The sequence below is a fragment of the Anas acuta genome, chromosome 22, assembly GCF_963932015.1.
Source record: "Anas acuta chromosome 22, bAnaAcu1.1, whole genome shotgun sequence".
Classification (NCBI taxonomy): domain Eukaryota; kingdom Metazoa; phylum Chordata; class Aves; order Anseriformes; family Anatidae; genus Anas; species Anas acuta.
Window position 1 is genome coordinate 3,265,920 of NC_089000.1, and position 218,807 is coordinate 3,484,726.

The window sequence follows — 218,807 nt, forward strand, 5'->3', positions numbered from 1 at the left end:
TATAGCCATACCTTTTTTTTTTTTTTTTTTTTTTTCCTCCTGCCCTGTTCATAATAGCAGTCTTCTCTCCAGGGATGGCAATGAGCTAAGAGAACCAAGAAGTAAGGGTGACCCCTCTCAAACCCTCCCTTCCTCGCCCAGTGTATGCTTTACCTGTCTGCAGTGTAAGAACAAGACATTTTACTTGGTCAATTGTAATTTACTCTTACAGAAAAGATGGGGCCTCTCAGGAATGAGCGAGGAGTCAGAAGTTCATTGCAGAAGCTGAATGTGGAAATGTTATGAGTCACCCTTCACTACCATTTCCAGTTCAAGCAGTGCAGAGCAAGGTTATGTACCAGGGTCATGCAGTGTTGAATCTATACTCACACATTCACACAAGCCAAAAACAAGCCCTGTCTGGCCTGTCCTTCACTGCATCCTGAGTCCTGTTGACTGCTAATATGCAGCACATTTGAAGATCTCCCAAGGCAGAATATTAAATGCTAAAATCACATAATCTATAAAATGCTAAACAGAAAAAGCAGCAGAAAAAAAAAAAGACTCACTCAGCTCAAAACATTAGTAAAAATAAGCCACAGAAGTCCCTCCCAGAAATCTCTTATTGTGACACTTTACAAGATGAAAGATTGAAATATAACTCATCTATTGCCACATCAGCTGTGACTTCATTTACATTTCTGTGTCCTGCAGGGAAGCCCTGCCTCTATTCACAGAAGTACTGGTATCAAATGGGATCAGTGCTAATTGTCCCAGTGATGTTGAGGACTAGATTTTACCCTAAATGGCAAAAAGAAGATTTGACATCTGGGAAAAAAAAAAGAAAAAAAAAAAAAAAAAAAGAAAAAAAAAAGATAAAGGATAAAGAGAGAATTGAATATCCATATTGCTGGCTCAGTGCTTGGGTACAAGCTGAAATAGAGATGCCCTTCTACCAGGAGAAGTATCTAGCAAGGGAATATGGTTTATTCTAATGACAAATTCCACTGTTAAGCAGCAGCCCAGTTTAAGTATAAGCACTTATACTTCAGATGCAGCACTTACACTATTCAGATGCAGCAGTTTGTGGGTGTCTTTACTCCATTCAGCATTCTGACTTGTTCTGAGTGACACAGGGAGTCTCATTATCATTTATGCAGTGTGAGCCATAATTTGGATTGATGTGACTGCTATTTAATGCAAAGCATTCATTTCCCCTTGTACAATAAAAGCACTTTACTTCATTTTGTTCATCAATGTATTGTGCAATTAATTCAGCCCTGCTTATTATATCCTGGGCTTGCATGTCATGGACTCAGGGGACTTAGAAATGTCTTAATGATCTCATGGATTTGAAAACAATGAGAGCTATGATAGACATTATGCATTTGCACGTCTCTCACACCTACCTGATCTGTGGGTTAGTTGTTTTTTATCTCTTCTTTGCTTTGCTTGTACCTTGTAAATTGCCTCTCCGTGTAACCTGCTGCCTCTGTTCCCTTCCCTAGGCTTGATAACTCAAAGCAACGTAAACATGGTGAGAAAGATAAGCAGCAAGTTAAAGAAGACCTGCAGGGAGAAGCAGACATCCCCAGGAGACTGGAAACAGGATACGGAGATTTTCCTAACTAGAAGACTGATTTAGGTGAGTTCAGCTCACTGCACCTAATATCCAGCAATTAGCTGCTTTACGCTAATTGTATTGGTAGCATTTCTTGTGTAGACCAAGTAAAAACCTAATACACAGCTGACTCCCTTCCTGGCAGCATAAAAGTGAGGCAAATCAGGCAGAAATATTTTCCTTGCATCTTCAGGACACTGTGCCTTTGGTGTGCAAGGTGATAGCAGTTCTGTGGGGAAGTATGGGCATTAACACAGTTCCTCCTGCTGTACTTATCTGGCCGATGGAGATAGAGACAAGCTCTCCACTCATAGTTCTGCCTTGTCACTCACTAGGGGTCTAGTCTGAAGGTGACTAATGACTGCAGCCACAGCCGCCGTGGTGTCTTTGAGTTGTGCCCTGCCTGCAGAGCCAAGAGCACTGAAAGCATGAGCTCTGCACAGATGCATGTAGTTTCAACAGAGCCTTTCTGAATAAGCAGGGAGTAAGGACATATAGAAGTCCTGGCTCCGCAAATTTAGATCCCAGAGGGAAATCAGCAAGCAGAAATATCATTTGGATTGGAGGGGACACTGAAGACATTTTGTTACGCTGGGAGGAACTTCACTGTAAAACAGTCTATAGCAACGTTATGTAGGGAGCGGGGAGGATTACCCTAATGTGGTATCTTGAAAGATAGGATTAAAAAGTCCCTTCTAATCTCAGCAAGGAATTGCTACTTCTGTTTTTCTAAAATCTAACTCGGGATCTAATTGAGGGACTACTCTTTTTAACTGGCCCTCTAGAATTGCCATATCAGAAATGAGTTTATGGGGTACTTGTGGAACTGTTGTACTCAGAACGTTCAAAGAAAAAAACAGCCCTCGTTCTTTCTGATAAAAAATGTGAAAGCAATGTTTTCTATGGGCTTTATGTAGGAGAGTCTGACTGGCATAGATGTGAACAATTTAGTATAGGATGGGTTTGAAATTGAAGCACTTTCACATGCTGTGGATTGACAACACAGTAATTACTGGGGGAGGGGGGAGAAAGGGGGTTTCAATAAAACACCCCCAAGCTAAAATGAATGCAGACTATTACAGACCTGAGACAGAATGATTCCCAAGTGTTTTAATTTGTGCTTCCCTTCCTCATCTCCCTTGCAGTTATCATTTTGGCAACTGCCAGCAACATCCCTGAGATTCAACACCATTCACAGAGCAGGCAGCTGCTGAGATGATTATGTCAAATCAGCACGCTGTCCTCTCTTTTCCATGTCTAATGATTCTCACCCTTGGAGAAGTGGTTTAAAATGATGTATACCCCTCGGACTCATTGTGAGGCTGCTAACAGCGGTAGCTATAGAGCAGGAGTTTGGGTGTGACTGTCACTCACCTTACTTGCATACATGTACCGCAATTAACTTTCAAAAATATTCCACAGAGCCCTGCTATGGCTGTTTTGGGCCTGATCCAAAGTCCTTTCAAGACAATAGTAAAATCTTCTAAGAGAATTAAGCTCTCTGGGGGCAGTAGAGAAGCTGAGTTTGTGTGAAATCTTAATTTGAGTTTCTCAAATGATCTGTTGAGAAGAACATATAAAACAAGATTTGCTTGACGTTTGTCTCTCTCTCTTATTCAGGACTAATGCCCCCAAAGGCAGAATTGTCACTGACTGCATTGCAACTGGTAGATACTGGGAAGGAAGAAAGGAAGGGGAAAGTTGCTAAATGTAACCTAGTGATAATATCACTGCGACTGCTGTCATGCCCCTGAGACAGCACAGAGCAGCACTAAAAAGCTTTCTGATGCTCAGAAGTGGGTTGGACTTGCTGTTTTACAAATGTTGCCCTAGGGTTTTATGTTATGAGCTTGTCTTGCATTTTACATCTTGGCATGTTATTTACTCAACAGCTTTCCTTTGCACTGCAGTTGTGAAGTCAGTAGTTTATCTGGCAGATACATAGATCAGGTTGTCTGATTCTTTTCGCACTGCTGTGGCAGTGCAACGTGCACACACACCACTGCTGCTCACCCCTTCTGCTTCACCTCTGCAACATCACATTTTGATTCAGAAAGAATGAGTCTTGGTCATGAGCTCTCTTTCTGAAACTCCAATGTGAGCAATCAATCCAATAATCCTGTGACTTAATTCATTATAATTAACTCTATTTTCACTGTCCTTAGACATTTAACTAATCCCACCAATTAAGAATCAGCTGTCCTTTATGTTCAGTTAATAGCAGACCTGAAGCAGAAGAAGCAAGAGGTCCCCTGTTGACATCTAAAAGCTCTGGCTCAAAATTCATACTTGCTTGTATTGAACATGATTTGCAACATAGTTGTGTTCAAAACATTGCCCAGGATCCTACAAGGATTCTTGTTAGACATGGGGCAATGAGTACCTGCATCACCGAGGATAAAGATCCCTGCAAAATTTCCAGCTTTGCTTTTATTTGCACTCATCCATCACAGACCTCAGCTCTTATATTGGAAAGTGCTGTGGTATTAAAACCTGGCTTTGACAAAGACTGTGCATGTGGTTCTCATTGGTGTCACACAGCCTGGGGTTTGAGAGCTCTGCAATTGACTGTGATCAATTATGGCCTTTTTCCCTTTATGCTTTCACTGACAATAGCACTGGCAGTACCACCCACTATTCTGCATCTGGGCTGAGGGAGGGGTTGCATTTCTCTCTCTGGCTTAACAAATTGCATCCTTGCTGTCACGGCACAGAGCTGGAGCCAAACTACCTTTATTTACTCCTAATTTTGGGGTTGAGATTGTAAAGCTGTAAGTAAAAATCTGACGCTCATCTGGCCACAGCTGTTTAGATTTTGCCTAAACCCTCCTTTACAGATTCCTCTGTTAGTGCATCTCCTAGCAGTGCAGGTGGATGTGGGTCAGAACCACTACTGTATTCATAGCATATCTCTGTAGTCATGACTGGGCACTCATATTGGAGGCATAAACCATTATGCTAGCAGCATCCGAGTGAATACACAACGCAGAGTAACACTACAACAGAAAGAGAGTGCAAAATGGAGGTTTGCCTCCCCTAATGGAACACGGGGGGATTTGAGGAAGCAGCATAAAGAGGATTCTGACCAAAGCACCAGGATTAGTATTTCTACTCCTACACAAAGTGCTGTAAACATCCAGGTTATGGAATTTAACATTTAAAAGGCTTCACAGCTGTCTCCCACCAGAAGCCAGGCTGCTGGGGATGACAACAGTAGAAAAGAACATCATTACTGATTAACACTATTCCCATATAACACAGGTAGCCCACGTTGCCTTGATATATCAATGAAGTCAATAGTTACTTAGTAAATTCAGAGAAGTTTTAAATATCTGGATAGCTACCAGGCAGAAATAGACAGCTGCAATTTGAGTGAGAATACTGGGCAGCCTAAATACCCAGTTTGGGTAGAGCAATTTTTCTACCAAGTGACACAATTGCTCTGTTTGATTACCTGAAGTTATCAGTGTTACCTGCTGGCCAGCTCTCCTGTAGGCCCTTCTGGCTGCTGCCCCATCCTTAGGTGCAGTGAAAGAAGCAGAAGAGTTGCACAAAGAATATCTATTGTAGCTTTATTTACATATCATGGAAACACACATGCAACATGTCACAGGATTTACTACAACGGAACAGCCTGTTCCTATCTCCTGTTACCAAAAACTTTATTTTTGGCTCACTAGGAAAACTATCACTTCCCCAGAAAGCTCCTAAAAATTATCATTAAAAATAACAGACTCGGCAGGATAACTAATGAGTGAGAGCTGCAGGCTGGGATGTCACATCCTTGCAGAAACCAGGTTGTTCTGCGGGAGCAGGAGAGGCAGGAAGGGATGGGAGTGGATAGTTCCAAAGAAGACAGGTAGGAAGTGGTAGTGTGTAACTGCTAGGGAATATCTGCCTGTAGCAGTGAACAAAGGAGGGAGCAAGAGCAATGTCAGAGGGTCCCCTCTCACCCAGGCAGTCAGCTTCCTGCTGATCCATCTTCATCTCCCATCTTTGTTTCCACCTGGAGGCTACAAGCTTCCTATCCTCTACGAACCTCCGATCCTTAAGGAGCATCTACGTTTCTTCTCAAACAACAGCTGAAAGGTAAGGCATAAGCTTTACCTCTCCCCCTTGACCTGAAGGATCTTTCATATCTTGCCTCTTTTGAGAGGAGGAGATGAAACTGCAGAACCTTTCCCTGCCAGGGCCATCAGACTGGCAGGCAGGATCACCTCCAGCCAACTGGGAGAGGGGGACCCAGGTCAAGGCCAGGTATGTGCTGAGGGAAGGGAGGGGGAATACAGTCCTGGTATGGGAAAGGCTGAGACCACTCTATTTATGATTAACACCAGCCTTGTTGGAGCCTGTCCTGCAGCTTCAGTCATTTCCTTGACTTTCTCTCTAATCCCCGCTGCTAGGTATAAGCGGTTGGACCCCAGCTACTGACCGTCCAGGCAGGAGACACATCCCACCCTCCTAAACATTAATGAATGATCCCTGCTCTCCGTTGGCCGACTCGGGCTCCACACAGCGCCCTTTCCTCCGGGTCACTCGTCGGTTCCGGTGGAATTTGGCGTAACAGCGTAGCCCTGTAGGAAAAAAACAAGCATGGTGAGCAGGAGGGACTGAGGCTTGTTACGGCAGTAACATCAGTTAGCTCCCAGCTTTGGTTCGTGACAAAACTTCCTGCAGCGGGCACAGCCCCAGGCCTGGGAAGCCTGGGTTGTGTCAAATGAGGTGGCAGAGGAATGGCTCACATGGGCAGGGCAGATTAATTCCTTGGCCCCGCTATTTATCCTGCTTGGCTCACTGCTCTGGTTCGGGATTCATTGGCTCTGGCAGAAGGTTTCACTGGCTTTTTGAAATACCAATGAATTATCCCAATTGTTTCCAGTGATTTTATGGAAGCCCTGCTTGGTTTCCCTCTATTACTTCCCATTACTGTCTAAGTGATCTCTCCAGTGGGAAATTACCATAGACTTAATGTGCAGCAGCAGTGGCTGGGAAGCTCCCTTTGCTATTTGTTTCTCTGAAGCTTCGGGAGAGGAGGGAAGAGACTGAAGCACTGGGAGGTCTGATCCAAAGCTCATCTCCTTCAATTTCTATACTATGGATGCTAGAAGTGATGGGTCTGAAGGAAGCCATGCGAGATATCTTTGATGAATACTTCTGGGGGAATTATTTGTTAAACCAAAACCAAACATCAGTACATAGTTTCCCATGGCAGTGGAAGGCAATGGGAGCCTCTGGTCAGGCTAACTCATTTTTTTTCTGGTACTGATATATCTTTGTGGTACCTATTATCTGCCTTTGTTACAACAGAATGCATAGATAGGGGGGCCAGACAGCAGACAGCCTACGTGCAAATAACTTCCATGAAAGCCTTGATTTTTGGTAGTCCAGGATCTGATCACTGCAGTTCTTGCCAAGAACTGAGTTATCATACCAGAAACTGCAACTCTACTTCCAGAGCAGACAGCAACAGTGCCAGCACCTCCAGAGAGGGGAAAGCCGGTGATTTATAGCTTCTGTAATAAGACAGCCCATAAACTGTCCTTGAGTACTTGTACACAGGAGACCCATCTGATGTCACAGGTCACTGAGCTGCCTTTTGGAGTGCATGCCCTGGGCTATGTTGAGATCAGGCTACCTTCAAGTTGGGTTTCTGCCCCTCATTACCAATCCCCCCAGGGCAGTTAGGCTTCCCAGAAAGAGAGCACACAAGATCAGAGCTCTGGCTCTTATCTAAGCATCTTGGCTGTCTTATCTGGACCTTCTGTCTCTGGGGATCTTTTTAGTGCTACAGAAGATTCACATTTGTCATCAACTTACAGCTAACATAAAAATAAAGCAGGGCCGGAGGCAGCACTCATTAGGCTCGCAGAAACACTTTCCTAGGCTAATCTATCAGAATATCCTCTGATGAGGACCTTCAAGTGTTGCATGACATGCCCAAGGTGAAGACAATCATTTAACATTACAGCTCCAGGAAATCAGTTGGTTTAACTGGATTAAGAAGTAGGTGAATGACCTGGTCAAAGTCACTAGGTACTTAAGACAGGTCACAATACTTGGCAGCCGGTGTTCTGGCAGACAAGACCCCGTGCCTGGAGCTGATCCTGAACATGTTCAAACTAAAAGAGTGCTTTCCAACATCTTCATAATGTAACTGTCTACTAAGGGCTGCTGTGGATTCTCCAGAAACAGTTTTAAGAAGCAGAAATCCATGTCCTGCCCACACCTCCTAAATTACTACAGTTTCAGTTGAAATTAAGTCAGAAAAGCCATAGTAAGAACAAACTCGTGTGAAACAAGGATAGTAAGACAGTTTCATAGCATGAGAGACTTCAAAGCCCCATTGAGGTGTTAATATACAACGGCTTCTTCTGTTAGATAGGTTTGCAGATATCAGGATTCTTTTTTTCCAATAGAGAAAACAAGATATCCTAGATGACTCACTGGTCATGTTGTGAGTCAGTGGCAGGGAAAGGCTAAGAACAGCAGAGCTGGCTCCTATTTTTGCCTGGAGACCACTATTCCCAGACAACTTGGCCAACTACTAAGCCAACTGGAAGCCGGGGAGTAAGAAGCTGAACTCACCTTCTGTGCACATGCAGTCATCGTAGCATTTGTTGTTAAGGCCTCGATTGTGTGGTTTGCAGAGGTGCTCACGCAAGTCACAGCAAGAGCCTGCAACACAGGAGCAAAGGTCAGGATAGCTGGTTTACTCCCCTGTAAACTACACCATCCACGACAGCTCTGTCTTACAGACATCATCTGTTCCTGCAACACACCCACAGAGCCTTTGCCCTCTGGGCATACCACTTTCTAACGGTATTAAAAATCAGGTTGCTTATATCAGAGCCTGGGATGGATTTCAAACAACTTAGTGTTTGGAGAAATGGCTATCAGGCTGATCCTCACCTGGGAGGCAGTCCAGGTGATGGTCACACGGCTCTCCTTCTGACGACACGGTTTCATTTCCACTGTTGGGGCTCTTACTGCGGCGTTTCTCTATGGAAAAGAATTGATGCTGGTAGAAAATTTCACACTAGTGTTTTTATTTTGGAGGCTACATCATTCTAGGGTGAGAACAGCCTTAAACTTCAGGAATCTGAACCCTAAACCTCTATAGTTTAGTCTTCTCTCTGCTTCTCAACCCTCTATTTAACCATTTTTCCTTTGCCCTCAAACTGTTCATCCAAAACAATAAGCATGCTGAAACAAAACATAAAATACAATCAGCATTATGCTTTTTTGCTCTTTTCCTGCCTCTATGATCTGATATCCTTCAGCAATTCACCTTCTATGAACACTAACCATAGGCAAAGACTTACAGAATGACTTCTGGGAAAGAGGATGGGGAGCTCAGCAATGTAAGTTTAGCACCTTTCTTTTTAGCTGATGGCCACATTTCTGGTTTGAGGTCCTCATAGTCTGTCCAGTCAAAGAGTGCCATATCTAAGGTGGGCATCACATCCCCATCTTGCCTGAGCCGGGCCTGCAAACCACAAGAAACCAAGGAGACAGTGGATTACACTTCTGTAGTGACATGGAAGCATTTGCAAATTTTCCCTGCGCTTTCAGACCTTAATGAGGTTTCATAATTCCCCAGCCCTCACCCCCACCTCGTTCCCTGCAGATTCTTAGCATCTCATTTTTCAGAAGAAAGGAGCTTTCTCTTGTTCCAGATGAAACCAAGAGGGAAGCTTCCACTGCTTATACGTGAGGAAGAAAAGCCACAAGGAGCATTAGAAAATGCTGCCTCTCCTGCTGAGTGCTACTGCTGCCTTTCCACTCCTTAAAGCTGAGTGAAGATGGCTAGCTAAGGGAGAGATAGGGCCTGGAAGAGAAGTGACTGAAGGAACTGTTCATGTTGTGCTTAGATGTCTCCAAGACAGAGAGCTGCCTCTGAGGGATGGCATTGGTGTTAGACAAGCACTTACCTCTAACTGAAAAATAAGAAACTGGACCTTAGCTGTAGGAGATTTCTGTCTGCATCAGAGGTACAGTGCAGTTACCCATTGTCTCTTTACCTGTGACCGTGGTGAGGTGGCTGGAAGAACAGGAGGCTCATCTGTTGAAACAACTAGCTCCAGGGCAGTGAAGAGCAGCGTGGTGGGAGTCAGACTTGTAGCGTCCTCTGCCTGGAGGTTTTGAAACTGTTCTTCAAAGCTTTCAGGCTTCTTGTACAAGGAGCTTGGCCCAGCATCGGGAGTCTTCCCTGCAGAGGACAACAGGCACAGCAGCATTAGTTTGCTCACCCCTCTCCTCTCTGCGTGCCATGGAAAATTTTGAGTCAAAGGAATCCAGACTTCACCCAGCCACTGCCTGGTTTTCTACCAGCCTGATCTGCTGTTGAGACCAGTGTAAAGCAGAGTCATGTGCTATTAAAGTGAAAGATCAGGCCTACAGTAGATGCACCTTGATTCTTACATGCTGAAATCAGACATATCTTCAAGAAAGTGCAGGTACATATATTTCTTACTTAAGAATTGATGGATTTCTTCCTAAGGAAAATGAGAATCTTCAAGATTTCTTGAAGCTATAAGCGTAGCATGTCAATTGTTTTAAGAACAATCCCTGTTGTCTGGTCCTGGGAATACAAAATGCACCTGTTTAACCATTTTTAAACCAATGGTTTAAACTTTTGCAAATTCCTGTAAACACATTCTTACTTCATTTTAAGAGTGGGCTCCTTCTGTCTAGCTCAAGTCGGAACCTACCTAACTTGAAATAAGAATAACCTTACAGCTTGATCCATGCTTTTGCAAAGTATTAATTTTAATATAGACCTTAACTTACACCTAAATATACAACTAAAGATATGAGGCCTGTTTTGTAGTCTGCAAATATTGCTTTGAACCAGCTTTGTTGCGTGCTCTTATATATTGCTTAATGTGAGTTGTTTAGCCAGTCCCCTGAGAAAACAATAGAGCTCTTCTTGCTGATGCAGGGAGGGGTGATAGCTGGAAGGCAGGGACACTGACACCCAACTTGTCAAATGGTGTGGACTGACACAGATTGCCTGGCTTTAATTGAACTAAAGATTTACCACACTGAGTACACCATACCGCAGAGACACACACCCACAACTTGACCTGTGAAGGAAAGCAGTCCCGGTCAAAAACTTTTAGCAACATTTTCGGCCATATTTTAACATAATTACTGCAATTTCACATGTGCAAAAGCTGTATTTTTTATAGTTCAGCAGAAGCACAGAAGAATACAAGCTGTGATGAAAAGAAACTGATCTTCAAGCTAGGCAGCTTTTTGTTGCTGTTCTAATTATTTCTAGTTCTGGTCATGTTTCGAAGTCAGTGGAGAGGCTGAGCATGGCTTGGAGATGTTTCTTCATAAATTGAACCACTTGATTAAAAGCCAACTAAACAAAGCAGGCCACCCCAAACCGACCCCCCCAGTCCTAGGAGCTTTCAGAGCTCTCCCCTGTAAGGCAAACCAGGTCATTTTCAGAAAATTGCAGCCAGCAGTAAAAACCTCCAGTTCTGGACTTCCCTCTTTTCTTGTGCCTCTTTTGTTTGGCCGATTTCTCCCCCAAGCAGGCACGCACCCCACACCCTCAGCACACCCATGTGGCTCTACCACAGCCCCAGCTTCTTGCCCTCACACAGCTGAGGCTTGTTTCATGTGACCCAACAACCTCAGCTTCCCTGCGAGCTCAAATACCTCTGTGGTGTTTCAGCCTGTCCCTGCGGCTGTGTCGCCGGTGTTCTCTGCTCTGCTTCTTCCCTCTCTCAGACCCAGGGGACTGGTTCTCCCTCTCGCGATGTGGGAATTCAAAACCCAGGAACACATCCTTGTCCTGTTTCAGGGCTGCTGGCTGTCCTGGTGCTGGTTCTTCTACGGCTGAAGCTCCGCTACCCGGCCTGAGGGCCTCCTCCACAGCCAGCTGCCCTCTAGGAGGCATGGCATGGGCCCTCTCTTTCTTGGCCAGGCCATGCTTGTGGTGGTGCCCGCTTCTGGGCTGCTGCAGCCACATCTCTTGGTTTTGAAGGTGGTTGTTGTTCTCTGGAACATTTTTTAGCTTCGTGCCAGGGTCCAAGGAGACCACAACGCTGATGTCAGAAAGAACCAGCACACACAGGAGAAGAAAAGCGGAGAAGAAGGTGGAAGAAGTTGCCATAATCCTGGGTGCTCTGCCTCACCTGTAATTAAAACAAACAACAACAAAACACATTAAGCAACCAGCTTCTATGAAGGCAACCAAAAATCAAACCTAGGTTAACTTAGATGACAACACTTAAGGTGTCCAGAGCTGGCAGAGTGCTTTTCCCTTCTCCGTTATCTCCTCTCCCAGCCCTGTTTACAGCAGCTGAGACACACGTGCAAGGCCTGCAGGGCTGAGAGGTCCCAGTTTCATGTGCAAATGAGGGCCATCAATCAGCAGGACATCTCCCTTTGATGGCTGACTAGCTCCCCTACCCTCCCATTCACAGCCTGCCATCTGAGGGGCTGCTCCTGCAGGCCTCAGCCCCCGAGCTGCCTGCACAGCACCAGCTGTCAGGCTGGGCCAGTTCGGTGCCAGGTTGGCATCCTGGGGCTGGCTGGCACCAGGTCTCCCCCCTCAGCTGGTTTCCTTTCGATGAAGATGTCAAGATGAACAGAACCGGAGACAGATGGTGGCCTCGCAGGACCAGCAACAGCCCTGAGCAGCCTGAGACAGAGAGGCGTGATGCGCACACATACTGCTGCAGGCTGCCTGAAAACGGTCAAGGGAAGAAAAAAACTGCAAATTTTGTGCTGATATCTCAGTGGAGCAGAAGAACAAATTTGCTGTCAGCAGAGCAGCGGATGCTGGTCAAGGGGAAGGAAAGCAGGCTGAATTTTCTTCAGCTTGTCCTGCTTCCCTCCCTGGCCCTGCACAAATCCCTTCAGCTCACCCACCAGGTGAGGCTCTCACTGGGAGGGTAACCGAAATCCAAAGAGCACTGAGACCAAGTCTCAGCACAGTGGCTAGAGTATTCTCATTGACTCTGCTTCACTGGGATATTTTCAAGGGTCTTTCTTCATCCCTGTGTTTGTGTTATGAGACATGGCTTTGGGATATTGCACAAGTTAGAAACTTCTCTAATTAGGTCATTCTTCCCTGCCCTTTCCCGCAAATAACTCAGCATTTTTAGTGAGCCTTTCACTTTCAGGTAGCTTTCTTGGACTGTCCCCCTCAGTCTGGGCAGCACGAAGGCATGCTTAGAGCCAGAGATCCCTGTGACACTCAGAAAAGCAGTCCTGTGCTTACCCTGAGAAATAATGTCACAAAGCTCTTCACAGCCCCAGCTGCTCACTCAATCCCCTCCTCCAACCTTTCCTTCTCTTTGACCAGCCATTGTCACTTGTGTCACCTGTGAAGGGGAATATCCTTCAAAGCCCATCTCAGTGTCTTTTTGTGGAGTTGACAGGAATCACCCTAAGAATGACCTCAGTCCTTCCTTTCCCCTTTTCTTTCAACCGCAGAAGTGCATCTGAAGCATTTTGAGTCAGCAGAACCTCTGCCATCATTGCAACCCCAGCTTCATGGAGCATCTGGAGGGCTTAGAGATGTCTCCATGCTCTTAACCAAAAAGCCTGCTCACTCATCCACCAGCAGATTCTGCCTTTACAAGATGCATCTCTGCTACTGCTTAGAGACTGGGAGCAAAATTTCAGTCCAGACCTCCCCGGAAAGAGGGAGGCAGAGCCTGAAGAGCAGATCTGTCCACTGGCCACAAAAGACAAACTGCTAGTAGAGGGCTGATTTGGGAGGTGCCGAGTAGCTCAGTTCCAGAAGACATAACACTAAAAAATGACATTTTATTGGCAGCTACCTGAGACAAAGGAAAACCAGACAGACAGCTAAATCTATTAGCAGAGCACTTGAAGGTCCTGCTTCAAAACCAGTGTAACAAATAGCAGCCAAGCAAAACCCAAGCTCTGCATCCACATTTTTTTTTCCCTCCAAGGATTTTCTCTTTAAGAACCAGAGCAAACCAGCTGGATCGAGGCATCACACTCAACAACTCAAAGAGCTGGAAACAGCATCTTCCCTCTCCATCTACAGGCAAAGTGCCAACAGGAGAGAACAAGTGCGAAGAAAATGCGAGGCAGGTGCCTCCAATCTCAGGCACACAGACACGGCCCCTTTGAAGACGAACCTGACAGACACATTAGCAGCAGATCCTAGTTTCCAGCAGGAGCCAGAGAACAGCTAGATGCTGCAGGGCAGTTAAACAGAAGGTCTGCTTCAAAGTGCAGGGGGCATTCGTTTAAGCTGCTCAGCTGGCCTGTTGGCATGACACAGCAGGAAAGTGCAGCCGGAGCACACGGGTTGCCTCAGCTCTGCGCTGGCTCAGAGGACAGGCTAACACGACGCACGGCTGTCGCTGGGAATGCTGCATTAATAATGCACGTAAATGACTAATAACGCATTAATAATGCACCTGGACTGCACTTTTGTCAGGGGAGCTCTGAGCTGTTTGCCCAACCAAAATGGACCAGTTTTGGTACCTTCTATTAATGCAGCCTGTGCTAGAGGGACAGAAGTCCCAGCCTTCTCTTAAGCAGGTGTTTCTATGCTGTGATCCATCTGTAACTGCAGAAACCTCTTCCTACCTCCTCAGCTTTTCTTGCCCTAAAACGGCTGAAAAATTCACACTTCCACAAGACAGCTAGATGACAAAACAACATCCCTGGTTCCCCTCCTCAGTGCTCTGGTCCCTCAGTTTCTAAGTACTAAAGCAAACTCCACCCTGTCCTCTCTCAGGAATGCAGTGCACAAAAGATGTCAGTGCTAGCCCAGGACTTCTCACAGCAACGTTCTCACTGTGCTGATGCACCTTTTCTATAAAAGGTGAAATTCTGCCCTGAGCGAGGCATTTGTCAGGAGGAAAGGAGGAAAAATATCTGCTCTTGTAAGGAGATGCCTTTCCCAAATTGCTCTAACCCAAACATACATTGTACCAAATCCCCAAATCATCTTCTTAGGGATAGTGTATTAATAAAGGAAATAGCCAACGTACTAACCTGCTCCTGCAGCTCTCCACAACACCAGACCTGCACCCTCTTTACTTAACCCAGCACTTTGCACTTCCTTTATATGCCCTCAGGATTATGAACCACCTGCTCCTTGAGGTAGCAAATCTGCCTACTAGCAAGGAAATGTGTAAAGCAAAGATAAGGGCTTAGAGCTACCTGGGGTGCAGGCTCAGGGCTGATGAATGAGTTGCAGTGCTGTCTCTCAGCCAATACTTCTGATCTATTTTGGGTTAGTAGTGGATAGTCACAACCCTGTAAGGGAAATTAAGTTTTTTTGCATCTCGGGTAATTTTCCCCGTGGGCAGTTTCCTTCTGTGGACTCACTGATATAATTGCTGTTACTCTGCTCTCTGCTTGTAATCCTGCAAGGCAGCCAGGGACTGAATGGGTACCCAGAAACTTGGCCATGTTTTCTCCCTGTAAACAGAGCTTTATCACCTTGCTGTGGAAGCAGGCTCTGCTGCTGCTGCTGTATTTGTTTTGTATTTGACGAAGTGCTAACATCAGATCATCATGTATAAATCTGACTTAAAACAAGGTACCTGACAGTCCTGACTTTAACCTTTCACATACATCCTTCATGTCACACCGAAGATGAACAACACACTTGCACACAGAAATAGAGAATATGGAGATCCTTTATCACCACAGATGATGCAGTTTCTATGCTTCAGACGAACCCAAGCACATACTCTGGGCCAGATTTCTCTTTGGCTCTGATAACCTCAGACTTTGGCAGGAGTGCTTAAAGATTTCCTGGACTCCAGATAACCCCAAGCTGTAGCAATAGACAAAGTGTATGTGCATCTACATGGGTGTTGTGTGTATGTGCGTGTGTGGCACAGATGACAGACAATAAAGCCAGCTTCGTGTGCCAGGCTCTCTGTAAATAAGAAGCCATAGGGTGATGGATGGGCTTGGGAAGGCCTGGAGCAGAATGGAAGGGGTAGGCTCTATGGTGGCTGACATGCAGAGAGCTGGCTGGAGCCAGGAGGATGGCATTGTGCAGATAAATGAGATTTCACTTCCCTGCTGGGTCTCTTTCCATCTGTTTTTCTGTTTCTGGAGGCAAATGCTGAGAAGCTTCATACATAATCTGCCAGAAGACCCTCCCATTTCCAAGGGACACCCCCCCACACACAGTTTTCTAGGGTCTCCAAAAGCAAACAGGAAATTTTATATGCATCCTTCCCTTTTCTTCCCCCAGGTAAAGATATCGCTTTCTTTATCTCCAACATTTCTTGCACACTCACTTTGTAAATGATATTTTTTTTTTCTGCTGCCTCAGACATATTTGGGACGATGGAACAGCAAAGTCCCCAGATCACAGATCTCCAGTCCTTTTCATTCCCTTTTCAGAGCTATCCTCCTCCTTTCTTAGGTTGCTTGTATCCATTGTCACCTTTCCTCCCCACCCTGCCTTTCATACTTAACTGATTCCAGTTTCCTTGTCCCTCGTGACTGCGCTTGGTGTGAGAGACTTTCCTTCTGCAGATATTTAGGCTCAGCTACTTGAATCCCACCATCACCCTTTGAAATGTTTTCATTTTGCTGGTTTTCTCTCACTTTTTGCCATCACTGAACAGCACCCTGCTGTAGAAAGGGCTAAATTCAGGTTTATTCCATGCACTAATGGCACAAGAGACAGGACACAGGCTCAAGCTTGCAGGGGGTTAAGCAGTAGCTGTAGTTACCCCTGTGCCTCCACAAAACATCTCCCCAAGGCAGCCTGTATCCAGTGCCCACTTGAAACGTGTCTCGTTCCCCATTAGTTGGTGGGCTGGGACTGGGACTCCCTTTTTGCTGCCACACTGGCCCAGGTGCTCCTGTCCTCTCACCGCTCAGCTCTGGCTGGCAGACCATGCTCTGCCCTCCTGACCCCCGAGCACCAAAGTGGCTTATTCACGCAGCACAGCCCAGGAAATGCCCTCTCCTGCAGCCCAGACCTGTGAGGAAGCTGGCAGCGTTACACCAGCCAGTAAGTCACCCTAAGCTCTAGCTCCCTAGCTCTGATGATCGCTGGACACCTTGCAAATCCAACAACTCACTGCATGCCTCTCACCTTGAGCCGCAGCTGTGCCACCCTTTCTCCTGTGCCTGCCCTGACCCAAACAGAGCGCTTCCCTGCTCGCAGCTCAGTGCTCGGACAGGGAGGGTGCAGCCTCTGGGGACAGAGCAGCCCAGCAAGCCACTGTTTTGAAGTGGAAGAGAAGCACACGAATGAATATGCAGTACCCTCTGCTCTGCTTCCCTCGGGGACTTCACAGAGTGGCTGACACAGCCATCACAGGCAACCTGCTATCAACCAGAGGCTCCTCTACCCAATAATGAGATTAAAATAGCAATGAGGCTGAGATTAGCATCCAAGATATAGTCGCTTGCTGTCAGCGCGGCAGAGAAGACTCTCCGGCTTAATGCACAATGCCTAGTGACAAATGAGACACAGTCAATAGCAAAGGTCACTGCTCACCCGGCTGGAAAGCACCCGCCGGTGTGACGGGGAGGAGAGGGGCAGGTTTGGCCCAGTCCTCACTGTGGGGAGCGGTGGACGCGTCCCCAAGTGGCAGAACAGTTAGGCTGTGCTTTCAACATTGTTCCTTGTGTGTCGTTCTCACTTTGAACCAAAACGTGTAGGATTAATGCCTCCTTCTGCAAGGGAGAGGAGATGGAAATACAAAACCATTTCCATTAAATCCTCCGGTTGACGGAAGACTTCAGGTGTGAATTGGATAAATGTCACTTAAATCCTACATGATGAATTACCGGCTGTAATAAGCCATTAACTGAAGCCAAATTGATTTAATTCAGAAACGAGATCTCACTTTTATCAACAGAGGAAGAGCGGAGAACAAACCCGTGGGCACTCAGGGGCTCGGCAGACACAATGACGGGGGGAAAAGCTTCCCTCGCCCCTCGGCCACTTTGCTCAGCTCCGAGCCGGGACGTACCCCGGGGAGCTCAGCACCCATCTAGGCAAACGGCGGTGCCTCTGGTGCCAGGGCAGGGACCAGCCGTGTCCCAGCCGTGTCGGGAGGGAGGCGCACGGCGCTGCGCATCCTGCGCCCCGAGGGCGAGCGGAGCAGCGGGACAGCGAGCACCGGGAGGCTGCTGCCCGGCACGGCGACAATAGGCACATCCGAAGGGACCTCGCACCTCGGGAGGGTGCCCGGTTGTCCCCCAACCCCCCGGCTCCCAGCCCCGCGCGATGCCGCCGCCGCCGCCACCCGAGGCACTGCGAGCATCCCGGCGGCGGGGATGGGGATCCCCGACCCCCCGGCCTTTGTCTCCTCCGGGGCGCACGGAAAGTGGGGACGTGCCGCCCTCCCCTCGCCCCCCATCCCTGCGAAAGCAACGGGGAAAAAAAAAAAAAAAAAAGAAAAAGCTCGGGGGAGCATGGAGCATGCAGCCCGCTGCCTACCTGTCCGCAGCTCCTGGCGTGCGCCGAGCCCGGCAGGCAGGGCAGGGCCGGCAGGGGCTGTGCGTGCAGCGGGAGGGGAGGGGAGAGGGTCTGCGGGGGGGGGCAGGGGGTGTGCAAAGCCGGCAGGAGGAGGAGGAGGAGGAGGAGGAGACGATGGAGATGGGGGGGAGGCAGTGGGGGAATGCGCGGAGGAAGCGGGGACGCCGGGAATCCCGGGGGAGCGGGGTGCAGGGGGGGGGTGCGCGGTGCGGGGGCCATGGTGCGAGGGAGGCGGAGGGGCGCGGGGGCTGCCGGCGGCAGCGGGGCACACAAAGGACGGAGACAAAGGCGGGGAAGCCCCGGCCGAGCCCCGCTCACCTGCCCGCCGCCGCCGCCAACGCGGGGGGGGCCGGCCCGGTTGTCCCGCTCCCCGCAGGGAAATCCCGGCGTTAGGGCAGCGGGGGGCGGGCTGCAGGCGGGCCCCGCTCCCTGCAGCCCCATAGCGGCGGTGGGGGCAGCTGCGGGACGCGGGGACCCCCCCCCCCCCACTGAGGGACGGGGACCGGGCTTGGGACCGGGACCGGCAGCGGGAGCAGCCCCGCGCCCCTCCTCCCGGTTTTCCCGCCACCAGGGGGCGCGCCACTTGCCCGCCGCGTGACGTCACAGGCGCGCGCCGCCGCGCGGCCGGCAGCGCTGGGCACCGGGCGGGGGCGGGCGGCGGGAACCGGGGTCAGCGGCGGGGCCCGGCCCGGGGCTGGGCTGGGCGGGGAGGGCACCGGGCACCCGGCACCCCTCGGCCCGGCACGGCTCGGAGCGGCTCGGGGCTGACCGGCACCGCGCTCCCCTCCGCCGGGCACGGTGCGGCACGGGGCTGGCGGGCACCGGCGGTTCCTCGGCGCGGAACGGGCGGCTGCGAGCCCGGTAGGAGCCCGGTGGGGGTCCGCTGGGGGCTCGGGGGGGGCTCGGGTGGGAGCGGCGGCACCTCGCACCGTGGGCGCGGGGAGGCAGGGAGAAAGGCAGGTGGGAAAAAGGCTCGGAAAGGGCGAGACCGGGGCATCCCCGGTAGCCGTGCGTGCCCTGAGGCTTTGTCCTCCGCGGGGCCGGCCCCGAGAGGAGGAGGAGGAGAGGAGAGGAGAGGAAGGCTCCTTTGGGCTTCTCCGTTCTCTCCTCTGAAGCCGTGCAAGGGGCAGGGCGCGGTGCAGCCTGATCCGAGAGGCCTGTGCTCGTTTCCCCGGGCTGGTGCAGGAGCCTGCGTAAAGGACAGCGCTGTCAAGATGACAGATTGCCAATTACGCGATGCTCCTGCCTCCCGTGCTGCGCTTTTCTTTCCCGAATCTCGTCTCTGAGGGGTTTGCTGGCTCCCAAAAAGCATCGTGAAGGACGTGCAGGCAGCCTAGTGCCTGCTCCTTGCTTTCTGTAGCCATCTCTCAGTGCGCTGCGTTATGCTGGGGAGCTGGGACTGCTGCTGCTGGGAAGGGACCCTGTGAAGAAATGAAATGCATCAAAAGGAAAAACACTGAAAGGAATAGGTGCAAGTCTGTTAGGGGCAGCGTTGCTCCGATCAGTTACTGATTCGAGTAGGTTAGAGTTTGCATGCATGGAGAATGACTAAAATAATGAAACGCACTAAAATTTGTGATAGGAAATTATCCGCATTATAGCCTGAAACATGTCAGGTCCTGATGGTGGTGTATAACAAACTGTTGGAAAGTTGAGCCCCAGCATCTGCCGATTGATTGTTGGTACATGATACTCACGTTGGCTACTGATGTGCTGCCCTTGTCACAAATTCCTGCAGGACAAATGCCAAATTAATTATATGGCTGTGCAGGGTTTGTATTCCTTGGGGTTTGAGAGAGGCTCTGAGGCTGTTGTTAGTGGATAGCAGATGGGTACCTGGGTTGGGTAGGTGGAAGGTGCAGATCCTGACCTGAATATTTTGTGGTGGTGTGAGAATAACCCCATAAAACTGAGATCTTGTGCCATAAGAGGATACAGAGCCTAGAAAAGGGGTATGTTCTAATATGTTACTAGAACATTTATGTGGCTTTTAAATAATAAGTAGTGTTCCCTGTGCTGCTAAGAAGTGGTTGTCTAAACTTGGCTAAGTCGTAGGAATTTTAAATCCTCTGTTCTTAACTGCGTCAAAAAAAGAAGGGAGACAATGAAGAGCTGTGAACAGGGCAGATTTTTAAAGTAAAACACTATTAAAAAGAAAGATCAGAAATAAAGTTATGTGTAACTATTAATTTGAGCTGTAAACCAGAACACACCAAAGACGCTGTCTTCATTTTTTTGCACTATGGGTGACTTTTGACTACATGTTGCTGGTCATAAAGGGTGCTCAAATCTTTCACAGCGGGTCTTTGGCTTTGTCAGAGCAGTGTTTTTGTGCTTGTTTCTGAGCATAGAGGGCAGTTTGTTGGCCTGAGCTCAGTGGCAGCAGGGAATCGGATGGCTCCATGAGCTGACTGTAGTAAGACTGGAGGAGCCGGGGGATAAATGCTCTTTCTGTGCTGCCTTTCAGGTTCTGGGCAAGATGACCACACTAACACGACAGGACCTTAATTTTGGGCAAGGTAATGTGTTGTGTTATGCTGCAAGCTGCTGTGCTTGCAGGATTTCTTTTTGGCATGTGAGCTTATGGGATTGGTGTTGGAGGATTGTTGTTGGAGGATTGTTCTAGCTCTAAATTTCCTGAAGCTTGGTAGGAGGTGAAATTCATGCAGGAAAAAAAAAAATCTTTAAAAATTTGCTATGAATTAAAAAAAATATAAAATTCCTAGTGCTCTGCAACCTTCAGCATTACTTTTGTTTTTCAGTCGTTGCAGATGTTCTTTCAGAATTTCTAGAGGTGGCCGTTCACCTTATCTTATACGTCAGAGAAGTTTACCCTATTGGCATCTTTCAGAAGAGGAAAAAATACAATGTACCTGTCCAGGTAGGAGAGTTTCCTGGAAGATGACAGCCGTGCAGATAAGCAAAATACCAGCAGTCAGTTAACGCTTGCCAAACTAAATCACTTCTAAAGTTTGTTTTAACAGATAACAGTAGAATGCTTCCCGTTTTGTGCAGTGACATAACATGAAAGCATGCTTCCTAGGAGATGGTTCAGTGATAAGTGGTATGCTACAGTATATGGTGCATGCTATGTAGGAGCTTCCAAGCTAGCGAGAGCATTGGGAGTAATATAACTGTGTGGGTTCAGTGGTCTGCTTCAGCTCGTTAACCCTTCCATGAAAGAATGAGTGGTGTAAATTGGCAAGTTAGTTGTGAAAAATTCTGTTTCAAGTGTGACTGGAATCATCACGCTTTTATGTTGAAGTCTTCCCGTTTAGCATTGGCCTAACTCACATAGGAACACGGCTCTGACTCCTCACTCTGTTTGCTACAGATGTCGTGCCACCCAGAGCTGAATCAGTACATCCAAGACACGCTGCACTGTGTAAAGCCACTGCTCGAGAAGGTGAGATCATACCAAGGACCTGGGCTGGCCCAACGTACTGCAGGGGTTTTGATACAAAATAAGGAAACAAATACTGCCTTAATTGCAAAGCTTTTATTACATATTTACCACATAGAATATGCTGGCTTATAAAGGAACTAGAAAAATAAGAATAACATCCATAACCTTTCATCGTAGTTAAGGCGCTGTCTTGCTGCTGAATATTGGCATTTAGTTGCATCTAATACATAAACATGAGGCTTCATTTCTATATTTTCAGTTACATCATCCTACGCATTAACTTAAATGTATCTGAAAGCAGAATGTTAGGTTTAAGCACCCATCTGGCAGAAGAATAGTTTGAATGCTGGGCTGTAAGCCGGAAAGCGAAAGTAGTTTTGAACTCTAGGTTTTGTGAGGGAAAGATATGACCATATCAAACATTTCAGAATGTCAAATGCTGGCAGGGTTTTCATTCTCTGCTCTTTACAGACATCACGCTACATCTAGAGACTGGAAATAGGATGGTTTTATGTTGTCCATTGCTGAGTGATGCAATGAGATGACTGCGCACTTCTTCCTTGGTTCCAAAGCACTATTTAGTGAATTTCATCTCCATATGGCTTTGAGATAAGCTATCAGTTCAACATCTATAAACAAATAGCTTTGCAAAAATATTTTTTCTAATAAGCTAGTGTCATCTGACACTGCTCAAGGCTTAGATAACTGCTATTGCTGCTCCACAGCAGGTGAACATACTGCCACTTTATCAGAAGTGTAGCACGCTGGGGGCAGAAGACAGCTTGTTTTAAGGAAGTGCTTTTTCTAACCCTATTTATTCTTGCAGAATGATGTGGAGAAAGTTGTAGTTGTAATCCTGGATAAAGAGCACCACCCAGTGGAGAGATTTGTCTTCGAAATCACCCAGCCACCTCTCCTTTCCATTAGGTAACGTTTCCGTTAGTGCTTGCTCGTGACATTCAGCCCCTGCACCTGTAGAGATGTTCTGCAATCAGTTACAAGCCTCAGTACTTTGCTGTATGCCAGTAACAACTGCTGTCTCCCAACAGTTCGGAGTCCTTGCTGTCCCACGTGGAGCAATTACTGCGTGCCTTCATCCTGAAGATCAGTGTGTGTGATGCCGTGCTTGACAACAATCCCCCAGGTAGGCAGGTCCATACAGCCTGAGAGCATGGATTTGCTCAACTTGAGTTGATTATGGGCAGTGTCCAAGCTGCTGTTAGTTTTCCCCTGCTCTGTAGGCTGCCGTTTTTCTTGCAGGTTGCACCTTCACAGTTCTGGTTCACACACGGGAGGCTGCCACACGGAACATGGAGAAGATCCAGGTGATAAAAGTGAGTGATAGCAGTGGCTGCCTGTGTGCGGGCAAACTGCAGAGCAAAGAATGGAAATTGAAGAATTTTGGTATCGCTAAGGTTAAAGGGTGCTACATTGCTAGTTTTGTGATGCACTTCACAACTTTGTTTTGAATGCATTAAAGAGTTTTCAGTGGTGAAGTGACATTTACCATGCACCAGCTGCAGTTCAGGTAGTAGCTGCTTTGATATCTGATTTAGACTGTAACAATATTTACTGCTTAACGCCAGCTCAGTCACTTAAAGTACTCTAATGTACAACATAAGTATGTGAAGTAACAAAAAAAACAACTCATCGCACATTCACCATGTGTAGATGGCCAGTTACTAGCAATAAACTAGCAAGGAAAGCTAACATTAAAATTGTGGTTTTCAGGTGCACAAATACATTTATCTTGCAGGAAAAGGTTGTGTAGATCACATCTTAAAGCAAGATAGATTTTTTGTGTGTATCCTTGCTTAGGAAATAGGGAAACTTTTTTTTTTCCTCCAGAGACAAGTTATTTTATGTCTTAAGGCACAATATATAAGGCATGTGAAATATGTATCTTTTTTTCCAAATTCTGCTCTGTAGTGCTTAGTAACTGGAACTGGTGTTATAGCAGGACAGCCTTTGAATTTGCAAGGTAAGACAGAAATCAATGCCCTGAACATTTTGGAGTTACAGTTAAATACTGATATAATAAATACATGAAGTGCAAGCTCAATATAGATAAGTATAATGGGTTAATAGTGTACTTTCAGGCTCTAACTGAAAATGATGATATTCTGGGTCTTGGGGCCAAGCATAATAGCAAGAACTTTTAAAATGTATGGAGAATTCTTGAGTTACCTTCAGCATCACCATTTGTCTCTTCCCTCAGTCACTGGAGCTCTCACTTACTTGTTGTCCTGCCCCTAGGATTTCCCGTGGATCCTTGCTGATGAACAAGACGTACACATGCACGATCCCCGGCTTATTCCACTGAAAACTATGACATCCGATATCTTGAAGGTGAGCAGAGCATTCTGGCCCAAGAGGTGCCTGAAATTGGATGTAATCAGAAAACTTTTCGTATTAAAATAGGGAACCTGGGAGAAGGTACAAACTCTTTAGCCTGTTGCAGGCTTCTCTCCATTCACCTACCCATCAGACAGAACTGACACTTGTTTCTCTCCTCCAGATGCAGCTGTATGTCGAAGAACGAGCCCACAAAGGCACCTGATTCCATTCCTGCAAGCCTTGTCCAATCTTCCAGTGGAGCAAGATCTCTCACAAACCATACCAGTCTCTTCAGCTGGCCTTCTGGATGAATGTAGAGCAGCTGCTGCCTCTTTATTTCAAGTGCTCTTACCACTGTATATAGAACTGACTTGGAATGTGGAGCCAGAGCCTGTTCCCATGTACGCTCGTGTGTGAGAGTGAGTATAGGTTTCATTACAGTGAATCCCTGGGTGCAGGATGCAGCTGACTGCAGCGTGCAGTCAGTGCTTTGTACAAATCCAGTTCTTGCCTTAAATAGGGCATCTCCATTGCACATGAGTAGTGATATACAGGGATCTGTTGTATACTCCACTAGAGCAATGGTCTTATACCAAGGGTGAGTGAGGCCTTATGTAGCGTTTGTCCACTGTGACTGTCCTAAGTAGTCTTCAATAAATATCAAGTTTTACCCCAGCTGAAATAGGCTGCGTTCTGTCCATACCAACCTTCCCTCTAGCAAGAGAAGTACTTTAATTTTGTGTGGAGGTTTGTATTCTATATGGAGCTTCCACCACTTTTCCATACCTTCTCTAGGACATAGCCAGGACCCATGTTCCTATGAAAGCCGGGACTACTATGGAGAACCTTCAAATATGAGTGGCATTAGTAGCATGTTGGAACGTGTCTCTCCAGCAAGGACACTTGTCAGATGTCCTGCTTAAAAGACAGCAGAAAAGGGGAAAAAAATACTGCTATCCTACTTTTATCAAAGGGGATGGAAGAGGGCGTCAGTATTGTCTCTGCTTATACAGCGGTGGAAGGAATGGTTCATGGTATATTTGGGTTGAGTTTATTGGGCAGGTAAATTGGTAAAAGCCAGCAGAGCACCTCCCTGCTTCCTCAAAGTAAAAAGCGCAAGAACACCGCATATCCAGGTTGTTTGCTGCTTGAACGTTTTATATAGGGTTAGACTGTTCTGTACAAACCAAGAGCTCAGTACAAAGGTAATATGGAAAGAGCACAGCACAATCAAAAGGCACTTAAGATATAAGGTATCCACCCTAAGGGATTCCTTAACTTCTTTTTCTCTGTTTATTCAAACAATGATGGGCTGTATTGGACAGGGAAGGCGTGTACCATTTTGATCATATATACTTACAGAAACTATAAGGAATGGGCTATCTTGACAGCTTCCTTATGCTGTGGAAGGGCTGATATGAAAGATACATATTTATATATATAATTAAACAAACAGGAAAATACAACACAAAACAAGTCTGTCTGTAGCAGAGCCTTTCAGAAAAAGGATTAATAATCTGAATGGATACATTTTAGCCTTATCTTTCATAAGGTGAAAAAACAAGAAAGGGTTTCCATTTAAGATTACTATGTCCTGGTGCTACAGCCAAACACTATTAACTAAAGATAGTTGTTGTATTTAATTGTCCTAGTCTTCCTCCTAAGGAAGGGCACTAGTAATTGCCATAACATCCACGGTGCAGGAGGAGGACAGACGAAGACAGAAGTCCTTCCAAAGGGCTGGGCCTGCAGAAGGTCTGCTGTGAACAAGGAGTGCTAGCTGCTTGTATTCCAGATCAACTGTGCAAAACAAAGCCAGGACATTCACCCAGAGAGTACAGACAAATAAGTGCACCTGAGACCACCTGGTTACAGTCCTGAGGTAAAAAAGAACACTTATATTGTGCCTTTACAATGATGTCTGGGGTCCAATGGTGATGCTGCTGTTTGTCACTCTGATTCCATACCATCCTGCCCAGAATTGAGTGTCTTGGCCTCCATGTTGAAACCAGATGTAACGAACTCCGGCTGGATAATTGTTGAAGGTGTGAGACATCTGTAGAAAAAGAAAATGCTTGTTACTTTGCCTAAATAAACCAGCACTGACCTTTAAACTAGGACAATTACGGTAAGAAAGCCTTGGTCTGAGGAAGGGCTCATTCCAAAATATCTTTTAAAGAAAGTGCATCATACCCCTTTTTGAGGGAGGAAAAAATAAAAAGCCTTATTTAGATGATTAAAGGGCAGAAGACTAAGTCAATCAATGTTGAGCTTGATTCTTGGGTACAGCATTCATTTGTCATATAAGGAACAACATAACAGGGAATCTACAGCCATCCAAACCAAGCTCAACATGTTTAGCAATTTAGGAAAAGTAGTGTCTGCAATACTTACATCCAAGCAGTATTTTTTAAAATTAAATTTTTATTTTCAACACAAATAAGAGCTACATGTATGCTCCCATAACTCAGCTTAGACAAAAGCTTAAGTGAAGAACATACACTTGAAGAGACTAAGTAGAAACATCACAGAAGCATAGGGGGGAATACTCTTTAGGAAACCTCATGCACCTACAAAATCAACCTCGATCTTTCAGTGTTTCTTCAGCACTGTCAAGAGCAAGAACTTTTTTATATTTTATCTTGAGTTAGAAGAGGCTGAAGAGCAGAGAAAGCAGGGCCAGTTGTGACTTTTAGCCAGGTAAGGTTTGAAAGATGCGTGTCTTAATCTTGATGTAAAGCTACTGTCTGGAGAGCTGCTGCTTACCTCTCTCCACGTTGCATCGCTCCACTGCTCTATAACCACTGGCTCAGGATGGAACTCTGCAAGCACGATGTAGTCTTCTGAAAGCAGCCTCACTGTAAGTTCATAACGACACCCACAGTCAAATCTGGCAGCGTACCTAAAGAGGCAGGGAGTAACGAAGAAGCCAGGGTTGTGTACACAGCATTCAATTTTCCTTAGCCTTCAGAAGGAGTCTCCAAAGTGGATCGAGGAAAGGAATGTCATACCCATAGTTATGGAGGAGTTCTAAAACTTCCCATTATCTTTCTATTCACAGGATAATCATCTTATAGCCCACTGAATAAACTTAGATATAGTCTATGCCTTACTCAAGACTTCCAGATCCCAAAGGATAAAGAACATATTTTATAGCATGAAAAGCTTCAAAGGCCCAGCTTACATCTAGGTCATAATGGCAGAAATTCTATGCAGAATTTCAGTGCACACACTTACCAGTCCTTGACTATGATTTCAGGCCGTTTCTCATCCATCAGCTCGTTCCAGTATCCTTCCTTCTTCAGGGTAATAAGTTGAGACTTAAAGCACGGCCTGCAACAGAAATAAAAAACAACTTCATAAAACACATCGCTCTCAACATCCATAGTTCCATTTACATCCTTGCTTTTGCTAAAAGCTCACCCAGACCTTGAGTGCCCACAAGGCTGATATGGCTAAGACACGACTTTTTCCAAAGACAGAACCAGCAAGGAAGCAAACTGGTTAGCTTCACCTCCACATAAAAAAAATAAACTGGATTAAGAAGTTTCTGTGCTTGTATAGCATATGTTGCTAAAACGAAACTGCTTACAGGTTGTAAAAGCAGTAAATCCTCCACTATTAACAGCTTGCAATAAAAGCTGTCAGCATGACAAATGCACCAGACACTCTTAGGGGTTAAGAGGTTTGACCTTGTGAGGTAAGTGCATCTGATCAGTTCACCAGACCTTAACCTCTGCCCACCACATTTGGTGGAAGAGAAGCAGGGATCCCACATGATAATGATCATAGACAAGATTACAGGAAATTCCTGGTAGGGACAGAGAAATTTAGCACATGATGTTATAAAGTAATGCCTCAGAAGTATGCTGAGTATATAGTCTCTTTAGAGTAGCTAGTACTAAAGGTTGAAATTGCCTTCATTTTCCTACAGATGGATTAAGGTTCAGTGACCTACTTCAAGTCCTCCAACCACAGTGCTTTTGTAGGCAGAGGAAGAACCAGCTTTCTTCCAGCACCAGATCATAGGAATAGTTCTTACCCATATGAAGTGACAAAGTATTTGTGTACTTCTGGGTCTGGTATCTCTCTTCCAAGGGGTCCAGGCAGATCCTCAATCTTCCAGCTATCTCCCTCATTCTTATCAAGTTTCCAGTGCTTAAAGCTTTCTAAAAAAAAAACACATAAAAGTGAGAGCTAGGGCCTCAGATTAGTTTTGTACACTATCCCTGCTTGCATTAAAAAGTCAGCTACATAAAAATACCAGAAATCTACTTTGATTAATAGTCAGGCATGCTGTATCTTTTCCACAGCTAAAAGTGACCTCTGTCACTATGTAGTCATTAGTTTGTGGTGGCTGTCAGCAGCTACAACAATTAGTAGCAACTTTTTGCCTGTATCAGAAACAGGAAGTCAATAATGAACTAGAGCAACTGCAGTCCTTTTAGCTGCTTCTTGAACAAAAGGAAAAGACATGTCTGCCTGATTATTTAGTCCATTGGGTTGATAGTTTTATTGCTGTATCATCCTTGCCAGTCAGTATCCACAGTGCTGAGGCCTTAGTGACTCACAGATTTTTTTCTGTACTGTCACAGATGTGCATTTATCAATTCTTTACTTGCCCGTGATAGTTTCACTGTTTACTCATGGATCTGACCCAGGACGGACCCATCAGAGGCAGGCCAGCCCTACACCGCCAGCAGTAGCTGAGTAACGCAGGACTGACTCATTCTGATTGCTGGGAAATGATCTTAGCCCTCTGCTCTGAGTAGCGAACAAACCTTCAGCACGGGGATTTTTGATTAAGTTTCTCTTCAGGTAGCACAGCATGTAGAAGACCTTCCAGTCGGAGACGCTCCTGTCCAAAGCCTGGACGTAGAACCCTTCGCGCTGGCACTTGCGTTTCCACAGGGTGGTCAGGTCCACCACGTAGCGCCACTGCGAGCACACCAGCCTGCAGCCGTGGATCAGGTCCCGGGCCGGGAGCAGCGACAGCAGCTCCACCAGCACATCCTCGGGGAGCTCGCAGATGGTCGCCATCACCGACACACCTCAGCGACGAGGGATGCGAGCGCTGGAAGCCTCCCAAGCACCTGCAGCGCACAGACCGGGCTGCGTTCGTGCCGGTTACCGGCACATCGGCCACACGGGCTCAACCCACAGCCTCAGGGAGGCTCAGGGAGGCGTCCCGGCCTCGCCGCCCCTCACCGGCCCCACCTGGGCTCGGACCGAGCCTCCTCCGGACGCGGATGTGAGGCGGCGGCCGCCCTTCCGCAGCGGGCGGAGCGCGGGGAGGGGCGGTGGAGCCGGGCCTCAGCCGCTTCCCCGCCCCGGGCTGCGGCATCCAGCACCCGGAGCCTGCCCTCGCCCCGGGACGGAGGGCAGCAGCCGGGCCTGAGGAGGGAGCCAGGAGGCGTTCGGCGCTTTATGAAGGGAGCCCGGCCCGGCCCCGCTCCCGCCTGAGGTGGGAGCCGCCCGGTGAGGGGAGAGGAGGGGAGGGAAAAGGGGAGCCCGTGGGGGTCTGCATGGGAAATGCCTGCAGGGGATTTAGCCAGCATGCTTCTGTCGTTGGGTTTTAAACGTGTTTTGTCCTCCAGGACTGCAGTAGAGGGCTAGAGAAAGGGGGAAATCGGAGAACCCCAGTCCTGCCCCCTAAAAGCCAGCGAGTTTTAAATGACTTTTCCCTCTGAGGGCTGCAATGCAGATGGAGAAGACAGCTCTGCCTCCGGGCCACCTAGATTTAGGATGCTGTTACAGTAGCCACTTCCTATTTCTTCCCTTCCTTGCCCGGTTTGGCACTGCCCGTACTTCATCAACGTAGCGCTGTCAGGATATCTGATCCGCGCTGTTAATAATGCTCTCCTAGGCTTAATGATTCACTCCTGAGGAGCCTGGCTCTGTGCAGCTCACTGCAGAACCAACAGCTTCCCAGCATCAGGGCTCAGCTGGGCTAAAAGCAGAGTCACAGCGCATCCCACACCGACGACACGGAGCTCTGAAGCTGCACACTCATCTGTCCTTATTTCTGCAGCACCTGGCCCTAAAGCCCAGGTAGCAGAGAGCCATTGAGAGTCAGGGGGCAGAAACAGCAAGTAAGTTAGAAGCATGTGCTTTTAGCTCAATTGCTAAGACCAAAAAGGAAGTTTAACTGAAAATAATGCAGTTAAGTTATTTCATGCTCAGACCTGTGCTTTATACAGCCTCATGACTAAGGACATTAAGTGCCAACCCCTTGAGGGGAGGCCTTCCAGATATAGAACCAACAACCACTGCAAGCGCTTGGCAAGATGCTCACCACTGATATTTAGGTACTGCTCTGCAGCATTTGTCATCAATGAGGTTCTTAAAAAGGCAGAACAAACCCAGATGCCTGCAGCATTCCCTCCTCAGAGGAAATCACTACTGAGAGCTGCTTTTTTTAATAAGTGGAGATTTTGGGAAGGAGTGATTCCAGTCTAGGACACTGAAGTTGTGGACAGCTGTATATGTCAGGTACTTGCATTTCATGGATAGATTTAACTAAGGTCTTCGCTTACAACATAAAATATTAATCTACCCACATCCTTCAGGGTAGTAATAGTAGGGGTCCAGATGTCTTTAGGTTAAGAATACCCATAAAATCATGCTGCACCTGCATTTCAGATAAAGGTGATTATTTTCCCTAACTCCTCAGTGCTTGGCATTACTGGGGGCAAGAGACCCCATTTCTGATGGTCCACTGCGTCACTACCCCTTGCCTCCTCTCTCAGACAGCCCCATTCAGCCTGACCCAAGGATGGAGTCCCTCCCTGAAGCAGTCCTGATTAGAATCCTGGCTTCCATACCTGCAGTGGATTTGGTGTTGGCATGCCGCCTGGTCTGCTGCCAGTGGAAGAACCTGGTCGATGGAGCTGCTCTCTGGATCCTGAAGTGTCAGCAGGAAGGCCTCACTGGAACAGAGTCAGAGGAGAATGCAGAGAACTGGCAAAACTTCTACTTCCTGAGTAAGAAGAGGAGGAATCTCATCAAAAACCCGTGTGGCGAAGGTGAGAGACAAGCATAACAAGCCCCAATATTGAAGAGAAGGCCAGTCACTAGGAACTGGGCATCTCCAGTCTTTAACATAGATCTTAGTTGCCATCAGGGTGCAGCATTTTCTTCTTACTCAAGACCCAAATCACTTCATGCATGCAGTCAAATAACTTAACGGGCAAGGTGGCCTCCTGTCAAAATCAGCCTTTGTAAAGGGCTCTATTTGACATCAATGTTATGTAAGATATACAGCTTAACTATTTAACTATGTCCCAACAATGTTCCTCAAAGTTCTAAAAATATCACTAGTGAGAACAGAAAACAAAGAATTTACTATATGATGGTGATTTGCTAACAGAAATGAAATAAAGAAGTCATCGGCTTTTCCCAGATTGCTTCTATAATAGGACATGAAAGTACTGAGACAACAGAACACCTAAGTGATTTCACTATTATTTTCTCAAATAAGCCCACATATACATAGCCATTTTGGTGGGGAATGCTCAAGTTTACTGATGTTCAACCAAACTAAATGTTTTTGCCAGACCTCTACTTAAACATCTCCATGATCCACATACAAAATTAGCAATACATGTAGCAACACATCTGTCACAAGCTACAGGAAAATCCCAGTGGGAGGTGGTCAGATTCCCCAGGCCCACAGAAAGTATGACCAAACAGATTCTTGCTTCTCTACCATTTACAGAAGACTTGCAACACTGGGGAGATGTGCATAATGGAGGTGATGGCTGGAAAATTGAAGAGCTCCCTGGAGACTTTGGAAAAGAATTCCCTAGTGAAGGAGTTCATAAATACTTTGTTACATCTTATGAGTAAGGCTGCTTTCTTCTCTTATTCAGGGAAGGGTACAATTCTGCTTCCCCTAGCCTCAGGAGAGGTTGTTTTACCGATTAACATTTTTGTATTTCAGGTGGTGTCGGAAGTCTCAGGTCATTGACCTGAGAGCTGAGGGCTACTGGGAAGAGCTGATGGATACAACCCAGCCTAAAATTGTGGTGAAAGACTGGTAAGTAGCAAGGATGCCCCAGAAGGCCAGCAGAAAGTCAAGGAAGAGCAGGGAGGGCATATACCTGCACTGGGCCTTAAAACCCTTTTTCTTACCCCATTGCATCCCTTCTGGTGTCATTCTAGTTGTAGGACAGGGTTAGATCTTGGCTGTCACTGGCAGCCTCCAGAGGCTTCAAGCTGTTGGTGCCCATGACATCTAATGTCCAGATTCCTTTGGGGAATAAGGACAGGTGGTGGTTTGGGGTAAGAACGGTTACAGTCTTCTACCTCTACCGATCTCCTCAGGTTCCTGGGACCTTGGCTTGAAGCCAACATTGCAGCCATTCAGCAGGACACAACTTGCTTTAGCTCTTTGTCAAGTTCACAGAGACAAGGCTGGGTCTCCCTTGCAGGTACGCAGGACGCAGTGATGCTGGCTGCCTTTACGAGCTCTATGTGAAGCTGCTTTCAGAGAATGAGGATGTGCTGGCTGAGTACAAGACTGAGACTATTGCCATCCCACAGGACAATGATGCCAACTGGACTGAGGTGAGTGACAGCTGTAGTTTCAGCAAGTGACACCCAACCTGCATGAACAAGGAGTATTTTTAAGCAAACACATGCAGGGAGTAGTTACCCTGGGGGAGGAGAAGGCTCTGTCAGAAGCTCTGTGGAGCCATGACTGACTGAGCAGAGGAATTATACTGCAAAGGTATCTTAGATAAAACCTGGAAGCTTGCTGAGCCATCACTACAAGTATGTAGGATTTTGGAAGATGTGGGAGAAGTTCAGTGGCCTTTGAACAGAGCTTGGGCAAAGCACTCCCAGTAACTCCTTTCCCATTGTTACCCAGGCTGGTAGGTATGGCTGGGGCAGGTGGGGTTAAAGGCCCTGTGCACTGAGGAGTAGGTTCGTGGTGGTTTGACACTTACCAACAACCGTTTTGTTTCTCTCACCCCAAAGATCTCCCACACCTTTTCCAACTATGGTCCTGGGGTCCGCTTTGTCTGCTTTGAGCACGGTGGCCAGGACACCCTGTTCTGGAAGGGATGGTATGGTGTACGTGTTACCAACAGCAGTGTGACGGTGGAACCATAGCCAAGCTGAACTGGGGCCTGCTTGCCAGAGCTGACTTCCCTCAGGCCATCCCACGGGCTTTGGATGGCTTCTGCATGGTGCTGCTTCCAGGCTGTAGAGCATACAACTCCCGTATGAATGTGCGTGCCAGATGCCAGGGGCCACCATCCATCTCTCCTCAAGAGGACTATGCAAAGAATAGGAACAGATGGGTGAAACCACACAAGACAGCCTCATAGTTGCACTGATGTTCTCTGTTGCACATAAGATTACCTAAAAATCCTTACTGAGAAGGAAACCTTGCTGCTCTCCTGAGAGGTATCACCCCTGCCATGAACACCTAGCCTGCACTAGATACTCTCATGCCTCCTTCCCAGACTTGAGTACTGTTAACTCTAAGGAGGACTCTGGGCGTATTTTCAGGAAGTTCAAAAGGGGGGAAAAATAAGAGGGGAAAAAAAGAAAGCATAGACATTATGTCTTTGCTGAGAACAGACCAGGAAAGCCAGAGTCCGGTCCCAACTCTGTCACCAACTACTTCCATGGCCTGTGGTGAGGATCTTAGCTTCTCCCATTCATAAGTGATAGATGCCATGGCCTGCCTTAGATGAGCTCTGCCTTGGCTGCTAAGTGCCGCTCCCTGTTTTAATTGTGAGAGATGATAATGCCAAGCAATAGGGATTGGATCCTTCTCTATTACAATTTTCCCAGCATCTATTTATCAGGGAAAGTGTTGGGAACTGAAACCACTCTGGTGTGCACTGTGGAGCTTCATTTGGCTCTCAAACAGCAACTGAGAATAATTGCTGTGAGAAAGACGAGGACTTGGGGAAATGTCTCACAAGCAAATTGCAGAAGGGGCCCAGGAACAAGTGAAAACAAAATGCGTCTGCTCCTTCCTGGCCTCTGCTTGCTTCATGCAAATCTAGTGGGGCTCTTTGCAGGCAGGAGATTCACAGAATATTCTTCACACAGAAAGCTGTCATTAGCTCTGCTTGATCTCAGTTCTTCCTGCCTGCTAACAGTGTCTGCAAGAAGTACACGCCTGCCTTCCCTCCATATGCTCACCAAGACAGCACTTTGTACATACGCCCACCAGTGCCTCTGGGTATCACTCAGGGCTGTGAGCTCCCATCCTGAGCAGAAATATCTAAGCTTCCCTGAGCCAAACCTGTCCCTTCTAGTCAGTCCCCTCAGAAAAGTGTCCTCAGACATTGCCCAGAGCTAGGTGCTTCCATTTTTATGTTAATCTGTTTTCTCTTCCTGGCCTGCCCAGGCAGAGCACATACTTGGATGCCACCTGGCAGCAAAGCACACCGGTACAAGTGCAGCGTACTGGTATCACGTGGAGCCAAAGACAGCGACTTCTGAGCTGGTCACTTTGTGTGCATTCTGCTTCATCAGGCTTTCTGCACTGCTGCACCCAGCTGCCTCAGGCACACTAGCCTTTCAAACCACAATTGTGCCAAGCCAGAGTCCAGGAAAACGTAATAAAAAATGACACAGTTGTATGTGGATCTTCCTTTGTGTGCTGGGTATTTTTCTTGTGCTTAAGCGTGCTTTTTCTCTCTCCAGTGGAGTCAGGTGTCAACTAGTCCCATCCAAAAACCAGGAGGCTTTACATATGGTATAATAACACGAGCCTCCTGGGAAAAGGCACATGCTCTGTTCCCCACCCCAGCAACCTGAACCTGTCAGAAGCACTTGATGGGCAATAGTTCTGCAGAGCAGCTGTGGGCAGGGATGTGCTCAAAAGGTAACGGGAATTCATGCAAGGCATGGAGGAGGTTCAGAAAGGCTCCTACAGCATCCATCCCTGACCCACGCCCTTCAGGTCATCTGCAGCTGTAGCTCAGCTGTGGTTCTGACCCAGGAGAGAGTAGAACCAGTTCAATTCTTCGCTCTCTGTTGCCTCTGCACACACTGTCACACAATGCAGCTTTATTCAGCAGAGCCTTTAGTGCGGCCAACCAAATTTCTAGTTAATATTCAGCTCACTGCCAGAGACCTGCTCCACAGAAGAAATGAGGCCCTGGTCTGTCCCTAAGGAATCAGTACAGCAATACATGTAGGATCAATACACCAGGTCTTGATGCAACTGTAAAACTGAACCTTTCCTAAGCCACCATCTTACACTCAGGATAAACCCCAGGATTAAGCCTTCAGATATCATGGCCCTTGTAAATACAGGATGGGGCCATGATCCCCACCTTAGGCTTACCTAGGCTGAATTACAAAACGCACACAGTCTCCCCGGCAGCAACTTTACAATGAATGCAGCTGCCAGGGGCTTTCCCTCCCCATGCCAGCAGGCCTGATGTTCACACTGACTGCTAGGGTCATCCTGCAGAGCTGCCCTGACCTTCCAAGATGTGCTTTCCACGACATTCGATGTCTCACAGCTTCACTAAGGGGAATAACTGCCCCTGCTTTGGAGAGCTCTGCAAAAACTGCCACTGACCTCAGGAGACCGATCGCTCGTTGCAGCAGGCTCTAGCACTGACATGGCTGAATGCAAGTGTAAGAAGCGGGTGTCTGTGTACTTGGAAAATAACTCTCGCTCGCTTGAGCCATTATAAATATTTTGCTCCTAATGCCTTTTGAATTTTGATTGAACACCAGGAGTCTGAACACACCACACACATACATCCCATTCCTAGACAATTTCGATGCTTCTGTCCAAGACTGAACAGAGCACGGGAGGTTAATAGGCTCCCACACGTTACAGGCTAAGGAAACTAAGACCACACAGTTTCATAGGATTACAGAAAGTCAGAACAACTGTGACAAAACGATTTAAATGCTCAGCCACTAAAGGGCTATATCGCACGATTCAGTGACCAATGAGGGTTCCTTCTGCTTTCTATTATGCCAATAGGAGCAAACACCTGCATGACACTATCAGTAGCTTTTGGGAACATTGATTACCAATGCAGACATTTCACATGCCATACAGACAGAAGAGGTCTGTGCAGAAATTATAACAGATGTTTTCATCAGCTATATGCAAAATATTTAGAAATCTGAGCATTAAGTACAAAACCAAGAGCTGCTGGAACATTTGATGCTTAAACAAACAAACAACAAATACACACAGCAAAAGCTCTTTCCTCAGTCCTGAGCATGGCAACCAGAGCTGTGCAATGTGCTTGTATTTCCTTTGCATATCAAGCCCCCAGTGCACCACAGCCATCTCTGGGGCAGATCACCATTACGCGTAGTAGTGAGCTACACAAAATATAGAACGGAAACGCCCTCCGAAGCCCTCCTGTTGGAACAAAACACCTGAATGATGGAAATTGGTGAACATTTAAAAGGTGCCAACCACTCACATTTGGCCAAGACGCATGAACACACCTCTGCCCCTCACTGCTTTAGTGCTCAGAGATGTTAAGAAAAGCCCTAGACGCAGCACTCCACAGGGTCCCTTCCTGCCCTCAGCAGCTGGCATTCCTCCCACACGTGGAGTCTGACATCCCGCCTAGCCAATTGCATCTTGGTGGCTGCAGTTATTCAAGAACCTTCTGCAATTTTCTTTTTTACAAAGCCCACCCCAGCCAGTCCTGGCTATAAATGCCATTAGACTTCAAAAGGGTGGTTGCTTTTTTTTTTTTTTAGTGCTTGTTTGTTTTTCCCCCCTCCCCCTTTCTTCCACAATAGCTTCCACAGTCGGTCTCTTGCAGAGGAACAGAGCACAGCAAGATGGGGCCCTGGCAAGGAAGCACTAACATAGATCTCTTGTCAAGTCTAATTGAATTTTTCTACATGAAGCATCTATTATTACCCACCTGGGGAGGTTGCGGACAGATGGAGGAGTTTGCTCCCCCACCAGACATTCAAAAAACCATTTGAAGATGGGGGGAGGAGGAGAAAAACAACTCCCTGTTGCTTGCAGCCCAGCTGTTCTAGCCAGTTTAAAAGGGAGGATAATTTAGGAGATTGATTCCTCCTAAATCAAACACTTTGTAGAGGCTGTGAATGGCAGCTCCTGAAAGCCAGGATAGCAGGGCATCGAGCAGGGAAGTATGGTCCCAAATGGGATGGAAAACCAGTGGCTCATCCTTTATTTGGCCCACACACCTGTCAGGAGCAGAGTTCCTCTAAGAAGTGGCAAACACCAAGCAAGGGAACAAGCCTCCATCCCCTGGGCATCTGACTGGGCTGACCTGATGCCTGTTTCTTCTTCCATCCAGCTGTAATGTCCTGACATCCTTAGGGCCTGAGTGCCCAGCCTCCTCAGTCTCCTAGCTGTCAGGAATAAAGGGCCTAATGACACTTTCCCACTAGGGAGGCGTGCTTTGGAATTAGGGAGGTAACAGCCATAATGAGTTCAACTGGGAAAAGCCTCGTGGAGGCTGGAAAACATCACTCCTGCATGAGACAGCTGTACCAGAGCTGAGCACCTCCGTGCAGAGCAGCCTGCACACACCACGAGGAGCACCCAGACAAACCACAGCAACCTGGAGAAAGTGTGTGGTTAAGATTGCTTCCTAAGGGAGAAATGCCACGGGAACATTAAGCCAGATAGAGCCAAACAAGCACACTTTTGGGCTGTGGATTGCCCTCCCTCATTTTTTTGAGAACTAGAGCTTTGTCTCATGCAAGGAAAGATTGCAGCAGAGCAACCGGACTGCTCTTACCTCCTCCCAGCCAGCTGACAGCACCAGGACAGCACTCCGGACACAGTCCTATTAGCTGTCCAGGCAGGGTCGATGTCCAAAACCCCCCCGGTGGTCACCAGCCCCCATCTGTGCCCCCGCACAGGGCTCGCTGCCGGGGCCGCGGAGCTGCAGGGACAGCAGAGGGCACTCGGGCTGCAGGCAGCGAGCCGAGAGCCACCCGGCCTCGGGCGCTTCTGGCTCCTCTGCTCGGCGACTCTGCACCGGGAGATGCGGAATAATTTAGTGCAAGCTTTCCCCAGTGAGTGTTATACCTGGGGGCCAGTTGCTGACCACTGCTCCTTGTCTCTGCTGGCTGCAGTTTAGGCTCAAGTTGGCGTTTTCTCTCCCTGTCCTGTTTAAATACTGCTGCCGTGGTTTGCAGAGCAGCTTTGCCAGCCCCTGACGCTCATCCCTGCCACCTGGAACACCCACACCCCTCGCATCCTGGAAGCACAGCTGCCTCTTGTGCAAGCAACGCCCACTGCACAGTTGTTTTGGATGCAGGCCACCTTTTAAGCCATAACACACTAATTGGAGAGCAGGGAAAGCTTTCTTAGACACAGCTAAAGGCCTGGCTTTCAAATCCCATCGGAAGCAGCACAGCTCCTCCAACCCCATCCTAAGACACTGATTTAGTAAGACCATCACCTACATCAGCAACATTCCTGTCCTTGCACAGCATCTTCTTAACCCAGCCCACGAGAATCAGCAGAATCACACCTGGAGCAGAACTGCCTGCATCCCCATCCACCCCCTGCTCGGGCACCTGCAGCCACTTCTCTGCCTTCCTGGCATGCCAAGTCCCACAGCCCTCCCTAACAAGAGGAGAGTCCCAGCTACATTACACATGCCCTTGGCTAACCTCCCTCGCAGGCACTTAGAGCAACTCATCTGGAGCTGCTATCTGTGCAGACCCATTAACTGCGGTGCAATCAGCGCGCCCAGGAAGGCAGAGAGGCCACAATAAAGTCACAAGTGAGCTCGCTGCATTGATGGATCGTGGGGGAGCACATCCCACTGCATCAGGAGCTCGGCTCTACCAGGGAGGGGAGCAGGCATCAGCAAGGAGATGCCTCTCACCGAGCATGTTGCAGGAGCAGGGGGTGTCTTTGGGAAACCAGGGGACACCCACCATGCTGCAACTGCTCCGTGAGCCAACTGCCTGGAGGGGACGGGGTGGAAGGGGTTATGGCTAATGAGAGGGTTGCATGAGCACTCACATATATATATTTATAGTACAAGTACATTTCAGAACCCGTCAATTCAGCCACCCTGTCTCATGGACCCCAAACTTTTCCTTTTGGCTTCCCAAAGCTCTTTTCCAGATGCACACCCCAGGCTGCTGTTGCACAAAGAGTTAGGGCACAAGAGCACCAGCTGCAAGTCCACTGCCCTGTGGAAAGAGGCTGGTTTTCCTAAGCAAGCAGCTTCTCCTCTGAGGAAGGGCAGGAGATGAGGGATAAAGGAGGGATGATATCAAAGCTCTGCTACTTGCAACCCTTCCAGAAGGTCCTGAAGTCAAGTGGTGCCATTTCCACCTCACCACACAGCGCGCAGCTCCTCTCGTTAATATTGACACATGAAGCATTGCAAAACGAAGCAGATAAAATCCCGATCCAGATATGAGTAATGACTTTGCATTTTTTTGTAAATTAAACCTAATCTTGTGTTGACTCTGCTATACAAGGAGAAATAATGAAGCAGATTAAGATGAGATCTTGTTCACTCTTGCTGAACAAAAGCCAATTAATTGCCAGCAGGATTATTGTGAAGTCTCTCTCGTTTTAGACAAATACAATCAGATAGCGTCTAGGTGCCGGTGGAGGAGCCCTGCTTATTGGAGCGATAACTCTGCCTGGACAGATGAATACAGCACAGAGCCCCAGTTCACCACGCAGAGACTCCTGCCTTGCTGCTTCCTTGCCAATTTGCACAGGAGGAAGATGCTTTACAAACAAAAGCACCCCACACACAAACAGCCACAAAACGCGGCCTTGCCTAACCCTTTTCTCCCGCCTATAAGATATGCCCCCCCATCTGCACGTCACTCCTGACAATCACCTGGTCCTTTTCCAAAGCATTTCAGCTACAAAGGCTTTACCCTCTCTGCAAATCTTGTCTTTCACTGTGCCAACATGCTTCAGCTCCGTTATCCAAGCTAAGTCTCTGATGCAGTCTCAGGTATTTGACTGGAACACGGCAGAGCCACCTTCCACCCATCCTGTTGCCAGGATGACAAGCAAGGAGATTTTTCCTGCCTCTTCCTCCCCGCCTCTTCCCATCTGTCCTGTCCCTGGCAGCAAACAAGTCTGTAGACAAGGGGGGACTGTAGGAAAAGGATCTAATGTCATTAGTCTCCCAGGAAAACACAGGAAAGCTTGGCACAAGCTGTGGCTATGGGATCTGATGAAGGACTTTGGCACTTTCTGCCCCCCTCCAACCGTGGGGTTCAGCTGGGAGCTGCCCGTCCCCGCCAGCTCACGCCAGCTCCCTGCGTCCTGCCAGGGAGGGAATTGGTAAGCAAGAAATAAGAGGCATCGAGTGAATTTGTGGACGATTTACTTGGAGAAAATACTTCTTATTTTCACACCAGGTTGAAAAAAAATAAAAATAAAATTAAACCCTGTCAAAGCCTGCAGCAATGGCATTGACAGACAAAAATGACTTAACAGAAAAAAAAAAATGGGCAGGGAAAGTGATTTTCTTTGCCTGCATTGCCAGGGGAATTAAATCTTGTTTTTTTCCCCGTCACCACCAAGTGGAATAATCCAATATATTAAAGCTAATGTGCTTCTTGTATTTATTGCTGTGTATTTGACCTAACAGAGTTTTATTTCTACATTAAGAATAAAACCATTCCGGAAGGCAAGCTGCAAAGCTCTAGATCAATTACTACCTTCTCCAACAGCTGAAAAATGAGTTATTTCTTGTAAAAGGAAAAAAGTAGAAAATAAAAATAAAAAAAAAAACTCCTTTCCCCTTGTGCAATGAGTTCTGCACTGCAGATCTGGTGGAGTTAAGTAATATTGCTTGGTTTCTAAGCAACATTTAAAAAAAAAATCAGGCAGCAGCCCCAAAAGCCCCTTACAGATGCTGCCCCATCCCGCACAGTGCAGATTTGCAGAGCCAGCTCCCATCAGAGAACACAAGGACACCAAAGCACCGCTGCAGCCCCTCAGGGACTGTGTCACCACTGAGAGAGGGTTGGGGTTAAGGAGGGCTGAGAAGCTAATATGGTACATTTGAAAAAGCAGAGGAATTCTTTGTTGTCTGGAATTAATAATGGTAACAGTGATTGTAAGAAAACAAACAAACAAAAAAAAATCAACCCCACAACAACATAAACTTGTTGCCATTAGGTGTTTCAGCTCAAAGAAATGTTGCCATAGCTAAGGGTTGCCATGCTCCTTACAAAACAAGGAGATGCAGCTGATGGACAACGATGAAGGTCGGTACTTGTGTTTGTACAGCTTGGAATCCAGTATGAATGGAAAAGAGGTGGGGAAAGGGCTTTGATACAGGCAAGCAAGGCTTAAAGACAAGATCATCCTTAATAAAAAAAGAAAAAACACAGCATGCATTGATTCCTGATCTCTATCTAGACAGTGCTTGTTCCAGGAATGAGGGCTGTCATGTACTTAGGTACTTCTGAACCATCAGCAGATATATATATATATATATATATATATATTTTTTTTTTTTTACTTTCCATGAGCTATCATCCCTATTTTATCACAGGGATGGCAGAGACATAAAACTGCCTTAGCTAGGAGTTGTGCAGGAATCCTGCAAGTACAGGGATGAACTCCAAGCCCACAGCATGAACTCCAAGCCCACAGCCCCATTCTCTGAACCCTGCTGCCTCCCCAGCCAAGCCACTCACCGCTTTGTACAGCCTCCAGCACAGCACACGGCCACATGGCCACCATCAGCATCCATTAAGAAAAAGCATTTGCAGTGCAATGATCTCAGTAAGACAAAGCCACTTCCATAACTGCACAGGGCTGTCCTGAAATTTTTTATTCTTCCTGATGCTATCAGGATGTGGACAGAGTCCAGGTCAATTTGCACAGAAGTAAATGTGTGTTCACATACATGCACAAGCGAGTTAGGTTTAACTTCAGCCTTCAGCTCAAGTGCAATCAGTAAATCTGAGCAAACCACTCTTAAACAGCTTCTTGGAAGGTTTTTGGCTTTTAGTTTTGCTTCCTATTTTTTTAAGCCTCAAATAACTGTTTTGAACATTCGGCTCTAACTCTCGCTTGGGAATTTTTAAATTATTGATCAGGACAAGAGCTTTTCCCTTCATGCATACTCTATCTAATCCTTTCATTTACTGTGCTTTTTGCCTGCATGCAAAATGAATGACATTTCATTTCCAAGCCCCATCAGCATCAAGTCTACTTCCCCCGATAACGAAATCCTGTTGGTGTCAGATGGGAATCCACACAAGCTCTCTCTACCTGAGCATGTCCGGAGGGTGCTGACCACAGGAGGAGAAGAAAGGGGCCATGCTGACTCCTGCCAGAGCAGCACGCTGCCAGGCAGGGCCATCTGCCTTGCAACTTGTCCTGCTGAGCCCCTGGGGTGCTGTGCAGAACAGCCAACACCCCTAAACCAAGAGCTGCCAGGCTGCAGCAACCCACCCTGGGTCTCCTCCCTTACCTGTTACACTCATCAGGACTGCTATGACCTTCCCCTACACACACGAGCAGCAGCTGCCCGCAGAGACCTTTGAACTGCCTGAATAATTTAATCAGGCCTGTTTTCCCCTCCCATTGCTGCAGACCTGCCAGACGGCTGGCCTGTATCACCAGAGAGCATTCGAGCTGACTGAAATGCAGAGGGGCTGCTGTTTTCCTGATGCCTTACACACTGTCATCCAGGAGCCCCAGTTGAGCTGTTCCAGGCTGTTTGCGAACCCTTTCCTCACATTTCCTCCCCGATGGGCTCGGATAGGAGGAGGTGGGAATAGCAGCGGTGGGAGCGATTCCTGTCTAGAGGAACTCCTGCTGCCTTTCTCTGGACTGTGACTTTAAGCACAGACTTCACGCCTCATCTAATTCACTTTGCTCCTCTGGACTTCCAAAAGCCTTCTGCAGGCTCTCCTGGGAACGAGTCCTGCTGAGCTGTACGCCTTGCAAAGAGGCAGGCCCTGCATGGCAGGCTCAAGCCAAAGCAGTCAGCACAATACACGGGACACAACACGCCGCTGTCTGAGCGTGCCATGGGATACCATACAAAGACCCCCAGTGTCCTCTTTCTGCTCCAGCTGACTGCCCTGCTTGTCCCCCCCCCCCCATCTCCAGGCCTTACCTTCAGCTCTGCTCATCACCCCCACGGCCTGGCAGACTCTCACAGAAGACTTTTGTCTTCATCAGCATGCACAGCAGCACTCACCTGGCTCATCCACACAGGTAATAGGGAGTCTGAAGCCGGCCTCAGACACCACGGAGCCCAATTAACTACTTGACACTATCTCAGTTCCCCCTGGAAGCAGAACCAGAGAAATAACCCTACGTGTAACCCTAGAAATTACTAGGTAAGGATGAAACACCTCTAGAAAACAGTGAGTGCCCCATGGAAACAACAGCCTGAGCTTGTAATGTGTACATTTGTACAAAGCACTAGGGCTGACAAAAAGAAAAGAACAATTCCTGAGCCAAAAACTGAGTGTGCCTCCTGGCAGGTATGTGAATGCCATCACCTGTGGGACTGTAGGCAGGAGACGTGTCACTGTCACAGTCACCCCAGGACAGACAGACAGGACATGATGGCACAGAGCAGCCTCTGTCGGAGATGCCATGATGCAGAGGCAACAAACACGACACAGATTTTGTCTGATAAACAAGGGGTGACACTGCTGCATGGCACAGATCCGCAACCAAGGAAATTTAATGGTGTTAACACCAACACCCTTGGTGCTTAGGGGACTGGTAGCCTCAAGAGAGACCTAGTCTCAAGGCCACCAAGCGGAAGCTGCAGCTCTTCTGCTGGATTCCTTCCTAGCATGGTCACCAGGGCTTTTGCGCATCCCACCGCAGCCAATTCATTCTGTGCTCACAGCTAGGAAAGGAGCCGGGTGGTAGCCATCAAGGACAGCTTTGATATGAAACTAGACACCATCAGTCAATCACATCATGAGTCAATTGACAGAGCCCACTGAGGCATTCATTTGCCACCTGGAAATCTTTTAACCACAGCTCTGAGGACTGATTAATGACAGGGATGTTTCTTTACATTGTCTTTCTTAGGAATTAATTCTAGCAGCTTCATTATAAAGAATAAATAGCAGAGGCACATGGCAGAAGACTCCTTGAAGATTCAAGGGGAGAAATTTCTCCTGCCCCTAAAGAGATCCCAGGAAAAGAGTGCAATGCTTCTGAAGAAATCAGTAAATAATGAACTGGAAATCCTTTTCCCAGCCAGAGGAGTTCAATGAATAATTCACAGCTGCTAAGGTGAAAAATAGGACTAGCAATGCTTTCCTGCCTCTCGGGCTCTCTTTCCAGGACTAGCATGGCTGAGCTTGGAGGTTCTCTCCTAGGAGAGGAGGCTCGAGAACATCCCTAACACCTCCGTGCTTCTGGGCTCGATGTGCTGCTCTGCAGTCTCCTCGCACAACTCTTGAACACATCACTTCATTTTCAAGGTCTCAGATGCCCACTTGACCTTGAGAAAGCTCTACTGCCTGTTCACATCCAGAGCAAGCATCGAGGGAATAAATCCATCCGAAGGGATAGCCATGGAGCACAGGGAGAGAACAAGGGCGACTCGCTTGCTGCTGACATCCTTCTCCCACCCCACGCCAGGCATCTCCCCCCTCCAGCCCAGGTCTTTTCACCGAGAGGTCCCACCCCATCAGGTAGGTGTGAAAGGACCCCAGGGATGCAGGGCTCCGTTTAGCTGAGCTGCAGCACTCTGTGGCTCGTTCCTAATGAGTAACGGCGTACTGTCCTGCATAGCTCCTCACATTCCCACAGCTCTGAATGCTTTAAGCTTCCAAATGAGTATAAATGAGGTAATTAAAGAGTGTTCCTCTGAGGTAAGAAAAGGGTATTAAGAGATCCCCTCAGACCCCACTGAAATGCATCCACCTCTAGATGGGATTAGAAAATGAGATCACACAAAGTGGAAATGCAGAAATGCTTTTTGCTTCTGAGGCCCCCTCTAAGGTTTGACCCAGTCAGGATTTTCTCTAATTATACTACCTGAAATTAAGTGTCCACCATAAATACTCCAGAAAACTTTGGTCCTGAAATTGCACATATGAGAAATCCTAGGAATTTCGATGGGACAGACAGGTGAAGGGAGACTTCCCAAGTTCTGCAAATGATACAAAGCCCATAAACTTTAGCCACTGATGGTACCGTTACTCTCTTGGTGACTCCTAGGACGGCCTGGTTTCATATCCTTCATGTCATTGTGTGCCCCTATAGGTTAACTCACCTTCCCAAAGCCAAATCAGTGCTCTGGACACAGAACAATTTACTGTTATCAGAAGATGCTCACCTGATTTTTCTACTCCAAGCCAGCTGCAGGGGTACGTGACATGCTAATGGTGCAGCTCACTTCTGTTCCTCCTGGCAGCCTCATCCATTCTCGCTGACCTTCCACAGCTGGCCCTGACCGCAACCTCCTGGTGCCCACCTGCAGAAACCAGCACACCGTAAGCTGCCAGCAGTCATTCGGGGAGAAAGCAAAGAGTGGTGACACGGGGAGGCGAGGCACGGCCTGCGTGAGGCTGCTGGCAGCTCATCCTTAACCCCAGATCAGAGCACCAAGACTGAAGACAGTCAGAAGGCAACAGGGGTCTTCTGGAGCCCCCCCATAAGGTCAGCCTAGCCTCTGTGCCAGGGAAAGCAGCAGCCTCTCAACACAAATGATCGGCTGTGCAAAGCAGCTTCCACAGGGGAGGGGGAAATAAATTCCTCCCTGATCCCCCTCCAGAGCTCAGCTTATCCCTGAAGCATGAGATTCAATTACCCTTATCATTATTGTAGCTTGCCTTGCTAGAAATGTTATTAGCGGTGATGAAATTATCCAGCCCTGTTTTACACTGGAGAGAAAACAGGGGAGGCTCCACGACAGCTGCTGGGAAGCGGGCTCTCTCCTTGGTAGAAAAGGCTCTCCTCTATGTCCCACAGCAGTTCCCCTGAAAGGAATGCCCAGGACAGCAGCCTTAATTTATGCAGCACCTCTGTAGCATCAGCCCCCAGCTGAGGATCAGTTGCCATAAGTACACGAGGGCTGAACCATCCTGAACCACCCCCTCCAGCGAGCCGTGACTTCCAAATCTTTGTAGCCTCACAGTGTGCAGAACCAGCTGCTGACAGCACAATTGCCAGTCCTGTCCCCCTTTGGAGCTCAGCCCCGAGCAGGATTTTCCCAAGTTGTACTACTTGAAATAAATTCCCCTCATCAGCATCACAAATGATCCTTGACCTGTGATTGCGCTAGGCAATGCTGCAGCTGTTTCAGCTGGATGTAGACAATGGGAGATGTTTCTGACCTTGAGGATCACGAGCTCTGCCATGGAGGACTAGAAATACATATGCAACAAGAAAAATAGGCCAGGCAGGATTTTTTTTTTTTTTTTACTGGAGATCAGGACCTGATCTGGAAGCAGGCAGCCCTGTGGCTTCCTCCTCCAACAGCAGCCGGCACCCAGGCTGGCTGCCCAGCTCCAGGCTTCATAACCAGGAAAGGAGAAAAGCAGAAGCCAGGAGCATGGGGCCACCACCTGGAGATTTGTGCACGGCATATACAAAAGGACAAGCAAGGAAGAACACAGCTCACCTTCCCTGGCGGCTTACCAGGTATTATCCAAACCAGTAATTCCCATCTCCCTTACAGCCTTTTCTTGCTAGGGTCAGATTTAAGCAGGGCTTCAAACACCCTCAGCCTTGCTTGAAAGAAGTGAGCAAACTAAGTAGTGTGAGTTCGTGGGGAAGTGCATTTGGGGCATCCTGGTGAAGTGAGAGCACACGTGTATGGCCACAGCTGTAGGCTGCAGTGCTGCTGGGAGAGTGCAGCATGCACAGGACAGTGTATAATGCGTATGGAGAGGCAGAGCAGCGTGAAGTACAGGTGCAGTAACACAAAGGTACATCTGGGGAGATCAAGGCTCCTGCCAGACAAAGCACCAGGGCCTGGGTACAGCCATCCACTCAGGAGCACAGCATACACGACTGTAAAAATTTTTTACTTTTTTAACATCACGTATAAGGTATCACCATCAGAAAGATGGAAAGAGGTGGGACACCGAGGGGAGGAGTGAAGGGAGGCAGGTGTGCAGGCAGACCCCTGACCAGCCGCAGAACAGACGGGATGCTCAAGTCCCACTGCACTGGGAAGCGTGGTGTTGCATGTGACTGTGCACAGATGCAGGCACACAAAGTGACATTTGAGATGTGGGGCACCCTGTGCACAGATCTGTGCTGGGGGAATCACACATCCTCTGTACTCCTCAGCCTCTGGCTTTCTTTTGCACACTCAGCATCCTCCAGGGCTTCCCCTTCTCCAGCCAGCTCCAATTCCTCCTCAGCTCCTCCTCTCTTTGGAGCAAGTTTTAAATTCATCACCGTTTTTAAGAAAGCACTTAAAGAACAGAGCAGAACTGATAGCTAAATTAAACCTGCTGAGAGCGCCTGTTTAATTGAAAATGCCATCTGTAATTTAAATGTCAGAGCTGGGATGGTTATTAAAACCTTCCTTGATTACTGCGCCTCATTTCACAGTTTCAAAACAGAAGAGAAAAAGCTCAAAATGGGCCCCGTTAACACAGCACCACCAAGTAATTAATAAACCTCCCCCTGGCCTCTGCACCAGCATCCCAGCCATGCACCAGTGGGGCCAGGCCAGTTTAGGTCCTGCCCCACAGCCACAACTGCTCTCTCCTTGTCCCCTGGCAGGGCTGGCTCTGGTCTCTGCCCAGTGCTGTGCTGGGAGGGCAGCAGCTCCAGGATGCTCCTTGGAGGCTGCAGGCAGAGGCAGATGGAGCAGCCAGGGTGTGAATTCTTCCCCCCCAGCACGCAGGAAGCCCTCGGGATGCTGGGTCCTCTCTCAAGGTGCAGCTGCAGGTGGAAGGGGCAGCTTTGTGCCCGTGCTGGCTCTGTCCAGATGGCAAACACGCTGCTTGCTGCCTGCTCCTGCCCTCAGCAAGCCCCTGGCACCCACACAAGGCAGCCCACCCACGTCCAGGGTTTGGCTTTTCTGTGCCTCTGCACCCAAAACTGGACCAGGCTCTAACCAAGGCTGAGGAGGTGGCTGGTGGAGCAGAAGGGAAAGGAACAAGATCATTTCCATATAGATGTCAGAGGGGAAAAAAAGATAAATAAAAAATCACAGACCTTTACCCTGATCCTGGGCTTCTATCAGCTATCCTAGGTTTCTATCAGCCCTGAGGCAGAGAAGGGAAGAGAACAAATCAGCACCTGCTGAAGAAGCAGCACCAAAGGCAGGCTCGCATTAACCGAGCCCCATCCATCATGCCAAGACCACAGTTAATAAACCACGGGGCCTCAGTGAATTAGATCAGGAGCCAGAGGAGCATGCAGGCCACAAGCACATCCTGCAGACCATCTCCTGCTTGCCTCCCTTCCACGTACGGGGCAGGGGAACAGCGAGCACCCTCTGCTACTCAGGAGGGGACTGGGAACAGCAGGGCCAGTTGTGGGGATGCTCAGACCCACAGGCAAAGCCATGGCCACCCCCGGGGCCAACAGCACAGCCACCTCCTCGGCTGGTGCCCAAGCAGGGTTCAACCTGGTGCCAGCAAGGCCTTTGCCCTCCACGCAGCCCCCACGGTGCAATCTGGGCACAGCGTGCAGTGGAGAGAGCATAAATTAATCAGTGCTGCAGCGGTGGCACCAGTAGCACGACTAATTAGTCGTTAATGGTCGCTGTGAGAGTTGGAGACTTTAATGAGTACCTGGCCACAGCATCCTGCCAGCTGCCTCTGTCCATCTTCCTCTACTTGCTCACTCTGCCATCAGATTGAGCCCTCGTGGCAGGGCGGAGCGGGAAAGAAATCCATCAGTTCTCTGAAATGAGGAGCAGAAAGAGAATAGGGAGGGAAACCAGTGCAGAGAGATGCCCCAGCTCTGAATTTCCTGAGACAGTCCAGCACATCCAGGTCAGCAGCGTGTGAAAGCAGTTGGTGATGTTTTGCACACAAGTTCCCCTGCCCCAGACCCTGACCTTCCTGGTTGTTTTTAATTCCATTCCTCACCTTCGCAACGCAAAGAACATAAAAAGAAATAATTAGAAAATTAGAAAACGCATCAAGAGATGAGCTGGGGCAAAGGGTAATTAATGCTGCCCCTCAGCTAACTCTGTGAAGTCCACTGTAATTAGACGGTAAAGCAGAGTGCTTTACATTAAAAAACAAAGAAAATGAAAGGCAACAGATTCATACTACAGAAAGCTAGCCAGCATTAAAAACAGTAATTAAAGCCATAATAAGCTGTTAACAATTAATGAAACTTTTTAGCATCATTTTCAGGCTGTAATATTAGAAATGGCAATTTTTAGAGATGAACTTAACAGGATATTATACGAGGAGAGAAAATTCCTTGGGAGGGATCTTCTGTCTGTCAGTGCCAGGAGCTGCTCTTGTCCATCATGATGACCTGCCAGCCGCAGGTGGCAGTGTCAAACCTCTCAGCAGCCTCCCCAGGAGCATGAGGGGGATTTCAGAGGATCCTCCAAGAGCTTGGTGTGCTGCTCTCACCAGAACAGACACATAGCCCTTGGAAAAGTTGCACCTGAGCAGCTCAAACACCTCCCTGACGGCAGAACTTCAGCATCCCTAACGCACAGTCCCACGATTGCTTACAATACAAGCCATCAGAGTTTAGAAAGGCACTCAAAAGTCATTTTTCTGTGTCACAGCTCAATGGCAGAGCCCATGAGAGCCCCGATAAGAACTGAGAACACCATCAACCTGGCTTAAAACAGAGCACCTACAGAGAGATGCGTTGTTATTTAGGACAGAAAGGGCTGCCATGAAGAGGAGGTACCTACCGTCCCCTTGCCTGCTGACCCTTCTTCTGCCCGGCAGCCCCACACTCAGATACTTGCTCCTATTTTTTAAAAAACACTCGGGCAGGTTTGTGTTGTGGCTGGTAGCAGCTGGTAATGTGAAGCTTCCACTCAGCTGCACATGGATTTGATGAGAATGGGGTTCACGTGAGTTCAGTCTGGACCCCAGAAAAGTAAAAAGGCCTCCTTTGGGACAGGCAGATTCTGGAGGGTTGTAGCCATGGAATCCCAGATTTTGCTCCACATCAGCCATTCCATGCAACATTAAATTAGGATACTGTTATTAACACTCCAGCATAATCGTCTCCTTTCTAAGAAGTTAAGTAATGACATGCAATGAAAGTAGAATGGATTCTATTAATTAGGGTCAGAACAGAAGTTTGGAAATGTTCCTAACTTGGCTCAGAGATGTAAAGCTCAATTCCAGCTGCAATACTGAATAATTCCCTCCCTGTGCACCCAGTAAGCTGGAGAAATTGTATTCTTTTGCCTAGCAGCAAGAGGATTTTAGAGGCAGGTTTGATTTTGAATGTGATTGAGTGCCCTGGCATCAATCCCATTGAGCACTCACAGCCCTGATTAACTGTGATCACATGTATGTCCCGGAGACATACCCTTGTGTTAGCCTAACACCCACCAATATTTGTTGGTAGAAAAACAGTGAACTAGATACTCAAAACTCTAGGAAATGTTCCAGGTTCTGCAGTCAGAAAGTGCAGCACAAAACCAAAGCAGAACTGGTCGTTCAAGGCCACCCGTGGGGCAGCACCAGGGGCAGCACCAGGCACACAAGTCAGAGGGCTGCCATGCTGACCAGTCTGCCTCCACAAGAGCCTGGTGAGCCTCAGGGAATACTGGACATGGATTTAGAGTTAATCTAGCTCAAGGACCAGGATTTCTACTAGGAAAACTGGGGCATGGAGTAGCAGCAGCTTTCCCCATGCTGCACATGTCTGGCAGGAGCAAAGGACTCAGGATGTACAACATCAGGCCACAGCTGCCAGCACGCCCAAGGTGACACTTTCCTCTTCACCTGCCACCAGCAGCTCGCTGCCTGGAGACCCCTCTGTGGTTCAGCAGCGTGCTACAAACACACCGTGCTCTGCCTGCAACACATTAAGACCTACCTCAGACATGGAAGGCACCAGTCCGTTTCCCCAGAGGTTGGCTTCAGGTATGTTTCCCTGGTTAGAGCACTGGGATAACCGCAACCAGCTCAGCACCTTCAGAAAGCCTCTGCTCCGTATTCCATAGGAAAACTGGAAGTGCAAAACGGAGCAGAAAAGGGAGCACAAGAAATCTCAGATTCAGGCGTCTCTCCAAACAATTTCTTGCATCAGTAACTAATTTTTTTGGTTTTGTATTTTGAAGATGCACTCTTCAGAGTTTGATCTCATCATAGGCGTGCTATTCCTCAAGTTCCTTTAACTTTCTACTCTTAACATCAACCAAGCTACAAAAAGTCCCATTTGCCTGAAGGGCACCGGTATGCTTTTGATAAAGAAGAAACATCCAGTAAATGATCTGTGCATTGTACACAGTTAAATCACTTTTTTTCTTATTACTTTTGAGAGAAGCCAAGCTACTCAAGGAACATCCCTCTAATAATCCCAAAAATACCCTAAGGATTTTTCCATTCTGCACCTGAGCATGTATTTACATGATGGATTCATTACACCTCATCGAGTGAAGGATGGTGCATTTTTAAGAACACTTATAAATATGTATTTACCTGATAGACTGGAGGAACTAATCTAGGTTTGAAAAGGTCCATAATTATGAATTTACAATCTCTTCCCTAATTGTCCCTAAGGGATGGGGTAGGGATTGAAGAAGATGAGCATCTGGAGCTACAGGGGGACTGGTACATAGCAGCAGAAATGTTTCTGCTTCTGAGCACAGCAGCTCGGTAGAAACACCAGGTTTTAAAAGAATGTGGGAAGAGCATCGTTAATACAGAAATTGGGATGGTACTTCAGGTGCAGAGGCGTCTCACTTGCCTGCCACAGACACAAACAGAACAATTCAAGTTTCCAAGGTGCTTCCCTCCCTCTTTCCCCCCCAGCATCTCTGCAATGCCACTGTCTCTTCGAAATAGTGGAACAAAACCACAGCCCAGCTCTTCTGCTGAGCGAGCCACATAATTAGCAAAGCATTTCTATACCGCTAGGTCTTCTCCCTCTAATTTGTTTTAATTAGAGCTTCTGCTGCCAGCAGGGGATAGCAGATTGACAGCCCTGAGAACAAGAAAAGTCAGTCACACACAAAGCACCGCAGGCTTCTCCCACCCTGCCCCTTGTCAAAGGGGGAGAGGGGATTTGGGCACCCTCGTCTCAGCTCTGGGTCTCCCAGGGGACTTGCCAGGCCTGGCTCCATCCTCCCCCAGCATCTCCAGGGCCAGGGCTGGTCACTGCCAGCCTGGACCATTCACACAAAAACAAAGGCACTTCTTGGAGGCCTCTTACCCCATGGATAGGCAGGGCTTCTCCAAGAGATCAGCAGCCAGTTCCTGCCTTGAGGGCAAGGGGTCTTTATTAAAAGGACACTTCTTCCCAACAGATTCCCAGCCTGCTCTTTTCCCCGGCGGAAAACCGAGGGGTTTTCCCTCAGTTGCACCCTCCTTGGGTGCAGCTCCCTGACTTTAGGTCCTCACAAAGCTGTGTGGGGCTGGAGGACAAGCTCTGGCTGCTGTTTCGAGTGCTTAAGGATGGAGCCACAATTCCAGCTTTGTGGGCAAGAAGCACATGATTAATAATGATCATGTCTCACCTGGCCTCACCACGCTGAGGGAAGGGTCTTAGTTTTCTACATTTGCTTTGGGAAGCCAGGAAGGAGGTGATTCCAGCTGGAAGGTCTGTGCCAAAATATAAAGAACAAAGTGAAAGAAAATTCTTTCTCCCTCCTCTCCTTATTTAAGTAAGAGCTAAGACTCTCCAGGACCTTGGTCTCTTGTAGAAAATTTCAAGTATTTGGAAATCTGAAGAGTCCAGCAATGAAAAGATAAGAGGTTGTCTGGAAAGCGCTGGCCTTTTTTGATATTATTTACAGCTTGGTATCAAAGGAAACGGCCACAGCTGCTTCCCCAGGATGCCCACAGCCAACGAAGGACCAGCAATCACTTAACAGGCAGCAACTCCCAGGATCATTTAATGTCCTTCAAAGGGCTGACAATTACCTCTGCGACTTGTGCATCCCTCAGTTCTCGTGCTCAGAAGTTCTAACCCTGGTGGCACGTTACAGCAGAAGGCTTCATTATATAAAGCTTTATGTTCATTTAAATCATCTTAAAGAGTTGTCAGTCCAAGGCTAAAGGCAACAATGTAAGACCATTAAAAACAACCGTCAGCCTCATTAAAACAGACGCTCAGTTCTACAGGAGTTTGCTAACTAGCGAGGTTCATTAGCATCGTGTCCTGCTCCAGGAGGCACGCACTCCCCCAAACACCTCTCCCATGTCTCATCAGAGGGGGACCCGTGGATATTCTGCTCCTGGCACCTCCTGGCATGCTCCACGCTCGCCACAGTGAGATCACTGACCTGCAGAAGAGAGCTGGACACCTGGGAGCAAGCACTTCCACGTTTCTACAGAAATTACCTTTCCTTTTGATTTGTGTTTTATATTTGTTTACCCTCTATCGAGCCCAGATTTACTTCCCTTCCAAATTTCCCCGAGATGCTCAAGTTTCTAATTAACCGGAAAGGCTTTTTATTCCTTACAACTCTCCGGTTATGAATAATGATACTTGCTCATAAATGAAAATTGTCTTTCTATTTAAATTCTGTAATTTTGGGTGGGTAAATGGGGGGAAAAAAGCAAGCATGAAGCAGTGGCCCTTGGGTCATTTGCAACTTATTAATTTCAAGCAAAGCTCTTAGCCAGCTTATTAACATTGAGTATACTACAGTAGAATTTAATGGCTAGGATATTAATTACCTCGCAGGCTTTCATATATAGACAATGGTTTATTTTCATATTACAAAGCAGTAGTGGCAAGGGGGTAATTCATCAATCCCGGGAGAGATCCTACATCAGTCTCAGCTCTGGGCTGGCCTGGTCCCACCTGATGGGATGCTCTGAGCTCTTGGTCTGGCGCTGTGCCTAAGCAGGACACCCTGTGACCCTGGTCTGTCTCTGAAGGCTGGGTCCTGGTGCCTTTTCCCAAATGGAAAAGCCTGAAACAAGACTACAGCTCTGCACTTCACAGCAGAAGCTGGCGTGGGCATAAACCACAGGTGCCACATAGAATGGCTTGGGTTGGAAGGGACCCTAAAGATCATTCATTTTAAAGCTGTTCCCCCGGTCACATCACTGCACTCCCCGACAGAGTCCCTCCCAGCTTTCCTGCAGCCCCCTTTAGGCACTGGAAGGCTGCTGTAAGGTCACTGCCAGAGACATCCATGGCAGTGCCCCTACTGAGCCTGGGCTGAGAGCTGCCCTGGAATTGCTCCACAGCAGAGGGCTGTAGATGCACGAGCTGCTTTGGGATGAAAACAGGACAAAAGCAAAGGCTGCCTCCTGCCCACCCCAGGACACAAGCTGTACGTGGGCAGGGAGCCCTTGGAGAGGCAGCTGCTGCTGTCTTCTGCCCATATCACCTTGGTGTCTGAGGGTACTGAAGCCACGAGGTGCTTGTGTGCGAGCACCGAAAGCCACAGGAGCAGCTGCAGAGCATTTTTAAACACCGGCGTACTTGGGATATGATATACTCCCATCAATTCCAACATAATTCATAAGGCACATAAATGGGCCTTTCACCCGCACTTAGAGGAGCCACCTGTCTCTGTCCCACATGCCACCGACTCGTTAAGCTCAAATCACGCGGCCGTCTATGCAAAACGGAGGTCAGCCCATTGACTGAGTGGGAGCAAATAAAACACGACAGCGCTCTGCAGGCACTGCTCAGCGTCTGCAGCAGTAGCAAAGCTACAATGGTCTTGTCCTCGGATTTCTTTCTTTCTTTTTTTTTGAAGAAGGATTTCACCTGCTTTGGGATCCAACACAAAAACAACAGTAATTTGCATGTGTGCTAAAGCAACCTGACCCCGTGCAAACCGTGCTGCCAAGTGACCGCTTTCATGGCTGTAATAAAAGCCCGTTCCCTCCTACACAGCCATTAAAAGACCCGATAAACAAAAGCAGAGTTCTCCTACAGATCTCAGCGGATCAAAGAGGGCTATAAAATCATTTATACACACAACAAAAGCGCTGGGAAAAGAGCGCAGCAGTCTTGTGATTAAACCGGCAGATACTATCATCAGCAAGGGGAAGGGGTCCAAAGGTGCCCCCAAATCTAAACACAGTTGCCCCTCTTCACACATCAAAAGCCAGGGCTATTTACTTGGTAATCTAGTGCATATTTTTCAGGTGCCAGACATATCTGTTAAAGGATGGAGGAACAGAGGCCATCCCAAATTGTTCTACGTGACACACAACCCAGCATCACCAGCACGGGAAAGAAGCACTACATGGTGTCTAAGACAAATTGTCCCAAACAGCAGGACCCACAGGTTTGTGCAGGCACAAGCTCTTAGGAAGGGAATAAAACAGAGGTGAGGAAAGGAGACAGAGCAGCTTCATGCTGTACAGCTGCCTTTAGGACTGGGGACAAGAGTGAGAAAACCTAGAAGGAGTCCCAGCAAAAAGAAAGGCCTCAGCAGTGCTTTAGGCATGTGAAGATGGCAATTACAGGTTAAAGTTATGCTCTGCTCACCCTCCCCTTTCTTTCTTGAATTTTTAAACCCTGTCATTTCCACCCCACTCCCCCTTAAAAAAAAAAAATAATAATAATAAAGAGGATTCTTTTATATGCTCAGCCCTTCAAAGAAGTCAGAAGACGTGGTGTTTTCTCTCGCCTTTGTACGTTCTTCAGATGCAGCTGCTGAATATGGAGGAGTGTTCCTTTTTATATTCCCAGCTCAAAAGGATCAAAACAAGGATCTGGGGACTGGAGCCTGGATTGTTATTAGGGGAGAAACCCCACAGCGTTGATGCTGATCTCATCCTGCCTCTGTCCTCTCTCAGATACTCCCCAGCTCCTCCAGCCCTCACACGTGCCCTCATAGCACTACTTCACCATTTGAGGGTGCGTGTTGGGGGTGGAAGTCATAACCCAAGTGGCTGGCTAGATACTTCTCCCCCTCCACTATTCTTTTCAAGGGAAAACGTGCTCATCTCAGCTAAGCTAAAGTCTCAGACATAGGGGAGAATTTTATCTAAGCAAGACTAACAACTACTAACTATGCCTACTAGAGAACAGAGGGGATTTGGGTAAAAAATAAAATAAAATAATAATAATCCATGTAGTTACAATGAAAATAACACATTGTGATTACCGGTTCCAAGTCTGTTTCCCAACCCACCTTAGTCTAATGCCTCTGCCTACAGCCAGGTCCCTGCAAGCTCATTATCTCCATTTCTCTTCAGGTCACAGGGAGCAGCTTCTGACCTGCTCTTGCCTTTGTGTGGCCAGCGAGCCTTTGTGCTCAGGGAGCTGGGGCCGGGTCTGGTGGCCGAGGGAAAGCCACAGGATAGAGCACATCACACGCCAGTGCCCTCACTCTCCTCCCCCAGTCAGCTGGGAATTGAGGCGACAATTATCTCGGCTTAATGAAAGGTCATTAATTCCTCAAGGCAGAGATTCCCCCAAGGAATGACAGCCCAGGGGTCACAGTACTTCTTGCATTGCCAGCAATCAAAGCAAGCCCACGTGGCTGAGTCCTCCCCAGCTCCGATGGCTGCTCAGAGGGCATTTCAGGAGCCTCTTGTTTTGTGACAGCTGGAATTACGGGCAGTTCTGCTCAAAAGACCTTTTTATAGTGCAGATAGATGCTCTAATCTGTTTTAATGGGTTTGCCAGCAAAGCCTTTGACACATTCTCATTACAGTAATGCTTTAATGCAGAAACATTCATACGATTAGGATAAAGTCTTCAAAATCTTCTCTTTATGGAGATTTTTTAATTTTATTACAACACTGGTTTTTAATGCTGTACCTGCATTAAAAAGCGGCCTTGTACAGTCCAAATTGGTCCAGCTCCAGCCTCCTATAGAAAAACCACTTCCCAGTTACCAGGTCAGCACCACAGCTGGTATAAACGTGTCTCACCCTCCTCCACAAGCCAGGCTGAGGCAGGGAAGGAGTTTTTGCAGCCAAACGATGCCAGTTCAGGTTATTACCAGTTTCCAGAGACAGCAAAGCATGCAGAGATCTTAGGAGTGAGCTGAGCAGAGCCCGTGCTCCTTCACATCCCCCTGTCCCCTCAGACTGTGAGCAGAGGACAGGGGGATGATCACCTCATCCCTTGCAGGTTACCTGTTCCAGTTTCTTCCAGCTCCCCCCAGTTATCCACAAGTCACCCCCTGCCCCCTACACGGCATGGCCAGGACAAACAGCACCTTTGGGTGCCAGCAAAGAGGGGAAAAGACCTATATAGCCTACACAGCCAGTGAGCTGTCTGAAACACTGCCCTGAGTCCATGAATTAAGGGAGAACGCAGTGCAGAGCAAAGGTGAGACAACTTTTTGTGGCTAAGTCAATTAACCACAAGGTCTGTGCTCTCCTGGCAGTGTCGAGGAGCACAAATGTGTCACAAACACAGCTTTCAGACCAGACACTTCCTCTCCCTGCCAGCAGAAGAGGATAAGGGCCAGCCAGTCCCAATGACCAGAGAACATGTGAAAAAAAAACAAACACAAAGCACCTTCCCTGCAGGTGGAGTGGTTTCCTTCAACACCTTCATGTAAGCAAAAGCAGAGAGCAGCCTGGGCACATGGGAGGACACTCAGAAAGCCCAGGCTGCAGACTGCATCATTTCTTCTGTGGAAATCCCATAGCTGTGTGCTGCTCCTCACCGCCAGGCTAAAAACAAAGGGCTTGCCACGGAGCAGCCCCACACAGAGAGAGATAATTGCTTCGCTGGCTCCGTTATGATCTTCCTCCACCTATAAAACAGACCCAGCGACAAGAAGCAAGCAGCTCCTCGTTTAGAGAGGCCGGGAGGATGCTTTCATCTCACTGCCAGGGCGAGCTAAAAATAACCCAAAGGAATAAGGTATCTGAAACTCGGAAGTTCCAAAGTTTCTCTTAAAAAAAAAAAAAGACAAAAACAGTTCCGTGTTAGGACAATGCTTGTGATAAATTAACCAAATCCCTCTTCAAATATTCCAACTTTTCCAACATACCAACAGACCATGCTCCTGCACACCTTGCCCTCACGGCACTACCTTTTATTTAGCCCCTCTTCCTCCAGATAAAAGCTCTGGTCTGAGCAGCCACCTCCAGGCTCCTACCACTTTCTGCAGTTCGCCAGAGGGTCTGTCACAGCAGAGAGGAGGATGCAAGATGTTTGTGCTGTCCTGCAAGATGTTTGTGCTGTCCTGCAGCCCGCCTCATGCAAGCACAGACCTCATGCTGCTGGCTACCTCCCCCCTCAGATTAGCACAACTCCCAGCCTCAATTTAACTAGGTTTAGCCGATTAGCAGAATTTTACCCTTTGGTAAAATAGCTCCACCAAAAGAAGAAATCTTTCTGAAGTCTCAGCTAGTCTCCAAGTTGTGCCCCAGCATCCCCTGGCTGTCCCAGACAAGGCTGACTGTTGGTTTGCTGGAGCAGAGGTCGCCCCTACACCCTGCAGGCACCTGAGGAGAAAAGGGATGTTTAAGTAAGAAATGAGATTATTCCCAGTGTCTGCAGCAGAGCTTAAACACTGCCAGTCCCAGGAGCCCAGCACAGGTGACTCGGGAGCATTTCACACTCCTTGTAGGAGGAACAGAAAGACCAGAAGGTGCTCAGCAAGCACAGCTCACCCTGCAGAACGGGGAGCGATCCTGCCGCAGGCAGCAGAGGCTCAGCAAAGGGTGTAAAAACGCTGTCTCAGTGGGCAGATTTATTCTTAATGGGAAAAGCAAGGAAAACCCTTGCATCCTCATTTCACTGATGTGAACGAATTTATATTGGCTTACAATAATATTTCAGCCAGCGATGACTGCCAGCAGAGGGGGTCATGGGTTTTCTGTTTGCCCTACTGAGAAGAAAGGGCTCTCATGAAAGGCACGGAGAGGCAGCACCCCACTGCCAGCAACTTCTGCCTCAGGGCTGGGAGCAGCAAGCAGCACCTCAGCTCCACAGGAGCAAGGAGAAGCCCCCTGCTCCCACAGCAGCTTGAAGAAGGGTATGGAGTGATGGTGTGGGGAACGAGGCTGGGCTGAGCCCCATGGGGCAGCCCCAAGATGGGGAAATGCCATTCCAGAATGGAAGCATGGAGCAGCTCACTGCCCAGATACTGTAACGGGGCAGGATGTGTCTGAGGTGCTGCATCTATCAGGGAGGGGTTCAGTGCATCAAGTCCAGCTCTGCTGGGCTGGGCACCCCATAACTCTAGGGCCTGCCGAAGCCTGAGGAGGTTTCCATCAACCTCAGAAGCTCTGCAGGAGGCCCATTGCTGCAGCACTCAAACTATTGACCCTGTACAACCAGGGAACGCATCCCCACCTGAACAGCACCTTCACCAGCCCCGTTTTGTAGGACAGATCGGAACCACCACGAGCACAGACAGCTCACAGTGTACCCAAACCCTACCAGCTCATAGACAAGTGGTGAGGCAGTGCTCCTGATAACCCAGCACAGGCCTGTCCCCTGATCTTTCCATGTTCAGCCAGTCCCCATCGTGCCCACAGGCTGCAGCCTCGACCATCTGCAATGGTGACCTTTTTTCAGAAGCAGCCAGAGCCCTACACCCACCCCTGGTGTACCGTGGTGTTCCTATTGCTCACTGGAGTCAGAGAGACCCCAGCCTCCCCCCGCAGGGCAGAGCATCCAGATCTGCAGGGGCCGTGCAGCTTCCTGGCACAAAGCGGTTGTTAGTGTGTTAATTAGCTGCTGCCAAACATTATTAAGCTTCAGCACGACAGTGGGACGTCAGCACCAGAGCCAGCAGCACATCTGCTGAGGCAGCAGCAAGATCCTGATCGGGAGGCTCGCTCTTCCCTTCCCCATGGCTGCCCAGCTCCCCACTCCTGCAGCCACAACCACCAGAACCTGGGGATTTCACCCCAAACACCAGCTGATCGGGGGCACATCAGGAAGAAGCTGTGCAGGGTTCCCCAGGTTAAAGGGAAATCTGCCACTTGAAAAGTCACCAGTGATGCTGCAATGCTCAGATCCCAGTCTGGACCCCCCAGCCCATTTCTTGTCAACCGAATCAAGTGCCTTACATTGACAGGGCTTCCACAAAATCCACCAAGGCGCAGAAAATCAATTCATTATTAGACTAGCCAGGCCACGAAGGTAAGTTTGAAAGGTTTGCCAATAGAAAAAAAAAAAAAGAACCTGGTGTTTTTTCAGCCCTAATCCAATCTTCCCCTTCACTTCTTACCTTCAATCTCAAAGCTCTGATGATGGCTGTTTACAGACAGGAGAGGAGCTGCATTAGGGTCAGCTCCATCCCTACCTGCTGTTCCCAGTGAGTGCTGCTCTGCTCCCCGCTGTCCTCACCCCATCCAGCACCTGCTGAGGCAGAAGGGATGAAGCCACTTCCCAGGTGACAGCTCCCTGTTGGTAAAGGGGGAAAGAAGTGAGACAGAACGAGCCAGCTCTACAGCTCCACAGCCTGAGCTGACCAAGTATCCCCTTAGCTTAGGCACTTTTTGAAATGCTCAGCTGCATCTTAGCCCCTTAGTCCCCTGAGGGACTTAAGCATCTTAGTCCCTTCATCCTCTACCAGACCTCATGGGTGTCCAAGCCCTTGCTGTTGCCATTCCTGTGCTACCCTGCCAGTCCTAGAAGTGGGATCGTCCAGAATTAAATGAACATTTCTGGAGTTCAGGGTTAGACTAACGAGCCAGGCATTTCTCATGCAAAACAGGACAGCAAAACTAAATCTTTTATGGGAAAAAAGGCACAGCAAGATCCGCTTGAGACAGGCTACAGAAAACACGAAGGCAAACAGCTATACAACAAAACAAAATGCCAAACTGTAGCTCCTCCTTTTTTTTCCCTTCTAAGTTTTAAAGAAACTAACGTTATTCAACATTACTGTGATAGAAAAATCAATTTCTTTGCACCAAATTACCTCTATTTAAATAGATTCATTTTATGCCAATTGCCAGAGAAATGCATCTTCTATTGGCAGAAAAGCAAAGCTCTTCTCTTCTTTTCAACGAAAGCAAAGCTTCCCACAACGTGTTACCAGCGGGGAGGATGTTGAGGGGCTTTATTTTGTGCTGAGTGCTCTCAGTAATGCGGCTGCCTACATAGCTTCAAAAGGAGCAGGCATTTTTACAGTTAAGAGGTAACACGGAGCTTTGCGACATCAAACAGCCACCCCCACCAGCACCTGGCCTGCTGAATCAAGCACAGGTTTCTCCTCGCTTTCCTCATCTGTCTGGGAGCGCTGAGGGTTGGGGAAAAGGAGCTGAAAAAGACCTGCAGCACCGCGACTCATACAGAGCCCTGCGTCCCCTGGCTGCCAGGGGGACACCGGCTGGGTCCCTGCCTGTGCTCAGAGCAAGGAGCTTAAACCTCTACATGCCTTCAGCAGCCCCCCAGCCCCAGGGGAAGCAGGAGATGCTGCCACACAACCGCCCAAGCCAGGCTGAAGGATTGTTACTGGATCCCTGCACCATTAACGACTTGTTAATGGCAGCAAGGAGCATTTGCAGGAACAACCTCTATCTGTCACACCACACTGTGCTGAGAACAGAGCCAGGAGCTCATCAGCAGGGCTCCTGCTGTGGCAGGACCTAACCAGGCAGGACAGGAGTCACCCTCCGAAGGCTTACTGGTGGCCTGATAACCCTCCCCATCACACCCCAAAGAGCCAGGGCATGGGGAGATGCTTGGGGAGCCCCCTGAGCCCACAACACTTCCCAGGGCTGCCACCCTGCTCCGGGAGGGGTGTCCAGCATCCCTGGGTGGCATGGGGAGGGCAAAGGGAAGGGACACAGAAGGGTGACCTTGGGAGGGGGGGACAAGGGGAGAAGTAGCTGGGCTCCTCCCCATAGCCTGCAAGATGCACGCAGTGATCCACGGCCTCCAAGCAGGATGCACACCACTGTTTTCCCCAATTAATCTTCAACTGCACAGTGACACGGAGGAATCAGAGAGAATAATTAAGAAAAATGCTGGGACACAAATTCAGTTAGGGCCAAGTCAAGAGCACTTAGATATCCAGGAATAAACACGCCTGACATCCAGTCGGAAAATTATTCTTTCCAAGCCATTGTTCACAAGAATGAGCACTTGACAGTCAGCCACCCCATCCTCCCAGTGTTGAAGAACACCAGAAACAGGCATTTTGCACACAGCAGCAAGGAAAGTTTCCTTTCCAGGCAGGGCACAGCTCAACCCAGGCCCAAGGACACGGTAGGGCTTCCAGGGAAGAGCACCAGAGTCACTTTTTTGTGTTTAAGGTGCTCTTACAAGTGCACTGCAGCCCTGCAGAGCAGTGACTTCCCAAATGTGCCCTCGATGGCCCAGGCTGAGATGGGTGTGAAGATGCAATGGGCAGAAACAGCATCTCAGGGGCAAAGACAACCAAAACAAGCTGGATCTACCCCGTCCAACTCTTGTACCTGCCAGGAAACTTCACTGGAGCTGCAGGCAATAACTCAGCCCGGCAAACAGGAGCAATCTCACACTGCTCATTTCAGACTGGGCAAAACAGAAAATCAATGAGGTGCTCTGGGTTTGTGCCAGTGTCAGGGAAAGCATCACAAAGACAAACCCAGTGGGTTTTTTGCTCTTGGCTCTCACCGGGCTGAGCACAAGCTCAGCTTATTTTCCACCAAGAAATGAGCCTGAAGATTGAAATCCCCCTTCGTGTCCTCTGAATTCTTCCTCTTGCTCTTTCTAGTGCCTACCAGTGTCTTTTGCCTTTTGTGCATTTCCGTAAGTCTTCTTTCCAGCACAGAAGAGCTGATCCTCAACTGGATAATGAAGGGGCAACGTGCAGGGCCCACGGGTCCCAGCAGCTCGCAGGGTAACAGAGATAGCACGGAGCGCTCAATTGGCAGATAAAGAACTAATCCAGACAGAAAATTGGTTTTCCATAATATGGTGTTCTGCACGAGGAAGCGGAATGAGGCTGGACAGGGTGGGGGCAGGACGGGACTCGGCAGCACGCAGACGAGTTATGAGCACCACAACCTGTCTGCAAGGAGCTGAGCTGCAGGCACAGGGACCCACAGGGCACAGAACTTCCTAACCCAGGCACCGGGGCACCAAGGGGAGCCTGGGGACATGTAACTGGAGCAGAGTCCCTTCTGCAGCACCAACACAGGACAAGAAACAAGAGCGAAGGAAAGGAAAGTAGAGCTGGAAGTAGGCAACGTGAGGACAGTCCCCCAGCAGGGACCATCTCATCCTAACCTCAAAACCAGAAGGCTGATTACACCCCACAACAGTGCATCCTCCAACGCTTGCATTTCACAGCCTTTGCTCTGGGGACTAACGGCACATCCACACCCATGCCCACGCACCAGAAGGGATGCCGTGCGCTTCTGAACCGCCGGGGTGTATTCCAGGAGCACCTTGCATGGGGTAATTTGTCCTTTGACGTTGACCTGAGAGGTGAGGGAAGAAAAAAAAAAAAGTCTCTCTCTTTGTTACAGTTGAATCAGCAACAGCAGCTGTGGGATTACACGGCCCGGTTCCCTTCTCTCGCTGAATATTGGGTCAGGTCCCTCGGTCCTGCAAGCGACGGGCTGAACCGTGGGCCCGGCGATTAAAATGCAAGAGAGAGGAGAGAACCAGGGCTCATTTTCAACTTGTCAGGGCCCGCAAAATAAATTACAGAATAAAATCCCAGAATGACAGAATAATGAGCAATTCATTTGAAATGTAAAATAAATAGGTAAATCTCCAGTGAGCTGGCAGAATAAATGGGGTTGAGCTGACATTTGGTGATTAAATTAAACAGTAATGACCTCATGAATAATGGGCGACAGGATTGAATCTGGAGGGCAATATTTTCTTAAGTGGGGGGCAGAGTGCTGAGGGACAACATATCCAGCAAGAGGCAAGCCACACATTTATTTTTTAATCTAATTCTCTGCTGAAACTCCCCACTTCTGAAGAGCTGCAAAGCCCTGAGGGCACAGAGCTCCTCTGCTGAGACCAAGCAAACCCCCGTCCTTCCAAGAGCCTTTGGCAGCGAGAGGATTCGAGTCCCAAGCAGTGAGTGATTCTGGCTCAGACACGGAGCAGCCAAGGGGTGATCGAAGGGGTTCCTCCTCCTAGCAGGCAGCTGCAGCATTAGTTTGGGGCACAGGCAAGAGCACAGGCTGTACCGCTCCCTTTGGGGTCGGGGAAATCACTGGGGCACGAGCTGAGCATCCTTCCTAGCAAAGCACTCGGCTGTCTGTCCCCTCCCATGGGACTCCACACCAAATTCAGGGCCAGCTTTTGTAGCTTTCCCTGCCCACGGCTGCCGGTATTATGTTGGTATTATTAAAGGATTATGTTATCAGTGCTTCTAGGGTAATGACAACTGCTGTTTCTTGACCCGCAGCTCTGAGCTTGTTCTTTCACTTATCAGCTACAGACAGAGCCTGTCACTGACCCCTGCTGTTAATACTAGCTAAATCTACTGGTGTCCCAAGATGCCTTCCCCTTCTCTAAGAAGCAGGATCCTTGAAGATACGGGGCCAATCTCTCCTTTCCCAGCCAAAACCTCACTCCCTGGCAGCCTGGGCATGCGGCTGATGCAGGGAGTTTGTTTGCTTTAACTTAGCCACTGACCACGGCAGGTACAAAAAGAGAGATTTTCATCTTGGCTCGAGGCCAGAAAACCCAGTTTTATACCAAGCAGAACAAACAAAACAAAGAAAGACGGTTTCAAAACAAAGTTCGGGGTTTCAGAAAACACAAACACTGAAACCCACAGCCTTCATCTTCCAGCCTCACTTCACCAGTGCCATCCATTCACCAGCTCTCCCTCTACGTTTCATTTTGCCATTCTTTGTGGCCCGACTGTACACAACCTGCCTGGATCCTCATAGCCTCACGTCCCAGGCAGTCTCACTGCTCAAGCTTTATTCGAGAAAAGGGGGGACAGCACGAGTCAGACGTACGATCTCGAGGTACAGAGGCCATTCCAAGATGACGAAGGAGGATAATTAACTCATCGAGACAACATCCACTTTGGTAAATATTGCCAAAGCAGTGTTTCATTTAAAGTCTGCAGCACAAAACAGATGAGCTGATTAGGAACTGTTCCATTTGCTAATGCAGAACCGCTCACTGGCCTAATAACTTTTCCCCCCGCAAATCAAAGCTAAGCAGAAGTGTTGCCACAGGCCAATAGATTGAGAGCTGGGAAATAAATCTCAAGATCTACAGAGATATAAAACCTAATAATTCTATTAAGATCAAGTTAAGACAATTAAATACTGGTGAGACATCAAAAAGCTAAGTAGCCTGGAGAAGTTGATTTTTATAAATGAACCAATTCATTTAAGTCTATGCCTTCATAAATTGCATTTCATTCTTGCTGTGCATCTCAAGCCCCAAACCTCTCTTGCTCCGTTGGCCAGTCCCATGCCCTGCTAAGGGAGCCACCTGGGAGCAGAGCTCCTCTTGCTTACTCTTTGCCTCGTATCAGGAAGGAGCAGGCTGCTCCTGTGGCTAGGGAAGTTGGTAAATGAACAGGTAATTCAGCATTTCTGGCCCTCCTTCAGAATCAGAATGAATTTATGTTTCTAAATGCTTTCCTGGCCTGTATTACCATTCTCCGCACGTCTCTCCTCTTGACCTTAGCCTCTCAGTGCCTCTGAGCTCCTATCTCTAAACTGAGGAATATTACCCCATAGGGATGTGATGAAAAAAGGCAGATAATTAACGCTCATCAGGGCTCCGGGACTTTGACACAGAAGATGTTAGGCAGATGCGAAGAACGTCAGCAGAAACACCAAGTTTGATTAGAGCAAGTGACAGTCCTGGGGGTGTGGATGCCCCATGTGCCCTAAATATCAGCAGGGGTCTGCCCCTGTCCTGGGCAACAATTACCTGGATGAGCTGATACATGCAGAAGATGATTTATGCCTTGTGTCGCTTGGCTGGAGCATTTAACAAGGCCCAGTGACATCTCTCCAGATCTAAGCCAGGCAGGAAGCACTCACAGAGCTCAGCACATTTTCAGGGCTGATATGCAGCAAATCCATCCCGTCCCACAGGGCTGCATGGGCAGGTCTGGCACCCACTGATGGTGGGTGGGGAGGGAGCCTCAAGAGGGACCCCCCCATTACACACCTACCCCACAGCCTCTGGACCTGCCAGGAACTGGAGACAGCTGCTCCAGTTTAGATCCAGAGCATCACCAGGGTGCTGCCAGCCCTCCTCCCCCAGCCCAAATGCTTTCAGAGAAACCAGCAAGGGCAGCTGCCTTGGTCCTCACCACCCTGCTGCTGCAAAGGGCTTTCCTCTCTCCTAGCACACCAGGACCACAGCTCCAGGACCACAGTTGCCTCCAGCAGCAGAGAAAGCAACTTACATGAGCAGCACCAGGCAAGCAAGCTGAAGGGGATTTAACTACACAGCTCCCTACAAAGTGAAATCCCTACAACACGCTCGCCACAAAGCCAGGAACAGCCACGCAGCTGATCCCTGCACATCTCCTGCTCGCTCTGGGTAATGCTGCAGCCTCAGCCTTGCAGGGCTCAGTCAAGCTATTCCAAACTAAACCCCTGCCCCAGTGCAATGGAAAAAAAAAGTCATTGGCCTAAATCCCTGTGCATCATCCCCTGATGCTGGGACACCAGCACATTTCTGCTCACCCAGTTTGTTCTGCTTCACAACAGCTTAGAATAGGACAAGCAACACAGATGATCAGTGTGACATAACTCACCCTCTCCTAACCTCTCTTTCTGTCTCCTTCAGCCTCCTGCTCCGCCTGACTAGCTGCGTCCTCCTCCCCTCCTGTCTTTCCAGGTCTGTAAGCTTATCTGGACAACCTCACAGATTAAGAGCCCTGACAAGGAACATCTCTCATCACAGAAAAAAAAGAAAACCTTCATCCGGCCAGCAGCATGAAACAGATGAAAAGCAAATCCATTAGGAAATACCCAGGCTCAATCCTTATATCCTTCTGAAAGGCAATCCTGGGGCTAGTCTGGGGTTTCCCTGCACATCCATCCCCACCCAGGCAAAGACCCTGTGAGGGGTGGGCAGTTGAAAAGCCCCAGGGCTTTCCAGCACGTGCTGGATTTCCTGGGGTTGCAGATTCCAGCAGAGGCAGAGTTTTGAAGACAGCCGTGGCCCTGGCAGAGGCCCAGCAGCAGAGTCCCACGCACCCCCAAAGGTTAAGAGCAGGCAATGCTTTCAGAGACCTTCCTGCCAAAATGTCAGCAGATTCTGCATTGCCAGCAGCCTCAACAACAGATAATAACCACTCTAACAGAATAAAGCGGCTAATACACCTGAAACAACATCTAGTAAAAAAGGGAAATTTAATTGGAAATGTTGTCTGCAATTTAAATGTCAAAGGAGAAATTGCTTCTGCGCTTCCTGCTGTTCACAGCCATAAACCAGCAGTTTCTGGGGGAGACAAGGAAAATGTCAAGGAGGCGCTTTGTGCTTCAGCTCCCTGCGCTTGCTGAGCCCTGTTCTGCGGGCAGTCCTTGCCCCAGGGGTCTGTCCAAGTTTGCATTCCCACATACTCAGCCAAAAGCCTTTTCTGCGGGGTGATGAGGGCACTGCCAGGGATGAAATGGGGCTGGGGGCTCCCAGCTCCTGGCTTGCAGTGCTCCAACTCCTGCCCCTTTGCTTCAAATTGCACCCAAAGCCATGGGGTGCACGGGAACTTCCCTAACCCCAAAAAACCCAAAGGCCACAGGAAGGACGTGCAGAGGGACTCGGGCAGAGGCAGCTCTGCAGTGACTCACGTGGTGGCTGCTTCACCAGCCGTGTCCCTTTCCCCAGGGACCAGCGTTTTGCGCTCCCCCAAACCTGCTGTAGCCAGCAAAGTGAAGTCCTCTTGAGGAAATGTCACATCCTGAGTGGTTTTTATTTATTTGCCTGCAAGCCATCAGTTGTTTAGACATACACCCAACTTTGTTTGTTTACAGTGCTAAAGCTGGAGGCATATCTTTCTTTTTTTTTTTTTTTTGTATCGATGACTTAAGCTAAACCTCTTATTACTTGGACTTTCTTATTGTGAAAAGAACAGAGCACCTGCTACATTAATACAGAGAACGCATTCAGCTCTGTGATCACACAGCAGCACATTTCCCCCTCTTCCTCCCGCCTTGCACACCCTGCAGCACTCCCACGCAGCAGCCACAGAGACAGCATAATAAGGGCCTTTTGTTCCACGGATAAACTCCACAAAGGGTTTACACACCGGGCCCCAATTCCTACAGCAGCCAAACCACGTGCTCCAAGGTGTTAATTAGGAAGTAACACAAGATGGAGATGAAAGCGGGTGGGAAGGTTGGTTGCAGGCTTACCAAGGTCACAGCACCGCATTTTGGTGTGGAGTTCCTGCCTTGCATTGGTGCTGGTTGTGGAAGGCAACAGGAGTTACGTATCAGATGTAATTCTCAACTCCTCTGCTGAATAATCACATTTACTTCACGTTAGAAATGAGCTTAAATTGCATCAGTTCGGAACACTTCCCACCCAATCCACTGAAGATAAATGTTTTGATTAAACTGAAGGTTTGGGGTGATTATTTTTGGGGTGGAAGGGACTTTTAATTTTTTTTTTTTTTTTTTTTAAGATCTAGCACTAGAAAACCTGAGTTTCAAAAAAGAAAGAAAAAGTTGACTTGTCTTTCATTTGGAATAAAATCACTTACAGTACACGTATCAGCATTTCCTGTAAAATTCAGGTTCCCTCTTCTGACCTACTTGAGTTGAACACCTTGTTGGCTTTTCTCACGTTCACCCACACACAGCCTGAGAAGCCTCGTGCTCCACTTGAAGACTTTTTGCCAGGAAAGCTAAATAGGTTACAGCTGAGGTATTTCAGCTGCAGACACACAACAGTGGGATTGTGAGGGGCCCAGTAGAGCAGAAAGGGGACCCCACAAAAACACAGCTGAGCACAGTCACACTAACAGCTTTTAGGGTAAGCCCCCATCCAGAACATGAGTAAAACCTGATTCCTTTAAGCCACAGATGGGATTGGAGGGGATGGGTGAAGATTTTCTCCCTTTTGAGTCACTCTGACCGCCTGCCAAGAGCCAGCTGGGGGAGCCTGGCTCCCCCCAGCCTCTCCATAAGCTGAATTTCCACAGTAGCATGCTTTAGCCTGGCAACTACAGCAGACTGAAGCCTTTGCCTCCTTCACCCCACAGATGCTCCCCACAGCCCATGGTTCAGCAGCAGAGACCTGGTGCTGCTGCTCAGCGCAGTGGACAGGAGGTCAGGCCCCAGCCCTCCCGCAGTGGGGCTGCCAGCCACCGGGGCCTGTGCTCCAAGATTGTTCTCACCCTTTTTTTTTTTTTTTTTCTTGTTCTCCTCTCTAGGCAGGATCAGGCCCCGATGACAGCAAGGCGACAGCACTGCACCTCCTTGGCAAAACCCGTAGCAGGCTCCACAAAGGGAAAAGCTACATTTACACAAAAGCAGGGTTTGGGTTTACATTTCAAATGCTTCCTTTAGAAAGGCTACAGCGTTTTTCCCCTTTGAAGGGCAGCTGTGACAGCAGGAGTCAGCACAGACAGGCACAAAGGCCCAGCTGACGCCCGGCCACGTACCTCAGGGCCCGTGCTCTGAGTCCCTCCGGTCCCGTGTTGGATGGTGTCAGATCTCAGCCCAGCTGTCCAGCAATGCTCGCTGCAGCACGAAGCATTTGCCAATCTTGGCATTTATGCCAGAGCTCCTTGTGGCATCCAAGTCCTTTTCAGAAGCTGAATGTGGGCAGAAGATGGTGCTTTCAGCACAGCTCCCACCAGCCCCGTCCATGCATCCCCTGTTGTTACCTGCTTCATCTCAGCATTACAAAATGGGGCCAAGAGCACTTTGATCATGCAGAGCACTTGCAAAGCTCAAAGCATTATTAGTACCTATAATTAAAGGATCCCATTTGGCTCACAAGGGCACTGCCACACATGCTAACCAGTGGACGTGTGTTTTCAGGGGCATCTCCTAGCTCACCGGGCAAGGACCTTTTGGAAGCTGCTATTTGCTGAATACTCAATTAGCACATCATTCCCTTCCAAAGCCTCGCTGGAGCAAACAAAGCCCAATCCAAACAGTATATCAAGAGCTACCACAAACAACCTTTCCAGCGATTGCAGCGCGGGTTTGCAATCTGCACACTCAGCAGAATGTGCACTCGCTGTGAAGGTTACGGTTATTAAAATGCACGTAGATCACCTGCTTAGAGTCCCGAAAGCTACAGCCTTGGCAATTTGCAGGCAGATGGATTCTCATCTCTGATTCTCATCTCTGCTACACCAGCACCGTGTCGGTGCCACCCTTGATTTTAGTGGAAAGTTTCCCAGGTTTGCCCTGGAGTAATGAAGATCAGACCCTGGTCATGAAGGGAGACAGAGCAGGTGTTTTATTTATAAAGCCTCCCACACTCTGCCTCCCTGCAAATCACACTCCTGCCAAGTGAAGCCTGCACACTGAAACCAGAATTAAAATACAATAAATCACTATAAGAAAAGAAAAAAAGCCAAAACCCTCATCCTCATAACATTTCCGCAGATCAGGACAATTGAGTACAAAGGATCCAATTAGGAATGAAGTAGAGAAGGCTCAGAAGAATGATAGCGCCAGGGAGGCTGAGTGGCTCCTTAAAGGGTACATTTGTGAGCAGAGTGGTACTGGGTACTCCAGAGCAGCTCATTCCTGGGTGTCCCATCCATCCTCTGGACGAGCTCAAGAAGGATGAAGGGCAGAAACCATCTTAAGGCACCTGCTTATGGTGCAACAGCATCCTTGTAAATTAGCAGAGCAATCTGCCCAGCATCGCACAGTGAGGTTTACATCTGTCCCCTGCCTCGGCCAGTCGCATCCACTTTGCCTGTAATCCTTCAAACCAGCTGCATCTTCCCCTTCACAAGGGCAGCGGGCAGCACAGGGGAGCCCTCATCTCAGCCAGGCCAGAGGGGTTTCCAGAACAAGCAACAATGCAGTAATCACAAAGCATGCTGCTCCAGGGGCAGGTGAAATCCCAGAATAAAAACCAAGCACACAAAACCCACCTCTCTCACAGCTCCTGCCTGCCCAGAGCCACACCAGGGGAACACCACTGCCCTTGAAAAGTTTGTGATCCGGCGTGCACCGAGGTTGCTCTGGAAGGCTATTCCTCACCAAAGATAAACAGTCCTGTGCTCAGCAGGGCATCGGAGTGTTTACAGATTAATTTTTCTTTTTTTTTTTTTTCCTGAAGAACATCTACTCCATAAAACAACAATTAGCTGCACTCTGAATTTACGAGTGTAATTTGCAATGTTGTTAAAGCACGGGCAGTCGTGGCTCTCGCACAACGGTAATTGTTTGCATTGCTGGAAGGAGCCAGAACAAGACACGCTTCTGGGAGGGGGCGATAGGACAAGGAGTCAGTGCTGTCTTTCACAGGAGAAAGCTGCCACCACCTCCGCAGGGCAGGTACTAGCACCGTTATCACCTGCAATGACGCAGTGATCCCCAAAACATTGGATTTCCAACACAGCGGTGAGAAGGATTGTGTTGCAAGTCTTGGTGACTGCATTAATCTGCTTGGGTTACAGCAGTGAGAGCCAGATGAGGTGTTGAGGAAAGGTAGAAGTTCAACATTTGAGGGAAGCAGTAATAAGTAGAAGACTCCAAATCTTTTAGAAATGAATGAAAAAATATTAAGAGTGGGGTCTCCCTGCCTGAAGCAACTTCCTTAAGTAAAAGTCACCAGAGTCCGATAAGAAATTAGCCTAGAAACTTGGATGTCTCCAGGGGGAGCACAGGTATTAAAAGAGATGAGCCTTGATGGAGTTAATGGTGTTTTCTTACAGCCAAGCTCTCTAATGAAAGTGAGCTCATTTACATACCCAGCCACTCAGCACTACCCCGTGCCAGCTTGCCAGCAGCATCCTCCTGCAGAGGGGAGGAGGGCAGAGGCACCAAGAAGCACCTCTGGTTTAACTCCCCTGCTGGCACAGCACTGAGCATCCCTGCCCACTACTGGCCACCTCAAGCTCAGGGCAAGCTCTGGGGCAGGGCAGCTACAGCACCAACAGGGAAAAAGAAGTGGTTTCAACATGAACAAGAGCTTTGTGAAGCCAAGAGGCTGTTTCCAAAAGGAAAGGAAAAAAAGGGCTTTCTAGTTCATAGCTGCAAGGTATTTACCTTAATGTTAAATGACAATTGCTTGCAAAACAGTATTGCAAAAGCTCCCCAGAGACATTAATCAGAAGTTGTATCTCCCATTCTCTGCTTTTGCTAAGCACGCAGAGTGACAGATACTTAGAGATAGCACTGCGGGGCAGGGGCTTTCATTCATAGGCTGCTATCAGCAAAAACATTAAACTGCTGCTGGAGTTCCTAAATTGAGAGCTTAAACCCTTTGTGGGTTTAGATCTGAAGCCTTTCCGTGGGTTTCTGAAGACCATAATCAATGCTCTGACCACCAGAAATCAAAGAGGTCTGTTACCAAACCAAGTCCTTCTGAAGGCTGGCATTCCAGGTCTGTCCACAGGGCTCCCACAAGCAGCATCTGCTGCAACCTGCAGCTCCTCGAGGAAATCCACGCCGCTGCCAGGTTGCTCCTGTGACCAGAAGGGTTCTGATGCCAGGAGGGAAGCAGGTCGCTCCCAGGCCTCTCCATCTGCAGGGAGAAACAGCCTGACTCCACTACAGCTGCTAGAGAACGAGGATTATTAACATATATATATTTTAATTTTAGTGTTTAATTACCCAGACAGCGAGGAGGCACAGGAACAGCAGCATAGAGGAGCTGCATCCTTCCTCCCTGGCCCCCATCCCTTCTGCCTGCCAACGGAGAAACAGATGGTCCCTCCAGGTCACGGCTCCTCCAGACTCACAGCGTGCAGCCCAAGCCAAGAAGGCAGAAATAAATAGCCTGCAAATTAATGGAGAAAAAAAAAAAAAGAAAGATTTCAAACAGAGGAGTTGGTGCCGTCTGGCCATGGGAAACACACACACCAGGAAAAGCCAACAAGTCACAGCACCATCACTGCTGGCCAGCACCAACATAATTTTCTGCACGGAGGGCTGGGGCTCCTTCCACACGATGAGGGCAGGGTCATCGCTCCTTGCTCAGAGCCAGCTTCTCCACACAAGCCCTACAGCACTCACAGCAGGTCCATCCCAAAGACCACGTTACTGGGATGCTGAAGACCTCACCCCAGTGTTTTTTCCAGCCTTCAGCTTTCTGGCCAGCTCCCTGTCCCCACTCCAGTTTGGGTCCATTCCTCAAGCTGCTGCTACCTCCACCGCCACCATCCTCCCCTGTCATTTCCCACCCGCTCATTCCACCTTCTCCCTCCACTTCTCATAATTGGATCACTGTATGATGTGCTGCTGGATCTGCTTCCCTGAAAAATATACACAAAATAAACTGTATTCTACCAAGATGGTGCTTTAAATCCTTATTTCCCTTCATTGTACGCATCTTACAGAGTCATTTTTAAATTGCAGAAGCATGTCTACAGATTTATGTGCGTCTTTAAGGTCTAATTTCCATAAAAAAACAACTGCAGAGTGTTCCTTATGCCCCAGGGCATAGCAGATACAAGGAGAACACCTAATGAATTAAAAATGTTTGGATAAAACTTATATAAACTCTTACATATGCTAATGAGATGAAAGGCTATAATTATGAGCTGAATTGTGTACTGACACAAGTAGCTCTGTGCAGTAAGCGATAGAATTTCAGTGTCCTTGAAGCCAAAATAACACATTGTGAGAAGGCACCTTCCCATAAATCTCTCTCTAAAGTCTTTTCAACACCTTCGGAGCACAGGAGATGCTAAGGGATGCAATAACAACTTCTCAGTTAGCATGAATTTCATCTTTATAGGGATCACCCCCTATTTAAGGGCACCTTTCCGCTTTTTACAGAGCACTGATAGAAGGTAATTATAAACTTTATCTCGCATGATTTGGATCATCAGCCGGCATTCAGAGGAAAGGTACATCCAAATGATGTGTGTATGTGCATGGAGGGGGATATTCTCACCAAGTTTCAATACACTGATCTTTTCATCCAACATAAATTTTTAATGCAGGAGGAATTTAATTTTGTAATACAAAGCTTGGAAGCAATAGAGTTTGTGTAAACAGGCAGCCACAGAGAGACTGCGCTCCACAAATATGTACTGCCAACAAAATCCATTTCCACAGCCATTTAATTCATGAGTTACTGTCCATCGTGCTCAAAATATAATCCTCCACAGCACTCAGCCTCCCCATCCGTGGCAGTGAACAGCAGTGCCTGCGGCACGGCTCAGGGTGTTGCCAATTTAGACCGCAATCTTTGCACGGCGCCGTCCTGCATCGACGGCCTCGTGCTACAAAACCCACCCGTGCAAGGCAGGGCTCGCCGAAGGCAGCGCTACACCCACAGAGGGATGTCCCCTCCCTGCTGCACTGCCATGTCGTTCCATCACCCCGAGCAGGCATCTCTCCCCGCCTCGGCTGCAAGCCTGGGACAATAAGTCCATCTCCCCAAGGAGGAATTCATCAGCGTTTTTAATGCCTCTAGTATTAGGGTGATGAGACAAAAAGCCCAGATCAATTTATTAATGCCAGCGTGTGCCTACAGAAAGGCTAACCGTGCCACAAGAGTCCTCCAGGTTTGCTCTGACAAGTCTGGACCTCCTGGCAACTAGGTTGAGCAAGGTGAAATACCAGCTGCTGACCTTCCACGAGCACCTCAGGGCTCCGACCTTAGCTCCCCGTGTTAACATACACGAGACATTCAGCCTGTCCCCTGAAATATTTACAAGCTTTACAGGCAGGCCAAGAAGAAAAACAAGGGGGAAAATCATGCAAGGACAGAAGTTGGCAGCAGAGGGGGGTAAGGCAGGACTCGCAGCGCACAGCCTGGCCATCACAGCAGCGATGGGAGAGCACCGCGCCTCCCCCTCGGCTTGGTCTCAGACTCCAGTAGCTCAGACGCCACGTAATCTTCGCCCTGTTTTTAATCAATCTGGGGACATATTGTTCCCTTACAGCTATAATCAGAACTCAGCTGCATAATTTTTTTTCCCCGGTACTATAAACTGCAAGGTTATTTAACAACACCGTATCAATTGGCTACCTTAATGCACCACCTGGAGTTAACACATACCAAACCCGTTATTATACAAGAAATATGCAAGGACTGCAGTCTTTCCCAGAGTCCTCTCCTTACCCTCTCCTTGCCACAGTGATGGAGACAGTCAGCACTTTCTGCGCAGATCAATACCGCGTTTGGATGCGACCACCACTCCCATCATCGCCTCGATTACCGAGGCAGGAGTTTGCTCCCGCACACCTACCCCTCATTGAAGGTAACACCATGCACGCTGCCCACGGAAACCATACCTGCGGGAAATCATTAACCCACTAATCTGAAATCAATTTAAAGTCCATTTGCCTAATGACATGAGCACTGTAAATTATCTATGAATTGTTAATTTATGAGAAAATGACATCAGAATTTTTGTTTTATTAATTGGCTTTTCTAGATGCAAGTTATTTCTTAAAGCTTTATAATCCATGTCTCTTGGTGAAAAAAAAAAACACATTAAAACCTCCTTAATAAGATGCCTTTTACGCCAAGAAAGAGAGTAAAATGAGTAAACCCACTCTTGTGAACACTTCAGTGTGAGGGTTTACACATTCATCCTAGTAATTAGAGAAGGAGAAGTCATGGGGAGAGGGGAAAAAAGGTCCTTTGAGTGCCTGTTCACGTTCTTGAACAAAATTGGTTCCAACCACATTTGCATTTTTCTGAGGCAAAATCCCAGAGTGCAGACACGGACACCAGCCCGGGTCACCTCTCCCATCTTCCTCCTTGGCAGGCTCAGCCTCCGAGCTGGGAAGTTCACTCCCCTCAGCAAATATTTGAGCGACAGACAGGCTGGCTAAAGCATTAGCACAAAATGATTGTCAGAGCCAGCGTCTGGGGACCAGGCTGTGATTTCTTTGCTGATAGGTGGTTATTAGAGACTAACTTTCCCTATCAACTTCAGTACATCTACTCCTAGTGTGGGTGTGCAGAGACCTGCGGATTATTTTTTTGCCATACCACGTACCCAGGCCCAGAAAAGATATATCTAGTCAGCTCCTCATCTGGTCTGTAATTCACTTGGATGTGTGGCCATGATCTCTTCATGCAGTACTCCGGGAGTACTCCTAACCCCATGCAGCTGCTTGGGAATTGCTTTCACACCTATCCACAGCCACACACAGAAATCAAGTCCGTGCCACTTCTCCACCCCATGCCAACAGGGCAATGTGGCTGTGATTCTGAAATATTGATATCGACCAACAAAAATACAAGCATGATGAGCTCAGGGTTTGATTGAACCACAGAACAAATGCACCTGAGCTAACTGAAGCCTGCTCCTGCAGAGCCACTGGGCACAGACCTAAGGCCGATGGGTTTCTCAGCCCCAGCACTCACCTCAAGCCAACAGCCTGGGAAAAAAAGTCTCCTAGTGCAGCACGATGACCTCGACAGGAAGAAAAAGAGGGTGCACCGATTTTGGCTGTGGTTTGATGTTCAGCAAATCTTTCAACACCTGATTCCCCACCTGTGGGTACAACTGGTAATGAGACCTGAGCCAGTCCAGCCCAGGAGGCAGCCAGGCAGCAGGGACAGGCGGGCTCAGCAGTGCCTCAAAGCTCCAGCTACTCCCTGGGAGAAAGGCAAAGCCGTGAGGGGTTTGTGGATAGGTGTCCAGCAGCAGTTTTCAGATCTCGAGGTCAGATTGCTTCCAGCTGTCTGGAGAAAGGCAAGCGTGCTCCCTGTCCAGCTGCTGTGCTGCTCATTGCATCCTGCCACATACACAAGGCTTACTCCATGTGAGCCAGCTCTGCTCACCCTTTTGCTCTTCCTTTTAGGATCTGACCCCCAAATCCTTCCAGACAGCAGGAAGATTCGCAGGAGTGCTACGCACTGAGGACAGATGCATAAACGAAAGCTCCTCCGTGCGGTGACCAACCACTCCCTCACTTGAGCAGCAGCTGGCATGCACAGAAAGCTCCATTTCCACCAAAATAGAAAGCTGCAGTCTCCAACCTTCCCCCTTCCATTAATGCTCTATTTAAGACCGTCTTTGAATGTCTGGATTACAAACCCACCCCCTTCCAGCAAACTGCTTTCCCAGACAGCCCTCCCCTCTTCTCTGCTAAATAGATACTAAATATAAATATATACCGGGGAGAACTTGCTGGGAAAAACAGGGCTGGGATTTTTTTTTAAAACCTTCTCCCTCCTTCATCTAGTCTGAAGAAACACACGCACAGACACAGAGTGCCTTTGTTGGCTGCTTTCATGGCTCCCAAGTGGGAGCTCATCCGCTCACTGGCGCAGCTCCATGCAGTGCTGCCTTACCCTCCCCAGGAGACCCCCGGCCCCGCTGCTGCTCTCCTCCAGCAGACCCCAGCCCTACCCTGGCAGCTCAGGTGATGAACGCAATCACAGGGAAAGAAAAACTGCCAGCTAAACGCTGGCCCTATTCCCCGATCCCCTAGTGAAATCAATCCGGTCGGAAGAATTCCTGCCTGCTGATATGCTAATATTTTAAATTAGCTTTAATTGGCTTCCAAACGCTACCAGTGTCACTTGCACACCCGGTGCCAGTCCTCACTGCTGTCAGCCCCATCGCGCTGCAGCTCACACCCTGCACCTCTGCTGTAGAGCCCCCAAAAGCAGCGGGAGCCAGTTCCCATTGCTCTGCTCACCCCATTTGTGACCTGAATATATTTCCTTTGTTGTGAAATCACAGCACCACCTGTTCCCATCATTTCATAGTCACCATCTAAAAATAAAACACCACGGTGGTGGTGGGGGGGGGGGGGAGCAGGTAAGAAAATTCAGCAGTCCTTGAGGTTGGAAAAAGCGTGAAGGGCAAGGAGCGTGGGTGAAGACACACGTAGGAGATCTGAGTCACGCGGTCTTTAGCCAGCCAGTACCCCCCTGCGGCTCCTGTAGGGCTCGGTCCGGAGCCCACTGCTACCTCTGCAATGACTCCAAGCTGTAGGTAATGGACCTGAACCGTCTCGAGCTTTGCCTCTGCAGGTGCTCAGAAGCAGAGGTGGCTGATCTGACTAGCTCAGCTCCTTTGCCCTGAACAGCGGTCCTTCAATTTTGCACTGGCATCAAGTGAGCATGTCATTTGTTCCAGCTGTCTGCTCAGAGGGGCTGTGGCTTAGAGGCCTCCACACAAGTCACTTGAAGCAGCAGGATCACGGGCACGGCCCTCAGGAGGACTTTGCCACCCCCATAACCATACCTTCCCCATGGCCCTTTGGAGAACTGTGTCCTCAGTTCCACCCCCAGCTCCCCAAACCATAACTTCCCCAGTAATGCAGCCTTATTCAAAATGCCTGTTGGACCCCACACTGCCTTATGGTCAGACATCACCTAGGACCAGAGTTCTGCAGTGCTCCAGTTGTCTTCAGCTCCTGCTACAGCTGATGTGTTTGGCCAGCACATCCTCCTCCTTCTCCTCCTCTCTATCCCTGAATTTTGTTCCCTGACCCCCAGACCCCTCCCAGCTAATCCACTGTGGAGAGAAGGCAGCATAACCCACAGCCTGCTGCCAAGCCCCTTGCAGCTAAGGCACCAGGGATCCTCAAAGCTGTCTCCTCCTAGGTACAATGCAAGGCCTTGCCAAGATCCCTGGGAACATCTTACGTTTTATGTTTATTTTTCAGCATGATCATCAAGCAAGACAGCGAAGAGACTCGTCACCATCCATCACGAGCTTCATTGTTTAGTAATAAGATGTATTACCCCCTTGCAGCAAAATAACACTCCAGCCAGAGCTCCCATTTGTTATGATCTGGCTGACTGGGACAGCTGTTCGTGTCAATGCTGTAAACACTCCATTTGGAGCAGAGACAGCAAGTTTTAAGTGCTAATAAATGGGACTGCAGGCTGCTGAGCACACACAGGGTTAGTGGCTAGTCACCACCAGCCCTCCCTCACGGGGTCCCTTGCTCATCCCTGCTCTGCTGCTGCCTGCCCAGCTCCAACGCCCCCCTTACAATGAGGCACAGGGGGGCACAGCCCTGCCTGCCCCATCGCACATCCCCAGCCAGCTGCTGTGTGGGCCGGGAGGATTTGGTGCTGGAGCAGCAGGGTGAAGCTGCTTCCTCAGCTCAGCAAGCGTGGGGTCAGCACAGCTGTGCTGGAGGAGGAACTTTGGTGTCAGCATGCATCTGGAGGGAGCTGTGTCTGCTTTTCTGCACTCACCTTTATCAGAAGCAGCCTCAGCAGATCAGACGGAAGGGAGAAAGCTTTCCAGAAAGTACCAGTGGACTTCTCCAGGAGCATACGATGCTAACCGAGGAGGATGGAATTAAATGCTTAGCTTGGTCTCTGATCTTTCCAGGGTTGGAGGCACGCTCTTATCTCCAGCCTATTACTCACTTCATCGACTGCTCAGCCCTAAACCTAAAGCTCCAAAGAAGTAAAGGCACAGCTACTGGCAGCAGCTGGAAGCTGATAACAGCATACCAGGGGAGTCAGAGAAGATCTGACACCATGCCACATGCCTAAGCACACTCTGGGGCCGTTCAGAGCACGCTTTCTTTCGCCACATGAGCTTGACCATGGCCAGTCCCAAAAAGACAGCATCCTTCCTGCATTCCCAGCTGGAGGCAAGAGCCCTGGGACACTGTGAGGGTGCCTGCACACACAGTGCTCTCACCCTGGCTGCACAACAGCTGGCACAGCAAGGGCAGAGCCTCTGCAGAGCAGCCTTCGGTGATGCACGAGGGCCTTGTGGCAGCATCCATCAGTGGATTTCAGAGGTCACGGCCTCACACATTACACACAGATGTCAATTCCATTTCTACAGCAGGAAAAAAAAAAAAAAAAGCTTAAAGTCACACAGACAAAGCACTGGCAAGATATCTTGATTTATCATTGCTGTCATTCTAGGAATTCACAGTAGCCTGAGTTCACCCTTCAGCTCCTTTGAGAGGTACATGAACAATAGCGGCGGAGGACAGGTCCCACCTCTAAATCTCTGAGGAATTCAGTCCTTCAGGAAGGCTGCAAGGATTTTAAAACAAAAAAAAAAAAACAAAAAAAAAAAAGAAATCAGCCCTCCAGTCTCTGCAGCAGCCTGAGAAACTGCCACCAGGAGCAGTTCACTCCCCCAGAGAGCATGCAGTGCGAGCACTGTGAACCATCCAGAGCAGCAGAGCTAGCTCAATAGCACGCACAGGAGAAAAAGCCCCTTGGGTTTTCACACAGTTTGATCAGACCCACAATCTCAGCTGATTGCAGGCAGCACAGCGTCACTACACCCAAGGACCTGGACTGAGTCTAGACAGAAACAGATAAAGGCACGAAACATGACCAAAGCACCACTGCTTTCTCTCATGCAGCCTTACAGCTTAGCCAGGTCTCTGTCTGGCCAGGAACTTTCCACTCTCCAAACAGAGCTGAAAAGGAAACCCCACAGGCATCAGATCCTTCAGCAGCCTTAGGCTGCATCACATTCAGGAGATTATCACAATCACAGGTGACACTCAAGGAGATGAACCACAGCTGCTCACCCTCTCATGACAAAACTACCTTGTCCATCAAGCAACCTCCTTGAAGCAGAGAGGAGCAGCACTGAACTCATCACACTCCTGAACACCACCAAGGGGCCTCTCACCGCTCTCCCATAGCACGGAGCAGTTCTCATAAGCTGTGCTCAACACTGAGACAACAAACTTGGGTCCAGACTTAGGCATTTCTAGACAATTAGCTTGTGTTTTGACTGTTTGATCAGCTCACAGCTATTTTTTCCCCCCTTCTCCTTTGTTATCTGCAAATAGCTCAAGGGAAGCCCAGGCTCACACCTTGAAAAGGGCTCCCAGGAGCCAGCACAAGCCAGCCAACAGGTTGGGAGTGGGTTCAAGAGAAAGGACCCAAGTCTGTGCTGCCTCTGTGTCCAACACAACAGCCCCTGGGAGCTCAGAGTCCACCACTAGAAAGGCTTAAAGTCCTAACTCAGACACACAACCTTCCCTCGCTGTCACCTCACTCAGCACCAAGAGATTCCATTGAAAATGCCCTTAATGTTTAAGAAAGGAGAGAAAGGGAGGAAAGAAAAAAAAAAAAGCACCCTACACTGCTCAGTCTGTGAAGGATCCAACCCCATCCACACCAGCCTGGTATAATAAATAACCTCACAGCACCTCATCTGGGTGGGGGAACTTCTTAGCCACCCACAGCCCCAACCTGCAGTGCTCTTTGGTGATGGCTAACGAGAATGCCCACACCTGTAGCTGAGTCCAAAACAGAACGTAAGCTAACAAGTGTTAAAATAAAGCTGTCAGTGAGAGCTGCTTGTCTTTCTGCAGACAGAACGGAGCCACAATGCTCAGTGCCTCCTTCAGCGGCTGGATGCCCCCACACCTACCCTCACCCTGGGGACTTTGAGGCTGTCACATCTTCTGGTGGAAGAGGATGTGACCCAGTTGCACAAAACCAGACTCACTTTAGGCACTACAACCCTTCCTCTCCGACATGGCCCCCTCAGCTAGTCAGAAATGCAGCCGCATGGCGGAATCCCACCTCCTGCCAGGCCTTACCCACCCCTCATAGTTACCTCAGGGCCTCACTTTCCAGAAGCAGAGCGTTTCACATTTGAGATGGAGGACATCTCAGCTGTCTGCCTAAATCACAGCCTATTTGTAATTTAATTCAAGGTGTTTATGGTGCAGTTTGCCAGCTGCTGCCTTTCGGCCCCGTCAGCAGCAGACAAACCAACCCCCCCCCACTGAAGGGCTTCTGTGCCCCAGGTTCAGGTGTGAAACCCAGACCTCCCAACACCTTCCTCACCCCAACCCAGCCTGCTTCAGGCCTCACTGAGAGGGCTCCTTTGCTGCTTTTCTCCCTATCATTGCCCATCGAGGTGCTGCCTGGGTCCCCGGCCCTTCCTGCTGCACGCAATGCCCTCAAGCGTGTTCTTATGCTGAGCTCCTGGGGCAGTAAGTTTGCTCTGACCTGAGAGGAAAAAAATAAAATAACGAGAAATAGACATGGTGTGCCAGTACTTAGGAACACAATGCACAAGCCTCCCCCTGTTTTGGGCTTGTTTCACCTCCTGCAAAGGCTGACAGCCCCTCCAGCCCACGCTCGCACCATCCTCAGGCCTCAGGGGAGCAGATAAAATCTGTACAAACAGCCCTGAGGGTAAGAGAGGAGCACCCACTCCTCACCCATCTGTTGGGGTGCTCTGTTTAGCAATCAGGTCCCCAGGATGTGTCACCTGCAGGGTGACAAAGCACCAGGGAAAGGGCAAGGGTGACCCAGCTCCTGGCTGAGCCGCTGGAGGGTGAGGGAGTGGGCACGGTGTGGGGGAGGCACAGCACGCTGCTCTTTTTGTGTGGTAAAAAAAAGAGAAATAAACATACCAGTCTGGTTATCCTCAGTGCAGGTGAGGCAGAGGGGCCAGGGAAGGGTTTAAACACTCCCTATCTCCAAGTTAAGCTGCCTGGTACAGGAGCACTCACCCAGCAGCACCACCCCTGTGCTTTCACTGCACCCTGATGGGGCAACAGCCGCAGGTGGGCTCATGCCTCTCCTCACACCAATGCTTTGTGCAAAGATGTCATGCACTGTGCACGTTTGCAGCCCTCCCACCTTCCTCCCATGCCCCCTGAAGTCTGTCAGCCACAGGCATGTGACCCTGATAGGAAGCAGCAGTGCTCAAACTCCCTGTCCAAATGGCAAAGAGCAGGCTCTGTGGTGGTTTTTCAGCGAGGAGGTGGCCTTTTCCATTCTGAACCACCAATTTGGGGGTTGGGTTTGGGTTGGGGTGGAGGGGAGCTGTGGGAATCACCGGCTGCAGCACCCCAAGGTGCCCAGTCCTAAGTGCCACAGGGTGCTGAGGAGATAAAGCAGACATTGCTGTGCTGCAGCTTGACTGAAGTCCAGGGGGGATTTGCTGCAGGCGATGAAGACTTCACACCAGATGTGCTCACCTGGAAGAAGAGATGGGGCCGTGCCAAATGGCAGGCAGCAGGTCTCAGAGTACGGGCCGTCAGCGTTGGCACAGGGGCTGTGCCAACAGCCTGCCATGGACAGGCTCCCACAGCCAGAAAGCAATTCCTTCCTGCCTCTGCCAGCTTGAAATGAACAGTGAGCAGCTGCTGCCCCATCTAATCCATCCTCTGAGCCCTTTCCCCCTTCCCAGCCCAGCAGCTATATCCTGAGGAGCCACAAAAACCTTGCCCATAACTCAGGCCACATCTGTAGAAGCTTTTCAAGCTGAAAATGTGTGAGGTTGCTGCAGCGTGCTGGCCTTCCCAGTGTGTGCACACCCAGGAGAGGGTGCTGTGAGCAAACCTCACTCAAGCATGGCTCCAACGAGAGGTAAATGCTTGGCACTCCTCTGAGTGCATCGGTTCAATGCAGGCCCGGGAGGTGTGGGGTGGCTGCTCGGTCTTACAGCAGCACTTTGGTGCTGCATGGCATGGACGGTAATCCTCAGCCAGAAGTTCACACCAGGCCTTGTGGTGCTGCAGGAGCAGGGAGGTGAATCCCGTTCTTGTGGGGTTGGCACAATCTTCACACGCTGGCAGGAGCACAGTATGGATTGGAGGAGGAAAAGGGCTCCAGAAAACCTGGACAAAGCTCTGCCTGAGCCAGCCCTCCTCCAGGCCTGCGTGGGAGCTGGGCTGTTTGTTGGCTTGTCTGGTGTGCAACAGTGACAGGGCGATGAGTGAGGGAGCCAAACGAGCGAATGCCAAAATCTTTTATTTACAACAGTCTCCAAAAATCAAGGAACACTGAAAATAGTGAGGGTAGGAGACGACTTACAAAAGTAACACGCGTACGTTACCGTTGGGAATTGTGCTACATCACTCTGAGAACCAACACTTGAAGGTCTGCACGCGACGCGGTGAAACGGCAGTGCCTCGGGGTGCTCAAATCGCTTCTCCCCAGCTCCCGACCCATCCTCCCTCCCATTTGCTCTCTTCTGCTCCCCCCTGTGAACCTTCCTGCTCCTGGCCATCGCCATCCCATCCCCTCCAGCAGCCACCCGGAAGAGGAGCGGAGGAGATGAAGGGTCCCGAACCCCACGACCACCTCCTGGGGATGGAGACAGGCTGCGAAAGACTTCCAGCTCCAGGACCCTGGGTCTAAGCCAGGGCAGAGGAGTTGGCAGAGGCCTTTGGGACAGCATAACCTGTGAACTGTGGCTTGCATGCTGTGCGGGGTGAGCAGTGATTTCAGAAGGAATAACCGAGAGACTGCATTTGCCCTGCCTGGCTGCAAATCAATCAGCGCAGCTTCCTTGGTGGACAGCATGGGAGGATTTATGTGTGTCTCGGGGGTTTATAACCTTCCAGGAGGGCAGGCCACTCTGGTAAGAAAATTCAGTGCAGGACAAGCAAAAAGAATTAGATGTCGTGACATAAAGCAACATGCCAGTTTGCTCCAGCGGAGACAAAGCCAGGGGTCTCAGGAGACCCCTGCACCCGGACTACCAAATCAGTGCTCCCAGCAGCTCTGTGAGCATGCCCCATGTCCTTCTTGGGAATAATTTGAAGCTGACTTTGCTCTGGCATCATTTCAGGTCCAGGAGGGATCGAGAACATAGCCCAGCACAGCCACTGATTCCTTTCCAGCATCTGTAGTCTTTGAAATTGCCAGTGTTGGTGGCTAGCCCTGATGTCCCTGCTGCCTCTACAGATTCTGTAGGAGCCCAGCACCTCAAGAGCCACTGCAACAAAAGGAAATAAATGGAGCAAGGAGACCTGGCTCTATTTCTCCCTCTGATGCTGATCTTTACAAAGCACACCAAATTTGTTCCTCCTCACTCCAAAGCTGATTTAGGCAGGGCTGTTGGCGAGCAGGGGCTCTGTTGTCTCACCAGTGTCTTTGGGGAACCCTGAACTCATTCAGCAGCTCTCCTGAAGGCAAGGGGCGGCAGCAGCATCTCTGCATGTCTCAGTGCTTCAACAACGTGGAGCAATGCCCTTTTGGGACTGCCAAGGGCTGCACAGGAGAGGGCTCCTGGTCAGGACAGGACCCGCTCCATTTTGTAGGAAACTGCATTTACCAAGTGGCCCCCATCCCAAAACATTAACATCAGCTTTTCAGAAGGTATCCTTCATAACAGGATTTTATGAGGAAAAAGAAGAGTGGGCAGCTACCAAATATTTCACTGCAGTGTGCTGTAACCGAGAACTTGTATACATTTCTTTTTAAGTGCAGCAGTAAGATTGTTTTGGAATGGAAAAAACAGCACATTCTCCTCCAAGTAAGGCTGGGATCGAATATTTCCATGACACTGGGCTGCTGTGTTCAACTGTTTAAAAACATCAAAATTGGCAGCTTCGTATGAAGCATTTTAGCACCTTTGCTTCCTCTGTCCAAGAAATTCTCCCGGAGAAAATCTCCAGACAGTTTTAGTCCAGCCTCCACAAGCATCTTAGGCAAAAGCAACTAGCACTGAGAAGGCTGAACCTTGCTCGGCAAGACGGGGCCCAAGAGATGGTCTGGGCAACAGAAGAGTCATCAGTGAAAGAAGACAGGCAGAGATGTGGGAGGAATTAATTTAGGGCAAGCATCTGCTCCCGGAAAAGAGCCAGACAGGTGAGCCCTTGCTTTTTATTGCTGCGAGCATCTGCCTCAGAGCACTCATTCCCAGTAGGGCTGTCAGCCCCACCTTTGCATTTGCTCAGATAAACCCATCCATTTTCTTACCCCTATAATTTTATGAATATTTTCTAATGTCAAGGGGGACGCTGCCTACATGGAGACGGATGTACACATCTGCCACTGATTTATTGTCTCCACAGATGGCTGGGGAGATCAGGGTGTTGCAAACATTTTGGGGAAGGATGGGCCCTGCCTCTGTCTCTCTGACTCTGTAGCATGTGGAGAAAACACCAGCCACCCTGACCACAGAGCTGTGCAGAGTGAAGTGGGGACAAGGGGGAATATCTACTTAGACCTTAAAGACAAGTGTCATGACCATGAAGTTGTCAGCTTACCAATATTTGGTGGGTCCCTGCACTGAAAAGCATTGTCTAGGATCATCTCCTGGGTCTTCTGGGATCATCTCCTGGCTCTTCTGGCATCTTACTACAATCTGGAGAGGTTCCTCCTCCTTTCTCTGCCTCTGTCTCCTTGCTGGATGTGCACAACCTCCTCAGCATGCCTTTGTGAATCATCTGTTACAGCTCTGCACCTACCTCAGGCTCTCTCATTTTCCGTCCTGAATGAGGAAATCATTCAGAAAGCAAGGGCAAGGTGATGTTCCTGCTCCTGCTGGTGCCAGCCAGCCCTACAGCACCGACTACGCCTGGGCTGGCCAGGGAGGAGGATGGAAAACGGCAGCCTTTCCTCTCCCCTGCCTGCTCCAGAAAACGGGACAGCTTCTGCCAGGTGCTAACAACTCGGTTATTTTTATCTGAGATCAGACAGTGCCAGATCAGACCTGAAACACCAAAGGTTTTCCACTACTTTGAAATTAATCTTTGCTTTCCAAGAGTGGCTGAGCATGGTGTGCCCAGCATCACTCTGGAGGTGAGAGACTTATATAGTCCTTCATAGTGATCAAAACCCCAGGGCACCTGGGGCCTGAATGCGCTTTGAGTTTTACAGGATTCAAAGCAGATCTATGCCATGCCTTAAAGCCCTTTCAAGGCTTCTCCGTGCTCAGAGAAGGAGGAACTTCCTGCAAGGCAGCACTTAGCACCTTCCTTTCTTGTCTGCTGACCTGGAAATATCCATCAGCTTTAATCACCCAAAGGAGGTCGAGCTGCAGCCAGAGTATCCCGGGCAGCAGCACCGGGGCTCCCTTGCTCTCCCCCTGCAGCACCCACCTCGATCTCTATCATCAGCACACTGCCCTCCATGCTCGCTGCTCAGGGCACCACCTGTAATTAAATCTGGAGAACAGCCATCAAGGAAAGCAAGACTTGCAGATCGATGTTGTGCTGTGTTGCACCCAGCAGCTATCAAAGAAGCACAGGTTTAGGAGAGTTAAAAATACTTCCCAGAACCATTTATTCATGGGCACAAGGTTCATCCTGCAAGAACTGGGCCAGATCAGAGGTAGGGGCCAAGAAACATGTAACACTCTGCAGAAAAAGGTAACTCAGCTGCGCTGTGGGGTGGTGAGGAAGAAATCAGGTCTGGTCTGCTTATGCTTTCACCACCTTCACTGCCTGCAGCAGGAGCACTCTGGATTTTCCTTGGCATCAACAAGGCCCAAGGAGATTCCTGTTCTCACACTTCTTTCTCCATCTGATACCTTCGGGAACCTAGCTTAGGAACAAACATTTGATCCGGTTTCAGAGGGATGGCACGATGTGAAGGCATAAGAGACGAGCAGGGATCAAAGCAGGGATTCAGAGAGCCGCACAGAAGCAGCTGCTGGTCTGTCCCAGCAGCACAGCCCCAGAGCATCGCTGGTGCTGGGGACCGGCGTCCTGGTATTTCCATTTTAAAAAGGGGGTCAATCCAGACAGAGAATGCAAAGCCACCAGGGACACGGTATCTGCAAACAAATGAGGACTCAGGCTGCTTTCTGGCCACCTCCCTCTGCTGGCATCCCTGTAAATAATGTTTAATGCATCTCCCAGTGGGCCTGACCCCTCCCCCTCTGCCGAGGACCAGATGCGCTGCATCTCAATGCACACACTTAGTTATTTCAATTTTAAGAATATGATGGAATCAGTGATGCTTAAAATGTACTTGTTAATGGCACTAGTTTGCAATTTCATTTTACTTTAATATAAACCATCTGCTGTGAGCAGGCAGCAGCCGCAGGCTGAAGCTCTGCTGCCTTCGTGTCTGCACGTGGGAGGGGGGCTCGGAGCTGTCACAGAGGGTGCCCCGCTGTGTGTCCATGCATGCTGCCAGCCTCGGGCTCTGCCTGGCCGCAGGGCTTAGCTCGCCCTCAGGTTAAGAGCTGGCTGCCAGGTCCAGGAGCAAAAATCGTTGCAGGGAGCTGGAGGCCTTCAGTTCGCTCTCCACCATGAAGAGCAGAGGCTCTGGTGAGGTCACACAGGGAGCAGGAACTGGGACTGCCCAAGATTTCTAGCTCTAATCCCACAACAACCCCAGTAAGAGCTGGCTGGGAAACGTGTCCTGTGCACTGAGGTCACTGCTGGGCACAGGACACGGCAAAGGGGTCCAGACACTGCTATCCCTCAGCCCACTGCTGTTGCAAAGCTCATGTAATGATGCACTGGCCTGGCAGGGTGCAGGACATCACCTCCAGAGCCACTGGATGCTGACCCTGGCCCAGAAGAGGGAAAGGGCAGAAGGGAAGGTTTCTGACAGGGAGCAGAGGGCCTGACTTCTCCCCTTTATCTCTGTGGTTCCAGAAAGCTCTGTTCATTTAAAAAAAGAAAAGCAGAAAGAAAATTGAGAGAAGGATACCTCCTCCCCTCCTGCTTACGGGCTGAGGAATTCCCTGGGCAGCCCTCACTGTCCGTCATCCATCCATCACTACCGAAATAAATACAAGTTTAGAGCAAAACCTATTAGAAAATAAAGTGCATCTGGAGTTGAAAAACTTCTGGAAAAAAAGGGCTTTTTTTTTCCTCTTTTTTTTTCTTACAAAAAATATCCTTTAAAAAAAAGAAAGCGAAAAGAAAAAGGAGCGAGAGGACAGAGCGTGCGGCTCTTGGCGTAAGGTCTACAGGGCTGTCCCGTTGGGGAGGGGGATGTTAAACCCGCTCTTCAGCAGGGCAAGGCAGATGCATAGCCCCAGCAGGCCGGTGAGGAGCACTCCTGCCACCGCCTTGAGGCAGGAAGTCCTGCTCCGGGTGAAGGTGCCGGGCCCCATGATGCTGAGCAGGGCTGTGCTCACAGTGAGCGTGTAGAGGATGGAGACTCCTGTGTTGAGGGCCACGATCTTCCCAAACTTGGCGAAAGGGGCGATGATGCAGAAGAAGAGGGGGACGGTGGCGATCCCCGTGGTGACGGCGCTGGAGACGATTGCCACTCCCACGTGACGGACTGCTTCAATCGTCCTCCACTGGCGGCACGCTGTGGGGTCCTGGCAGAAGGGACAGCGGTGTTAAGGGATTGTGGGGACAAGCACATGGGGCTGCAGTGGTGTTTTAGCTTTTGAGAAGGCGGCTTAGCTCGTGGGGTCCCGGTCTGGGACAGAGATGCTGCGTAAGTGCGGATCTCAGAGTTCATGCAGGCTCTGAGCACGCTGGGCAAACAGCCATAAAGGTAAAATCCATCAGAGGCAAAGGCTGCTGGATGTTGTGCCTCCATCAGTGCCTCATTTCAGCCATATCAGGCTGACTGCTGGACCCGCATGACAGACACTGTACCTGGGGAACAGAGATCCCCAAGCTTTTGGGGCATCCATCCCCAAAGATGATTAATCAGGCCAGAGGAGGTCCAGCACAACAAGCCAAAGTGATTTGCTGAAGTTACAGGGTGAGTGTGGGGCTGTTCCAGTGCAGGACTGTCTTCAGTGGGGCAGGAAAGGGTATTGCTTTGGACACGGGCATGTCCAGTGGCCAGTGAGAGAGGGACAACCATGTGGGTTGGACCCTCAGCTGGGTTTGTTGTACAACCATGTGCGTTGGACACTGAGCTGCTCACTGTCCCCAGGTGTACCAGCTCACATCAGTCTCTGGCAGTTGGAAAAGCAGCAAGCAGCTCAAGCATGAGGTTGGCAAGACATCCCCCCTTGCCCATCATGCCTCGTGTCCTGCATCATAGCCGAATGGTACAGAGGGCACGAGAGGATACAAGGCTGCAGGAAGAAGAGAGCTCACCTCCGTGTGGTGCAGTGGCAGGTTTTCCCCTGCCAGCAGGTAGCCCTCCACCAAGTGCACGCAGTAATCGACAGAGGAGCCAACGAGGATGGAGAGAGAAATGGCTTCCACAGCCCCCATTTCCCAGCCAGACCAGTACATGATGGTCACCACCAAGCAGACCACCCCTGCGTGAAAAAGGTCACGTTAGGCAAGTTTAAAGGACGCAGGGAGGGCTGCCCAGCCCTACTGCTACAGCTCCATCAGGGATTTTGAGATCACAGCCCTGCAGGTCTCCATGCTAGCCAGTCAGAACCTTGTACATGTCCTGCCCACAAAGGCAAACACCTCCCTCACCTTCAGTGGCCATGGGACCCTTCAAAAAGGCACTCAGACCTGCTCGGAGCAGCAAAGCAACTAACTGAAATATCAGGCAAAAAAGACAGACTGATGCCAATCCAAACTAATGCTTGCTAAAAGAATCCAAGCACAAGCCAGCGTGCCTCTGTGCACTACAGGCAAGAAGGCCCTTTGTTTTGTTTGACGGAGTTTACACACAGCCTGAGCACATGTACAGATTTTTCTTAAAGGCAAGAGTGATGTTTGTTTGTGAGTCATGTGTGGGAGACTAAGTGGTTTTAAAATGATAGATTTGATTTTTTAAACTGGGAAGTTTAGCAACACACTTAGTCCATAATATCGTCAAATCACCAGCCAGGGAGAGGGAGCTATTTACAAATTTGCTTCAAATGCTAACAAAACCGCTAAAATATTCAGCTTTGAAAATCTCCCACTGCTTGGAAACAGCAGCCATGGTGCAGATCCTTGGGAAGGAGTGCAATTGTTATTCAGAGCATGTGGGACTTAATCACATTATTATACATAACAGGCAGGGATGGCATTTGGGTAGCTAAACCCCTTATTTAAACAAATAGAACGGATTGTGTAGATAAAACACACTGGGAATTAGACACACAAATCTGTTTTCCCAAGGAGGTTCCTGTGCATTTGTTGAGAGTTTCTCCCATTCACCTAGGTACACCAGGATTGAGTCCAGGAAAGCCAAAAGAGTTGACACAAAGTAGGAGCAATTCAGTTCAAATCACTGGAGGCTCAGCAGTGCCACAACCCAGCAATTTCAGAAGAAGGGAAAGCTTGGCACGGTGGGACTGGTGTTTTTACCTAAAATGCTGAGCAGCACCGGCAGCAGGAGGAGGATGTGGGTGGTGAACACTGCCACTGCAGCCACACAAATAACCAGCGAGAGGATGAGACCGTACAGGGCACTCTGCACTCCTGGAAAAGAAACAGTTGGAAACAATTGGAGTCTGGGATGGTGACAGCTGGCATGAGGGGGGCACCGTGTCCCTGCTGGTGACAAGGCATGCAGGGACTCCTGCTGGCACTGATGGAAAGGGGAGGATGAGAGTGGGAGGTGGGTGATCCAGGTCCTATTCTTGCCTCCCCCATCAACAGGGGAAATTCCCTCACCTCTATTTCCCTGGGCCATGCTTAGGATTTTGACAGTATGTGCTGCTTGGGGTAGAAATGAGCTTTAGGACTTTGCACAGCAATGATAAGGGACTTAGCACAGCAATGATAAGGGATATAATGCTTGTCCATAAAATGGAGCAAAGAGTGCTGTGAAGATACGGAGAGTCTAGGTTCCTCAGGGAGAAAAGTATGGCAGTCACTTGCCTATAATCTCCATGAAGATCTGCTTCCAGTGCTCACAGGTCTGGAAACCATGTCGGAGAGCAGAGCCCTCTGGGAAAAGCTGGAGCTGCTGCTGCAGAAATGTCTCCCATTTCAGATAGTCAGCGTATGTCTGGAAGGAAGATTTCCCCTTGTAGGTTGTCTGTAAGAAGATTAACATGTTATTCTTGTGTCCTGCTCTCAGAGGCAGGGTATGCAAGGTAGAACAAGCCAGCTGGAGAGCAGATGAGCAGATCTGCCACCAGCTCTTGCCCAAGCTCTCACAGTAAGAGCATAAGCAGCTACTTCTTAGCAACTCGTGAGTGGAGGCGTCTGTCTGCAGCCAGGCACAAACACTAGCAAGCACCAATTATGGCTGCAAATGAAAGTGGCTGGTGCAGAAAGAGCAGAGCTAAACCCCCTGAAGTCACAAGAAGAAACAGTCACAAGGATAGATGGCGATGACATGTGCTCACCGATTCAAACGCCATGGAGATCCACTGCACCTTCCCATCCTTCACGCCCACTGCCCCGTGAGAGAGTTGGCCAGGCAGCAGGTTTGGCTCAGGGATGTTCTTGCACTCAGGGTGCAACATCTGCAGAAAGGAGGAGATGCTATAACCTGGAGAGAAAGAAAGAGCAAGGGATGGAGGACGAGCAAGGGATGAGGACAGGACAGGGAAAGGGAGCACATGGGAACAAAGGTGAAGAAAACAAGTGAAAGCTGCAGCTTCCACTTGTCAGCAGCTGCTTACTCTGACTTGCAAAAGCACTTGGTCTCAGCACCAGAGCCCTCAGCTGCTGCTACCTTGAGAGGGCACACAGTGCCATCAGCACCAACCAGGACATGCCCACGGCTGTCCCCAGTTGTCAGGAAGTAGCACAAACAGCAAGTGCTCAGTTAAACCAGCACAGGAGCCGTCTGCGTGACCTGGAAGGGTTTTTCTCTAGGTGTAAGGTTGGCTTTTGGTCTGAAGCCAGTAATCCTTCCTGAAGTTGGCTCCGTAACCACATGACCTCTGGAGTTGGAAGAGAGGGTCACTAGATAGGGATGTGATGCCACAGGGGAACTGAGGAGTTACTCAGGAGTTACTAAAAAGAGATTTACTTGACCTACAGATTATATCACTACCAATGCCTGCAACTTGAAAGAACAGATGCAGCTTTGTTCTTATCATCACTGGATTAATACTTTCTGATTTGCTGGTGAGGACCCCAACTCAGACAAGCACTGCTGCAAACAGAGCTGCAGAGCAGGCCTCTGATATTGCTGTCTCACTCGCTGTGTATTTCTCATCCGTGAAACAATCAGTACAACACATGGAAGCATAGAGTGAATAGCTTGTGGAGGTGGGAGCTGTGACTTGGGCCAGGTGGAGCCAGGCAGAGCTGTGCTGCAGGCAGCTCAGGAGAGCTGACTGCTGAGAAACCCCTCTCCTCCCCGCACCATCTGCATTTATCACTGACTTATGCATTCATTTCCTTTCCCTGCTTCATCAAGGTGGAATCTGAATGTTTAAGAGCCCTTAGCAGCTACGTTCCTCAAGCTGGAGGGTGAGAAGCAGTCTGTGCCTGGGGACCCCGGACCTCCCCAAGGACCCCACATACCCGAGGGCAGGCACTGAGCCCCTCCTGGCTTCACCAGCTCGGTGTTGCTGGCAATGGCTTTGCAGAGGCGGCACAGGTTGCCAATCTCTTTGAAGAGGTCGAAGCTGTCATCATAGATAACGCTGCCCTTTCACAAGGAGACACAACAACAAGAGCACCACACGTGAGGCATGTACACAGCAACTGGCACAAGGCAGAACCTGACCCTGGGCACACGGCCTGGCACCATCTTATACAGACCACAAGTTTTTACAGTGGAAAGAACATCAGACATCTTTGCCTCACCAGACAACCCAGGAAAAAAATACATAAAAAATAAAAATCAGGCAGTGTGACTGAAGCACTGGTGAGCATGTGGCTACCAGGGCATGCCCCAAAACATCAGGGACTGCCTAAGGAGAAGTTTTGACTCCCTGGCAGTGCCCAGCACTTAACGCCAACTTTCTGCCCACCCCACTGCTTGTGTTTCATGCTGCCCTCTCCAGAGGCAACAGGCAAAAAAAAGCAACAGGCTGATTCTGCACAGTGCCCTCAAATCAGAAGGCAAGAGGAAGAGCAGAAAGCTGAAATGCATCTGCCAACTGACCAGAGCTAAATGCGATTTTGCTGGGCAAAGGCAGGGAGTACATCAAGGTACCAGATTTGGGAGATAAATTGTTCCTGAAAAAGTCACATCTAGGAACCTTCCTCTTGAGTAATTGTTATGTATTTTTCCACGTTACTATCTCATAATAAAACAAACAATTATAGAAAAATATCTTGACTTTGTAGTGACATTTCCACACTGAGCTCAAGATGGGTTTGATTCTAAAATCCCCAGGAAAGCCAGGCTCAGACTAAAAATTAGAAGGTAAGGTACTGTGCTCAGAAAGAGATTTTCTGAAAAGTCTGAAGTGATTTCAGTAAAGGGCTTCTTCAACCCCATTATTCAGGAATTTGCTAAACAGAAATGTGCTTTTGGCTCATCACAAAGCTGCCACCTCTGCTACTCCATCTGTCCAGACTTCTGGACCATACTACCTGGGAGGCAGAGATTAACTAGATACCATCCAGGGAGACCTTCCTTCACCCATCAGCCCCAGGCATGCCAGGATTTGTGTACCATGTCTCCAATGACGTGGTTGTCTGAACGTCCTGTGCGATTAATCCCTCGGATACCAAAGACCACAAACACCATGGCTCCTGTGTCCACCAGTGGCCGCACTGCTGGCTTCCCGCAGCCCGTGTTCATGCAAGGATTAAATCCAGAGGTTGCTGACAGCTTTGCTTTGGGTGCTGCTATCAAATACAGAAGAAAGAATGGTTACATAAAAGAAGGCAACAACCCAGCTGACTCTCTAGCCCAGTCAGCAGCAAGACGTGGCTGAACAGGTACCCATCAGCCTTACCTTTCTCACTGGGAACATAAAGGATGCCTTTGGTGGGTCCGTCTGGGCTAGAGCTGAGAAGACAGCCAGGAGGTGCCACACACACTCGGCCGTGGTAGGGGGGCTTGTGCGACTGGGCAAAATACAGTTTCCTGTGCAACAAAGAGAGTTCATTACGGGAAGGCCGGGGTAATACAGATGTGTCCAAAGCACTACATGGGAAGAGACATTCTCAGGGACAAAGGGAAGGAAAAGGTGAGCAGCTCCAGGCTTGGATCCCTAGCCATTGTGCATTGTGTGCCGCCTGTTCAGCCCAAAACTTTAGGTGGGTAAGGGCAAGACAAAGACCAGCAAATTCTTTTTGCCCCCCAAAGAAGCCCGCAGTGACAGTTCTGCACCTGGCAAGCCCCTGGCATATTGATGATGTTACGGGCCTGCAAAATAACGCTGCAAAGATGGGACACACGTGCAAAGAGACATAGGGCCAAGGATGCCACCAGCTGAGGTCCGGGCTGGCACTGGACACTGGACATCCCATATCAGCCATTCAGCTGTACTGGTTTTGCTGCCTGGCCATGGGTGGGTTTGGGAGGGTTACCGCGTTCGCTGCTGCTCCTTGGCGGCCACATAGAAACTGAAGTCGAACTTCCAGCCTCTCTTGGTATCACAGGACAAGGTGGTCATCATCCACTTCCTGGGGCTCGTCTGTTTAAGCAGCCCTACTGTGGACACACAAGCTGTCAGCTTCCTGGTGAAGTTACCGAAAGGCACTCTATACACCTAAGCAATGGATTAATGAAAACAGACACTTAACTCCACAAGGTTGCAGCCTGTCACATGTTAGCATCACACACTCCCCTCCTCCCAGGGCACTGGCACAACCACACGGAATGAGTGCTGCAGGCACAAACCCAGCCAGTCCCCAGCCTGCCTCCTTCCCAGGGTGCTGGGCAGTGTGTGATGGAGCCCCTCACCGCCCCCATTCTCTGTGGCCTATGCTGGGTGCTGCTGCTCTGTCCGGGGTGAGGGCGCTATGAAAAGCAGTTCTGCTGGGGGGGCCTATGCACAACGTGGCCTGTGAACTGTGTCGCCTGCTCACTAGCTATCTGGGCATGGACAGAAGGAGGCAGTGGGAATCCAGCTGTTTCAGTTGCAGTTCTAGAATAAGACCAGCTGATGATGCCAGGCCTCAGCTGAACCCCAGAGATGCCCACACTTTTCCTATTGCTGACAGTATTGTGGCAGTGCAAGGCATAACCTCTAACAACACCCTCTGCATTAGCTACCTTACTGCAATGCCCTGGATATTTCACCCTGAGCTACCCAGGGCCCTGTGGAGAGACAGGAGGCTCTTGTGCTCACCTGCTGAGTGCTGCACTCTTGATATAGGGGTCCAACATCCCTGGACTGACTCACCTGGAACGAAGGCACCTCCCCGTCTCCTGGTGACACCATCTGCCAGGGGGCAGGGACACTGGCGTTGAGAGAGAATCTGTAGATGGCTGGCCTTCCCTTGCTCCTGGACTTGGAGATATACACAGTCCCCTGCAGATCTGGAGCAAACAGAGAGAGGGCATGAGAGCTAGTGGTACTTCGCAACCAGCAAATCCTGCAGACATGGAAACTGGGGTTCCTCTAGTCTGTTGTTTCCTCTGGGGCAGCAGGCACAGCCTCTGCCTTCGAGCAGCACAACACACATTTCAAAGGATTTCATAAATATATCCTGAGCTGCAGTAATTCCTGATGGCTTATTGATTCATGTCAGCTCAGGACCTGGCCCAATAACTCTTTTATTCTCAAAATCCCCTGCAAAGCAGGCTAAATTTACTCTCCTCGTGGCCTGCCAACAAGGCTGTGATACAGGACAGAGATGCAAAAGCTCTGTGCTTCTAGCCTGCAAACTAGTGCTCCTGGTGCTCAAACTAGGCAGACCAGAGGGATTTGTTGCTAGACTGTATTGCCACCTGGACTACAGGACACTGTCCTAGAGAACAGTAGGCATTCTGGAAGGGGGATGGTAATGATGACCCTAGTCATCATGACCCTGATATATAACATCCAGCACCAAACCAGGGCTCAACAGGGCTGTGTCCAAAGAAAATTATTCCCCATCAGTTATTCTGAGGTCATATGATTTATGTTTTTTGTTTGTTTGATTATAAGATGGGGCCAAAAATCAGTCATCATGTCCCACTTACCTTGCTGCCCTGTATCACTTATGCTCCCTTTGCTTCCCCAAGGTGACCCTGAGCCTCTTTTCTTTTTTTCCAAGGAAGTTCGGATGTTGTTCTGCAAGCTGTGGGGCTTTTCCTGAAACAAACCTGTCCAACAAGGTTACTCAGGGAGGAAAGAGTGAGTGGTATGACAAAGAGACCTTCCAGCCCTGCACATGTCACTCACTTGAGTAGGTAACACATCAGGGACTCTGCTAACACCAAACCCTGAGCACTGAGCCACAGCCCCCAAGCTGGTCACTGGCACAGTCCCTTATGAGTAAAAATAGATCATGTTCCTAGATTATAAAGGAATTAGCTCCAGCAGAAACACTCAGGCAGTTCCTGGCTAAAGCAGCTGTTCAAAATACTCTACTCCTACAGACAACTCCACCATCCTACTCCCAGTATGTGCCTTCCTTCAGCAGGATCCATCCAATACCCAATGAGATATTTTTAGAATTGTAGTCCTCTATCTCCTTTTCTAGCTCCCCCAGCTCAGGGTCTGGGCCAGGCTGCATCCCCTGTGTCCTGGGGGCCAGCACTCTCACCTGAGCAGGTAATGCAGGAGATGCCTTCAGCACTCAGGTTGTATTTCAGGTCTAGCAGCACCTGGATGTTTGTGTCTGGCCGGAACAAGACTGGAGCACGGCTTGCTGGACGGAGGCGGCTGGCAAAGAATATGGATAGGAGCAAAACAACGAGAAAGAGCCCTGCAAGGAGAAGCCCTGGTAAGTGTATGGGACCCTGAGTGCATCTTGCTCTTAGGACACAGTCAGCAAGGGCATGGGGTAAGGATGCTGTTTTTAAGAGGAGAAGGGAACAGCCCCTACAGCACAGTGGCAGCTGGGCTTTCCTGTACTGAGCCCCATGCCTGGATAACCCCATCAGGGCCTGTCATTTCAGACCTGAGTGAAAGGAGAGGGATGGAAAAATCTTCAGGTTCCTCATGCAGTCCCCTTAGGGACCATCTGTTCCGGGGATGCTCATCAACCGTGTTAGAAGCCATCTATTACATCCCCTTTCTCAGTCTCCTGTCACTAATAATCAAGGCTTGGAGACGAATTGAGATGCTGTCAAACCCTCTAAAACCCATGCAGATGGAACATCCCCCCTCCTTGCTTACCCACAATCACCCATCTGCTCTTTACTGCAGACCACAGCACCCAGTGCTCCAGCAGCTCCTGCAGATGGGCTATCAAGTGACCTCGGCTGCTCTTCTCCACAGTGAGCTGCAGATTTTCTGGCATCACAGACACCAAGGGAACATCCCCCATTTCCAGAGAGACTAGAAAGAGAGAAATCAAAGGCAGTCTCAGTAGTCAGTATCACGAGTGCCTCTCCTAGCTTCCTGCTCTCCTTCACAAAATCTCCCTCTGCGAGGTGCTGCACAACTCAGTCAAGCTACGGCGATGTGATAAGATCCAGGCAGGGGCAGTGACTAGCCCAGGATGCAATAGGAAGCATCTTTGGCCACTGACTGACATGTAACAAGTTACACTACTAAATCCAGCTGAAAGCCTTTCCTTCAGGTTATTCTTCCTCTGCCAGATCCCACTAACATTGTGGATATGAGCATAAAGACACTGCGTGCTTCTTGGGTCAAGCAGAGTTTGTCCTTCTGTCCCACTGAGTACATCTGGAAGCTAACGACACACAGCTCACCTCCTCCTGACTACAGCCTGGCTCCTCCATGATCCCTCATCGCTCAGGGATGCCCAGGGAACCGCCCTCTTCTCTACAGGTGAGAAGTGTTCACTTGCTCTAGTGGAGTCAAAGAGTGCCTGGCATGCTGTACAGCTGACCCACAAACCATGCTTGATCACCAGCTGGAACAAGCTGCTTTGCTACTTCATGAGTTCCCTGATGCCCAAGGGTCCCCAGAGAAAAGCATCCTGCTGTTTACTCTGCTCAGAAGGGAAGGAGTGATTTCCATACATTACCATCTCATGTGTCCCCAGCATACTAAGAAGACAGCTCTTGCAGCGCAGAGCCAAAGAACAACTGTCTGTGTAGCAAATGCTGCTTGGAGCCCACCCTGTGGGGGGAAGGTCTGGGCACTGCCATGGGATCGATGGGCCCTCAGCCAGGGATATATTTGCCTCCAGTTCCACTCTGCTGCTAGGCCCAAAAGGTACTCTCTGCCCAGACTCACCCCAATTGTGGTTTTTAAAAGGAAGAGATCCTAGCAAGATTTAGAAGCAAGTTTTTAAACGAGAGCATGAGCCCTTAAGCACCCTTATCTCCAATCAGAGCTAAAAGGAGTATCTTTTGCTAACAAGTGGTAGGGCATTTTTGGGCTCTCTTTCTAGATTGCTTGCACAGTCTCAGGCAACTCATTGCCCCCTCCTTGCCACGAGGGAGGAATTGCTCTGAGGAGGTCATGCTGGAGAATGACAAAATGTTGTCTTGCCTGCTTCCCAAATGCAGTACTCCAAATGGCAGGGAAGAGGGAAGAACATCCTCTACTTGAAGGTAAGCTGTCCTGGTGCTACGGATTCAATGCTTCATGGCTACATCCACGTGGCAATTAGTGATTTCCAACACCAAGTACAATCCACTTTAGACCCAAGAAGGTTAGCAAAGCAGTTAGCAAGCACGTATCTGCAGCCACTGAAGATCTCAAAGCATCCTGCAGTCACTACTGAACTCAGACTTCTCCCCACAACTTTTGTGGCAGCATCATTTTGTGACACCCTCCTGCTTAAAAGTAGGTGAACTGAGCATGGACAGGAGAAGCTCCAGGATGGACAGGACAGCATAGTCCCCCTGAAGGCACAACACAGCAGGCACATACCAGGCTCCTCCTCCACGCTGAGCAGTGGGATGTCATCATCGAGATAGGGAAGCGTCTCTCGGCCTGCTCTGGAGGTGGCTTCAGAGGCAATGAAGAGATCTTCAGCCAGGTGCAAAGCACTCTTTTTGGTGCACTTCTGACTGCAGCTAGATTGGGGCAGAGAAGGAGACAAAGGAATGAGCTTTAAGTCATGTACCCTGAAGTTACCAATGGTCTCCTTCAATGGTCTCCTTCAGCAACAAGGAAAGCAGCAACAGTCTGCTCCAATTACTTGGAAAGACAACAGGCAGTGCCGTGAGCAATTTCCATTGCTAAGTGCTCAGAGGTCAGGGGCTGAGCTGCTACAGCAAAGCAGTAGCAGGTTGGGCTGAATAAACAGAGCAGGGCTGAGCCACACACACTGGGCACTGAGTGACGGCAGTTTCAGCAGTTCATATCCTTGCTAATGAATTAAATCAGGCCAGGTCATCTGCACTGCTAAAGAGCAGGGGAAGGGAAATGTGCTGACTTCCAAACACACAGCTACATGCACTGCTTGTGCTTGCAGGCAGGAGCAATGGTGATCTGTCTGCTGGGCTTGCATCTGCACAGCCTGAGGATTATGGCTGTGCGGTAAGTGCTCTGAGGACACAAATGGCCCCAACACTTCATGAGATTCAACAAAGAGGTATGACGGACACTGCTGAGTCTGTCTGCTGGGTGGCACCAGCAGAGGGAATGAGATTGGGGCCTGGCCCTTCTATTTTGCTTTGATCTGGAAGGGCAGCAGCTATATTTTCTACTCTTGGAGAACAAACAATGGCAAAACCACGCTATCTGAGGGGGAATGAGAATGACAGAGAGGATTGGGTAAGGATTTATCCTGGCCATGGGCTCCAGCCGCATCTTCCCACTCCCAAACAGAACTCACCTGGTTTGACAGGAGCTCTCTAGTGGGGACACATAAAGGGTCCATATTCCAAGAGCAGCTGGCATGATGAAGAGCACAGCTACCCAGCAGCAGGACACAATCAGTGACATGAAAAGTCCAAAATCATGCACAGCTGGTATCTGCATGAAGACAAAGAATGTGGGTTTGGGATCAGAGAAGTGCTGGGACAGGAAACCTAGAGAGACAGAAAGATATCTGGAGGAACCTCAGAACAGCTCATACTGCTCTTAGTCATGGTAGTCAGCAAACCAGGCAGGAGCTGAGTCAGAGCCTGACAGCCACTGGATTCCTTTTGATCAATGGCACAGGAGATATTGGCATGGATGCGGATACAGAGAGAGTGTGTACTGCCTTAGAACAGGCAAGAGAGGGCCGTCTAGGGAAAGTAAGTCTGGCATGCCCCTGTGCTCAGAGGGGCAAAAAGATGGTACTGGCAGCTTCATTCTCTTTTAGGGCCTTGGGAAGAAACAGAAAGCCCCAAATCCCCAAACTGCAGCATACCTGAGAGAAGATGTTGGCAGCATATGCTGCAGCTGTGGTCAGGGAGGTGAAGAAGGTGGCCTTCCCCGCTGTCTGGATGGTGTGGATCATGCGCAGCTGCACATCCTTCAGGTGGGTGGCTTGGCGGTAGGTGTTGATGAAAACAAAGACATCATCAACCCCTAGGGAAAAAGGGAAGGGGAGTTCGATACTTAACTCACAATAGGGACACGTGTACTGAAAATCTGATTTGCCCTGAGCTTCTGATCTGAAAATCCTCCCCTCACAGACAATGGAGGGAACGGGCTTGCAAATTTGATCTGCATTTATCACCATCACCTTCCTCTCTCCTGCAAGCAGCAGTTAAGGCAAGGCAACATAGATAAACTGGAGTAAGGATGTGCTTACCGATCCCAACGATAACGAAGGCAGCCACCCCATTAAGTATGCCCAGGTACTGGATCCCAAAAACCACGTGGTACAGGAACAGAGCCACCAGACAGCTTAGCCCGATGCTGGCAATGCCAAAGAATGACAGGAACACTGTAGGAGGAAAGAAACGTGGAGAAACCACTACTGCTGGCCACCCTCAGGGATTACAGACACCTCCCACCTGCCCTGCTGTGGTACTGGCTCCCAGGAGTGTGCTGGGGAGAAAGAATAGCTCAGGGCTGTAGGAGTACAGCTTGAAGACTCCCTCCTATGAGCCCTATCCACGAAACTACATCAGCCTTACAACAGAGTCAGCAAGAGAGGAACCCATATCTCACCCCTATTCTTTTGTGAGCTTTCCCCCTACCTTGCCCACAAAGCTCTGCTCTGCAGAATCAGACTTGCAAGACCTTCTGCCTGCTGCTGTGCCACACAAAGCCAGGTTGGGGCCAGGGCATCAGAGCCTCTCCTGGGGCTTGCCCACAGACACGGGAAGGCACGGCACATTTGGCTCCGTGTGAGAGCAGAGCAGCTCTGACTGCAGCCTACCTGAGCAGGAGGTGAGGATGTAGACCAGGACTGCTATGCAGCTGCTGCTGATGAAGGCCAGCAACATGTCATTGTTGAAAGTCCTCCTTACTTCGTAGTCAAACAAATCCGTCCCTCCATACAGCACCTGGACTTTGCTGGGTGGGAAGATACGACGGGAAAAGAGTAGGCAGCGTTGAGTGTAAAGGCAGCAGAGCCAGGGGATTTATCAAAGCACATCATCCCCCCCAGGGCCAAAGGAGGTCACTGCTCTAATAAACTTGGCAGTTCTCTGAGGAAGCAGCGAACTCAGAGCAGTGAAAGCAGGTTGAACTAGATTGCTGCTGGAGGTGAAGTTCACACAAGAAGGGAGAAAAATAAAAGAGCAGGTCCAATATTTTTAGAATTCCTCCAGTGCCTGGTGGGTCTGTGCCACTAATGGACTTCTTGCTGTCAGCAAACAGCTTCTGAAGCCTCAAAAGGCAATTCCATCTAGAATCCTAATCATTGCTTATTATATTAAGCACAAAGGTAATAACCAATGGATGCAGGCAGAGTTAGAGCTTATCAGGAGCCATATGATTTACCAGCCTCTGCTTCTGGAAGCAGACTCTGAGCGGAAGTAATCCAAGATAATTTAAGCAGTACAATAGCTGTGCACCATAGGAGACTACCAGGAATCCAAGCTTTAGAACTGAGCCTTGGCCCCAAATTCCCTTTTGACTTCTCCTAGCTGCAGCCCACTCTGCCAGCCCATTGCTGAGAACAAACACTCGGTGGATGCTTGTTTTCAGGGCTAACAAGGGCTGACTGCACTTCACTCTGCTTTTGAAGATCAGTGTCCCTTCATTCTGGGACCTATTGAGACTCAGAGCAGCAGAGAGCTGGGGACTGAGAAGCTGTACTGCCTTCCCCCAGCTCTCTGGGTACTGGGCTACCTTTTCCTTTTGATCTATTTTACCTTTTCACTTCCACAAGCATTGAGCAAAGCTCTGTTCAACAAGAGCCATACAGACCAGATGGTGAAACAAGTCTGCACTTCCTGAAACTGATTCTGCTCTTACATTCCTCTCCTCACCCCTCTGTGCAAAGAGTGGACACTTCTGGAAGGATTTCTGCTGGCATGGGCAAAAGCAGAATCAGACGCACAGGTTGACGCCCTGAGTAAGGGCCATTTCACTCCTTGCACCACATCAGCTGGGGCCAAACTCAGACCAGGAAGGCAGAGCAGCAGCTTGGCTGGAGCCAGTGGGATTGGACTTGTGAGATGGAAGCAAACAGACCCAATGCCAGACAGGGACTGAGCAGAAAGACAGGCACTGGATTCAGTCGTTGGCTTCCTATCAGTGTCTCAACTGATGTCTCTGGCATGCTGCTGCAGTAGGAAGTGACATTAAAGGGAGGCATATGAGTGGTTTTCTGCCATATGTCCCCCACTTTTATTCACAGCATTGTGCCAGAGCCCAACTTTGAAGATCCTTTCTCTCCTTCCTCCGGAGCATTCCACCCTGGCCACTGTTTGAAACCAACCAGCAGTCTGAGCTGGCATGGCAAGCTTTCTGAGCCTGGAGCCTTCCAGGTGAGGCTGGATGCTTCAGGGTTATCAGAATTGAGCAGACCTGTTCATTCCCATAAACCTTTTGTAAACCTTTTACACCCTGCAGGATCTATTCCAGACACTCCTTTAGTGCCATAGCAAGCACCATCTTCCCCAACCTCTGTCTTTTCCTGCCCTCACCTTGTGGACTGCTTGGCCAGCATGGCCACGTAGGTGACGACAAAGCTCTGGAACTTGCGGCGCTGCTCCTCCCAGCGATCCTCCACCGAGTAGTAGTTCGGCAGCGGCGCCCCAAAGAGGATTTCACTCCGCAGCAGGGAGCTCTTCATGTTCTCAGCAGACAAGCCCTCATCTACATACCAGTAGAACTCGGGGTGGGTCATGGCCAGCTCCAAGGATCCTGCAGGAGAAAAATGCCACTTCTGTTAGGCTTAGCTGACCTGGCAAGGCACAGGGACAGTCTGACAAAGGCGAGCCGGGAGTTATCTTGTCTTTCAGAGTGATGCTGACTGCTGCTGCCTTGCAGGGAGCAAGGAGGGCTGGGAAAAGCTGGCTTGCAAAGACTGACCTTCCTCTGCTGCTTTGTGCCTCTGCCTGCAATGCTGCCTGTGTGCAGATCCCCCTCAGGGACACATCTCTCCCTGACTGCGATCTCAGCCACAGCTTGCGTGCACACATCAGAGCTACAGCAGCAATGCATGCGACACCCCCATCAACACCCCCACTGCAGAATGTGCTTAGCTCTCTTATATTGGGCCAATATTTGAAACATCACAGTGGGAAGCACAAGAGCTAAACAAATGGCTCTGCTGTGACCTGCTAGCCCTGCCATCTGACAGTCAGGGACAAGGAGAAGAGCACACACTCCTCAAAGAGACGCTTGTAACAATACCCTCAGTACCATCCCATGCAATACAACTTGTGGTGACCAATTGTCTTGGCTTTGGCATGGCAATAAGAAGTTTCTGAGCTCTTTTCAAGGCAGAGAGAACTCTGTGTTCCTATGCATATTGATAAGCCAAATCACACAGAAGTGATTGCAAGTGCGTTGTTTACTGCCGCTCAGCAGACTCCCAGGAGAGTTGATTTCCCCAGTGCTGCAAGCAGGCACATGAGCTGACCTCTACTCCTGGCAGGCAAACAGCACGAATATGAAGAGTTACCAGGCCAGCAAGCAGCAAGTCACTGACTATGGTAAGATGATCACCTGCACAGGCAGGGGAAGACCAGGGAGCTAATGAGCAGACTCCATTTCTTTAAGCACACCATAAAGACCAGAGCCAGGCAGTTCTCAGTAAGACACACTCCCTATCTGCCCCCATAATCCAAGTTCCCTTGAGTTCATGCCAGAAGGACTCAGAAACCAGGCACTTTCTTGCTTTAGTAGCAGAGCTATAACACAGGAGCAGATGGAGTTAAGCCTTTGCCTGCTCCCAGCGTGGCTCCCGGACAGCTATCATGGAAAGCACGCGCTGGGGAGACAGATGGAGGCTTCATCCCACAGCCACATCTCACCCACAGACTTCTCATGATTCACCTCTTCACCATACAGAGCTTCTGCTCTGCTGGAGGGACATCGTGCAAGGTACGGATGGGAGGAGGAACAGGGCCTTCCTCCTCTTCTCCTTATAGAAGCCTTTCCAGCGGGTGACTCACAAGCTGCCTTTCAAGCTCCAGAGCAGCCCACAAACCTCTTTCATCTGCTCCAAAGTGCAGGAAAGCACATCCCTATTGTCTGTCCAAGGCTTGACACGCTTCTAATGAATCACAGTCATTCACAGGAGCCAAGGACCAGTGGAAGGTGTCTGTACAATGCAGAACTCCCTGCACTTGTCCCTGTTGCTCACCTGTCAGGGCCTGTGCGACTCATGGCTGGTGTTGCAGAAAGGGCTTTGCTGCAAGGGTGGAAAAGGGGCCCCAGCACAGAACAGACAATTCCTCAAGGCACAACAAGGCAGCATCTTCCTCTCCACACCAGGCAGCCGCCCCTCCTAGCTGCACACCTGTAAGTGACTGCCTGAACTTGTAGATGTGTGCCTCAAACGTGCCAACCCCTGCCCGCAGCACTCAGCTCACCTTGGATGTCTGCAAGGTCTTGTCCCATGCCATCGTAGTAAATCTTCCCTCCTCTCTCAGTGGGGAAGAAGTAGGTCATGAGGGAGCTGGGAGGGGAGCAGTAGGAGTAGGAGCCCAGGGGCAGGTCCTTCAAGACCTCGTGGGGCTTCCAGCAGAACTCCCGGAAGCGAGGGTGGTCCATGATCTTGCGCTCGACCTCGTGGATGGTGACCAGGCGCTCGGTGGTGAAGATGTTGTTCTCAGCATCCCCCCGAGCCAGAAAAATGAGCTCAATGCGCCAGTGCGCGTGTGTCTGTGTGTTGGCACTAACGTAAGTGTTTGAGTAGTCCCAGCGCGGGGCGCCCCTTTCTGCTCGGGCAGTTTGGTTTCCCAGGTTGAGGTGGGCACGGGGTTTTTGGGGGCTAGTCCTGCCCTGCGGGGTGCTGCGCTTGGCCCGCGCACTGCCCCCCAGGTGGGAAGCGTTGAGGTGGAGCTGTTGGAGCTGCTCAAAGATGAGCCTCTGCAGGGTCTCAGAGGTGAAGTCAGCAAGGTCCCGGCGGTTCCTCCCCCACGACCCAAACTGGGACTTGAGGGCCAAGGCAAGCGCGTCGAAGCGCTGGGAGGACTCGTGGTTACGGATCTCGAAGGCGTTGTAGGAGATGTCGATGTCCAGGGCTGGGTAGTGGAGGAACATGACAACAGCAAGCACAGCGGGGATGGCGCAGCCAAGGAAAAGGATGAAGCCGGCGCAGTACGGGTTGGTGAATATCCAGCCAACAATATTCCAGAAGCCAGTCGCCGGCAGCGTGACACGCAGTGGCCTGGCTCTGCACGGGCTTTTACCACACAGCAGAGCACCCTCCTGCCTCTTCCGTGAGCTGAAGGCAACCTCTTCATCTTCCTCGTCTAGCCAGGAGTCCTGTAACAAGGGGTCATCCTCCGTGTCCATGTCCAGTGCCTGCACAAAGGGGGAGAGAAAAGCAGTCAGCGGGTGTCACGAGGCACAGCTGGGATGCAGAGCGGTCACCCAAGGGTCTTGGTGGTGGAGCCAGGGTGGGAGGCACGCTCCAGACCTCTCAACAGCGATGCATGGTTCCTTTTGGACCCTGCAGATCTACATTTACTGAAAGGGCAGGCTCCTCATGGAGTATTCCACACCTTGCTGCCAGGAACCACAGAGGGGAGAAGTTCAAACCACAGTCACAGAGCCAAGTGCTCTGGGGACTCCTGGAGCACCAGGCCTGGAGACAGCAGGGGATTTGCAGTACACTGCGCAGCCCTGCCTCTGATCACAGCAGCAGGAACACTTAATTAGCTACCAGACGAAATTCCAAGAGACCCTATCTTCCTCTCATTAAAACTGACAATAGATTTTCTCTGGGGTATTTATAGCTGTGTTTATCTTCCCATGCATGCACACACACAGAGCCCCTGAGCACCCATGCCTGCAGACCCACACGTATGCACGCACTTGCACATGCCGATTCCCACAGAGAGCTGACTGTGACCCTGCCCTGGAGGGCCATCCACCACCAGAATGGGAAGGGGAAGGGCTGAACAACCCTGGGATCGGGCAGGGATCTTCCACAGAGGTCCTTAGCCTTTCCCAGAGACAAGTGCAGTCCTCTGGTGCTCGGTGTGACCCTTCTGAGTGCTTCGAGTGCTTCCCCAGCTGCGTGAGCATCTCAGCCCTGCTTTTGTTTACGACTATTGTTTATGGAGTGGGTTTTCCTGGCTTCCACAGAACAACCAGGATGCAAAAGCAGACACTGTTCCCAGGGAAAGGAGCAAACTCCTTCCCCGATCAGCGCACACTTGGGCAGGAAAGAAAGGGGGACTGCCTGGGAGTTGCTCTCCTTTGCTAAGGGCTCAGGCTTTTCCACGTGCCCCTCTTTGCTGTCGCATGGGAGCCCCCCAGGTGGGAAGCCCAGGTGGTGGTCCCTAAAGCAAAGCCTGGCAGCTCCACAGCCAGCACAGGTCACTGCCTTTATGGCTCCAGCAGCAAAGCCTGCAGCCCCCTCTCCCTAATGAACACGTTCAATTCATGGCTTGACCCTGATAGCTGCGAGCAATCTACACACAGGCCAGAAGCAATTTAAGAGCTTCACTCCTAACCAGTGTTTCTATTTTAACAGGACTTCTATCTGCAGGAAGATGAATTGCCAAGGCCCCTTAACTCTAGGTCCCCAGAAGACCTGGGGGCTGCTGGAATTTGGGCCAAGAGGCCAAGCAAGGGGACAGAAAAGCTCCCTGGCAGAAGAGGGATGTGACAAGGGTCACAGCAATCCCTCTGGCTCTGGTCAGCCCGGGTGAAACCTGTGGCTTTGTACACTGACCGCAGCAGCTCCCATGGGATTTACTCTGGCCTGGAGAGTATCCGTGCTGGCAGGCTGCGCAGAACGCTCCCAGCACTGTGGGAAAACCTTTGAGCTCTGGTCTCCGCGTTCCTGCCCACGCCAAGGAAAGCGCAGATGCTCATCAGTGGCTTTAATCTGCAGCTGGGATTGTCTCAGGACATCACGCCCTTCCTGGCAGCAGGACAGCAGGGACTCTCCCTGTCCCCTCGCTGTGGGCCAGGCTCCTGCTGCTGCCTCACTCACCTCGGCCAGGCTGCAGGGAGCTGTGCGGGTGGGCATGTGTAAGCCTTGGCCGAATCCTCCTCCTGCTCTGCAGCCTCGCAGTGTGAAAACAGATGGGCACCACTGATGGCAGATGGCCACAGTCCTTCTTCTGCCAGATCTCCACATCCTCAGGAGGTGAAGAATTAGGGTGAGGAGAGGGCAGCTCACAAAACTCTGCTGTGCTGTTTACCCCTTCACACAGAGGGCTGTCACACAGCAAGAACAAAGCAGAAGGGCATCTTTTTGGGTCTCTACAACGGTTAGAAGGAAGCTGGCTGGCTTTAGGCTCCATTAAGATTTCTTTAGTATTCAGGATGCACAATCTTGAACAGCCAGGAAGCATCCCAAGGTTTCCCTGAACAGCCATGCATCACTGCATGAGCCAAAAGCCTACGAACAATGCTGCTCAGGACGGCTCCTGGTGTGCAGGTGCATTGACTTCATGGGCACGTGCACCAGGGCGCACCGCTGTTGTTACAGAGAGCCTCTCTTGCATCATGACAGAGAGGAGGCTTTCCCAAGTCCCTGTGCCTGCATGTAAATCCCCTCCCAGCTGTTCCTGACTGCAGTCCTGCCTTCTCTTCCAAACTCCGAGCACTCCTGCTCTTCCTGCAGAGCTGCCACAACCCCCCCAAGCACTGACAAAGCAGAGGAGGGCAGCAATGTCACCCACCGTCTGAGGCCCCAGCCTGGTGCCAGCCCCAGCTCGGGGGCCATCCCGCACCGCTGGGCTTTGCAGCCAGGCAGGCCCTCAGCACACACAAAAAGACAGCCAAGCTCCAGCTCCTGACTCCAGCAGCACAGATGGGTCACCTCGCCTGTCCCACTGGGCTGGGTGCTGTGCTCCTGTGGTAATGCCCGCTCCACCCAGCTGCTCTTTCCCCATGGGCCTGGGCCCCCCTTCAAGAGAAGGGAGTCACTCTGATCAAGCAAATGTAGTCACTTTTTAGAAAGAAAGAGAGGTAAAGGGCCAGAATCATTTCCCATTTATTGAGCTACTGAGGAGAAGGAGGAAGAAGATTGTAATCCTGAAACAGAAGAGCCTGCACGTGACAAGAAAGGGAAGCAAGAGAGACTGAGATAGTAATAAGTTGGTAGAAAAAAACATCATGCCATCATCTTTTTTAACCAAAATCTAAATCCTCAATTCAAGGAAGAGGATCAGACCTCAGGCATCTCCCTCTGGCTCTTCCCTCCACTCTCACAGCAGTCACAAAATCTGCCTTGTAACAGCAGGGCCCCACAATACGTGAAGGCCAAGGCATGCCATCCTCTAGCTCACGACCGTGCACAAACTCTGATGTAAACCCCAGCACAGCAAACGCTGGAAAAGCCCCAGGATCACTTGGTCTCACATCAGGCCCAAGTCAGGGCTCTGGACGGATCCAGACGTGGTGCAGGCCGGAGGACGAGGGCAGGGAGGCAGGGAGGGAGGCCCCTGGGCCTCGCTGGGCTGTGAGGGTGGCAGCCTCCCCCTGTGTGTGGGGGAAGCAGGTGTGTGCCTCCTGCCCTACTTCCATGGCAGCTCTGAACTCCTTTCTGAAGGGTTTACCACATGATTTGGCTGCAAAGCCAGACGCAGCTCGCTTCGCATTGCCCCTGGGACTCGGCCGGCTTTACCGCCTTCGTCAGATCCTGCCTGGGTCAGGATGAAAGCTGATCCAACCCAAAACCACAGCAAGCTGAATTGGCGGGGGAGATAAACCCTGAAATTGGCCAGGATGGGAGTGAAATGCATTTTCTCTGCTTGAATTTTACTTGGAGGCTGGCCTGGTTTCCCTCCGCCACCTCCCATACTACCCAGGGGCTCCCAGCACCAAAGCATGGCCTGTTTACTTTTCCATGTCCAGGATTTGCAGAGTGGACCCAATCCTGCTGCTCTAACCAAAGCTGTGTCTCACTCCTGAGCAAGCTGAGCCTGCTCCAGGTCAGAAGATGAGAAGAGCACTCCTAGAAATCCTGGATCCATTTCTTTGCAGAAGAGGCACCCATTCAGCCTGTTGGGGTAGGCGTTCAGGTTTGCTGGGCTCCCATCCTAAGCAAAGAGGCTCACACCTGGTCAGCAACAGCCACGGCTCTGTAGGGTGGCAGATCCTTCTGTGAAGAGGGTTGCTGACTTGTATTTAAGGTGCTGCTACAAGCATAGCTCCTGTGAAGTCAGAGCAAGTTAAACGAAACTGGGCAGAGTAGTTAATACATAAGTACATTAACTGGAAACCTCCACCACCCGCTCCGTGGCAGGTTCTGCCTCACAATTACCCTCTGCTTCCCGAGCTGCACCACACAAAGTGAGAGCTGGCAGGACCCTACAGCGCTGCCTTATGGACAGCTCTGGTCCAGGCAAGAAGCAACAGCCCCAGCTGTGGTCACCATGGGGTGCCCCATGGCAGGGACCCTGTCCTGCTGCCTTCAGGATTTTCCACAAGGAGCATAAAATCAGTGAATAAGTGTGCAGTCCCAGTGAAAAACGGAGCCTGAACCAGCTTCTCAAGCACGGAGAGCTCAGGGGCTGCAGGGGAAGCCCGGCAGCAGCTGTTGAACAACTGCTGAGTTAACCCACAAAGGTCTCAAGGAGACCTTTCAGAGCTGAAGTGCAGCCATAGCCCCAGGCTCCCCGATCAGCCGGCTGCTCCCTCTCTGCCCCTCCAGCCTCTCGCAAGCTGCTGAGAATCTGCCTCCCTCCTCCATCACGATTCCTCCCTTCCCCTCGCCTCGCGGGCCTGCCCACACAGCCTGCAGCCGCTGCTGCCTCCTGCACGGCCGAGCTGTGTGGGCAGGCTGCGCACGTGGGACACATTCATGGAGTGAAACAGCGTAAGGCAACGGGCAGGTCTCCCCAGGACACCTGACTTGGGGTAGATGTGGGCCTTTTCCCTTCCCTGTGCTGCCAGAGTGTGGGTGAAGTTGACCAGCAGGGTCTGTAGAGCTGCCTACACGGAGCGTGCTGCAAAGGGGACACATCTCAAGGAACCACAGAGCCTGCATCCCTCTGGCTGTGCTGGGCCTGCACAGCTCGGGTTCAGCTCACCCACCTCGGAGCCTGGCATCTTTGTCCATGCTGCCTTGCTCCTTCATCCAGCCGAGAACCCCTTGGGGATGGGGAGGGGAAGAGAAGAGGGAGAGGCAGGCGAGCTGCTGGCTCAGCAGCACCGCTGAGCTCGGGGAGACCTTGTAGGAAACTAATGGAGATGAAGAGGGAGGGGTAGGAGGGGGATTCAGGAGAGATAGGGAAGGAGGAGTCTGTAGTACAGTACACAAAAATCCCTCCTCCTTTCCCATTTAGCCTTCTGGGCAGTTTTAACATCCTCCCAGGACACCTACAAAGCCTGGTCTGAAGATGTAAGTTCTGAAAAGCCACCACGGTGGAGAGACACGCAGCCATGAAGACACTCAAACCATCCATTGGCACAAACACGCAGCTTTATGGAGGGGCTAATAATGCCAGCACCCAGCTGACGACTTGTTTTGCCTCTTCAAGGCCACAGCAGCACTGCAGAGATGTGACTGGGGGTAGGAATAATTATAACTCCTTTGAGCCTGGCACACAGCAAAAGTGAAGGGTCAGAGCCAAACCTGGGAGACCTTATGATCAACAAGAGTTTTGCTCCTGACTGCAGAAAGTGGGATCCAGCTCTGACCCCACCAGCCCTGAGGATTTTTTTATTGTCACTCACTTGCACCCCGACCAGGCAAAACAGCCGTGCAGCTCCCACCAAACAGCTCTTTTTTTGCTGAATTCCAGGATAGGAAATAGTCATTGACAAGCTGGGGAGAGGCAGTGACAGATGAGGAAGCTAATTACACCCGACCTGACTAATTAATGCCAACTTTCAGATTAAAAAAAAAAATCCTCACTAGTGTTCCATTTCAATTACTCAGTTGTTCCTTCTTACAGGAAAAAAAAAGGAAGCCTTGTGCATCAGCAAGCTAGAGAGAAAAAAGGAAAGAAAGCACAAGGCTAGACAGGGAGGAAAGACAATTTCTGTAATATGGGAGATTCCTATCGACATAATAATTAAACTTCACATTTGTTTCTCCCATGGGCAAAGCTTTCAGAGCAGAGCTAGCAGTTTTGTGATCCTCTTTGTGTTCCTAAAAACTCTTGGAGTTTCTACCAAAGGCAGCTTTTGGCCCCTGTATGAGCTGTATAAAGCTCCTCTATGAGGGAGAGAAATGGGCTTTGTGCTTGCAAAATTATCCTAAGAGCATCCAGCTCCTGTAAAAAGCCCCATCTCTGTAATGATGGTAGTGGGGATGGACAAAGTGCTCCCAGGCCCTGTCACGCTGAAGAATGCTGCACACAGCCCTGGCCATGTAACGTGGCTGGAGGGCATCGTTAATGTTACCCACTCTACAGCAGTGCTCCACAGCAACACCGAGGCTCAGGACCCTGAGTTTTCCTCTCCTCTGCACTTGAATCACCAGGACTAGTCCAGAAGTACCGTTTTCAGAAAGAACAAAGAAGGGCTGTGTAGGTCCCTGCTTTCTCTTTATCAACACAGCTGTAAGTGAGCGCACAGTTACCATGTGTTGCCCTCTGCCAATGCAGACTGGTCTCGCTGCCTTGCAGGAGGGGGAAAAACGAAGCAGTAGGAGGTATTAGGTATGATGCTGGGTCCCTAATTGGAGGTCTGACTTTCAAAGGTGTTGCACTCCTGGAAAAGCTGAGCAGGCTGAGGACACCTCAGTCTTGGCACCTGACCCTGAATCTCCTGAAACCCTTCTGAAAACACTGATTTAATTCAGCCACTGCCCTTTGCCTGAGGACACGGCTCAGAACCCATTTCAGCGGGATGCAAGCCCAGAGATGCACATGCTGTGTAAAGGTACTGGTTTAAACTCTTGGCTGGGCTGACTCCTCTGTTATTAACCAAACAAATCTTTTCCAGCTGTACAGCACAATGCAGCAACTAGGCTTTAATCTAGTTTCTTTGTGGGCCCTTGGCATTCCCCTTCCCACTTGCTCCTTTGGAAAGACACACCAAGCCACTGCCAGGCCCCAGGCACTTCGCAGATCAGAGTGACATAAGACTCTCCAGCAGCACAGTGCTGTTGGAATCGCATTCCAACAATGTAAATGTGCTTGCTGGGGGAACAAAAAAAAGGTTCAACTTTATTGTTTTTAAAGATACATGTATATTAAAGCTCTATCCTCTGCAATTTCACATTCCCATAGGAGCCAGGACAATAGACAGGGCTGTACGGAGGCTGGAGGACTGGCTGAGCTCCCCAGCTTTATGCAAGTCACCAAGTACATTCACGCACACTCACTCCTGAGGTGTCCTCTTTCAGGCTGCCGATTGTCCTGCCCCTCTTTCCCCTTGCAGGCACTTTCAAGCTGGCTAAGAGGAGAGCAGCTGGAAGAGGAAGGAGCCGGTCAGATCTGTTGACCTGCTTGCAGAGGCACAAAGGCTGGCTGGAGCACTCTCAGCCCCTGACACTGAGGATCTCCTGCCTGCACCTGCCTTCTATTCCAGGTGCCTGACAAGCACTGATTAGGTCTACTCATAATTACATGCCAAAAACAGCGTGGAAAGATTAGCTGCAAAGTCAAGCACTCACCAGTCAGGAAATGCCAAATTCAGGGCTGACACAGCATCCTTAATTTGCCCTCCTTCTGTAAATGCTTTGCAGTGCAGTTTTTCTTCCAAGCCCAGTATCCAAAGACAAGGACTCTGACCTCTGCCAGTGCATGCGATGGATGATGCTTCCTCAACCCAGCAGCTATTCGCTACCTTGTTCTCTCCTCATTGTTCAGCGTGTGGTCTCATGCCTCATTTCCTGCACGTTGCTCAAGCCTGGCGCTCAGAGGCAGAATTATTAATTTCCTCATGAGCTTTTCAACGCCGCCTGTCACGACAGCGTCTGAGGGCTGAACACACAGGGCTGAGCTGAATCTTCTCCAAGCATCTCTGAGGAGGGGGTGGTGCAGTACCCATCTGACAGATGCAGGTGTTCAGGAGATCAAAAGGAAAAAAAAAACAGACACTTATTTTGGTGCCTCGTTTGAGACAAGCAAGATACCTAATTTCTTAGAGTGCACAAAACGGCACAGATGGGGGCTGTGTGCGACAAGCTGCAAACTCCACTTTGTTCTGCAAGCATCATTTGAGCTGTAGCATCAGGCAGATCCAGTGCTGTGCAGAAAAACCTCTGTGCTGGAAAAAGACAGCCAACCTCTGCAAAGAGAGCCAATTTCACGCAAACTCTGAACCACCAGCGTGCCTGCCAGTACCCGGGATAGCTCCGAAAGGCCTACGGGTGACAGAGATAGCAAGGACCATCAGCTCCCTCAGATCTCTCTACCTCCAACCCAGCCACGTGGGCAAGGAACAGGCTGGAGAAAGGGACTGCAAGATCAACATCTGGGGAAAAAGCAGAGAGGTTTAAAAGCTGTTTGCTATGTGAGAAGCCACTACCTGCACGCAGAACAGCCTAAGTGGAGAGAAGAGCTAGGTAACATGGGGCTGGAATCCACACCGGGGTGCACAGCAAAAGTGAAGGCTTTGTTGCTTTCAGCAATCAGTAACTCCGCTGTGCTTCATCGGGAGTAAGATGCTGCAAATGAGAACTAGCTCTGCCACCTGAGTATCCTACTTTAACACTGCATTTTTCCTGAATGGTTTAATGAGGAAACCTGGCAGTCCCACTGCCTTGGAGCTAGAGGACTCCTTACGGCACTGGTTTGGGAAATCAAGGCAGCCTCACCAGGGCTCCAGCAGGTACCATCTGGGAGGTCTGCCCTAGATGCTGCTTCCTAAATGACTCCAGGAAGAAGCAGTATGCAGAACAGTTTTCAAAGAACTCCAAAAAGACATAAAAAATACCCCCAAATACTTCAAAGTGCTGGCACAGTGGCCCTTTTTAAAGAAAAAGATCGCCAGGGTTTATCTGCATCAAACCACACGTATTGGGGTCCTGCCATCCCAGGGTTGCTGCAGAGGTAAAGCTAGACAAGAACGTGGCTATCATGCATGTCAATGCTGAAGAAAATTCATTTCCTGATAAAATAATTTGCTCCTGATTATTGTAACTAATGACTGAGGGTGTTGGAAGACAGCTTCTTGCTTACAGTCTCATGAAACATGCCTTGCAGCCCGGCGCCACATTTCCCACTTGAGTTACTTGCCGGTGCTAATGATAAGGCCCCGCTGGCACTCAGGCATGTGGCACTTACAGGTTTCTGCAAACCGGCACCAAGCAAGCCGAGGCTCTGATATGATTCAGAAAGGACTTCCCCCCCCACTACAGATCTTACTTAGATTTTGCCTGAGCCCCAGCCGCTTGCTGCTGCTAAGTGAAGGGCTGGCTTCTGGATGCGCTGCGTGCCTCCGGGCGTCCTGATGCAGGCTTCAGAAGCACCCTGGGTGCCAGCTGCCAGGGGCCCAGGCTAACAAGCTTGTTAAAGGTGGGGGGGTTTCCATGCTCCACTGTCTGCCACTGAGCACCTGTGTTCATAACAAAGCCTTCGCAGATCATTAAATACAGACGGCTGCCACAAACCAGGGCTTGTATCAGTATCCTAAAGAGCATCGCTCACTCCAGGAAGGAATCTCACACCACAGAGAGGATTCACGAGTTCCCAAGCCCCTGGAATAATCTGCCACCCCCAAAGCTTGTGTGCTGCTCTTTTATAGATAATCTCCAGCTTCCCACACCACTGTCCTGCAGTCAGCCCCTGCCGTTCAGTTATTATCCCACCCCTCGCTCAGGCTCCCCACTTCACATCCCTGTGGGCACTGACACCACTCTGTGCTCAGCTGCATGCTCCCAGCTCTGCCCCTGCTCCCCACAGCTGCTCCTTGCAGCAGGAAGCCTGAAGACAAGGGCTGGCTGTGCGCTCTGCTCCATCTGCAGCTCCGCAGCAATAGCACGCCTGTGCGCGCTGTGCTGCTGGGGCGAAGCAAAGCGCTCCTAAAGGCCCCTCGCCAGTGTCCCCACAAGCTGCTAGTTCATTCCTGAGAAGGAGGACGATTTCTTTCTCCCCATTCATGGTTGTGTGAACAGCACGATGAAAAGTAGCCTTGGGAACACCAAGCTACGCTGCCAGCCCTCCTTGCCAACCATGCAGTAATTTCATTTTCGCTTCTTGCCCCTCCAACATAAAAAATACAATTAAGGTTAAAAGAACGTCTTGTGAGGAGCACTCCCCTCTACCTGAAGTGCCTTCAGCCAGCTCTTCTCACCGTGCTCTGGCCTTTAGGGAAAAGGAGGTGCAGGCAAAAAGCCCCATCTGCACATGTCCCAGCCATATGGGTCAGGGTGCCTCATGCCAGATGCTTCCTTGCCTCACTCTGATGGATCTAAAGGTCTTGCCTTTTTGCTGCTATAATTTACTGACATCAGCAAATGCCAAATTCACAACAGGAAGGCTGTAAGGACTGCCATCTGTGGTGGGAACATGGCAACACGGCATTTCAGTCAGACTTAGCTCTTCAGCAGGGCTTTCCACAGAGCGGCAGGAAAGATGGATGAGCCTTGCTGTAGTCTCCTCCATAAAAGAAGAGGGAGCAGAAGACATGCTTAGGCCATTCATGTACCTTTCATGTTCCATTCGTGTACCAGTTACTGCTGGATGAGGAGGGACTCACAAAGTCACTGGTACGTGCTTGGAAGTTGGATCTCAACAGATTCTCAATCAGGATCTCAATCTTTCCTACTTTCCCCACTTCCTTTTCCCTGAAATTTACGCAGCCAACCGCTCTCCTCCCCTTGAAACCCGGTGCTTCTGCAACGAGATTAATTAACACGGCTTTTTCATCTTCCCAGGATTCTGGAAGCAGAAATGTAAAACCCAAAGACTGTAAAAATCGCAGGTGCCACAGCTGATGGCTCCAGAGCAGGACCTGGGTGAGCTCAAGGCTTCTCAGGGCAGGGGGAAAACTTCCTGCGGGGAAGAGGAGGCTGCAGAGAGGAGACGAGATGCCTCCGTGCCCGAGCAGCACGTCAGCAGGTCCCCCGCCACTACAAGGACTTAAAGAGTGCTGCCAGCTGCACCGACCATGCAGAAACTCACATTAAATGTTAGCACAGCTCAGTGAGCACAGTCCTGCAGACCGTTAGCAGAGGAGGGGGCAGGCTCTCGGAATAAGCAAACAGGCTTTAATGACACATTAATCTCAGGGAGAATCCAGGATGCTTCCTAACGCAGACAGCAGCCACAACAAAGAGCTGGTTCCTGTTAGTCCCTGAGCAATGGAGGGAAATGCTGCTGCCAGCAGCTGCCAGCAATGCTGTGTGTCCAGGATACAGATGTAAGCCACCAAGACAGAGCTGGCAGCAGCAGTGTCCCTTCTCTCTCCCCCCTTCTCCTCCCTCCCAGCACAGACCCCGAGGAGCGTGATTAAGCCTAGCACAGGCATTCAGAAAGGGGCAGACACTACCCCTGTCCCTTTGTGCCATCAGAAATTCAGAGAATATCAGCCGTGCAGGCTGCAGGAGCTCAGGAAACTTGTGAAGGGCACTCATCCAGCCCAAAGGCTACCAAGGGATTGCCATCTGGCAAACGATCAGAGCGTTTCAGGCAATGGTTCCCAGTTCCTTACTGCCTCCCTCACTTCTCAGCCAGACGTTCACAAGCTGAGATGTTGCTTGTGCTAATTGCAGGAGCAAGTCCTGCAGTTAAAACACCGAGACACAGGAAGGATTTGTGTCTCAGCAATTGATTTTTCTAGCTTTCCTGGAGCAAATCACATCACCTGCTTCGGAATGGCTCTCGCATCCCGCACCCTGAGACACCCCATCCTCCATCCTTTCACAATATGCTTGTCCCGAAGCCTCCTGGGATCCCCCTCCACAAACAACCACGCTCTGTTCCTGCCCAGACACTTGGAAAATGCTTTCCAGAGGGACTCAGCTCCGCTGCCCCATGCTGAAGTGGAACTGCCTCTGGCCCAGCTGGCTGAGGACGGAGCAAACTTTCTGCAGTCGTCTCCCAGATGAGTCAGAGGCGTGGAAACGCAAACACAGCGGGGTGTGCAGCGTAGCTGACTTGATGGGAATGTAGGCAGGTGGTGCATATGCAGGATGATTTGGCCTCATGTATGCTAGGATTCGGATCCAGAAGGGATGATCTCCCCCACAACACATCACTGTATGCTACCGGAGAAACACAAGGAATAGCGAGAGGTCTGTGAAGGAAATGTCATCACAGTCTTAACTTAATCTGTCTCTGCTACTTACAGGATAGCTCCCTCTTACAGGAATGTAAATAGGGTCAAAACTTTCCCACTTACACAGAAACCCAAGCTATGAACTCTGCAGTCTCTGCAGGGCAACTCTCACCAAGGAATTGGTTCCACGCAGCAGATTTACAGGAATGAAGCTCCTTATTTTCAGTTTGAGCAGTGCCACAGGGCCATTTACTTGCTGATGAATCTTGTTGCTAGTTGTCACAGGACAGTGTTTTATAACTCCCTGTGATGCTGCAATGTTTCTAACATGCTCTGTGCACAAGAATATTGACATCAGTGACAGAGAAAAGAAAGGAACCAAAGAACCACAAGTGAGTTGCCCAGTTGCAACCTGTCCCAAAGAGCCCCACAGGAACCACCAGAGCTAAGATGTAAGGGTTAGGATGGGGAGAAGGATTGGCCTGGGAAATCAAAACTCAATTTTGATGCGGAAAAAAATGGCTCTAAGCACATACATCAGTTTCCAAGGCACGCCTGCAGATTTGACACTCGGTGGAGTGCAAGGCACTGACAAATGCTCAGTGGGTCCTGAAAAACCACAGTTTGCAGTGCCTGGGCCTTGAGCTTGGAAACTGCAACTGTTGGCAGGCTGCACTGGGAAGAGCAGCGTTCTGCATGGTTCGAGAACTAGCCCAGGCTTTCCAGCAACACAGATTTAGCTTTCAAAACAAGCTGTTGTCTACGTTGTCCCGACTCACAACCCTCGGTTTAAATGGAGCCCACTGTTTTATTGAGTCACTTTCACGCTCTTGTGGGCCTGACCACCTTTCCATTTCAGCTCAGCCATAAAAATTGGCTTGGAGATGAAACTTGGCACGAGCTGTTAGTTGGAAAGCAAGTGGGAGGGTGTGCAGGGCTGGGAGGAGAGGCAGCAGAGGAAATGTGAGGACACAGTGTGTGTCCAGGTTTGATTTACAGGCAGGAGGCAGGGCTGCTCTGGGCTTTTCTCAGACACAGTTAAAAAGCCCCTTTGGGCTCTAATTCAAATCTGGGTTTGCAGCCCCATCTTCTTCGGGAATTCATTTGCCTTGTTAAAAAGAGGAACAAAAAGACAAATGATTCGATTCAGGGAATCAAGCGTGCTGCATGTTCAGCAGTACCCCAAGCAGTAGAGAGGATTAGGATTTCTATATATTTTTTTTAAATTGTCTCCACAGACCTTAGTACTGCACTCAAAAGCAATTCATTCCCAGCTCCTGGGTATACAACAGAGCCAAGAAACAAGTCAACATATAGCACATCCCCCTAGGAGCAAAGAGCACTTTGCATTTGCGCATCATGCCGGCTTCCATCAGAGCCTGCATAAAGCCTCAGCAAACACCTATCAGATCCAATTCTCTCGTTCCCCTAGGGACATGGGTCGGATTATATGCAAGTTTACAAATGAATTAAGCAAGGTTCCACAATCTAGCTCCAGCTCTGCTGGAATTCAGCCATAAGTTTTGCTGACTTTAACAGAAGCTAAATACAGACCAGGCAAGTTACAACCAACATGAAATAGCTCCTGGGTTTAGCTGCTGCTGGGGGAACAGCAATGGTGCCTACAACTCCAGCAAACACCGACACAAATCGGGCACCTAGACACTGAGACATCCAAAACCCTGTCATGTTTATTGCCACGACCTTCCAGATCTGCTCAAAGTCACAAGATCTGTGGCAGAGCAAAAATAGGACCCAATTCTTCCCAATCTCCTGCTAAAATTACCAGATTCCCCAGCTCCTCCCGTGCTCAGTAGGGAGGACTTCAGCAGAGTCCAACACTGACACATGAACCTTCTTCTTCACTGTTACTCTGCAAACACAGATCTTTTAAGAACATGGGAAAGCAGGGGGAACCAGGGCCACTAGAATATATTTTTGTAAACAGACTGAAAGAAACAGCATATTGGGCTAAATAATCCTGGAACTGAAAGTACAATTTAATGCAGGGAATTATTACTATTTTTAAAATCAGATGAAAAACATGTAGATGAATAATCAGAACCTCTGACTTGCTAGCCCAACATCAGCCAGCCAAGTGAGCTCAGAGTAAAATTCAAGATCTCCCAGCACGCTGTTTACTCTGTGCTCAAGTCCAAGAAATTCCTGCTGTGCAAACTGAAACATGTGGCAGCAGCTGACAGGATGCCCTGGAACCTACCGCAGCTCATCCATGCAGTCATCTGGGCAGGTGGATCCTGGGCTGGTGCCCCCAGTAACAAGTGCAAAGTGACTTCACTGCCGTGACTGCGTTCACTCAGGGAGTGAGCTCACAGCACCGAGCCAGGCCCCAGCAGCAATGACATCCTCACCCTGAGGTCCAGGCAGAAAATAAACGACTCTCACCTCTGACTCTCCCACATAAAGCAGCAGACAGACAGGAGCAGCAGCAGCTGAAAATCCAGACGTCTGTCAGGATGTCTTTCACCCCCCTCCAACCACATTGGCCTCTCCCCCTTCTGCACTATTTCTGCAACGTGCCTTCTATTCCGGAGGAGCCCTCCTCTATTAACAGAGCTTGGCAAAGATCGGGAACCGACTGTGCCAACTCGCAAGCCTGCTGCCTTAAGGCAGATGGCGGGGAAAGTATCCCAGCCTTGTTCCCCAAATCTCTTCTCCCAGCAAACAGAGAGAGCTCAAAACAGGAAAGAGGGACGGGAGCTCAAGGCTGCAGCCATCTGGGAGCCCTGCTCGCAGCCCCCGGCCAGGTGCCCTGCCTGCAGGGGGTTTTGTCCCCACGGCCCTGCTGCTCTGCCGGGGCTGGGAACAAGAACACGGGCTGCCTGGGGGGTTCAGGCTTCAGAGGTACAGCAGGAAAGAGGAGATGCTCTGACTCTCTAAGGGAAGAAAAAAAAAAGCAGTGATGCTACATCAAAAAACATCAGCATGGCTTATGAGTGGGGCAAAGCAAACCCCTCTGAGGCAGCTGGGATCCCCAGGAAGGCAGCCTGCACTCAGCCCCTGGCAGGACAGGCACAAATGGACCCTAGGGTGGGAAGTACAGCCAGGTCTGGTGAAATCCAAGTGCCTGGTTTGTGCAAAGGGAGGGCATCATCCCCAACCCCGAGCGACAAACATTACACCTTCACAACTTGCTTTGCCAAACTTTTTTTTTTTTTTATATCTGTATTTCCACCCGCTAATGGTGCGGCACTCCAGTTATTAATCTTCCCTGTTTTTCAACACTAGAAGAACATGACTCAGAAGCAGCGCTGAGATCTCAGAACTTCTCTCCTGGTGCTGCAGAGGACAGCTAATGACAGTGTGACTGGCAGTAGGGTCAGAAATACTGTTCTACCAAGTGCTAATCCAGGCAGGTGTAGCTGGCACTCAAAGCTCACTGCCATCGGTAGGACAACTTCCACTCACGGTTTACCATGAGCTGAAATGTATTGTGGACTGGGGTCAGTGGAAACTCTTGCTGACTGCACCTACAGCTGGATGAAGCACTTAACTCTTACGCTGTCTCCTCCACGCTCCTGAATTATTCATTAAGGGCCAGACACTGCAATCCATACCCACACTGCGCTTAATCTGTCCTTTAAATTGACTTGCATTAGTCTGAGTCACAGGCACCACAGCACTGTCGGCGTTAAACAATCTCACTGAATGCAGCACAGCTATTCACAAAGCCTGGTCCTCCTCTGCAACAGAAAAGGAGGCAGGATCCAGCCCCTACAAAAGCCAGCAGCGAGGCTAGACCTCAGAGAACATCCACCCTGGTAAAGCTGCATCGGGATGAATGAACTCGAGTAAATCTGTGTGAAATCAATCATTTAAAGAGATAGCCTGTTCTGTGGTATCACAGGGGAGACGTAAGGGAGCGCTAGAAACTAATATTTCATCGTTCAGCTTCATCACAAGGCCTGGAAATGCATTATGCTGCCCCTGGCCACACATCCACGGAGCCGGATAGCAGCTCACACACACCTCTGTGCACAGGGAACAGGGAGGAGAGTGGAAGGAGGGAGGCAAAGGACACATCCCACTCTTCACTGGCACCAAAGGCCCTAAGAGCAAATGCACCGAGGATGTAGCAAGTGCCCACGCACCCCAGCAGCTCCCTCCTGTGCCAGCCTTGCACCTCCCAGCACCAAGGCTCCCAGACCAGGTCGCTGGCTGGATCCTGAAATCCCCCGAGGCTACCGAAACAGACAGCAGATAAAGTCATGTCGCAGGAGAGCCAATTACCGAGTACCTTTCACCACTGCTCCTAAATCTATACTTGGAGACTTTTCACAATGGCTAAAAAAAAAAAAAGAAAAGCCAATCAGGTAAGTGAAAGGAGAAATTTGTCCACGACATGGAGGAATAAAATGGGGGTTGATTTTTTCAAATGAATTAATCTGTTCAGCCCTCATTTATGTCAGTGCTTGATAAGATTAGAGGATTAAACCAACTGAATGCTAAACGCTGCGTGCTAAAGAGAGCCTTGCCAGGATTTACTGCATGTTGGTATGCAGGGAGATCACGGCAACATCACCCAGAGGCCCTGGGACTCACAGCAGGACCTGCTCAAACTTCAGAAATAAAAATCACAGCTTATCCAGATTTTCCATATGCTGTCAGGGTATGAACTCTGATCCCTCTCCAGTTTCAGTCAAGCTTACTTACTAAGTACTCATACCCACCAGGCAAGTCTTGTATAAGCAGCACTTATCTCAGAGCACTGGCATCACAGGAGGATTTCAGATGTGCTGTGGTTTTTTTGGGGATGCAAAATGGTAACGCTGTACTCGCATCCTCCTGCAGTGCCATACAGAACGCACACATCCCACCACACTCCCAAGCTCTACAGTTACATACCCGTACCCGCATATCGCTGCTGCCCCCACAAACTCCTGCACAATACAGCATGTTGAAAACACTTCTCGCTGACAGTTCAGGAATGACAGATACAGAAGTGTTCGAAGTTATCTTGTAGCGGAATCACTTTTTCTTTTGGTCTGACAAAGGTATTTGTGATGTTTAATTCATTACCGCTTAAAAAGCACAAGATCTGGGGAGGAGCAGCCATGGAAACACGGGGTATTTTGAGAAATTTTGGCACCTGGCAAAGGCGTTCTCCCAAAACACCTGAAAACTAACAGATGTCACCAGCTTGAAGCCCCTCGTTTCTGTGTCCCCCAGCACACACAGGGCCAGTCAACTATTGTCACTTACTCCACTGCAGTACAGACAGCAGGCATCACACTTGTCAGCAGAGATAAGACCACCAGGATACTGCCAGCGAGGTAAATCTAGATAGACTAGCCCTTAGTTTATTTATTTATTTAACCCCAGGATGAATTTGGCCCTGTACTTCTCAGAAACTGAGTCATAATCTCCACCCCAGTGGGTGGCTGGAACGATGCTGATGCTCCTTCCCCAGCGCCAGGCTGGCTCTCCCACACCGTGCTGCTTCAAACTGCCCTGGGCCAGCTGCCCTTCAGCTTTTCCCCACCTGTGTAAAGGTGAAACAGTCACAAACACTGACGGCGAGTTTCCCCTGGAATCACTTCCTATTAAACGGGCATTCTCCCCTCCTAGCGGAGTACTTTCCACATGAGACTATGGCAGGCTTTCAAAGGGACAGCAGGAAGAAGAGGGGGATGGATCTTTTTATCATACTAAGCATTTCCTTTCTGTTTTGGTTGTCTTTTTCACTAGTTCACGTCTGTTTTATTTCAGGCTCAGGGCCCCATCAAACTACAAGGCTCCAAAGGGGTAAAGAGACTGACTTGATGATTCTAACCTCTGAAGATGCATCCAACGTGATAAAAGAAGTGTAGCTATTGAAACGTCTCCCTTCAATACAGTTATTGTGTTGCTAGGTTTCCATCTAGACACACAGCTGAAGAGAGCAATCAAAGGGAGCTGATGCTGTGGATAATATCTTTATCAACACTTCATAAGGTTGTTGGAGAGGGAGAGGGGTCCCCCGAGCAAAGTTTTACTGGTGAGAATAGAAAACTAGTTTCAAAAGCTCGCCCCAATTTTCAAGGGAAAATTGTTCTAAAAAACCCCCCGAGCTTTTTGGGTAGCGGCCTTGATGTGTATGCATGCATAGCTTCGTGGGCACAGACTCTGTGTGTTTATTCTGTCATTTGAATTGCAACAGCACTTCCCTGGCAGTGCACAGCTCCTCAGCCCACTTAACTGGAGGCTTGTCTTGTGCCACAAAAGCGGGCAGGCATCAGCCCGGTTTTAGAAGAACTTGCTTGCATATTACATTAAATCTTAACAGACTCAGCACAACTGTCAAAATGCTATCCCAATAATTGCATAAGCTCGGGTTGCTAACCAGCACACTGCTGTGCCTGTGCACAAAACAAAAGTACGAGCGACACAGGGTGCGGAGGCACCGCAGATACAAGGTCCTGGACCTGCCTGAGGGACCTGCAGCTCCCACCTTTATTCCTCTGTCCCTGAGGTTTTCGGTAACACCCAGATCCAGCAGTTCCCACCCTGTCCAAGTGCCTGATGTCCGCAGGGGCACCATGCCCTGCTCGTTCTGTTGGCCATCACATCCCTGAGTAGGAAGGAGGGTGGTTGCTTTTTCTCTGGGACCTTTTCTGCTGGTGTCTTTGGAGAGCACCTGGAACAGGAAGGTCCTGGACTGGGCTGCAGTGGGGGCTGCTGCCAAGCCGTGTAGTGCCCCTGCTAAGTGACCTGGGGTTTTAAGGTAGGAAAATAGGAAAAACCAATTTCTAAACAAGCCAGTACGAAGCAGAAAGGCTATCCTACATGTGCGAGGCGCACAATTCTCCACACATCCTCTGGAAAAAGCTTTGACTCCAGCTATTGTGAGGGATGGGAGCCGGGCTGGATCCGCTACCACCCCCGAGCAGGGAGGACGCCTCTCCTGGCTCTGCTCTTCCACAGGGACTCAGGCCAAGCCTCCCCAGAGCCGGGGACACAAAGCTGCTCAGTTGTGGCTCCCAACTTTTCCCCCAGGAGCACAGCCCCGCTGCAGGCACGGCTCAATCAGCTCATTATAGAGGCAGCCTCCCCGGGAAGCGCTCTCCTTTGTGCATATTCATGAACTCTCCAGAGCTTCCAGGGAGAGTTGGCTAAACACACAACCGAGGGATTTAGCTGTTGTATTCGCAGGGAAAAAGAAAAAAAAAAAAAAAAAAAAAAAAAAGTGCGTGTGGGTTAAAATAAAGAAGTAAACTGGGGGCGGGGGGGGAGTGGAGCGAGTGCAAGCTGCGCCCCGGGACTGGCCCTACCCGGGGGGGCACCGCACGGGCAGAGAGGGGATGGATGGGCAGCGGGAGGGGGCTCAGCCCCCCGGTCCCTACGGTCCCCCTTTGCCCCTCCGATCCCCCCCCCCGGTTCCCCCGGTCCCTCCCCGGTCCCTTCGGCCGCCCCGCGGGGCTCAGCACTCACCTCCGCCCGGGGGGGGGGCGGCAGCAGCCGGGGGCTCGCAGCGATGCCGGGGAGGGACCGCGGGGCCGGGTGGCCGCCCTGCAGCACCGCGTCTGTGTCTGTCCGTCCGTCCGTCCGTCTGTCCGTCCGTCCTCCAGCCGCTTTCCCCGACCCCCCCCCCCCCCCGTAGCCCTCACCCCGCCGCTTTTTCTCGCCGCTCCGCCGTAACCCCCCCCACCCCCTCCGGGGGGCGAGGGGCGGCCCCGCCGGTCCCCCCCCCCCTGCGGCTGCGGAGCGGAACCCGGAGCGGTACCGGAGCTCCCCTCCCGCTGCTGCCGCCGCCGCCGTCGTTGTCGCCCCTGCGGGCTGCGGGCGGCGCTGCGGCCGCGCTATAAAACCCAGCCCCGGGCCCGGCCCCCGCCCGCCCCGGCCCCGGTACGGCGCCGCCACGGCCTCCGGAGGGAGCCCGGGGGTACCCCGGGGGTGAGGGGGGTCCCGGCGGGGGGCAGCGGGGCCAGGCAGCCCCGGTGCCTGCGGCAGGACCGGCCCCGAAGCGGTGCGGGCGGTCCCGAGCCGGGTACGGGGCTGCTGGCTGCGTGCTCGGGGCGGGGGGCAGCGGGGTGCGCTGGGCTGGGGTCCTGGGTGCTGGGGGAACTCCTCCAAAGGGGTGCTTGGCCCCAGTGCGGGAGAGATATTCTGCACAGCCCGACCTCTGACGGGACTACAGACCTCGGCTTCCCGATAAAGACATCCCCGGCTGCGGGGGCTTCGCTTGGTGTTGACAGGAGGTCTCTAATGAGTGCTGGCGTTTATTTATCGCCGGCTTTTTGTGACTCACTCAGGGTTTGGAGGTGAGAGGAGAACAGCCGGGTCTCTGCTCGCCCATCCCAGCCCTGTTCGCAGCGTGGACCCCTGCGAGAGTTGGGTTGTGTCGGTAAATTGCCGAACAACCACCTGATGGGAACGGCTTTGCATCAGGCTGGTGACCTAAGGGCGCTTTGCCCAATTCTCTTGCTTATTATTTGAGTGATGATGGTGCCTAGGAAAAAAAAAAAATATCCCCCCCACTCCAGTTTTCAGACAGATTTGTCAATTAAGTAACAAACAGGGGGTGGCACAGCAAAAAAGGCCTGTCACCTGCGTCTGTCTCCAGGCAGGTGGCTGGTGCCAGAGGCATCGTGTTTGTCCTGATGCATCAGCCGAAGTGAGCAGGAAGCCAGGCAGACAAAGGCAGACCAGCATCTTCCTTGTAGGGCTCCAAGGAATACAAATTTAATGAGGCTTCTGAAGTGAGATTGCATTCCACCAGCCTGGCGCGTTTCTGCCAGCGCCGGGGGTTTCTGCAGAGAAGGTGGTGGTGAGGGGCTAGCGATTGGGTTGGAAACTGCAAGTGTACGGGAAGGGGAAAAATGGCTTTTCCTAACTTTGGCGGCGATGCGAGCGGAGCCCACGCTGATGTGAGGGACAGCGCTCAGTCAATCACAGGGCAGAGGCAGCAAGCAGCAGGGAGTTATCAGCCGGTGCTGCGTGCGAGCACTCAGACAATAACACCGTCCTCGGCAGCACTCCGACAGCCCTCCGGGCACAGCCAGGCGTAGGCGTGAGCCCACGGCAGCTCCCTGCTCCCCTCCTTGCACGAGCACGAGCTCCCCTCACTGCACGAAGTCCCGCAATGCCCACACGGGCTAGCAGGCACAGCGGTGCTGGCACACCTCACACACGATCCGTACCACTCTGCACACAGCAGTACGCTGATTTGACAGCTTCAGTTTTTAGAACTTGTTTGTGGTTTTCCAACAGCATGAACGCACACGGCACCTTCCTCTGCCACACTATGAGCTATGCTAGCCCTTAGCTGGACTGGAGGTTTCTCTTGCTATGCTAGCACCTACAAGAAAAGCAAGCCCTTCCCTGGCAATGCACAGACACTCAGAACGCCAGCCATTTGTTAAATATCCCTCCAGGAACACACAGAAGTCCTCACAACACTCAAAAAGCAACTGGAATGCTCACCTGGATGGGAGGGGGCTGGCTGGAGGGTTGCCAGTCCCACCCTATGGCACCTCTGTGATTTCGGTCTCTTCCTGTTCTGCATTGGCAGGAAAGAAAAGGTTTCAAATATTTGGAGATGGGAGATGCCGGATGGTGCGTGTTTTAGCAAAAAGTGGAAATTCTCACAGCTGGCTTTACGCTTCCATCCCTGCCCCTCTGTGCTCAGAGAGCGTCAGCCTCTAACCACGATCATTTCCCTTCCTCGGGCCTCACAAATGTTCAGCAAAACGGCGTGTGTTGCCAAAATGAAAAAGTGGTTCATTACTGGTTGACATCAGCAACGCCGAATGTGTTTTACTCAGAGCCACGTTGGAGCCGTACATGAGCAGCAATATCAGTGCACATAAACACAGCCCGTACCAAACTGCAGCTACATTTCTTGTTCATGCCCGTACAAAATGGTTTCACGGCTCTGTTACAGCCCTCACTAACAATGCAGACGCGGATACAAAGAATTAGCATAATTTGTGGCTTGCAGTAACCCCGCGGTGTGCACGGGCGAACACCTAGCGCGCAGACGGCTGCACATCCTCATTAACCACGCGGGGACACCAACAACACGTGGCTCCGGGAGGCATTAGCACCGCTCTGCAGCCTGCCTGAGCAAGCTGCGCGTTCGCAGCCGCCTGGGCACGTGCGCAGAGGCGCACGGTCATGGGCAGGCAGGGAAAGGATTGCTGGCGGACCTAACAGCGTTCCTGGCTAAAGAAAGGCTTTTGGAGTCGGGAATCTGAGGGAAAACGTCTTCCCCTTTATTCCTGCTCTCTCACCTTCTCATATCCTCAGCACAACCGCCTTCCATGCCAACATCAGACACCATCGGCCACTCCGCACGCTTGTATTTACGGCCCCTCTTTGAAATTCTGACTGCTCATCTATGCAGAATAAAACTACCCAGGCAATCTTGCCTGTTCAGGTGCTCATTACTAAAGCGTTAAATAATGCCAGGCAGGCTCTCTCAGGCCTTGTAAATTTTATCTGGGGGACTTTCAGCGTCCACAAGGTCTATTACTGCCTGATTGCCTGAAAGGCTTCCCGGTTTGCACCAAACGGCACGCCATGCAGAGGGGCTGTGTAACTGAACTCCTGTTAGGCACCACCGCTGGCTTAGGAGCTGGGCTCAGCGAGGTGAAATGTGTGTGTGAGCACAGGCAGAGGCTGCCAGCACATCCCTGGAGCTTACACGGGGCTGCCAGTGCTTGTGCAAATGGGTGTGCGTGCCTGGCTGGCAGGGGGAATGTCAGGATCCCAGGCGGTGGGAGCAGGGACACGGCGAGGGTCAGGATCTGTGGGGCTGGGCTCACCCCATAAATGTCACTGCACGTCAAGCACTTAAGGGTGAGCAGGGTTTGAGGTGGCAAAGCTGGGAACAGCATCTGCCCGCTGAGTTCAGACCTTCCCCACTGGAGCAGCGTTCTCCATGTGCCTGCTTTATGTTGGAGTTCAGGCCAGGGCTCAAAGCAAGGCTGTTTGACTACATCAGTGAGCTTAATAAAGTGGGGAGGAAATAAGGAAGAAACCCAGGAAGAAAGGGTAAAAGCCCCCAAAGCCAGAGAGGTTCTGCTCCATCAGTCGCCAGCTGTGTCCCAGGAGAATCTGTGGGTCCATCCCTCACCCCACAGCTCTTGGGGGCAGTCCCTAAAGGATACTCAGCAGCAGGTGAAGCGTGTTTTCAGAGGGAAAATGCTCTGTAGGAGACATCCCTCACACTGCAGCCCTTTTGAAGTGCTGCCATTTGTTTCTTAGTGCCTTCCTGTCTGGAACTCAGACCTTTCTTCCTCCCCTTTCCCATCCCAAACGTCCTGCTCGATGCAGCATTAGGGAAACCGATGTTTCCTGCCTGTCCCCAAAGTTAACAGAGCCGCATCACCAACTGTTTCTGTGGGCCATGTATTTATCAACCTCAGCCCTGACCTGAGAGAGCAAAACAGCTTCTGGATGCCACCGGGTCGGGCCCGAATTCAAACTGCCAGCCGCTTCTTTCTTCCTCAGGCAACACCAGCGCTCAGAATTATGTTAAATATTTCCCAGCTGCAGCAACAATCCCTTCCCCAAAGAGCGCAGCGGTGAAGGCAGGCGGCCAGCCAGCCCCCTCCTTTATTGGATACCATTTCTCATGCATTTCGCGGGAGCCAGATGGCACCATCTGAACAGCAGTGAGCCGGGAAGCCTTCAGCCGTGGCAGTGGAAGGGAAACGTGCCCCGGCCCCACGCACAGCAGCTCGGCGCTGGAGCCAGCCCCAGCTCGGGCAGGGAGCGCAGCTGCAGCCTGGCTCTGCCCGACGGGCTCGGGGTGTAGCTTGGTGCAGGATGCTGAGGTTTTTCTAAGCAGCAGCAGGAATTCGCACGTGCAGACCTAAATTGCTGCTGCTGACAGGTGCAGCCCCGCAGCTTTGGGGGTAGGTTGGTGCCCCAGTTCGGAAGGTCTCTGGGGTAGGAAGGCTCGGCTGCAGATTGCACACAAAAAAAAGGAAGAGAAGTAAAGGGAGGCGAAGCGTATTCTGCACCCCTGCTGAGCGGGGGGCATTTTCCTTGCAATTAAGTGAAGTTAATGGTTTTATGGAAGTTATTTGTTTAAAAGGCCTTCGCTGCTCTGTTTAATGGAGTTTCACCAGCACTCCCCAAAGGCCCGCAGACTGCATTAGGATCCCTGAGCTCGCATCCTAACCAAACAAGTCTTCTCACCCTGACATCTCTGCCCTGCATGTTCGGAGTGTAGGAGTACCAGGGCAGCCGTGCCTCCTGTGCTCACCTTTCCACTGGAGTCCCAAAGCCCCAGGATGTCCTGAATATTCATGATACAAACATTAGCACTAAGGATTGTGCAATTTGGACAAAGATATATTTTAGGCGGAAGAACTGGGAGAGAACAACTGAGAGAGAATCTTTACTCCTGAGCTCTGGGAACTACTGAATAGCATTTTCCTGAGCTGTAACTGGTGGTTTTAAAATGCAAATCAGTCTTGGGTTTTGAGAGACATTGTAAAAAAAAAAGGCCCATGCAGCAAAGCTTTATTGTCTTGTAATGAATGCGGGATTTGCCGAGCTGCTTCGTGCCAGTGAATGCACAGTGGATGCAGGCCAGGGACTCGAGAAGTCCTGAGGCTTGTCCCCAGCCAGCTCTGCCACTGACTCACCGTGCAACCTTGAACATGACATCCTTTCCTTTATTTCAGCATCCTCTTCAGAGGACGGAGGGAAGGGGAGAGGGATGAGGCCATTTCTGTGCCTCCTGGTGACGTTATACATTACAGGTCACTCCGAGGTGGAAGCCAGCAGAACAAATGCAGCAGCTGTCTCCCTGCAGGGACCGATGAATCAGGGTAGTGTTGCCTTGTTCTTAACGGTATTCCTCGCATGAATGCTGCTCTACTTCTACTTCTCCTATTCCTATTCCTATTCCTATTCCTATTCCTATTCCTATTCCTATTCCTATTCCTATTCCTATTCCTATTCCTATTCCTATTCCTATTCCTATTCCTATTCCTATTCCTATCCCTATCCCTATTCCTTGAGCCCCAGAGTGTGCAGAAAACCCTCCACAATTGTCCTCTTCTTCTCCACATCCACCTGTAGAGCATCAAATACCATTTTACCTGCCCCTTAGTTAAAGAGCTCTTCCTAAATAGACTCTATCGTACAAATCAGAGTAGGAGTTGAGCACAGAAAGGGAGACGTGATGTGAACTTGTACCATAGATAGATTTTCTTCAAATTAATAATGATATACACAAAAAATAACAGTCAACACAGAGGCAGGATGGTCTGAGGCTCATGGCAGTCAGAGGACCCCTCTATTTCCATTGTTGCTCTGCCTTAGATCCCCTCTGGGACCTTGAAAAAGTCACCCTGGCTCTCTCTGCTTTGGCCTTCCTTTCGCCTTTTGCTCCCTTCTCTACAGCCTGGTGGTGGGAGAGCTTTGGGGAGCCATTTATTTGCTCACTGCTGCCTCTCCTTATCAGCTGCCTTCATCGCTCTCAGCCCCCAGTGATTGTGAATTTGGCCCTGAAGGGTAAGCTGCTGTTTTCTCAACGTGCCCCTTCACAGCTGCCCGGTGCCAGCCGCAGCCTGCAGGTGCCTCCCCCTGCGCTCTGCCCTGGGTGCAGCACCGAGGGAAGGCTGCCGAATGTGGCATTTAGAAACTTCACTTCGTTCTGCAAGGTCACCTCAAAGAGGCCAAAAATCCCAGCCGGCTCACGCCAGCCTTCACTTATGACTCACCAGAGAGAATATTAACTGGTGAGGAGAGGCAAAGAGCGCCGTGTTCCACTGCCAGTCCCCTGAGGCCCCTGACACCGCGGAGGGAGCGCTGTTAGCCGAGCTCTTCAGCCGCTTTTCGCTGACAGAAATGCCCTGGCAGCTGCCTGACCTCCGTGTAGCACCACTCGCAGGTCCCCTCAGCCGCTGTGTCACCGACAGAAGTCACGCACAGCCCTCTGTGTCCTGACGCATTTCAGAAGCGAGCTGAAGGCAAAATCCTGCAGGAGGAAGGCGCCGCAGGAGCAGCAGTCACACCAGGGACAAGTCAAGGTATTTTGGTAATAAAAAGCCAATACTTTCAAATCCGGATGCCCAAAGGTAGGTTTTCTAATCCATATTTAAACACCTGAGCATTAGGCCTGCAGCTCCCATCACCTGTAACAGAATTTCTGAGTGCTCAAAGCTTTTCAGACCCGGCCGTTTGTTTCCAAATACCTAAATGGGAATAAAGAGCTTCTCAGGAAATGCTTTACTGTGCCAGCAAAAAATTTCAGCTCTTCAGAGGAAACACAAATCTTTACGAAGCACTGTCTGGAACCCAAAATATATTAGTTTAAGCTGAAATATTTGGGGTTTCAGATATTACTTTCTGATGTAATAAAAATAAAATATGCTTAAGCAAAGCACTCTCTCACTCCTTTTCCCACCAGCTTTGCAGTGGGGACAATCAGCAGGTTCTGCATAGTGGTAGAGGCTGTATGAAAATGCTTCTGAGCATCAGGTGGAAGAACTGCCCAGTTCAGGAAGCCAGAACAGAAAAAGAATCAGAAAAAGGAAGACAAGAAACGAAATTAAACCATTCACGTGCTGAAATAAGGTTGCATACCCACTGCCACTTTGGAAACGTTACCAATCTCTTTGGCTGCTGGAGAACCAGGAGAGCCTGCAAAGGTGACTGTGGGTAAGAAAATTAGCAGAAAGCAAAAATTCCCATAAAACAGAAAAGATTCCCGGAAAAAAAATAGTAATAGCAAAGTGCTAGGTCAGAAAATTCCTGGAAAACAAGAAGTTCCTAGGAAGGTTCTAGGTCAGAAATTCCTAGCAAGGAAAATGATTTCTGGAAAGCAGCAACTTTCTCTCCTGGTGTAAATCACCATCAGCAGCGTGTGGGAAATGTTCCAGCACGCACGTACAAACCCAGGGCACATTCTGGCCTAATGATTAATGCAAGAGAAGATGACACTCCAATTCCACGCATTTATATCAGGTATTTTTCCTGTTAATGTCACTTATCTGGAAAAAAAATAAAATAAAAGTGTGTGTGGGGAAACAGAGGCCAGATTCATAGCTGCTGTAAATCAATCCCGTTCCATCCTGACCTCAGAGAGGTAAGCTGGTTCCTAGCGATGGAGCACATGGCTAATATGCAAACACCCAGTGGTAGGGGGTTCTGTACGGTAACTGCTTGGCAAATAAATCTTTTGTCCCCACTTTAAAATAGCTCACAAAGCTATCTCAACATCAGCTATTTATACATTGGGAAGCTAAGCAGCTAAGTCTTTCATCTCTGGACCCTTGCACCTAGCATTCTGCATCCTGCCTTAGATGCTGTACCAGAAATAAAAGCTCGTGCTGTTTTCACACCCCAAGCAAACAGGGAGCACAACTGAAACCCTCCACCTATTTGCAGCGATGCTTTGTACATTGCTTCATGCAGGTGTTTCCCTCTGAATACCAGCCTGAATATATCTGAATATCACGGGGAAGGAAGTCAATGCTTGTGCTGGCTCTCTCCCAAGGACCAAAAAATGCCTGGCACAGGGGCCATGCATGTGTCCGAGCATCTTGGCCCAGGAAGAGGGGAGATGTGGCTTGGTTTCTGCCCAAGAGGGTGGCTTCAGGCTCTGGCAGGGCAGCTCTGCCTGTTGCAGTGTCTCCAGGTCATTTCCTAGAGCCTGTCCCACCCATGTCAGTGGGTTTGGGTTTGTGTGGCTGGCTGTGAACTGGGGCCACAGCAGTGTGGGGACAGACCCAGCTGTGCTGCCTCCAGGGTGGACAGAGGGACTGCTGGCACGTGGCTATAACTGAGAACTCAAACCATCATTGCAGAACAGCCCCTGGTCACTGAAAATGGAAAAAGTGTCCTTTGGGAGGTGAAGCTGGGGGAACATCTTTTGCAGCTGCTTTTAGGGCACACCCCTGTTTCCAAACATAGTGTTATTAGTGTAAAGTGAGAAGTCCAAGCAGGCAGACAGACAGACAAAACAGAGCCACTGGAAAAAGCTGGACTGTAGATAAACCCAGACGAGTAGATTGATAAAATATTCTTAGGCAGGAAACAGACAGCATGAAAAACAGGAAGATGGAGAGAGAGATTTAGAACTGAACTTAATACTTCTGTGATTTATTTGCATTAAGCTCAGGCAGTGTGTGTGGCTTGGGTTTTACTTGTTTATTTTGCTTCCCCGACTGCCTTAGGTGCTGGCAGAGAATTATTCTGTTGAAGCTGCAGTCCATGGGAGGTTTTGGAAATTTATTGTCCCCGGGGAAAAATGAGAAGAGTTTCATAAAATCCTGTCAAAGTTTTGCAAATTCTGAAACTCAGAAGAGAAGGAGTTACATGGGAAGCTGTTTACATCTCCTCCCTGTAGTGAGAGCCCAGCTTTGCCTCCTCGCATCCAGAAGACCAAAAACTATCAGCGGCCTTCTTACTGTGCTTCGCGCGAGGACATTCTGCAAATTATGGACATTTTGTCCAGCCAACCTTCCCACAACAGATGGCAAAGCAGCGAGAATGGCCAGAACTGGTGGGTGGCGGGGATGTTTACTTTAATAAGGCCCAGAGATTAAAGTTCTACCGGTGCCCATCAGCAGTCTGTTACATTCATTCATTTATAATTATTTCTCATTTTTCCCTGCAGTTACGTTTTAGAATTGTCATTACTTGGATCCCTACAACTATGCAATGTAACTGGCATGACTCTGCTCCTGAGCGGGGCATCCAGGGTCCCTCCCGGGATCCTCTTTGCAATATCCAAGCTCTGGCACCAATCTGTGGGACACGGAGCCCATCCCACCCCTCAGAGGTAGGACTGTGGTCTTGCAGAACCTCTTCTGCTGTCCAAAAGAGCAGGAAGGAAAGTGAAAAGGCAAGGGAATTTGTGGGTACGGGAGGGAGAACAGCCAAAAGAGAACAAGAGTGAAGGAGAGAAGTGAGGGGATTAAAAATGGTACAGCAGAAGTGGATAGCTAGAGCACAGCACCAGCCCCCATAATCCCTGCTGAAGGATTTGAGCAAGATGGATAGAAAAGTTGCAGAGGGAGAAGTATCTAATGTCTAGCATGAAACTCTGGGGAAAAACTTAGGATGGGAAAAGGAGAAAGTTAAAGTGGGAATAGAAGACAGAAAGCCACTGAAGTTGTGCACTTAAAAACCCAGCAAGCCCAGGTGTATGAACAGCAGAGATAGGGGCAGGGAGAGGCAGCTAATGGAGGTGCTTGTTCAAAACCCATAAGAAACCAGCTGCTCCCAGCCCCCATGTGAGCCACGCTGCCTGCAGAGTCCCAGCTTGGAGCATCATCCATTTCCTGGGCGCTCCGGCACCAGGGAGCCACACTCTCCCAGGTGCTGTTTGCGTTTGACGGATGCTGCTGTGACACATGCAGCATTAAACCCAGCAAAGCGAGCCTTATTGGATTCTGAAAACCAGGGTCCATCACCACTCAGACTACTTATAAAACTGTCTGGCTTGAGAACAGCAGCAGCCTTCCCTCGGGCATGCAGGAGGCATCGCTTACACCAGCACGAGCCCTCCCACGTTCACTGTCTGCATCTACTCCAGGCCCTGCAAGAGAGCAAACCGAGCAGCTGACACATCCTTTTCCTACAATTTTTGGTATTTCCTCTCAATGAGTCTTGTTTTTAGTGGTGATGGGCTTCAGGAAGCCGTACACCACCACCAGTCATCCAGCTGGGAGGAGACCCCTGTGGGTGGGACACAACGGAGACTCATTAAGCTTTTGATTTAGGGGATTCACATCATCACAAGAAGGGTCTGCGTGTTGCCAGGCCACAGGAGAGGGATGTGTCTTGTTTCACTCTGTGCTCTACCAAACAGGCTCATCATCCAGCTCCTGTTTCCTGGGAGAGGCAAGAGGGTGAGGAATGAGAGCTCTCCTTCACCGTGACTGCAAGACGGAGCCAAGGGCTGTCAGGGTCACTGTCTCCTGCCATGGCTGTGATCTACGACCACTCTTCGCTGCGGTTTGAGGTGTGAATGGTGCCAGGCCAGCTGTGACCTTCTCTGCCCCTGAGCCTGGATCCCCGAACGCTCCCTGTCTCCAAGAAGCTTTTGCAGAGAGTCTCACTCTGTGCTCCTGTAATGAGCTGCACAGCACGATATGGAATTAGCAGAATCTAAGTTATTAATTGTCTACAACAATTAGCCAGGACGCTTGGGCCTTCAGGCACCTTGGTTACGTGTGGGAGCCAATTACAGTCTCATACATATTCATGCCAATTCATCCACGAGCTGAGAGCTGCTTCCCTGGCTCTCTCCACATCTCCTTTACTCCAGCTCGCATCCAGCCCACCTGGAGCCAGGAAGGAACAGTAGCTTCCTTTCCTTGCACGTTTCACCGAAATCAAATATTTGCTGTGGCTATAATTGATGCAATGCAAATGCAGAGGTAGCATATTTGGCAAACAAGCACAGAAACCGGCCAAACCTTGCTCGTGCCTTGCAAGAGTAGATGGGGAGGTGTTGCTGGACCCCTCACTCGCTCTGCCAGCATACCACAATATCTCATCCAGCCCAGCTCGAGGAGAAACACCTCTCACAGTCAGCTACAGCCATAACCCCATCTGAGACCACAGCCTCCCAAATCCCAGCCCTCACGGTGCAGGTCAGTGTGTTGCCAGTGAATTTGGTGGTGTTAGACCAATTTATGCCCAGTGAGGACCTCGACAACAAGTGCTGAGTGAGACACTGGGCTGCTTATCAGATGGGCTCTCTCTGTAAGTTTTTTTCATAATTTATCTGGTATTTTATATTTCACGGAGGGAAAGGTCTAGAAACAGCCTTCATCACCAACCCCATTCTCGAGGCCTGTGAGCACCGTGCTCTCCCCAGCGTGGGCTCAGCTCAGCCTGTTCTGTGCACAGCAGCAGGTCCCCAGCCCAGCCACCTGCCTCGGGGAAGGAGTGCTGCATGTAAAGCACGGCTGCTTCTCTCCTTCGGGTACAGGCAGCTCGAGAAAATAGCTTGAGAGGTTCCAGAGGGAGAATTTCCAACGTTTCTAAGGAATTCACTCTAAATTTTTTCAAGGAAAAAAAAAACACAAGAGACTTCTCTGCCACACCAGAAGTTGCCATGTGAGGGCTCACCTTGCTTCAGACTCTTGAGCAGCACCAGGTAAGGCACATAATGCCTGCTCCTTGGTGAAAACATGGGTGTGCTAACACATCACTGCTGCCGAGAGGTTGCTCTGAGGTTCTACGTGTAAATATCCATGTGCTCTGCTCCCAGGAATAGGGTGACCCCATAAAACCACTGAAATTTCGCTTTACCCCAGCAAGAGCTGGAGCCAGTCCCAGGTGAGTGCACAGGGCTGCCAGTTTGCTCCCCTGAGCGCCTTGGTCAGAGCCTGCCCGAGCAGGGCCCCGTGTCTCTGAGAGCCCATTGATCCATCCGAGTGCCCATTTAATATCTCTTTCACAATAGCTATCCAGGAGCTAAAATGTTAAATCTATAACCTACTCTCTAGATTTATTGTGCTGAAGGTCGTTATGACTTTTGTGGGCTTTAGAGTGCAAAATAATGTTAGAAACACACGTTATTTATCTGACACACTACGGTGACACCTCTCCAGCCACCACTGTCTGCCGTGGAAATAAATCCTGGCTCTGTGTTTAGGAACCAATGCTATTTCTGTCACACGGGAGCCCAGCTGAAGCTTTTGAAAGAATCTGATTTTAATATTGCTAATGTTGCTTTTTTTTATTTTTGTGCACCCAAACAACTTCCTGAAGGGGCCTGACTGTTTTTGCCTTTCCAGTCATTTTCAATCATTTTCTTCCCAGGCTGGCAAGAGGCAGGTCACAATTTCCAGAAGTGACTTGTGACTTGGGCTGCTTTGCTGCCATTACGGCCACCACCTCAGTAAAAATCAATAACAAATTAAACCACGCTAAGCAGCGTGACCAGTGGAAGAGTGGCTGCAGGCTGCGAGAGGGAAAGGGCTTGTTTTTTTAAAAATTGAAGAGAAATGGGAAGAAGATAACTTTGGGGCTTCATAAGAAGCAGCCATGCTGGCGAGGAACTAGTACGTACAGAATGCACTTTAGCCTCCTGCATCATCCGTAGCTTGTGACGAGGACACAGCACTGCAGACTGTAGGTTTCTCCATGTGCTTTTCAGTGTCTGTCTTGTTTCCCTGTAACCCCCCCTGTACAACAACAGGGTGATTCAAACCACCTGCACTAAGGTCCAAGCTCTGCTGATCTGTGCCTCAAATTAGCGATTTCAGAGATTCACAACACGTTGTGATCTATTGCTGGTAAATGTACACATTTTATCTCTCAAGAACTTCATTTAACCTCTCAGCTATCTGCTGCTTTCTTTCTTCCCCCTTGTCTGCTTCCTCGTTTGTAATTTTTCCCTTTTTATTGTGGGGATTCTGCCTGTTAGGGGAACTTCACAGAAGGAAAATAAACAGATCAGTATTCGATGTTATGCTTTCTGTTTAGAAGTTTGTTTCTCTTTCTTCTTCTATTGCATCAATATTAACATGTTGATTCATAAGCAAAATGAATAAAGTCTATAAATACAATTTTTCTTCTTTTTAAATCATGAAGCTCAAAGTTATGGTTCCCACAGCAACTGTAACTCAACCTCTATGTGCACATACATTAAAGGCAAGGAAATTATCACCCAAGGCAGCAATTGAATATGCGTGAGGGGATTATGGTACTGACAGTGGAAGGACTGCAAAAGGTTGAAATCCCAGCAATGTGAAACGTTTCAGCTCTGTCTGTGACAAGATGTCAAAAAAAAATTAAAAAAAAAAAAAAGAAAAAAAAAGAAAAGATCTCAGAAATCTTGATCTTTATGGACTTAAATGGGATTCAACTCTGCAGCATGTAGAATTGCTTGACTGAGCTGGTATTACCTTTACTGGTGAACCCCACTGGCCTTAAAGATGCTAAGGCATTCCAGAGCCAAAGATGGTGCCACTGAGCCTACATGTGTGCCTCTCCCATTATATGGAGCCTGTGGGGCGACCCCAAACCACACAGAGCTGGAGGGTCCACCAGAACCCTCCCCGTAGCAGAGCACAAAGCTACAAGAGTCATTAGAGGATCTGCTGCATTCACACGCCACCTGCCAGCCTTCCCCTGTTCCAAGCCTATATGTTGCCCTTCTTTTCTGGGAGAGGCAAAATTCTGAAATCTGGCTTCTCAGAAAGGATTGGGGCCCCCAGGGACACAGATGAAAGGCTGGCAGCCTCTACGGACAAGAGGTCTGAGCCCTTCCAGCTCCTCTGTACTGTGGCTGCCAAGGCAGCCAGTCACTGAAGGGAAATGTTCGAAGCACAAACGGAGTCCCGGGGGACTCCAGCTAAGTTATTCCAATTATTTGTACAATGAGATGAAAGAGGGACGTCTTCCCGTTTCATGAAGGCTTTAGCAAATAGAGTCCACCAGGTGCTGATGCTCCTTTGTGAGGCCTGAGAGCTGAGAACTAATTAGTCCTAAATTATACCCCTGACAAAGACACAGCAAGGAAGCGGGGAAGACGTACACATGCCAAACCACTACAGCGTCCTTTCAAACGGCAGATCAAACAGGCACCACCACTTCAGAGGGCCAAGGATGCCTCAAGCAACCGGTTGGTATTTACGTTGAACAGCGAGGAGAAAGGCAGAGGAGGGTGGGAGAGAGAAAACACAAAAAGAGCTGGCAGGAGCGGCTGTCCTCAATCCTCCCTCTGCCTTTCCCATAGGGAAGGGGTTTCCCTTACATTCAGGCCTTCAAGATCTGCACAGCTGCTCTCAGCACCATTTGCTGTCATTTTCCATCGGATGTACTTTTAACAGGCTTCACAGCCAGCCCTTTTAAATAAACATGAAGGCAGCAGCTCCGCAGAGTGCAGCTGGAGTTTGCAGAGCGCCGTTTGATGCGTCGCGTGATGCAGGAGATGGCGTGTGATCCTACAATTAAAGGACGCATCACAGTCCAGCCCAGGAAGATTAAGACAACTGCTGCTTTTAAACTTTCTGACCACACAGAGCAGTGCTGGGTGCTTGTTTCGCTCCTGTGAGGAGTGCTGCGGAGAGGAGGGTCTGCTCCTGCCCCCCTCCAAGCCCTCAGGAGGGAAGAAGTTCCCCCCAGCCTGCTGCAGGGCACAGAGGCAGCCCGGCCCCTTTAGCAGCCAGTTGGAGGCATGCACAGAGCCGGTGCCAACCAAAGAAATGCCTGGGAGGAGACACAGCCACAGTGCTTTAGCCAAAGCCATTTCACACCGAGAGTGTCCTGCAAACAGTCCTCAGTGCTCCACTTTCATGTCTTTATATGATGAACGCTGTGCAGTGCATGCTTTATGTTTCCCTCTGAAGTATGTGTTTGGCCTTTTCCAGAGGCACAGCCCAGGATCCGACACACCTTCACTCTGTTACCCCCTGGCAATCCCACAGCCAGACCAGTACACCTCCTCTGCTTGTAGCAGGGTGGCTGCATCTTTGGACTGGCACGACGGAAACAACCTTCAGCTCACAAGGGTGGTGACAGCCCAGAAAGAAGTCCTAAAGCTTATCCTAGAGCACAGAGCATCAGAAAGCCTAAAATCAACTCTTTGTCCCACAAAGTCCATTCTGTGATGAGGCAGTTCAGGAAATGCCGAAGCTGTGTCACAGCTGGGCCCAGTTTTGGCTGGAGGAATCCCACGGCAGTCCTTGGAGCAGCACCCAGGTGGACCCAGGGATCAGCTAAAAACCCCGCAACCCCTGCCCAGCAGCCCTTTTCACTTTTCTTCTTTTTCTTAGAATCACAGAATCAAACTGCTTGGGTGCTTGGAGCACTTTGCCAGCCGTGTTTCTCTTCCTATAGCTGCCTCTGTACCTTTGAACTTTTGTCCCAGCCCAGAGCCAGTCAGCAATGCTATAGATTTCCTCACCAGCGCGTAGCTATTAAGTTACTTAAAAGTATTATCAAAATCTGCGAGCTGTAGGATTGGAAGAAGCCCTCTGCCAGCCCTCCCCTTCAGGATTTAACTAACCCGTCTCGGCACAGCTCCATCCTCCCTCCCTCCAGTACCTCCTCCCTTGGAGCAGCCAGTTAAACACAAGTTGCTAAATCCCCTCAACTGTCCTGTCTTGTCCTAGCCGTTCCCCTGATGTAAAGCAAAGCCCCCAGGGCTGAATGCCACTGTGGCATGAATCATGTTTATCGTGACAAGAAACAAAGAAGGGAGAGAACAAAGGAAAAAGGAAAGAGGAGAGAAAACAAGAAAGGAAAATACAAACAGAAGAGTGAAAGGGAGGGATATAGATAGACCCATTAATTTCCTTCTGTTTGCTCTGGGATTTAAACAACAAGCTGCTATGTCTCTGGTTTATCTTGGTTCTTCAGCTGTGAAACGTGCTGTGCTCCAGCGTCTTCTGAGCTTTAGAGATTTGCCAGGGAGCTAGGAACGAAGCAAGAGGCTCAGCAAACAGAGATAGCAGAGGCGGCTTCATACATCACACTCCGAGGAAATTCATTCCTTTCAGCGCTGCCCATGGGTGAAATTACATTATATTCTGTTTGGATAATTGGATGTCATATACCAACCGACTTGTTATAGGATGGCATTTCCTTCCCTACCGAGGCTGTTAGCAGCACCCCAGGACAGGGAAGGCAAGGCGAAGGTCCCGTGAAGTGTGGAGAACAAAGTAAGGACAGCGAGCTGCTGGCTGTGAGCTGTGCTGGTTCCCAGCTTGACCTCTCGGGGACAGGGGAGGGAAAGAACAGGGGAGAGGAAAAGCATATAGGGCCAGGGATGAAGGAAACTCTTGAAGGAAAGGAGCAAGTCCAAAAGAGGAGAGAAAAGGAGGAGAAAGTAGCAGAAGGAGCGTGGTTTCAGAATGTGCTTTAGGATTTCATGGAGAGGTCATTTTGTGTGTGACCATACCCAGGAACATCTCAGCAGGCACAGCAGGACTGGTGTGTAGGTCTCACAGGGCAGCTATGGCACCGGTCTTCCAACCGCAGCTATAGAGAACAGCCTGCACGTGGGAAGGGAGAATGGATATCCTGGGGGATTTTGCCAGCACGAATGCCAAGCTTTTCCTTCTTTTCTGTTAAACTGGGATGGGATGCAGAGAGAGGTCTTTTAGCTAGAAATTCACTGGGTGAGCAAGCCTGGCTGTGGGGGCAGGTCACGCTATGGCTTCCCATTAATCCTGTAGTGTTTCTTTTCTTTCTCTCAGTGAGCACCACAGGGGAATTTGGAGTCTCCCAGCCATGCCTCGCTGCCTTTTATATTCACCACTTACCTACGTTTGGTCTGAAATGCCCTCAATTTCCCCCTCATTGTCTTCTTTCTTGCAACTCCTCACTCCGCTTCGTTGATGGCTTTTTAATAGCACAGTTCGAGTTGTCAACACGCGCCGGAGGACAATCTCATGTGTCATAGTGCCCTGGTGCAGCCTGGGAACCCCATCTGGCTCAAGCGAACTTCTTTTATTGAAATAATCTCTCCTCCCTGCTCATTATTGAATCGTCTTGGCTCAATGGCCTCGCTCAATATCAACTTTTCATGCTTAATAATTAGTGCTGGAGAAAAGAGTTTCATTGAATAAGTGTTTAATGTCACACATGATTAGGAGATGCTGAGATGACCCAACCAGGCAATTCAATTTGAGGCTGCGACTGCTCAGACGAGGGACAATTAGGAACATGTTCTAGACTGTGGATATATGCTAATAGGTGCCTGCAAAGATATTTACAGGAACTACACCCTTCTCCTCCATCCCATGTCCTTTTATTTCATTTCAAGGCCTACAAACAGATGCTAGCCTTGATTTTTCCATTTGAGTTGCACCATTCCCCCATGCAATGAACTTCAGAAACCTGTGTTGCTATCAGTTGATGGCAACAATTGCTGCAAATTCTCCACTTAATTTGATAGAGCCACCAGGTTTGGAAGCAATTTCCAGCCAAGCACAAGCACTCAAATACCTAGATCTGCTGAAACCTTTAAATGTCAGCATGCCCACAGCTGGGCCCCAAACCACATGCTCATTTCCTGTCAAGAGCAGAAATTCAGAAAGTGACTTTTCAACAGCGAGACCTAGACAAGCTCTAGATGCAAACCACAGTCACAAAGTGCATGTCTGTCTGTCTGTCTGTCTGTGTGTCTGTCTGCCTCTACCACTACCTCCCACTACAGACAGTCCGTCCTTGGCCAGGATGTCTGTGTACTGTTAATAACAACTGATGTATTTAGTCCCCAAAGGCTCACTGCTAATATCTCGTATTACATACATGGAAGGCATGGAAAAATGAGATGCTGTAAAAAAGGTACAGACCAACCAATATATTTAGGAGCGAAGACGAGAGAGAGGTGCCTAATTATTCTGTGGGATCTGGACATGATTTTCCCATGGCAGCCCTGCAGTGAGTTCTGCCAGCTCTGGGGTTACTGTCCAACTGATGAACCATCCTTCCTCTGCAAAACCAGCTACTAACAGGCACTCTGCAAAAAATGTGCTCTCCATGCTCATAGGGTGTGAAATCCTGTCTTAAGCACATCCTACCAAAGTGACTTTTCCCACTTAAATTCACTAACACACCAATCTGCCACATCTTCATACATATCACGCTGCTCTCAGGAGAGATAATAAGACAACTTTCTCAATGAAACCTACATTCCTCCCTTTCTCTGACTCCCTCATCCTCACAGAGCCTCCTCCCCCACAACCTCTTCAGTGTAGCATTTTTAATAGGATTTGGAAAGCATCTGATAGCAGCTGTCAGCCCTTTACACCTGCACAGTCTGCACTCTGCTCTTCCCAATAAATGAGCACATTGATCTATCAATGCAAGACGTATTTCATTTTCCTGAAACTTCCGATCTGCATGTTTGTCCCAGAAGAAAGAGTGACTAGATGAGAAATGTGCTCCCTGTTTACAATGATATTTTATGTGCAAGAGATTGATTTACCCTTATAACCACTGAATTCCCTGCTGAAAACCCAGCAGAGCCCTGCATAGCCTGCACAACCTAAAAGATGCCTAAAAGAGTGATCTTCTTTGCCCTGGGGAATAAAGCAGCAGAAGAGCTGCCCACCTCTGTGCCTCTCCTTGGGTACAGGACACAATGATGCCTGCACTGTGTGAGTCTGGCCCTGCTCTGCTGAAACAAGACAAGGTTTTGCCACTGAGAAGAGAGGAGCTGGGCCAGACCCTCCATGGCAGAAGCCAGGAATGCAATGGAAAGCACAGGAAAGCACGGTGAAGGCAGGGTGCAGTCACATACACTGCAGCTGGACAAGTCTCTCCAACTGCTGGAAAGCTCTGCTACAACTTTTCAACAACTGTTCCTGATAGAGAGGGTGTCTGTCCTGCGCTTGTGTTCGTCACAACCAAATGTCATGCTGGGTTTTAATTTCAAGCTGGCCTGGATGGAAGAGCACTACTGAGTCACCTCCATGCCTCGAGCTATCGATCAGCCCTTGTTCTATTAAAATAAATGCATTATTTCCAGGAGACACCATGGAGAGCTCCCATCTGACAAGCTACCCTGCTTAGCTTTTTTTTTTTTTTTTTTTTTTTGAGGCTAATGTGGTCACTGTTTAAGGATAGCCAGACTGCAGGACTATTCCCAAAGCATACCAATGTAGGCACTGGCTGAATGATTGCAGGGACAGGGCTGAGAAGATGGAAAGGTGAGGGTCAAAATCTATGCAAAGAGAAGTGGCCTTTCCAGTCACCTGGAGTTCTCCCCTTCCAATTACAAAATGATGAGGCTCAGGCATGTGGGATCTTCCCAAGAGAAATCTGTAGCCTGTGATGGTTTCCCTCAAGGCTCTGTCAAGCTGTGGTGATTGCCCTATGATGGCCTTCACCTAATTGGCTCTATTGGTATTTTTCCTAGGCAGCCCTGCTTCAAAGTGATTGCAGAGGGTGTTGTTATCAGCAAGCTAGTGAGCATTTGGACAGCAAGCACCATACTCCATCACCATAAATATTTAATTTTTAATTAAACAATTGGGAGTTTTTTTAATTTTGCTAATTTCATCTTGGTTCCCATTCTGCTGCAGCAGCAGGAGAAAAGTAAGGGGCAGGAGAAGATACCAGGACTACCACAGATCACCAAAGTGAGATTCATCTTCCCAAGAACAGCTGGAAGCAGGGACTTCTCTAGAAAATAAATCTTGATTTCTCAGCTACTCGAGGGTCCTTATCCAGAACTTCAGCTAATGACATTCTGCGGCTTGAACAGGCTCATTTCAGGATGACCTGAGTTACCTGTTTGTTCTCCACTTCCTCTCCTTACTCTGTGTATTATTCCTGCTAGGATGTGTACAATAAAGCAAGATGGCTTCTTTTGTTTTTTTCTTCCCACCCTGATATTCACAGGCAGACACAGTGAATAATTATGCATGCAGGCACCAAAAAGAGAAATCACTTGGATGAATTAGGGACTTTCTTTCATTGTTTACTTGTGGGGGTGAGAAACTTACTCAGATCAGACCATATTGCACATGGTAATGGAACGCAATTACCCAGTCTTCTCCATCTCAGAGGAGAACAAAGTAATTTGAAAGTCCTTGGAAGGTGAAAGAGGGGGAATTGAAACCAGAATCAGAGAAAAAGACCTTTGAAAGAAGTGGGGCCACTTGGTGTTTATTTTACTTGTGAGATTTCTTTTAAAGCCAGACATTATTTCAGAGGTTTCCAGCCCCAGCACATAATTAATGAAATTAAGGTGAGGAGTTGCTGCTAAATATTTGCTCACGCTACAGGGAAAAGAAACAGTGCCAAAAGCATCTGGACTTTTACAGGCAAATAAATCAAGAAAAAGAGGTGTCTCAATTACTCAGACTCCAGAGGGGAAAAGGACCTCTCTTTACACCAGAGTTTCCAGTAATGGTAAGAACTCACAGCTTCTCAAAAACCCCACTGCCAGTGCCCAGCTTTGCAGGCACAGACCAGGACTGTCTCTGAAGTGTCATGTTTGTGACTATGTCCTTCAGTGTGCTACTGGGGCTATAGCGTAGGGTTATTTAGGGACAGCCAGGCCGTGGTTAGGAGCTTTGACACTAGTCGAACTGGGAAATGCCTGCCCTTGAACTGTTTGTGCAGTGAGCAGCTGTTAAACCTCTCCCAGCCCCTTGGGTGCCAGAGCTGGCCCCAGGACCCATCCATCTGCCCATGGCACGTGTGATGAAGCCAACTGCGCTGCGGACCAAACACAAGGGTGGCCAGCTCCTGCTCTGCAGGCCATACACCACCATCGAGTGAGGTTTGGAAGGAACATCCCTCAGGCCACTCTTCCTCACTCCCCGGGATTTACAACACGGTTAGTTAGGCACGGTGCACCTCTTTCAGATGCACCTATCACCGGTCTCAGGGAGAGAAGACAAATTAGGCTTCCAGTCTAGTCCTCCAGCTGCCAGGTATGTGGGGATGAATGGCATGCAGTAATAGCAGGTCATCACACCCGCACTGACAGTGCTGAAAAATGGGGTCAGCAGAGAACCCAGAGGTTTTCCAGGGTCTTGCACTCAGCCAGCAATTGCAGGTTAGTGTGTGATAGACCAAGAGGCCGCATCGAGGAGACAGTTAATAAAAGCAGGACTAGAGGAATCAATGTGTTCTGACACACCGGTGACAGATTGGCAAGAGGGACAGATTTAATATCCGAGCGTTATCCTTTCCCAGCCTAAGGGCCCTGAAATTGATTGAATAAATTAAAGCATTGCTGTGGATGACACTAGAGTTAAGGTTGTATCAGCACTTCCATCTTAACTCCCTATATTCTTTTCTCTGAGGTTTTCTTTTTCATGCCTTGGCGCAGAAAACTTACTCCTGTGCTACAACCTGGCTGAGAACATCTTAGCTACAGTGCAATTTTACTACTATTATTTTCAAGAAGAGGTAAAAAAAAAAAGCAGGGAAAGGAGGGCAGAAGAACTGAACAAATAGTTCTATCTGTGCGCCCTTGAAATCAAAGGATGGACAGGCCATGTCAAGCTACTTCTGAAAGCACTACATGCTCCTTCTGTGTCATGGTCAATCTCTCCTTGCAAATAGTGAAAAGGAAAATAGACTTTGAAAAGAAAAATGTACAGAGGCCTCACAAAAAAAAAATAAATAAAAAATTAAGCTGTAGGACAAAATCATCTCTGTGCAACTTCGCTTGCATGCAACATTATTCATTCTTCTGTTACTAAAAGCAGCCAAGGTAACTGCTGATGAACATTCTTCAACTTTTATTCTTTATTATCTCTTGGCAAGTCTCTCTCCCAGTTGTCAATAGGATTTTAAGTCACAACAAATCCAAGTGCTTAGCTAGAGTCAGTTGCTATGAGAGAACGGGGCCCTTCGCTGGGCTGGGCTGATCATCAGTATTCCCAGGGCACCTCTCCACTGAGTAGGGAAGATGAGGATCTTACAAAAAATGCTCAATATTTTCTTTAAAGCACCAGGCACCTTCATATGAGGGAAAAAACTAACCTCTGCCCCTCAGAAATGGTGTTATGTCTCTTCCAAAATGAGATTTAAAACTGCATTTTATCATTTTCATTTTTATAGGCTGTGTCACTTTCCCCAGCTCCTATACCAGCCGCTGCTGGGTCAGCAGCCTCTCAAACATCACCAGAGTGCTACCCAGACATCTGTTTACGTGCGGTTGGTTAACAAATAAGGGGTGAGCAGACCAAGCTCTGAAAGTTGTGTATTGCACATAATAAAGATTGCTTAGAGCAAGTGGCCTCTGCTGTGCGGTTCTTTGCATTAGAGCTCAGCATCGCAGCCTCTAGGAGAACGTCAGCTCCAAAGTGGGAACAACAAAAATTTGATTTCTCTCATTTTTTTTTAATTTCATTAAACTTGCTGTGCACAAAGCTCCAATGCTGAGCACTTGGCGCATCGCTCATATCAGCAGTTAGCCGTCTGACCCCATCTCCCTCCTCTTTTCAGCAGCGCCTACGGGGCACCGGGGAGCAGTTTCAGCCCCTTCCCTTTGCGAGGAAGCAGGTGTTCAGCAGCTTTGCACAGCCTCACGTTTCACCAGGCAACGCAGCAGGGAAATTTGCCTCCCTTCCCTAACTGGCACCTGCCAAAAAGCAGGATGGTTCCCAATAACTGCATCCCCAGTGCCCCAGGATAAATTTGCGCCCGAGAACGCAGTGACTGCTGCTGTCCTTAATGGCAGCCACGTGGCTAAAGCTGCACAGAGCAACTCGGAAAATTTGGAAATGGTGTTGAAAAATACACATTAAACAGTTCAGGGCCGCATGCAGCTGAGATGCAAGGCACAAGAAGCTAGGACGTTCAGAGCAGGCACAGCAGTGTGCACCCCACCTCTACGCCAGCCAAACAACGTGGGTTAAAGTCAAAGTATCCGAGTCACCCCTGCATTAATCTAAATTTACAGCACCAATTTATGGGGGTAAGCACACAGTGATTCAGGCCCTCGGTGTCAGCCTCCATGAGGACTTCAATGACTCCTTCAGCTTGCATCTGAGGCCACAGGCAGTTTGCCCATGAATTTAAACACAGATTGAACGTCAATGCCTCTTCCCACAAATCAAGGCTTCTCATTTAAAACATTGCACTTGCATGTTAAATAGAGACTAATTACACACTCAAAGGGAGGACAAATCTAATTTGACTAGAAGGATACAGAGAAAATTAATGCAAGGCTCTGGCACTGTGGAAAAAAGCCTTTCCCAGTGGTTAAATTGGGAGCAGGATAGGACCAGTGGCTTCGAAAATTAATGCAATGCTCTGGCACTATTGAAAAAAACCTTTCCCAGTGGTTAAATTAAGAGCAGGCTAGGACCAGTGGCTTCTGTTCCTGCTCCTGAGACTTCCTTCCTTGTGTGAGTCCTTAGCCCCCTCCTGGTTTCACTGCTCATTGGGTCATCATTTGCATCAGGACGCAAACAGCCACGCCGCTGCTCCCACATCCAAACACATCGCGCATTTGTGCAGGGGGACACGGGCTTCACATCCTCTGTGTTTGTTATTTTTTGCATCTTCTGCCAGAGTGGTAAAAGTGAGCTTGCTGGCCTTGCTTATTGAGCAGTGTAAATGATGGATTTAATCTGCTATAACACAGCTATCACCCCCAGAAAAATCACATACCTGTTTGTGAGTAATGGGAACCTTCTGATGTTTTTTTTTACTAAATAAAACGGAGCACAGTTGGCTAAGCAATCTTTGGAGGCTACTCTTTAAACATCAACAGCTCGTAGCATCCTCAGGCAGTGGAAGTTTATGAATCTCTCTTTGGAAGTTAATGCACTCATTAGTTTTAGGCTGAGGGAGCAGATGGCAGCAGCCTTGCCTTTCCTTGGACACAGGTGGCACAGTCTGCACTGCCCTTCATTAAAGGCTTTGAGACTATTAAAGAAACTAGTAATTAATCTAAAGATCCATGTCAAAGGGTTTCTCTCCTTCCATGAGGTTTGGGGTTCCCACTGCACATAATACCACTATCAAGGAGCCAGCACAGCACAGAAGCTGAGAGAGAGAGGGAAGGAGACAGGAGGAAAAAGAAAATTCAAATTTCTGGCTGATTTTCACAAGAACCATGCAAAACATAAAAAAATGACATCTCAAAATAGGAAAGCTCACTTTGGGGTACAGCCTCAGGGCCGAAGTTCGTCCCAGGCTGAGCCAGAGGCTTGCCAAGACTTGCAAAAATTTGGAGCAAATTTGGGCCCGTGCAACATCATCCAAGGCCTGATTCCAAATGGAAGGTGGCAAATGTTAACCTGGCCTCAGTGCTGAGCAGACCTCTGGGGCTTCATAATATCCCTTCACAAGTACTGGAAGCAAGCCACCTCCCAGCCCCTATTGCTCAGCCACGTGGAATGGGAGATTTCAGCTAATTATCTGCAGGGCTATTTCCGTTTGCTTGCATTCAAAGCAAAAATCAGGAGATGCTCAGAGAAGTGCAGCTGGAGGAGAACTGAAGGAGAGTTACCTCTGTGACCTCGTGTAACCGGGCTGATTCCTGCTTTAACGCAGCACAACAGAAACCAGCACCTCACCTGCACCTCATCGGGGCCTCATTCAAGCATTCATCTGAAGCCCACTACGAACAACAAATCTTGACCACTGATCGAGAAAATCCTCTGACATTATCTGGGGTTCTGATCCGAACTTGGCGGAGCTCATGCATGCCCCAGGATGTCTCAGAGCACGAGCTTTCAATAGCAGCCTGTCTCCCAAGGACAGCTCAAACCCTGCAGTGGTATCAGATCGCTCTGAGTGTCCATTGGGTCCACAGATGTGGTAGGGACCCCTGGGGGATTATTCCTCCTCCTCCCCCAGGTCCCTCCTCACCTCTCACTCAGAGGACAGCTACTGTCTCTTTGACATGAGATGTCCAGAAAGGGACTGAACAAATGTGGTTAAGACTGAGGTTAACTGAGGATCAGTTCAGTGGTGTTGAGCCAAACTCCCTTCCCAACCCAGTCTGGGGATGCCTGCGGAGTTAGACCAGAAGAAAATAGGACTTTTTTCCTGGTGTTTCTGTAACAGACTGCCCTATTGTATTGCAAACAATGAAGGGTGATGCAGAATGCCAAAAAGCATCTAACATGGCAGGCTGGCTCTTCATATCCTGGGAACCCAGCTGCAGCTGCACAAACTGATTGAAAAGATGTGATCCCAGGGTTTTTTCCTATAAAAGGTCCATAAAAGAGGTTACACTGTAGAGGTAGCTTATAGTTAAGCAGCAGGTCTGAAGCATCAGACACTTGCCACTGTCACCAGCTCTGCTACTTACTCCAGAGAGGAAGGCAAAGACCACAGAGCCCTGGTGCTGCCTTGGGCCAGGCCTTTAAAGAAATGCTGTTTCTCCATCTGTACAACAGGGATAAAGACATACAAGTTTTGCAAAGTTATTCTCTGGCTAAACTAGCTAAATGATGTGATCTCTGTAAAACTGTATGTACAAAGAAACCTCAACAGCCATTGAAAATCAGCCTTTAGGATTTAAAAACTCACCAAATTCCACTAGCAGTGTAAGTGTTACCACCACAGCCAAGGTTCTTTCCATCTCTGTGCCCAAATCCTGTAGCTCTAATAATCAAGGGAATGTTTAGTCTTCCAGCTGTAATATTTCTTGCCTTTTAGGATTCATCCCTGACAATAATTAAGTCTCATAAGGACAAAACTTAAATGAGCAGTAGCCTATGGGGACGGTATTAGTGTGCTAACTGTGTTTGTGGTTTAAATATTAATGTCAAAGTGTAATTACCATCCGCTAAGTTCCAGGCTAGTGTTTGAAAACACATTTAGCTAAGCAGGAAGAATGAGCTGTACCAGTTGGAAGCTTCTGTGCAGAAAGGATTACAACGTAGAGCCGGAACAATTTCTCAACCAGCAAAGAGCAGAGGGAGACATGCTTGGTGGGTGTTCTTCATGCAGCCCCAGTGTGCGGTGGCTTCCCGCTGCTGGCTGACTCCAGGCAGAAATCCCAACTTCTTCACACAGCACAGGGAGGCAATGCTACAATGCCTCATCTCAGTGGGGGTTGTGGGGGTTGTGTGTCTACCTTACAATTGCAATGCAAACTACACCTGTGTCCCAGGGACAAGAAGCCTCATCAAATTGAACGCCGCTGTCATTTTCCCCCTGTAGCATCTCATTCCCTGGGATCTGGGCAAGGAGCCCATCGAGTTCGCAAGCTCCCTCTGGGTCTGAGGGAGGAGGCACATCAGGATTAGTTCACTTATCACATCTGGACTCCCTGCGCTGTGCGCTGCTGGAGCTCTCAAGGAACATTCAACATCTGGCAGACCTGAGCCTGTACAGGAAAAGTGTACAGAGCACGGGGATGGCAGGAGCAGAAAGGGGGGGATGCTGCATGCAAAGGAAGTTTTGGATGGGAGAGAAGGTTCCTGTACCTACTAGGGGAAGGTTCCTTCACTTGCTCGAGGAAGGCTGTGCTGCAGCAGTCACAAATTGCGAGGCAGATACAGTGACACTTAACTCTCCCTCTAGGTCTCAAGCATGGAACAGGGAGAGGCTGTAATTCATTTCACTTCATCTCTGTTCATTTCAGACAAACAGAGCAGAAAAGTCAAGCCAGAGAAAGTGGAAAGAGGGCATGAAATGGAGCTGGCTTTGTAACGGTTCAGTTAGCCTGGCCGCTGGTTACAAGCATTAATAACACACAAGCTATTCCCACTACTCCCAAATCTTTGGGTGATATTAAAAGTGCACGTAGGAGAAAAAAATCAAGGAAGTAGAAAGCTAATGCAGACAAATTTTGCGTAGTGTTGCCCAGATTCGTTCTTTTTTCAAACACATTGCTTCCCTGTCCCTCCAGAGCTGGGGTTCACACACAGAGACCTCCCCTCTCCGAGTGAGGCCAGAGCATCTCTGTCCAGGACCTCTTCCATTAGAAACTTGTGCCCTGGGTGTAGTGACCCCGACAGCTTCCCAGCTTTTTGCACAATAGATGAAGGATCAGAGATGATCCCTCTGATGCCGCCCTATGCCTCTGGGGACAGCAGAGGCCTGAACAGCCTTGCAGGCCTGTTGGACCACAGAGAAATCTTGCATTCGACATCTGTTGTAAATCCCAAGGAATCTAATGGGATTTGGCAATTTAATCCAGCCAGGGTTTACATGATCAAAAGAATTTCTTCCAGTCAGCAGCACTTACGATGAAAGCTAACCAAAACCTCAAAATATAGTCCCTCAGCAAGGCGAAGCCATTATTCTTTCTTCTTGAGTTTATGTCTTTATTTTTATCATCTCTCTGAGAGGAGGGTGAGGAGAGAAAGAAAAGTAAAGTTTCAGAGCACAGATAAATTCTGCCTGGCTCAGCTTCTGCCCTGAGACACAAATATCTCCAACCTCTCAGTGACACATTAGCCTTCAGAGAGATTGATCGATGGCTGGATTGCTGGGAAAGACTCATTGCCAGTGCCCTAATGACCAGAGAAACCTGCCAGAGGAACTGCAAAATTAATTCTGGCTCTAAATAATTAAGGGTTAGGTGAATATTTTCTTCCATTAACTATTTCTGCTGGTACCCTAGCAGCACATTCCTCCCTGCCTTTGATGTGGGGATCGCACCTCCAGCTGCTTTGGGATCTGGCCCCATGCTCCCAGTTCAGGCAGCCTGGTCCCCTGGGTCCGGGCTCTCTTCTGGCAACATCCAGGATCTCACACAAACCTAGTGTTTGTTTCAGGAGGAAAAGGAGTCATCCAAAAGAGAGAGCCACGTTTGGAAAATGAAGCTTTCTTCCCACCCTGCCTCTGTTTCCCCTACTTTAAAATGACTTCCTGCTCTTGGAGGATGCAGGCGACCTTTGCTGATCTATGCCAAGAGGCCACGGAGCAGGAATGTGAAATGCTCGGGTAGGTTTCCTGCCTGTCCCCAGTCTCTGGCCCTGTCAGATCCTCTGAGACGTGCCCTTACTGTTCTCTTTCACCAGGGGTCAGCTCCTGCAAGGTACTAAGCATTTCCTGCCTCCATCCTAATCCTGTCTGCAACTGCGCCGTGAGAATAATAAAGCAGTGATATAAATACACAGCAAAACCCATCCCTGCTGCAGTCACTGAGAGCTAAGAGCAGTTTATGGGTCTTAAAGGAAACTCAGTACAATACAGGATTAAGTCCTGTTTGCTTTTCTGTCTCTAATTTTCTCCCGTTCTTTTTTCAGCTCTGCTAGTCCCTCGCTCCCTCTACAGGTTTATTCTGTAGCATCCCTTATGCTCAAACTGCACTCTTCCCAGTGGGAGGACAGTCCCAGATGAAACATCACAGTGCCAAGCAATGTGCACAGGGGTGTACATCATCTGTCTTTCCTTGGCAAGGAAAAATAGAGAACAGCATCAACAAAACACTGGTGTCCCAACAACCTGCTCCAGAAGGTGTTGGGACAGGCAGTGCCTCACTTCCTTGCATACAGAGGAACAGGCATGCTTGGCAGGGAGATTTTTTTTATTTTTTTTTTAAATCTTGGTGCAGAACGAAATCGTTTAGTAAAGCAGAGGTGTAGATATGTCTTTTGAGTTAGTGTTTAGCACTGTGGTTTAACCAGCATCGTGGTTCACTGAGAAGAATGGAGGAGAGGAATATATCATGGTTCCTCCAAACTGCCAGGACACACTCACTTGAGGTCATGACAGAGACTTTCCCGGGTTATCTGGGCATCCCCTGGTCTTCCATTCACATGTGAGAAGCCCAGCTCCAGTGATACCAAACCATGCTTCTGGTGAGATGCATGAGGCTTTTGGATTTCAATGGAAACTGCTAATGGCATCTAACAGAGATCAGAATTTAGACCAACTCTCTCTGATTCTGGAAAACAATAAAAAAACAACATCAGTGCACCTTTAAAGCAAAATATTCCATAATAAGCAGGGCTTATTTCTCTTTCGATGAAGGTGACAATCCATCAGGATGTCATCTTCCCTGACAGCTGTCACCTCTTTGTGAGACTGACACATTTGGAGAGCTCAGTGTTTCCTGTGCTGCTCTCCCGTGCTCATGTCCTCGTCACCGCATTTAAAGCTTTCTGCCAGCTCTCATTTGCATTTGCTATTCACATCTATCCATCTAGGTCTTTGGACTTCACCCTGTAACGGGCCTTTTGCTGTCAGTATTCACTTGGGACTGATTGGCTAGGCAGGCAGATTTTGAATGCAGCAGTCACTGGTACAGAGAAGGGAGGGTGGGAGCTGTGGGACAGGTTCTCTGCTGAGCTAATTTGGAAGAACTCCATGCCCACCTGCATCACCTAATGCCCCACCGCTGCCACTTTTTGTGGCCACTGTCACAAATTTACTGTTTCATCTCTCCTCTTGTCTGCCTGCCTCTTCCATCCAGCGGCAACCTTCTCTCCACACTTTAGCTTGTTCATTCCTTTTACAGCTTCCCTCACGTCGAATACAAATGCTCTGTTACTGCTGTATCCCCACCAGGCAGTGGGTATCCCAGGCCCAGCACAAAAGATGTTGCCTCCAACACACATGATGGAGTCACCCCTGCATATACCAGGGCCGAACATCAAATCAGGAATTACAACCAGGGAAGAAGTGGCCGCCATCTCTGAAAGGAAGGTCAGAGCATTTACCACTGAGCAGAGAAAGGAGATCCCCAAGCCCTGTACTAAAGAAAAGCGGGGAATCCTTAAGCCTGAACGAGGGAAGCTGCAGTGCAGGGCTGTGTCAGTTATTAAAGCAAAGAAGGCTCTTGACTAAATCAGACAGATTTTGCTTTCTTTGATACCGGTACAAATCCAGGATAAATGCCATAATTTCACTGGGATTACTTCACATTCTTGCTGATGCAAATATTATTAAAATCTGGCTTCCTACCACCAGGATGAGTACCCTGCAGCAGAACATACATTGTGCACCTGCTGCTGCTGGAGCTCCTAATTGGAAATAAGTTTATTGACCAAGATCAGGATGGCATTTTATCAAGTCTTTTTTCCTTGTTCTTTCTGTCTCTCCGTCCCTCTCTCCAGATCTCATTTATAGCCAAGAGAAGGGGAAAAAAACAGCATCAGCAATTTCTGTGTGCAGTGAAATACAAACTCTTCTTCCCAAGCTTCCTCGTGAAGCAAACCCTGGCTAACTGGCTGCTTTCTCTCCTTCTCATGAGTGATGAACATCTTCCTGAGCAGTGCATCAGACAGAGATATGAACCCTTTGCTGCTGTTGGTGAGCTGGGCATCATTTTGGTGCTCCCGGAGTGTCACGGCTTGTGGCTGTGACAGACACTCACCAGCCTTCAGTGAGGGTTCTGGAGGGAGTCCAGATTTATCTTTGCACCGGAGCACTTTTCAGCTTCCCGTTAAACCAAATCCATGTCCTGCATACTTCAGATAATTACTGCAAAAATCACTGAGAGCAAAAGCCAGAATCCCAGGCCTTTTCCCAAGAATACAGACCTCTGCAGTTTAAGCTAAAGCAAAATTTCATGAGATAACTGCCATAACAATCCCTTTGACTTGCCTGATTTGTTAGGGACAGATGGATGGACAGAGCCACAGATACACACAAACTGCTTTTCAGGTTTCTGCACTCCTGAGCATCCCTATTCCTTTCACAGATGTATCAGAGGGAAGATCCTTAATTATCAGTTTCATATTATCACTATCATTATTATTTTCTCCTGTGTTAGAACATTTGACACTCCTTCCCACTCTGTGGGATTCCCTGATATAATCTGAGTACAAACAGCTACAGTTACAACATTAATTGCTATTTATGCTGCCAACACTGTGTAACTACATGGTCATTTGCAAGTTCCCTTAGATCAGTCATTAATGATATTTTACATTGTCAAGATATTACATTCATAATTGCTGCGCAATTCAGAACATTCATGTCCCCTGACAAAAGAGCAACCCAGAAAATTTGAACAGTCCTGCCTGTGCCTTGAAGTTATTCCAGTAGGATGCGTTCATGGTGGAATTCTGCATTCGCTTGTCCCATAAAAATGAGCACGAGCAACTGGTTAACCCTGTTACCTCCACCTGCAACCGGCATGTGCCTGCAGTGTGAGGACCTGAGCCAGCTTCCACCGAGCACCCGGAGGATCCGCAGCAATTTCAGATGTGCCAAGTACTTTCCAGGTGTCGTGCCGTGTGTATGGCTCACCTGTGCTTACGTCCATCCCATTGCCTTTTTCTGTAATTGCACTCCCATTGCATCCCATCTGCTATTGTTACCTAGAACAGCTAAATTAAAGATTCAAATACTCATCTGACTGCAATTTAATATCAATCCAAGATTTCAGTTCAGACAAACTTGTTCCCTTGCCCAAAGTCCTCTGGATGAACAGCACTTTCAGCAACCCACTAAGTTTACTTCTGTCTGGACTTTTAGGGAATAAAAAACTACACTTTACAAACTGTTGCAATGGTAAAAATGACAACAGATTATTTTCATGCCTCCCCCCTGCCACGGACAGAAGCATAGCACTTCAGCTCCTTGCCTACAATACATTTAGCTGCCAAGCTGTGTTTCACAGGATTATTTAATTACCTCCCTAATTGTGTCATGGGAACATCTTCTAAAGATGTGTCTTCAAGCTGCAGCAGTTGGGGTTGGCAGCATTGCATCTTCCCTGCCAGCTCCCCCCTGCCTGCTCTCTCCGCATTTGTCTCATCTGTAGCAATAAATGAGCCCGGGCCGGTGCGCTCAGTCACTCTGTGCCTGGGACTGCCACCAGCTCCTCAGTGATAACGAGGATTCCAGATCCCCAGAGACACGGGGATGGCAAAACTTCGCTAGAACAAGGCAGAATCTGTTTTCTTTTGTTGCTTCGGACTCCGCTGCATTTTTGGATTAGGAAAATGTCTTCGGGGAGTCATTTCTCCATTTTTCAAGCCTGCAGTGAATTCATACAGTCACACCTGAGACTTGAATGCCATCGTCAGTAACCAAGAGACACGACTTAATACCTCAGAGAGCTCACTGCTGTGCAGGGAACCGCTCTGACTGCTGGCCACGGTTCTGAAAGAATAATAATTAAAAAAAAAAGTACTTGCTACAGGACTGCAGACCTAAGGAAATCAAAATGCTATTGATCCCAGCCCATCCTGTTCTCATTACAATCTGCCCTGCTCGTGGCATCGGGAGTTTTGATGAAATCCATCATTACTAGTAGGGTAAATATTTCTTGCGGTGGCATAAATCAGCAGCTCTTGCTATGCCAATTTCTGCCAAGTGTGAATATAGACCACTCCGGTATTTGTTATGAGCAGAGAAACAGTATATGGGGCCAATACACAAAGCTCCAGTACGGCTGAGGCTTGCAGAACATTTGTTTAACAAATCAGCTACACCATGCAATCAGTGTCTATTTTTCCTCTCATAAATAGGCATGCACGAGGGGAAAAAACTGATTGTTAAATCTCATATACAGTGGGTTTTAACAAACCGCAGATTTAAGAAGAAAAATACAAGTACAAATAAAGCTTCCCAGCTGCTTGTGATTTTTTCCTTCCGGTTGAATAAATAATCTCCTTTGGCTAATTCAGTAAATACAAAATTTTGTAGAAATGGCAACTCAACAAAGAAGCCCAGCGCTTTCAGAAGGAGGAATTCCCCACGAAACAGCTTATAGATGAGAGAATATGCTTATGGATGGCACGTATGTAGGAAACAGTGAATTAAATATTTCTCTCAGTTCGTCTAGATATGAGAAGCAACAAAAAAAAAATGAAATAATGAAATAAAGAAAGAAATATTTCATTAATAGACTAAATGAAGAGACAAGAGCATGGTAGAGGGAATGGTTTCCAGATGCTTCCCCCTGGAGTCCTAAATAAAAGATAAACAAACTGCAGGACATTACCCAATCATCTCCACAGCAGTCCAAGTTTTAAAGCAGGTCTGCATGCTACAGATTTACTAAAGAGAATTGAATAAAATACCAGAAATACCTTGGAGGGGGCATTAACATAAGAGAGGAAAGGAAAAGGCAGGATGATGCTGTGTTTTCGCACCCAGGGAAATAAACACACACAGAGACATTGCGTGGTTTGAAGCCACAGAGCCGAGCTGGTGGCAATGCTGGCAGCTGCTGCATTCACCATTAAACCTCAGTGCCTTCAGTTTCCACCTCTATTTCTTGTGTTTCTTAGAAACATCACGCTTAAAACCATTGCCAGGCTGGGTTATGAATCAAAAAGGATGTGGCAGTACGTACTTTTCCAAGCCATCTTCTTGTATGGTAGGTGCTATCGGTTTAACATCCCTCCATGGTCTTTATTAGCAAACAAAACGTGAAGCACTTCCCCGGCTCCATGCGAGTCCTTGCGAAGGAGGAGAGCGGCAGCGTAAGATAGATGTGTCAGCTGGGAGGTCTTGGAGATTGGCTGTAAGAATTTTAAGGAGCTAATTTCAAGAAAACAGTAATCAAGGGAAGATGAAGGGGTGGGAGAAGCTCATAAAAAGAAGCAAGCTGCTTCTCTCAGCTGAAGGAACGGGGCTGATATGGTTCTCTGAGGGTCCCAGATTGGCTGCACCAATTCTATAAACTTTGGATATTGTAGCAAGGCAGCTACAGGAAGCTGCATTTCTAGAGATTATGATTAGCTCCAGATTAAGTACTCACATAAATCCTGTCAGCTGCAAAATGGTTGGTTTGTTTTAAAAGAAAATGATGTAACCAAGAAAATCCAATCTTTCCATTTCTCCTTTTTTTATTTATTTTTTCAGTGACAACATTTTAACAATGAAGCTGAGTTTTACGGTGAGTGTAACAGGCCAAAGCGAGTAAATTCTTCTAACATTAAAGCTGTAAAGGGATCAAACTATCCCCAAAGACCTGCTTTTTCATTACAGCAAAATCCAGCGAGCCTTTTGTACCTCCATCATTTCGGGATAGCAGAGCACTCACACAACACCTGGCACTCACGTGAGCTCTCAGAAGATTCGTCTCCCAGCAAAGTTTGTTTGTGTTACAGCTCCAGCACACTCATTAATCTGACTGCACAGGCACAAAGTCCCATTGTTTCTGTATTGTGGTGTCAATAGCTCAAACCAATTAACAGAAAACGAGCACAGCTCATCCTAAATCACAGAATCACAGGAGGGTTTGGGTTGGAAGGGACCTTAAAGAGCACCTGGTTCCAACCCTCCCACTAGTCCAGGTTGCCCAAAGCCCCACCCAACCTGGCCTTGAACACTTCCAGCACCCACAGCTCCTCCGAGCAAAGTATTTATTTCATTCCAGCAGCAAATCTTAACTGACAATTACAGCCATTGACTGGAAGGTGCCATGCAAGGTGCCTAAAGCCTGTGTTCCCACTGCATTGATCCAAGTGGAGACTGGAAGGTAGACGAAGGCTGCTGAAGAAGGCACCTGTTAAAGCATTCAAAGGCTGGGGAGACCATGCACATAGCTCCTAACCATCCTCTGCCAACCACTTGGCCTTTTCCTTCTCGTTCGTCCTTTTGCAGAGCTCCAGAATTTCGCAGACATTGGTTAGAAAAAATACATGCAGGATTTAAAGCAAGAAAGTGCAGCTGCAGAGGTTAAACCTGTAACAACTGTGACGTGAAACGGTGCTGGATTTACAAAGGGAAAAGGCTTTACAGACAAACAGCAAGTTCTCTCTGTTAGACTAAAACCACAGCTGATTTCCTGACAGTCCGTTTGAAAGCAAATGGTGATGATGGCAAAAGGAGGCTTTAGGCTTCCCCTCGAAAGCAGGCAAAGTTCTGCTGTTTGGAAATGTAGATGAAGGCCTTTAGTTTTCCTTGTGACATGGAAGTTAATAAGAGCAGATAAGGACTGCAGAATGCAAATTCCTCAAGGGGGAAGAATCACTTATCTCCACGAATGCATTCTGCTCGGCACCCTCTGGCAATGGAGATTTTTGGAGCAGAGCCAGCTGATCAGGGGAATAGCAATGAAGGGAAAGCCTTGCTCTTCCACATAATGGCTGTGATCACTGGCCCAAGGTTTGCTGAGAGTCTTGGGGCAGAGAAATTGGCAGTGTCAGTTAGGTTTCATTCTCAGAACTACAGAAAACCACAGAAAGAGATGTGTCCGTAATCCCAGAACTGTCCCTTCTGAAAGCACTTTTAGAGTTTGTATTCAAAAGACACTTGTGACAGGGGCCTACACTGCTCTACCTCTACCTCTGAATTACTGCAGCTCAGCACTGGAATGCTCGGGTGCAAATACTGACACAGCAGCTCCACTGCCCTCAGAAAACGAAAATGTTGATTGCTGGTGGGGTAGAGCCAGCCCGTATCCAGCCCATCCACTCCTGGCATGTCACCCACGATGCATGCTTTCTTCTCCTGGTCCAACAGAAATGTTCAAGGGATGTTTACACCCCCAAAATCGGACCCTGTAGGGTGCTAAGGAGCCCTGAAGCCTCTCTGCTGGCAGGTGGCTGCAGCGGCACCTGGTCAAAGGCTATTCACACACACACACCCATACATAAATGCTCTCTGACAATCAGACTGAGTCGCCAGTTGCTGACTTAACTGTATCAACATCCCGAGGTTGAATTAGCCACATGCTGGCACTGTAATTCTAATTGTTTTCAAATACACATTGTAATAAAAGGCTAATTAGCACACATCTCTAAATGGGAGCTGACGGAAACGTAGGATTATTTTGCGTTGGTGACACAAGCAATGAAGGATCGCACACATTCACCTGCTACCCCTGGGACACCTTTCCTTGCACCGTGTTTTGTTGGTTTTGCGGCAGAGGCTTTAAACAAACACAGGAAAACAAGAAGGAAAAAGCAAGCTGACGAACTGCATAAGATATAATATGTAGATCAGAGTCCTGGGAATGGAATCCAGCAGAAAACATTTAAATAACACATGGCTACAGAGCTCTGAATTAAATCTGAGACACATGTGCTAACAAGACATGGACATGCCCACCAGTATGGCTGCGTATCTGCAGCTCAAAGCAGGTTGCAGAGAAGCACGCAAGTCTTGCTTGTGTTGCACAGAAAGGTCCACACTTGTGTGGACCCACAAATGTGCACCTAAACCTGCATGCAGTAATCAAAAAACATGCAGCTGCCCTAAATGCCAGCACACCCCCTCACCCAAATGCCTGTGCCATAATGCAGGGAAAGGCTGAAATGGCAGTGAGCCTGCCAGCACCAGCCTCCCCCCAGCACAAGGAGTGCTGCCCCAGGGAAGGCAGCACATCAGCATGCTGAGGGCTGCCTGAGCTGAGGATGTGCTGCTCCTCCTTCCAGTCCTACCCTGCACAAGGCACAGCAAGCCCATGAACTATTGAGCTTGTGTGGTGACCTCTACAGCTTGCAGCAGCCACTGCATACATTATTAATGCCACCGTCTGTGCCAAGGACTGACCCTGCTTCCAGCCAGGGTCAAGGTCCTTTAATTATGCACTGTGAATTAGCCCAAACTGGGTGAACACAGAAATGGAATAATTTGCCGTTGGGTGAATGATCAAGTGCCCTGAAGACGAAGCAACTTGAGGAAACATGAGCATATAAAATCCTCCTCGTGCACAGCCCATGAATAAATGGGGAAGCGCTCGCCAGCGCAGCCATCTCCATTTCACCCTGGAATGTGATCCATTTTCCTAAAGGCAAACACAGCAGAAGCACGGTGCAGGAAGGGAAGCATGGCCCCTTCCCATACCTACCTGCCACTCCACGGGCACGTTTGTCTGAGCCGAAGAAATCTATGTAAACAGAAGGGAGCCAATTAGCAGCTGATGCAAACGGTTCAGTGGAAAGTTATTATTTAAAAGCTAGTTAAGATAATTAGGGGGCAGTTTAATTAAAACATCATCTTAAACACAAAATGAATGCAGTAGCTTTCAAGCCCAGCAGGATGCACAGCTAGTACTTTCCCTTGGGAAGTTGTTAATTAGTGCTTGTAGTGACTGCAAATAATAAATAAAAATAAAAATATTCCCACAAGCCTTAGAAATATTAGGAGCGTGGTTCCTTTCTGTCCAATGCACGCCCCCTGCTCAATCCCTAGGGCATGCCCAAAGAGCTTGAAGCAGAGCATCCGCAGGATATTGCAGAAGATTAGAAGCTGCAGGAACTCAGGCGAAGTTTTTGAAGGCCTTTGTTTGCAGTTAGTCTAACTGGCGCTGACAGCAGGGAGAACACCACTGGCATGCCCAAAAACCGCACCCCCCAGCTGGCCGCGCTGCAGGGTCCTGGGCTTTGCAGTTCGTCAGTTCTCACACAAGGACCTCTGTCACGAGAAGGTTGTTTATGATCAGGAATTGAAAGAAGCCTTGTTTATCCTCACTCTGCAGTCAGAAGAGATATAGCCTTGGAAAAGTCATTCTCAGGTACAGAGCTGCGGAGTACTTGTTGCTTCACCAAGAGGGATACAGAAACCTATGCAGAATTCAACCCCATCCCTAATTCTGTCTCCACAAGTGGATGAGCCAAACTTTATTCCTCTTAGAGAGTTTTGCAAAGCTCTTGCTGCAGCATTGCAAAGGATCTGACTCTGAGATCAGCAACCCTGGTGTTGACCAGGAGCACCTCTCGCTTTCTCACTCTGCTCGCTGGTGCAGACAACTCTGAGTGATGCTGCTAGACAAATGGTGGGAAGGGGACACAGCCGTGGCATTGTGGAGGACGTGCAGATGACTCATCCGTTTAAACAGCTAAAAGCAGATTTCTCCAGCAGCTACAGAAGGAGATGATCCAATTCATGCAGAAGATAATTGCCAGGGCTCTCAACAGAAGGCAAGGGCTCTGCAGCAGAAGAGATGGTGCTCACACGAGACCATGAAAGGCCTTGAGGAACACAAGTGCCGATGTTTTCTCAACCAAACACAGCCGAGCTCTGTTATCTAATTCACAAGCTATAGATTCTGTGTTGCCCAAGGGGAGGAGATTGCATTAATTTCTTATGAATCAATTGATCTGCTGCTATTTCAGGAACATCTACCTCATGGCTCTGTAATAGAGATGATTCCCAAACAGCAGCTCCCTTACTTAACACAAGTCACCCCTGAAGAAGAGCAGGGCAAGGGCCTGCAGCACAGGGCACTTTCAGGATGCAGGGCACACTCATACAAGGTACTGACCGTATCTATTCCTCACCTTGTTCTTGCACCCCAATCTGTATCAGCACAAAGCAGTTGTGAACTGTCACCACTGGGAATAAGATTGTGTTGCACCCATCTCACCCTGGCAGAAATGAGGACAGCAGGTAAAAAGCACTAACAAAATGGGCCAGGGGCTGCTCCCCTGGGGGGATAAATTCCAGAGTGATATCGTCTAAATGACAGGGAAGGAAGGTCATCTCTCCCTCTCTTTCTGTTCACATACAAGGAAAAATACACCCACTTCAGGTACGGCCAGAAGAAGGGATGCAGACCTCCAGATAGCAACCAACACGCATTAAAGAAGACCTCAGGGATCTCATACAGAGTTGTTGGCAGACAGCTGCAGGACTGGGGAAGGCAAATACATGCTTTATAACCTTTTTGCAGCCCTGGACTGTTCTAATATTTTGGGGCAGACCCTGCATTTGGCCCCTTGTATTTGACATGGGCAATAGTTTTCTATTTTGAAATGCTTAACCCAGTTGGTTTCCCATCAGAAATCCCTGTGGCTTCCTCTCAGTTTCATCTTCCATATGACCTAAAAGTGCATTAAAGTGTTGAGATTAACATTTATTTAAAAAAAAATATGTAAACAAGATACTTGGCATGCAGTAGATGACACTGCTCATTAATGAACCTGGACCGCTATGGCAGGGTGTAAAATCACTCCTAGGGTTCTGTTTAGACCCTCCCAAAAGCCACAGTTCAATCCAGGCAGTTGCTACACTTCCTATAAATATTGAATGTCTTATAGAAGACAAAAGCATGTTTTTTTTTTTTTTTCTCATTTATCACCCTAAACCAGATCCACAGTGAGCAAGTCTGCACGTGTAAAAGATCAATGGCATATTGCCAGTTTATATCCACCACAGCCCAAGCCCAAAGTATCTGGTGGATGCTGAACGCTCACTCTGTGTGCTCTGTGTAGGAAGCACACACAGATTTCTTTCTGAGCCGTCACAATGGAAACTGTCCCTGTATGTGACCCTTTCCATCGCTGCACAGTAATCAAAACCTCAGCCTACAAAGAGCTTGTCCCTGCTCTATTGAAGCCGGTCATAAACTCATATTCAGCCCCTTCGGGATGGGAATCTGGCCTAAAACAGCACGAGGAACCGACAAATATCTGAGATGTACTTTGGGACTACCCCACCTTGCACCTGCTAGAAGATGAACCATCAATTAATTAAAAGCGGTCTGGATATGGCCTAGAGACCCTGGTCTGAAAATTGAAGGCAGAAGTTTACATTTTACTCGGCACTTCTTCTCCTCTTGAAGATGTTTAAGGATTTTTGTCAGTTTATAAATGTACCTCCCTGCTCTGAGACAAGTTCAGAGACAATTTAGTTTTCCAGGAGAAGCCTTCTTTTGTAGACACGTGTAAGACAACAGGAATCCCACTCATCAAAGTCTTTCTGCTACTCTGTGTATCTGAAACACAATTACCTACCAGCATACCATTCCTGCCTTCAGCTTCTCTCCTAACTAATTAAATTCTTTGTCAGTCATCAATTCTCTCAGCATAAGAAGGGTCAAAAGGTGACCTGTGCTCGCGGCAGATTTGGGGGGGCGGGAGAGGAATCCATTTATAGGTAAGAATTTGCCCACGATGGTCTACATTTGCAGGGGATGCTTTCCAGTCACTTTGTTGCTAATAACAATCTGTCAACATTTATCAAATTTGTGTCTAATCATCTCATCTGCAGTGTCTTTTATTTTAGCAAAACATCAAACTAGAGGATATTAAAGAAAACATCTAGTCTTGCACAGCTCTATTCAGCAAAAGATATTGAGGCTTTTTATGCAGAAAGTGTATATCATTATAGCCGTTTTACAAACAGGAAAATGAAAGCACAGAGAGATTAAATGACTTGCTGGAGGTAGCAGAGCAGATCACTGGCTGAGCCAGAAACAAACTCAAGTGCCTCGAGTGCTGCTCCACTGCCCTGGATGACACCAAGGAAGGGCCAGCTCATTCAGCACTGAACACAACCACTTCTCAGCTCAAACTTCATTGTGAGAACCGCATACCAACGGTACACGGCAATTCAGGACAACTGCCACCTAGACACTCCCTCTGATTTGTGTCATCCATCTCTAATTCCCACCCCACAGTACTCAGTTGGTAAACACCTGAATTCAGATTCCATCAGGACAATAACATCATCCCATCACCAGCCGAGCCTGTTTGACTAAGTGCCTGGCGTTTCTGCTTCGCTCTCATCCACTCCTCACGGCTTCCAGCAACACGCCAGCCCCCAGCCAGGAACCGCAGCCATCTGCCCCTGTGCCCAGTGAGCAGCCGTGTTCAGAAAGTCCAGGATGGAGCAGCAGGCAGGGAGCAGCTGCAGGAAGGGAGAGCAGAGAGGCAGGGCAAGCAGCCACCAGGCGTGCAGCAGCTGTGGCTTCAGCCTAGGATGTGCTGCAGCTGAGCACCAGCCTGGCACTGAGAGGTAGCAAAGCACTGGGATGGGGACAAGGACACAGCCTGACAGTAGCCAAGGGTTAGGGCAAAGACAGAAGCTTCAGGGCTGGTGGCAAGGAGGGAAAAGAAAGGGCTGGCCTTGATCTCTGCGTTGTCTGAAGCGCCCCTATAGGGAAACATCAGGATTAGAGGGTTAATAAAAGCACTGTGCCTTGTGGCCTACAGCTGCTGACTGAATTGATCCAGCTCTGCCCATAGTGACTTGCTGCACAAGCACAAGGCATGCACGAAACATTGGTTCAACGCTGCCCTCGAAGGCAGCATGCCAATTACTGCACCTAGTGTCAACCCCAGCAGCAGCTCTTGTACAAGGGGAGCAGTGGCTGAGGGGACTCGGAGGAACTCATCACCGAGATCTAAACTAATCCGAATTACATTTGCATTTCATTTAGATTTAATAAGATAGTTATTGTTTGTTAATTGTGTGCCAATTGATTACCGCAGCAACATATTTATTGAAGAGGAATAATTCAGCTGAAGATGCATATCCGACTCATCTCAATTGAATTAAGCAGATTCAAAGCGATGTAGTGTCGTGGAGCACACATCCTCCAGCCTGATGCATGCACTTTGCAAAAACTGCTACATGCTGGAAGAAGATTGCTACACTCTGGTCCACAACAATCTGTGCCCAAGAGGAAGCACAAGCCACAAAGGACTCATGTGTAAGACACTGGAAGCCTACGTGTGAGCCCACAAGTGCTGAAAGCCACAGAGCTGTGTTCTGTGAGGGCTCCACGCAGTGCCAGTAGGGCAACTTCTGCCAAGAAGAGATGCACACACAAACACAAACATGCAAACATACAAACAGGTGGAAAAGTACACAGAAAGTCACTTCCAAACCTGGAAGCTGAAATCATGAGAGCCACTGTTGCCATCCAATCCATGGTTTCAGTAAAACGCAAGTTCTCACGTCTGCAAGACTCCACAGAGAGCTGAAAAAGTGGGAGGTCTGGCAAAGGTCACCCCTACAGAAGGTGAAGCAGAGGCAGACAATTCGCAGCTTGCATGCCAGCTCTGAAAAGGAGATCTGGGGTATGTGGGGATGGGGGAAAATTAAATCCCATTTGATGGATATGAGAAACTAAATGATCCTCTTCATGATGGTCTTCGCACACAAGCAGCTGCAAATCAGAGGATTGCTCCAGCCGGGAAATGTCAATTGTATGGAAATGTCATCTTCATTGCAGAGCTCTCCTGGGGCTGCTGGAAGCTGCAATTCAATTGCATTAATTTCCATCCCTCTCTCCCCATCTCCCTTTCTCTTTTAGTTTTCAATCTTTTAACCTTTATAAAAAAAAATAAAAACCGAGCATATTTTCTGCATTCAGTAACATTTTGTAGCTATAATTGTGCAGAAAGGTTAAAGAGTTTAAATTAGAAAGGTTGCTCCAGGATCATTGTGCAGCTGGATTCACGCGTTGCCTTCAGTTTAGAAAGTTAAAGATAGCACTGAAGAGCTTCCCCTTGCTGAGGCTGAAGCCTCCAGCATTTCAGTAAATGCTCAGTCCTTATTTTTCAAATAGCCCAAAGGCTCCCACATCTCAGGAGATTTTCAACAGCGAAATTTGTAAGTTGAGTTCAAACTGAAGAACAGATCAAGAGGAAGGAAATATGGAAAATATGAACACAGCTGAAGGCATTCCCCAACAGGAGGCCACTGCACTCGGAGGGGAGTCTCCAGACCAGGGGAATTGCCAGTCGGGAGCTTACGGCACCTCCAAAGCACCCAGGCATCAGGCAGTTAGAGTTCACACTTCCCACTTTGGGCATTCTTCACTTTCTTTGCCCCTATCCCAGGTAAACCTTACCTCGTTTCATAGGAAAATAGAGTAATGTATGCCGCCGTGTTGCACTGCAGGAGGAACAACAAAGTGCACGGTGGGGACAAGCAGAAGGCTGGTCAGGAGAGAGGGATTACGTGCATTACAATTGATTTTCCACTGTTAATGAACCATGAAGTGCTTGTGATTGCATCTTGAAGAGATTTATAATTATTCATTGAATCTCAGAAGATAATTAAACTTCATTAAACACAGACATGACAAGCTTGCACAGTAAGAATAAGCCCTGGAGCAGGTTTCTGATAGAAGAGGGAGATACGGTGTTGGGAGATGATAAAGAGAAGCGGGGGAAATAAGAGGGTTCTTCACTAAAAACAATTTTGTCCAAATGAGAAACTGCTGCCCTCGATGTATTTTTTTCTCCTGTTTTTCCATCGTTTTTAAGGGAACTTTGCTTTCTCTTTGACACCTCGTAATCACACCATGGCTTCTGCCTGACATTAAGGGTGCTTATAAAATCCACTTACCTATTCTGCACCAGTTGCTGTGTGAAAATGCTCTACAGCTTTAGAGGCAGTGGGCACTGGTCTTTCTGCATGTTTACCAAAGTGGCTGTGATGTAAAAACCCAGATTATGGAAGGAGCTAGGGAGAAGCAAGCGGAGGAGGTAGCAGGGATGGCAGCTCTTCTTCACATGGACCAGAATTCCCAAATAGTTCATCATGTGAGATAGAAAGGGAGTGTGTGGCTCTTCCAATAAGGCCAGCCTTAGCTTGGGACCCTGTGAGAATTTAGACCATTCCAGAGCTTTATTAGGATATAATGCCTCACATACTACAGGCTACTTGATACATTCAGTACTAGTTTAAATGATGTCCTAGTTAGATAGAAAGTGTTTGACTAGAGATAAGCAGAATCTAAGAGTATCTCAGAAAAGAAAATTATTCATCAAAGAAGGAAGCCGCTGGAGAAGGAAAAATCTAACAATAGTGTGCACAGCTGACAATCAAAGGAATCTTGTCCAGTCGGTAGCAGTAACTGAAGCCATTAACCAAGGGTAGCACTTGTTCAAAATGTTATTGTTGTGCTATTGGGAGCTGTCAGCGATCACCGTGCCCCAGCCAGGTGAAAATCTGCATCCTCAAATGCAGTGAGAGAAGCCACTTACTGCAGTACTCTGCTCTTTCTAAGCCAAAAACCCCTGCTGTCTTGGCTTAGGGTGACCTCACTGCCTTTTGCCATGCTGAATCTCCAGTCCCCTGTATAACATCATCTGCCCGATCTGCCAGGGGTTGTGCAGCATCAGGCTCAGCCAAACACCTGACTGCTGGGGCACCACCACTACTGCAGAGCCCAGAGGTACGTGCTCACAAAGCAAGCAGGAGGCTATCTGTAGGGGAAGTCAGCCTGGAGAAAAGGACAGAAATCTCAAAGTTGCCCAGTACGCTCTCTGTTCCTCTCAGAGGGCTCTCTTTTCATTACTTCCCTCCTAAAACTGAACATCAAGAGTTTTCAGCCCCGAGGCAGTCTGATTTTATTAAGAACTGGGAATGTTGACATGATATAAGAAAGACCCAGAGAAGATGCTTCTCCCACCAGGCTGACATAACTTTGCTGAGCACACATGCTCTGCAGAGCACAGTGCACAGGGGATGAGACAATGCAGTTTGTGCTATATTTCTGGCAGGAACATCTCTTTCCCATGCACACCCAGGGGAACAACCGAGCCCTACAGCTACATCTCTCTCATCTCTGCTTCATTTCCTATTCTTGCCTGACATAGCACCTCCTCTTTCCCTTGCCTCAGACCGACGTTAGAAATACAGGCATGGTATAACTGCAATCAAAAGGTTGTAGCTAGCATCTCACCACAGTAACGTTGCCAGAGACATCCAGCGTACACAGCCCAGCAAAATGATGGGCACAGACGAAATGAGGGATAAACAGGCAGGCACGCAGGCAGCAGTGGAGCAGCTGAGAGCTGTTACTTATTTTCTCCCCCAGACAATGTCTTTGGTTTGGGTGCACAGAGAGGATTCAGGTCTATCAGGCCTAATTTCAAATTGGTGCAGTTCAACTAGCGAAAATTCTTTCACAGAACTCCGTTTGTTTAATCATTTTGTTAGCCAATTAAGCTAAACTGATTTAAGCAAGGAGCGAGCCAGTCTTGCTGTGTATACCCAGAGCACTTGCTCCAATTTAGCTGACTGAATTTAAAATCAGGTTCAGGAAATCAGTGCAAAGCCTGCAGAGGGATTTCCAGCCTTTTCAGAGAAGAGAAAGGCCGAAGGGAGACTGTCTCCACCCTAGACTCTTCCTGTCTTCTTCTGCAATGAATCACACATCCCAGCTTTGCAATGAATGAGGTTTCTGAAGGCAGCGTTTACTCTGGCTCTCACCCCTGTGCTGTAGCACCATGTGTTTTACAGCATTGTCAAACATAATGATTCCTACCCTGGAGAGAAATTGGGTCCCATTTTATATTTTATTGCCTCAGAAAGGACATTTTTTACTTTCCACAGTCCACAGTTGGCAGCAACAGCCCCATAAATCTTGCCAAATGCTTTTTGTTGATATATTGTCCGGCAAGAAGTCTGTGAGGCTGGGGCCAGCATGGAGTAAACAAGTTAATGGACCCCTGATCCATGTCTGAAGAGGGAGAGCAGCAGGGATAAGGAGTGCTGCAAAGTCACTGCAAACAAAGTCCAGCAGCTGGCAGGTGAGCTAAGAGACCTCTGGGAGTTTGTTTCCCTTGCTTCATCCAGAATAACAGGAAGCAGCGATGTTTCCTGGCATCGAGCTTGCCCATGAAAGTGGGCCTTCCACCAGAAAGCTCACCCCTGGTGCCAACTTACTTTGCCAGTCAGTTTTATGTCTGCTGCGAGAGCTCTGGCCAGCTCTGATAGGGCACGGCGGTGGGGAAACCTGTGGGAGTCCCAGTGCAAGCCAGCAGAACTCGCTGAAACCAGCATAAAGGAAAATTGGAAGGAAGTGCAAAACAAGAATATATTTGTGCCGGTGAATGTGTCTGCGTAGGAATGGATTTCACAGCTGAAGGGACAAAGTGCACTGGAATTGCATGCTGTGAGCACAGAGGAATAAAGACGGGAGAGAACCTCCCTGCCCACAGGGAGAAGGCTCATTGCAGTCGCTGTGCATGCGTCCTGATAGGAGAGCCAGCACAGGCGAGATTGTTAGATGTAATCGTGTTGGACATGGCTGCAAGCAGTCCCTGTACAGCAGATGAACATGTTTGTAGTCACAGGGGTGTATTTTGGTGCCTGTTTCTAAACGTACATGGGCGGTGATGGAGGGGAAGATGTTTGCTCTTGCATTATGCGAGTACCCAACATTTGCCCTGTACGTGTGTTAGCTGGCTTAGGAGTAGGAGTATGTGTAGGTGATGTGGTCTCCTTGTGTATTAGCACATGTATATACAGACACGCCGTCCTTGAGCCAAGGCCTCCTTTCTAATAGACTTGTTCTTTGTGGGTGATGACGGAGCCCCTGCCTGAGAAAGAGATGTTCAGCTTGATTCCTCTGGGCAGCTAATGAACCGCTTCCCTCCTCTCCATCTTTGTCCCTGTGCTCCTCCCCGAGCTCCAACAGCACTTTGTGTGTAATGAAGAGATAATGCCATAATGACTTGATATGTTACACTCAGCCCAGGCATAATGCCTTGGAACAACTAAGTGCCACGGTGCAAATGCTCTAGCAGCTCAGCTGGTCATGTCCAGTTAATACAAAGCCCCGTGTGCCTCTCCAGGCAGAGGAACTACTCAATGGAGCTTCACTGCACAAAACAGAACCAGATCTCACAGTGCCAAATGTCCCGAGCTTTACTGCCCCATGCTTTGCCTCCAGCCATGGGGCAGGAATGCAGCTGTATAAACACAGCCTGTACCAGTCACCATGGCCGGCTCTGATTCCTTATGAACTGAAAAATCTCCCAAGGCCTCAAGAACAAAAATACTGCTAACCCTGGCTGGAAGCATAATGAACAGGGAGAAAGATTGATTGCTGTGGCTGTAATTAAGTGAGAGGCTTTGACAGCCTCATAAGCCGCAAAAGCCAAACCAGAGTCCTGATGTGGAATTACCATGGCATGGCCTCCCTCGCTGCACGCCGTCACCTTCTCCTTTTAGGGCCAGCGCCTTAGGATTCTGAGCACGCAGCTGCCCTGCTCCAGGTTTTATAGGCTAAAAGTCATTTTAGGGGAAAATGGAAGAAATGAGCCTCCCACTGCTGAGCGTGATAGGAAGCTCAGGGACCGACTATGTGTGGGAAGGAGAAGCAACTGTCGAGCTGCCTCCCACCTTGCGCCTCACCTGGTTATAAAGTGTCTCTCCAACACCAAGCACATGGCTTTGCATCCATTTATAGCCTGTGAATGGTGTCTCATACCCAGGACAGAAGGGCGTGGGGAGTGGGGGAGAGAGGAGGGTATAATTACCCACCAAGGACTTGAATCCGATGAGATTTACACCCTTCCTTGGCCATAAACATTCCGGAGAGCTCTAGAGACATAAACACGCTTGTTCTCTGTGCAGAGAGGCAAATGCTGCCTGCCAACCTACAGCTGCTCAGCCTCCCCTACAGGCCGGTTTCCTAAGGATAACCTGGTTCTCAAAGGGGTTGCAGCTCTCTCCATGCCCATTTGCACATAGAAGTTCCTCTCCCTCAGTTCCTCAGCCCAGCTCCATGCTGGAAGGGCTGCATGTGACAGCCAAAAACCAGGATCCTCACTTGCAAGTCAAAAGAAGACCTCCCAGCTTGGCAGATATCTCAGAGATCATCACAGCAACCTCCCTCATGAGCCTCTCTGCCCTCTTCCCCAGTGTTTGGCTTCCTGTGATGCACAGCCCTCTCAGCAGACCCTCTCTTTAAGCCATAACCCGCATTTTTGCTGCAGCTCTAGGGGAATGCATGGGTCATGGGAAACGAGATTTGTGCCAGCCCTTGAGCTCGCACTGAACTCACAATGAACTCGAGAGAGACGGGGACTTTCCCATCTCTCTGCTTGCGCTCTGCCTTCCAGCACCATTCCTGCACCTCGCTGTCCTCCTCCTCCAGTCCTACCCAGAAAGAGAAAACTCCTCAGTCCATGCCACCCTCAGCTCCTAGCACACCATTCCCTTTCCACAGATTTGTCCATGGCTGCTGTCCTCTATTGCACCACAATGTTTTTACCTGCTATTTTGAGGATGTGCATGTTAAACGTTTATTGCTCATTGAAGTGATTCTCGAACCAGGAATATCCCTCCCACTTTACAGTCTCCTTGAGAGGTGACAGCTCCTTGCAATGAGGTGGGGGAACAGAGGAAATGAGAACTTGATCCTGCTCCTAGCTCTGGCACCAGCATTTTCTGTATGGGTGATTTGCTTGGGCTGCCTCCATTTCCCCTGTGACTGCCTCACAGAGGTGCTGTGAGACTGAGCCATCTGACTTAGATAAAAGACTTCAGATGAGAGGAACTAGGAAAGGGCACAATTATCTTGTGACACGATGCCTTTGAACTTCCCAGTAACCAGGCAGTGGCTCAGCTAGCGAGATCCTATTGTAGCCAGCCTCTGAGCCCGACTGGGGAATTGAGCAGTGTCACCGTAACTTTGCAGTGCCTCTCCCCAAACGTGTTTGCAGTGCGTCCTCTCGGCCAGGATGCCTGACCCCAGCACAGTCCCGCTTCAATCCCTGTCCATCACACATTGTTGGCCTTGAGACTCGGAGCGCTGGGGGGTGACAGACATATCCGGAGAGTGACAGACTGCCCGAGTCAGCAGAATGCAGCCTGTTGCCATGGAAATCCGAGCCCCCCTTTTTCAAGCATCTGTGCAGCTCAGGGGAATGTGGCCAGCTCCCACTGCGAAAAATCTTTGTAAAGAGTCCCGCGGAGAGTTGGTTTTGTATCCCACAATTGCTCTTTGCTCCCCAGCCCAATTATGTGTTCTAGCAGGAAACGCTGGACCTCAGCTTGGCTCAGGATGCGTGACGTCAGGATGCATTGTCTAACAGCTGAGCCTGCAACCAAGGGCACGATTTTCTAGTACAAAAACTCTGCAGGAAAAATTTCGTTATATATATATTTTTTTTTAATATTGGAAAAGATCCATTTTCACTGCTGTGCCACAGGACATCACCAAGTGTTGCCATTGAAAGCATGTTTTGGGGAGATCTGCTTATCTGAACGTGCAGAAGTTGGATCTCCGAGGCTTGTTTATTGTCCACAGCATTGTTAGGTTTTTTTGGATATCGACAAAGGCATTGTAATAGGTGGGACACCTAAATAAAGATAAAACCAAGCGGTAGGACAGTGGGGTGTTGATGGAAAATTCCAGAAAACAAACCAACATTTTTGGCTACAGCATATCTTGTAACTGCAGAAAACGGAAGCACAGCGCAGGAGTTATTAATCATTTCTTTAACATTTCCAAGCTTCCATCACGTGTGCCACTCACACAGATCTGGGCAGTTTTATCACCAAGAATACTTCTCTGCGTGTACAAGTTCCTGATATTCTGTGCCAGCTGTGTACACCACTGATATATGTTGGCACGTGCTCAAAGACAAATGTGCTCACGTGTCCATCAAAAACTTTTGTCAGGCCTAATGACCTGCCCCGTTTTCCCCATAAAATGGCTTTGCATCCAGAAGTTTACTTTCCCAATCACATCGACCCTCTCGGTTCTTACGACATACCAGGGTGCTGCTGGTGGAGGCTCCTGCTGTACAAGGCAGGCAGTGAGCACTAGGGGCATGCCTGGGGTTTCAGAGCCTCAGACAGCATCATTAGCCAAAGGCCACACGTCCAAGCTGTACAAAGAGGCAGGGGTGTGATGGAGAAGAGCCTGAGACAGCTCTTCATTGCATTGTTTTACATGTGACCCTCTGGGAGTGGCCAGTTGTTCAAGGAGATGTGATCATAAGCTCTCCAAGGATGCTGGCTTTGTGACATCCAAAGCACAGGCATTTGAGATCTTCCCCCAAAAGGCCATGACAAAACACCCTCAAGACTTGCTCTCAGCCTTCATTCCAGTAGCTCTGAAACACACTTAAAAGTCTAGCTCAACGCACCAGGTTTCTCGTGCTGTTTCTTACCCCACAGATAAGCAATTGTCAAACGCTGCTGGAAGAGATGCCTGATGCCTTTTCATCATCAATGGCCCAAAGCCCTCCCCAAAGGCACTGCACCCATGAGATAAACATATATAGAGAGATTGTTGAGCATACCCCCTGAAAGCCACGGTTTATGCTCTACAATTCCCTTGCCTTGCAGTTTGAAAAGTTCCTTCTGAGCTTAGCCATGGAAATCTCTCTCAGTCCAAACAGCCTCCCCAGAGAAGAAAGAGATTTACTTCCTCTTTGTCTTTCCCAAAGTCTTTTTCCAGAGAACTACAATAAATATGACAGGCACTGTAAAACCCACCGAGTATGCTATTTCTGTTCCTCTTCCCACCGCTGCCAGTATAAATATCACCCTGAGCTCTGGGAACCAAGAGCCCAGATAAAAGCATGCTCTCATTGGGCTGGGGAACTGCATCCTCCAGGAAGAGGGAGGGAGGGCGTTCCAGGGACACCACCAGGAAATATTTTCCCTTTAAATATCACATTTTCTCTCATGGATTCCAGCAAACTGCTATTATGATGCACCCCAGAGGGTCACTGTAAAGACAGACCACCCCAAACACCCTCTTGAACATTTCTGTAGCTCTCAAGGCTGTCTGTTGGGGTGAGCTCTGCTTGTCCTTCCTTCCCTCACTCTTGCTAACAGAGCTGCTTTTCTCCATACTCTGCTATGGCAAGCGATTAGATATCTTCAAACTAAGGCTGCACACTTTCACACAAATCCTCCTGCAGTTCTCAGAGGACTTGAATCTCTGCCCAGTCACTTTATAGGCTAGCAGGCAGGGTCACAATGGTCTAATCTCGTAATTTCCTTCCCCCAAAGAGCTTGGAGCAGGGGGCTCTGCTCATAGTTTTCATACTGTTAGGGCTAAGCACCCTAAAGGACCTTGCAGCCCTTCTTACCACAACAGAGAACCACCACATGAGCAATTTCTCTCTTGTGACCTTCCCGTTAGCATCCCTGACTCCAATTCACGCACCTGCATCTCCATGAATTTGCTTCCAGATTATCATGAACTCATCTCCAACCTCATTTTCATTTTCTTCTTTTTCTCTTTGCTTGTGAGGCTTTACCTGTTTGGCAGCTTCATTATAGGTGACCTTCAGCACTGGCTTTGTTTGGGAGATGATTTAGAAACAAATTACTGATCTATTTCGTTCATCTCCTCCCTCTTGCTGAAGGCAGCATGAGCAGCACTGGAGAGGATGTCTGAAACAGCACATTTTGAACACGTTATAGAAGGAGAGCAGAATGTCATCCTCCATCACGTTGCAAAATGAAGGGGCCAAAGTGCTCTTGAAGAAGTGCCAAAACAATTGCACAATTTATTGCAAGGGTACAGGTGAGTCCAATTTAGATCAGTGAGGAAACAGCTCTTAAGGAATTGGGGGCTCAACTGAGAACAGACGGAGGCTGCAGGGAAGTGTGGGAGGCAGGTGGCTGTTCATAAGGCAGGATTGCTATAGCACATGGGCAAAGCAGAAGGAAGATGGACCTTGTTGTTTTGGTTAAGTATCATTGGAACCAGTGAGTAGACCTGCTGTCTCTGAATCTGGCTAAATCAAAGAACAGTTCCATGTCTCAGTTTGGTACAAACTGAAGCAACAGAGGTCACCGTTCAAATCAGACAAAGACAAGGGTTGAGCACAAGCTACAGCTCACAGTTGTGAATTTTATTGTAGACTAATGGTTAGAGGAGCATTTCTGTGTGTGTGTGTGAATGAGAAAAATATGAAAAAGATGAAGAAGAAAAATAATCAGAGCTGGAGTATATCACCAGGAGCAGTTAGAACACCAAGGGAAACAATCAAAAAGAGAGAAGTGATACTAGAGAAAAGTGTGATTAGAGAGTCCTCCCCTCCTAAGTGTTACTAAAAGCCAGAGAGAGTTAAAAGCAGAGTAAGTGGGGAAGCAGGAGTTGGGGAGTCCCTGCTCTTGTGGTGTAAAGACTTTTCAACCATTATAGCATAATATGTAGAGCGTATACAAGCAGCAGACCCTTAAATAAGTTTCAAAGATCTGAAACATTGGATCCACTCATGAGGATCCGATTCTTTTTCTTTTTGGCAGTGGCATCCCCATTAGCCAATAGTACCTGAGCAAGAGACAAGCATTTACAGAATAGCACTGCTGAAATTTTAGTGCCCAACATGCAGAACTCTTGGATTCTCTTGGATCCTCAGTAAGGTTGGTAACTGAGCAGCAGTCAGTGACCCCAGGAACAGCTGAGAGCTTTGCAGAACTGCATTCTTAGCCTGGGAGCTCACAGTGATCTGTAAGTCATACGTACGGTCTGCTGTGTGACAAACATATTGAGAGGATCTATGTGATTCTTAATCCGCGTAGGCTCAGGAAGAGACAGCATAGACAAGCTGAACTATTTGGGGAATAAAATTAGTAGCAGGCTGTGTTACACAACCATTTCAGCACAGTGACTTATCAGTTGAGGAGAATTCAATTTACAAACAGAAAACATACGAGGAAAGTCAAGACTGTAAGCAAAGCATTAACAGAAGAGCGCAGTAATGAGACGCTCATGTAGGAGGTGATTGGCTGGTCCACGTGGCAGAGAGCAGCACAATGTGGCTACAGGGAAATAGCAGGAAGAGATTAAGTGCTGACACTGAAGTGCTATTTCCAGCTGACATTTATCTCTGCCTTGGAATTCCCAGTTGGAGAGAAGAGGTGACAACAAACAGGAGAAATTTACACTGGCCACTTTATGCAAATCTAACCTTTCTGCACCTGCCAGGTGGGAAGCATTTATTTACTCTCTGGCTGGCTAAATTGGCAGAAGCAGCGAATCTGAGCAGAATACAGAGAAGGTCAAAGGAATGTGGCTCATGACTGTAATTTCAGGACCTGTTACAGGCATTACAATTTTAATGTGGCAGTTGAGAGATATACAGCATAGGCAAATGAACTGGCAGAAGACAAGTGCATGTGCCAGTGTATTCTTCCACGAGGATTTCATTGCTCACCGGTGCATAGGCTCGGAGATGCTAACCTGTGTCCTTTCCTGTGTCTTGCTCATTAAGGACCTCAGCAAATTCCTCTAGCTCAAGTATGAAGAGTGATTAATTTCGGACCATGCAGATCTGAGTTCAGTCTCCTTTGTCACAAAGACTTATCAAGATGCGAAGATGTAAAGCTGAGCAGTTACTGCGAGATGTCCCAGTCTTGGCGTGAATTTGTTACAAATTTAAATAGAAAGATAACTTAAATGTACACTATCAAAATAACGAGTTCATACTGCACTCTAACAAGTGAAACATAAATTCTTGCCACCCTAGAACAAGATTGCCCTTTTTTTGGCATGCTAAATATCTTTGCAATATATAGTCATGTTCAGCTTTTTACATTAAAAAGACTCTTTTTGTTCACATAAATAAAATGCAGCTGTCTCTTGGGTAGGAAGCAACACAAGAGCTCTGTCCATGATACAGAAGACGAGGAAAAAAGTAAAGGCTGTCATATCTGGCTAAAAGTATAGGGGAAGACTTCAGATGGGCTGCAGGTTCCTTTGTACCATACTGAAACATGGTCATGACCCAGGAGTCATGTCAGCACAGTCAGCACAAAGCCTGAGTTTTCAAACAGGACTAACAACTCAGGATCCTACGGACATAATGCCTTCAAGGGATTCATTTCTGAAAAGTGCTCAGATCTTCCTGCATCTTTAAGGCATCAGTGGCTGGGAACCCAAGAGCACTAGATACATACATGCATAGCTAAAAGGGCTGCTGACAGCCAGCATGTTTTAGAACTTCCTGAAGGCTCTTGATTTCAAAAGCCAAGTCACTTTATAACCCACCAGATTGGTTTATCAAACAGGACACTTTCATCAATAAGGGCTCTCACTTTAAGGCTTCTGACCGTAGGTGGCACCAGGGTCAAATGTCCAAGCTCTTCACTGCCCCTGTGAAAGACAGGAATTGACTTCTGAACAAAACAAACCATCTGTGGCATCTTGTTCCTCTGAGATCTGCAGGGTTTTAAAAAGAAGATGAAATAATGCAACGTTCACAGTAAACACCACTGAAATGGGCAACGTTTCAGCAAGTTCACTGCTTCCTCAGCTGATAAACCATCACTGTGCAACATTGGGACCAAAGCAAACAGCATTACACTTCAGGGCCTCATGCAGACAGAGCTGACAGGTTCCCAACACTGTCCTACAGATTTCAGGGCTCTTTCAGCAGCTGTCATTCAGCCTCGTTTTGCTCAGCAAGAACCAACAACAGCCTGAGGTGATCTGGTTGCAGGGCACGCCAGGGGCATATTTCTGAATGGGGCACACCCTCACATTGCCCATGCCCTGCACCTCTGTCTGGCTGTTTTTGTGTAAGAAGGGGGAAAAAAAAAAAAAAGAAAAAAGAAAAAAGAAAAAAGAAAAAGAAAAAAAGAAGAAAAAAAAAAAAAGAAAGAAAGAAAAAAAAAAGATTTATGAAGGGTCAGAAGAAGAAAAAGAAAGAAAACCAGAGAAAGAAAAATCCCACAGGATAAAAGAGCTGAGAAATTCAAGGTAGTTTTAAAGCAGTTAGTGAAGTCAAGAGCCCAAGCTGACCTGAAGTCACAGCAGTGAGAAAGGAAATGGACTTTAAAGGACTTAGGCTGAGATTTTCAAAGCCTTTTCAACAACTTGGATGTTCATTTCCGTTCATTTTATTGGATTCTGGCCAACAAAATCCTGTGGGCTGCTCTAATTCTGGAGGTCTGAATTCTGAAAAGAGGATCTAGACTTTGCTTTATTGTTTATAATTTTTTTATAGACCTCTATAAAGAATCAGTAAAAATAACAACCCTTTCCTACATCATCAGAGATTCTGAAGGGTCAAGAGTTGTAGGCTGCAGAAGAATCATCGCCAAGGATAAAAGGGAGTTACAAAGAGACTCCAGAACAGTAGATGGGTGCCTGGCATTCATGATCTCATGGCTCTGTTGTTTTCCCCCTTTTTCTACCACAATGGCTCCTTAAAATGCATAGTGTTAGATCAGATTTCCCCCGAGTTACTGGAGTCACTGCAGCACTGTATGGAAAAGCAGGAAAATTATGCTGTCTTAGGAATTTTCCACCTCATTCCTATCACATAGTTATTTCATCACCTTACAACACTTTGGTCTGAAGGCAGTAGCCAGCCCCAGGCACACTGCACTGTACAGGACTGGCAGCTCCTTCACGGGACTAAATGCTGAGAACTGGCTGCCACAGAAGCCTACAGTATTTTGAAGGACTTCTCATATCCCATAGGCTCACGGGCTTCTCCCATCCCAATTCCTGACACCACAAACAGCCCACCAAATGCAGGTTGTTTCCCTTTCCTGTGCAATAGTGGAAAACTGTTTCTTCTGTTTTACAGTTCTCATGAGCTCCAGGTTACGATGGCTTGGGGCTTCGGTTCTGTCAGGCTGCTGGCTGCCCAGCAGGTAAAGAAAGCAGTAAGTGGAAAGTAATTGATAGCAGCAGGTAGCTCCAATAAGTTTCATAATCAATACAATTTATAGCTGAGACAGCTCCAAACACTGAAGCAGGGAAGCCCAGCTTAATATGTTTATAACCTTTCTCATTTCTTTTTGTTCATTTTTATGTCCTTCCTTCTTTCAGTAGTGTTCAAGTACTAATTTCTCCATGGACATAACAAGCTCATGCTTCATTCACCATTATCTTACAAATGCCTTGTAAATTGATTTACCTGTATGGCAAAGGGGAACTACCCTAGATCTCTAGGACAGAGGAGAGATAAGACACGTGGCCTTAATCTCAGCAGGAAGTAATTTAATTTTTTTGTGGTTGTTGTTATTGGATTTAAAGTGAGCATAAATGAGTAAAAATCAGATGAAAAAGAATTACCCGCTGTCCACTGTATCCTCCCCTCCCCCCAACAAGAAAAAAAAAAAAAAAGGTATAGGGAGGAAGTGATCATTAAAACAGAGTTTTCATCAATAACTGGTTACTTAATTTCCAGCATGTGGAGAAGGAAGGATGACTTCAGCAGTTCTGATGTCAGGGGACTGTACATAGATTTCTTACATGCACCTTGTATAGTTTTTCATGTCTTAATTTCCCCGCTCACAAACCAGGGATAGAACATATCATTCCCTCCTCGTGAAGGGTTTCTTTACCTCATGCACACTGAGATCATGCAAAAAAAAATACTCATTATTTAAATACATGTTCTCTCTGTACTAAAAAAACACAATTTGCAACTGTTCCGACAGGTGACATAAAACAAATCAACAATAAATCAAACAATTATGGCTTTCTGACAATGACCAAAGACTGCATCAAGAAAGATGGGAGATGTTTCCAAGTATTCTTGACGGATCCAAGTTTAGATAGTTTACTGCTCACACCTAAATGTTCCAGCTGACTGTGCCAAGGACCCTTCAGACATCCTGCCAGTCTTGTTATTGCATGGACACACACTCACAGTTCTGAACTCCGACAGTCTCTTCTGTCATGGTGTTTGTGTGAGCTTTAATTAACGTGGTAAGAGGATCCTCAAGAGGACAGATTTGAAGGGCAGGAAAGCAGTGGTAGAACTAGGTGTTACAAGGGCTTTCTAATGCTTTTGCACAGATAAATTAGGATGCAAGAAGGAATCAACTGATATTTTCCCCATGGCACAGCACAAAAATTACCATGCAGTCCCAGAAACATGTGCTATGTGTAGCACCTCCTACCTGAAACCCACTGGAATGTCCAGAAGTCCTTTTGCACATCCTTTTCCAGTGAGTTGGGTATCAAATCTTTCTCCTTCTCAGCAACTTCTGCTTCCCAATATGATTCCTCTAGAAAAGGAACAACATCAAATTGATTACATGGAGAAAGTGGGTACAGAAAATTTTGCTCTGTATCAAGAGCATTTTTCTTCTTCCTTTTTAGCTGAGATGGGAGATGGAAGAGCTGATATTCAGTTCTTTCAAAACTTTTCACAGAATCATCACAATATTTTTCAATACAAAGACAAACAAAAACAAGTTTTAACCTGAAAAAATGTCTGTCTTGTTAAATATAAAAAGCTGGTAATTATTTCAAATAGTCAGACAGAGAATAGTCATACTATAGAATTATGAAAAGTCTGTATTTGTCAATTAACAACACTTTTTTGGGAAATTTTCATTAAAGGCCATTTACCAGTGAGTAAAAAAACACACATTTTTCAACATAATGCTAAAAACAGTCTCAGGTGAAAGAGTAAAACTCATTAGAAGGCCTGTTCCAGCTGAGGAATCCAAACCAAGGGCATCAGAACTCAAGGTGTCCCATTTAAACAATCACTGGTCCTCACAGACGGACTAGCAAGCAGCCAGAAGGCAATCTCTAAAAACACAGACTCCCTGCTGCTGCAGGATGGAGGCACAGTCATAGTCAGATGGCTACTTCTGAAAGTTTTTCAGAAGAAATTACCTCAGCCTTTTTACTCTGAGAACCATGGCCTCCTTGAGCTTACTATAGGAAGGTTTTCTTTGTGACAGGGACAAGTTTCATGGGACAAATCTTCTTAGGGGATAAAAACGAGAAGCCTGCCGTCAGGACCCAGACAGGAGTTTAAATTCTCCCATGTGCAAAGATCCAGCCCCAAAAGGCCGAGGTGTTCCCCAAGCCCCGCTGACCAGCTCTCAGGAGGATGCTGAGAAACATTTGAGCCGCTCATTGTGTGATTCTGTGAGCCTGAGATCCTGTTCCTGAGCCATGAGCAGGGACATTTGTCTTCTTCCCTGGGAGCAGTGCAGAACCACCCATGCTTCGTGATACGCATCAGAACAGGACTCCTCAAGCAACGCCCAATAGCAGCAACGCCAGGAAGAGATACTGCATCAGGAAGAAGATTTCCCTTTCGTTTTAACACATTTTAAATGAATGAATAATTCATCCTGGATGACTTTGAGCTGAGGCGACTCTCCATGTTACCACCTGATTATATGTTCCATAAAAAGAGATGACAGCAATTTATCTCTTTTCTCTTGCCGGGTGGGCTCATGGGGGGATAAATATGCTGCCACCAAACCGGAGTGATGAATCATCCCTCAGAGCAACCAGCGACATTTTTAGTGATTTGGCATTTAGTGCTTCCCAGCGGGAGTGGTAAAGAGAGGAACATCAGCATAAACCTTCAGGAAAGGAGGGAAAACTCTGGGCAATGGAGGGCTTTGTTCCCTCTGTTCATCTCCATAGGATTAATTCGTTGCTGAATACCCAGCAAAGGCACCTGGGCAGAAGAGCCTTTCTCCTGAAAGCGGTGGAGTCTGTAAAGATCAGGTGCTCACACCGCTGTCTAGTGTTAAGGAAAGCAACTAATAAGTCTTACCCTGTTTTATTATTGATTGAACAGTGGGGTTGGGCTGGAGAAGAGCTCCGTTCGACATTGCCCAGAATCATGCTTCTTTCCCCTGGGTCACTTGTCTAACAAGTTGTATAGCATGTGCCAGCCTTTCAGCTGGAAAATGGGAGGGAGAGAGATTTGTGCTGGGCATTAAAGCACGCTTAAAGGCGAGAGAGGACTTGAAGAGGGTGCTGCTGTGGCTACAGGGGCTCTGTTCTTTTACCCATGCCCACTTAGGCCAACCTGAGCCTCTCCCAGGAGGGGACCATTAGCTCTGCATGGGGCTTTTTGGATGATCTGAAACCACCAAGCACAGATCTTTTAGGGGAAAATCTGAGAAGCAAGGGCTTGCTTTCTTAAACGAGATGCCCCGATATTACTGCAGTCCTTTATGGGACATCCCTTACATTTATGGGCATATAGATAACTGCTGTCATGCTACAGCAAGCCAAAGGCAGCCAAGCGCCCAGTGCTCTTGCCCCCAGACAACACACCCTGGCTCTAAGTTTTCTCCCCTTGCTGCAGCCCCTCTCCCACACAGCCTCATGCTGTGCTCTGCCATTAAATGCACCCACCAGCACAGCAAATAAAACATTTCCTCGTGCACATATTGTGCTGTGCACATCCACACCTCTGGTGCCTTTACCTTCACACTTTGTTCTGCTATTTCTGTCCTCCTTGCTACTCCCAGCCTGCAAGGGGCTGATACAGCATGTAAATGTGCTACAAAGACACATCCTCCCCGCCCCCGTGCTGGCTATGGGGAACATAAAACACAGCGGAGATTGCTGCTATTTTATTATTTATGAAGCTTTGGTTATTTCATGTATAAATAATCCATGACTGCAAAGTGTTGCTGGCACTGTAATTGAATATTCATGAGGTATTTTTGTTGAGAATTTTCACCATCGTTGCAAACCCAGACACAAAACTAAAAATCATCATAATAAAAATTTCATCTGTCATTTCACAGTTTCAACCTCTGGGAAACAAAATCTCTCTCTCGTCCACCCTGAGGAATTCCTGAGACGGGGGAACGAAGCAGTGGGGTTAATCTGGAAGGCAGGTTCATGCTGCATTGGAAAGAAGCAGGCACATCCTGCATCCAGCTCTGCCTGCTGTCCCTTAACGTTGTCAGGATGCTTCATCTGTGGATGTTTGCTGTCTGCAAGGAGCAAATGCAAATTTCCCCCTCTCCTTCCTAGAAACATCTCTCTTTTCAGGTTTAATCTTAGCCAGAACCTTGATAGAGAAGCACCCAAGTGGGATCGCTCGGCAAGCAAAATGGAAGCATGTTGCTGCCACCCTGTGGAAAACGGTAGCCCCCAATTTTTGGGACCACTCTAGAGAGTCACAAACCTACAGTTAGTATGATGGTTAAAAAAGATTTGTGAGGCAGTCATTGTCCTGATGAGACCCAGGGGTGAATAAACTGGGGATTTTCCTTGATGTAATTGTAGGATCTGGACAGCCGAGGTTTGGGTGCCTGCAGGTATGATCGATGCTGTTTGTGCTACACCTGTGGTGGACAGGAGGCATGTGCAGCATGGGGATGGAGCACTACTGCTGCACGGGCTCTCACGGACACTTTGGCAAATTCCTGGATGCCTGCAAAGAACAAGTGCCTCTTGCATCCCAGGATAGCCTAACGTGCAGCTTTACTTGATTGTCATGCTGAGATTCCCTTCTTCTTCTCCCAAGGCTCTTTATTCACTGTGACCTTCAGCTCTTTCTACTCCACCCCCAAAAAGGCAAGTGGGGACCAACCAAAAGACAGCAGCACTATCCAGACACTTCCCTTCCCCTGCTTTTTCTCCATAACTTCTGGTCCTACTAGTGAGGAGGCTCTGCAGCTGCCTGCATGGCACATGCCCCCTGCCCCTTATCATCCACTGTTCCAGTTCCAGTTCTCCCCTACATGTTCCTCCATGTGACAGCTCCTTCCTTTTCCAGTTCTGTGAAAAACTGCATTGCAGAGAAAGCAAACAGCAATAGGAGATACAACATGTTCCCAGCCCTTCTCACCCAGCCTCCTCGAACCCAAAAAGGGGCACACAAGCACCTAGCAGCCAGCTCTGAGATCCAGAGCCACTCCATTCTGCCAGGCCCACATGCATGTGGGGTATGTGAGGCTATGTCCCATCAGCACATCACAGATGGGGACAGAGCTCTCAGAGCACTTTGCCTTCCAGAGTGATTTATGGGCCCTGTCAATCCAGCAGACTGAACTGCAGAGACAGCTGGAGCGTGCAGCACAGAGCAGCAATCCATCACCACCGGGTGGGAGTCACCCAGGAATCTATCAAGAGCTTCATCATGGTGACATCTTTGCAGAGGCAGAAAGAGAAACAAAGGAAAAAGGAGACAGAGTGAGCCAAGAGTGGAAAATCCACCTGGCTTTTCTCAGAACTTCAAAGCTACAGAAGAAAAACAAGATTACAGGCACAACAAATATTTTTGGTGTTTGTAGTGACTCAGGTGGACCTGCTTTAGAGCCACAAATGACGTTTCACACAGCTGGGCAGGGTGCTCTGGTGCCAGCCATATGAGCAGTAACCAGAGATTGCTTTCCCATTTGCTAGTTACAGAGCTTCGTGGTAGTTATTAATCATTTCCAGGTATGACAACTGGATGGTTTTGATGGCAAAGGCATTTTATTGCTGGGGAGATGCCACTGATGATGCCCTGTACTTGAAGAAATCGAAAGCAAGCTGCAGCATTTCACTGTATCACAGAATTGTCTAGGTTGGAAGAGACCTCAAGATCATCGAGTCCAACCTCTATGGCAGTGGGGTTTGTACTGTAACCTAACCATGACTCCTCAGCAGGAGCCAACCTGCTGCCCTGAAGTGCAGCCACATGTGTGACCCGAGACCCACAAGGACATCTGCACGTATGAAGTCACAGTAACATACAGGATACTTAGACGAGGCCCCCAGATTCTCCCAAGTCCAGAAAAATGTGTGTACAACAGCTCGGCACATACAAAGGACAGGGGCACACACAGAGGTGTAACTGCGTGCCATCTATCAGCATGGTAGGAATACAGAAAGCAAACGCAGAGACGCACAGAGATGCACGCTCCCCTGTGTGGTGCCATGAGCAGTGCAAGAGGGTACATTGTCTTTCTTTGATCTACAACTCACCAGTAAGAGATATATCAAGTTCTCCAGTAAAAATGCTTCTCTTTATCCCCAAACTCCGTAAGAAAACCAGGGAATGTGATTTCTCCCAAATCGGTTAGACATTAGGGAGAGAGGTAAAGAAAAGAAGTCAGCGTCTGCTCTTGGAGAAAAGCAAAGCAATTTACCTTTGAATAGGAAGCAGCAGAACAAAGCGCATTATTTCTTTTTGCTCCAGAGACAGACACTGATGTTGTTTTGAGTCATGCTGATTACAGGTTAAGCAAGTGTTCCCAAAGCTGAGGAAAGAGAGAAGATGTGTTGGGACCTCTCAGAACGCTATAAATCAGCTGAAAATCTGCCAAAAAAATAATAAATCGAATGATCAAAGGGATTCAGGAGCTGGGAGTAGGGGCAACAAATGCATTTGGGCGTCACAATGTGGATTAGGCTCAGACAGGAGTAGGTATAAGAGAGATGGGGGCGTGGGTCAGGGGGAGGAAAGGTCACAGGAGGAAAGCAGAGGTGGGCATGAAGTGGAGCAGTGACAAAGATTGCCCAGGAGGCTGAGGGCAGGATGCTTGGACTGGAGAAGAGGAAGTACCTGGGACTGTGAAGGAAGCATTGGAGACTTCTGACCCGGGTTTATTTCCAGTACTTGGAATCCTAGAATGGTTTAGATTGGAAGGGACCTTAAAGATCATCTAGTCCAAGCCCCCTGCCATGGGCAGGGACACCTCGCACCAGCCCAGGTTGCCCAAAGCCCCATCCAGCCTGGCCTTGAACACCTCCAGGGCTGGGGAATGCACAGCTTTCCTGGGCGGCCGGTGCCAGGGCCTCGCCGCCCTCATAGTGAAGAATTTCTTCCTTGCAACTAATCTAAATCTACCCTCTTTCAGTTAAAAGCTATTACCCCTTGTCCTATCACTACACGCCCTTGTAAAAAGTCCCTCTCCATCTTTCTTGTAGGCCCCCTTTAGGTACTGGAAGGCTGCTGTAAGCCTCTGCTCCAGGCTGAACAACCCCAACTCTCAACCTGCCTTGACAGCAGAGTTCCTCCAGCCTCTGATCATCTTCATGGCCTCCTCTGGGCTCACTCCAACAGGTCCATGCCCTTCTTATGTGGGGGGCCCCAAGGCTGAATTTGTCTCCTCTGGGGTCCTTTGCTTGCCTCTGGAAGATCCTCTCCCCAGTTCAACCATCCCCACAGATAGCGGGTACCCACACGCCCTGAGGAGACATTAAAGTCTGGGGGTGTGATTTCCAGTGTCACAGGAGCTGCTTTTACAGCACAAGACAGGCTGAGCTGTATCTAGCTTACCTCCAGCAGATTCTCCGGTGCCGTCTGAGTCACACGGACTATGTGGAGCCATTTGAGTTTATGATCCTTTTATCTCTCTGACCAAGGGATCATAAGCTGCTTCCCCCAAGAAGAATAATGAAGCCTCATACATTACACATCCCCCAAAGGACTTAATTCCCCTTAATCTAAGGGGAGGATTTGCCTCCAGTCTCCAGCCCTTTTATTATCCATTTGTTGCTCCATCTGTAGCACAGATCATAAAGGATTTTGTTATTTTTTAAGTCAACCTTTGCTTGGGCCTCATTAAGGCCTTGCACAAATTCCCAGGCTGCTCACAGCTCAGAGAAACAGAGTAAGACGGAGGCAGTGAAGCCTGTATGGCCTCATCCTCCCTCATAACAGCGCACGGCAAGGACAGGGGGATGGCTGGCTCATAACCAGAAAAAGGAAATGATGGGTCAAGAGAAACACGGCAGTGGCACTTACCCTTCCCTCAGACCCATGCTTGCAGTGAAACGGGATGTTCTGACAAATGAGGACAGTCCTGCTCTGCTGAATTTCCTGCTATCCACACTGCAGAAGCAGCAGGAGCAGCAGCCAGCGAGCCAGGATTCCTCTGTGCTACACAAGGTGCAAAAATATACACGTACAAAGGAGATTGCTCCTGTCCCCGAGAGCACACCCAGTGCTCAGCTTATTTTTAAATATGGAAAGCATGCACAGCCTGCTGCTATGATGGGCTGTGGCTACTGGAGGAGCCTGGCTCCTTCCCTGAGCCACAGCCTGGCTCTGAATATATTGCTGTGCTGCTCTCTGCCTCTCCCTCTAAGGTTGCAAACTGGAGCCTTACCATTCAATACAGTGGATTACTTTCTAGGTGCCATAATGGTACAACTGAGCACGTAATGGGGATTTGAGAGGGTTAAACAACACACTGCTTTCTCTGCTTTCATAGCATCTGCGTGCTAGCCAGAGGGGATACACGTCCATGTAACAGGCACTCCTCCAGTGCAGTTGCCCTGACTCCTCTATGAGCTGTGTGTGTATACATGTACACACTGCTGCCCCCAGAAGTGCTGCTGCTTTATTTCCTTCCTTTGCTGTTCTCCTCACTGGGCTAGAAACTGGCACTGAACCGAAAGTAATTTCCTTTCTTTTTAAATAAATAATAATTTAACAATGCATGCTGCTGAATTCATTCTTGCATCAAAGAGGAGATGATTGCACTTCCCAGGCCGGAAAGGCAGAGAAGGGAGGAAGACACAGCTTTATAATTAAATTTGCTTTTCCTCCTTTCTTTGTGCATCTCATTACAAGAAAGAGTAGAAAAATGAAAGAGAGAAAAGCACACACTGAACCTCGTTTCTCAGCCTCGGGAGAAAGGCAAAACTCTCTCGTTTGTCTTTTGCTGCTACTTCCATGCAGCCTCACGGATAACCCAGGTGAGAGCCTTTCAGTTGGGTGGGGGTGCCCAGCAGAGTAGGAGAAAGCACAGCAGGAACAGCACAGCCATTTCTGCTGCTGTCTGGGGAACGTGCAGAGAGCTGAACCCCAAGAACTTGCCAGTCATTTTCTCTGACACCTGACACACGTGCCATGCTATTAGGGGCACTGTACACACATGGCAGAGCCAAAGTGCCACGGCAAAGGGTGCTGTGACACACTTAGGATTATTAGGCAAGCTATGTGGCTCGCTGTGCTGACAGAGCATCTGCTCGTCCTGCCTGCTCTGTCTGGGGCCTCAGTTTGATATGCCCAGGCTGCCCAGAAGCACCCCACTCACAGAAACGACTGGCATAGAGCCCCCTGTACCATGATTTCCCTGGCAGGCACTGACTCCTGCAAGCTATGGCACTAGCAGAGTTTGAGGAGCATCCCTGCAGCTCTGACCAACCTCCCCTGTCCAGCGTGTGCTGGGGCTGGGGCCCTGGAAGCCAGCCTGGATCCTGCAGTGTCTGCCTGGAGGGAACCCCCCCAGGGACTGGGGATTACTCACCCTTAAAGAAACTCACTGAATAAGCGAACAGCATGAAACACTCTCATTCAATCAATGCAAACAAGCACACTGCAACTCTCTCCGTAATGACCCTACACTCACAGCCATCTTTCTCAGTGGAAAAATAAATGATTCCGTACTAAGGAGGCTTTGCCAAGTATAGTTTATGAGAACAACAGAAACACTTTCCTTAATAAAAGGGAAGCTATTGGAACTTCTGTACTTAGATATTGCCCAGGTTAACTCCTTCAGAACATCCTCTGATCTCTGCTTGGGCGATCTCAGTCATTGCCTGGGTGCTGCACAGGCTTTCATCCTGTGCATGGCATCCACACTGGCTTTAATCCCATGGAAGGGCATCCCCTGAACTTCAAAGCAGCTCCCTTTCAGCAGGGACTTTGGTCCAGGAGCTGTCTGAATTCCGTATCTCTCTCTTCCCCTACCCTTTCTCCTTTTGTGTACAGCAAGTTCTCTTTGCACCTTTACTATTTAGTATGGCAGAAGAGGAGGAAATCACCTTCAGCTTTCCTTGCCATCTGCATCCCAATTGCTCCGGTGGGATTTGGGCTGCATTCCAAATTGTTCCATTTGCAGTGGATCTGGGGCACAGGGAGGACAAGCTGACTGTGACATGTCTCAGTGGATAAGACTCCAGAGCATCTCGCTTCTGGAGCCTTTCTGTTCTGACTACAGTAGTTACGGCTGGCTGGGGCTGCTGAGAGCTCTCCTTAATGTCACCCCACAATTTACCTGCCAATCTGCAGCATGGACTACTTAAAACAGAAAGCCCCCCTACAGACAAAATTCAAATGTGGAGAAATAATAAAAACTACAAAAGTGGCATTACTGTGCATTATAAAATAATGGAAGTGTTTTTTTTTTTCAATTTGTTTCTGCCCCAGATAGTGGCAGTGATCAGCACTTTACTAAAGATGCTTCTTCCCCATCCTGGCATATGTTATTACTGTTATTAATAGCGAGCCATTCCCGGGGGCAGCACTCTGTGCAGGTACATTTATTTCCTTCACAGCCCTGTCACCCCCTTGCTGGTGCTCCAGCTCCCTGCAGCACACCCCACTACGAGGCAAGGGAGGCACATGAACCTCAGGCAGCAGCCTACCACACTCCAGACACAGCCCAGCCTCATTCTGTCACTCAGGATGTGCCTGTTGTTAGTTTTATATCACCCAAATTGCATTGCAGGTGCCTCATACCACTATTTCCCTGTTCCTTTCTCCTAAATCAATACTGCCCTTAGGAGGGATAAATAGTTGGACACTGCCTCCTTCCCTCTGAGCCAGCAGGAATGGGAGTTTTCAGAACTTGCTGCTCGGCAGTGAGGCAAACTTTCTCCCAGGAAAGCAAAACTTTCTTGTTTCTGAGTGCTGACCTTCTGTCCTCTGAGCAGGACTTGACACGTGCATTTCTTGGGGCAAGGGCAGGAGGGCTGCAATAGGCAGGTACTTGCTTGGGTGTTACATCCACGCAGCCTTGGGATCCCAGGCACTCCCTCACAGCAGGCCCAGAGATACTGACATGAGCAAGTAATGAACTGGGACTGAATATAATGTGTAACAGAGATGGAATAAGCACCCTCCAGCCAACCAAGGCGAGATAAAATGGACAACTGTATGCCTCTGATTCTCCACTTCCCACTGCCTAACTTGCCTACCTCAACTGCAAGCTCTCCGAGGAACTGACAGCGTGTCTCAGCATGTAATACAGCAGGAACATGCCCTTTGGGATTGCATGTCCTGTCACAGAAGAAATCACAGTGATAACTCAGCCTCAAATCTGGCAAAACAAGAGCAGGGGAAGTTTCTTGAGAGAAACTCCCCACCTGCACAACGCCCTGAGTCTGGGTTCAGAACACACAAGGTACATTCTCTCCTGAGACAAATGTGCCGAGCGCCTTCTTTTCCTCAATTTGTAGGATGTAACAACTGCTGGGGGTCACATTTCCCTTCCCTACGTGGGAAGAGGCTCTGTGCAGTCACCAACGTGCTAACTCCGTCAGCAATGCCATCCAGAACTTGTGAGCAGTGGAGAAATCAATACAACCGGGCAGTTCAGCTGCTCTTTGCCCACTGGCCATGTTTGTCAGCAGCACAAGGGAACAGTGTGGAGCCGTTTAATAACACAGCTCATTAAGCTTCTGACAACAGGATATGATGGAACTGAGGCCTCAAACATTGAGCCTCACGAGTCTATCTGTATGTGCACTTTCAGGTTGGGTATGTTACATTTCCCAGCAGGTGAGGAATGCGTATGGGGCACAAGATCCAGAGGGAGGTTCCCTGGGGAAATGCTGTAGGAATCCCCCTGAGGGAGCAAAACAGAAAGCTCAGAAAAGTGCTTGGAAAACAGCTTACATGAAGCAGATAGCAATGACCTAGAGGTGACAGTTTCTTTGTCTTCCTAATGGCAAGAAAGTGGGCAGAGCTCAGTTTTATCAGGGTAACCCAGAAGAACCACTTCTGGCTGCTCTGTTCTAGGTCCCAGTTTTCCTTGCCCCAGGATCTTGGCTCTAGGCTTCTCTGTTGCTTCAAATACCAACACTCATTGAGAAGCAGAGTTGTAATGAACAGCCAGAATCAGGTTCATAGCACTCTGTCAGTTGTGTTGAAAAGTCTCGCTGCAAACTTAGAGGTGGTTTCCACATGAGGAGAGCCAAGACCCTGAACCAGCCAGCAAACAGAACAGCGAGGAAACAGACCCCCTCGTTCCTCTGAGCCTAGCCACCTAAGTTATTGTATGCTGTTAGCAAGACACCCAGCACCAATTCAAGCACTTCCAGTAACAGATCCTCCACTACAATCCTAGGTAAGCCGTTCCAATACTTCATTATTACATTGTTGAAATTTTATTTCTAGTCTAAGTAAGACTAGATACCCTTCTAGCTATTTAACTTCAGCCACTGGATCTCACCATGGCCACTGTCTGTTAGATTAATGAGCCTTCTATTATCAGAAATCTCTCTCCTTGTACTTAAAGGCTGCGATCAAGTCACCTCTTTAACTTCTTTTGTATATACCAGATGCAACTCCCTGGCACTGTCACATCTCACAGAGTTGTGTAAGGATGAATATGTACAAGTCATGACTCTGCAATGACAGAAAACAGACTTGCTGGAAGTGTAGTCATTATTCAGAGCTGTTCACTGAGTTTATCTGCTCTGGACATAAAATTCTGATAAAAAATCACTGGCTGGAGCAGCTGTTCCATTGCGGCTGGTCAGCTAAGTCAGACAGAACAGTTTCAATTGAAGATCATGGAGGTGTATAAATGTTCATGTTGACTCCTCCAAGTGCTTTTGCATGCAAGCTGAGATTACTTTTCAAGAACTCTGTATCAGCAAAATGCATCTGCTTCAACATTTGGGGAAAGAAGTATCAGGGACAAATTCAGAGTTTCAATTTTTCCCTTATATTCAGGAGTGGTAATATGATTTTGGCAGAGTGGGCACAGACTCAGTGACAAAATGGGCTCCATATTTTCAAAAAAGCTCAGCACCTGGGTGAATCCAGGCTGCTCTTTTGAAAACCAGGCATTAGCAAGTTAGGTGAAATCATGCAGTTTAATCATAGTGATTATTTACAGTATGCAGCCTGCTATGCCATTCTCATTCCAGCTCTTTGGCTGTTGCCACAGCTTTCATTTTGTTATTTACGTTTCCCCCTTGACTTCCTCTGGAAATGTGGCTACTTATTTCTCTTCTCCCTCCACCTCGTGAGAGCTCATAAAACAGCATGACAAGCAAAGATCTGAAATACATTAACACACAGCAATGCCGCTGAACCAGAAAAATCAAAATTAACGCAGTTTGGTTCTTGCCTGCCCAGTCCTGGCTTTCTTGTTCTCCACACAAACATCCTTCTCTCAGCTTGAAATTAGCATTCCTTTTAAATATTTTCACACTCTAAAATTGTTCCTAAATGTGCATATTAGCAGGTGGAACAACTTACTAAGTTACTCTTAGCAAGCTAACATTCATCTCAACAAAAGCCTATTACATTTAATATATATTATACTTCTCCTTACTTCCCAGGACCATAAAACCCAGGAGCACTAATGAAACCAGCATACTGACTCTTTACCTGGAACTAGAGAGATCAGGGTGCCAAAGACAGGGAAAAAAAAAAAAAAAAGCATACATTTAAGGTGTGGAAGCACATTTGTGCAGGAGACCTTTGTGTAAGTTTAGCAAGACCTGCATGTTCACAGGAGGTGGAGAGGTGCTCCTTTCATACAGGTTTCCAAGCCAAATGATGTTTATAAGAACTTTCAAGACAATATTTGCTTGATCTGAACAAAAAATAAATAAAAAATAATAAAGATGAAAAAAATGTTGTTCTGGGGAAATGGCACCAGAAAAAAAAAAAAAAAAAAAGCCAAGTCTGTCATGCTGGGTCCTTGCTGTCAGATATTGAATTTAATAGGGCAACACCTTGGGTCTCTAGGCCACCTTTGACCTTTGATGGTGACAGAGCAGGTCACCTTTGGCTGTGCCAAGAGGACAGGGCTCCAACTTCTGCCCAGGCTGCTGGAGGGCACAGTACTTGCTCTGACAACTGGAAGGAATTTAGTACTGCTCCAGTTAAATCACCTGCAAAAGCAACACGAACTGCACTTACGAAGAATCTTTTGCAGGTGTCAGTAGTGTCTGTACAGAAGAAAACCAATGTAGTTGGGGGGGGAAATGACCTTTGCAGAGCTCTGTCCATTCAGGTTTTTTCACACCTCTTGCTGGTATGACTACCTGGTAAAACATTACCACCAGCTCCAGGGCAGAATATAAAGTGCCTTTCAGCTGCAGACCTGTCAAGGACACGGGACTATGGTAGGCAGGAGTTTGAAAACACTCAGCTGCAAAATGGGAAGGGGGCTGGTGTTAGGTATTAGTTTAATCCATATCTGAGACAGAATTGGGTCAGACTCCTGAGAAGATGCACACACAGCACTGGCCTGGGAGGGGGGAGCCGGGAGCCCTTTTCTTACCTACTTACCAGCAAACACACTCCCAGCAGTGAAAGGGCTTTGCTCAAGACGTGTAATGTACAAAATCCCACCTAGTAACGCCCAGAAGGTTTATATTTGTTTTTGCACTGTTCCTGGGTTGTAATTGTTAAGCAAGGATCAAAGAGATTGTGGCAATGTAGTTTGGGCAGAGAAAGGAGAGAGCAGGGAGGGTTTCTAAAGGATTCAGACAGCTGAAAGATATTTAGGTGTGCCTGGGACACTTTGGGGAAGTGGGACTGGGATGGGGCTATATTCCAGCCTGGCTATGCACCTACTGGGGACTGGGGACTGCTGCTGGGCTGCTGGTACTGTGATGGCAATAAGGCAGTGTGGGGAGCAGGGATGCCCAGCTGGCAGCCTCCATCACCAAGGGGAGCACAGGATGGCCCCTGTGGGACACACAGTGCTCGAGCCGCGTGTGTCCTACTCAGCTCACTGCTGCTACTCCACAGGAGAGAAGGGGCAGTGGGAGTGCTTCAGTACATACCTCTGCATTGCAGCAAGTATGCAGAGCCCCAGCACCCCGCAGAAGGGGAAGGGACCAATGTGTCTGGCCCCACCCCGGTCCCACCCACCTTCCCCAAAACCACAACTCAGAAATCCATTCTGGCTGGCAAGTCTCTCCCCTTCCTCCTCTCCTCCTTCTACCTACCTGTTTGCCAGGGATGGTATAACAGGGGCAGGGGATAAATCAGGTGCTATATCAGAGTGTTCTGTCCCTGACTGTGTAAAGAGCAGCTTTTGTGACTTCCTGATGTGATTTACCATACAATGACAACCTTTAATGTCCGCCAGTGTTATAATCTACTTTATCTTAATACAATCTTCCCCTGCTGAACTCTCTGGAGTCTTAACTGCTATTTTCAATGGAATTTTTTTTATTATTATGACTTGATACTGTGATTACTGTCGCACTCCCGCTCTTTGTGGAAGGGGAAATTAATAAGTTTTTTCTTAAGCACTTTGCACCAGAGCTGAATACCAATCAGCCCCCAAGCTGGGTCCCTGCGCCTGCTGGATTCAATTATGATCCTTTGCTCTGACTTTCCAAGACACAGCCATTTTCAGATCAACAGCATGTCAGCACATCAGGCCCTGTTTCACTTGCCAAAGGTACTCATTGTGGGGAGGAAAGATGACAGGTGCTGGGTGGGGGAATGTGTGGCTTTGCTACCACTCTCCTATGACTACTGCATTCACAGTGATCTCCACTCTCATGCCCCTGTATCAGGGCATTTGGACTCATCATGCTATAGAGAGGAGGGTCTTCCTAAACTTTTACTCTTCTTAAACTTCTATTTTCTTCTGCTCAAGAGAGTCTTCTGCCTTTCTGGTCTCCACAGGCCAGCAGTGACCTGGTCTGCAGCATTTACCCAGAGAAACTGTGGATGCCTCATCCCTGGAAGTGTTCAAGTGCTTTGAGCAGCCTGGTCTAGTGGGAGGTGTCTCTGCCCATGGCAGGGGGGTTGGATCTTTAAGGTCCCTTCCAACCCAAACCATTCTATGATTCTATGATTTGTATAAGCAAGCAGTAAAAGGAAGGCTTACCCACAAAATGCCGCTTCTCCCATGATAAGATCATATTTCTTCCAGTACTGAGTGCATTCGGTCTGTCACTGAAGTACTTCACTGTGAAAGATGGCTGGCTGTCCCGATTCCTCAGCAATACACTGCGATAATTGAAAGGCAGAGAGAGCGTCATTGCTTCCATGCCTTGAGTTAGATTGATCCCACTTTGCCTTTCACCATACTGCTAGCCATGGCACAAAGTGATTTCCTTCTGCGAGGTAGCATTTCACACCTTGTTTGGACAGGTGTAATTGAGCACATAAGGATGAGGACATGCAGGGGAATACACTTGAGCTCTCATTTTCTACAATTTTTCTTCTAAACAAAGGCCTGAAACAGAGGTGCTGGGTCGGTATACCCGACATCCTACAACTGGGAACACACGTGGAATGGATGTTTAATTCAGAAGGCTCCACAGAATAGATACCCAGCCTGCCTCAGTGCAAGCAGCCACAGGCATTTCCTAACTCTCTGCTAAAAACACCTAAGGTACAAACATCTAGATGGAACTGACTCTGAAATACAGCAGAAAGAGATCAGGGCAGAATGTGGGCATTGTGTGTGTCCTAGGCTCTTGGGGATGATGCTAGAGCATTTGCCTTTCCATTTCCAGTTCTTTCAGGACCATCAAGCCCCCGACCTGCCAACAAGCCAACTGCTAAGGCAGCACTGGCTGAGTGAGCAGCCAGGCTCAGAGCCCAGGCAGCAGAGCTATTGCCAGTATTGACCAGGAAAACTGAAAAAAGTGAACATACTCTCTGTAATTAGTCAACTTGATGGATGTCATCGGGTTTGTTTGCTTCCTGCAAAGATGCCAATAGCCTAACAGAGCACACTTCCCCATTATGTAATAAAACCATACAGGTAATTAAAAAACTCCTGGCAGGACTACAAACAAGAACATTATCTATGAACTGTTTCGGTGGAGCAAGAGGAAATGGAAACTGAAGATTCCACTTCATTTGAGGGGAGACAGATTCAAGGGATATTTGAATAAAAGCTGGGCCAGCAAAGAATCATATATACATCAACATCACCTTCTTTTCTGCTACAAAATACCCCTTGGCTATTGCAGCATTGCTAAAGGTCCCAAATTAAATTAGAGCCTCTGTGCACTGCTTTTATTCTATATCAACACCTCTGAGATTTTATAGAAAAAGACAAAAATAGGCACGTCCTATTTTTCAGTTGAGAAGGAGAGACATGGGAGTTGTCCTCTGTCTCACCGGTCAGTTCCTGAAGCGCACAGATACCTGTTCTCTTAATGTCTAATCCAACACCCTGCCAGCTCACTCAGCCCCACTTTACAAGGAGCAGAGGCTGCAGCTGAGCACTGTGATGGAAAAACGCTTGGAAAGCAAGCAGCGGACAGCAGTGGAAGGCTTTGCTGGCTGTCACATTCATCTGACTTGGCGTTACAAGGGAAAGAAGGGGCAGTGATGGGATAAACAACCTAAAACTGTGGGCTAAGCAGGAGGTTCGGTGAGGATCTTGCACCCTGCCTGAGCTAGCAGTGATGAGCCCACTCACGAGCAGGGACAGAAAACAGAGGAAAGGAGGGAGAGTGCAGGAGGTGAGAGTCAGACCTCAGCACAGTTCCCTGTCGCAGTGGCCTGTGGGTGGTTTCAAATTCCCTTTTTATGGCTACAGCAAGCAGCTGAAGATGCAGCTGGAGAATTAAATAAGCTTACTGGCACACTGACAGCTCATTAGGTATGTAAGCCCAGCAGCACGCAGCGCAGGCTGGTGCAGAAGAGGGCACAGAGCAAAGGCTTTGCAGCGGCAGCGCTCTTGCAGGGGTACCCCAGCAGCACACCACGCCGGCTCTGAACAGCTCAGCGAGGACAAGGCAGGCTGCCCAGGTCATGGTTCTTAGGATATTCATAACTGCAGCAATATCCTTTCTTTCTACCAGGGCTTTTCTCCAAAAGAACTGACTCTCCAGGTGCCTTGCAGAATATATCAGGCCCCTTTTTGCTCATTACTGACATGCCGCCTCCACCTCAGTGAGCCTCTGATACTTATCCACTGACAGGGGCAAGAAGCAGAGAGCGATGTGTCCTATTTAAATGCACTCAGCACCTCATCACACCAGTGGCTGGCAGCGTAATAGCTTCATACAACTCCTGCTGAAGCCAGAAAAATCTAAGTATGGGCTTCAATGAGAGCCTGAAAAAAATCACAGATTTATGACAAGTCCTTGCCAAATCCTGTAAATCACTCCGATTTCCTTCCTCTGGTGTACCTGAGAAATATCACCTTCCTATCAAGGATCATGAGCAAGCAACTGTGACCTTAATGCGCATCGATATTAAAGGGCAGGTGCCCCGGACAGCAGCTTAACGGGAGATTTTGGGCAGAAAGGTCGACCAGCTATGCCACACGCAGCACAGATTAGAGCAGGTTTAAGTCAGAAAGCAGCATTCGAGAGCTAAGGGGACAATTTTCATCCTGCTATTCCTGTCGGTCAGAAATCAATTGGGAGGCCTTAGGTGACCTTTCCCTGCCTCAGTTTCCCCTCAATCACAACGCAATTAATTTGTTAATGCTTCTGCCTCATTAAGGACTAGCAGGCGGTGCTCTGGGCATGTGGGCTAGTTCTTTGCCAAGCACAGAGCCTCACACGAAGCACCAACAGGAGCACAGATCACAACCAAATGGGATACTAGCTATGCAAGGGGAGAGGCAGAGACACAGATTAGAGCTGTATCAATCGGGTGACTCACCAGAATCCAAACAGTCACCAGGGCTTAAGTGCGGTTTATTTATAGCTGCTGTGAGCACAGAGCAGCTAGATCTCACAAAGACAGCTGAGAGAGGAAATGTGTTGGTTTTTTTTTCTCTATTATTTTACCCCTGGGGAATGTATCTTGCTCACAGGAAGAGATAATTAAATCAACAATTAAAGCCACAAAGATTCCTGAGTCACAGACAATAGTGCATTGTATCTGACCTCTTCTGCCGTGCTTACAAGGCCCAGAAGTGATCTTGCTGATCTAAGAAACTGAACCCTCTGGTACAGGAAAGTCACAGGCAGCCAGAGATGAAGTTGGAAGAAAGCAGAGAAGCAGCCAGGTAGGCTGGAGAGGAACAGGGTGTACAGGGACTGCACCGCTTCTGCACCGCTCAGCCAGGGCCCTGATCTTCCTTGGGGGCCTTGACACTACAAATAATGAATTTTTCAAACTGCGCGTTGACAGAAATAGTGTGAAACTACCCTGAGGTAAGCAATTTCTTCCAACACTGCTCCTTCAGGTCTAGGAGACAGGCAGTACCAGCCAGCTTGGGAGCTAGAAAACAGCTCTATAGAGCCTGCCCAGCAGCCCCAGAAGGAATAATGCCACTCACATTCTTTGCCAGCAAGAGCTCTCTCTCTTCCACCACTGCAAGAAAACAGCAGACCCCTTTAACCTCGATAAATAGTTCTTACAGTTTACAGAAGCATCATTAAAGAAAAATGTAAGCATACAAAAGAAAAAATAAGGCAGAATTTCTCCTAGCAGTCTTTTGGTGGCAAAGCAGCCTTATTAGCCGATAGGAGAATTCCCAATGCAGCCTGTGTTCTAAAACATGTGGGAAATAACATCTCTCGGTGACTTTTCTCTGACACAAAAGGGTTTGTAACAACAGTGCTGACAGGATCCGAAGCTGGAACTCCAGATTTTCAGCTTTGACAATGGAATTATTGCACATTATTCTTTCTAAGTGAATTAAACCCATTAATCATCATAATTAGTAATGCTCTGTGTCAGTGATATGGTAACAGAGCTAGTCATTATACCGTGCTATTAAGAAACTAAAGAATGATACCACAGCCACTACACGCTGCTGCTGCCACCGGCTGCCTGTGGAGGAGGATGTTAATGCCCAAGGCTTAAGAAGGACTCCAACATCAAAGAGATACGAGGTCGGCAAGAGATACCATCATTCCCTCGCTGGCATTCAAGCCCTGGAGGTGCTGAGAAATAGCAGAAGAGCACAAATCTATCCTTGGTGTGGTTCTGCTTGAGCCAGGTCAACCATGGCAGAAATGATTTTGGCCCACAAGGCTTCCCTCTTGATTTGTACCTAGAAAAGACAATGACTGTTGAGTGTGACGACAGTTCCAGTCCTGTGGCACCAGGGATGGGATGGGTTGCAGGACAAGTCTGCAAGGATGCTGAGCTTTGGCACATTTACCCCAGTGCTGCTCTCATCAACATTTCACCACCACGTATACAGGAACTGCCTTAATAATGTGGCTACCAAATATTAAATATCTATCCATTAACAAATGACTGACCAATAAACATTTATCGTGATGCGAGTGCACTATACTAACCCATAATACATAATACTCAGATATTGGACATCTGTTGAGCCTTTACAATCTATTTATGAAGTTTGGAAAATCTGATTGTAGCCCACTTGCCTTTGTTTTAATTTAGTTACATGCATGGGCTGCAAGTGTCAGGGGGTACCCCATGGGCTAGGTGCGATATGACCTCAAAAAAAACCACCCCTGATGATCCCTGCCCCAAAGAGCTTACTTACCAGGTAAATCACAACAAAAAACTTTTTCAACCAGTTATTCTTCCTTATTTTGCAAAATATCTCTTGAGAGAGGGAGATTTTTTTTTTTAATCTAACAGATTTGTTACCTGAAATCAGTTATCAAAATGTTTCACTAATTTCATTTTCTATCCCACTCACTAGTCAAGCTAGGTTGCTTAGTTACAATTGTCATTTTGAATTATTTCTGCTTCATTTGTCTGATTCGACAAACAATGAGTTCCCTGATTGATTCTGATGTTGATGCTGACAGAAACTGAATTTAAAATTTCCTTCCTGCCTGGTAGGACTGGATGGTATGAACATTGTGGAAAGGGAACACAAAGGAATCAACCTCAACACCTCATACAGAAAGGATGTTCCTCCCAGTGACACCAGTGAGACAACTTGCCTGGGGTGTGCGAAAGGCAGAAATAAACCGGTGCAAACAGATGAGTATTTGCCCTTTCATCCACGTATACCTGTGCTGGGTGAGAAGCCATTGTCCTGCAGTAGTTGTCCTTATCAGTCATAATTCCACAACACGTTCTTAGGACAAGTGCCCAAATTATCCATAAATTTGGCATGTGGCAGACCCTCACAGAAGTATGTGCCTCGTTGGATTGCAGCTTAAATGTTGTTAAAAGCCCCAGCCCTCAGCTCCATGCACATAGCAGCCCGTTCTCCAGCACCCCCCTTCTTTAACACATGCTCCTCTCCATTCTCTTCACATCACATCAAATCTTTCCTCCTTACCTTGCCACCCCTCCCACACCAGCTTCTAAAAACTGCTTCTTAATAATACATTTGGGGCTCTGAAGCCAAGTATTTCCTATATTTTGAGCTCCATCTAGTGATGTAACCGAAGCCTTGTCTCCAGCCAAGCTTCACACTGCGTGCAAGGTATTTTGTGCTGGACACGAGGGGTGTGGGATTGAACAGCACTGGGTAAGAAGCCTTTCTGTCCGAGAAGACATCAGTAACTACAGCTTGTCAGCATCTCACATGGCTGTGTGGCATAGGCTACAACATCACAGGAATGTTCTTTCACTGGCTGTTGGGGGGCTAGGTAGAAAGCTAGAGGAAAATCCAGGGTACACCATAGCCCAGCAGATTCCCAAAGGATTTCCTTTATATTCAGCACGACAGCTCCTGGCTCTTGCCCTCAGTGGGACAGCTCTCCCTCTCCAGCTCCTTCTGCGGCTGTAGGGCTGTCAGGAGCTAACCACGTTTTAGCGGTGCCTTCTCACAGGGAACGGGCTGGCCTCCCAGCGTTACAGGAGGATGCTTGGTACTTGGTTGAACCCCACGGACTGTGCAGCCTGGGGGAACAGTGCTACCACTCGCCGTGTTCTGCAGCAGCAGAGCACTTTGGTTTCCCAAGCCACCAGCACTAGGCATTCCATCAGCGCTTGTTAAATTGAGCAACAGAGGCCAATTAAATGATGTCAGAGAGGAATAAAGCAGTGTATATCTGGCTGCCTTCGTATCTGCATGTAACACGGATGTGCTCAGCACAGCACCATGGGTCAGGGGGCAGTTCCAGTGAGCCCAGGATCTCGTGGCAGCTCTCAGGCTGCTGTGGGTGCCATCCATTTCTCTGCAGGGTCAGTGCAGCATCGAGCTGTGTGCCTGCACAGAAGCAGAGCAAGCCATGGTCATCTCACCCAAAGAGAAGTTTCCTCAGCTGTGAGCTTCCCAAAGCTTCGATCAGGGATGCTGCAAAGTATCTTCATTCTTCCAACCAGATCAGCTGAAAAAGTTTCTCAGCAGAAGGATACCAAGAGCTCCGTTAGCCTGCCATGCTCTCACAGCGCAGTCTGCTATTTATGGAGGGAACAGACTCCAAAACAGGATGGAGGCTAGGAAAGAGAATGAGGATCCTCTGTATGGACCCTCAGATCTTTCCAATTCCAGGCACAGCACCTCTGGAAACAAAGCCAAGGAAATCTCTAGCATATTTCTCTCTCATTCCCTGCTCAGAAGGCACTTGCTGCCATATCATATTTCATGATTTTTGACCTCTTGCCCCCACGCACAGCTAATGAGCTGGCACTGAGGCTGACACACTTTTGGAATCACAGGCAAAGCTCTGAAGATCAAAGAGGATTAGATTCCCAGCAGGGGAAGAAATACAGCTACTTGGAATAAGACAGAGAACTTTCTTGTAAGCCTGCAAATCTCCAAATTACATCCTTTCCTCAACATCCCTTCTCCACTAAACCCTCAGCCTGCTGTTTCCATTAAGCTATCCCATGGTGCTCGGTTGCTTCTCTTCTCTTTGGTCTGTGCTCAGCCTTCCTGGGCATTGTGTGGCTGCCTAAGGTCCCAGGTCATTGCAGTGCTGAGTTCTGAGCATAGGCTGCACTGAGATCTGCCTCAAACCCCAATACAATGAGAACCGTGATAGAAAAATGCAGATCCAAAGAGAAACGCAGGTTATGCATCCTCTAGCTGCTCTCCCCTGCTCTCCCCCTCTTTGGCAGAATGGCAAATTTCGTTTCCTGGAGACGTTTTACTGGGCCATCAGCAGGGAATCAGGAGCACAAATCAGATTATTTATTGCCAGCTGAAATCGCAGAGGTTCCACAATAAATTGGAGTGCAATCTCGTTTACCTGCTTTATCCCACTCCCGCTTTAGAGTAACAATTTCACAGTCAAATCTTTTGTTTAATATTTAAAATGTTCTACTTCCCATTTCTTCTGTCGAGGGAGATCACAATACTCTGAGACAAAATGTTCAATAGATTCTCAGATGGCAAAAAAATAATATAAATCGTATCCAGATTGTTCCTTAATTTAAAGTGATAATAATTTACCAAGACATTCTTAGTCAAAATAAATGTATCTGTATCTATCTGTATACATATATATCTACAGCGTTTAGGATTTCATCCCTCATTTTTGTAAGATTCATGAAAGATTTATGAGTTATTCAGCTACTCTGAGTTCCTGGAATATTGCTAATAAACCTTTCCCTTATTCCTATTGTTACATCTCATCAGCCTCTCAGCCATTTCAGGCTTTTGAAGCATACAGAGATTCTTTTTCGTTGAAGAATTTTAATATCTGCTTCACTAAGATGAACGTCAAGTTTTGTTACTTGGTCAAATCCATCATTTTCCACTCTCCAACACAACTTAAAAGCCAGGCAGACAACACATTAATCCCTTATTAAGACAGGAGTGGAGTTAGATGAGGGGAACCTCTGAAACCAGATAATGAATCTCTACAAATGCTCCAGCCTTTAAAGAATTAAGCTTTAAAGGTAGCTTTCCCTGCAAGTCAATTCAGGACTATTATCATCTCAAAGAATGGACTGATACACATCCCACTCTGCCAAATGAAAGTCTACAAATGCCTTTAAGGGCCTATCCAAGCATGAGTCTCATGCAGCAAGAGCCATGCTGAGATTTTTATTTTGTTGATTGCTCCCCAAGAGAGGATTCTCTCCCCAGACCTACTCCCATGCCCTCCTTTCTCCCTGCCACCACTCGTTCTCAGCTCCTGAGCAATTCATACCAGTAATTTCAAGGAAATCTCTGAATGCTTGTGGATTAGCCACAAACTGCTTCCTTAGCAGACCACAGACTCTCAGAGCTGAGAGGTAGCACTTGGTTTAACTCCTACTCACTTCCCAAAGATAAACTGGCATAACAAGGATGTAGTTGTCTGCGTTTAGCCACAAGACATGCTCGTGAGCAGCCCGCAATGCCTAGGATTTTCTCAAAAGAAACCAAACACCAAATCGAGGTAGCTCTAGTTATCGTTGCCCCAGGAAATAAAACGAAGTTAACCCCATCAAACACAGTCTGTTACCTACAATCTAGATTTTTCAGCTCAAGCTTCCAGCTCTTCATGCCTTATCTTCAAGGCATTTTCCCTCCAAGCAAGGGTCTGAAGAGGCTGATGCCGAAGCGCTGTTCAAGGTCAGGAACATGGCTGCTCAGCCTGCTAATAGAGACACGGCAACGTTCCTCCTGTCAGCACTAATATAGAGATCCACGCAGCATCTCCAAGAGGCTTCAGTCTGAGCAGATTCTCCAGAGCCCATAGCAGATGAGTCCTTTAGATTTTAATCCTTTTGCTTTTTAATCTTGCTTTCCTCACAGTCTTATCATGCGCTGCAGAGTTGCCAGTGATTAAGCCCGCAACCGAAGGAGGTGAAATTGCCCTGTAGACAAGAGCAGAATAAAAGGAAGGAAGCCCTGGTTCTGCTTCTTATCAGCAAGCACTATCCCAAAACCAGGCCTGGGGAAATCACCTAGGGAGAAAAACAACTGAAATTCCATCTTAATTACTGATAGAGCTTTCGCCACAGCAGTAACTGCGCACCTCACCTCGTTACAGACCTATCATCACACTCTCTGGCACGATGAGCAGAACTGTTATGCCCATTTCATGGCACCAAGACCAGGGAAGGGAAGGAACTGATCCTCCTTCGGACACAAAAGCTGCCACTAAGCACAGAATTTACCATGCAAGTTGTGGACTAATGCCTTAACCACTAGTTCTTTCTATAATTTACCTCCTAAGCATAAACTTCAGTAGGAGGCAAGCCTTTAACTATCTTGGTAGCATTTTGCCTCTCTTCCCAGGACAGATCACTGCAGTGGGCACAGACCTGCACTAAATATTACTGTTGGAGGCTCCAAGTCCTGAGAACCCCTTCCCACAATGTCTCAGAGGAGATTTTGCTTGTAGCAACATACACAGCCTCAGCCAAGTGTCGTACATCATTATGGGTCATCTCCTCTGGACCCAAGTGACAATGTGCTCCGTGCCCTTCCTGCCTGATGTTGGTGTGATGCAGCATTGCAGGAGCTCACGAGGGCAGAGGGACTCCAAACTCCTGGGGATTAAGGAGCTGGCTTTCCACAGACTTGTCAGAAATGAAGAGAACTGACAGCTCTTGGGATTTTGCTTCCTTTTTACTCGGAGAGCATTCTGTCCTTAATTACAGTTGGCAGCCACAGCAACCACCTCATTTGGCTTTGTCAGGGCTGAATTTGACTGCATTCAGAATGGGAAACCATACGCCTTCCTTAAGCCCCTGTCACCTTGGACACACGTCCAAAGCTGCTTCCTTTGTGAGGAGTTCCAAGGAACAGGAACAGTACAGGGGGAACTCCTTTGGGCTTAGAGACTTCTCAGCACACCTCGCAAAGAATGACCCTATTGTCCTCCTTACCCCTAAACCCATTCTCCCTTCACCATGAAATGAATTATGAAACAGGAAAAGTAAAGGAGAAGCAAATAGCTTCATCTCCTGGCCTTACACATGGTACACCGCCAATTCATGGGTGGATTTGAGCAGGCTGCTTCAGTGCAGTGCTCCCAAATGCCCCGGGGAGATGCAGCACCGCATGGCTGAGAGTCCAAGGACAGCCGTTACCCTCTGCTGGGGAGCATCGAACGAGACAACCCGTGTATTGCAAGTGCACTGGCGTTGGCATTGCACAGCGATTCTCCTGAACGCTCTCAGAGCTGGAAGAACTGACATTTACAGCTCTTGCCAGACGAAACACAGTCACACCCTAGAAATCCTGTTTTTACAGTGTTATCGATTCCTCCCAGTTAGGCAACACAGAGAGAGAGAAACGCGCCCACGCATGAGACAGAGTTCAAGCGAAGGGGATCTCAGCTGCTTCTCTTCATGGCACTCTGGTATTTCCTTTCCAGCATGCAAATACCATCATAGCACAGGTTGTCTCTGCCCAAGTCTAGGATTTTACTGAGCATTTGCAAAAATAACTGGTATAAATTTGAATCTTGGCAAAGATCACCCCTTTGCATCTCCAAAAAGTATATCCCACGTTGTTTCATTCCGGATTTTCCTTTTTTTTCTTTCACAGCAAATTAAGCACAGTAAAGCTTTGGAAAGCCTGTCTCTGCTCATTGCCCATCAGCATACCAGAGACCCCTACCATGGGATATCAGAAACAACCGCTGTCAGACAAGTCTCCTGCTGCATCCAACACAGCAGCACTTTCAAAGTCTGCAAACAGAGAGGACAACCTGGGAAGCTTTGCTAAAGCAGCCTGGAAACTGTGAAAAATCTGCGTCCCTTTCTTGCTAAGCAGACTGCAGTGCAAAGAAGCTCCTTACATCTCTTGCTAGCAATAGCATCTGGCTGATGCAGAGAAAGGCAATGAAAGTTAGGGAAGGACCCTTGTAGAAAACCTCAGGGCCACACAACATGGAGGAGATAACCAAGACTTCATGTGCCCTGTAGAAATGCTCTGAAATTTCAAGCACAGGGAAAAAAAATAAATAAAATAAAATAAAATAAAATAAAATAAAATAAAATAAAATAAAATAAAATAAAATAAAATAAAATAAAATAAAATAAAATAAAATAAAATAAAATAAAATAAAATAAAATAAAATAAATATTTGCAAATTGGGACCTCTAGGCTATAAAATGTAGCTCATGATAGAGCAGAGTTCAGCTCTGGAGGTATTTGAGGTCTGGTCTATTTGTCTGACTCATGTCCCTGTAGCAGTCTGCATGCCAGAGGCGAGAACCTTTTATCATTCTCTTCTAAAATTTTCCAGCACAACTAAGACCTTGACACAGCGAGATGGAGAGAAAAGAGCCTGCACCAAATCTTCAGAAAGAAGGCACCAAACACATTTCGAGGCACTCTCAATCTAGCATCTCCCTTTATTCCCCTTTCAGCAGCCCTGGGAGCAGCTGGGATTTTAAGCACTCAGCACACTTCAGCACAGACTGGAGGATGGAGGGCACGGGAAGCACAACAGCAAGGAGCTGGGGGCTGACAAGAAAAGCATGAGGGATGCAGGTGTTCTGAGCACACGAGGTTTATGGATGACTTACACAGTAAGACACCATCCATTATACCGGTGCTGTCTCGGCTGGATTAACTCCTGGCGGGCAGGAGGCAGCTGGGGAGATGGATTTGCTTTTCTGTCACTCGTGATCAAGCCCAGTGTTCGCCACTCATTCAAACAGGTACGTGTGCTCTGCTGCACAGGAGCTACTGACAGCTTCACACATTTCGGCACGAGTCTGCCAGCCATCTCCTGCTTTCCTACCAGACTTTGGGAGGTCAGCACAGGGAACACAGCACTGCTGCTTCCCCCTCAGTGCCATCCTACTGCTGCTTGTCTGGGACAAACTCTAACAGAACCAATTGCACTTCCAGCCTCCCTGCTGTCTACAAAGAGCTTTAAGATGCTGGAGGGAAGGATTCCCCCAGAGCACGGTGTTTACCAGCAGCACAGCACCACATCTGATGTGAATCATCACCCACCAACGTCACAGCCCCTGCAATCAATCCCGAAGTGTACAATACAAGAAGAAGAGGATGATGCCTGTCTGTTTTTTTTCCTCCAGCCCTCCTAGCTAGTCAGTCATCGCTTGTTTGTTGTTTGCAAAGGGAGTTTTTGTGCTTGTGGATTTCTGTTCGTGCCTCTGGATCTACAGTAATCCCATAATTGTGATGCCAAGCAGCACCTGAGGACAATTTTATCACATTCTGCATAATGTGTAAATACCATTAAGTTAGACGGATTTTCTCATTAATTCTCCATCCCAGTGACAAGCCAGGAATTAACACAATTGATTTTCCAGTCCCTGCTCATTATCGATCATCCAGGAACTTAGTCACATCTCATCTGTTCCACCTGGGTCCCAGCATTTATTTGTAGACTTCAACATAGATTAAACTAATAAAAAACAATGGGTGTAGCAACCTCTGTGCCCCAAACCCAGACGAGAACAAATTATACGTGTTCCTAACTCCTTTGGTGGGAAAATTCCCACTACAGACCAGTATCCTACAGAGAACAGGCAGCGGGCAGGTTAAGGAACAGCCTGTTGTACACTGCCTGTTGCTCTAACATTTTCCAAATGATGGAGCACACCTCCACGTTGATCCCTAAAGACTTACAGAAAACGACAGTCCATAGGGTGCTTGTTTCCCAGAGGTGCTCTGTTTGAAAGTAGTGCAAGCAGTAGTGCCTGCAAGGGCCCTCCATGATTCAATCCACATTCTCCTCATTCTTGCCCCGGAATTCTTCCAGCTTTGCTGCTTGTCTCCAGTGACTGTAGAACGGGTGCTGCCTATCAGTCCTGCAGCAGTGGGGAAGACACGTCTCACTCAACAGGTAAAGAAAAGAAAGTGAAAAATTTGGAAAAATGTCTAAGGCCAAAATGAAAAGCAGTAAATATATCAACAAAAAAATCATTTCAGATCTATAACAGGTTCTGTGAGGCTGCAAATGGAGTACAAGAACAAGTGGTGGTACAGAAAGGAATAATCATAGAATCATAGAATATCCTGAGTTGGAAGGGACCCTTAAGGATCATCAAGTCCAAGTCTCACAGACCCAAATCACCTCCCTCTCTCATCCATTGCAGAAAGAGCCATTCACTCTGGCTGTCGCAGATTGGCTGAGTGCTGAATGCTTTTGCTTTGCTAAATAGTGTAGGTAAACTTCTCCTTGACCCAATGATCATTTTAAACCTTGCAAAGGTTTAAATTCCCACCCCTATCAATATAACAAAGCATCTGTCTTTTATCTGCATCTGCAACCCTGTCTTCAGTGTTGTTCTCGTGGATAGCTCTCAGTTCTGTCACGCAGCAGTGAGTTCCATAAATCAAACTGGAAATGGCGGGGCAGGACAAGTAAAGTCTCCTCCCAGGCATTTGAAAAGCACAGCTTAATCGCCCAAGCCATCTGCCTTGCCTTTGCACTACAGGGCCTGTAAATAAGTGTAGTCTTTCAGAGCCATCACCTAGCTCTCTTTGGCTCATCCAGATCCAGAAAGTATTCAATACAGGCTCAGAGATGGAATTATCTGTAGATAATAATAATCCTTATGGAAGCTATTTAAGGCAAATTCAAATCTTTTTTATTAGGTGACTTTTGAAACTTCCAGCGCAGGGAGGTGGAACAGGTCTGGAATATTAAGCACTAAGAGGTTAGAAGGGATATTTCAATCTGGTGGCTGTTTCTCCAGATAATTGGATTCCTAATCCCTGTAAGGTTATGATCTCAGTTTACTCTGCTGGGACAGAAGGTGCCCAATTAGTCTGATATGACATGACCCAGCGCAGGCTCCAACACTGCCTGCAAGAGGCAGGTAACAATCTGGAAATCATCACAGGAGGGGGAAAGTGAGGCTGCTGCAGATACAGGCAAGTCAGGTGCTGACAGGTTGGCTTCTGTCTTGGGTTTCTCACTGGAACAGCCAGTGGCATACGCCTCTCCTGCTGTGGAACAACAGCCCACAACACCTGCAAACACAAGGAATGATAAAGTCCATTCTCCAAAGGGTGCTAGCTTACACGAGAGCCTGCTCCTGCCTAAACAGAGCCAGAAAAATACATCTCCAGCCCAGATCCGGCAGTCCACAATGAGGAGCTCAGAAGATAACTTGTCTAGGTAGTATTTCTGCTGTGTTGTCACAGGGTTTTTTTGAGGTTATGGTGCTGACAGGCAATAGCATTTAGCAGAAAAGCATGGGGATGTGGAGGTGCTCTGTTCTTTACAGAGAAACTGTTACATCACAAAATTATCTCTCAAGGACCGTGAAGTGTTTGTCTACGGCACAGAGGAGCTTGGAAATACAGGGGAACCAAGCTCTTGTAAAACATCTTCATAAATGGGATCAAAGCACAAAGGACAAGTCGAACACACTGTTCCCATCTCAGGAGGAAATAAACAGAAAACATTGCTGAGCTTACATATAGTTTTAAATAAAAATAAACATATATATATATTATTTTTTTAAAAAAGAAGCCCAAATCAACAATGGTTTGTGAGGGTCAGTTCACAGAGGCCCATGAACTTCACAGTCCGTACTCTATCTGATGTCTCCTTGGTAGCACTGCTGCTATCAGCAACCACCAAATGTTTGGTGCAGGGACTCTACCAATGAACAAGGAGAAGGAATGTGTCTCTGGAAAAGAAAGCATCCTCAAGGAACTGCTCATTTCTAAATGAGACACTAGACAAAGACTGGTGCTGAAAGAGGAATAAAAATCATGGACAATCAGACAAAATGCTGTCACCTTCCAGGTCTCTAAATTGGCTGTGGCAGCACAAGGAACATTGTGAAAAGAACATCCAACCCTCATGGCTCCTGGGGATAAATCAGACAAACCCACTGGCTTGTTCATATGGGTAAGACTTATTGCACACAGACGATTTTGCAAGTTTTTAACTGCACCTTTTGAGCAGCCAGGGATCTGTCTGAATCCTCTCACACACCAGTGCTGTCTCATGGATGACATTCTGCTTTTTTTTTGCCAATTCACTGCGGACCACAAAGGTTTGCACTGCAATAGGTAAAAAGAATTTCTAACAAGTGTGCTAACAGCCTGCATGAGAAAAATACAGACACTTTTTAAGGTTATGCTGAAAATAAAACAAAGAAAAAATCTGTCAGGAACCAAGACTTTCTCCTTTATCAATGGCTGAGCTCATTTCCCCCTACAGCCTGGTAAATACACCCATTCGTGAGCAACCAGTTTTATGGCAGACTTCAGACTGGAACAGATTTTTATAGCCCAACCTTGAACTTTAGCAAGCACAGAATCCCAGTTGGTGAGACAATAAGATAAGCTGCAGCATCAGCCTGAGCCCTGCTCCAGGACAAAGCACGGGAACCAGCATTAGGTGATGCAGTGATCTAATGGGGCATCAGGGACAGGGCTGAGTACAATGCTTGCTTGCTAGCTGACTCCTTCATGACCAGCAGGACTCTTGACACATCCCAGCAAGGATTCAGACCTTGCAGATCTAGGACTATGCAAGGATCTGGCAGAGCCTTATTCCATTTCCAGTCTTGCTTGCCTATACAGCTCTTCCAGCTCATTTCCCTCCCGCCTCTCAACCACATATACCTGCTATTCTGCCCATCCAGGATGTCTACAGTGAGCAGTGATTGAAATGATATTCATGAGCTAGGCACCAAGCCATGGGACTCTTCACTGTCACTCACTTAGCAGTGACTGGAACAATTTATAGCAAATTGAAGTGTAAGGACTTGATAATGAAACTATTTCATTTCCATCTCTGATTCAGCTGCCACCTGTAGAACTGCAGCCAGGAATGGGCTCTGAAAAAGCATTATAAGGCCATTAGAGCTCCTCAAGGCACTGCCTTCATCTTTATGCCTTTACTTCTATGTCCACCCACATCAGCTTTGTTGTTGTAAATGACTCCTCCTCTAGCTAGTCCCTGAAGTGATCAAGGTCTCCGGGCTGATTTATTACCCAAAGGACACAGAATAATGCAGCTGTCTGCACCTTTTACAGACAGTATCATGTGCAGAGCTCCCAGCACTCAAATGTCCTTTCCTGACCGAGAGGTAAAGCTGAAGTAGTGCCTGCTGGAACTCCATGCTCTCTTTGGACTTGTTTCACAGCAAGGACATGAACAGGCCACAGGCTGTCTACCATCAGCATTTTACAAATGCAAGCGTTAGTGTTGTGAACAGCCCTCCTGTCACTGCGGCCAGTTTCCCCCGACAAAGGGCCTCAAAAGAATTTCAACTTCCCCCCACAAACAGTTAGCAGGAGAGTGGTGTGTAGGATGCTCAGGTTTTGATTGTAAGAAGAAGAATGTACATCAAATTCAGTTTTCCCTAGAAAGTACAAAGCCTCACTGAAGTAAATGCTGAAAACATTTCTTCCTTTTAACTTTTTCTTCATAAGATGCTTTTTACACGAGCTGGAATGAAACAACACTCCCTCCCACACACAGAAGCATACAGATCTCTACGAAACAATCAGCTTGCTTCTCCTGTGGGTTAGCTTGCTGGAGAGATTGATATTGGTTTTGTTACGTCTCAATCCTCAGGAGACAGACAGAGCTTCAAAATTAGATGCTTTTCTTTACCATCTAGAGATGAATTAACTCTCAATGGGAATCTGCATCACTTTCATACGCATTTATGCATTCATTCCTTCCTGACTCACAGAAAGCACAAACACCTTGGTGCCACTGCCTCCAGCCCTCTTCAGTCTCCAGGTGCATCTCACGCATGTATCCACATATGAGAAACCGCAGAAAGGGAGGAAGGAATTTAGGACTTGGCTGTTTCTGGCCATGAGCATTGTTCAAAACTAGAGTCCTAAACACAAATAAACTGGGTACAGACCAATTTATTGTTTATGGTTTCCTAGGACCTCTTTCTGAACAAGACAAGGAGAATGCCAGTAGACAATTACAAAGAATTTATAATCTCAGAAGGCACATGCAAAATTTACACACTGGAGCAAGTCACCATCCCAGGCTCCTCAGTCATAAGAGTCACATCATTGTCTTTGTAAAAATGGTGAATATTTCTGGATGAAGCAGCACTGCATAAAATACTAAAATTCCCTGCATATAAGAGAGAGATCAGCAGGATTTGTGCACTTTTTATGCAAGGATATTGACAAAAGAACTACAAAGCCTGGGATAGTGTAAGTTCAGCTTCCCCTGCTCATCCTTTCTCTTGAATTTGAACAAGTTAAAATCCTGGGATCCAGTGACCTTGAAAATTATTAGGGATACGGATTTTAGAATTCAGGCTATCACTGCTGAAAGAACAGAGGCAGGGAAGTTCTGTGTGAATGCTGACCCCTTACTGCTTACAGAACAGCATGTGATTCCTGCTTTGTGAGCCAGTTAAAAAAAGGGAAAGAAAAGAATATAATAAATTTTCTGGCACAAAGAAGTAAGAGAGGATTTCAGCTTCTGAGTATCATAAATATATCTGTCCTCTCGAGTCCCTTCTTGATCTTTCCCCTTAATTCTCCTCCCACTGTCCATGTGCGAATGTTGTTCCACCTTTGCCTGGAACCCTCAACTGCAAAGGTCTGAGGAAGCAGGGACACTACGGGGGAATAATGCAGCAAGAAACTTTATAGAAAGCTTACAGCACATCACTGGGGAGGAAGCTTTGTGTTTCTGGGTGGCTAATTAACTTTTACTTAAGAATTAATTTAAAGAAGGAAGACCAGATGAAGAACGGCATGGCACAGCACCAAATATACTCTTAAAGCTTTATTGCACTCCAGAACATAAAAAAGCAAATGAATCTTTAGCATGTTATTCCCATCCTCTCTTTTATTTATATTGACTGGAGCTAAGGTTTACACCACAGTGGAGCTGTTCCCCACAGGATAAAATACGACTCAGCTGTGCCATACAGCAGCCTTATGCCACACAGAGGGTAATTAATAATCTATCCGAAATCATTTCATCAGCCCCTGGGACAATGGCTAACAGGACTGGGAAGGTTGTTTATTAAACCATCTTTTCATTGGGTCAAAGTTTGAGAAACTGCTTTTTCCCCCAGCGCAGTGATGCTTCACAGCCTTATTTGCAAACTGAGTCTGTGCAGGATGCAAATGGGCTGAATTTGCCCACGATAAGGAACAGGCATTCTGTTTATCCCTTTACCACCAGCAAATCAGTCGATTCAGGGAGGGGCTTTTTGGCTTACTGGGACAGCTTAAAACATGTATCTTCTCCATTCTTTGTGCTAAATCAGTGACAAAGCCCTGCTTCCTGCACTGATTGAAGCACTGCCTGGAAGAACTTCCCATCCTCCCCTAAAAGAAGAGGAAGAAAGGAGGTTCTAGCCTTCCTTGTTAAAACTGCTGGGCTAGGCAGCGTTTCCCAGTGAAGGAACCGGCTACTGACCCAGCACTAGGTTCCCTCAAACAGGAGGAGCACAGAAGGCTGCACGTGCCACCCGTGACAGGAGGACTGACCTCTGGTTCTGCAGACATCTTCAACTTGTCAGCCCAGGTAGCTGAACACACGGGCTTTGTGCCTGCTTCACCCATGGGCCAGTGCTTGACCTCCATCACTCCCAGTGCTGGACATGCACATTGCACCAGTTACAGCCATTAACTTCCTTTACCAGTCCCTTATTTGCAAATTTCCACATCTCTGCACGAAGCAGGTGACCTGTCCAATAGGTATTAACAGGAATAATCACCATCTCTCCCTTCTATTTTCCACAACATGCAGAAGCTTTAGCCTAGCCAGGACCTGCAGTAAGACAAAAATCGACTTCTCCATAGCTTTGAATACCTGATTCTCTTAGGCTAATATAAAAAACTCATTGCTTTCCTTGTTCTTACAAACTTGCAAAACATAGCAAAATCAGATCCTGCAGGGGAAGATTTTAAGTCAAATAAACTGCTTTCATTGATTTTTTTTTCAGCCTCATGAAAATATCGTTTCTGCACTAGTCAGATTTGGACTCTGTTAAACCAAGTACCTATGTGGGCAGTAGAACCACTGAAGTGTTCTGTGGATTTGTGTCTCAAAGCTGTGTATGAACTCCCAGATGCCTGCTAGGGGCTGAGTCTACCTCAGCTTTTCAGTGTATGAAGGCACTTTTAGGGTCACCCTACTCAGCACAGCTGTGTATTTTCTCAAAGCTTGACAGAATTTAGTATTTCTGAAACCTCTGCCAAGTTTTATTAAAATGGGCCTATGGCTCCACAGCTTTCAGGATAGGATGGACAAACAAATGTGGTTCTTTCACATTGGTGTCATTTTCTTTTGAAACATCCAGTACCATTGCTTTTGACTGAATCCACCTCATGATTTCCCAACAGGAACAGATGAAGGAAAGTGGGGCTAGGAGAACTCTTGACAGAAGCAGGGAGATTGCCAGGTCAGCATGCAGCTGGATTACTGCTGGGTTGAGAAGCACCTATGCAGTAAGCCCAAGTGCAGTGGACTTCAGGAGCATTTTGCCTGTTGCACAAATCCCCCTCTGTAAAATCCAGGATCTGCTCTAAGAGGAGATGATCAGCCTTCTGGCCTTCCCTTGGGTAAATATTGCATGAGCTTTGCCAAAACATAACAATAAAAAAAAAAAAAAGAGCAGATACCAGGATCTCCCACCTAAAGGAGCACATAATATTACTGCCAGAAGAGCAGATCTGCCCAGTGCTAGTCTGGTCTAGGACAAGACTCCTGAAATGCAACAACAAAGATTGCATGAAGCAGATTCTAACCTCTTCTCCCACTGCTGAGTTCTCATCGCTTACAAGCTCTTGGAGCAGCATGCCAGTGTTTTTCTGAGGTCTTCGCTGCTTTCCTCGCTCCCTGACAAACTGCCTATGTGACACATCACTCGGCCAGCACGTTCACCTTGATTCATTATTGACAGAGCCATCTGATTAATGAGCAGCTTCTCCTCCTTGTTGTTTTCATGAAAAGCAGCATAATGGTGCCATAGATTTTTAATTCATCAAACCACTCTGGCTTTGGCAGCCTTACAAGAAGTCAAAAGAGGACAGGCAGGTGTTATAGTTTTATTTGAATTTGTTCTGTTTTTAAAAATTAAAAACATTTGGGTTTTCACGTGCCGAGGCTGTGAACTGCAGTGCGCAAACTTCTCTTCCAAGACAGCGCAAGCATGAAATCTGGGGCAAGATTCCTTCCAAAAGGATAGATGCACTCGGTCACCCACGCTGTGCCTGCAGACCAAACAGACTCAAACTCTGAAGCAAGTCACACCCACCATCCAAAAGATTCCAGAAGCCCATTCTCTGCTTTCAGTGAGAGAGCACCCTCTCGGCTGACCCCAAAGGACAAAAAAATTTGTCCTTCAAATATTTCCTTCAGACAAATCCACACGGCCACTAAAACATCTGGATTCAAAGGTGGACTTCCCTGGGATCTATGAGACAACTGCATAGATAGGGTGAGCACTGACAGTATTAAGTGTTACCAGAAGAAGGTGTAAAAGAAAACTTGATAAACATGTTCATTTTGGGTTGTACTCTGAGTTATACAGAAGTGCAAAAAACTTATTTCAGGCAGTAAAGCATGGGCATTACTCCGCACAGTGTGGGCCTATGTTTCCTTTAGACATACAGCTGCAATAAGACAGCCATGCTGAGTTTTATTAAACCTTATGAATTTTTTAGCAGTTCTGGGAGCTATAGATTTTAACTTGGCTAGATACTTAGAAAAATAGCTTAAAAAAGCCAGAGCAGCATTTCATTCCTTAAATATGTAATTCAGCAGGAGCAAAATTCTAAATATAAAGCAACCAAAGGTGATTTAAATACAAAATAATGGACTACAGACCTAAAAGACAAGCCAATATGTGAGGGAAAGGGCCAAGTTATTAAGGTAACAGACTAGAAAGGAGAACTGTTATGTACTCTTCTCCAAGTGCATGGCCTTGATTAAGCAGCAGACCCAGTCTACTCACCTAAGAAATGGGAAGAATATAGCCCAAGCCTTTAATAGCACTATAGAATTATTAAGATTTTCCAACAACGATTCAAGATGTGAGTGTTAAAAGTAATTGCCTGAACAGAAGTGCATCTCAGTGTCCATGGAGTGTGCAGACGCTGCACTTTTCCCCCACACTGATGGTTATTTTTGTATTAACCGTGACGCACAGCTTGGCCCCACTCTTTTGAAAGATGCTCTCAGCATCTGATCACAATAAGCTCATTAAGCCATCAGCAAAGGTTTAAAAGTGTAAGATAGAGCTGACTGGCGTTCTTCAAATGCCTGTTTCTGCCATTACCTGCCTGGGTCAGAAGCATCTGTCAAGCCATAATCTGCACATTAGAAATTCATCCGCAGCCATTTACCTTCAAAATGGAGAGGAGACCAGGGGAGACCCACTGAGGTACCAACACTAACACCAGACCAACACTAAAATTTTTTACAAATAGAGCTAAACTGAATTCCTGTGGAGACAAAAAAATGAGGTAGTTTTAAGTATGTATTTGGAAAATCTCCCTTCTCTATAGTCCTGCAGATTTTTGATCCACTATCTGAAAGTGGGAAAACAAGCTGCTCCTAGCTGCCATGGCTGCAAATAAATCCTCCCAAATAAAGAGGAGTGCTGATCTGAGCCTGTGCAATCCTTAAAATCACCATGCTTCTTCCCCAATAACAGTACGGGCTGCTGCGGGAAACATTTTGCAACTCGGTAAAAGTGGACCTCGATTCTAGATCAACCTTGTAGAACAGCAGCCCCCCTGGCAGAGCAGCTCAGCCTCCAGGCACCGCAGGATGCCGCAGCGGTACGGGCAGAGCGCTGCTGCCACCTGCGGACAGCCGGAACCACAGCCTCCTCCTGGGCAGCCCTGCACAAAAAGCTGCTCAATTTTGCATGAATTTCCAGCATCTAAACGTTTCCTGCGAGAGGTCCAGTTTCTTTAAAGGGTGTTTAAGCTGACCGTCAGTATACTAGCTCGTCGGGGATTTGTTTGCAAATGCCCTAGAAGAAAAGCACTGACTGTCAAAACAGCTCTTAGCAGAGGGGAAAAAAACAAACACCACCTTGGGCCAGATCTGTGACAGCACCACAAAAAGACTGCACACTTACACCACAGACCAGAGAATAAAGACAAAGCCACTTTCTGGTCCTTTCTGCTTGCTACCAGAACAAAACAGTGTGTGTTACGAGCAAGTGCAGAACAAGTCCAGCAGCAGCTAATCACCCAACAGGCTAACCTGCAGACACTCAGCAGACTGGTTTCGACATTCAGAATAGCTTTATCATATTGCTTTGAAAAGATTTCTGGGTTCAGCCTATGCGTGTGGATGCCATGCTGTTCTGCACTTCATTCTCTGAAATTATCTTCAGATGCTATCACCTTGAGCATACTCTGCACCTCAGAAAGGCTGACAAATATTCCCCATGCCTCACTGTCTCTTCTGACTAACACATTTGTTTCAGCATTAAAAAGAAGACAATGTTCCAATTCTGAGATGGAAAAACTTTGGGATTAAAGCTTTAAATCTACCCTGAACACAGCTCATCACTTCAGCTCCTGCACCTCTCACAGTGTCCCTGCCCCACCTCCACAAAAGATCTGTACACACACAACTTCAACAGCAGCAGCCAAATTTGCTGTCTGCTTCCCAAGGCCGTGGTGGAACCAGAACAGTTTGTGATGTTGTGTATTCCTCCCCCTCCAAGTATGTATATAATTCTTTATCATTTTCCATTTATCATTAGCCTTACACACAGAACATTTACTGTACAAAGGACATTTTGTTCAGAAGTGTAACATCTGAGGGGAAAAAAGGGGAGCTGTTGAGAGACTTTATCATAAAAATGTATTTACTGATACTCCTATATGCAGTCTCTCAAAAATCAAGTTTAATGAAATTACTGAAAGCAACTTCAACTTAAAATATTTTTCTAGATCTGATGGAATCAGTGGAATAAGCACATATGCAGTACGTACTGGGGTGCAAATCTAAGTGAG

At 48.3% G+C, this 218,807-nt stretch overlaps 5 protein-coding genes and 4 long non-coding RNA genes across 25 annotated transcripts; 3 read left to right on the forward strand and 6 right to left on the reverse strand.

Moving 5' to 3' along the window:
• Positions 1-5,158: 5,158 nt before the first annotated feature.
• Positions 5,159-18,634, reverse strand: DRAXIN (dorsal inhibitory axon guidance protein). 4 transcript variants are annotated; one of them, XM_068658368.1, is made up of 7 exons: positions 18,390-18,634; positions 11,273-11,751; positions 9,622-9,809; positions 8,975-9,086; positions 8,510-8,599; positions 8,186-8,275; positions 5,159-6,174 (listed from the first exon to the last, which is right to left on the reverse strand). In XM_068658368.1, the coding sequence occupies exons 2-7, from the start codon at positions 11,727-11,729 to the stop codon at positions 6,062-6,064; spliced, it is 1,050 nt and encodes a 349-aa protein (XP_068514469.1). In that variant the 5' UTR covers positions 11,730-11,751; positions 18,390-18,634; the 3' UTR covers positions 5,159-6,061. The 4 variants fall into 4 exon arrangements, with proteins under 4 accessions (XP_068514469.1, XP_068514468.1, XP_068514467.1 ...); XM_068658367.1 differs by lacking the exon at positions 18,390-18,634 and adding an exon at positions 18,033-18,318; XM_068658366.1 differs by lacking the exon at positions 18,390-18,634 and adding an exon at positions 14,603-14,728.
• A 158-nt stretch (positions 18,635-18,792) lies between these two features.
• On the forward strand, positions 18,793-24,496 carry MAD2L2 (mitotic arrest deficient 2 like 2). Of its 2 annotated transcripts, none has more exons than XM_068658376.1 (9): positions 18,793-18,932; positions 20,539-20,590; positions 20,834-20,952; positions 21,406-21,477; positions 22,304-22,404; positions 22,527-22,621; positions 22,738-22,811; positions 23,734-23,826; positions 23,996-24,496. In XM_068658376.1, exons 2-9 carry the CDS (start codon positions 20,551-20,553, stop codon positions 24,035-24,037), a joined length of 636 nt encoding a protein of 211 aa, XP_068514477.1. In that variant the 5' UTR covers positions 18,793-18,932; positions 20,539-20,550; the 3' UTR covers positions 24,038-24,496. The 2 variants fall into 2 exon arrangements, with proteins under 2 accessions (XP_068514477.1, XP_068514478.1); XM_068658377.1 differs by having other exon boundaries at positions 18,919-18,943.
• Positions 24,497-24,951: 455 nt separating this feature from the next.
• LOC137843291 (F-box only protein 6-like) lies at positions 24,952-29,067 on the reverse strand. The gene is made up of 5 exons (XM_068658370.1): positions 28,596-29,067; positions 27,857-27,983; positions 27,052-27,147; positions 26,581-26,716; positions 24,952-25,870 (listed from the first exon to the last, which is right to left on the reverse strand). The coding sequence occupies exons 1-5, from the start codon at positions 28,852-28,854 to the stop codon at positions 25,724-25,726; spliced, it is 765 nt and encodes a 254-aa protein (XP_068514471.1). The 5' UTR covers positions 28,855-29,067; the 3' UTR covers positions 24,952-25,723.
• A 54-nt stretch (positions 29,068-29,121) lies between these two features.
• FBXO2 (F-box protein 2) lies at positions 29,122-34,427 on the forward strand. 4 transcript variants are annotated; one of them, XM_068658371.1, is made up of 6 exons: positions 29,125-29,278; positions 30,564-30,839; positions 31,532-31,658; positions 31,757-31,852; positions 32,247-32,382; positions 32,797-34,427. In XM_068658371.1, exons 2-6 carry the CDS (start codon positions 30,590-30,592, stop codon positions 32,929-32,931), a joined length of 744 nt encoding a protein of 247 aa, XP_068514472.1. In that variant the 5' UTR covers positions 29,125-29,278; positions 30,564-30,589; the 3' UTR covers positions 32,932-34,427. The 4 variants fall into 4 exon arrangements, with proteins under 4 accessions (XP_068514476.1, XP_068514472.1, XP_068514474.1 ...); XM_068658373.1 differs by having other exon boundaries at positions 29,145-29,278; positions 30,568-30,839; XM_068658372.1 differs by having other exon boundaries at positions 29,158-29,292.
• Positions 30,663-32,874, reverse strand: LOC137843294 (uncharacterized). The gene is made up of 3 exons (XR_011089442.1): positions 32,766-32,874; positions 31,948-32,420; positions 30,663-30,793 (listed from the first exon to the last, which is right to left on the reverse strand). It is a non-coding gene; the product is annotated as an uncharacterized lncRNA (long non-coding RNA).
• Positions 34,428-46,796: 12,369 nt separating the features above from the next.
• On the reverse strand, positions 46,797-80,816 carry LOC137843474 (uncharacterized). Of its 4 annotated transcripts, XR_011089545.1 has the most exons (9): positions 80,122-80,420; positions 79,688-79,777; positions 79,431-79,574; positions 78,974-79,060; positions 63,094-63,177; positions 52,386-52,470; positions 50,744-50,875; positions 48,505-48,616; positions 46,797-48,010 (listed from the first exon to the last, which is right to left on the reverse strand). It is a non-coding gene; the product is annotated as an uncharacterized lncRNA (long non-coding RNA). The 4 variants fall into 4 exon arrangements; XR_011089547.1 differs by lacking the exon at positions 80,122-80,420 and adding an exon at positions 80,763-80,816 and having other exon boundaries at positions 78,974-79,574; XR_011089544.1 differs by having other exon boundaries at positions 78,974-79,574.
• Positions 80,817-83,466: 2,650 nt separating this feature from the next.
• Positions 83,467-188,062, reverse strand: DISP3 (dispatched RND transporter family member 3). 7 transcript variants are annotated; one of them, XM_068658334.1, is made up of 23 exons: positions 187,946-188,062; positions 186,345-186,514; positions 181,392-181,499; positions 105,152-106,088; positions 103,256-103,475; positions 101,539-101,675; positions 100,966-101,100; positions 100,579-100,739; positions 100,057-100,196; positions 99,147-99,292; positions 97,476-97,637; positions 96,901-97,062; positions 96,335-96,457; positions 95,553-95,689; positions 94,735-94,916; positions 94,158-94,288; positions 93,872-94,044; positions 92,770-92,896; positions 91,638-91,783; positions 91,165-91,324; positions 90,649-90,762; positions 89,488-89,654; positions 83,467-88,748 (listed from the first exon to the last, which is right to left on the reverse strand). In XM_068658334.1, exons 3-23 carry the CDS (start codon positions 181,428-181,430, stop codon positions 88,386-88,388), a joined length of 4,062 nt encoding a protein of 1,353 aa, XP_068514435.1. In that variant the 5' UTR covers positions 181,431-181,499; positions 186,345-186,514; positions 187,946-188,062; the 3' UTR covers positions 83,467-88,385. The 7 variants fall into 7 exon arrangements, with proteins under 7 accessions (XP_068514435.1, XP_068514431.1, XP_068514432.1 ...); XM_068658330.1 differs by having other exon boundaries at positions 93,872-94,047; XM_068658331.1 differs by having other exon boundaries at positions 93,872-94,047; positions 186,345-186,455; positions 187,946-188,058.
• On the reverse strand, positions 155,803-158,665 carry LOC137843275 (uncharacterized). Its single transcript, XR_011089435.1, has 2 exons — positions 158,431-158,665; positions 155,803-157,232 (listed from the first exon to the last, which is right to left on the reverse strand). It is a non-coding gene; the product is annotated as an uncharacterized lncRNA (long non-coding RNA).
• On the forward strand, positions 162,097-164,295 carry LOC137843274 (uncharacterized). Its single transcript, XR_011089434.1, has 2 exons — positions 162,097-163,418; positions 163,541-164,295. It is a non-coding gene; the product is annotated as an uncharacterized lncRNA (long non-coding RNA).
• Positions 188,063-218,807: the final 30,745 nt, after the last annotated feature.

Bases quoted from the DNA above. Each gene is read 5' to 3' on its own strand.
- FBXO2 (XM_068658371.1), top strand. From the start codon at position 30,590: ATGGAGTCCCTCCCTGAAGCAGTCCTGATTAGAATCCTGGCTTCCATA. The intron at 31,853-32,246 runs GTAAGTAGCAAG...TCTCCCTTGCAG, and splicing joins AAAATTGTGGTGAAAGACTG to GTACGCAGGACGCAGTGATG. The intron at 32,383-32,796 runs GTGAGTGACAGC...CTCACCCCAAAG, and splicing joins ATGATGCCAACTGGACTGAG to ATCTCCCACACCTTTTCCAA.
- DISP3 (XM_068658330.1), bottom strand. From the start codon at position 181,430: ATGTGCAAAAGGACTTCTGGACATTCCAGTGGGTTTCAG. The intron at 96,458-96,900 runs GTGAGAGTGCTG...CTTGTTGGACAG, and splicing joins CTCCTGCATTACCTGCTCAG to GTTTGTTTCAGGAAAAGCCC. The intron at 94,048-94,157 runs GTAAGGCTGATG...TGTATTTGATAG, and splicing joins TTATGTTCCCAGTGAGAAAG to CAGCACCCAAAGCAAAGCTG.
- LOC137843291 (XM_068658370.1), bottom strand. From the start codon at position 28,854: ATGGCGACCATCTGCGAGCTCCCCGAGGATGTGCTGGTGGAGCTGCTG. The intron at 27,984-28,595 runs GTTTGTTCGCTA...TTTTTTTTTTAG, and splicing joins CAAAAATCCCCGTGCTGAAG to AAAGCTTTAAGCACTGGAAA. The intron at 27,148-27,856 runs GTAAGAACTATT...TTTCTGTTGCAG, and splicing joins TACTTTGTCACTTCATATGG to GCCGTGCTTTAAGTCTCAAC.
- MAD2L2 (XM_068658376.1), top strand. From the start codon at position 20,551: ATGACCACACTAACACGACAGGACCTTAATTTTGGGCAAG. The intron at 20,591-20,833 runs GTAATGTGTTGT...TTTGTTTTTCAG, and splicing joins GGACCTTAATTTTGGGCAAG to TCGTTGCAGATGTTCTTTCA. The intron at 22,622-22,737 runs GTAGGCAGGTCC...TTTTTCTTGCAG, and splicing joins GCTTGACAACAATCCCCCAG to GTTGCACCTTCACAGTTCTG.
- DRAXIN (XM_068658368.1), bottom strand. From the start codon at position 11,729: ATGGCAACTTCTTCCACCTTCTTCTCCGCTTTTCTTCTCCTGTGTGTG. The intron at 9,087-9,621 runs GTAAAGAGACAA...TGTGGTTTGCAG, and splicing joins CCACCTCACCACGGTCACAG to GCCCGGCTCAGGCAAGATGG. The intron at 8,276-8,509 runs GTGAGGATCAGC...CCTGTGTTGCAG, and splicing joins TCACCTGGACTGCCTCCCAG to GCTCTTGCTGTGACTTGCGT.